At 58.2% G+C, this 267,783-nt stretch overlaps 74 protein-coding genes and 1 non-coding gene across 75 annotated transcripts; 34 read left to right on the top strand and 41 right to left on the bottom strand.

Moving 5' to 3' along the window:
- Nucleotides 1–1,602: 1,602 nt before the first annotated feature.
- Nucleotides 1,603–2,070, top strand: DCS_05360 (uncharacterized protein; the record flags this gene model as incomplete). Its single annotated transcript, XM_040802666.1, has 1 exon — nucleotides 1,603–2,070. One exon carries the CDS (start codon nucleotides 1,603–1,605, stop codon nucleotides 2,068–2,070), a length of 468 nt encoding a protein of 155 aa, XP_040657699.1.
- A 347-nt stretch (nucleotides 2,071–2,417) lies between these two features.
- DCS_05359 (SET domain protein) lies at nucleotides 2,418–4,199 on the bottom strand (the record flags this gene model as incomplete). The annotated part of the gene is made up of 2 exons (XM_040802665.1): nucleotides 2,418–3,743; nucleotides 3,894–4,199. 2 exons carry the CDS (start codon nucleotides 4,197–4,199, stop codon nucleotides 2,418–2,420), a joined length of 1,632 nt encoding a protein of 543 aa, XP_040657698.1.
- Nucleotides 4,200–5,444: 1,245 nt separating this feature from the next.
- DCS_t54 lies at nucleotides 5,445–5,518 on the bottom strand. The gene has a single exon. It is a non-coding gene; the product is annotated as a tRNA-Val (tRNA).
- A 1,335-nt stretch (nucleotides 5,519–6,853) lies between these two features.
- DCS_05358 (uncharacterized protein) lies at nucleotides 6,854–7,405 on the top strand (the record flags this gene model as incomplete). Its single annotated transcript, XM_040802664.1, has 1 exon — nucleotides 6,854–7,405. One exon carries the CDS (start codon nucleotides 6,854–6,856, stop codon nucleotides 7,403–7,405), a length of 552 nt encoding a protein of 183 aa, XP_040657697.1.
- A 3,325-nt stretch (nucleotides 7,406–10,730) lies between these two features.
- DCS_05357 (uncharacterized protein) lies at nucleotides 10,731–11,915 on the bottom strand (the record flags this gene model as incomplete). Its single annotated transcript, XM_040802663.1, has 1 exon — nucleotides 10,731–11,915. The coding sequence occupies one exon, from the start codon at nucleotides 11,913–11,915 to the stop codon at nucleotides 10,731–10,733; it is 1,185 nt and encodes a 394-aa protein (XP_040657696.1).
- A 2,329-nt stretch (nucleotides 11,916–14,244) lies between these two features.
- DCS_05356 (uncharacterized protein) lies at nucleotides 14,245–14,799 on the top strand (the record flags this gene model as incomplete). The annotated part of the gene is made up of 1 exon (XM_040802662.1): nucleotides 14,245–14,799. The coding sequence occupies one exon, from the start codon at nucleotides 14,245–14,247 to the stop codon at nucleotides 14,797–14,799; it is 555 nt and encodes a 184-aa protein (XP_040657695.1).
- Nucleotides 14,800–16,861: 2,062 nt separating this feature from the next.
- On the top strand, nucleotides 16,862–19,182 carry DCS_05355 (uncharacterized protein; the record flags this gene model as incomplete). The annotated part of the gene is made up of 6 exons (XM_040802661.1): nucleotides 16,862–16,939; nucleotides 16,999–17,271; nucleotides 17,334–17,456; nucleotides 17,514–17,629; nucleotides 17,686–18,235; nucleotides 18,313–19,182. The coding sequence occupies 6 exons, from the start codon at nucleotides 16,862–16,864 to the stop codon at nucleotides 19,180–19,182; spliced, it is 2,010 nt and encodes a 669-aa protein (XP_040657694.1).
- A 489-nt stretch (nucleotides 19,183–19,671) lies between these two features.
- Nucleotides 19,672–21,111, bottom strand: DCS_05354 (GTP-binding protein; the record flags this gene model as incomplete). Its single annotated transcript, XM_040802660.1, has 4 exons — nucleotides 19,672–19,701; nucleotides 19,754–20,873; nucleotides 20,949–20,958; nucleotides 21,018–21,111. The coding sequence occupies 4 exons, from the start codon at nucleotides 21,109–21,111 to the stop codon at nucleotides 19,672–19,674; spliced, it is 1,254 nt and encodes a 417-aa protein (XP_040657693.1).
- A 1,196-nt stretch (nucleotides 21,112–22,307) lies between these two features.
- On the bottom strand, nucleotides 22,308–24,312 carry DCS_05353 (ABC1 family protein C15C4.02; the record flags this gene model as incomplete). Its single annotated transcript, XM_040802659.1, has 3 exons — nucleotides 22,308–23,639; nucleotides 23,731–23,881; nucleotides 23,951–24,312. 3 exons carry the CDS (start codon nucleotides 24,310–24,312, stop codon nucleotides 22,308–22,310), a joined length of 1,845 nt encoding a protein of 614 aa, XP_040657692.1.
- A 1,382-nt stretch (nucleotides 24,313–25,694) lies between these two features.
- DCS_05352 (uncharacterized protein) lies at nucleotides 25,695–26,454 on the top strand (the record flags this gene model as incomplete). Its single annotated transcript, XM_040802658.1, has 2 exons — nucleotides 25,695–26,048; nucleotides 26,098–26,454. The coding sequence occupies 2 exons, from the start codon at nucleotides 25,695–25,697 to the stop codon at nucleotides 26,452–26,454; spliced, it is 711 nt and encodes a 236-aa protein (XP_040657691.1).
- Nucleotides 26,455–26,679: 225 nt separating this feature from the next.
- On the bottom strand, nucleotides 26,680–27,897 carry DCS_05351 (peroxin; the record flags this gene model as incomplete). Its single annotated transcript, XM_040802657.1, has 4 exons — nucleotides 26,680–26,775; nucleotides 26,832–27,374; nucleotides 27,455–27,640; nucleotides 27,700–27,897. 4 exons carry the CDS (start codon nucleotides 27,895–27,897, stop codon nucleotides 26,680–26,682), a joined length of 1,023 nt encoding a protein of 340 aa, XP_040657690.1.
- Nucleotides 27,898–28,891: 994 nt separating this feature from the next.
- Nucleotides 28,892–29,583, top strand: DCS_05350 (ubiquitin-conjugating enzyme E2-18 kDa; the record flags this gene model as incomplete). Its single annotated transcript, XM_040802656.1, has 3 exons — nucleotides 28,892–28,926; nucleotides 28,997–29,157; nucleotides 29,222–29,583. The coding sequence occupies 3 exons, from the start codon at nucleotides 28,892–28,894 to the stop codon at nucleotides 29,581–29,583; spliced, it is 558 nt and encodes a 185-aa protein (XP_040657689.1).
- A 2,568-nt stretch (nucleotides 29,584–32,151) lies between these two features.
- On the top strand, nucleotides 32,152–37,387 carry DCS_05349 (asparagine synthetase; the record flags this gene model as incomplete). The annotated part of the gene is made up of 12 exons (XM_040802655.1): nucleotides 32,152–32,177; nucleotides 32,300–32,350; nucleotides 32,409–32,434; nucleotides 32,508–32,630; nucleotides 32,697–32,845; nucleotides 32,922–34,895; nucleotides 34,960–35,295; nucleotides 35,508–36,056; nucleotides 36,096–36,218; nucleotides 36,368–37,093; nucleotides 37,181–37,300; nucleotides 37,358–37,387. 12 exons carry the CDS (start codon nucleotides 32,152–32,154, stop codon nucleotides 37,385–37,387), a joined length of 4,233 nt encoding a protein of 1,410 aa, XP_040657688.1.
- Nucleotides 37,388–37,775: 388 nt separating this feature from the next.
- On the bottom strand, nucleotides 37,776–38,828 carry DCS_05348 (uncharacterized protein; the record flags this gene model as incomplete). Its single annotated transcript, XM_040802654.1, has 2 exons — nucleotides 37,776–38,457; nucleotides 38,599–38,828. 2 exons carry the CDS (start codon nucleotides 38,826–38,828, stop codon nucleotides 37,776–37,778), a joined length of 912 nt encoding a protein of 303 aa, XP_040657687.1.
- A 631-nt stretch (nucleotides 38,829–39,459) lies between these two features.
- On the bottom strand, nucleotides 39,460–41,266 carry DCS_05347 (glycoside hydrolase family 47; the record flags this gene model as incomplete). Its single annotated transcript, XM_040802653.1, has 2 exons — nucleotides 39,460–39,579; nucleotides 39,683–41,266. 2 exons carry the CDS (start codon nucleotides 41,264–41,266, stop codon nucleotides 39,460–39,462), a joined length of 1,704 nt encoding a protein of 567 aa, XP_040657686.1.
- A 1,464-nt stretch (nucleotides 41,267–42,730) lies between these two features.
- DCS_05346 (uncharacterized protein) lies at nucleotides 42,731–43,493 on the top strand (the record flags this gene model as incomplete). The annotated part of the gene is made up of 2 exons (XM_040802652.1): nucleotides 42,731–42,861; nucleotides 42,914–43,493. 2 exons carry the CDS (start codon nucleotides 42,731–42,733, stop codon nucleotides 43,491–43,493), a joined length of 711 nt encoding a protein of 236 aa, XP_040657685.1.
- Nucleotides 43,494–43,550: 57 nt separating this feature from the next.
- On the bottom strand, nucleotides 43,551–46,893 carry DCS_05345 (Regulator of nonsense transcripts 1; the record flags this gene model as incomplete). Its single annotated transcript, XM_040802651.1, has 2 exons — nucleotides 43,551–46,527; nucleotides 46,607–46,893. 2 exons carry the CDS (start codon nucleotides 46,891–46,893, stop codon nucleotides 43,551–43,553), a joined length of 3,264 nt encoding a protein of 1,087 aa, XP_040657684.1.
- A 735-nt stretch (nucleotides 46,894–47,628) lies between these two features.
- DCS_05344 (U3 small nucleolar ribonucleoprotein IMP4) lies at nucleotides 47,629–48,659 on the top strand (the record flags this gene model as incomplete). Its single annotated transcript, XM_040802650.1, has 3 exons — nucleotides 47,629–47,634; nucleotides 47,687–47,945; nucleotides 48,028–48,659. 3 exons carry the CDS (start codon nucleotides 47,629–47,631, stop codon nucleotides 48,657–48,659), a joined length of 897 nt encoding a protein of 298 aa, XP_040657683.1.
- A 1,848-nt stretch (nucleotides 48,660–50,507) lies between these two features.
- Nucleotides 50,508–51,698, top strand: DCS_05343 (ssoi; the record flags this gene model as incomplete). Its single annotated transcript, XM_040802649.1, has 3 exons — nucleotides 50,508–50,588; nucleotides 50,720–51,256; nucleotides 51,339–51,698. 3 exons carry the CDS (start codon nucleotides 50,508–50,510, stop codon nucleotides 51,696–51,698), a joined length of 978 nt encoding a protein of 325 aa, XP_040657682.1.
- An 862-nt stretch (nucleotides 51,699–52,560) lies between these two features.
- On the bottom strand, nucleotides 52,561–54,617 carry DCS_05342 (mitochondrial outer membrane 72K protein; the record flags this gene model as incomplete). The annotated part of the gene is made up of 3 exons (XM_040802648.1): nucleotides 52,561–52,808; nucleotides 52,928–54,353; nucleotides 54,429–54,617. 3 exons carry the CDS (start codon nucleotides 54,615–54,617, stop codon nucleotides 52,561–52,563), a joined length of 1,863 nt encoding a protein of 620 aa, XP_040657681.1.
- Nucleotides 54,618–58,989: 4,372 nt separating this feature from the next.
- DCS_05341 (Aminotransferase, class IV) lies at nucleotides 58,990–59,703 on the top strand (the record flags this gene model as incomplete). Its single annotated transcript, XM_040802647.1, has 1 exon — nucleotides 58,990–59,703. One exon carries the CDS (start codon nucleotides 58,990–58,992, stop codon nucleotides 59,701–59,703), a length of 714 nt encoding a protein of 237 aa, XP_040657680.1.
- Nucleotides 59,704–60,708: 1,005 nt separating this feature from the next.
- On the bottom strand, nucleotides 60,709–63,320 carry DCS_05340 (uncharacterized protein; the record flags this gene model as incomplete). The annotated part of the gene is made up of 4 exons (XM_040802646.1): nucleotides 60,709–61,440; nucleotides 61,503–62,016; nucleotides 62,084–62,713; nucleotides 62,785–63,320. 4 exons carry the CDS (start codon nucleotides 63,318–63,320, stop codon nucleotides 60,709–60,711), a joined length of 2,412 nt encoding a protein of 803 aa, XP_040657679.1.
- Nucleotides 63,321–64,025: 705 nt separating this feature from the next.
- Nucleotides 64,026–66,065, bottom strand: DCS_05339 (acetyl-CoA acetyltransferase; the record flags this gene model as incomplete). The annotated part of the gene is made up of 5 exons (XM_040802645.1): nucleotides 64,026–64,451; nucleotides 64,547–64,968; nucleotides 65,083–65,659; nucleotides 65,754–65,934; nucleotides 66,001–66,065. 5 exons carry the CDS (start codon nucleotides 66,063–66,065, stop codon nucleotides 64,026–64,028), a joined length of 1,671 nt encoding a protein of 556 aa, XP_040657678.1.
- A 1,817-nt stretch (nucleotides 66,066–67,882) lies between these two features.
- DCS_05338 (F5/8 type C domain protein) lies at nucleotides 67,883–68,842 on the top strand (the record flags this gene model as incomplete). Its single annotated transcript, XM_040802644.1, has 1 exon — nucleotides 67,883–68,842. One exon carries the CDS (start codon nucleotides 67,883–67,885, stop codon nucleotides 68,840–68,842), a length of 960 nt encoding a protein of 319 aa, XP_040657677.1.
- A 3,751-nt stretch (nucleotides 68,843–72,593) lies between these two features.
- On the top strand, nucleotides 72,594–76,222 carry DCS_05337 (P-type Na+-ATPase; the record flags this gene model as incomplete). The annotated part of the gene is made up of 4 exons (XM_040802643.1): nucleotides 72,594–72,794; nucleotides 72,868–73,067; nucleotides 73,157–73,765; nucleotides 73,843–76,222. 4 exons carry the CDS (start codon nucleotides 72,594–72,596, stop codon nucleotides 76,220–76,222), a joined length of 3,390 nt encoding a protein of 1,129 aa, XP_040657676.1.
- Nucleotides 76,223–76,755: 533 nt separating this feature from the next.
- Nucleotides 76,756–77,772, bottom strand: DCS_05336 (carbonic anhydrase; the record flags this gene model as incomplete). Its single annotated transcript, XM_040802642.1, has 1 exon — nucleotides 76,756–77,772. One exon carries the CDS (start codon nucleotides 77,770–77,772, stop codon nucleotides 76,756–76,758), a length of 1,017 nt encoding a protein of 338 aa, XP_040657675.1.
- Nucleotides 77,773–78,746: 974 nt separating this feature from the next.
- Nucleotides 78,747–79,213, bottom strand: DCS_05335 (uncharacterized protein; the record flags this gene model as incomplete). The annotated part of the gene is made up of 2 exons (XM_040802641.1): nucleotides 78,747–78,843; nucleotides 78,885–79,213. 2 exons carry the CDS (start codon nucleotides 79,211–79,213, stop codon nucleotides 78,747–78,749), a joined length of 426 nt encoding a protein of 141 aa, XP_040657674.1.
- Nucleotides 79,214–82,374: 3,161 nt separating this feature from the next.
- On the top strand, nucleotides 82,375–83,768 carry DCS_05334 (uncharacterized protein; the record flags this gene model as incomplete). The annotated part of the gene is made up of 5 exons (XM_040802640.1): nucleotides 82,375–82,778; nucleotides 82,834–83,012; nucleotides 83,064–83,130; nucleotides 83,244–83,343; nucleotides 83,403–83,768. 5 exons carry the CDS (start codon nucleotides 82,375–82,377, stop codon nucleotides 83,766–83,768), a joined length of 1,116 nt encoding a protein of 371 aa, XP_040657673.1.
- Nucleotides 83,769–86,120: 2,352 nt separating this feature from the next.
- Nucleotides 86,121–88,223, bottom strand: DCS_05333 (MedA; the record flags this gene model as incomplete). Its single annotated transcript, XM_040802639.1, has 1 exon — nucleotides 86,121–88,223. The coding sequence occupies one exon, from the start codon at nucleotides 88,221–88,223 to the stop codon at nucleotides 86,121–86,123; it is 2,103 nt and encodes a 700-aa protein (XP_040657672.1).
- Nucleotides 88,224–95,126: 6,903 nt separating this feature from the next.
- On the bottom strand, nucleotides 95,127–97,960 carry DCS_05332 (long chain fatty alcohol oxidase; the record flags this gene model as incomplete). Its single annotated transcript, XM_040802638.1, has 5 exons — nucleotides 95,127–95,759; nucleotides 95,831–96,001; nucleotides 96,105–97,179; nucleotides 97,283–97,663; nucleotides 97,719–97,960. The coding sequence occupies 5 exons, from the start codon at nucleotides 97,958–97,960 to the stop codon at nucleotides 95,127–95,129; spliced, it is 2,502 nt and encodes an 833-aa protein (XP_040657671.1).
- A 1,782-nt stretch (nucleotides 97,961–99,742) lies between these two features.
- DCS_05331 (uncharacterized protein) lies at nucleotides 99,743–103,700 on the bottom strand (the record flags this gene model as incomplete). The annotated part of the gene is made up of 6 exons (XM_040802637.1): nucleotides 99,743–100,399; nucleotides 101,058–101,254; nucleotides 101,341–102,180; nucleotides 102,250–102,424; nucleotides 102,518–103,285; nucleotides 103,437–103,700. The coding sequence occupies 6 exons, from the start codon at nucleotides 103,698–103,700 to the stop codon at nucleotides 99,743–99,745; spliced, it is 2,901 nt and encodes a 966-aa protein (XP_040657670.1).
- A 1,231-nt stretch (nucleotides 103,701–104,931) lies between these two features.
- On the top strand, nucleotides 104,932–105,897 carry DCS_05330 (uncharacterized protein; the record flags this gene model as incomplete). The annotated part of the gene is made up of 3 exons (XM_040802636.1): nucleotides 104,932–104,955; nucleotides 105,023–105,114; nucleotides 105,183–105,897. 3 exons carry the CDS (start codon nucleotides 104,932–104,934, stop codon nucleotides 105,895–105,897), a joined length of 831 nt encoding a protein of 276 aa, XP_040657669.1.
- Nucleotides 105,898–108,238: 2,341 nt separating this feature from the next.
- Nucleotides 108,239–112,622, bottom strand: DCS_05329 (ubiquitin carboxyl-terminal hydrolase; the record flags this gene model as incomplete). Its single annotated transcript, XM_040802635.1, has 2 exons — nucleotides 108,239–108,721; nucleotides 108,816–112,622. 2 exons carry the CDS (start codon nucleotides 112,620–112,622, stop codon nucleotides 108,239–108,241), a joined length of 4,290 nt encoding a protein of 1,429 aa, XP_040657668.1.
- Nucleotides 112,623–114,958: 2,336 nt separating this feature from the next.
- DCS_05328 (a-pheromone processing metallopeptidase Ste23) lies at nucleotides 114,959–118,361 on the bottom strand (the record flags this gene model as incomplete). Its single annotated transcript, XM_040802634.1, has 4 exons — nucleotides 114,959–115,431; nucleotides 115,489–117,124; nucleotides 117,199–118,053; nucleotides 118,116–118,361. The coding sequence occupies 4 exons, from the start codon at nucleotides 118,359–118,361 to the stop codon at nucleotides 114,959–114,961; spliced, it is 3,210 nt and encodes a 1,069-aa protein (XP_040657667.1).
- A 2,914-nt stretch (nucleotides 118,362–121,275) lies between these two features.
- Nucleotides 121,276–122,142, bottom strand: DCS_05327 (uncharacterized protein; the record flags this gene model as incomplete). The annotated part of the gene is made up of 1 exon (XM_040802633.1): nucleotides 121,276–122,142. The coding sequence occupies one exon, from the start codon at nucleotides 122,140–122,142 to the stop codon at nucleotides 121,276–121,278; it is 867 nt and encodes a 288-aa protein (XP_040657666.1).
- Nucleotides 122,143–122,525: 383 nt separating this feature from the next.
- DCS_05326 (Lactobacillus shifted protein) lies at nucleotides 122,526–123,118 on the top strand (the record flags this gene model as incomplete). Its single annotated transcript, XM_040802632.1, has 3 exons — nucleotides 122,526–122,783; nucleotides 122,835–123,002; nucleotides 123,059–123,118. 3 exons carry the CDS (start codon nucleotides 122,526–122,528, stop codon nucleotides 123,116–123,118), a joined length of 486 nt encoding a protein of 161 aa, XP_040657665.1.
- A 409-nt stretch (nucleotides 123,119–123,527) lies between these two features.
- DCS_05325 (UPF0047 domain protein) lies at nucleotides 123,528–124,419 on the top strand (the record flags this gene model as incomplete). Its single annotated transcript, XM_040802631.1, has 5 exons — nucleotides 123,528–123,888; nucleotides 123,958–124,048; nucleotides 124,106–124,130; nucleotides 124,186–124,248; nucleotides 124,312–124,419. 5 exons carry the CDS (start codon nucleotides 123,528–123,530, stop codon nucleotides 124,417–124,419), a joined length of 648 nt encoding a protein of 215 aa, XP_040657664.1.
- Nucleotides 124,420–124,557: 138 nt separating this feature from the next.
- Nucleotides 124,558–125,430, bottom strand: DCS_05324 (cleavage and polyadenylation specific factor 5; the record flags this gene model as incomplete). The annotated part of the gene is made up of 2 exons (XM_040802630.1): nucleotides 124,558–124,820; nucleotides 124,893–125,430. 2 exons carry the CDS (start codon nucleotides 125,428–125,430, stop codon nucleotides 124,558–124,560), a joined length of 801 nt encoding a protein of 266 aa, XP_040657663.1.
- Nucleotides 125,431–128,432: 3,002 nt separating this feature from the next.
- On the top strand, nucleotides 128,433–130,235 carry DCS_05323 (uncharacterized protein; the record flags this gene model as incomplete). Its single annotated transcript, XM_040802629.1, has 1 exon — nucleotides 128,433–130,235. One exon carries the CDS (start codon nucleotides 128,433–128,435, stop codon nucleotides 130,233–130,235), a length of 1,803 nt encoding a protein of 600 aa, XP_040657662.1.
- An 853-nt stretch (nucleotides 130,236–131,088) lies between these two features.
- On the top strand, nucleotides 131,089–131,429 carry DCS_05322 (protein PET100 precursor; the record flags this gene model as incomplete). Its single annotated transcript, XM_040802628.1, has 2 exons — nucleotides 131,089–131,118; nucleotides 131,178–131,429. The coding sequence occupies 2 exons, from the start codon at nucleotides 131,089–131,091 to the stop codon at nucleotides 131,427–131,429; spliced, it is 282 nt and encodes a 93-aa protein (XP_040657661.1).
- A 162-nt stretch (nucleotides 131,430–131,591) lies between these two features.
- DCS_05321 (UPF0082 protein C8D2.12c) lies at nucleotides 131,592–132,629 on the bottom strand (the record flags this gene model as incomplete). The annotated part of the gene is made up of 3 exons (XM_040802627.1): nucleotides 131,592–132,205; nucleotides 132,271–132,333; nucleotides 132,392–132,629. 3 exons carry the CDS (start codon nucleotides 132,627–132,629, stop codon nucleotides 131,592–131,594), a joined length of 915 nt encoding a protein of 304 aa, XP_040657660.1.
- Nucleotides 132,630–133,136: 507 nt separating this feature from the next.
- On the top strand, nucleotides 133,137–139,376 carry DCS_05320 (HEAT repeat protein; the record flags this gene model as incomplete). Its single annotated transcript, XM_040802626.1, has 2 exons — nucleotides 133,137–138,833; nucleotides 138,897–139,376. The coding sequence occupies 2 exons, from the start codon at nucleotides 133,137–133,139 to the stop codon at nucleotides 139,374–139,376; spliced, it is 6,177 nt and encodes a 2,058-aa protein (XP_040657659.1).
- Nucleotides 139,377–140,211: 835 nt separating this feature from the next.
- Nucleotides 140,212–142,145, bottom strand: DCS_05319 (WD40 domain-containing protein; the record flags this gene model as incomplete). The annotated part of the gene is made up of 3 exons (XM_040802625.1): nucleotides 140,212–140,889; nucleotides 140,961–141,817; nucleotides 141,866–142,145. 3 exons carry the CDS (start codon nucleotides 142,143–142,145, stop codon nucleotides 140,212–140,214), a joined length of 1,815 nt encoding a protein of 604 aa, XP_040657658.1.
- Nucleotides 142,146–142,983: 838 nt separating this feature from the next.
- DCS_05318 (molybdenum cofactor biosynthesis protein 1 B) lies at nucleotides 142,984–145,133 on the top strand (the record flags this gene model as incomplete). Its single annotated transcript, XM_040802624.1, has 2 exons — nucleotides 142,984–144,274; nucleotides 144,442–145,133. The coding sequence occupies 2 exons, from the start codon at nucleotides 142,984–142,986 to the stop codon at nucleotides 145,131–145,133; spliced, it is 1,983 nt and encodes a 660-aa protein (XP_040657657.1).
- Nucleotides 145,134–149,504: 4,371 nt separating this feature from the next.
- Nucleotides 149,505–150,438, top strand: DCS_05317 (FYVE domain protein; the record flags this gene model as incomplete). The annotated part of the gene is made up of 2 exons (XM_040802623.1): nucleotides 149,505–149,999; nucleotides 150,064–150,438. 2 exons carry the CDS (start codon nucleotides 149,505–149,507, stop codon nucleotides 150,436–150,438), a joined length of 870 nt encoding a protein of 289 aa, XP_040657656.1.
- An 885-nt stretch (nucleotides 150,439–151,323) lies between these two features.
- Nucleotides 151,324–152,849, bottom strand: DCS_05316 (GNS1/SUR4 family protein; the record flags this gene model as incomplete). The annotated part of the gene is made up of 2 exons (XM_040802622.1): nucleotides 151,324–152,001; nucleotides 152,076–152,849. 2 exons carry the CDS (start codon nucleotides 152,847–152,849, stop codon nucleotides 151,324–151,326), a joined length of 1,452 nt encoding a protein of 483 aa, XP_040657655.1.
- A 3,214-nt stretch (nucleotides 152,850–156,063) lies between these two features.
- DCS_05315 (carboxypeptidase Y precursor) lies at nucleotides 156,064–157,802 on the bottom strand (the record flags this gene model as incomplete). Its single annotated transcript, XM_040802621.1, has 2 exons — nucleotides 156,064–157,229; nucleotides 157,289–157,802. 2 exons carry the CDS (start codon nucleotides 157,800–157,802, stop codon nucleotides 156,064–156,066), a joined length of 1,680 nt encoding a protein of 559 aa, XP_040657654.1.
- Nucleotides 157,803–159,472: 1,670 nt separating this feature from the next.
- Nucleotides 159,473–161,269, bottom strand: DCS_05314 (tryptophanyl-tRNA synthetase; the record flags this gene model as incomplete). The annotated part of the gene is made up of 6 exons (XM_040802620.1): nucleotides 159,473–159,808; nucleotides 159,874–160,039; nucleotides 160,091–160,628; nucleotides 160,701–160,750; nucleotides 160,809–160,894; nucleotides 160,961–161,269. 6 exons carry the CDS (start codon nucleotides 161,267–161,269, stop codon nucleotides 159,473–159,475), a joined length of 1,485 nt encoding a protein of 494 aa, XP_040657653.1.
- Nucleotides 161,270–161,733: 464 nt separating this feature from the next.
- DCS_05313 (UPF0023 family protein) lies at nucleotides 161,734–162,669 on the top strand (the record flags this gene model as incomplete). The annotated part of the gene is made up of 1 exon (XM_040802619.1): nucleotides 161,734–162,669. One exon carries the CDS (start codon nucleotides 161,734–161,736, stop codon nucleotides 162,667–162,669), a length of 936 nt encoding a protein of 311 aa, XP_040657652.1.
- A 254-nt stretch (nucleotides 162,670–162,923) lies between these two features.
- On the bottom strand, nucleotides 162,924–163,599 carry DCS_05312 (putative RPS18A-ribosomal protein S18.e.c4; the record flags this gene model as incomplete). Its single annotated transcript, XM_040802618.1, has 3 exons — nucleotides 162,924–163,224; nucleotides 163,292–163,422; nucleotides 163,561–163,599. 3 exons carry the CDS (start codon nucleotides 163,597–163,599, stop codon nucleotides 162,924–162,926), a joined length of 471 nt encoding a protein of 156 aa, XP_040657651.1.
- A 1,039-nt stretch (nucleotides 163,600–164,638) lies between these two features.
- DCS_05311 (uncharacterized protein) lies at nucleotides 164,639–165,667 on the bottom strand (the record flags this gene model as incomplete). Its single annotated transcript, XM_040802617.1, has 2 exons — nucleotides 164,639–165,309; nucleotides 165,388–165,667. 2 exons carry the CDS (start codon nucleotides 165,665–165,667, stop codon nucleotides 164,639–164,641), a joined length of 951 nt encoding a protein of 316 aa, XP_040657650.1.
- Nucleotides 165,668–167,303: 1,636 nt separating this feature from the next.
- Nucleotides 167,304–167,801, bottom strand: DCS_05310 (uncharacterized protein; the record flags this gene model as incomplete). Its single annotated transcript, XM_040802616.1, has 1 exon — nucleotides 167,304–167,801. One exon carries the CDS (start codon nucleotides 167,799–167,801, stop codon nucleotides 167,304–167,306), a length of 498 nt encoding a protein of 165 aa, XP_040657649.1.
- A 3,672-nt stretch (nucleotides 167,802–171,473) lies between these two features.
- DCS_05309 (general alpha-glucoside permease) lies at nucleotides 171,474–173,300 on the top strand (the record flags this gene model as incomplete). Its single annotated transcript, XM_040802615.1, has 1 exon — nucleotides 171,474–173,300. One exon carries the CDS (start codon nucleotides 171,474–171,476, stop codon nucleotides 173,298–173,300), a length of 1,827 nt encoding a protein of 608 aa, XP_040657648.1.
- A 473-nt stretch (nucleotides 173,301–173,773) lies between these two features.
- On the bottom strand, nucleotides 173,774–174,562 carry DCS_05308 (uncharacterized protein; the record flags this gene model as incomplete). Its single annotated transcript, XM_040802614.1, has 1 exon — nucleotides 173,774–174,562. One exon carries the CDS (start codon nucleotides 174,560–174,562, stop codon nucleotides 173,774–173,776), a length of 789 nt encoding a protein of 262 aa, XP_040657647.1.
- A 2,261-nt stretch (nucleotides 174,563–176,823) lies between these two features.
- On the bottom strand, nucleotides 176,824–178,227 carry DCS_05307 (uncharacterized protein; the record flags this gene model as incomplete). The annotated part of the gene is made up of 1 exon (XM_040802613.1): nucleotides 176,824–178,227. One exon carries the CDS (start codon nucleotides 178,225–178,227, stop codon nucleotides 176,824–176,826), a length of 1,404 nt encoding a protein of 467 aa, XP_040657646.1.
- A 3,603-nt stretch (nucleotides 178,228–181,830) lies between these two features.
- Nucleotides 181,831–184,552, bottom strand: DCS_05306 (golgi mannosyltransferase complex subunit; the record flags this gene model as incomplete). The annotated part of the gene is made up of 6 exons (XM_040802612.1): nucleotides 181,831–182,500; nucleotides 182,569–182,857; nucleotides 182,935–183,381; nucleotides 183,567–183,781; nucleotides 183,853–184,459; nucleotides 184,507–184,552. The coding sequence occupies 6 exons, from the start codon at nucleotides 184,550–184,552 to the stop codon at nucleotides 181,831–181,833; spliced, it is 2,274 nt and encodes a 757-aa protein (XP_040657645.1).
- A 4,327-nt stretch (nucleotides 184,553–188,879) lies between these two features.
- DCS_05305 (Glycoprotease family protein) lies at nucleotides 188,880–191,906 on the top strand (the record flags this gene model as incomplete). Its single annotated transcript, XM_040802611.1, has 1 exon — nucleotides 188,880–191,906. One exon carries the CDS (start codon nucleotides 188,880–188,882, stop codon nucleotides 191,904–191,906), a length of 3,027 nt encoding a protein of 1,008 aa, XP_040657644.1.
- Nucleotides 191,907–192,693: 787 nt separating this feature from the next.
- Nucleotides 192,694–194,172, top strand: DCS_05304 (uncharacterized protein; the record flags this gene model as incomplete). Its single annotated transcript, XM_040802610.1, has 1 exon — nucleotides 192,694–194,172. One exon carries the CDS (start codon nucleotides 192,694–192,696, stop codon nucleotides 194,170–194,172), a length of 1,479 nt encoding a protein of 492 aa, XP_040657643.1.
- Nucleotides 194,173–194,494: 322 nt separating this feature from the next.
- Nucleotides 194,495–195,474, bottom strand: DCS_05303 (proteasome component PRE2 precursor; the record flags this gene model as incomplete). Its single annotated transcript, XM_040802609.1, has 2 exons — nucleotides 194,495–195,301; nucleotides 195,343–195,474. The coding sequence occupies 2 exons, from the start codon at nucleotides 195,472–195,474 to the stop codon at nucleotides 194,495–194,497; spliced, it is 939 nt and encodes a 312-aa protein (XP_040657642.1).
- Nucleotides 195,475–196,792: 1,318 nt separating this feature from the next.
- DCS_05302 (transmembrane protein) lies at nucleotides 196,793–202,334 on the bottom strand (the record flags this gene model as incomplete). The annotated part of the gene is made up of 6 exons (XM_040802608.1): nucleotides 196,793–198,079; nucleotides 198,134–200,745; nucleotides 200,807–201,116; nucleotides 201,217–201,410; nucleotides 201,719–201,953; nucleotides 202,128–202,334. 6 exons carry the CDS (start codon nucleotides 202,332–202,334, stop codon nucleotides 196,793–196,795), a joined length of 4,845 nt encoding a protein of 1,614 aa, XP_040657641.1.
- A 2,638-nt stretch (nucleotides 202,335–204,972) lies between these two features.
- DCS_05301 (uncharacterized protein) lies at nucleotides 204,973–207,123 on the bottom strand (the record flags this gene model as incomplete). Its single annotated transcript, XM_040802607.1, has 3 exons — nucleotides 204,973–205,554; nucleotides 205,611–206,019; nucleotides 206,090–207,123. The coding sequence occupies 3 exons, from the start codon at nucleotides 207,121–207,123 to the stop codon at nucleotides 204,973–204,975; spliced, it is 2,025 nt and encodes a 674-aa protein (XP_040657640.1).
- A 659-nt stretch (nucleotides 207,124–207,782) lies between these two features.
- Nucleotides 207,783–209,596, bottom strand: DCS_05300 (MFS transporter; the record flags this gene model as incomplete). The annotated part of the gene is made up of 4 exons (XM_040802606.1): nucleotides 207,783–207,997; nucleotides 208,068–208,172; nucleotides 208,227–209,377; nucleotides 209,427–209,596. The coding sequence occupies 4 exons, from the start codon at nucleotides 209,594–209,596 to the stop codon at nucleotides 207,783–207,785; spliced, it is 1,641 nt and encodes a 546-aa protein (XP_040657639.1).
- Nucleotides 209,597–213,095: 3,499 nt separating this feature from the next.
- On the top strand, nucleotides 213,096–216,390 carry DCS_05299 (C6 and C2H2 transcription factor RegA-like protein; the record flags this gene model as incomplete). The annotated part of the gene is made up of 6 exons (XM_040802605.1): nucleotides 213,096–213,993; nucleotides 214,040–214,813; nucleotides 214,882–214,901; nucleotides 214,958–215,092; nucleotides 215,156–215,280; nucleotides 215,352–216,390. 6 exons carry the CDS (start codon nucleotides 213,096–213,098, stop codon nucleotides 216,388–216,390), a joined length of 2,991 nt encoding a protein of 996 aa, XP_040657638.1.
- A 1,760-nt stretch (nucleotides 216,391–218,150) lies between these two features.
- On the top strand, nucleotides 218,151–219,404 carry DCS_05298 (alpha/beta hydrolase family protein; the record flags this gene model as incomplete). The annotated part of the gene is made up of 2 exons (XM_040802604.1): nucleotides 218,151–218,528; nucleotides 218,610–219,404. 2 exons carry the CDS (start codon nucleotides 218,151–218,153, stop codon nucleotides 219,402–219,404), a joined length of 1,173 nt encoding a protein of 390 aa, XP_040657637.1.
- Nucleotides 219,405–219,598: 194 nt separating this feature from the next.
- Nucleotides 219,599–224,418, bottom strand: DCS_05297 (multidrug resistance-type transporter protein; the record flags this gene model as incomplete). Its single annotated transcript, XM_040802603.1, has 12 exons — nucleotides 219,599–219,787; nucleotides 219,865–220,301; nucleotides 220,359–220,477; nucleotides 220,531–222,182; nucleotides 222,232–222,952; nucleotides 223,004–223,098; nucleotides 223,149–223,319; nucleotides 223,400–223,735; nucleotides 223,808–223,862; nucleotides 223,912–224,002; nucleotides 224,086–224,191; nucleotides 224,248–224,418. 12 exons carry the CDS (start codon nucleotides 224,416–224,418, stop codon nucleotides 219,599–219,601), a joined length of 4,143 nt encoding a protein of 1,380 aa, XP_040657636.1.
- A 5,324-nt stretch (nucleotides 224,419–229,742) lies between these two features.
- DCS_05296 (uncharacterized protein) lies at nucleotides 229,743–230,936 on the top strand (the record flags this gene model as incomplete). The annotated part of the gene is made up of 2 exons (XM_040802602.1): nucleotides 229,743–230,042; nucleotides 230,115–230,936. The coding sequence occupies 2 exons, from the start codon at nucleotides 229,743–229,745 to the stop codon at nucleotides 230,934–230,936; spliced, it is 1,122 nt and encodes a 373-aa protein (XP_040657635.1).
- Nucleotides 230,937–231,556: 620 nt separating this feature from the next.
- Nucleotides 231,557–233,151, bottom strand: DCS_05295 (Calcium/calmodulin-dependent protein kinase CMK; the record flags this gene model as incomplete). The annotated part of the gene is made up of 6 exons (XM_040802601.1): nucleotides 231,557–231,958; nucleotides 232,022–232,407; nucleotides 232,463–232,619; nucleotides 232,673–232,880; nucleotides 232,947–232,998; nucleotides 233,145–233,151. The coding sequence occupies 6 exons, from the start codon at nucleotides 233,149–233,151 to the stop codon at nucleotides 231,557–231,559; spliced, it is 1,212 nt and encodes a 403-aa protein (XP_040657634.1).
- A 2,616-nt stretch (nucleotides 233,152–235,767) lies between these two features.
- DCS_05294 (ubiquitin conjugating enzyme) lies at nucleotides 235,768–236,368 on the top strand (the record flags this gene model as incomplete). Its single annotated transcript, XM_040802600.1, has 3 exons — nucleotides 235,768–235,815; nucleotides 235,877–236,030; nucleotides 236,100–236,368. 3 exons carry the CDS (start codon nucleotides 235,768–235,770, stop codon nucleotides 236,366–236,368), a joined length of 471 nt encoding a protein of 156 aa, XP_040657633.1.
- Nucleotides 236,369–238,091: 1,723 nt separating this feature from the next.
- Nucleotides 238,092–240,254, top strand: DCS_05293 (uncharacterized protein; the record flags this gene model as incomplete). The annotated part of the gene is made up of 4 exons (XM_040802599.1): nucleotides 238,092–238,169; nucleotides 238,232–238,427; nucleotides 238,495–240,075; nucleotides 240,139–240,254. The coding sequence occupies 4 exons, from the start codon at nucleotides 238,092–238,094 to the stop codon at nucleotides 240,252–240,254; spliced, it is 1,971 nt and encodes a 656-aa protein (XP_040657632.1).
- A 735-nt stretch (nucleotides 240,255–240,989) lies between these two features.
- On the top strand, nucleotides 240,990–244,353 carry DCS_05292 (lysine-specific histone demethylase 1; the record flags this gene model as incomplete). Its single annotated transcript, XM_040802598.1, has 2 exons — nucleotides 240,990–241,339; nucleotides 241,386–244,353. 2 exons carry the CDS (start codon nucleotides 240,990–240,992, stop codon nucleotides 244,351–244,353), a joined length of 3,318 nt encoding a protein of 1,105 aa, XP_040657631.1.
- A 413-nt stretch (nucleotides 244,354–244,766) lies between these two features.
- Nucleotides 244,767–245,958, bottom strand: DCS_05291 (ATP synthase gamma chain; the record flags this gene model as incomplete). Its single annotated transcript, XM_040802597.1, has 4 exons — nucleotides 244,767–244,895; nucleotides 244,959–245,092; nucleotides 245,155–245,744; nucleotides 245,903–245,958. 4 exons carry the CDS (start codon nucleotides 245,956–245,958, stop codon nucleotides 244,767–244,769), a joined length of 909 nt encoding a protein of 302 aa, XP_040657630.1.
- A 467-nt stretch (nucleotides 245,959–246,425) lies between these two features.
- DCS_05290 (topoisomerase I) lies at nucleotides 246,426–249,543 on the top strand (the record flags this gene model as incomplete). Its single annotated transcript, XM_040802596.1, has 6 exons — nucleotides 246,426–246,480; nucleotides 246,644–246,864; nucleotides 246,924–248,498; nucleotides 248,562–248,813; nucleotides 248,875–249,324; nucleotides 249,403–249,543. 6 exons carry the CDS (start codon nucleotides 246,426–246,428, stop codon nucleotides 249,541–249,543), a joined length of 2,694 nt encoding a protein of 897 aa, XP_040657629.1.
- Nucleotides 249,544–250,619: 1,076 nt separating this feature from the next.
- Nucleotides 250,620–251,820, bottom strand: DCS_05289 (extracellular cell wall glucanase Crf1; the record flags this gene model as incomplete). Its single annotated transcript, XM_040802595.1, has 2 exons — nucleotides 250,620–251,656; nucleotides 251,715–251,820. 2 exons carry the CDS (start codon nucleotides 251,818–251,820, stop codon nucleotides 250,620–250,622), a joined length of 1,143 nt encoding a protein of 380 aa, XP_040657628.1.
- A 3,268-nt stretch (nucleotides 251,821–255,088) lies between these two features.
- DCS_05288 (uncharacterized protein) lies at nucleotides 255,089–255,673 on the bottom strand (the record flags this gene model as incomplete). The annotated part of the gene is made up of 1 exon (XM_040802594.1): nucleotides 255,089–255,673. The coding sequence occupies one exon, from the start codon at nucleotides 255,671–255,673 to the stop codon at nucleotides 255,089–255,091; it is 585 nt and encodes a 194-aa protein (XP_040657627.1).
- A 7,285-nt stretch (nucleotides 255,674–262,958) lies between these two features.
- Nucleotides 262,959–266,879, top strand: DCS_05287 (cutinase G-box binding protein; the record flags this gene model as incomplete). The annotated part of the gene is made up of 8 exons (XM_040802593.1): nucleotides 262,959–263,069; nucleotides 263,248–263,491; nucleotides 263,569–263,646; nucleotides 263,699–263,715; nucleotides 263,764–263,816; nucleotides 264,242–264,649; nucleotides 264,760–265,244; nucleotides 265,639–266,879. The coding sequence occupies 8 exons, from the start codon at nucleotides 262,959–262,961 to the stop codon at nucleotides 266,877–266,879; spliced, it is 2,637 nt and encodes an 878-aa protein (XP_040657626.1).
- Nucleotides 266,880–267,783: the final 904 nt, after the last annotated feature.

Here is a 267,783-nt window from a genome sequence, read left to right as displayed (position 1 = left end):
CCCGGCGACGCGGACGGAGTGCATGTGCGCCTCTATCTTTGCTGTCGTTTCCATCCATTGACGATGATGCCGGCAGCAGGGACTCGACAGAGACGGGCAGATCTACCCATGCCCGCGCCTTTCCACAGCATCGGTAGCCCGTAAACAGATGCCCATGGCCATGGCTGTACCTGCACGTACAAGTACTGTCCATGTACTGTTCATGTACTGTACAGTGCACGTACTGTTCATGTACTTGCACGTACACGCAAGCACGCCGATGGCACTTGTCGCCTGCCGCACGAGAGACGCACGGGGGCCGTCGCGTGCCAACATGTCAGGCCACCCACTGCGCCCGCCGAATTGGTAATTGGTCAGCGTACGGGGCGATCCGAGACCAGAGACTTGCGTCCGGGGTGTGCGTGTAGCTGTGCTGCAAGTACTGTACATGTATGTACATGCAAGTCCACGCCTGCACCTGCGCTTGCGTGTACTGTAGGTGCCTTGGACGCTGCGCGAGTGCAGTACTTGCAAGTACATGTACTTGCTGGCTACCAACGCTCTTCTGGACTCCGCTCCGTAAGTACAGTACTTGAGTATGCACGCCGTCATGACAAACCATGCCGCGCTCCAGCCACCTGAGCCACAGCTACCCCGGATTTGACATCGGCGAGCGACGACGTCGGCCGCCGGGTCCATCGTACGGTGGCATCCGAGCCAACCCGACAACGGGCAAAGGTAAATGCCACCTTTGACGTCGACAAATGGTAGCGGGGGCGCCTGGAAATCCCGTCGACTGTTTGCACGCCTTTTTCGGACCCCTACCCTCTCCCTTTTCTGTCCAGGCCGGCAACATTTTCTTCCCCTCGTGCATGGTACGCCCACCATTTTCTTACCCTCGTCAATGGTACGCCCACCCGTTGGACCCAGGTTCCCGTCCTCCCCCATCCCCCCCGTGCAACGTGGGCCTTTTCGTCTGAGCCGCGACCCCATCGTCCGCCGCATCCCATCCCACGCCCGACGACGACAAGGACCACTCGTGGCCGGCGGGCGGCATCTGCGAACCTCCGGCGCCCCGTGCCATTCGTCTGTTTCAACCATCCCCCCCTCCCCCCCCCCCCACGGCCGAAGATATGCATACTTGGCCACCGTCGACTCGCCGTCCCACACCCACTCGTCTGGATGTCATCTCCTCTCCCACTCGTGGCAGCCATCTCCTCTCCCACTCGTGGATGCCATCTCCTCTCCCGGTCGTCTGGATGCCGTCTCTCCATCCCATCCATCCACCACGAGACCCGAAAACTTCCGTCCGAGGGCGTGCTGTCGGCGTCACCATCCGTCGCCGCGACCTCTTCTTCCTCCGTCCACCCACGTTGCGTACGTGTCCACCGACCATCGATGGCGAGTGCTGTCGTTGTTTGTTTTGTTCGAGCATCGTCCCCATGCCGTCCGTGAGGCCTCGCCGCTACCCACTTCCCGCAGCCGCGGCTGTTGGTCTCGTGCAGGGGCATCGCCGCCCCGGCACCGCCACAGGTCGCAGAAGAAACCGGGCTGCCCTGCCCGACCCCGCTCTCTCCGCACTCTCTCCGCACTCTCTCCCTCCGCACGCGACCTCCCGTCGTCATGACATCGTCTCTCCTCCTCGTCACCCAATTCCCGAGTCATCGCGAGCGACGCCAGCTGCGTCCCCTGCACCCTTCGTCATTCGCCAGCGTCCGCCACCATGTTGCCATTGCTTTTCCGGCCCACCGAAGCCTGCGTGGACTAGGCCTCGCTGTCCATCAGACAACCTCATCTCGGTACTCCTCCGTACAGCTCCACGCGCGGACGCCGTCATCGCACGTAGCCGTTGCCTCTGTCGTGATGGCACGGCAGTCGTACGAGCGCGCCGTGCCGTCCACCTTGCGTCGCCGCTTGGTCCAGGAGCGTGCGGCCCTGTCTCACCTTGGCTCGCCGCACCGCCGAGGCGGCCGTCGAGCTGTCATTCCCATGCTAAAGCCGAGAATCGAATGCCGCGCAACTTCGGACGCTAGACGCGCCACCGTGGCGGCCAACTCCCCGTCGGCAGCGACTACTGCTAGGCGGTGCTAGAATGGCATGGCATTCTCGCCCTCTCCGTCATCCGACGTGCGTCTCCTGCGCTCTTGGCACTGGCCGGCCTGCCTACCGTCGTAACCTCGTCGCCTCCCTCGGCCGAGATGGCCGGTGGGTTCCCGAGTCAAGCGTGCGGCATCGAGGCCCAGCGCCCTGTCATGTCCTGTCCTGTCCCGTCCTGATTGGACCCCCCCCCCGTCCCCCCTTCGTCGGCGCCGTCCTTTAGTCGAGATGACCGTGGACTCTGGGGCTAGCCTGCCGTCCCGGCGACTTGCTCCGTCCTCCTTTGCGCGCTCGTCGCTCGGTGTGGAGGAGTGTGCCGTCAGCTAAAGTCTTCCTCGTCTTCATTGGACCTTGGCGACGTCGCCCCTTGCTCGATCGGGCAATCTTCCATCGATCCGAGGTATGCCACCACGTCGTCGCGGGCGAGTAGGCTGGACATCTGCACGCACACGTCGTGTTAGCATCGTGGTACCTCCGACGGAGCGTCCGCGTCCGGCCCATCGCGCTTCGTATTCGCGAGGGTCCATGCGAGTGCGCGCGGCGGGACGCACCTCGTTTTCCAGCGCCTCGGCCGCCGCCTCGAGCACCTGCAGCTCCGCCTCGAGCAACGCCCGTGCCGCCTGCGCTCGCTCCTCTCGCGGCGAGCCCATGCCACCCAAGGCCTGCCGCTCCGTCTCGGACTGTGCTGCCTTGTTCTTGCTCGTCTGACCCTCGACCCGCTGGTGGAGCACGGTGACGGCGCGAAGCCTGAACACGTCACGGAGCTCGTGGCCTCGCACGAGGCTCTCAAACTCGGTTGCCCTGTCCGTGACATCCTCGCCCTGCCACAGGAGCCGTAGCTGCCGCCCTCCGCTCGTGTCCTGCAGGAGCCGAAATTCGAGGCCGTCCTCTTCGTTGAGACACATGAGAAAGACAAACTGGCTCTCGAATTCGACCGCGTCCGTCTCCGGCGACCGGGAGAAGCGCACGGTGGGCGGACGGCCGAAGACGTGGAGCTTCGCCTTGGCGAGCGGGTCGTCGGGCAACGGGTCGAGGTGCAGCGTCAGCTCCCGCGCGACGGCATCTCCGTCGATGAAGCCGTAGCTGAACAGCATCTCGGCCGCCGACTTGTCCACGCCGTACGATATCGTCACCTCGCGGCCACGCGCCATCGCACGGCCCGGTCGGGCGAGGAGCACGACGTCGCCGTCGCCGTCGACTTCGTAGTATGCCGTCGGCCGGCTCGCGTGGTTGATCATGTCGAGGCCGGGAACCATGGCATCGCCCATGACGGGCAGCTCCAGGCAGCGCGAGCGATACCAAGCGTCGGCGAGCATCCAGTCCTCGAGCGAGGCGCCGCCTCGCCCCCACAGCATGGCGCTCCAAAACGGCATGTCCTGGCTCGTCTCGCGGAGCTCGTCAAACTCGCGCGCGAGGGTGGAGAGCTTCGCTTCGAGCGCCACCTGAGGCGTGTTAGCGGCGACGAGATTCCTCCACGTCGTTGCCTGCCGTCGCCAAGCCCGCCGTCGTGGTTCCGGGCCGGAGTGCTCACCTCCAACGAAGTGCCGTTCAGCAGCATGTGTTCTTGCTCGGACCACAAGGTCGGCACGGGCACCTCTCGGGGTAGGAAGCCGACGTACGTCGTCCACGGCGTCGAGGTGATGCCCCTCGGCCCAGCCTGGGCGTTCCTGGCATGAATCTCATGGCAGAGCAGGTACAGCATGACATCTCTTCGCGTCGACTGTCACCCGTTAGCCTGGCGCCTCCGCCGCGGAGAGTCCGCTGCACGCTGTCACAGAGCCGCGCCGGGCCTGCCGGCGGCGAGGGCGTCTGCCTACCTTGCGTCCGGCCGCGTCTCGAAGCAGCGAAAAATTTTGATCAATTTTGGCATACTCTTCCACCGCTTCGGCCGACAGGACCAGATCGTGGGGAATCTTCATGAGCTCCGTAGCAGGAGGATCGGCGGTAGTCGTCGCCGCCGTCACCGCAGGGGCCGCGTCGGCCGAGGAGCTGGCCATCTCTTCGTCCGCCACGAGGCCGCAGCCTTTGCCGTTCACATGCTGAAGCGTGACCTTTGTCAAAGCCACTTCGTTGAGCCGTGCCCATGCCGGAAAGGCGCTGAGCGGCAACTGCTGTGCAGGCATGACGGGGGGGTGATGCGGTGACAACCGATGACTGCAGAGTGCCGGTTGTGCAAACGATGGGCAGCCCAGTGCAATGTCAATCTTGTTCGTCTACCCCACTCGTCGTCTCCGACCGGAGTTCTCGCGGCTCGCTGCTCGTCCCTCACTGCTGTTGCCACCAGACAATATGAGGTGCAGCAAAATCCTGCCGTACCCAAGGTCGGTGCTTCTTCGCGCAAGTACTTGTACTCGTGCGCAGTCTTGAATCGGCCGTCGTCCTGTGGATGGTCACGCCGGTGCTGCCGTCCTCGTGTCCCTGGAGAGAGGCCTTGAGGGTCGACAGAGGCAACACTTGATGCTCGGTTGGTCATGTCGGATCATGAAGGCGTGCTGGCAGACAATCGCGTGATGCGACACGTGATTGGCAAATGCGGGGTGCCTCGCATGGCGGAGTTCAAGATAAAGCGGCATGTGCCATGAAGGATGAGCCAGAGGGGCAAGGGAGCAAGTTGATGAGGCTCATGAAGAAAGCCAGAAGCGATTGCATCGGAAGCATGCTTTGTGTCTCTGATTGACCGCTTCTACTGTCCTCGTCGACGACGGATAGTCCCTAGCCTTGATGCGCCTCAACGAGCGCGCACTGGGAAAGGAGGCATGTGTGGATGGTTGCACGGATTGCCAACGAGGTGGATGGCATTTCCCGAGTCACTTATGCCCTGTAACCCGGCTCTCTGTACCCTCCCCGTTTCGAGTTCGAGTGTGCTCGCTGACAATATCATCGCTGGGTATACAGGAATCGGATGGGGGTGGTGGTGTCAGCCAGGCCGTCACACGAGGTTGTCTCACGGCCCATGGCTTGCTTCTGCTTGTATTCGAACGGCTCTGCATCCATGTCATCGCAAATAGCTCCAATCTGACTGTGAATGCCGTGGCAGCCAAATCCTAGGCGGAACCCACTGCGAGGGAATGACCCTCTGCTTCCCTCGCGAGGAGTAATATGAGCACAAGTATGTCCGAGACTGGTCCTGCTCTTGGACTCTGGATTTCCAACCTTGTGGATGAAGTCGCCTGACGTGATTCCCCCATGGTCCCCTTTTGCATGGTCTCGTGTTAGGTACCGATTTTTTAGCATCGACATGGAATGGAGATTTTGCACGAATTCAACGAGACACGTTAGAACCAGCAAAAGCAAAAAAGTGCCGACAATGAACTGCAACCTTGCACAGATCATGGAAATTGAGGTGTGAGTCTGCAAAAATAAACGCGTGGTTTCGCCCGGGCTCGAACCGGGGACCTTCTCGGTGTTAGCGAGAAATCATGACCAACTAGACCACGAAACCAACTCGTTGGAGTCTTGTTTTGACTGATTTCGACTCGCTTATTATTATATATACATGTATATATGTATGTATTGCATTGGATTGCGGCCGAATGGCAACTATCCGCGTTGACGTCTTCCTTCCCCCTTGATCTCTGCCTAGATGGGAGGAGCTTGAATACACCATGCTGCTGTTAATGTAGACTACTGTTCATTAACCAGGGTAGAAATTCTACAGGCAGTCTGCTTGTCACATTCATTCCGAGGAGCAAGGGTCGGCAAGCTGGCTGCTACATCGGGATTGGTAGCAGCATTGGTGCAGATCGTGATACTTTAGAGTCAAAAGAATCACGACCGCCCTACCCTTTACCTGGGCCGTCGCTTACTCGCGTGACTCGTAATGGCTACCAGAGCATGGAGTACATGTTAGAATCTACTCATGGCACTGGTATATCCGACATTATTGTGCATGCTCTCGCAGGTTGAGCTCTGGTGGAATAAGTATGGTGGACGGAGACGCACGACAGACGGAACCCCAAAAGAGTAACCCTGATACGCCGGAGCATTACACGCCAATGAAACGCACAATGGAAACCATTCCCTCTTTCCTCCTTGCAAATACCCCTAGTTTCAGATGGTCAAATCCAGCGATCCCTACGGAGTACCTTCCATCCGGACTGTTGCCAGACACTTACTTGCATATTAAAAACACGGAATATTGTTGTTCTATTTCATGCGCATAGCAACGACATACTTGTTACATACGAGTGCTCCGGTCCAGTAAGATCGTTCTGTAGTAATATTACTATGGAGTCGGATCATCACCTACTTGCTCTGTAGCGTTCGAGGCCGTTGGCACCACCTAACTTGATCGGGGAGACCAAGGAATTCACCCTGGTCGTGAGTGGGTCAATATCATCCATGGCTCGACTTGGCAACATCCACACTGTGAATGCCTTCAAAATACTGCGCTCTCAAGTATTATACGCCCTGATTGGATATAGACGACCTCATTAACTGTGATACTACGGAGTAACTCGGTGTCTTTTGTACTGCAGAAGGGTCTTGGTATTGACTCAAGCGCGTAAATAAGTATTAACAGAGCAGACTGATGGCATATAGCAGCACGAGTCGGAACAGACTGTATGCTCTGTCGTGACCTTCAATGACGGCAACGTACCTGAATCGTGGGCCACGCAGCTTCAATTTATGGCAGGCTATGTACGAACAATAAAAGTATATAAACCCTTGAATTCATCTCTTATTTTGCAAGAGTTCGCATCCAACACAAATTCTTCACACATTCATTATCCTACTCATTTATACAGCTCGACCTCCGAACCATTCATCTTCCACCATGAAATTCACAAACACTCTTGTATTCGCGGTGACCGCTACTGCTAGCGTTTTTCCACAGTTCCAGACTCTTGGCAACTCCCTGGTGGAACTTGGCCAAGCCTTGGATGACTTCAAACTCAATCGCGAGATTGACAGCAAACCTACCGTTGAAAATCTCGACAGAGATTTCCATAAAGTAGAGGAACATCTTGACGAATGTATCCGGCTACTTGATGATTCGATTATCACAGGAGGCTACGTCCTCACGAAGGACCGGTCCATTATTCTGAAGCACATTACATCCGAGACGGATGCTAACAAACTCCGCGCCCCCATAATGGCCCAAAAGTCGCATATTAACAACACTCATGCTTGTGCTCATACTTATGGATTGCTCAAGGCTACCGGCTCCAAATTCACCAAACTCTACCAATATATCCCCACGTTGTTGAGCCCCAAGGACTTGCCTGCGGGTGAGCGCAAAGCGCAAGAGTTTCTCAAAATCCTCAACGATACTATTTCAGAGTTCTCCGATGATAAATGCGGGCTCAACGGTGATATTACGAACTAAGAGGAAAGGGAAGGGCCTATGGAGGTGGCTTGCAACGGCGGATGGGGTGTACGGCAATGGAAGGTTTCCAATCAAGTATCAATACACTCCTAGCTAGTGAGAGCTGTTTTGTTCCTTTTCCTCATCGGATGGCTCTCATCCAATCAATATACAATCAGAGTCAGCTTGTGCAGCCTTTGGCTTGTCCTCTATCTTTGCATACATGATGTGGACCGCTCGGTTCGTCACAGCTAGTGTCTACCCAAAGGGCACAAAATGTGATCCCCCAACCTGCAGAGTACACCTGCCTCCATTCATGTTCTTTCTGCGGGTTACATGTAGTGGTAGGTGTGTGCAGGTGTACCGCCACTTACACGTGCCTGTAGGTGTCTGAACGACGCAAGACTACGGAGCATTACCACGTACGGCAATACTACGCTATAAGTGAGTAAACTACGCTATAATTGAGTAAAGTACTCCACAGTACAGAGAAACACGGGCTAATTACTCCAAGTAAGTGTATTCCATGCAAGAAAGTTAGTCCTGGGTCGAGTCGGATCTTGATATTTTACCGGACCACCATCTTACTCGACCTAACGGAATCGGGCTCAAAGGTGCCCATAAACAGCGAAATTCATACTCTGCACTACAAAGGAGCCGTGGCGCGCCCAGCTACCCAAAGTCATTCCCACAAACTGCCGACGGCAAGGTGAGGTCGACCGCTGGCTGGACGGTTGGCTGGAAACGATGGCCGCCAGAGGTCCGGGGCAAGGCCTGCCAGAGGTTGACCGGAACTGGTAGCCGTACCATTGACTGCCAACTACTAGTTTGTATGCCGATGTAAACGCGGGCAGAAGCGGGTAGTCAACACCATTATGCGGTTAAGTGGTTCACGCGGTTCGCCACATGCGTCCTACTAATATGTACAAAACTTTCATATACGTGTTGCCGAGAAGGGTTGGCATAACATCTAGCGGCCCGTAGTGCATACTCATACACGTACGGAGCACACCAGAAGTATTACTAGCTGTCGGAAGATGAACTAGGATGACTCGACACGATTCAGCGCAAGTAGCCTACGAATACGGAGTATTGGCACTGCACTGATACGCAATGAATCGTGCTTGCGTACTATACTGTACGGAGCAAGTACAAGTGCAACGAATGCCTACACCTGCTTATATAGTACTTGCATTCTGTACTCCGTACTTGCTCTGTAACAGCTATCAAAAGTCTCCGTCACTAGCACTGGCTTGTGCTCGTACAGGTATTACATTAGGACAACTCCGTAACTAGGTCTAGGTAACTCATCATTCTTACAGGCATGATGACCCAAGTTCAAGTTCCCAGCATACACGGCCCATTTAGGCGAGCAAGGCATAGTCCAGTCATCTGCTCCGTACAACTACTGTACTGTACTTGACAATCCAGTACTTGGGTATTCTCGCAAGTATTTTAGCATTATGTGGACAGCACTGAATGCAGCATTCAAGAACGCGTAGTACGACGGCGCGACTCGGAAGACACGAGCATAGTGGAGGCCTTGACCATCTGTGAGTCGTGGACCATTTCGTCATACAACGATATGCGAGGAATATAGTAATTATTGGTTGTATTGGGATTAACGGTATCCGGAGCTGGAACGCAGCGAATGCGTTATGGACAGACGCTCTACAACACCTCAATAGCGCTGCAGTCTGGTGCAATAGCGCCACTGGGTCATTCAGCAGGGGGTAAGTTCTTGCATGGGCATTTCAGCTACTTGCCCTATATCGAACGGGACAATTCCTACCCTTGACCTTAGCAGCCTTACCGGACCTTCGCTTATAGGATGTTATTCTACGAGTAGGGTTCGAGCATTACCCAGCTTCCAAACGAGGCTCGGTTACGGACCGGACCAACTTGCGTGTTGCGGCATGGGAGAGATTACGACGAGGCGAAAATTCTGCCCATATTTGCCCTAAAGAGAGGGTGTTGGAAAGCTCCCATTTCTTGATCTGAGTTTAATCGAGGTAGAGTGGCACATGACATGTGACTCCTCCCGTTCGGATTTCCAAGTCTGTAAATATATTTACATATAATGGCGTATCCCCCGCCCATTTGTTACAAGGAAACGAGGTTATCGAATTCAAGCGCGTGGACCTATGTGAGAGCTTCCGATGGTTTGGTAGTTTTACGATTTGATGAAATGCATTCGAGAAGTCTGATTTCGTTAAGTGAGGAGTGTAAAGTGGTGATTGGGTCGTGCACATTCCTAGCACCCGACTACCACAACACGACTCCTCCTATATGACGAAGAGTACCCAGTATGCCTGGCTCTCTTCTGTCACTGCTCCCGACCTGGATCATATACACCTTGAGAATTGGCACCATTATTCAATCCGCAACCATCAATCAGGCAATGGGTATGGAGATTTTGTCATGGATAGTAACAATTCTCGATATAAACCTTAATGGCTACGACTGATCTAGGATGCATCGGAAACGAGAAGATACGACATGCTGCCGACAATGTTTAGGTATTCAAACGCCGTATCTGTCACACGCCAAATGCAGTTTGTACCACTGCCGTTTCTCATCCTACATTACGGGTTAGTTTCAACTGGTCATACTTGTGTCGCTAAAGATGACTTTATTCATATCATCCCTGAGTTAGAATGGTGATTGGATTGGGTATAGTACGGAAATGGCTTTGAACAGATGGGAAAGATTGTAGGGTTGCAGGAGTCCTATAAAGTGTTGAAGCAAGACAAACAAAGCTGCGACTCGATCCTAGATTGTTGACTTTAATAGCAAGCTACGCAAAGGCGGTTGCGCTATTCCAATACTCTTCAAGGTCCTGACGGCTTACAGAAAATAACAAGTATTCATATCTATCGTTGTCGAAGTAATACCAGCAGAGGCATCACATCGAATTTCTTGGCCGTTTTTCAGCACGAACGCTAGAGTCCTATCCTGATAAAAATGGTTCTTATAGGCGAAATCCTGGTCCTGCACTACTTGCGGAATTCTAGCAGCTAGGGACTCCTTATCCTGCATTATCGAGGTCGAGGGATTATTGGATGTTATGCCATGCGATTTAGTCCACTCCAATACCTTGGGAGGAAGTTTTGATTCAATTTTCTTCTTGGGTCGCAACCAGAAGGGACCATCTCTAATATTTTTAGGCGATTGATATAGTGCCGATTTGGATGCCCCCTTTTCGCTCTGTCCAGTTGTCCCCTTTTCGCCGATTTTCTCAATACCGGCGAGAAAAGCCTCAGCTGCAAGGTCGGCTACATCATCAGCAATGCAATAGTTGTTTTTGCTTGTTTTACCACGATATCCTTCCTGAGATTTTGTTCTTCTACCTCCAAAAAAAGCTTCTTAGGCGACCTCCGACTCCCTTTCGGCGGAATAATCGACACTGGGTTTTTGATGTTCGCAGGCTACAATCATTATCGCCAGCGCAATCAATTGGTCCTTGAGGGTCGACATTTAAGACATGCTGCCGATTCTCGGTAGGTTTTTCAGGGTCAGGATTGGAATCTTGCCGACTAGAACCATCTCCGATATTAGTAGTCCTATGGCCATCTTTATTTTGATCGACAAGATCTCCAGCTCCCCCCAGCTTCCCTTGCCCACTACCCTTATTCTGAAGGGAACCATCTTGCCGAGGAGTATGTAAGGTGAACTTCTTAACTACTTCAGAGAGCGGCATTGGAGTCTCCAAGTTCTCGGTGGGGATTGGAGATTTATAAAGTGCCTTTAGTCGTTCGTCGTCACGATTGGCTCCGTTGATAATCTGTTCGGCAATCGCTTTATCGTTTATAAAAGCAAGCCCTGGATATCCTTTACTAGCCCGCTGGCTATCAAACCGGTGGTCATAGTTTAGATTGAACTGTACCATCAACTGCCCATCGCTTACCCTAAAGGCACCAATAATTCGATTCGAACTAACATGTCCTATGGAGCCATAATCTTGCTCGGAAATAAACTCCTTTTCGGAGAAGCCAGCCGGTCCAAGGGTTCCAAAAAAACTTATAAATTTTGAATTTGGTCGTACGATATATCCCCATTTCTCAGTTTTATATGCTGGCTCGGGTAATTCTGCTGCAGGTGGTGGGGGGCCGTTCCTTTCGTGATACGTTGCGTCGTCATGATGTTGGCGTCCGTGTTCTTGGATCTTCAGCCAGTCTTCAACGCCGAAAAACTTGGCTTTTCCGGTATGTGCAATATTTTGGGCGCCCGATAGTACGGCCTGGAGTGATCTACTAAATGATATATATGCCGTATCGTCCCATGCGAAATCAGTATGACGACTAACGACGAATGAGGCAGACATAATGTCTCCGCCACCCGACTCCAACTTGGTCTTAAAGCCATGGTTGAAGATATCTTCAGGTTTTCGATCATCGTAGCGAAAGAGAAGACTAGGCTGCACCTTGCGGCTCTTGCTATGGATATATGGGGAATTCTTCCATCGTTCATGAGCTTCGGGTGGGCCGTGATCGGGTTCAAGTCCCAATGCAAAAAAGTCATCATCATCCATTGGAATTTCCTTAAATTTGGGTTTGGTGTCTGGCTTTGGATTGGGAGCATCTGTTGAGACTACAGGGTATGATGCCCCGAGCCGATGAAGAAAGAACCAAAAAAAAATGTGTCTCAGCCATATATTATGGCGGACCATGATATTGGCAATGGAACGGATGATGATGCAACGGGAAAGGGATAGTTTGCGAAAGCTAGGGTTGTTCGCTGAGGAAAAGAAGAATAAGTCATCGCCGTTGGGAGACGACTTAAACGGATCGACGCAATTGTAAGGTTTAAATCGATGCCTGGATATGTGCGATACATGCACTAAATGTAACGTCCATTGTTACAAATAATGGCGCCCAATGATTGCTCCCCATATGCCACGATCCAAGCGCAAGTTGGAAATTTCATGGGAAGCTTGTTTCGCACTAAGTATGAGGCGGAAGGTATCTAGATACGCTTAAGGCGTCATATGCAGTAACCAAAAAATGAGAGCCACCGTAGCGAAGACTATTTACCCCAATAATCAAACCTGCCAGTTCTACACAATACAGATTTATACATGGGATAATTCATTGGCTTATAATGCATTATAATTGACGACTAACTGAATGGGGAGAAATCCAGCCCTAGTAATTCCGTACTTGGCTGCTACAGTACCGGTAGGGGGCCGGCCAATCTTGTATTGTCCTTTGCATGTTATGCACCCCTTTTTCACTGACCGTAACCGACCTGGAGCGTATTCTAGCCCCTGCGACCTCGTGGGACTCGGAAATATAACTCAGTAACCGGGACTGAGATTGAGATGTGGGGTTTCGATCGTTCTGGACCGTACAGCGGAATCACATTTGATGTCTACGAAGTGTCCAAGAAGTTCATCCAGGGTATATGCGGATATTTAGTTATGGACAACCAAGAGCTTGGTTAGACGCCCTCACGAAAGAAAAGGACAGCAGGTTGTCGTGATGGATGGCTCAGCCTCCAAAATAGAAGCAAAGTGACTGTCCGCGACCTTTTGCCCCTTTGTTGCCCGCCACGCGTTGCGACGTAGGATTTTAAGCAATGCTCGACACAAAATTCACCAACACCAAGTCGCAGTCATCGGTAGATAGGGCGCTTCGAACACGCGCACGGCAGAAAGTCGTCACGGTAAAATATGAAACAGCCTAGGGTACAAGAAACCGGAGGAGTTTAAGCAGTGTGCCGCGCGTCAGGGAACAAACCTCCATTGCAATAATGCAGGAATTGCCCAGGAAAGTCACCCGTCTAAGGGAGGCGATTGAGAGGATGAACAGGGGATGAAAAAACAGAGGATACCCAAAGATGAAACTTTACTAACTCAGTCATCTCATAGCGGGAATGCAATGAAGGATCTGACTTCCAATAAGGAGGACAGATCTCTCGGTCACCAGGCTCCATTTCTCGCTGAAGTTGCCAACATGTACTACACTTCAGCAGAGTTACCGTGTAGTCAACGCGCCACATCAGCGGAACACGTGCCCATACCAAGCAATTCGCTGGTTCGGTCTACGTCTGGATGCCGCCAGAATCATTCGGCCTCGAGAATTGTCTAGGCTGACTATTTTTATCAATAACGGCTGACTATGCAATATCTTTTGCATACCCAGGATTGCTACGGAATGATAGATATAGATATTTATAGGTATATATAGATTTAGATATAGATATAGATATAGATATAGATATAGATATAGATATAGATATAGATATAGATATAGATATAGATATAGATATAGATATAGATATAGATATAGATATAGATATAGATATAGCTAGATTAGTGGAATGGACGGAGCAGTTGCATCAACAAAGCGCTAGAATATCAATCATACACATCGCATCTGACAAGGTAGGAGGGCAACCTTCACCTCAGCTCCCATATATTGATGTTTTAGCCATTAATACCCCATTCACAAGACCGTTAATACCGAGAATAATTGTATTGAACGAAAGATCGGCGGGTGAGTTCTCTGATTCGCCCCCGTCATGGTCACGTGACGCCTCGGAAAAGGCGTGCTTCCCCACTACGACGGGCCAACTTTGGTCAAGAGTTGCTCCTCTCCACTAAACCTTGGCTTCGTGACATGCTCTCAATAGCGAAATCATTATAGCATGCTGCTGCGGGCTGTCAACACTCATCGTGTTCAACGTCTCTCTCCTGACACCTGAAGTGCAAGGACGAAGGGAGCGAGGACACGGTCAACGGCAACCCTTACCGTCCGTGTCTTCGCGTTCGTCATAGCGGTATTCTGTTCATTCACCTCACCTGCATTCCATGTGCCTCATTAGCTAAATGTTCCCAGCTCTATCACGAGCCTATCAAGATGCCTGCTAAAGAGTTGGAACATCAGACCTCGACCGGAATCGCTGAGAAGCAACGATATCCCGGTCTACCTCGTTGCGGTCAGCTCTGTCTCATGGAAGCCGGCGAGCGGGTGGCAAAACGGGTAGTTGTTTTGGTGTCGCAGAGAAGCTCTCACTGGGACGCGGCATGGACATGCCCCGGAGAAGTGGTTGCGGTCGCATTATCGCTCACACAGCAGAGAGGACTGCTTCCACAAAGCATTCGAGAGGACCCATCAGCGACCCGGCTCTTAGCAACGGAAAAATGGGATCGTCGGATCTTCATTGTCTTTGACGTCTATCACGACACGTATGACCCTAGCCGAGCTCACCTGGATGGCCAAGGTAACCTGCCTGTGATTGAGGTTTACTTGAGCCGGAAGGAAATTGCAAGAGTGGCGGGCACGCCGACTGCGAATAGAGTTAATCGCGACATCAGAGCCATCCACAAATCGACCGGCCTGGGTAGTCGACCGCCCTTCAATGTTGACCACAGTGACGGAAAGGTGCCATTCTACAACAACCCCCGATCTTAGCCGCCGGCGCAGCATGTATTTCTCTTGATGAGGGAACAAGGAAAGTAGTGATAAAAGGGCAGATGATAGGGAAGTATGTACTATTTGGCGTACTATTTAAGAATGTCATTGCATAGTGGTGGCCAGTTTCCACAGTACATATTCCCCCCGTGACTCCAGCCTTACGATGATGTTGACGACATGGACTCCGGTGTAGGTAGGCTGCATGTGGCACAGGTATCGTTCAAATCCGTAACGTTGGAACCATCTCCGGCAGGTCCAACATGCTCCGCCGACTGTGGACAAGAGATGGTGCGCTCAACCTTAATCAAAGCACCGCACGTCGTACACGTCGTTCGTGTGAAGTGGCACATTGTCCAAGACGCAGCAAGTCTCTAGATTTAGTCTCTAAATATAAGCACAAAGGTAATAGATGACGCACGGGATGGGGCAGGTATGTGGCCCATTTGCATCAACCTCACTCTCTCAAGGACCTTGCAATGAAAGAAAATCAACTTACTTATGTCAAATTTCGTATCAAGCATTGGACGCTAGATTTGTTGAAGTTGCTATTGTAGAGATTAGAGAATGGGGTCTGGAGTTGGAGGAAACAGTGCATTTATATATATACTTGCATTGACTTAATGCTCATATAAATTCCACTGGCTGGTCCATGAGCTTCACCCAAATGATCCATGGCCAGCCAACCTGACCTGCATCCTCGGCAGGGTTTTGATACGTCGATTTCGTTGGTATATCCCAAGACAAGTCTGGGCCTTGTACTTGTAAATGTGTTCCATTATTGAACGCCAGTTACCCACGAAATCCCGCAATTCTGTATTTCACGCATTCGGGCCAACTGAAATGGCCGTCGGACTGACCTGCCAGTGTTTATTAGCCGACCAACGCACCAGACGTGTCACTTCGGCACGCCGCGGCCAATGGTCGGGCAGCCGTGATGCACCTAAATCTGACTGGCGACTTCATTGGTTGTTGACTACATTCGTCACCCCCCTGAGTAGTGTTTGCTCTGACGCCCGTGGCATAAATAAGCGCCGAAAACCATAAGCACATGTGCAGGGGCCATGATAGTTGCGAATATATCAGACGCAAGAGCAATTCACCCAGCCCATTCCTTCCTACGATACAAGACTTTTGAGACCATCTATCCCATAGTTGCGTTGCGTCAAGCATGAGACCTTGCAATGACACCAATCCCAAGCTAATCGATTTGGATCGGAAAGGTATTAAGCGAAGCAATTACGGTTATCAGCTTACCCGTCCGGACACCTGCCAACTCTGCCGGGTTGACCGTCTCGTGACTTTAAAGCTGCCTGGTATATACTTAGTCTGCAAATCTCGCACCTTCCATCGTCCCTTATTAATATTGTTCCTGTCAATTGTCTCGACCATTGAAATACAGTGGAGGGCAGAAAGTATTTGCCCACCTGTATGTGCTTTCTAGCCAACCTCACATATTCAAGTGGGTAAGTTCAGAACGGGGAGACCTAAGGGTGGGCAAATACATTTACAGTAGTTCATCCCCGCCCACTGCTACCAGCCCTATCCAGTCACGTGATCAAGTTCCAATCAATAACTGCAATATGTCTTTATCGATTATAAAGCGACTTCCTCACATTAGCAGAGGGAAGTGACTTCTGCCAAAAGGATAAGGGCTTTCCCCGCTGGCCCTCCGTATGGCACTTCATCACTGTACAAGTACTTACTTACGTATATAAGTACTTGCACTGTACGGAGTACTCCGTGCCTGGTACTCCCTACAAATAATTAATACTGTATTACTTCCCGTTGGAGCGCGTACGTAATTGACGCTAACCTAGTTGGGTTTTAATTGGGTTCTGACCCCCCAAATCTAGGCTAGCCAGAATACTTTTGTGTGTATTACTCCGTATTATACTCCATATTCATCTACTCAGTACATGTACGTACTGGATATTACCGAGTCGAGCAGCACTTGTGCCGTGCAATCCACGTCCCGGAACCATCTGCTCCCTCCATCTCGTGGCAAACAACGACCATCGAGATCGAGCCGAGCACCGCCCGAAAGGGCTCGTCGACGGCCATGGAGGCTCGCATTCGCGAGGGAAGAGACCACTACGCGACCGAAAAGTACGACGCGGCGTTGAGGCAGTTTACCAGAGTACGAAGCTGCTCCGGAGGCTCGACCCATCTCCCGCTCCGTGCTGACGATCGTGGCAGGCCATGAACATGTGTGCCTGCACTCGGGGAATGAGGCGTCCTCGTTGCACCTGCAAGGATTTCGAGGCCGTCGCGGCGGAGAATGGCTCCATCTTCGACGAGGCCATGCACACGTGCCGTTGCCACGTGGGGAGGACCTTCAACAAGTGCGACAACCTCCTCCACATCCAGGCACTCGACTACCGCGCTGGCACCTTCGAGGCGATGAAGGAGCTTGGACGGGCCAGAAAGGATGCCGAATGGATGCTCGAGCTCGCTCCTCGACGGCCCGATGTACTGCACTCCACTCCGACCCGACCTCCACACCACGCTTCGGCAGATGCTGACTCCCTCAGGGCTACCTACGCTTCGGCAAGGTGGCTCGCCTTCAAAAGAAGGCCGAGCTGGCCTGGAAGATGTACGGCGCCGGCATCGAGGCCAGCAAGGACGCACCGGTCGACGCGTCCACGAAGCGTCAGGTGGGAGCTGGAAACACCACCGACGACGCGTGTGAGGCGTGCTGACACCCAGGCTAGCAACTGTACGCCGCCTTTCGACCGCTGCAGGCCCGATTCAAGCGGCAGGACCCCATGTCTCTCCCGTACGAGCTCGTTCACATCATCTTCTCGCATCTCGACGTCGTCGAGCTGACGTGAGTCATGCGTCTCCCGACACCCTCGACCCGCTCGCTCACCGACGAGCCTGCAGAAAGTGCCTCCTCGTGTCCAAGGCTTGGGGCGGCACGCTTCAGTGCCGGGGCTACAAGACCCTCTGGAGGTCATTTGACTTTCCGACGAGGCCGTTTCAACCACCATCGACCTTGGCCCTCCAAAAACTGCTGGCCCGCGCGCGCGGTGACGTGCGCGAGATCGTCATCAGAGATCCCACCCGCTTCCAGCTGAGCCAGCAGAGGCTGATGATGCTCCTGCGAGCGGCCGCATCCCTCGAGCGTCTCGAACTGGGGCCCCTGACGGAGTACTACTTTCTCTTCCCCAAGGGGCCGGCGCTCTACAGGAACCTGCGGCACGTCGTCCTGGACATGTACAACAACGGCGAGCACCGCAGCTGGCACGCGCAGCACCAGAGCACGTCAAACGTACCGGTCGACTTTATTAAGAGCATCGCCGCGACCTTGGAGTCCCTCAGCCTCGTCGGCGTGCCCGCCAGCTGGTGCCAGCTCCAGGACGTGCCCGAGTTTCCCGCCCTGCGGTGCCTGAGGCTGGAGCACAAGCGTGGTTCGCAGGCGCCCTTTCCCATCGTGAGTCGTTTTCCTTTGCTGAGGGAGCTGGAGGGCACGGAGGGCCGAGGGCGAAGGAGCTGACAGCCCTCACTCAGCTCTACATCGCGTCGAGGACACCGCGCCTCGAACAGCTGTGCCTGACCAACGTGCACTTGACATGCGACGGGCTGCATCGGTGGAAGGACATCTGGCACATGCTATGGCGCAGCTTGCAAGTCGTCGTCTTTACCATGCCGGACATGGGACAAGCCGTCCAATCGCGCGAAACGCTCACGGCTGTCACGTCCCTGATGTGTCTGCATAGCTCGGGCCACTTCCGTTACGTCGATCTTCAGATTCCGTACTCGAGCGAAGACGACCAAACGACGGCCGAGGTGTTCCCGCCATGCTCGGAATCGGGCGTTTCGAACACGGTGGATGCGCACGGGCGCCCGATACGTCGTCCACTTCAACTTCACAGCCTGCGGCAGCTTCGCTTGAAGGACTTGGCACACGGTCCGTCCACCATGCGGCATCTCCTCGGTGGCGCTGCGGAGAGGGGCAACCTGCACACGCTCGACATTGTGTTCCCCATTCCCACCTTCCACAGTCCCGTGGGTCGACAGCACATGGAACATCTCGGCGCCTACGGCTGGCTCCGCGGCGTCGAATCCATCCGCAGCCTCGGCATCTCGCGGTTTCGCTTCCGAGAGTACCCCACAAACGACGACGACTTGCCGCTTCCGAGCTTCTTGGCCACCTTCCCGAACCTCGAGACGCTGTCCCTGACGTCCGACCACTACGCGCCTGAAGAGTTTTGCTCCGTCGTCGAGGCCATCCTGAACGTGACCCATCTCAAGGTGCTCTACCAGAACAAGGTGAACGGGGCGTTGATGGACAAGCTCGTGAGGCTTGGCGAAACCTTTGGCGTCCAAGTCATCTGGGGTGAGCGACCCCGGGTGTGGCCTGTGCCGCCCGAGGAGTGAATGGCGGAGACGGCCGTGACGAAAAGTAACGAATATACGACATGGACGATGCACGATAGACGACGAGGAGCGGCGACGCAAAAATCATCTAGGCGGGCCACGACGGATGAATGTTGGATGTTCCTTCTTTGGCGCCCATGACGGCGACTGTTGTATTTTGCGTCTCGAGTCTCTGCAGCATGTGCCGTGTGGTGTACTCTGCTCGTATCATTGTCCGGTAGGGGGGTGGATACCCTTCCTTTCACCTCGCTGCATGCTGCATGCTGCATGCTGCATGAGGCCTGCGATGGAATGGACGATTGGCCATGGTTTCTGCTCGCTTCGGAACCTCGTGTGTAAATCTTGCTCTCTCCGCAACCTTGGCCAGCATTCGTGACGCTGGTCAGGTGGGTGGCAGGCTCGGACCTGCAGCGTCGGCAGGCGGCGCAGTGTGATGGTGACGTCCAGCATGGTGGTGCGTAGTTGGTCGTGGCGCGACGCGGCCGTCCATCAGGCCCGGCCGACCTTGAACGACAGCACCTGAAGGCGGGTCAGCGAGTGGAAGAAATAGGGGCAAGGACAGCCGACTCACGTCGTTCTTCCCGACGGCGACGAGGTCGTCTTCGGCGACGCGCAGGTTCCCGATGCCCTCGACGTAGGCGATCGGGGCATCGCCCATGACCTTCTTGGCGACGTCGGCCACGGTCGACCCCTTCTTCACCAGGACGCAGTCCCGAAAGACGACCTTGGACTCGGAGGCGCCCGAGGTGAAGGTGGACGTGTTCCTGACGGGAAAGACGGGCGTCAGGCCCAGAATCTCGGCCGCCCTCGTCAGGACCTGGACGACGCCGGTGGACCCGAAGCGGTAGAGCACCATGTCCTTGAGGTTCTCTATCCGGTTTCGGTTCTTCTCGTCCAGCTCCTTCAGGCCGCCGCCGGTCGGGTCGCCCTGCTCGATGAGGTCTTCCCGCGTGTCGATGAACTCGCCACCCTCGACGTATCGGATGTAGCCCTGCTTCGTCATCTTGCGCAGGAAGATTTCCGAAATGGCCGAGCAGAGGACGATGGTGTTGGGGTCCTGCATCTTGGCGATTTTGGAAATGTTCTTGTCGGCGTCGGGGTGGTCGATCTTGTTGAGCGCTATGACGGTCGGGAACTTTTCGTCGACAAAGGAGTTGACGACGTGGTGCACCGTCTCGTCGGACCAGTCCTCGAGCGGTTCCTTGACGTTGGCCCGATCCAGCGTCCGGCTGATGACCGAGGACGTGGCGCCGTAGCCCGAAAACTGCCCCTGCAGCGTCTCGACGGCCGTCGCCTTGACGGCCATGTGCCTCCGGCGGATGGACCCCCACTTCTGCATCAGGTTGCCCAGTATCCAGGCGACGACCTCGCTCCGGAGCCAGGCAATGTCGACGGAGGGGTCGTAGCCCCGCGTCTCCTTGCCCTCGGCGTCGACGGTGCCCGAGGCGTCGACGACGTGGATGAGGGCATCGGCGTGACGCAGGTCGTCGAGGAACTTGTTGCCCAAGCCGCGGCCCTGGTGGGCGCCGGGAACGAGGCCGGCGACGTCGAGGAGCTCGATGGGGACGGAGCGGCGGCCGTCGACGCAGGCGCCGTAGTTGGGCTTGCACCGGTCCGAGACCTTGTACCGCGCACAGGCACAGTCGATCTGGAGGTAGCCGACGGCTCGTTGGGGGTCGATGGTGGTGAATCTGGAGGCCGGAGGAGGGCGTCAGTCAAGTCAGCCTCGACACGAGGGGCGGCGCCGACGCGAGGCTGTCACGCACGGAAAGTTGCCTGCGGGAGAGGGCCATCAGCAGGGATCCAAGGAACGGCCATGCGGACATTTCACCGACCGACTTTGGAGGAGGCGTCCGTCAGGCTGTTGAGCGTCGTGCTCTTCCCCGCCGATGGCTTCCCCACGAGGCCGATGAGGGGATCTCGAGGCATGTCGACGGGGGATCGGGTGGGCACCGGGACGTGGGAGGGACGCCGATGAATGGCATGGGCGAGCAGAAGCGTCAAACAATGGCTCTCGGCACCGAGGACGGCGGTGGCCCAATTTGCAAAGGCCGTCGTTTTGTTGGATGAGCGAGTCGAGAGCGGCGGCAATTTTTGAGGTTCACGTCTGCACTCGACCTACTAATAATTTGCGTCGTCCATGTAATTCCTTGTACGGAGTACGGAGCATTACCGCCCGTCCCAAGTACTGTACTTACTTACTGTAGTTATCGGGTACTAACACTTCGTACTGCAGACGCACATGTACATATACCTAACAGTTAAGTATGCAATTGGCTGCCTACTTAGTACCTAGTACGGTGTAACTAGGAGTTGGGTCAGGGAACCAGTAATAATACCGACAAGCGCTGTAAGTCGGTACAAGTACATGCTACAAGCAGAGTGGGATTTTCGGAGCGGGCTACGATGACTGCTGTAAATGCTCACCATAGTTACCCCCCCACAGCACTGCTGGCTGGTAATTGGCACTCTACGCGACCGTTCCGGCGGCTCGTCATGGGCCATTACAGGGACCGAATCGCTACAGTACAGCGCACTCGGGACGAGTACGCCGCTACTGCCAACGTACAACTACAGGGCGTTGGGAACGACTCGGCAACGTACCTGTATTGCAACCGGCTGGACATGAGATGCAAGTACAAATAAGTGAAAAGTCGTCGTCATTCATTTCAAAATGTCCATGGACCGAGCAAGCACGAGGGTACCGATTACAAGTGCTGTGTTGCCATTTCCGTATGTGAGAGAGGTAATGCAAGTGCTGAAGTCATTTCTCGGCTACTGTGCAAGTTGGTGAAGCTTGCTTCGCCCAATGGATTGTTGCTGTACTTGCACCGTCCAAATCAATGTCCAAACCAATGGGCAATGGCAAACAAAGAACAAGACTCAATCGCGTATCCATGCTATTTTCATCATCGGCCAAATCATAGACTCAATGTCGTTGGGCCCCTAGTTTCATCAAGGAAAGGTCGTGGTGTAGGGTAGGTAGCCCTTTGCCGGCATGGTCCAGAAATGCGCTCCCCGTCTACCGTCTACTGTATGTACTTGCCTGCCAACCACCAAGTATGATGGCATCTATCCGATCGCATGCAAACATCAAGTCCATGTACACGTTCATACTCACCCCTTCAACCTTGGAGAGGCATTGCGTCGCCAAAGGTGGTGCTCCGCCGTCCCAAGATGCGCTTCAGCCGCAGGGACACCTCGAACGCCTCGAGCTTCACCTCGATGCGCAGACAGCTCAGCCAGGCAGCAAAGACGCGCAGGGCGTTGCGAGGCCATAGCAGCGAACCCCCGGCGCGGATCTGCTCGAGCTGCTCGCGGAAGACGGTCCGGGCGCAGTACCGGGCGAGGATCATGAAGCTGCGGATGGGGCCCTGGCGCGTCTGCAGGTTCTCGTCGAGGCTGCGCGTGAGGTCGTTGGTCTTCAGGATGAGGAGGATGATGCGCGGCACGCGGCTCAGCATGCGGACGAGGTCGACGATGAGGCCCTCCTGCAGCGCGCCGCTCATGGTCTGCTCCTCGTCGGCGCTGCGCGTCTCGAGGATGGACCCCGAGCGGCTGACGACGCTAAAGTCGCGGCCGGTGATGGCCGAGACGAAGAGCGGGAAGTCTCGGTCGCCGATGTTGGCCACCTCCTTGGCGTACCTTTTCATGCGGCCCATGTCGCCGTCGATGACGGCCAACCACATCTTGGCGTACGACCGTCGCAGCGGGAGGGGGATGTCGCGGTAGAGGCCGTGGTCGTAGAGGATGACGTCAAAGTTGGGCCCGCGCCCGAGGCCTCGGCGGCCGTCGTTTCTGCGGATCGCGATGTTGCCGCCGTGGGGGTCGCAGTGCAGCGGGGCGCCGTCGCCAAAGATCATCTCGTTGAAAATGCGGGCGAGCGTGGCCGAGACCTCGTCGCGGTCGATGGCGTTGCCGTCGAGGTAGGCCAGGTCGTCGAGCCGGCTGCCGGACTCGCAGGCCATGACGAGGATCCTCTTCTCGGCCCAGAGGACCTCGGGGATGACGAGGGGCAGCTCGGGAATCTTGGCAAAGTGCGCCTTCATGCGACGCGCGTTGACCGCCTCCTCCTGGAAGTCGAGCTCGAGCGGCAGCGACAGCTCCATCTCGGACGACAACCACTCGAGGTCGTACTCGGGGAAGAAGCGTTTGAGCGTCGAGAAGGTGTACTTGGTCAGCGCGAGGTCGAGCGGCGCCCAGGCGGCGAGGTCCGGATGCTGCACCTTGACCGCCACCCTGCGGCCGCTCTCCTTGACGGTCGCGAGGTGCACCTGGGCGAGGGAGGCGGCGCCGATGGGTTCGGGCGAGAAGTCGGAAAAGTAGGCCCAGAGGTCCTGGCCGGTGTCCTTGCGAAACATGTCCTCGATGGACGAGAACGACGAGACGGGGCACTTGTCCTGGAGGGGTATGAACGTCGTCGTCCACTCGGGCGGTAAGAGGTAGTTCATGGCGCTCTGTGCGGCCGCGAGAGGGCATCACGTCAGCAGGTACGGAACGGCAACGGAGGTGACGGGCGGAGGGAGTTGTCAAGGCAGCAGTCCGTACCAGATGCTGTCCCAGCTTGATGAAGATGCCGCCGTTCTTCTCCAGCACGCGGAGCGTCCGCTCGGCGCAGCGCTTGTGGCAGGCCTTGAGGACGGCCTCCTGCTCCTCCTCATCCCGCAGGGCAGCCTTGGCGTTCAGGGTGGTCCGATAGCTGACGAGTCGATCCGTTAGCGGAGGTCTCGGCCGTCGGATTTGCCGCGAGCAAGGTTGTGTCGCCTACTCATTGATGCAGATGCCGAGCGCCGCCACGACGCGACCGGTACGGCCCGCGGCTTCGTAGCTGCTCCTGATGTCGTCGGAGAAGGCGAGGGCGGTGCTGGCGACGGCGGCGGCCCCCGTCGAGGCGTACAGAAGCACTCTCCCAGGCCTGGCCCCGTCGCCACCACGGGAAGACTGCGACGACCGAGACGACCGCTGGCCGGAGCCAGAACCGGAGCCGGCACCGGGGCCCGAGGAGAATCGGCGCCAAGGGCCGAGGCATGGTCGGGAACTGGCCAATTGGCCTCGGCAAGTCGAGCACGTCCAGGGCCGCGGGCCGGTGCCGAGGCGGACGGCGACGCGTGAGAGTGTCGTCGAGTTCATCTTCAACCGCTCCGATCCTTCTCTCTCGTCGAAGATGGCCTGTCCGACCGCCTCTCTCAGAGTCTCTCTCGGCAATGACCGAGAACTGACTGCCTGTATTAGCAAGTGCTCAACATACTTTGTGCTTGGGGAAGAATCCGATGGCGGGCGTGTGTGGTGAGAGAGGACAACGCGGGAGATGGAAGGCAGGAAATCGATCAGGTGATTCGCATCAACAAATTCCGGGGTCCGCGAGAAATATAATACGTGCAAAGTTGCACTACACGAGAGCCAGGTACCGTCAATGCAGTCAGTCTATTACGACATCACCATCTTTGGCGTCCGAGTCGCTGATTCGCCCAACGATGCCGCGGCTGGTCCTGCACTGTGGCTTGGCCATTTTGCATGACATTGCCGCTCCCCGCCGCCTCCGCCACAGGCACCTACAGGCTATTACGGTGCTGTAGTGCCCTGTAACAAATACGTTGTACGGAGCACGGAGTGCGGAGAACGGAGTACTAAATCAGTAGTACGTTAGTGTGGAGTACCAAGTAAGTACACTAAAGTATAGAACGCACCCAAGTACATGTATGTATAGTGGGGTGGCAAAGAGTCGATTCACCTTGTAGTGGCAGCGCTACCAAAATTGAATCGTCACTACAGCAGACAATAGCGACTGCACAGAGTATTACGGAGTCCGGAGCACTGCATCCAAGTACTTGTACTGGACAGTACATAGTTCTTGTGGCTCCTACATGTACAAGTAAGGAGTGCTCCGTACTGTACGGAGTACAGGTATTGTACTTGAACCAACTTGCTCCGTACTGTAATTAATACTTGTACTTGTACGGAGTACTTGCATGTAATGTAGTTGTACTCCGTACTCTGCTCTGTAATTAATACTCGTACTTGTACGGAGTACTTGCATGTAATGTAGTTGTACTCCGTACTCTGTTCTGTAATTAATACTCGTACTTGTACGGAGTACTTGCATGTAATGTAGTTGTACTCACGTACTCGTACAGTAATTGCAAGTGCCAACATTCTGTAGTACAAGCACTTGTACAGTAGGTTGCGTGACGACTGCAAATACATACTGTGGTTGTACTTGCATACAGTACTAAGGGAGTGCAGTACGGGGTACAGTATACTTACTTACTGTACCTACAGTACGGAGCACAGTACAGTATACTTACTTACTGTGCAGTACTCCGTACAGGATACTTAAGTACTTACTCCCGACAAGTCCTTTACACGTGACCGCGCGCTCTACGCGGATCGCGTACGGCTTTAATCAAAGGCCAGGTCGGCCGAGACATCGCCATCATCCCATCTCGGCCCTGACCCGTCCGCCGTCGTCCTGCGTCCCATCTCATCTCGCACGTCCGCCCCCCCCGCCGCTGATGCAAAGACCCGAGCGGAAAAGCTCTCCGGTGGGCGGCATGCTGTCCTTTGCTCCGACGCCCACCCTCGCTTCCTGGGACCACCGTCCCTCTGTCTCGTCGCCGCTCTCCTCGTCACCCATCCGCGCCTCGTCGCCCGTCTCGCCCGTCGGCAAGAACCTGTTTCCGCAGCGACTCGTCCAGTCGTCTCCCATAGGCCTGCCCCCGTCCAAGTTTGCGTCGCGACCGGCGCGGCCGAACCCGGTGATGCGGAAAAGGGAAGAGGCAAACGAGGCGAGACGCCGCAGCTTCCTCCAGCGCGTCCGTCAAAAGTCGGACGACAAGGCGTGGCAGAGAAGAGACATCGAGGGACAGGTACGACCGAATCGATCTCGTCTACTCGACAGTCACTGACGCCCTCTAGTTTCTCAAGTCGAGCTGGCTCGCGAACCTCGGAAAGTTGACGCACGACGCACCACCTGACTCGACCGAGGCCGACATCGAAGAGGCCATGGCCTTCTGGGAGCAGCATCGGCACGGCCCGTCGCTCGATCGAGACGAGGCCACGACGCCGACGAACCTGGAGCTCGATGAGCTCGAAGCCATGGTGACCTCCTACGAGCAACAGCAGCTCGCGTCCCGACGACCGCCGTCCCCGGACATGTCCGATGCCGAGTACGACGACATTTTTGCCGAGTTGATATCCCAGGAGCAGTTTGGGCTCCATGAGCCGCCGCACTCGTCGGACGGCATGGACATGACCGAAGACGCCGGCCGCTAGCGGGCCGCCTTTTCCTCTCACCGTCGACCGGACCGGACCGGACCGGACACGTCTTTTTCATCTTCCCGTCGCGACAAGGGTTTTTTTCTCGGGCGTTTGGGGCGCAGTGACAACCATGGTTGGCGTTTGCGGCGGACCAACCACACGGGCGTGTTGGTAGGGTCAATGCTGCACTCCACATTGCGGAGGCGGGTATATACAAGTACGAGATATCCAAGCCGCCCTTTACTGCGGATTGCACTGGTCGTCCCCGTTGAAGGCATCCTGCGCCGATGCCATGTCTCCGACCAAGTCGGCCGGTGGCGATCCGGCCGCTTGCATCTGCGTCTCGTGAGCTCCCGCGTGCTTCGTCGGCGGCGTGACGTGGCCGGACCCACCTTTTGCATCCTCTCCACGATGTACTCGCGATCGGCCGAGTTGCCGTCCGAGTAGGCGCCGTCCTCGAACTTGACGACGATTTCTCGGACGAGGACCCTCTGCTCCTCGTACCGTTTCATGTCCTCGGCCGACGTCGTCTCCTTGTTCCTCTCGAACCAGCCGGGAAACTTGTCGTCGAGCTCCTTCATCGGCTCGTACAGAATATCCTTGTTGGTGAGCTGTTCCATCATGCCCATGAGCATCTTGGAAAAGTCCTCCTCGCCGCCTTCGCCGCCAAAGTCGCCCGACGAGAGATGCTTCAGCATGTCGGCCATGAAGTCGTCCTCGGCCCCCGACGTGGCCGCGGCCGTGGCCTGCTCGCCCGAGTTCTGCATGCGCTCCATGGTGCGCCGGATCGTCTCCTGGAACGAGGGCTCCGACGCGGCCTCTGCCGGTGGTGCCTTGGCGGTGCCGCTGCCGTCGGCGCCGTCGCCGGCATCCGTCACGTTGGTGGCGGCGGCCATCTGCTTGAACATTTCCTCAAACTGCCCCTGCATCTCGGGCTGGGACGGGCGTCAGCAGGGTATCCGAGCGAGCCTCTCGCCGCAGCCTCGCCGGCGGGGGGGGGGGGGGGGCAACGAACCGATTTCTCCAACTCGCCGAGCAGATCAGCCATGCCGGCCTGGAGCTGCTTCGCAAACTCCTCCTCCGAAAGCTCATCCTCGACCGTCGCTTTGGCCTCGGGGCCGGTCGTTGGGGGCTTGGCATCGGAGCCTGCTGCTTTCGTTTCGGCCGACTCGGTGGCCTTGGATGCCTTTTCCGCGTCTAGCTTGGCGGCCGAAAAATCGTCCAGCAAGTCTGCAGGCATCGTCAGCGAGGAAACCAAACGGTTGGGACCTTGTTGGGCCCCGGGCCGGGCGTCTTGCCATCCAGATCGTCGAGGTCGTCCTCGTCCGGGTCGGGGACAGGCTCGCAAGGCTGCGCGGTGACGACGGTGGCTGAAGCGACCGTGACGTTGACCTCGACTTCCTTGACCTCGACATCCTTCTTCCGACCCTCGGCTGGCTTGCCGGGCTTCGCGTCCATGCTGCCTCCCGGCCGCGCGTTGCAGGCTGCTGGAGGAGGCCGCGCGTTGCAGGCTGCTGGAGGAGGCCGCACGTTGCAGGCTGCTGGATGAGGCCCCGCGTGCACGTGTTTCCCGCCGAGCAGAGATCAAGGACGAGGCAAAGGTGAGATGGTCTAGGCACAAGACACGTACGAGATGTGCTCCGAGGCGACGAGGGATGGCGCAAGGGAGCCGAGGGAGGTGAAGAAGCAGCTGGTGACTCGAGCAAGGCGATCGTTGGGGCCGCGAGCCACGAGAAGGAGCTTCGTGAAGACTCTGGGTTGTACCTTTTCTTGGTGCCGGGCCGAGGGATCGCGCGTGGGAGCATCAGGCCCCTTTGGGTAACACAGGTCCGGTCCCAGGTCCCACGCCTTTATGCTAGTGCTTTGCGTGGGAGGGGAGGGGAGGGGGATGGGAGGGGGGATGGGAGGAGGGATTGGCGGGGGATTGGTGGAGGGACTGGTGGAGGGATTGGTGGAGAGATTGGTGGAGAGATTGGTGGAGGGATTGGTGGAGGAATTGGAGGGGGATTGTAGTAGGGATTGGCGGGGGCATTGGAGGGGGCGTTGGAGCATTGGAGGGGGCATTGGAGGGGGATTGGAGGGGAGTTGGAGAGGTTGGGCGCTGGCGGCAGTGGCATCTCACCGCAAACGCTCGCTGGCGGCAGTGGTACATCACCGCAGATGCTCGCTGGCGTCCTTGCCCTGGCCTGTTCCGTCGGCGTGGATGCCGCTGGAAGTACTGTAATACTTAGGGTCCCGCTGCGCTGCGCGTCCCCATCCCAAGGTGCGACCCCCACCACCACGGGCGACTCCCCCCGCTAACCATGACCGCCTGAGGAGTCGACGCAAGCGCGGCCTGTTCGATTTCTCAGCAGGCCGTCATTCTTCCCCCGTCAACGACGAGCACGTATCCGTCACAACCTCCGCGTGCCACCGGTGAGCCCAGGCCTCTCCATCAGACACACTCCTCGCCATGGCGCTGTGCCAAAATCGACTGCAGGAGGAACGGTGAGTGGCGTCCGGGTGTCGCCTTCGCACCCGCACCGGCGACGAGACGGCACGGTTGACCATTCTCCAGCAAGCAGTGGCGGCGCGACCACCCGTTTGGCTTCTACGCGAAGCCCGCGCGGACCAAGGAGGGCGTCCTGGATCTGAAGAACTGGGAGTGCGGCATCCCCGGCAAGGACAAGACTATCTGGGAGGGTGGCCTCTTCAAGCTCAACATTATTTTCCCCGATGGTACGTCGAGCCTCCCGCACGCTGCTGACGGACGCGAGGCCTCGCCACTGACCCCGTCACGCAGAGTACCCGACGAAACCACCGAAATGTGAGCCCGGCGTGCCCTGCAACCGCCCTCGGCCCGCGTGGCACCCGGCGACGCGGCGACGCACGACGACTGACGAGTCTCCAGGCAAATTCTTCCCGCCCCTGTTCCACCCCAACGTCTACCCGTCCGGCACCGTGTGCCTGTCCATCCTCAACGAGGAGGAGGCGTGGAAGCCGGCCATCACGGTGAAGCAAATCCTCCTCGGCATCCAGGACCTGCTCAACGACCCGAACCCCGAGTCGCCGGCCCAGGCCGAAGCCTACAACCTCTTCAAGCGAGACCGAGCCGAGTACGAGAAGAGGGTGAAACGAGTGGTTCGCGACAACCCCGCCCCGTGATCGGTTTCCGACCCTTTACCCGTTGATGGACGGCATCGAGGCGTGGCTAGAGCAGGCCTTGGGGAGGAATACCAGGCTCGTGCAGCATGACGGGTCATACTCGACGCCTCGTGGACTGTGCGGACGTGGGAAGACGGCACGACGACACGGCATTGATACGACCGATGGCGCAAAAGAAGAGTAAAAGGGTCGGACCGAGGGCAGAAGGGTTCCTGACGCGACCGAGCTTGGTTGCTTTTTTTTTTTTTTTTTTAGCCATTGTTCCCTTCAAGCTCAGCATGGCGGCAGGCCCCGAACCGGATCGACTTGCTCGTGTGAAGACTTTGCGACGAACCCACGGACGAGAGACGCGGCTGCTCGGCAGGGGATGGGAGGATGAGGGCGATGGATGGCACCACAAGGTCGAGCTGCCAGCACCCGACAATTCCCACGGGGACCGAGCAGCCTACGTTGAGCTGAGCTACATGGTCTAGTTGCGCGGCGGACAGGAGAAATGCATCCCCCCACGACGTTGGCGGTTGATGCCCATCTTGGTGCTGCGCGAAATCTACGTATTGCATGAACGACGTCCCGGAACGCACACTTGTCATATCTGCCGTCCACCGCCACCGTGCCGAGGTGCATTGATGAGATCCATTGTGCTTTTCCGTAGCAACGGAAGCTTGGCGGTAGTTGAAGGTGTAACTTACAGTACTGAGAATGCATGCTGCCATAGGCTGCAGCGGGCCCGCCTGACGAGCAACGCACAAGCAACCTACTAATTTATTCTGTACAGTACTCTGTACAGTACTCAGTACAGTACTCCGTACAGTACTCCGTACTTGGGTAGTATTATTACCGTAAGTAAGTAAAATACAGTGGTGTCGATGGATTGGTCAGCGAACGGCTACTTTGTGCTCGTACTGGTGCCACTGATACAGACGGCTAGGGCATAAGTATACTTGCAGTGTAAATGTACGGAGTAGTGGAGGCCTAGTACTGTACAGTAGGGTCACCAGCTTCTCTGCTGCTTTGGTCGTTTGCTATTCACAGTTGTTCTCCTCGGCAACCTGGACAGTATGTACGACAAGTCCGTCGAGGAAATATGTAACATCCATACAGAGATGAATCACAAATGAAGCAACCGCCGAGCTTTTCGTACAAACTATGCTATGTACATGTGGATTGCAAGTACTTGCATGTCCAAGAACACGGATAGATGGCACCCAGTTAGAATGAGCTTGTTTGGGTGCTAGCACCAAGAGCGCTGACCGGCCAAGGGACTGTAGGTGATGGCTCGCCGTATGTAGCGTGCATCTGATGCCCCTCTTGCGAGGAAAAAGAACCCGAGCCTTGCACTCCGAGGCCTAGGCACGTGGAACGTGTCGCTGGACATGGCATCTCTCGTGTAATATTGTTCATTTCAAGGAGGAGATGGGCAGAAACGCAGGTGTTGTTCATCCAGGGGGTGACTTGCCTCCAGGTGCGCATGTATTCCGGATGCTAAACACTTGATGCATAAACGAAGTACTCCGTACTCTGTACTTTCTTACTTGCTCTATACTTTCAGTGAGTTCATAATACTTTACGGAGCACAAAGTCGTACAGCACTGTGCTGGGTACACGCTTGCGTCAATAGTAATTACATGTCTACTACCTTTACCTAGTAGGCACTGTACTAGGTAAGTATGTACAATAAGTACTGTACTTACATAGCCGTGGAAGTCGGCATAACCACCCGCACTGTAACCCCGTTATCAGCACCGTACCTTTTCAAGTACTTGCACACCTACTTGTACAGCAAGTAGTGCGACAGAAGAGGTACGTGCAAGTACTTAGCATGAATGACCAGGCCCTTCATTGTTTCGGCACTCTCCGGCATGTGTCAAGGGACTCTGCAGTAAGTACTACGTCGTCTCCATCGTCGCACTGAATGCCCGGCATCAAACTTTCCCATCCCTCACTTGAACGACGTGTGGAAATAACCATTCGGTTCATGAATTCGACTGGGAAGCCTTTGCAGATTGTTGCATGTACAAATATACTGGATCGCATCGCATGAACACTGATGCCTCCTACGCCAGGAACCTGTACGTACTGTAGTACTGTGGCACGTACGCTTGACTCTGCGCACCTAAGTACATGTACATGTACATGCACGGAGCGTTACCGGCAGCCGTTCAGCCAAGTACTCCGTACCGATTGTACCAAAGGAGCTTCCCAGCCGGGCCGTCGGTACTGGCTGTACAGCACTTTAATAGTTGCACTCCGTATACTGCAAGTACATGCATGTACACCTACAAGCCTTCGACTGCCGCCACCAATGACTCCGCGTCGCCGCCGAGGTCGGCCGCTTTTAGAAGCCTGGCTTTTTGGCTTCCTACAGTGGTGCGAACGCTGCCACGCTTATCAGGAGCTAGGAGGTTTTTGCTATCGCACCCGCGCCGATTTCCTTGACTCGTGGCCCTTTTCGATGCATTTTTGTCCCAGCTGTCGGCTCCGACAACCTCTCCTCCTCCATTCCGGCCCTGCATCGACCTCTCTACCGTTCACGCTTCACCGAATTGGCCTTTGAGCACCACCGCCGCCATGTGTGGAATCTTTGCCTGCTATCGGTGAGTGGTGCTGACCGAACCCTCGACGACGGGGGAAAATTTTGGAGGGGTCGTCCGATCGGCCGACACCCCGCCACGGCGAGCCTTGGTGACGAGGGTCGAACTGACTGACCGTGGCCCAGTCATCCGGACGTCCAGAAATTCAAGCCCACGGCGCTTAAGCTGTCGAAACAGTAGGTGCTCCCTGCTTCATCGATCACGAGGGTGCACGGATTGACCCAGAGTTTGCAGAATTCGACACCGTGGCCCTGACTGGAGTGAGTGTTGCCTCCGTGTCGGTCGAGGTCGAATACCGCCGTCGATGCTAACGAACCGTTCCCTCGCCTCCAGGCGGAAGCATCATCAGCAACAACACGAGTAGGTCCATCGGCCGCCGAAAGACGTCGAGCCGCCTTCCGTCGCTAACCTCGGCGGCAGTTCTTTGCCATGAGCGGCTCAGCATCGTTGGTGTCGGTCCGTACTGACCTCCTCCTCCTCCTCCTGCCTGCCGCCGGCACGACCGCTGACGAGCCTCGCCAGACTCGGGCGCCCAGCCCCTGACCAACGCCGACGAGTCGCTCGTGCTCGCCGTCAACGGTGAAATCTACAACCACCGTCACATCCGAAAGCACCTCAAGGAAAAGTACCACTTCAAGACGCACTCGGATTGCGAGGTCATCATCCCGCTGGTTCGTCTCCCCCGCATGCACGCCCTGCCACGCCACGGCCACCCCTGCCCCTTCGCCTACCCTGCCCGCCGGGGAGGCTGAGGAGGAGGGCCGAGGCGGACGAGGTGGAGAGTCGCTCGCTCACGTTGCCGACGAATCGCAGTACACGGAATTCGACGTCGACGCGCCGAGCCACCTCGACGGCATGTTCTCCTTTGTCCTGTACGACAAGACGCAGGACCGCGTCATCGCCGCCCGCGACCCCATTGGCGTCACCACCTTTTACCAGGGCTGGTCGTGGAAGGAGCCGGGCACCATCTACTTTGCCTCGGAGCTCAAGTGCCTGCACTCGGTCTGCGACAAGATCGTGGCCTTTCCCCCGGGCCACGTCTACGACTCCAAGACGGGACAGACGACGCGCTACTTCAAGCCGAGCTGGTGGGACCCGACGCAGGTGCCCTCGACGCCGCTCAACCTCCAGTCGATCCGTCAGGCGCTCGAGAAGTCGGTGCGGAAGCGGCTCATGGCCGAGGTGCCCTACGGCGTCCTGCTGTCGGGCGGTCTCGACTCGAGCCTCGTCGCCGCCATCGCCCAGCGCGAGACGCTTCGCCTGAAGCAGCAGGCGCTCGAGGCCAACCGGAGCGCCGCCCGGGCCGCCGACGAGGATCGCGGCGAGGGCCTCGTCGGCATCGACGACGACAACAACCTCGAGACGGTGACGTACCTGCCCCAGCTCAACTCCTTCTCCATCGGCCTGCCCGGGTCGCCCGACAACGTGGCGGCCCTGGAGGTGGCCAAGTTCCTCGGCACCAAGCACCACGTCATGACCTTTACCATCGAGGACGGCCTCAACGCGCTGTCGGACGTCATCTACCACCTCGAGACGTACGACGTGACGACGATCCGCGCCTCGACGCCCATGTACCTCCTCTCGCGCAAGATCAAGGCCATGGGCGTCAAGATGGTGCTGAGCGGCGAGGGCAGCGACGAGATCTTTGGCGGCTACCTCTACTTCCACGCCGCGCCCGACAAGAATTCGTTTCACGAGGAGACGGTGCGACGGGTGAAGAACCTGCATCTCGCCGACTGCCTGCGCGCCAACAAGTCGACGTCGGCCTGGGGTCTCGAGGCCCGCGTTCCCTTTCTCGACAAGGAGGTGAGTGGTCTCTTTCCTTTCCCCCGACTCCTTGTCCCCCGACTCCTTGTCCCCCGACTCCTTGTCCCCCGACTCCTCCTTATCCCTCGACTCCTTGTCCCCCGACTCCTTGTCCCCCGACTCCTCCTTATCCCTCGACTCCTTGTCCCCCGACTCCTCCTCCCCGACTCCTCCCCCCCGACTCCTCGCCTTTGTCTCGTCACCGTCACGTCGCTGACCGCGTCGACGCACCAGTTCCTCGAGACGTGCATGGCCATCGACCCGCAGGAGAAAATGATTACAAAGGAGAGGATGGAAAAGTACATCCTTCGCAAGGCCTTTGACACCACCGACGAGCCGGACAACAAGCCGTACCTGCCCGAGTCGATCCTGTGGAGGCAAAAGGAGCAGTTCTCCGACGGCGTCGGCTACGGATGGATCGACGCCCTCAAGGACCACGCCGACCTGCACGTGACGGACGAGATGATGGCCAACCCGAAGCCGGAGTGGGGGACCGACGTGCCCGACACCAAGGAGGCCTACTGGTACCGCCTGATGTTTGACGAGCACTTCCCTCCGTCGTGCGCCTCCACCGTCATGCGTTGGGCGCCGACGTGGTCCCGACAGACGGACCCGAGCGGCCGGTTTGTCCCCCCCGCAGCGGATGCCTTTGACGGCACCGAGGCTGACGCGTTGATCGATGCAGGGCCATTTCCACCCACGTCGCCAAGTACGACGCCGCCGCCTGAGCCGAGGCGAACGAGGACGAGCGTAGGCGTGCCTGCCTCCGTTCCAGCCCCTGATCTTTTTGCGTTGCACGATCAAACCATCCACACTGCCGATCTTGTTTCTTTCGTTGACGGCGTCCTTTGCGTACCACGATGTTGGCGGCGGATATATAGAATGGACATGTTCGAAACGTGCCGTGTCCACAGCGTGCGTCGGACCCTTTGACACGCATCTTCTTCCACCGTGACGAGCAAACGCGCACGCACTCGAGCACGCACCCGAGCACGATGCATTCGACGAGAGACTCTGGAACGGCAGCGTGCGCCTTTGCCAGTCCCGTCCTGACGCGGCCGTGCCGATCGGCTCGTTGCTTCTTCCCGCATGGGAGACACGGCGGCAGCGTGAACCGTCCCGACGACCAACGCACATGGCAGGGAGAAAATCGGTGGCCGGCTCGCTGCGTGGGACATGGTTTGATGGCCCACGGAAGGGGGTCATGAGAGCACAGGCACCGTCACCAGGGCTCCTTCGCACGCCACCACCTCGCGAGGACGATGATGGCTTCGTCCGTGTGCCGACGAGCCAACATCCGCGGCTTCGAGCCTCGGTTTGCGTCCCCACCGACTTGAGGGGACGGAAAGGGGGCACCACCGTACAGTGTTCGTGACGGCACTACGCGAAGCCGGCGGCTGACCACGTGAGCGCTTTCGATTTGATCCATCCAGTGAGGCTGCTCTTTTGGTGGAGCGGCTGGGGACGAGGAGTCGTGAGCGAGGCACGCCGGACGGGTGATTGGTACCTGAGACTGCTATAATTTAGTGCTATGGATTCGCGTATCAGCCGACACGTAGCAGCGACGGAGGTACCGGTACCTTCTACGCGGTGCCGCCACGCGACGGCACAGCACCGCCGCGCGGTACCGGTACCACGGCTGGTGGATGCCCCCCCAACACAACGAGAGGCCGTCAGCCAATCGATGACCCGTGCCAAAACATTTCCCTCCTCGCTTCCCTCGAACCCCCAAAGCTTCGTGGGCTAAAACTCTCACTCCTGCACATCACCGATCGATCCCTCGCCGCAGAAGCTCGCACGTTCGTCTCCAAGTCATCCAAGATGTCTATCCCCGCCTTCGCCGACATTGCCAAGCCGGCCAACGATGTAGGTCCTGTCCTTCCCTCACCACCGTCGGACCGGAGAGGACAGACTTTGGTCAAGCAAAGGGGCACGGCTGGTGTGCCGTCAAGCTCGACCGCCTGCTCTGCCGTGATGCCTACTCCCTCCTCTCCTCTCCCCTCCTCTCCTCTCCCTCCTCACTTTCTCCTCCCTTCTCCTGACCGCCTCTCGCTCCCTCACGCCCCGTGTGATGGCGTGTGTGCCTTTGCTGACGGTGTTTGCTCGTCACGATAGCTCCTCAACAAGGACTTCTACCACCTCTCGGCCACGACCTTTGAGTTCAAGGACACGGCTCCCAATGGCGTTGCCTTCAAGGTGACGGGCAAGTCGAGCCACGAAAAGGCCACCTCCGCCGCCGTGAGTGCATCCCGGACCCCGTGCCGCTCGGCACCCTCGACCGACACCGACACGGTGGTGCACGCGAATTCGCCCTGCGTGCGGCCGCCGCTGCGTGGCCTCCTGCTGCCGACGAAAGTTGCCCGTGCTGACGTCGAGTGCTCGCCCAGATTGAGGGAAAATACACCGACAAGCCCACCGGTACAGCCCCCACTCGACCCCCCCGGCCTCGTCGCCCGCCCAGCGGTGGTCGACGGCCGGCGGCCAGCAAGCCGTCCGAGCTCTCCCTTTGCGTGTCGCGGATCCACGGTCGACGTGCCGGTTGGCCGCTCGACTTTGCCGCCTTGATTGACCCCGGCCACGCGCACTTGCTAATGTGGTACCGTCGCACAGGTCTGACCCTCACCCAAACGTGGAACACGGCCAACGCCCTGGACACGAAGCTCGAGGTCAACGACTCGCTCGCCAAGGGCCTCAAGCTCGAGGGTCTCTTCAACTTCCTGCCGGCCACGGCGGCCAAGGGCGCCAAGTTCAACATGATGTTCAAGCAGCCCGGCTTCCACGGCCGTGCCTTCTTCGACCTGCTCAAGGGCCCCACGGCCCACGTCGACGCCGTCGTCGGCCACGAGGGTTTCCTCGCCGGCGCTAGCGCCGGTTACGACGTCAACAAGGCCGCCGTCACGGCCTACAGCGCCGCCGTCGGCTACACGGCCCCGCAGTACAGCGCCGCCGTCACGGCGACGGACAACCTGAGCGTCTTCGCCGCCTCGTACTACCACAAGGTCAACAGCCAGGTCGAGGCCGGCGCCAAGGCGACGTGGAACTCCAAGACGGGCAACACGGTCGGCCTCGAGGTCGCCAGCAAGTACCGCATCGACCCCGTCTCCTTTGCCAAGGTTTGTCATCGTCGTCGTCCTCCTCGCCTTGCACTCCTCCTCGCGGGAAGGGTTCCCGACGGTCGCTGACTCGGCGCTCCCCTACAGGTCAAGATCAACGACCGCGGCATCGCCGCCCTTGCCTACAACGTTCTCCTCCGCGAGGGCGTCACCCTCGGCCTCGGCGGCTCCTTTGATACCCAGAAGCTCGACCAGGCCACCCACAAGGTACGTTGCCGATGCGCCGACGCGCGCCGTGCATGGATGCTGACGCGGACCTTGCAGCTCGGCGCCAGCTTCACCTTTGAGGGTTAAGTGGCTTCACGCCGCTCGACGCAAGCCAGGAACTCGTCACCCGGCTGGCTGGAATGCCGTCTCCCCAGCGTTTCTGCTCGCGGGCCGTTGCCTGTAACACGTACAAGACTTTTTAGCATTGGGGTAGACTATCCTGTATCTAGTAGGTGTATGAAAATGCATGAGACGTTCATCTTTCCCTCTACGATGCTGCCCCAGTGTCTCCTGTTCCGGTACCGTGACTTGTGATAATATACACACACGTATGCTACATGCCACGCGCAACCAGCGGCGAGGAAGAGATGGTCCAGCCGGTGTAGGATGTGCATGCCTCGCGTAGCATCACGAGCCAGCGACGACGCAAATTTCTCCATCGCGCCTGATATGGTACGGGCCCCTGTCGGCCGAGCTATGGCCGCTCCGTTTTTCGCCTTCCCCAACGGACAAACTGCAGGTACACCAAGGGGGCGAGAAAGGTGGCGCCGAGGATGCCGGCGACGATGAGGAAGTGGCCAGCCAGGCTCGTCTGGGGTTCGAACTCGACGTCGTCGTCGCCGACGGCTCGACGCTGTCGCTGCCAGCGGCGGCGATCCTCGCGCTGATGGGTGCGCGCGTGGGATTGCTCATCGAAATGAGGCGGCGGTGGAGGCGCATCGTGAGGGCGAAAGGGGCTTTGGGCGTGCGACCAGGGGTTGGCGTGGGCGGACGAGGACGAGGAGGCAGAGCTGGTGGATTCCTCATGGGCGCGACGCCGCGTTTCCTCGTGGGCACCCCATCCGCCGTTGCGGTAGAAGCTGGGCGGTGGACCACGGAAGGAGGTGCGTCGACGGCTGAGACCAGACGGGGGACGTCCGCCTGCGTGGTGGGTCGAGCTGGTGCTCGCGTACGAGCCCCGATGGGAGGAGGCGTGATGGTGATGAAGGTGGTGCTGGTGTTGATGCAGACGCAGCACGTCGCGGTCGTAGGCGGCGCGGCGCGGGGGATCCGACAGCACCGTGTACGACTCGGACAGAAGGGCGAAGACATCACCAGCTCGGGGGCCGGTAGGGTTGGCATCGGGATGGTGGGTTTTCGAGAGGGCGTAAAAGGACCTACGACGAGACGAAGCAAGAGAGGTCAGTGGTCAGGCGCTTTCATCACACGTGAACGGCGATCATTAGAGATTCTCGAGGGATCGACAATATCTGTCACCCACCGAGCTGACAGGGATGAGCGGAGAGATGGGAGCTCACCGTTTGATCTCGGCCGGCGAGGCATCGTGTCGCACATTCAGTCTTTCATAGTGGTTCTGTGTTGCCTCGACACCGTTGAATCGTGACGCGTGGAATCGACGACGGCGTGGGTGCAGCGGAAAGGACGACACATATAACAATGACCGTCTCAACATCGAAGTCGTCGACGGTCCCTGAGGCAGGACGCTGACAAGGGCCGACGCGGCGGGGAGGGGAGGATGGAGCGGCATGCCTCGTGAGACCTCATCGCGAGCCCTCCGCTTGACGAGCGCCGAGCTTGTGGTCGCCGTTGGTTGGGGATGGCAAAAGAGCGAGCGGTAGTTGGTGGAGGAGAGTCAACGTGAGAGCGTTGTCGGAGTTGATGAGCTTTAGGTGTGGTGGGGCTGCCTGAGGACGCAGCCGATCAAGGAGGGGTTCCAGGTGGGATGGTACTTGCAAGTACTGGTACACTTACTTACAGTGTATATGGACTTATATGTGCAAATGCACATAGTGAGTGTCATGCACCTATACTGTACATGTAAGTAATAGGTGCACGGAGTAATAGTAAGTGCGATCCCATCATCAGACAGACGTCTACATATTTCGACCTCGACAAGACAACTCACTATCATCCAGGAACCAAAGGGAACAAACGTGTGCCGGTGTCACGATTCATCTGCATCATATGCGTAACTCGATAGTCTGCAGCGCGGCGCATTCGCCCCTCCGCCCACAGACGCCATCTAGCAAGTATGTCATGCATTGCTCGAGCGGATACGCAGCATCCGCATGCGTGCCACCTCCCCCCCCGGGCGCCGTGCTCGCGAAAAAAAGGAAGAAAAATATGGATGCGTGCGGCTGCAAGGACTCCTCTTGTTATCACTTCGGCCTCTTGAGCGGATGCGCCTCCGTGTTGAGCACCCACTCGTCGAGGTTGATGGTGCTCTCGTCGTCGAAAATGAGGTAGAAATACTTGGTCGTCTCGGCCAGCCAAAACGTCTGTCGACATGTCAGTCACGCACCAAGGCTCGGCGGGCGGGCCAAGGAACATTAAAAAGGCATCAACGGGGGTTCGCGGGGTCTCGGAGATCGGCCGGCTCACCTCCATCGTGTCGGCTTTGGGCCCTGACGGCGTCATGACGTCGTCGATGGACGCAAACGCCAGCTCCGTCTCCGTCTCCCGCACGATGGCCTGCCACATCCTCCAGGCGGCGTCGCGCCACCGCTGTTCGCCGGTGATGCGCCACATGTAGAAGACGCTCTCGATGGCCTCGGGCCGCAGCTGGTACCGCGGATCCCGCACGCGCAGGAAGCCCTCGGGCAGCCCCGCCGCGCGGGCGCCGGCAAAGGCGTGCTCGCCGTACGGGCACGGACCGTCCATCTTGTCGCAGGCGGCGAGCTCGCCGATCTCGGGCATGATGTGGGTCGGGAACGAGTCGTAGGCCCAGACGCAGCCGGCGGCGAGGCGGGAGGCGACGTCGACGTAGTCCTCGCGGTCTAGCAGGCGGCCGGCGAGGCCGTAGGTGCCGCCGAGGAAGCAGGTGAGATGCTGCATCTCCGTGGCGAGCCTCGTCTTGTCGGCCGACCACTCGGCGTTGCCGGCCATGAGGATGTTCTCGTCCTTGGGCGTCATGGGCCGGAAGAGGAGGCTGCGCCGGACCGCGTCGAGCGCCTTGACCGTCATGTCCTCGTACTGACCGTCGAGCCCGCCGAGGAGGGCGTGCATCTTGGGCAGGTACTCGTACATCGAGTCGGAGCCGGCGCCGATGCTGAAGACGTCGCCCGTCACCACCTCGCGGCGGTAGTCCATCATCATGGGCCAGAGGCCGGGGATGCGCGTCGTGTTCTGGGAGCGGTGGAGGAAGCGCTTGATGCGCTCCGTCGCGTCGTAGTACTTGGCGTCGCCCGTCAGCTGGCTGAGCCGCGTGAACTCGAGGGCGAGGGTGCCGCCGGCGGCGCCCGACATGCTCCAGTCGGCCACCTGCTCGCCCGACCTCGCCTTGGCGTAGTCGAGGTAGTGGGGGGGTAGCCTGTTGGGGGTGTCGAAGGCGGCGTAGAGGGCGTCGGCGAGCTCGACGGCCTTGGCCAGCAGCACCGGCTCCCGCGACAGGTCGTGGGCGGCGAGCAGGCCGCCGAGGTAGCGGATCGTCACCTCGAACAGGTTGATGGTCTTGCCGTCCTTGAGCTTGGCCCAGTCGATGACGGCCACCTCCTTGACGGCGAGGGCAAAGTCCTCGCGGAGGTCCATGATCCAGAGCGTGTCGAGCGCGTCGACGAGCTGGGCCGACCAGCCGGAGAAGGTCTGCCTGCCCTTGCCCGAGAGGGGCATCAGCTCGTCCTTGGTCCACGCGTGCTTCTTGTAGGCCTTCCAGCTCTTCTCGAAGGCCTTCTTGACCGCCAGCTTCCTCGCCTTGGCCACCTCGTCGACGCCGTCGCTCCCGGCCCGAGCCTGCACCGTCGGGAACCTTTTCGCCTTGCCGGCGGGCATCGGTATCATCGCCTCGACCGGGTGGAAGACCTGTGCCTGGCTCCAGTCGAAGCTGCTAGGCACGAGCCGGAAATTGCCCACGCGGATGGCAGGGGAACTGGGGGGGCCGAACCTGGTCCACAGGACGACGATGACGCCGAGGAGGGTGACGAGGGTCAGCATGCGGCGCCCGGCCCGGCTCTGAAGTTGATTCAGCATGGCGACGACGAGCGGCCCGGCATCATCTCGCCGCGGCGTTGTCGCGGGGGGAGGGGGGGTAGCAGGAGATGGACGGAGAGAGGAACAGGCCCGGATGGTGGAGGAAGGTAATTAGCGGTTGAGACAGACGGGAACGGATGTAGCGCAAGGGAAGAAAGGACAAGGACTGGGCGGCTGTGGAATTCGTTGATGCGGGTAACGGTGCACTACTCGGAAGCTTGTTATTCATCGAACGAACCTACCAGGTTAGGTTAGTGTAAGTAATAATTCAAGGCATGGAGTACTTGCTCCGATTCCGTAGATGCGCCTGCAGTAAGTAAGTACAGAACTTGAAAGTACTGTACTCCGTAGCTCCAAACACCTTCATCATCAGTACCAAACAGTACTTGTACCTACAGTGAGTTCCAGGTACTCATGTGCGACAGCGTCGGTGTACCCCATACTCTGTCCTGTACAGTACTCCGTACTACTTAAGCAAGTATTAAGTACTTAGTAGCAGATAGGTACTAAGTGGTTACAACTACTTGTAGGAACGTCCAGTAACAGGTACAACCAAGTACACTTGAGCTTTCACTAAGTACGCGGAGTGCTCGGTACAGGCTCAGCAGCATAGGGTTACCCCTACCAAGAGTACATAGACTTACTTGTGCTGGGTACTAAATAGTATTATTATTGCTCCATCTATACCTACTTGGTACGTATGCGTACGGAGTGCCGTGACAGTAATTGCAATAACCACAAGTACTCCGTCGCATAATATTACACCTACTAAGTCCACATTGACTGAGGCGCCCATTTTTTGTGGCTGGTTTGGTGCAACATAAGTACTCCGAATAGGTACTCCGTACTTGTGGTTACTTGTACAGTTACATAAGTACTTACTCCATACAGTACGGAGTACAGTAAGTACAGTACATGTTATCTGTGAGTACTCCGTACTGGTACGAATTAAATATTACATGTACGGAGCACAGAGTACACTGACGAAATAGTACAACTTGTTACACAAAATATACTGTACAAATAGATGCATAAATGCTCGGATTAGGATTAGTCCAAGCAGACCCATAAGGGGCGCAAGGCTTCTTGTCAGAGGCCACTGTGTCCCAGTAGGAAGAACACTGTGCCCAAGCAGGCCTATAGTGAGGAAAACGCTTATTAGAAAAAGGCCACTATAGCCGGAATCTCTTTTGTAGAAATCAAGGCTAATATTTCATTTGTTGAGACGCATGCTCCTATTGACGAACAATGCATAGTGTGACACAACTATACTCCGTATTTATTATTATATTGATGCCCCGTTAACAGGCATATCCTCCTTTGACAGCAACGGAGCAAGTTAGTATTCACAATGATATGCCGACAATTCGTCCACCGTCCACCATTGATGGTGAACCATGTTGAAATGAACTCCATGTACTCCGTGTTGCTCCGTACTCCCCCCATCGCTCGTACGCTACCGACATGGTGCCCAAGTTGCGCTTCTACGTCCACCCACGACAAACTGCACCGAGACACTATGCATCTACGCAAGTTACCGTGCCTGCACACGTGACCGTACGGGACCTTTCGCGCTCGCGCAAGCTGCTTCCCTCGTCCGTCGCCGTTCAGGATGCACCTGCAATCAAACGAGTGTATTAAGCCTAGGCCCGAAATCAAATGTTCGCAGAGGGGCTCGCCCGTGGGAGATCAAGCCTGTTGGCTGTTCTGCTGCGGTCACCATCGTCTTCCCCTTGCCGCGTGGCACGTCTGGCCTGGCAGAAAACGACGGCTGTTCCAGCGAGCGGCTGCTCCCCCTCGGCGGCCGCAAATCATCGCACCTTCGCACCCCGACAACGTCTGCCCTTCCTCGACAGACCGGCCAGCAATCATCTTCGTCCGTCACCGTCCCTCCGTGCCCCGGCCTCGCGCGAGGCATCGTGCGCCGCCTCGCGACCGTCCAGTTGCCTCCGATACGAGGACGCCATGTCCCGGCCGGCCTGCGCCGGTGCCGCCCGATCGCCGCCTCGGACGGCCTCGAGCGAGCCGAGACGGCCCCCCCGCCCATGCCACCGACGAAGCGCACGCATCTCGCCGAATCTCCGCCTCGAGGCGTGCCGCCGTCGACGAGAGCGTGGGCGCCTCGCGGCACCGTGCTCTGCTTCCGGGCGTTCGGCGCGGGGCCGTCGGCATCGCGTCGACATCGTTTTCGCCGTCGCCGTCGCTTCGGCCGAGCGTCAAGATCTAGTCAAGTGGCGTTCGTCGCCTTCGCCGTGTCGTCTCTCATCTCCTCTCGTCGGTGCCGTCAGTCGTAGCCTCCGCCGACCTGGCTGTGAAAGGCCGTGCTGACGCTCTTCTCGTCGTCGTCGTACCGGCGACCGTAGCCGCCGGCCTGCGTCATGCGCCCGTTGCTCTCGACGTACTTCTTGAGCCGATCGCTCTGCGTGTACGTCACCGGCCGCATGCCCGTCACGACGTCGTGGAGGCCGGCGCCGAGGCTCACGCCGCCTTGGCCGACGCCCTTGCCGCCGAGGACGCTCGAGGTGGCGTCGGTGAGCTCCGAGTTGGCGACGCTCTCGCCCGCGACGCTCTCGGCGGCGCGACCGCGCGCCTTGCCGCCGCGGCCGGGCGCCGGCACGCCGGGGAGGCCCGGCCACTGCTCGGCCTGGAAGCTCGAGAACATGGGGGGAAAGGCCGAGTGGAGGGCGGCGCCGCCGCCAAAGGCGGATCCCTGGACGGAGGAGACGTCGTCGGGGATGTAGGACATCATCGAGCCGGCGTCAAAGTCGCGGCCGGGGGCTCCTCCGTTGTGGCGCCCGTTCGGGAAGCCGGTCGACGGCTGCTGCGACTGCTGCTGGTAGCTGTTGTTCTTCTGCCGGTAGCTGACCCTGGGCCGGCCGAACTGCAGCAGGCACGTCTGCAGGTTCGTCAGGGGCCCCTCGACGAAGCACTTGCGGTCCTTGAAGTGGACGAGCAGGCTGTGCCAGAGCTCGTGCTTGGACAGCACCTTGGGGTTGCCGAGGATGACGAGGCCGTACTTGGCGCGCGTGAGCGCCACGTTGAGCCGGCGCGGGTCCGACAGGAAGCCGATGCCCTGGTTCTCGTTGGACCGGACGCACGAGAGGACGATGAAATCCTTCTCGCGGCCCTGGAAGGCGTCGACCGAGGCCACCTCGACCTCCTTGTAGAGCTCCTTCTTGTAGTGGCCCGAGTTCTGCATGGTCGAGACGATGTAGCTCCGCTGCCCCTCGTACGGCGTGATGACGCCAATCTCGCCGGGCTTGACGCCGGCCTTGAAGAAGCGCGTCACCGTCTTCTCGACGTTCGAGGCCTCGGTCCGGTTGAGGTACGACGTCCCGGACGTCGAGATCTCCTCGTGGCCGAGGTTCGACCAGAACATCATGGGCATCTCGGCCACGGGCCAGGGGAAGTCGACGTCCTTGCGGATGCGCTGCTCGTGCGTGATGCCGTTCTGCAGCGCGCCGTCGTAGAACATGTTGGAGGGGAACTCGGACAGGCAGGGGTGCATGCGGTACTGCGTGTTGAGGCGGATGGGCGACAGCTCGAGGTTGATGAGGCGCTCGAAGAGCGACTGGTTGAGGCCGGCCTTGGCCGCCTTCTTGTTCATGATGACGGGGCCGAGCTGCTTGTGGTCGCCGACGAGGACGACCTGCTTGCACCCGAGCACGAGGGGGATGAGGCACTCGGGCTCGGCCGACTGGGTGGATTCGTCGATGAGGACGTTGCGAAACTTCATCTTGGAGAGGCGAGGATCGCCGGCGCCGACGCAGGTGCAGCAGACGACGTCGGCGTTCTGGAGGATCTCGCGCTCGGCGAGCTTGGTGAGTTGCTTGAACTTCTTCTCGTCCTGGCTCGAGAGCTCGCCGACGTCGTTCTTGAGCTGCGACAGCTTGACGAGCTCCGTGTTGTGCTCGGCCATGCGCACCTGTTCGTGCAGGGCGAGGAAGCTGACCGACGACTCGACGTCCTCGCGCGACTTGGCCGTCAGGCGGACGACCTTGAGGCCGGTGCGGTGGATGCGCTCGCAGAGCTGGTCGACGGCGACGTTGGAGGGCGCGCAGACGAGCACCTGGTTGCCCGTGGTGCGGGCGAGGTGGTAGATGATGGTGGCCGACGTCACCGTCTTGCCCGTGCCGGGCGGACCCTGGATGAGGCTGATGGGATTCTGCAGCACCGACTTGATGGCGTCCACCTGGCTCTGGTTGAGGTCCGGGAGGCCCGGGGCGGACCACTTCTTAGGCTGGCTCGCCTTCATGGGCTGCAGCTGCACCTCGTGGCCGAGCAGGACGTGGAAGATGTAGCCCGAGACGCTCATGTCGTCGATGGCAAAGTTCTTCATGGCGAGCTGCATGCGGTCGTACGAGGTGGCCTTCCAGACGTAGTCGGCGGAGAAGTTGTGCGAGAGATCCGTCGGCACGAGCTTTTCGTTGCCCGTCTTGCGCAGCTCGAGGCAGACCTCGTCCGACTGGCTGTTGGGGATCTTGATGACGTAGCCGACGCCTTCCCAGGGGTCGCGGAGCTCGCCGTTGTATCGGAGGCGCATCTCGTCGCCCACGGCGAGCTTGACGTCGCCCGACTCGATCTTTTGCAGGTTGAAGCTCACGAGGTGCTTGTTGTTCAGGCCGTAGTCCCAGCGGACGACGAGCGCATCCTCCGACTGGGCCTCCTTGAGCTTCTTGTCGTAGTCGGATTCCATCTTGACAAGCGGTCCGAAGATGTTCTGGTAGTGGTAAGGGTCCTCGTAGTGGAGGAGGACGGGATCGGGGTCGTCGTCGATGTTGGCCGCCTTCTCGAGGTCGACGAGGGTCGCGTTGACGTTGACCTTCCACATCTCCTCGATCTTGGCCATGGTGTTGGGGGACAGGTGGCGGGCGCGAAGCTGCTCGGCGTCGGACGGCGGGCTCACGAGCCAGGGCAGGAAGGCTCGCTCCTCGATGAGCGGCTCCCACCGCGAAATGTCCCAGTTCATGTCCTTGTTGGACGTGTTGGCGGCACACGGCTGACGGCAGAGCAGGACGACGACGGTGTCGGACTTGGCGGGGATGAAGCCGAGAAGGAAGGCATTCTTGGTGCCGCAGTTGTAGCACTCAAGGACGGTGTCGCCGAGGGCCGACTCGGGGTGAAGCTGCACCTCCTTGTGCCTCGCGCGGACGAGGTGGTTGACGATGTGGGTCGAGGTGCCGTTGCCGCGGGCGCTGCAGAACCACTTGTTGCACGTGAGGCACTTGACGACGCAGGCCGGCGAGTGGATGCCGCAGTAACTGCGAGGCACGCTTAGCTCTCGTCCGAGAGACGACGCGTCGTGCAAAGGGCGGGCGGGCCGTCTCGTCATCAACTTACGCGCAAGCGTGGGCGGGCAGGTGTTTCTTCTCGTCGGCCTCGCGCAGCCGCATGCCCATCATGCCGTCGACGGGGACGCTGCTGAGACTATCATTGTCGTCGTCGTCGAAGGCGTCGGTCTGGTTGTCATCGTCGTTTGCGCGGCGTCGGCGGCCGGCGGCGTCCGAGTTGCCGTACAGCAAGCTCTCGTCGGGGTCGAGGGCCGACAGGTCATCGGCTCCGGCGTTGATGGCGGCGGCCGAGTCGGAGATGAGATGGTTGCCTACATGGGTGAAGGCCCCTTCCATGGTGCTCGGCGTCGAGGGATTTCCTTGCTTGGCCGGCAACGTTTCCTGCCGTGCACGCCTCGTCAGCGATGAGGTCGAGAGGGGAGAAGGGGGCGAGGCGAGGCGAGAGGGACAGGGATGGGCAGCAGGCCGGCCGCAGGCAGGCAACGGCCAGGCAGCAGGAGGAAGAGGTCCGCACACGTCGGGGGATGCTCGGGACGACGGGCACGGACGGGACAACTTGCCTCCAGCAGAGCAGCGAAACCTTGTTGATGTATTGCGTGGTGATTCGACGTGGCCGAGGCGGGATGGGAGAGAATCGGAGTTGCTGGTGGCAAGGGCGGTTCACATCATCGCGGCAAAACGTGCGCCTTCGGACAGCTGTGTGCAGGCGGTGATGGCACCTTGTCGGCCGACAGCGGTGGAGGATGAATGATGCCGTGAAGAGGGAGTTGACTCTTAGCGTCAGATTTTGCGTCGAGCGGATTTGGCTTTATCGCCTCCCATGAACACGGCCTACGGCGAGTTGTGGTGGGACGTTTTGCACCCACGTGATGAGGCTAGCTCTCCTCTCTGCTGCCAGGCCTGCGGGCTGCAAAAAAGCAAGCGGGCCAGGCTTATCGATAGCGAAGCAAGGCTGCCAATCGATAGGTAAGCATGCCTCTGTCGGCGTCTTTTTTTTTTCTCGAACGTACAATCGACGATTGCCCGACGCTCGTGGGAAAAAAGTCGGACAGAAACACAGGCTCCGCGACGATGATTGTAGGTTTCTCACGGTCGTGCACCCCGTGATTGGTACTGACATCATGGCCAGCGCAAACAAGCACGTCAACGGCGCGATTATCTCTATCGCCGGGCTCTCCTGCTACGGGATGCCGAGATTAGCGAGAAGAGAGCGAAGCTGCGCGAATCCCTCGCATCGGGGAAACCTCTCGACTCGTCCATCGCCAACGACAAAGCGCTGAGGAAGGACTACCAATACGACGAATCCTCCCGCGACCTCGGCGTCAACGAAGCGCTCGATCTGGACGATGAGTACTCTCAGCTGTCGGGCATCATCGACCCCCGCGTCGGTGGGTTTCCCCTCCTCTCGATGTGACGGGCACGGGCGACCGGACCAAGGTGACTGACATGCTCTTCTTCCGTTCCACGCAGTGTTGACGACGTCCCGCGATCCGTCGGCCCGACTGTCGGCGTTTGCCAAGGAGATCAGATTGTTGATTCCCACGTCGATACGGATGAACCGCGGCAATCTCATCCTGCCCGACCTGGTCAAGTCGTCGCAGTCGGCTGGATTGACCGACATCCTGCTGCTTCACGAGCACCGCGGAACGCCGACGGCCCTGACCTTGACCCATTTCCCCCACGGCCCCACCATCTCCTTTTCGCTGCACAACGTCGTCCTGCGGCACGACATTCCCGGAAGCTTGCGGGGCACGGTCAGCGAGTCGTACCCGCACCTCATCTTTGACGGATTCACGACGCCGCTGGGCCTGCGCATCGTCAAGATACTGAAGCACATCTTCCCGCCGCGAGACGCCATCACGGGCAAGAACAAGGTCGGAAGCCGCGTGGTGACGTTTAAGAATTTCGAGGACAGCATCGAAGTACGGCATCACGTCTTCGTCCGGACCGGCTACGACAGCGTCGAGCTCGCCGAGGTCGGGCCCAGAATGACGATGCGACCCTTTCAGATCCGGGGCGGCACGCTCGAGAACAAGGACGGCGACGTCGAATGGCAACTGACGCAGTACACGCGGACGGCGAAGAAGAAGAATTACCTCTGAGGAGACGGGACGACGACGGTGGAGGTGCGCGCACGGGAAGCGAAGGGTGTCCCCGGAGCCGCTTTTATCAGCAGCAAGGGCCGGCCGGCACCTGGGATCGGGCCTCGCGGCAGCATCAAGAATTCTCGAGGCGAGCCACGATGCTCGCACGGCATGGCACGTCGTCCGATGCCATGTGGAGAAAGCCGCTCCGTCGCGATGAAAACGACGCCTTCGTGACACTGACGGTCATGTTGATCATGCCACGCAGGGGATCGTGCTTGGACAGGAGTAGGCCAGGATTGCTTGTAGTGGCCGTTGGAACATGATGGCTACCAAGCGGCCTTGCTGAAAAATCCTGGAGCCTCGACGAGTGGACCAGGTTGAAGGCTGGCCGCCGCCGCTAGCGGTGCTCAGCCAGGGCATTCGTCTCGCTGGACACCAACCACCTCCGGGTATTACCAGGTACAACCAACCACAATATACACCTCAAGTACGAAGTACTAGGATACTTTAGTCGAAGCAAAGAAGCATGTACCAATTCAGAAGGCAAACATCTGAGCTCCGAATTTTGCCTCTACAGTACCAATTGTCAAACACACCTATTTAAATACAAGGAATAATAGATGGTGAAAACAGCTTGGGGCACCATAAAATATCAAGCCACACTAGGCGGGGACGATGGCGTCGATCAATGAGGCTGTGCGATCGGAGCCCGGAGTGGCACTGCAAGTAATACTCCGTACAGCTGCAAGTACAATTACAAGGGCCTATTTTTGGACAGCGGTGGCAGGGCCGACGCCGCAGCCACAGAAGGGTGGCAGGCGGAGTTTTGGTGGAGCCTGACCTACTGTAAGTACAGTACTCCGAAAGTAAGTACAGGTACATGTACGGCGTACCCTACGTAACCAGGTACTGTACAAGTGCCTGTACAGTACTGTGAGCGCAACGGTATCTTATTGGACTGCGACACAACTGGTTCCCTGCAGATGCGGAGGAAATGCATGCCAAGTAATTCTCCGTAATAGAGAGTATGGAGTAGGATGCATCGCCCATGTAGGGATACGTACTCGTACGCAAGCAGGTGGTTGCCCAGGAGCACATGCAAGTACCAAAGGGTATCTTTTGTCGCCAACCTAATAGGTAAGTAAGTATGGTACCTACTACCATCAGACGAGCTTGTACTTGTACATATACTTTCATAGTACGGAGGAATGCACAGCCGAATTGTTCGTTCTCCACTTGCCGCCGCAAGGCCCAGCCTCATCACTGGTTGGCTTGTTGCCTGACGTAAGTGCTCCCTACTGTAGCCCGTGATACTAAGTAGGTATAAGTACATGTAGGTACAAGTAGAAGTACATGTAAGTACAAGTACAAGTACAAGACCGTACTGTAATTTCTGCAAGTGCTTATTACTAAGTAAGTAGGTAGTTCAAGGTGCCTACTACCATTATTACAGCTACATCCAATGTGGATCGATCGAGCTTTAACCGCTATACTTACTTATACGGTACGGCGTATTAGTAGATACCTGAACCAACCTCCCTTCCCCCCCCCCCTCCTCTACTCCTCCACGACTCTTCTGTTCCGGAGGTCCCGCCACCATGTAATGGATGCCTAACGCAGTTGACAGCGGCAGTTGCCTGGAAAGAACTGAGAGCTTCCTCGCGAATAAAACCAAACAGACTCTTTCGTCTGCCCATTCTTCTCCTAACACCACCACCAGTACGAGGCACCCAGTCGTCCATCATCTGCCTGCGGCACTTTCTCCTCATCCCTCATAGCTCTTCAAGAAGAACGCCCCGCACCGCGTGTTGATAGTCCTCTTCGTCCCTCCGTCTAGATCAACGGCAAAATCTCCTGCCCGCCATGTCGCACGGGCAGCAGGACCAGAACCCGTATCAGCATGGCCCCACGCAGGAGGCGGCGTACGGCCAAGGCTACGGCCAGGTAAGCAAGCAAGCCCCGGTGATGCTCAGGCGTTTTCGTTCGAGGTCCCCTCTCGATGACGTGCTAGAAGCCACTGAACATGCATGTGTCCATCGACCGACGACACGAGCTGACTTGACCCTCCCGCGCAGGCATATGCTCACGGGCAGAACCAGCAGTATGAAATGCAGGACTACGGCAACCCGTATCAGCAGCAGCAACCTCAGCAGCGGCCTACCCTTTCACAGCAAGACTTCCTCGCCCGCGTGGGAGAGCTGCGCAACGACATAAAGAGCCTGACGAACCAGATAGAGCACATCGGGCAGCTGCACCAACGCGCGCTGAGCGGCACCGATGGCAGAGCGAAGCAGGAGCTCGACGGCGTCGTGGCCGACACCCAGATGCGTAACGAGGGCATCAAGAACGGCATCAAGAGCCTCGACCGTGACCTCGCGAACACGAGCACTTCCGACGGCAGCCGCAACACGAAGAAGACGCAGCTGCAGTCCCTCCGCACCTTTTTCAAGTCCGAGCTGGACAAGTATCAGAGCATCGAGCGCGACTACCAGCACAAGTACCGCGAGCAGATTGCGAGGCAGTACCGCATCGTCAACCCGGAGGCGACGGAGGAGGAGGTGCACCAGGCCACCGAGGCGGATTGGGGCAACGAGGGTGTCTTTCAAACTGCCGTACGTCTGCTCCATCCCCCCCCCCCCCTCCCCCGCGTTTTCCCTTGCCCGCCGTGCATGGCTAACGACGTCCGCCGCGCAGCTTCGCTCGAACCGTACTGGCCACGCAAGCTCCCTGCTCGGCAACGTCCGCGCACGCCACGGCGAGCTGAAGGGCATCGAGGACACCCTGTACCAGCTCAGCCAGCTCTACGAACAGCTGGCCGTCCTCGTCGATCGCGACGAGCCAGTCGTCCAGGCGGCCGAAAGCAATGCGCAAACAACGGTGGAGAATATCGAGAAAGGCAACGAACAAGTCAAGCTGGCCAACGAGCACGCCCGCAGAGCCCGCAGGCTCAAGTGGTGGTGTGCCATCATCACCTGCGTCATCCTCCTAGCCATTGCCCTCGGCATTGGCCTCGGCATCTGCCTCACCGGAGACAGATGCAGCCGCAAGAACTAAAATGATCTCGACAGCACCGCGCAGTCTCTCGCTTCATATATACCCGGTCTTGGCCCGTGATGCGCATGCCGCCAAGGGCAAGGACTGTGACAGCACTCCAAGGGGACGGATGGCCCACCAGATGCCACTCGCGTATTTTTTTTTCATATGGCGAGTAAGTATGCAAGCCCAACTACCACGGCTTTCCTCGCAACCAAAATGGACGACGGCTATGTACCTGTCCTTCAACCCTGTATTGGCATCAAGGAACCGAGGGGACGGACATGACGCCGTCTTTTGTGCGACGGAAAAGGATGATGGAGGAAGGGCAGGACTCTAGGGGTGCGTGGACTGCCGAATGTGCAACCTGCACGCGCGCCGACCTGCCCAGAGGCCCGTCGGATGGGCGCCTGACACGGATCCGGCAGGACGGCAGAATTTCTTGATGAAATGGCAAGACGCTGTTATTTCGACGCAGATTCCCACGGCGCAGATGCGACGAGACGAGAAGATCGAAACGAAATGTAAAAAGTCTCGAGAACGTGACAGCGTCTCCCTCGTGCAAGTTCCCGTGCGGTGCGGAGGCATGAATGCGTCGTTTCGGAGGGAGGTGATAATATGGATATTGTACAACTATGTTTTCATCAATCTGTATGCAGCACGCGGCCCTCCCCGGTCACCTTTCGGCGAAATCAAAACGACTCCGAACCCCAGGGGCTAAGAAAGACCATGTTCACTTCTCAGGACACTGGATAGCCGAACGGTGGGCGAACGGGACGCTCCTCCCAAACTCATACAGTTACCGGCAACCAGTGCGACGGGCTCACCCTCTCCCAATTTTTCGTCTTCGTACCGAGCGAATGCCCATGATCCGTACGGCGCTCTACGCACCCATGCGGAAGCCGGGGGGGCCACCGCCGCCGGCGAGCTTGGCCGCCAGCTTAGGGTACTTTTCCGTCACCTTGACCTGCGTCCTCGTCGCCTCGGCGTACGAAAGGGCGTTGACAATCTCGCCCTCGGTGCGGGCAAGCTCGGCGGCGCGCTCAAAGTAGACGAGCGCCTCGGTCACGTTGTTCTGCTGCAGGAGGAGCTGGGCCATGGTGGCGACGGCAATGTCGCACTCGGGATCAACTGGACGAGGGAGTCAGCGCCGGCGTCCGCATCGGTTCCGCTCAAGGAGAGAAACGTGGGAGGAAATAAAATGAGGGGGGGACGGAGGGAAAGGGGGACGGAATGAAAGGGGGACGCACTGATCAGGGCCTTTTGGCAAAGCTTCTCGGCCTCGCCAAAGTCCTGCTTCCATTGGAACAGGGCGAGGGCCTTGTTGATGAGGGGAAGCACGTTCATCGACATGGGCTTGGACTGCTTCTCCATCTCCATGGCCGTGTCAAACTTCTCGACGGCCTCGGAAAACTTGCCCTGGTCGAGCAGGAGCTCGCCGTAGTAGTTGTAGACGTCCGGCAGGGTCGGAAAGTTCTTGATGCACCGTCGAAAGGTGGCCATGGAGGAGGCGATGGAGCCCATCTTGTACTGGGTGACGCCGAGCTGGATGTGGGAGAAGATAAAGTCCTTGTCGAGGTCGATGGACTTTTGGTAGTCCTTCTGGGCCTCGGACAGGTCGCCCTTGATGAAGTTGGCCTGGGCGCGGTGGTAGTAGACGTCGGGGTCGTCGGGGTTCTGGCGGAGGGCGTCGGCGAACTCGGCCTCGGCCTTGTCGGCCTCGCCGAGCTCGAGGTTGATGCTCGCGCGCTTGATGTAGCTCTGGGCGAGCGTCGGGTCGAGCTCGATGCTCCGGTCAAAGTCCATGGTGGCCTCGGCGTGCTTGCCGAGCAGGGTGCGCATGGTGCCCCTGAGGTTGTAGGCGAGCGCCTCGTGGGCGCCGAGGTCGCCGAGCTCGAGGGCCTCCTCGAAGGCGAGCCTCGCCTGCTCGTACCCGTCGGCCGTCTTCTTCTCGAGGCCCTGGAGCCCGAGGCGGAGCTGCCCCTTGCCCGAGGCGAGGTCGAGCTCGGCGGCGTCGTCGAGCTCGGCCGGGCGGGGGCGCTGGCGGAAGCTCTGGAGGTAGTTGCCGACGAAGATGGGGCTCGGCAGCTTCGGCGGGCGCGAGGCCATCATCTCCTTGGCGCGGTGCTCGGCAAAGACCTTGAGGAGGCGCTCGACGGCCTGGGCGGTCGAGTCGCTCTTGAAGTTGTCGATGATGCAGGAGGCGGTGAAGTCGAGGAGGGCCTCGGAGTACATCTTCTGGTGCTCGTAGGCCGTGGCGCGGCGGTTGATGGCCTTGACGTACTCGGCGTCCATGTTGATGGCGGCCGTCGTGTCCTCGATGACCTTGTCCCACTCGCTCATGGCGCTGTGGCAGGCGGCGCGGTTCGAGTAGAAGACGGGGTCGGGCTTGCAGAGGATGGCCTGGGAGTAGAGGCCGATGGCCTTGTTGTAGGCCTTGTCGCCGTAGGCCTTGTTGCCGGCCTGCTTGAGCCTCGCGGCATACTCGTCCCGCTGCTCCGGGGTCAAGGCGAGGACCGAGTGTTCATCGACGTCCGGAAGGTCGGCCTCGCTCTCGGCCGAGGCGGCTTGGTGCTGGGCGGCGACGGCCTCCTTGCTCTCGGAAGCCTTGCGCTCGGCCTCTTTCCGCTTCCGCCTCTCCTTTTTGCTGAGCTTCGGCGAGGGCGTCGGCTTGGTCTGGCGGATGGTGAGCTTCCGTTCCACAAGGGCCGGGGTTGGGGGGGAGGGGGGGGGGGGGGCAACTTGACGTACCAAGTCCGAGTTGAGGTAGTAGACGACGCCGGCACCGGTGACGGCAACGGCGACGCCGGCGATGGTGTAGACGACGGCCTTGTTCTTCGAGACCCACGAGGTGATGCGATCCCAGGTGGAGGAGGGGGCATCGATGGGAATGACCGTCGGAGCGGCGGCTCGAGGAACCGAGGGGAGGGGATTGGACATTATTATCCGGAGCGCGTAGGAGCTGCAAGCAAGCAAAGAATGAAGGAGAGGGAAAGGAGGGAGCGAGGGAAGAAGAGGATGGAAAGAGTCAAAGGGGCCGCAGGAGAGGTCGAGGTCCAGACGACGGCGGGCCGACGATTGAATGGGCTGGTGGCTGGACGAGGCGTGGGAGGTGAGGAGAGGGTTGGATGGATAGGATGGTGGACGATTCGGATACGCGCAAAAAAGCTGCGCGATGATGACCGAGGATTCGATGGCGGTTGGCTCGAAGAGGGTATTACCCAAAGCAGCATAGCTCCAGTTAATTAAGGAGGACAAGTGCCTGTATTCTTGATGACATGTACAAGTAATGTGAGCGTCACAGCGCGACCGTCGCGGCCTGCCAGTCCCAGAAGAGCTAGCGCGAGAACAAAAGACGGCCGTTGTAGAAATTTAACAGCTCAATACGGAGTAAGGGGAAGCACTATTTCCCGCACGCCCATGACTGACTCCTAGACGCTAGACTGCGTTTGTATTCTTGCTTTTTTTTTTTTACTGTACGGAGTACTGTCGAGTAATACATGACACTGACGAGTACGGAGGATTAGAGAGCATTACGGAGAAAGTACGTAGTATTTGTACTTGTGATACGGAGTACTCCATACGTGCTACTTGCAAATAGTAATAGTAATTGTAGTCAACTAAGTACTGTACTTAAGTACTGGTAGTATTCATACCTGCACACTCGGTTACCTACGTGGTACTGTGAACGATTCCCTCAGTACCTTGGTACCTAGTACCCAAGCATACAAGTACAGTAAGTACGTACAGTGCACTCCGTACCTGCCTATCACAGGTACTTGTGCGCCTGCTGTAGTGGCACATGTTCCTCCTCTGCAGGTACAAGCACGTACCTGTTCGGAGTAGACCTCGTAGTACGGAGTACTTGGATGCATGCGCGGAGCACCAGCCCGCCGCATGTACACCAAGTTACGCATTCTCCTCCTCTGCAAGTACATCCACGTACCTGTTCGGAGTACATGCCGACCTCGTGTACACTTTGTTACTCATGTTCCTCCTCCACGAGGACAAATAGGTACATCACGTAATACAGTATATGTTCGTAGCACCTGTCCACCACATGTATTATACCTGCTAGGCAGTTTTTCTTGTACACCACACCTGCTGCTCCTCCTCAAGTACAAACGCGTGCATGCTCAGAGTATCTGTCTACGCCATATGCCTGTTCTTCGATACACATACACCTCCTTTGCCGGTAGAAACGTGTACATGCTCCGAATACCTGGCTACCACATATACTTGCTTATACCTTGGTACTGTAGCCAAGCACATGAATATGCTCCTCCTCCGCAAGTACAACCCCGTAATTACACGCTCAGAGCACCGTCTACCACATGCACTTGCACCCAATTACTCACTACTAGGTTCACATGCTCCTCCTCCGCAAGCTCAACCCGTAATTACATGCTCAGAGCACCCGTTTGCCACATGCACTTGTACCTACCTAGTAGTTACTTGCCACGTACACATGCTCCTCCTCCGCCAGTACAAACGCGTACATGCTGCGAGTGCCTGTCTACCCCATGTACTTGCACCTAGTAGGTACTAGGTACACGTGCTCCTCCTCCTCAAGTACAAACACGTGCGGGTTCGGAGTACGGAATGGACCTACCGAGTCCTTCCATGCATGTGCAGAGTATGGCCTACCCCTCCAGACTACTAGTAATTACCTGTAGTACCTAGTACCGTACCTATTGTGGGTAGTAGTAGGTACTAGGCACGTAGTATCGCCGACTGTGCACATCAACTCAAGCACAGCACGTCAACGGTCCCCAGGGAGCCGATGTACTTGTAGCATAGCATAGTACTTACTGCATGCCCTCCGTACACGGTGCACACGCAGAGTTCAACGGCAGGCAGATGCTACTAGGTAGACTGATGGTACGGACTTCTATACCGTGTTCCCCGCGCCATCCATCGCCAGGAGAACAGCGAATGGAGGCCTGTGTCCCCGGGGAGGCGCTGATCCGCATGTGGTTGTACAGTACTAATCAAGTAGCACGACGTGACGGCGCCAAATGTACATGTCCGTATCTTGCACCTACCGGTGCGGTACCTGCACCTACGACGAAGGCTGCGCAACTACCTCCCAGTACATGCACGAGTACCTTTGTATACTTTGGGCGCGACCGAGAAGCTTCTCGCTGGATTCTCGCCCTAGTGATGCTGTCGCTGGTCGGCGGTCGGCCTGCAGTCGCATCGTTCATGTCCTCGTGGCCTTGATGGCTAGAAAGGATGCTTGATTTGTTCATGCAAACCAAGAGGTGCAAAGGTGCCATCTTCGCCTTGCGTCTGCACATGTGCGAGTACGTTGATTGCGTGCATGCCGACGTGCTGTACTTGGATCCGCCCTGCGCACGATGGCGTACCTCTTACAGGCCCCCGCCGCAGTGGAAGCCAAGGCCAATACATGGTGTACCGGAAAGGAAGGCCGCCAAGGTGGCGATTAAGCGCTGCGGCAAGACAGAGAGTGGCGAGCTGGAGGAGGGCGAAAGGCTGGGACGTCCATGGACATCAACCCTCAATCAGGGCCAAGCATTGCGGAAGATTGCTCAAGAATCTCTCGTTCATCCGGCGAGAACCTGGCGAGAGAGCGACCCGCAGGTGGGGGGCCAAGGCACGTTCAGCAATGGTCACGGAGCGGGATGCTTGTTGCCAGAACCGAGTACATGTACATGTCACATAACAGCAATCTCCTCGTATTGTACTTTGTATACTGTACAAGCAGACCGACACCTGTCCCTACTACTAGTAGGTATACTTGCTGTACTTCAGTGCTTGACACCAAGTACAGTACAGTGCTTGACAATACAGTACATGCAGAGTACGGAGCACCGAGTGCTTGCAAGCAAGTACGGAGTAATTCATTGTACATGTAGGCATCTCAATGCATATACTCGTAGCACGGAGTAATTACAACATACTTACCATCACAACCTACCGACCCGAGTACCTGGACGCGACTGTCCATTTTTTCACCGTCACTTACTCGTACAGCCATGGTGCATGAATATCCCCGGCGGCTGCGCGGCCTGCTGTAGCCGCGAGAAGTGGGTCGAAGCGCAGATCCGATCGACAGTACTTACGGAGTACGGAGCACCAGTAATTAGTAAGTGCACAGCACCTAGGGCAGCCAAGCCAAAGTGTCAACGCTTCCCCTTTCCCCTTTCCTTGTCATTTTATTTTGTATTCTCGCGAGCGCTTGCATGTACTCTGCGTCTGCCATCGTGCCGTACGACGGCGTCTACTTCAGAACAGGACCAAGACGGCAAAGGCCATCGTCGCCAACACAGGGTCTGGCTGCCGGTGCGTGGCGAATCCGCTCTAGTGTATGTGCAGTTGAGGTATAGCCCGCCAGCAATGGCGGGCCCGGCATGCGCAGCCAAGGTACCTAGTAAGTACTCAGTAATTACAAGTGCATGTAAGTACTACTGTATATCGCATGCAAGTACTTGTACAAGTCATCACTAGCAAGTGCACCATACAAGCAGGCAAAACGGCAAGTACTGTACTCCGTACATGCAAGTGTACTTACAGGAGCTGCACTCATGGCATGTGCAGTCAAGGTACAGTATTCGGTGCGGAGTACTCCGTAGTGGGTAATAATTGCCATGAGGCATGGCGTATGTGCGAGTAGCCATGGATGCACTGTGCATTACGTGGGCGGCCTCATTCATCATCCAGCATGCTGCCGACGGTTGCTCCGTACCATTACATGTATGTACTGCAATGCAAGTACTTAAGTGCCGACATACTTAGGTAGGTACTTGTGTGTGCATGTACAGTACTTCACATGCAGTGTGAAGGAGGCACGGCAAGTGTACGGAAAACCAATAATAGTTGTACATATACTTGCTTGTACTCCGTACTTACGTACCCGGCAGAGTGCTCCGTACAGTGCAGCTAATTTGCCGGCACTTACTCGTACTCCCCGCAACCCAAGTACCCGTCATTGCCTGAGGCATGGGGCCCGCGCTTGGCTGAGCGAAACCGGCACTTGCCGTGACCGCCGTGGAAAATGATGGCCTTGGGCAGTCCGTCCTTCCATCGACAGCTTCTTCCCTCTTGCCTGCCTTTTTTTTTCTTTCTCTTCCCAGCCTCATCGCCTCCCTACTTGGCCAGCAAGCCGAGAATCAAAGGGGCTTCGAAAAAAAGGCAAAGTGCGTCGTCTTGTGTCGTGCATGTGCCCGTGCCGCTCATCTTCTCGTCGATTCATCATCGGTAGACCCTCTCCTTCATTCCATTAGCTCCTAGACCTACCCGCCCGCACTCGGTGCCTGTTCCTCCACGGCGCCCTCGCCGCGAAGCGACCATGGCCGACGCCGACTTTTCCCTCTTCACCTCCATTCGGTACGATGTTCGCCTCAAGGGGGTCCCCTCTGGTGACCTCCGTCACGCGGGGTGGAATTTCGAGCAGGAATCTCCCTTTTACATGCTGGACTATCACCGAGACCGCATCCTGCGAGCCGCCACTCACTGGAAGTGGAACGAGGCCATCGAGTTCTTCTCCGGCAAGGAGGGCCTCTCGACCCTCGCCAAGATGGCCCTCGAGTCCGTCGGCGAGTACGAGACGAAGCCGCTGCGGGTGAGGATCGTTGTCAACGCCGACGGCAGCATCAGTTTTCACAAGTTTCACACGCCCGACGTGCCCTTGGAAAACCTGCTTCCCAAACGTCTCCCGCCCCCCGGGGCGCCCGCCGCCGGCAACGATCCCGATCCCTTGCCGACCGTCACCCTCGTCGTCGACGACGGTCGCGTCGCTCGCTCCGAATTCACCCACTACAAGACGACGCGGAGAGCCATGTACGACGCGGCCCGCGAGAGGGCCGGCATCGGTCCCAAGGACCTCAAGGAAGTCTTGATGATCAACGAGGACGGCCTCGCCGTCATGGAAGGCAGCACGACGGCACCCTACTTCTGGCGCCGCGGACGTTGGGTCACGCCCCCCGTCGCCCCCGAGTTTGACTGGAACGAGGGCAGCGGCGGCCAGGACGGCACGTCGAGGCGCTGGGCCCTTCAAAGGTGACTATGCCCCGCCGCACCCCCTTCCTTGCGACGAGCCGGCTGACACGAATTGCGAGCAGGGGCCTGGCCGTCGAGGAGGTTGTACTCGTCGATTCCTTGGTCGATGGGGAACACTGTTGGATCAGCAACGGCGTCGGAGGATTTCGCCATGCCGTCATCGATCTGAGAAAGGGTGATGCAAACTAATTTCGGCGCCGTGAGGATTTTGCGCCACGCCAGCAAGCTGCTTTCTGCCTTGAATGGGTAGTGCCGAGACCGCCATGACTATGCGGCAGGGCATCGATAACGGGGGGGAAAGGAGGCCCCGCGTGAAGCGCTAGCCAGTAGCCTCCGAGGGTCGCTCTCGTCGCGAGAACGGGACACAAAGGCTGCCACGCGATACCCCGATAGGAATCTCCACACCGCTCCCGGTGCGATTGCACATGACGATGCCGGACACGAGAATAGGAAGTTTTCATCATGTCGAATCGTTGATGAGGCGAACCATGTCCTTCGCCTTGATCGGTGGCCGAGAGGTTGGCCATGGTCAACGACGACACGTGCATCGGCATGCAGCCTTGCATTATGCGTGGGAGTCGAATAACTTCTGCCACGCAGTGCTTAGTCAGCGTCCACAATCCATGTTCGTCTCCGTCCCATTCGGTCAAACCGGTCATCGTGATGCCCGTTGTGCCGTGGACAACAGGGAGATTGGCAAGCATTGACGGCGGGAATGGGACCCAGGCAACTGCGAGCCCAGGATTCCCTACTTGTAGGTGCATGGTGCAATCAGATACGCTGGTCCCATCATGATGAGATGGGGTATGTTGTGTCTAGCGTTTGGCTCTACCCATGAAGCACGATGCGATCGATGGTTCCATCCCCTTCCTCGGCCCGACCCAGCGCCTCCCGTCAAAAATACCACCGCCAGACCGCTCGAGCGACTCTCGAATCGGCATGGCTCGTAGAAAAGGAACGCTTCCAGGCGCCGAACCCGTCCAGGCGCCGAACCCGCCTCGTCGACGCATCATGAGTCCTCGCGTAGACTGCTCACGCTTCCCATGCCGATGCTTTCTTCGTATTCCGTCCAGCGCAGCGCCTCCTCGACGTCCATGACAAAGTGCGACTCGCCCCCGCAGAGGGCGACGATGCCGCTTCGTTCCATGAGCTTCCACACGGAATGGTCCCGCCGGCTCGGTGGCCGCGAGAAGAAGACGCGGACGCCTCGCTGCCTGTAGTCGCGCACGATCTCCTCGAGCACCTGGGTTCCCGACCCGTCCATGGAGGTGACGCCGTGGATGTCGAAGATGATGTTCCGATTCGACTCGTGGCTGCGGATCCGGGGCAGCGCCGGGTGGGCCTGCGAAGTGCCGTAGAGCTCGAGCCTCCGCAGTCGCGATTTGAGCTCGCCCGTGTTGGCAAACGTCAGCGGCTCGGGAATCTTGACAATCAGGCACCCCTCGATGAACTCGAGACTCGGGTGGTCCGACTCGGCGTTTTCGAACCGGTTCGTGCCCGGGATGCGACCGAGAATCTGGATCCTCGGTCTCGTGCTGTGCTTGATGACGAGCAGGATGGAGATGCCGACGCCGAGGGCCATGCCCAAGGTGAGGGAGTAAAAGATGGTGGAGAGAAAGATGATGGCCATGAGGAGAAGCTCCCTCCAGCCGCGGATGTGCACGAAAAAGGCAATGTCGTGCGGCGCCTCCTCTATCAGCGACCAGGCGACGACCGAGATCATCGACGACAGCACCGGCTTCTGCGAGCGTCATTAGGAAATCCGCGCCCGTTCGTCGGCGGGTGCGCGTGCGGGCAACGTACCGGGAGGAAGTAGAAGTGGGGCAGCAGGAAGATGACGGACAGCAGGGAGATGAGGCTGAGGAAGATGGAGCTCATGGGCGTCTTGCCGCCCGTGCTCTTGTTCACCTTGCTCCTCCCGTAGCCGCCAAAGGCCGGCAAACTCATGAAGCTCGCGCCGACGAGGTTGGCGACGCCGAGGGCGATCATCTCGCGGTTGGCGCTCAGCTCGACGCCCTGAATGGCACCGGTGCCGCCGAGGCTCTTGGCGGCGACGGAGGACTCGAAGAAGCCGAGGAGGGCGATGAGAAAGGACGTGGACATGGCGGCGCGGATGTGACGCATGTGCGCGAGCTGCAGGGGCCAGCGAAAGGCAAAGAGGTTGCCCGTGGCGGACTGAACGGTGCCGAGGATGGCCACTCCGTGCTTATCCCATCGGAAGTGGGCGCAAAGAATGGCCGAGGCGACGACGACGATGAAGCGATCGGGGATGAAGGCGACCGAGGGAAACCTGCCCTCGAGCCGCCTCTTGAGCTCGCTGGACACGGCGTCAGCTCGCGCTACGACGGCCGAGGGATTCGCAAGACGCGACGCGGGATTCTCACCGGCAGATCATGATGACGACAAAGCTGATGGCGGCGATGGCAAAGGTCAATCGGTGCATCTTGCCGGCATTCGCCACCATGAACATGATCTTGTCGACGCTGCTGCCGTGGCTCACGCCCTGCTCCTCGGCGAGCTCGACAAGCCCGAGCTCGGGGATGAGCTGGTCGACGGCGATGACGAAACCGATGGCGCTGATGAAGCCGCGCAGGAAGGGCTTGCTCAGCACGCTGTCGAGAAAGCCCAGTCTTACGAGCCCGGCGATGAGGACCATGGCACCCGCCATGCCGGCGACGACACCGCATATCTGGCCGTGGAGCAGACCGTCGTCCTCGCCGTCGGCACCGGAGTCGACGCTCTGCTGGACGACGGTGCCGACGAGAAGGGAGCCGGCGGCCTCGGGTCCGACGACCATCTGCGGGCACGAGCCTAGGATGGCGTAGATGAAGGGGTTGAAGACGAAGGAGTAGAGGCCGTGGATGGGCGGCACGTGGGCGAGGTTGGCGGCGAGCGAGAGGGCCATGGGGAGGTAGAAGGAGGCCATGGTGAGGGCGGCGATGACGTCGCCCTTGACAAAGGAGACGCGGTACTGGGTGATCCAGTTGAAGAAGGGGATGTAGTAGGCGAGGTACCTAGATCACGTCACGTCGCCCGTCAGCCATGCGTCACCCGCGCGGGAAGGGGACCGAGGGTTCGCGCGCACATCATGGGCGTGAAGCGGAAGCCGGCTCGCTGGGCCAGCTCGATGCTGTGGTCGACCTTTTTCGACTTGATCCTCCTCTTGAGCCACCTTTTCCAGTCGTCGGTGCCGACGAAGCTAGAGATGGCGCTGTCGAGGCCGCCCGAGGGGGCCTCGGACCAGGCCGTGTCGCTGCCGTCGAGGTAGTCTTCCTGCGGCCCCGAGCCGGCGGCGGGACTGTCCGGTCTCGGGCTGAAGGTTCCATGCTGGCATATGCCCGGGTGGGCCGACGAGACGTGCGTGCGGAGGGGTCGGGGCAGCTCGTCGCGTTGAAGCAGCGGCGTCGACTCGACGGCGGCGGCGGGACTGAGACGCGTGCCGTTGCCGGAGCGCGGCGACGAAGGGGGTCGGGACGAGGGCTCGCTGTCGTGGCCGCCGGGGCCGAGACCGACGTTTCGGCTCGAGACCGTCTGGCTCCGCCGCAGGTTGCTCGGTTGCAGAGGCCGATGATCGGTGAGACCCGAGTTCTCACGACTGTGCGAGGCTTGTCCCGACGACATGTTGAAGCGGCCGTCTTCGTCTTGCAGGCATCGGGTGCGAGGAGGGAGAGGCTCGAGGCTCGAGGCGAGGAGGGCGGGCGTAAGGAAGGGAGAGGCAGGGAATGGGATCGCAGGGTGGTTGCGGTTGCGGTGGTTGAAACGCAAAAGGACAGGTAATGAATGATGAGTTAGTCCAAGTATCGCGAGGTACAAGTATCGTGTATTTCGAGGTGGATTTCGAGGGGTAGTTATTATGAAGTGGATTTTTGTAGCGGATTTTTGTAGTGGATTTTGCAGTGGATTTCGTAGTTGATTTCGTAGCGCTCATGTAGGTGTACTTGCCGTGTATTCTTTGCATGGAATTCGTGATTGTACTGTACAAGTGCTGCAGGTGCAAGTGTCGGTGTGCTTGTAGGTACACCTGATCCGAACTGTACTCCGTACCATGTACTAATATTGTACCTGTACAAGCCGGAGCAGGTGGCACGAGAGAGGGCAGGTACGGAGAAATCGGGTCTCTGATCCCGGGCCGCGGCACGGAGACGGAGGCGCTAGTGGCGGCTAGTGTGTTCTAGGCAATACTTGGCGGGTCATGCGTTCAGTTGGGGGGGTTTGGTTCTTGGGGAACGTGCGACATGTCAACACGTCTTTTTTTCCTTCCCGCCGCCGCTGATGGTGATGATGATTGTCGAACCAGCTTCGTCGACATCGACATGCAGGACGGCGTCACAAGCAGTTGCGAAGCCTCCGGGCTGTCCTCCCGCACGGGGGCAAGGGTGTTTGCGGGCCAGGGAATCCGGCCATGTCGAGGTCACACTCCATGATGCCGCGACCTCGATTCGGGTCGAGATGTGGTCGCACAGCATATCGGCCAGCACCGGCCACGCACGCGGTCATGCACACATGGCCATCCATGGTCGGTAGCAGGAACAATGACGGTAATAGGTGTTGGAAATCAAAGCGTGCCGAAACCTGGTTGGTGGCCATCCCATGATCCGTCGTCCCGAGAAGCCGAGGTGCCGTCATGGCGGGTGAATGGCCAACCGACCTGCTCTCTCCCGTCTCGCTTGGGCCGAGCACGCCCGCGACGGCAGCGGGCTCCGTCGAAAATGGTGGCTGACCGTTGCCATCGGAACGCTTCCACCAGGGCCGCTGTCCGTTCCCGTCGTCGGCTCATTCCTCGGCCGCCCGCTCTCGTCGTTTCGTGCAGGGCGGGTGGAGGAGACGAGAGGCAAGACGCATCACACCATCTCATTCACAAACAAGCCCGCCATGCCCTGGCCCGTGCCGATGCACATGCTGACCAGCAGCATCTTCTTCTTCGTCCTCCGCAGCTCGCTCAGGCCCGTGACGACCTGGCGGGCGCCCGTGGCTCCGAGCGGGTGGCCCAGGGCGATGGCACCACCCCGCGGGTTCATCTTGGCCCAGTCGAGCCCGAGCTTGTCGCGGCAGTAGACGGCCATGGAAGCGAAGGCTTCGTTGATTTCCACCACGTCAACGTCGGCGAGTGATATGTTCCACGCCGAGAGCAGCTTCGGGATGGCGATGCTCGGCCCGATGCCCATGATGCGGGGTGCGAGGCCGGCGACGGTCGAGCCGACGTATTTGGCGAGCACGGGCTGTCCGAGCTTGACGGCCATGGATCGCTTCATGAGAAGGAGGGCCGCCGCTAGGTACGAACCGTCAGCGGGCTTCGATGCCTACCCATGCCACCTCGTATCGTCGGCCTCCCGAACAAAGGCGACCGACGCGAGGAAGCGTGCGGCGTGGATGCGGGACTCACCTCCGTCCGTCACCTGACTGGCGTTGCCGCCCGTCGTCGTTTGACCCCACTGGGGAAAGGCGGCGCGGATCTTGGCCAGTTTCTCGGCCGTCGTGCCGGGTCGGATGCCCTCATCCTTTGTGAGCGTCGCCGTCGTCCATTCGCCATCGGGCCCCTTGATCTTGGTCGTGATGGGCACAATCTCGTCGTCAAAGTAGCCCGCCTTTTGTGCATTTTCCGCCCTCAGGAAGCTCTCGGCCGCGTACCTGTCCATTTCCTCCCTCGTGATGTCAAAGTCGCGGCTGACGTTTTCGCTCGTCCACCCCATCGGCTCCATGCAGTCGGCGGCCTCCTGGCTGGCGCCGAGGACGGCCTCGTCCAACGGCTTGTCGGGCCGGTCGCCGCCGGCCGTCATGCTCTCGGCTCCAATGGCGATGCCGACCTGGATCGAGTTGTTGGCGATGGCGTGGGCGATGTCGGCCGTCGCCTTGAGGCCCGAGGAGCAGAATCGGTCGACCGAGTAGGCGCCGGCTGTGTTGGGAAACCCGGCGGCGAGGGCGGCCGCTCGGAGCTTGTAGGCCGCTTTGCCATCCGAGACCTGTCGTGACCGGATGGTTAGGCTTTAACGCTCCAACGACGCGTGGCGGGCGCATGGACGAGTGTCTGGGGGGGGGGGGGGGGGGGGGGCTTACGTTTCCGAGAGCAATGTCCTCGACGAGGGCCGGGTCGAGGTTGCTGCGGTGATTGACCTCCTTGAGCAGGGCGTAGACGAGGTACTCGAGACTCGTGTCCTTGAAGCCGCCCTTTTTGGCCTTGGTCAGGGGTGTCCGGATGGCGAGGGTGATGACGACATCGCCGGCATTCTTGGACTGACTGGCCAGATGTTAGCTGGACTGCAGGACATGCACACCGACGTCGAGGGGACCGGCCGCTTCGTACATGCTGCTCAGCGACGAGCCCGGCGCCAAGTGCCTCAGGATGGAACCGATGCGTTCGACGGCCATGGTGGTTGTTGCTATTGATGCCCTGTCGATGCAATGATGCGTAGGCGGCAGACGGATTGGCGGCGTCGACAGCGTTGGCAGGATAGGAAGTGTGCGTGTAGGGGAAGGATTGATGTCATGGCGTTGGCCGAAGGCGGCATCCACGTTGCTTGGTCACTCCAGCGTGCCGAGGTGCCCTTGCTCGACCACGTCCTGGGTTTAGCGCTTCTTATGGGCTCCAGCCGAGGCAAATGTGCTGTAGCAACCGGCACAACAATTTTTTTACTTGGTGTGTACTTACTTGTTTGAAGTACTCTGATGTATCTTGGCGTGCCGGACCAAGTACTCTTACGTACCTACCGTGCGCAATGGAGGTGTATTTGGTCTACCTACAATACTGCAAGTAATTGCCAGATACAGTACGGAGTATGTACTAGGCATGTATTTGTCGTAAGGTACTCGTACTACTCGTAGACTGCAGTGCTTCAGTTGTACTTGGGTGTACATTGTTGTCGGTTCATGTCGAGTACAACTAATACGTCTTAGCTACCTATGTACTAGCTTATTTGCACTTGCACTTATCAAATGTACTTCAAATGTACTTCAAATGCACCTGTCTACGGAGTGCTGTGACCTCTCTCTACATTGACTCCTGTAATTACTAGACATTCATATTACCTAGTAGCAATACCTACTCACCTACTAGTACAGTGGTTACCTGGTGGTTGTCCATCAACTCGACGACCAAGCTGTATCCGGGCCGGCTTGATCCGACAATACGTGTTCTAGAATGATCGAATGAACCACGTCGACCCCTCATACGTGTGCCGAATCACCCTCCCGCATATATATCGTCGCACTTCCAATACCGAATAAGCGAGTCCCCAGGTCAGACATCGGCGTCGGAGAGACGGACCGCCCACTACCCATGAACCATCGATTCTCGCCCCCCCGGTCCCGTCTTGGGGACGTCCTCGGCCCCGGAATGCCATCTGTCGGGACCATGCATCCATCCGTCCACCTGTGTCCCTGTCCCTGTCAATGCTCATGTTATGCAGGCATATGCTCGTCGACGCACACGCCTACTCGATCATACGCCTTTGTCATCCATGAATCGGCGGAGTACGTAGCAGATGGATGATCGATTCGGTCGCCGGAGCCGCTGTGGCCTTGCCGAGCTGGTGCGACGGACAAGACTGTCCGACGAGATGCCGTCTGGTCACGCCCTGTCTCTCTTTTATTGTTCCCCCTTTCCTTTCTTTTCCTCGCAACGCCCCTAAAACTCGTATACCAACTTCGGCGCGGCCCGAATGCTATCCAGGTCGCTCATTCTCCAGAAGAGTACAAATCTCGACCGCGATGCGCTCATGGGACCCGATTCTCGCCGTGCCCTCAAACCATGCTCTCGAGAAGGTGATCAGTTCAACATATCTCGTCTCGTGTCGTTTTCCCATCGCTGTCGACTCGCATCCTGCACCATACGCAGGATCGGTTCTGCATTCTGCAGTCTCCTGTTGTCCTCCAAGTCTCTCCTCTTGCTGACGGGCTGTCTGCCTTGATGGGCCCACCTTGAGGAGATCCGTCGGCTGCATAGGCAATTCAATACTCCTTGCAAATGCCAATACGACGTTGGGCCAATTCGACGTTGCATTCAACTCGGGAGCCACAACGCTTACTTACTTGTACACCTAAACGTACTTGCAGAACTCGCATAGACACACGTTCGCCTTTGTGCCTCATCCTCACGGCAAGGAAAAGCAATCTTCCACTTCATCACCGCCGTTTGCCGCTCGTCCCTCGGCCCTCCTCGCTCGGCATCCTCCCGGCCGCAATTCGCCATGGTCAGCGCTGCGTCTCTCGTGGGCCTCTTGTTGGTGCCGGCGGTGCTGGGCTCCCACTCGTCATCCAAGCGTGGTCTCTGCTTCACTCCCAACATCCACCACCCCGAGGACAACAAGCTGTGGTCGCAGTCGGGGAGTGCTCTGAAGTGGTACTACAACTACCAGAGCCTCCCGTCGCCAGCCTACTCTAGCCTCTCCCAGGATGAGTTTGAGTTCATCCCGATGATGTGGGGCATCGGCCAAAACAGCAACGATACCGCCTTCTACGATGCGGTAAGGAAGCTCGTCGACGACGGCACCAGCATCAAGCACGTTTTCGGATTCAACGAGCCCGATGGTCCCCGAGCCCAGGGTGGCAGCGACGTGACGCCGAGGGACGCCGCGCAAGCGTGGGTCGCCAACTTTGAGCCCCTCGGCAAGATGGGCATCAAGCTGGGGCTCCCGGCCTGCACCGGTGGTTGGGGAGGCTTGCCTTGGCTGACGCAGTTTCTCGCCAACTGCTCCGAGCTCGTCAGCGCCGGCGGCGAAAGGAAGAACTGCACCTGGCACTTTCTCCCCGTCCACTGGTACGACAACTTTGAAGGGCTGGCCTCGCACATTGGCGAGCGGAGGGCCGCGTTCCCCGGCGCCGAGATCTGGGTGACGGAGTACGCGTACGCGCACCGGGACCTCGCGGCGACGCAAGAGTTTTACAACCAAAGCATCGACTACTTTGACAAGCTCGACTACATCGGACGCTACTCCTACTTTGGCGCCTTTCGCGCGAACAAGGCCAACGTCGGACCGAACGCGGCCTTTCTCAACAAAGGCGGCCAGCTGACGGACATTGGGTCGTGGTACCTCGGCTTTCGTGCGACGGGCGTGAAGCCCGAGAGCGGGCCGGCGTCCATGGCGGTGCCGAATCTGGCCTTTGCGGGAGTCGGCCTGGTCACCGGTCTCATCGCCAGTTGGCTGTAGAGACACTTGCTCGGCCCAGGCGGGTGCTTGCTGGTCCGTCACCCTTTCTTGGCTCCATCGGCCGGCACCAAAGATTCGCCGGACGCCTTGCAACTCGCCGAGGAAGGAAAAATCCAGAACGTCGCATGCCGAATCGACGCACCTCCCATCCTGAACGCTGCATCTCGGGCAAACTATTTTTACCTTTAAATCTTGCGCATGGCCAAGGTCTGCATGAGCGTCGGCATGGTCGACGTATTCTTAGCTGGAGGTATTACAACAACGCAGTAGCTGTGCGGTACACGCCGACTTGACCATGGAATCACCTGGAGACTACTTTGAAAATCGTCTGCTTGTCTCCATACAACGGTCAATACAATGATACGATGACGATCAAAGTATCTGGCAACGGAGGCAACGACGACGCGTGGTGCGGTTCAGAATACGGCCAATGCACGAGAGGGTGCTTGAACCGAAGGAATTTCGTTCCCCTTTCCGTTTGGCATGTCGCCTACGAGCATACTTGCACCGGTCGCGATCGGTGCCTTTGGTCCTGCGCGCTGCGAGGGAGGGAGGGGAGGTCTCGTCACACCAACAAATTACCGAGACGTCCCAGCGGTCTTGGAGGCAATCTCTCCGACAAGCAAGCATTCTCCAGCAGGGCAGGTCCAAGTGATCACGCCACTGGGGAAAATACACGTACACAGCCTCAGATCCAGACCTGTTTCCATTTGCATATGAAAAACGACGAAAAGGACGATGCTCGCTCCGATAGGGATCCAAGTTCCATCGACTGCTTCCTTCGACGAGACCGGAACCGGGCCAAGATTTTTAAGCAAGTGACGAGCCAAGCGGTCAAGGTGAAACACAAATGCACGAATCTTGTGCTTCCTCGTCGCACGATAGCACAGCCTCCGCGAGAAGGTCTTGGTGGAGAGAGCAATATGATATTCCATCGTCTTTGGGGGATCTGGTTGCGTCGCCAACGATCCACATGTCGAGCCCGAGGCTGAGTTGGAGAGTGGTGAAATGGAGAGGCCTACTTTCTTTTCTACTTCGATGCCTGCCTATACCTGCCTATATCTGCTCATGCTGATATAGGCCGACCTGCACGTGCTACTTTCTATGAGTAAGTACAGAAGCAAGTACAGTATGGCTACATGTATCGATGCTTACGTACATGTACTTGCAGTAGTAGTACGCTGGCATACAGCATGCCTACGTATACTTATTTATGAGCATATCGAGCACGTTCCGTTTCCGCGCGAGGAGATTTCCATGCCACCGAGCCTGGACAGGTACTACTTGATCCCGGAGTCTTTGACGACTGGCACAACGACGGGCCGCAACGCACACCTCGGACGTTCAACGCTCAGACATTGTCTTGCCCCATAGAGCCGAAACCGAATCGGTGGGAAGAGGGCATGCACGTGCGCGGGTGCAGGCACATGAAGCATGCATCGTCAATGGTACGGCTGGGATGATGAAACCTGCATTTCAGCGGCACGTGACGGGTGATTGAATCATGAGCCATCCTCCGCGCCGGAGGTCTTGGCAAGGAGCAGGGCCGTTCCCTGTAAGGGAAGGCGCAGATCCATTGTCCCTCGACGCCAAGGCGCAGCCTGTGCGGACGTACTGAAGTAAGTACAGGAAACCTACATTGCGCAGGTATGAGTCGACATGCTGGCCAAAGTCGCGGTCATCGATGCATGGAAAAGTCATTGGCGTTGTTGCGGTCCATGGCCGGCGATGAGGTTGTCGTCGTCCGTTTCGCTGACGCTTCGAGAAAGCATTTGCCTCGGGAGGCAAGCCAGTACAAGTACCGGCCATGTACTCATACTAGATGCTGACGCAGGAACCGACAGGATGGCATGCTGTACGCTTGCTTATACATGTACCGGTACAAGAGAGTACAAGTGAGACGGCCAACCATGCGGACGGAAACATCGGCACAGGTGGGCCAAGAAATGTGGGCCAATGACATCGTCACGATAGCCAATGATGCCATGCAAGGGGTCACTGTACCGGAGTGTACATGAGCGCTACTGCGGTTGCTCACCATTCCCGCCGACGCATGATAGGAAATGAGTGGACGCAGGTCCTGCTACAGAGTGGAGAACGGGGGGGTCGCCAAGGACCAGGGGGTGTGGACTAGCGAGCGACTCATTGGCCAGGGACGGGATAAGCTTAGGCAACATAACCTTAACTGGTGGGGGCCAAGGCTTCTGGTGCACTTTTGCCTCCGCCGACTGGGCCGACGGTGACGGTGACAGGCCGTCGTGCTGCGGTTGCGGATCGGATGGCAGATGCGATTTTTCAGCGTGCGCGGCGCCAAGAAGACGCTGCGTCTTGGCGCACGACGAGTACGATGGCAAGGTATCGAGCGCTATTACGAGGACACCTGCTGGTTCTTGGACATGCGCAGAGCACAAGGACGTACTTATCAGATACCGAGCGGAGGAGAGCAGCGGGCACGAGGATGCCTTGTCGAGCCGATCCTGGGGTAAGGACACACACCTACGGGTACGATGAGCAGCTGTACATGTTGATACTCGCAGGTAAGCAGCCGCTCGAACATGATGCGGCTGGGAGGACCTTGCCGTGGAGCCAACGACGTGGGTTCATCAGCTCACGGCAAAAGGTTGAGAACTCTCGGGGAACAAGCTAGTGCATCACAGTAGCGTCCAATGTCGACGGGACCTTGGTGTCGGTATCAACATTCATGTCTACTGATAGCTTTGCATCGCAACGCCTGCGGGTTGCACGCGTGCACTTTGCCGTGGCATGATACGGCATGATACGGCATGATACGTGCACTGGCGCGTCAGACCATGTACCTGCACGGCAAAGTAAACATGTACATGTACAGCACGAGTGCATGTATCTGCCGTCGTCTGAGCTGTACCTGGGCTCTGATACCATCGTCTGGCCGTCCGCTAGCGGTGCCTTGTTCGCGAGCATTTCCTCGCCAGCCCGCTCGTTGGGGCGCAGTGGCGCGCCAAGAAAAGCCCAAGACCTCAAGGTCCCGCCCACCAATGGCCTAAGGGACCCACGCCGTCGACGAGGAACCCATGGTTGGGGCATTCTTCACTTGGCAATGACGCTTTCTCGGAGTTCGGGGGGTGCTTGTGCTGATCGGTTGCGGGGGAATCGCGTCGGATAGAACTGCGTGCTCGCTTGTCGTCCTTGCACCTGTGGCTACTTATATCAAGCCTCCCCCCCCCTCCCCCCTATCCGATAGACTTTGGCGTAGCCGTGTTGTCCTATCGCGAACTGGGAGGGTAAAACATTTTCCATCTTGGTCTGTTGATAGTTTCCAACGTCAAAGACGGATGAGAAACAGCTGTCCAACCTGTGCCCAACCCGTTTCCAACCCGTATCCGAGCCCTTCCACTTCCACTTCCACTTCCACGTCCACTTCCACTTGCACCCGGTATCATCCCGGCTTCCATCTCCACAGCCGCTCAGACGGTCAGTCTGTCTGCATCTCTGAACGGACAAGAGGGCAGACGACCCAAGGTCCCGTCTTCTTCCTCTTGCCCGGTCTTGTCCCGTCCGCAGCTTCGACCCCCGTGTCCTCGCGGACAGAAGGCGAACCGGCCCCTTTCTTCGCAACACGGCCCCTGAGCAGTCGCATCAGACACCATCTCCCCCATACCCAAACCCCCGTCCCCGTTGTCGTCGATGAATCGACTTGAAGCCATCGCAACTCTGTGCCCTTCCTTCAAGACGCGCAGCGCCCGAAACGCCCACCAACAGCCGCCCTGCGACAATGGCTGAGTTCGAACGGCACCCGTTCTTGCTGTCCGTCGAGGAAACCGCCAGGGCGCTCTCGACAGATGTCGACAGGGGTCTCAGCTCGGCCCAGGTGGTCGAGCTGCAGCAAAAATATCCCAAGAATGAGCTTCAAGTCGGCGAAGGCATTCCCTGGTACAGCATCCTCACCAAGCAAATCCTCAACGCCATGATTATTGTACGTCCTCGTCCTCTCCCTCTCCCTCCCCTCGGCTCTCGAGACTAACGTGTGCTTGCTCGTTTCTCTGAAGGTCTTGGCCTTCGCCATGGCCCTCAGCTTTGGCATCAGAGACTACATCGAAGGCGGCGTCCTTGCCTTCGTCATCGTCCTCAACGTCACCATCGGCTTCTGGCAAGAGTACAGGGCCGAGAAGCGCATGGACGCCCTGCGCCTTCTGTCCTCGCCCAGCGCCATGGTCCTGCGTGACGGCAAGACCATTGTCATCTCGAAGTAAGTGGAACCCCTTCTGCCTCGCGAAGACGCGATCGGGAGGTGAGCGGCGGCGTAATCGACGACGGCGGCTGACAGTCCTCCACCAGCCCCGAAGTCGTCCCCGGAGACATTGTCCTGCTCAAGATGGGCGACACTGTTCCCGCCGACTTGCGCATCTTCGAAGCCATGAACCTCGCCTGCGAGGAGGGTCAGCTCACGGGCGAGTCGATCCCCGTCGAGAAGATGACGGAAAACACCATCACGGTGCCCGGAAGCGAAAAGCACGCCGTCTCCGAGGGCGAGGTCGGCATCGGCGACCGCGTCAACATGTGCTACGCGACGACCGTCGTCCGAAAGGGTCGCGGTCGCGGCATCGTCACCGCCACCGGCATGACCACCGAGGTCGGCAAGATCGCCGCCTCGACGAGCAAGAAGGAGCGCAAGCCCGGTCGGTCCATGAACTGGCACAAGTACGGGAAGCGGCAGCCCGTCGTCGGTCTCGCGAAGCGTACCTATGACCTCGTCGGCAAGTTTCTCGGCCTCACCGTGGGGACGCCGCTGCAGCGGAAGCTGTCCGCCCTGGCCTATATCCTCTTCGGCTGCGCCATCATCCTCGCCATGGTCGTCTTCGGCGCGAATCACTTTGATCTGCGAAACGAGGTCATCATCTATGCCACGTCGCTCGGCATCGCCATCATCCCGGAGTCTCTTGTTGCGTGAGTCCCCCTTTCATCCAAGGGAGCTTGGAGGGCAGAGGAGAAAAAGGAGACGTGCTCACCGTTTCTTCATCCAGCGTCCTCACCATCACCATGGTCGTCGCCGTGACCGTCATGCGCAAGGCCAACGTCGTCGTCCGCGATCTCTCGGCCCTCGAAGCCCTCGGCGGCGTCACCAACATCTGCTCCGACAAGACGGGCACCCTCACCGAGGGCGCCATGATTGTGCGCCAGGCTTGGATCCCCTCCTCTCATCTCTACACGGTCCACGATTCTCAGAACCCGAGCGATCCGACAAAGGGTCGCGTCGCCTACTCGCAGGTGGCCGACGAGTCGTCCCCTGCCGTCGAGCAGGTCGACGACGCGGACGACGAAAAGCCGGCGCGCGACTTTGATCACGAACGCAGCGCCGCCGGCATCACATTTGACGTGCCGGACGAGAAGCTCAACCCCAAGCCCCGGCGGCCCGAGCCCGAGCCCGAGATGGAGGTCGAGATGACGGACGCGCTGGATGCCCTTCTCCTCTCCTCGGCCCTCTGCAACCTCGCGACGGTCCGGTACGACGACGACGAGGAGCGGTGGCAGACGACGGGCGAGCCGACCGAGATCGCCCTCCAGGTCTTTGCCCATCGCTTCAAGATGGGCAAAAAGTCTCTCGAGGCGAAAGGGTGGAAGCAGCGGGCCGAGTTCCCCTTTGACAGCTCCATCAAGCGCATGTCCGTCATCTACGACGCACCGGCCTCGGCCGAGACGAGCGCCATCGTCGAGGCGGCCAACAGCATCGTCTTCACCAAGGGCGCCGTCGAGCGCATTCTTGATCTGTGCTCCCACAGCGGCGCGGGCGCGGAACGGCAGCCGATGACGGACGAGGGTCGGGAGCGAGTTCTCGACCAGATGAGCCGCCTCGCCTCCCAGGGCCAGCGCGTCCTCGCCGTCGCCTACCGCCCCTGGGACGGCCGATTCACGTCCAAGATGTCGTCGTCGTCGTCGCCGGCCGAGGACGAGGCGCTGCGGACCGAGACGGAGAGCGGCCTCTCCCTCCTCGGCCTCGTCGGCATCTACGACCCGCCTCGGCGCGAGACGAAGCCGTCCATCGGCGAGTGCTCCCAGGCCGGCATCCGCGTCCACATGCTCACGGGAGACCACCCGGAGACGGCCAAGGCCATCGCCAAGGAGGTCGGCATCATCCCCAAGAACCTCGGCGTGCTTCCCGAGCACGTGGCGGCGTCCGTCGTCCAGAAGGCGACCGACTTCGACAAGATGACCGACGCCGAGATTGACGAGCTCGAGGAGCTGCCGCTCGTCATCGCCCGCTGCGCGCCCGACACCAAGACGCGCATGATCGAGGCCCTCCGTCGGCGCGGCGCCTTCATGGCCATGACGGGCGACGGCGTCAACGACGCGCCCTCCCTCTCGCGCGCCGACGTCGGCATCGCCATGGGCTCCGGATCCGACGTGGCCAAGTCGGCCTCCAAGATCGTCCTCACCGACGACAAGTTCAACTCCATCGTCTCGGCCATCCGCGAGGGCCGTCGCATGTTCGACAACATCCAAAAGTTCGTCCTCCACCTGCTCACCTCCAACGTCGGCGAGGTCATCCTCCTCGTCGCCGGCCTCGGCTTCATCGACGACTCGGGCTTCTCCGTCTTCCCCGTCTCGCCGCTCCAGATCATCTGGATCAACATGGTGACGTCGTCATTTCCCGCCTTCGGCCTCGGCCGCGAGCAGGCGGCCCAGGACGTCATGCGCAAGCCGCCGCACGACAAGAAGCGCGGCGTCTTCACCAACCAGATCATCGTCGACATGGTCGTGTACGGCATCCTCATGGGCACCTGCACCATGTGCACCTTTGTCATCATCATATACGGCGCCAACGGCGGCGACCTCGGCGTCGACTGCAACACGACCTACTCGGACGCCTGCATCCCCGTCTTCCGCGCGCGCGCCGCCACCTTTGCCGAGCTCACCTGGCTCATCCTCATATCCGCCTGGGAGTTCAAGAGCCTCCGGCGGTCCCTGTTCCGGCTCAACCCCGACGACGACAGCCGCTTCCCCCTCTTCAAGGACCTCTACGCCAACCGCTTCCTCTTCTGGTCCGTCATCCTCGGCGCCCTCTCCGTCTTCCCCGTCGTCTACATCCCCTACCTCAACACCAACTTCTTCAAGCACCGCGGCATCACCTGGGAGTGGGCGCTCTCCGTCGCCTTCACTGTCGTCTTCGTCGCCGGCATCGAGCTGTGGAAGCTGTGCAAGAGGCACTTTCACCTGCTCGAGGACCGCCCCGTGCAGCGCGGCGTCTGGGGCCAAGGCGGTCCCGAAGACCTGGGCGTCAAGTTCCGCAAGACGCTGTCCATGTCGAGCTTCAAGACCTGGGCCTCGTTTTCGCGAAAGGACACGGGCGATTCGACGTCGAAACGGGCGTTTCCCCGCGGCAACGTGATACAAAACATGGTCTAGATCGGATGGAGGAAGCCGACGTGGCGCGCGACGGCAGTCGAGGGAGGGCGGGCGAGGGACCTTGTGCCCGGATTTCAAGTATTCGGAGGTATGGACGAACCCTTTTTTTATATTGTATTTTGGCGCGCTCGTCATGTTGCAGACATGCGGGTGCATTCAACTGTAGTGGACAACCATATTATGACATGAATGGAAACTCTGTAATTTATTTTCAACCCGTGACTTGCGCCCCTTGTCGCCATGATTACTGCGAGACATTATTCATGCTTCATCTCGGCTGCGCCAATGTGATTGCTGCAGGCTGGCCAGCAGTCGTGCTTGCGCGACGCCGCATCCCGTCGGGTGAGACGAGACACGCCTGTGCTCCGTTGCGAGCGCGGGGAATGGATCCTCTTTCACCGCTGCAGCCATGGAGAGCGGACAAGGAAATGAAGGGCCATGGTTCGTCGACGGCGACGAATCGGAAGAGGCGTGGAGCGAGGGCGGCCATGATTCGACGAGGCCCCCGTTCCCGGCTCGGGGCGGGCTCGCTCTCAATCCTCGAGGTTGTACAGCTTCTGCACCTTCTTCAGCGTCGCCTGGAAGTCAATCTTGAGGTCCTTGAGCAGGCCGTTGTGAAAGTCAAAGACCCAGCCGTGGACGATGGGATACTTGTTCTTCGCGTACGACTGCTGGATGGCGGCCGTCTTGATGATGTTGCGGCACTGCTCGACGACGTTGAGCTCGACGAGGCGCTCGTACCGCTTCTCCTCGCCCTCGATGACGTCCAGCTCGTCCTCGTGCAGGCGGTAGACGTCGCGGATGTTCCGCAGCCAGGGGTTCAGCAGGCCGAGATCCTTGGGCGTCATGGCCGCCTTGACACCGCCGCAGCCGTAGTGGCCGCAGACGATGATGTGCTTGACACCGAGGTGGCGGACGGCGTAGTTGATGACGCTCATAACGTTCAGGTCCGTGTTGCACACCAGGTTGGCAATGTTGCGGTGGATGAAGGCCTCGCCCGGCTCGAGACCGGTGATTTGCTCGGCAGGGATGCGTGAGTCGGAGCAGCCGATCCAAAGATACTCGGGGGACTGGCCGGCGGCGAGGCGAGCAAAGTAGCCGGGGTCCTTTTCCGCCTTGTCAGCGGCCCAGGCGCGGTTGTTCTGGAAGAGCCGTTCGTGCGTTTCCCGGAGGTATTCCGAAACCTCCTCGGGAGACGAGGGGCGTTTGTGTGCGTCCGAGGCCATGGCGTTGAAGTCGAAGAAGGAAGATGGCTTCGTCAAGGAAGGGATAGGCTTGGCAGGAGGGTTTGTAGGAGGGTTTGTAGGATGGTTTGTAGGATGGTCTGTAGGATGGTTTGTAGGATGGTCTGTAGGATGGTCTGTAGGATGGTCTGTAGGATGGTCTGTCGGATGGTTTGTAGGAGGGTTTGCAGGAGACTTTGGAGGTTGGCAACAGCCGCTGCCGAGGCGACGAAGGCGGCTCTCCGTCACAGCTGTTCGTCTTACCGAGGTGGGTCGAGGAGCGACGGTTCGCAGGAGAGAGCGAGAGGCGAGGCGAGCGGGGAGCATGAGGGGAAGCGTCGAGATGAGAAGGCTCGGTGCAGTCAGCAGCGGCAGAGGTTGGGATGGAAAGGAAGAGGCAACGCAGCCTGTTGGGCGGAGCGACGTGAATCATGGTGCTAGTCCCTTCCGAGTAAGTGCTAATTAACGGTTGCACCAGTGTACTTGCATGTACGTTGACGACGCGGAAAATCCTTTTTCATTCCTCGATAGGCAGCAGGTGGGGCGGCGTTTGCCCTCTCATCGTCCTGTGATGTACAGCAAGTTCTCCAATGTACATGTACGGAGGAAGTAAGTACTGCACATGTACGGAGTCATAGCCTCTGAGGCTGCATATAGACTAATAAATCTGAATACACACACGGAGTACAGTAAGTACTTACGCAGAAATACGGAACAAATGCTCCGTAATTATTGCTTGTATTACTTACTTGGTATTAACCTACTTACACACCACTAATCCCAATGCAATGCCGTTTAATACTCGCTCCCAACGGTAACGAACTTGGACATGAGAGGAGTCACGAACCTTGCTGAGACAGGATTGTGATTTTTGTTGGCAAATTTAATTTCTCGTTTGGCAAATACCAGCATTTTTATGCTACTCCGTACCCAAGTACGGCTGAGCAATGTTGGTAGTCATTTGGTTGAAAAGACCTTGCCCCCCCTTGGCTTATTGGACAGGACATCTTCTGGGCCGTCTGGGCCGTCCAAGGTGGCGAAGCGCTTGTCGGCGACCACGTCCCTGTCACAGCTCGTCGTTGTCCTGCTCCAGCGTTCCATGTTTCCACCTTGCCGCGGCATCAAGTAAGAAGATGGCGTGGTAGTGGACATTGTAGCCGAGGGGATGCGATCGAATCGTTGAGGAGGCGCGCCTGGGTACGATTAGATGCAGCGGAAAGGGCCCCCCCAAGGACACGACAGCGAGACGAGCAAGGTACTTGGATTCAGGGCAGGGCCTTGGAGTCTCCGGGCTTGATGGACTATCCTTGCTGGGACGGAGAAGACACGTTTTCCTGCAGCAGATGTTTGCGGGGCGTCGTGCCTTTCGCCGGTGCGTCGACTGCCATGTACCCATCCCTAGGCAAACGTCAGAGCAACAAGCGACGCTGAACACGTACAGGAGATGTGACGATCGGCTGGGGCAAGGAGCTTGCCTAGTGGCATGCACGTCGAGGTGCACGTCGAGGCGTCGTACTGCCACTTCTTCCGCCGGTAACCTAGCAGGTTGGGCATCCGACGGTAAGGGTACGCTGGCTCCGATTTGCCTGTCAATCTCTGGACAAATCGCTCGATGCTCGGCGGCACCGGCATCGGATGGTCGTAAGCCGAACTGCACAACCTCGGGGGCGATGATGCCGATCAGCTGGGAATACTCATCGTGCAAATGCAGTGCTTCGTTGGTGCCAAGATGGCGAAAAGATTCGTCAGAACTTCCTGACCTGGCCATGATCATGGGGACTTTTCGTTGCTGCGCCGCGTTCCGCCACAATGCGGCCCACGCCACGATGAGAGCATTTACATACTTATGTAATGAGTGATGGCAGGACAATCATGCTGGCCTACTGTGCAGTACAGTACAGGTGCATGCAAGTAGGTAAATTAATCCCACCGTATCGGGATTTCTGTGATTGATGCTGTACATGCACCCTACTTGAACGTGTACTTGCTGTATTATTTGTACATGTGGAGGAAGTAAGTAGGTGTACGTGTTTCGGGATTATACTCGGTTTGATTACCTAGTCAGGTGTCAGGCTATTAGCCAGCCCGACAGTCACCTTAGTTAAGGCAGCGTGCACTTGAGCGCGCACATCTTCCTTCTTTCCTCCTTATAGTACAACTCCACCTTCAGCCTGGCCGTCAACTGTGCATACATTGACTTGCCCGTAACATTACGGAGTAAATTACAAGCAAGTATTATTACTCCGTACATTCTGTACAGCAAGTATGGAGTGCGGAGTATTCAAGTACAGTACATATAAGTACAAGTGCAACCAGGTTCAAGTGCGGAGTACACATGTACAGTACTGTGATACTACCCATCCATGTAGTACTTACAACTACAGTAGGTGTACTTAAGTACAGTAAATACTTGTGTAGGACAAGGATCCATAATACTAGTACTGACGCCATAATACGAGCGCCCAAGTAAGTACGTAACAACACCTCCTTACAGGTACAGTGTATGTCGGCTCAGGTTGCCTTGGCTTGATCTACTATTACAAGTATGCTTGTACTTATATCGCATGTGCAGCATGCCTTTGGATGGGCCGCTCATGCTGGTTGGCGTATTCTTGGTCAACGACGCACCCCACCCTACGCCGACCTGGGATAATACTGTCGGATCTGGGCGAGCAGGACGGAGTACGGAGCAGCGCGGGCATTCAATCGCGTACATGCATGATGGCTTGCCGACTGACCTACGAATTATGCCGCAAATGATACGAGGCTGCAGGTACCATGGCGGGGACACGGGTATGTGTCAAGCCGACGGTTGACTATTCAGATCCCCGTCGAATCCCGCTCAGTCGTCCGTCAAGTCGTCAATGAATTCTGCTTGTAGTTGAAACTATACCTTTGCCACGCCGATCGTCACATCTACTGTTCGTGTCCAGCTAAGTCGTTGATGAATTATACTCGTTTTGATAATATACCGTGCTCCGCGCGGGCATACGTGGGAAGTAGGTGTGCAACTACTGTATACTATAAGCACTGTGCAGAGTACTTGGGCACAAATGCGCCGGTACCTGCAGTATTTCGTTTGCCTCACCACAGTACAACTGCTAGTGGATCTGCTGGTACACATGCTAGAATGTACGAACTGGTGCGGCAGAGTACTTACCTGGAGGTCCTCCCTATTATCAGGAACAACGATGTATAAGTATTCTTGTAAGTCGGTGCACAGTTGGTACCTTTAAGCACAGGCCTGCGGTACCTTGGATTGAACCTACATGTACGGAGTATTACAAGTACTTAAGTACTTAATACATGTAGTTGTAAGTAAGTACTGCACGGAGTACGTTGTGCATGTATTAGTTGTACACTCCGTAATACTCCGTAAATTTTGCCTAAGCCGCCGAAAAGATATTGAATCTGCTCATGATGTTGTAGGGCAATCGACTCTGCTCATGATGTTGTGGGGCAATCGACACTGACGAGTACGTTCTGTACAAGTGGTCCCTGGTGGTGTTGCCCCAAGAGGATTAGCGCAGTTTACCGGCCCGTCGATGTGCCGGTCCACTCTTTTCCCAAAGATCAGTGGACAAACCGATTTGCCGGCATCCTTCCGGTACTTTGCGGTGAATATGGGGTAATTAACTACAATCCCGCCGTCGAACCCGTTACCCCCGTTGTTCGTATAAGATCTTATGTCCCAGTACGGACTAACCCTAGGCGTATTTTGCAAATACGACACATGTGTTGTGCATATACGGGCTACGTGCACCTGCGTACAGTACAGTACGTCCCTACAGTACATTTATGGAGTCCTCTGTACGGAGTACTTGCATGAATGAACCTATACGATCATGTAGTACTTAAGTACATGCAAGTCGAAATCTGCCATGGACACTTGCCAACTCCAGTGCCCGTCGATCGAACAGGCCAGGTTCATCCAGCCATGAAATGGCAACCCATCCAACATCCCTCCGACCCCTGCAGCCGCAAGTACTTACTTGCGTGCTTGTGGACAACGTGCTCATCGGCACCTTCGACAACGTGATCCGTCCACCGCCGGCCTGGGACCCTCCCGGGAGGACTCGCGAGCTGGTGGCGAAATGGCAGATTCTTCACCAACGACATCTTGATCGCCGACAGAGCATCAAACGGACACCCGCTGCCGCCCGTGCTCGAATGCTCTTACGGCACAGCACGTCTACGACGGTACCGTCCTTTTGTCGGCACCAAACGGCGCAGGTTCGTGTGCATGTGGTCCTCGTTGCACTCGCACCAGCCAGGGGCACCGGTAAGCCGACGACGTTCCGGTAGCTCGGATCTGCTAACCCGGCGAGCATGAACCGACATTACCAGCACGCTTGCGGATGCTTCATCAAGACCGTTTCATCCTAGCCTCCATCCACTCTTGGTTTGATGGAGCAGGGCATGAACGAATGGCCAGCTCCCAGGTTGGTGGGAAAGCTGCCCAAGCTTCGCCGAACTGCGAACCCCTGCCTGGGCTTGGTACGGTGACAGTACGAGAAACGCACCCACCATGTCCATCTGCTAATTAGCACCTACATATTCCTGCACGGTACGACGAGTTCATTTCCCCACCAACCAGCCGAGCCTCGGTTGGCTTGCGTGGCTCGAATTCGGGTCGAGCCCACCGTTTGTGAGATGGCCATCGTTATCAAACGAAATTCGTTCTTGGGACGAATGGTATGATGAATTTGCCAACGCTCGCGCGCGAGCCCGTCCTGATACGAGGCGTTGGATCCTACGTAGCTGCACGCGTCGTACGGACAGTGGCAATGCACCCATCGTCTGCGCTGCTCCGAGTGGCCGCGTGGCTCCGACATAAAAGCCCTCATTCCCTCGAGCTTCCGATTCGGACATCGTCCTGGTACAACGGTCAGCGGTGTTGACGATTCGAGAGAAAGCACCCGAGTCACAATGCACCCTTCGACTCTCCTTCTAGCCTTGGTCCTGGGCCCACACGGCGCCCACTCGACCAGCACGGTACCCGATATTTTCGTGGAGCCTCATGCGGGAGAAATAGTACAGAGTCGGCAAGATCCAACGGGTCTCTCCGGGTTCGGCCGCTCCGCGGAGCAACTCGGTGCTGCTGCCGTCGACGAGCCGCTTCCCGCAGCGGCAGCGAAGCAGCTTCGTCGCCGGCAGGACGTCACGTTCGCCGGAAATGTCGAGCCTGAAATGGTCCAAGATTGGGCTTCTCAGCATTGTCTCCGATGTCGCGCCGCACCGTCCATGCTGGGCTGCATCTTGAATCATCACGAGGCATGCATGGATCGCCATCGCTTCACGAACCTAACGTTGCGCCTTGAGCTGGGCAACGAGTACTGGGCAGGAACATTCGAGTAACGTTTTCGCCTACTTTGGAGACAAGGATAGCCTCGATGAGTTGGACATGGATCTGCTTGTCCCGCTCCTCAAACAGCCCGAGAGGGGCGATGTTGTGGAAGTCAACGTGAACCTTGACAGAATCTTTGGCCGGAATGACGTCCCCGTGAGCCAGATCTCAAGCATCAGAATAGTGCAGCATCCTGTGCACGATAAATTCTTGATCAAGAGTACGTCGAGCACTCCATCGTGTCGCGCAAGCTTCTCGTTTCTAACCACAGCTTCACTGCTAGGCATTTCCATGGAGATGCGCCATCAGGAGACCGGCCTGACATTCCGCCATCAGACGTACGAAAACATAAACAAATGGTCCGGCGGCGACATGAGAAAAGAGTTTCGTATCGTGGCTGGTGGCCAAGTGGCAGCAGCGGAGTGGCGTGCCATGCTTCCTAAACCGACAGGCAAGCATATTCCAACCTCCCTCCCATCACCCTTGACGGCGGCCGAAGAAATTCAGGGCATTTAACGCTGACACGGCGACCAGAGAAAGCAAAAGATACAGTATGTTTGCGCAGACGCTTGTAGCCTCGGCGCACGTATGATGACCGGGCCGCCCACAGGATGAGCAGTACCACAAGATCGAGTACGACATGGTGAATCAGTTTGCTTCGAAGCATGGCCTCCAGTGCGAAGCTTCGACCTTGGCCGAATTCAGCTTCGGAATTAGCACGGAGCCAAGGTGGCAGAAGCAGCACCGTATTGATGCCCTGCAGTTGCATATCCAGATATATGACGGCATGGACGCCGGGACGTGGAGCAACATCTTCATCTACTTTGGACCCAAGAAAGTCGCCGATCAAAATGACCCCATGGAACTTCTCTTCAAGGCGCCATCAAGGGGCGATGTTGTCGATATCGCCGTAAACATAACAAAGTTGTTTGGCAGCAGCGAAATTTCCCTTGATCAGCTTCCAATCCAAGGATAGTACAAGCCCCCATCGAGGATTGGTTTGCCATCGGCAGTAAGTCAAGGCCATCCATCCGTTCGACGCTGTTTCGTTTATTTTATGATCACCATCATTATGATTATTTGCCTATTCCGACATTTTTCTTCCGACGTCACCCCACTAACCATTCATCCTGTTACTGCAGGTGTCATCATGGACATACACCTCAAGGACTCCCCTTTTGTGTTGCGAAATGCCAAGTTTGCCAATACCGAAAAATGGCTACAGGGTGCAAAAGATTTCGCCACTGCCTTTAGGGTACCGTTAATGCTAGCGGATTTCCAGGTAACATTGAAGAAACAGCCCGGTATGCTTGAGCTTGAAAAAATCCTCCCATGATGACTACTCCCTCTGTCCGAACCCCTTCCTACACGCAAGGGGCGAGTTGAGAAGGACATGACGTCCTTGCAGCGCTGACCTCGCGAGATAGACACAGATAACCCACAAGGGCGGTTGGTAAGCTCTCATGTCCCAAATGTTTGAAATCCAAACGCCTGTCGGTGTGCTAACAATTGCGGCTGCCTAATTAGCCGAGTGCGGTAAGCGGAAGAAAGACTCGCAGGCAACGATATATGATAACTAACATACTTTGTAGCCAAAATGGAATCGTCTTGGTTGGACCTGGGTTTAAATGTACATTGGGCAGTACCGCGAAATTTCCAACATGTTGCCACGATGAGGCAGCTACTGCGACCAAGATAGTCGCAGCATCCAGGCAACCATCAATAATTTGCGGTACAGGACCCAGACTCAGTAATGACTCCGGCTTGAACACGTACCTCCTACCTGTACGTGTACTGTCATCGTGGATGTGCATGTGCTAGACTGAAAACCAATCGCAAGTGAAGCTAACTTGACGGGTTCGTTGAGGCGGGATGCGTATTTGTACACGAAAACCGTCCGCAATCAATACCTTTTCTCCAAGTACGCACATGTATGGAGAGAGTGCCAGGACGATATGTGCCACGCACTATCCGTACCTTGCACATACATTTCATAAAAGTAACCTCTATAGCTTTGCTCACATAGTACCCCAGATCAGGCCCAGTGTCGGGAATTACCCTATGAGAATCAATCAACTCCCCGTCATCAAGTGTACGCACGGAGCAACAATGCCCGATAGCCAGGCTCGCTTTGGAGATTGCCAAGATCTCAGGTACTATCGAAACTCGGATGAGACGACTGACCATCATCGTGCCGTGAAATTAAACTGACTTTATTTCCTCTGCACGAGGACGGCCGAGGCCATGGTCCGTCCGAAGGCGCATACTAATCTCAGGGAGAAGCCGGCTTTAGGAATCACTGCGGCACATTCTAGCAAGTGTACGACTTCATGTGATCTTCGCGTGCATCAGTGTACAGGTTCAACCAGCCCCCCTTCGAACGAGCCCACGCCGGCATGTTGGCTGATTTGCCTCGAGGAAAAGAACAACGGCCCCCGTGCCATGCATGCAATTGCTCCGCTACATTTGTCCATCATGTGCATCGAACAGTCTCCGTTCCGAGGACGAATTATGATTAAGGTACTATGTCCAGATAAGTATTGTCCGGCTGTCCTTGTCAACCACCTGCCTTGCCGTCGCCGCCGGTATTCATGATCCGCGGCAGCCTCGTTTTGCTTTTCTCTCGCCATAGTGCGATACAAATGGATGCAAACGCCGACTCCAAACGAGGCCCGACTCTGATAGGAAATTCTCCACCAAAAAACGCACGCAATAAGGGTATAATTCGCTTCTTTGAGCATCCACCAGCCAGTACCAGCCAACTCTTCAGCAAAACTGCCAGCGCAGCGTGGTCCGCCGTTTGCGATCCCCTCCACCGTCTAGGAATGCCCCGGAAAAGAGGGCCGCTTCGTCTAGGCAAAGAAGGGCAAGATGAATGTGGGAACGATGCCAGGAGAAAGAGGGTATATCAAGAGTGTTTGTACTATGCGCCGCGGCGTCCGCGTTCGTGCGCACGAAGGTGTCCGCATCCTTCGGTGTGCGGATGCACCAAAAAGAGTTTGGGCGCCGTCATTGGGAGCGTGCTCGCAGACCGTCACGGCCGTCAGAGTCGTCGTGGTGCCGGCCGGCTTTTGTGTGTCAGCAGCCTGCCATCGCCATTGGCCCAGGGGCCACCACCTGACGCCTCGGCGGCCACACCCCCCCCTCTTCCCGATCGAGCTCACGAGGCTGTCCAATGCCATGCCGCCTCGGCGTGGTCTCGGGACACCGACGGCGGCCACGCAATACGAGGCATCTCTTGGCGCCAGCGTCGCGGCCGGTCGAGGCCAGCATCGGCGTCACCATCACGGCGGGCCGTGTTCGTGCTGCCACGGGAGCGACGAGTCGATCAAGCGCGCGGCGCACCGTCCCCGTAGGCGTTAGCGCCATAGACCGGCGCGCCCGCTTGCGCATGGTGGGCTGAGAGGCCAGGGTAGCCGTCGGGATAACTCGCCGAGGTGGCGTCCCATCGGGGCGGCGTCGCGGCCGACGACGGGTGATGGCTGATGGGCGTGTGCAGACCGCCGGTGCCGTAGGTGCCGCCGGACACGGCCCTCGCGTCGTAGGTACTCACGGCCGGCAACGCATTCGTGTTGATGCGCATCGGCGGCGGCGGGTGCTGCTGGGGGCTGGCGTTGCGCATGTTCGGGCTCATGGTGCGCGCGGCCGACGTCGAGTAGCCCGCCGTCGTCGTGTACGGGGTCCAGGACGCCTGCGAGCCGGAAAGCGACCTCGGCGAAGGGATGGAATCGTGGTGGCCGCCGTGGACGGCGTACTGGCCCTGGGCGTCGCCGTGATGGGGCGGGAGGCTCTGCTGCGACGCCATGCCCTGGCCGGGCGGCGTCGGCAGCGGTGCGTACGGCGCGGCGCTCACGGGCGTCATCATGCTCGTCGGCGGCAGGGTGCTGCTCGGGCTGGCGCTGTACTTGCCGATGATCTTCTTGAGCGCCGGCTCGAGGATCTTCCAGGGGAAGACCTTGACGTCCTTCTCGATGTTGCGCGGCTTGGGGTTCGGGAAGCCCATGATGATCTTGAAGAATTCCTCGCTGTCCGGCTTCGCCTTGGACACCGTCATGGGCCGGAAGCCCTCGAGGTTTCGGCGGATCCGGTTCTTCTCCTCGACGCTGAAGCGGTTCGGCGCCGCCACGAGCTGCTCGAGGAGGTGGATCGTGTCGACCGACGTCACGTAGCACTCTGACTTCTCGGCCCACCAGATGCACGAGACGCAGATGCTGTTGGGCGGCCGCTCGTTGACCGAGACGGCGCCGAACGTCGTCGAGAGCGTCGAGCCTGTCTGCGTCTTGCGGAAGACGACGATGCGCCGGCGGTTGTCCCACTCCTCCTGCGTCCAGTTCTCAGCCATCGAGTCGAGCTTGCCGTGGATCTTGAGGACGGCCTTGCTCGAGTAGAGCGACATGGAGTGGTAGGGGCCGCTGGAGGCGGTCCCGTTGGCGATTGTGCTCGTGCGGATAAGCTGCGGGGCGCCGCCGCTCGCCGGCGCCGGCGCCGTCGCCATGGGTAGTGGCGTTAAGCTCGGCCGCCCGTGGTCGAGCGGCGTCGACCTTCCCGTGCTGCCGAGGGGACCGCCGTAGCCGCTCCAGGCCGGCGTCGACCGTCGGTGGTGGTAGTGAGGGTCGGTGGTGAAGTTTGCGCTCCGATAGCTCGACATCATGTCGCCGCCGCCCTGCGGGAAGTCGTTGGCGTACTGGCCCTGCGGCGGCGAGTAGTCGTAGCCGCCGCTCGCGGCCGGCTCGGGCGCCATCGGGGCGTCGGCCGTCTTGGGCGAGACGCTCGGCTCATGGTCCTGCGGTCCGGCGGCCGTGGCGGCGGCAGCGTCGTGCTTAGCCATCATCTTGCCCGTCCGCGCAAGGGCGTCCCCGGGTCCTTCGAGGTATTGAAACGAGCCGGCGTCGGTGCGGGAAATTTCCTCGCCCGAGGGTCCCTCGATGACGAGCGACAGGGGCACGCCGTGGCCGCCGCATCCCGCGACCAGCGGCTGCGGCGCGTCGGCGCTGCACGAGTAGACGAAGCCCGTGCCGTCGTGCGTCTCGCGGGCCACGTCCTCGACGGGACACTTCTCCGATCCAAAGGAGAGGGAGAAGTACGGCATCGGCGACGACATGGAGAATAAGTCGTACTGCGAGGCGAGCCGGAGGAAGACCTTGGTGCCGAAGACGCCCGACGTCGGTTGGCACGAGAGCAACGTCGGCCCCGCCGGCACGTATTGGGCGACGGCATTGTTGGAGGCGAACGACTGCTGGTTCAGCTGGGCGAATTTGTCCGTCTGCTGCGAGGGATATGACGGTGCCGGGTACTGCTCGTAGGACGGGTCCTGATATCGAGTCGAATCGTAGCCTGCGACGGCCGAGACGTCGGACGAGTTAGCCAATGCTTCATCGGCCGGCGCGACGAGCCTGACGGGCGGCCGCAGCCCGCCGGCCCCATCCTTCATCGTCGAGCGGGGGCGGTGGGACGCCGGCGTCCCACCGTCGGCCTCGGGGTCGTGGCGACTCACCGTGCATCGAAGGCAACTGAGCCTTGCCGTAGGCCGCCATCTCGAGGATCGTCGGCGAGTGGCCGCGCGCTCCTCCGCCGTTGGCTTCTCTCGTGGCCTCCTCGTACCGCAACGTGAGTGTGTCGGGTGACTCGAGCCGATTGTCTATGCCGACGATGATCGGCTTCTGGGGGTGAAATGCGGGCTGCGGTACGATCGTGTCAGCCCAGTGGCCCCGGGAGGCGAAAGCAGGTGCGACAAGAAACGGGTATCGAGACCGACGACGCACGGGCAAGCGTGGCATCGGAGGCCAGCTCCGTCGTCGACTTGGCCGAGCCCTCGTCATCCCAAGGGGCGGGGGGGACACGCGGTCCGGAGCGTGGCAACTCACCTCGAAAAGCTTGTACGATGGAGGAGACGGAAACTTGACAGCCGACATGAAGGAAGCTGTCGAGACGAGACGAGGTGGCAGAAGTAGGGGCAGGAAGGCTCAAGGAGGCTCAGAATGCCCACCGCTGTCTTGGTCGACGAAGCGGTCGAGAGCTAAAACCAGGTTTCGAAGCGGTCTTATTTGTTCGAGTCGCTCCCGCACGAGGTGAGAGAGACTTGGTCGCTTCCCTTGGGTCGGACACGCTAGGCCACTCGGAGATTTGATGGCCGGAGAGTTGCACTCGCACCACCGTGGCTGGTACCGACGGTTGCTGTCGGCCGCCAGCTGGCCAGGCCTGGCACATGGGCCCTGCGCCCACTGGACGAGGCCATCCGCAGCACGACCAGGGCATCCAGCCGCATCGATGGCGAGGTACTAGGTAGGCAGGCTATAATACTTACTAGCAGGTAGGTACTGGGTACTTTGGTAGGTACGGTGCTTGGTACGGTGCTTGGTACCCAGCAAGCACACCAAGCATCAGCAGGTATTAGGTGCCTACTAGGAGGCGGCACTACTGTCGAGGTGCAGCGAGGTGCAGCAACCGTGAGCACTCGTCCGGGCACTCCGCACGGAGTGCCGTGCGGAAGTACAAGCACAGTGCACTTTCGGTAATTACTTACAGCATGTGGACTGACGACATTTTGGTGGGCTACGGCAAACTGAACTCCACCAGAGAGGTCTCGTCCACCCCCCCTTCCCCCCGCCGCGGCCATCATCTTCCTGCCGCGCACCAAGGCACGAAACAGCTGCGCTGGGGGTAAAAAATGGCCGAGCTGGCACGTGTCTGCAGGTGCAGGTGCTCGATGCATCACGCACAGCGGCATTCATGTGCGGCCAAGTAGAATAGCAGAGGCACAGATGTAAATTGCCGTGAAAGCAGCCATGGCTAGCGGGACGGGGGGCTGTGCCCGTGCGTTGTGCATCGATGCGTACCAAGCGCCCCCCTACAGATGGATGCTGCAACGCACGGCAACATATTAGTACCTAGTACTTTAGTTGTGCTTGCACATGCAAGTACTAGTACGGAGTACAGTGCATGTAGTGTAATGTACTCCGTACGTACTTGGTATCATAGCACCTAATTACCTAGTGGTAATACTCCGTACCTACTTAAGTACAGTGCAGTAAGTACAGTGCTTGAGTACCTAGGTACTAATTGCCTACTAGGTACCTAGTAGTTGTAGTAGGCACTAGGTAGCTGGAAATAGGGCGAGGGTGCGCGACCGTCCCAAAACGGGAGCGGAAAGGTAATATTATTATTATTATTACCTTAGTACCTACATAGTACCTACAGTAGGTACTCCGTACTGTACTCCGTACTCAGTACTCTTCCAGGTAACACCTATTGTTATTGTACCATAAGAGGTACGAGAACGAAGCGCCGGGCCGCGCCACGGGCCGGCGAACAGGCCTGCCTAATGGTACGGGTGCGTGTCGGTTTCAACCGAGGCTGGCATGACCGCATGTCCACCTGGCCAGCGACGGAATGCAGTCTACCCATGGCTCCGTACTAGGTATTGATACTCCGTCGACCGACAGAGAAGGCGACGGTGCATGGAAGATGCGGCGGACGCTCCCGGGCCGGTTGGTTCGACGGTGGGTGGCATGGGCGACCAGCCACACAGACTCCCGAGGATGCCAGCCAAGGTCGAATGCTACGTCCCAACCCTCTCGTCCGCGCAGGCGTCTCAACCTCCGGCAAGGGGCGACCAGGTCGGGTCGGCGACGACGGTGGGATGGCATCAGGCGCCGACGGTAGGGGCCGCCGCCGCCGTCGATCCCCTCCTGGCATCCCAGGAAGTGCCTTGGCGGCGAGCAGGGTTGGCACCAGACAGCCTTCGGCGCTTCCCCCATCCTTTCCCGTGTCAAGGATGCGACATGGTCGGGCCCGGAGGTCGGCGGAGCACGAGGAGAGGTACGGAGCGCAGGCACTGGAGATGCATCGACGCACATTTTCCCCTGGCCGGCCCCGCCATCTCCTCGCACGCACGCGTGCACGGTGCGGCGTGGGCCTGCAGGCGATGGAGGGCCCCGACGCTGGCTTGCGTGGCACCGTGGTCCGCCACGGCGTGGAGGTGCATGGGGAGCATCTGCTTGGCCTTGGTGTGCACGGTGCAGGGTGGGCAGTCCCGACTTGGCAACGTGCCCAGCGGGGTCGCAGGCGAGAAGGGGAGGTGAGGCTGCGGATTCGGGCCACGGTAGGTGGCACACTACAGTCACTACGGAGTACTAAGTAGGTACTAAAATTGAATCGACCCTTTTGTCTGTCTACCTAGACAAAAGGGTCGATTCAATTTTGGCAGCGCCGCCACTGCAAGGTGAATCGACACGTTAGCCACCCCACTATACCAGCAGCCGCGTGTCAAAGTACTAGGTACTGTATGGGTGCAGCAAGTACCTGCAGGCATTCGTTGGTACTTGAATACCGTGGTATCGTGCATGTACAGTACATGTACATGTAAGTACTACAGCACATGAAATTCACGTAGTTGTACGGAGTAATTACATGTTGGTGTATTAATACTCGTAGTTGGTGAACATGTACTCCGTACATACTCCGTACTCTGTACTCCCTTCACCTGCATGTACTGTACTTACTGTACATATTCTCACCTACTTACTGTACTGTCCAAGTACAACAACGGAAATGGGGAGCGGAAATGGAAAGCGACTCGGCACCACCGCTAGCGCCGGCTGCTGAGCTCGTGTGTCTTCTAGAAATGGCGCCTGCGACCGCTCATTGGCGGAGGCGGTACGACAGAAGAAAGGCACGAGTGGTGTCGAGGTCGAGCCTGTTGGCGTGATTGGCCAGGACGCAGGCGCTCGAGGCCATCGAAGCAGCATGAACGGGACGATGGTGCGGGAGCTCTCTTTCCCAGCACGCACGTACTTACACTTGCTTACGCAGTGGGACCTAATACAAGAACAGCAGCATGTTCCTTGCCTTCCGTGCTCCGTACTTGAACCTACCCGTAAGCAAGTACGATTACAGTACTCTGTACGGCGTGCCGAGTATTACTGGCTAAGTACCTACGACTACACTTGTGCCGCGTACTAGCCTAGCAGGAAATGTACATGGATGGAACAGGCGGCCCGTTTCTTGCGGCACATGAACCGTGCGCTGTTTCTTGACGCGCCTCCGATGCTGTGCCGCGAAATCGCAGCCACCCACCTATGCATGTACTTGCACACGAGGTATTCGTCGTCGACAGGCACTTGTACATGTAGCTGCCTTGGTGGGTGCTAATTGGTGGTTCCTGGTTGTTTCCTAGTAGGTAATTACCCGGGACCAGTCGCCGTCGTCCTGGAACGCTCGTTCCACACGCCGGTTCGTATGCACGTCGTAGCACATTGGCATGTGCACATGGGCCGACGGTGGGACGTGACGTGTCGAGGCAGAGCGTGCGTCTGCATGTCCGTGTCCGATCTGCATCGCTCCGTCGTGCGGAGAAGAACGGGGCCGTCATCTCTCCTTTCGGATGGGTTCTCTCCTGGCTTTGCATCGCGAGAGCCTGTCGGACTGCCAAACCAACGGAGTGCCCGTAGTCGGCGATGGAGATGCACCATGCGCATGTAGGCACATGTAGGGAGCAAGTCCGGTCGCATGTACGAAGTAATTACTGGTACTGCGTCGTACTGCAAGTGCTAGGTACCTGGTATGCAAGTGAGTGCTGTCCATGTAAGGGTGGTAGGGTCGTCAGGTTCGTACAGATGTACAACTACTCCGTATTACCTGCAATACCCGCTGGGATCAAACTCCAGGCACTAACCTAGGGGCACGGATCAGCTGTTGTACTTGCAAGTACAGCTACCTAGTACTTTTGTCTACTGTACCTACTTAGTACCTTAGTAGGTACTTAGTGTTAGCGACGATTCAATTTTGGTGGCACCGCTCCGTACCACTGCGAAGTGAATCGACACTTTCGCCAAGCCACTATAGTTGTACCTAGAGGTAGGTTCCTACGCGGCCATAGCACGTCTAGGTGTGCTGTGTAATAGTGCCTCGCACCGACGCGGGCCAGCCCTCGAGCGCGACCAAGGCCAAGGTGGCCGGCCCTCATTCTCCGGCGCGGATACGCACATGTACTACTCCGTACGTACAGTATTGATGTATCATTTGTACGCAATGTACAACTACGGAGTAAGCAAATACACCCGCTGCTGGCAGGGGGCAAGAGTCATGGCCAACTCCCACAGTGGCCTTGCTTCCGCCCCCTACACTCAGCACGCTGGCGTATAGTCTACACTCCACAGTCTACAGCACGCCCTACCGAGTACTCCGTAATACCTGTACAGTACCGGGCGCACTCCAAGTCCAAGTACAGCAACGTCCCAGTACAGTAGCGCACGCCTGACTACTACCCTGTACTCGCGCACCCTGCCCGGGCTGAAAAGCCGCTGCAAAAGGCCTACATTCCACGGGTCACCTGATGGCGACGATGGCGACGGCCATCATGGTTGCGACGAAATCACGGCCAAATCTCACCGTCTCCTACACCGCTCGTCGGCCCCTACCGTGCTCGCTCGTTGCCGGTCGAGGGGCGAATGACCATGCACTTGCCTGCCGCGAGCCTGTCACGCGCCATCGCCGTCGCCGTCTCGTCCGTGTCGGAGCTTCCAGTTCCGCGAGCCTCGCCATCCCAGCCGGCGGGAACGCATCTCATCGTGCCGCTTCGCCCGATGCTCCTCGTGCGAGGACACATGTCGCATGTCGCAGCAGCCCTTGTCGCAGACGTTGGCGGGCCGTCTTATCGTCGACGCCGGCCACCAGCCACGATCCGTCCGATCTACATGTACTCCCCGATCCCTGCAGGTTTGACCGAGGCCTGCCGGGCTGTGGCTGGGCTGCTGCAGGACCGGACAACGCACCTTGCGTCTGTCCGCCTTTGCCACAGTACAGTAAGCACGGAGTCGGAGTAGGTGGAAGTACATGGTTGCGGTTGCAAGTACCTACTCACCTGCATGTACCGGGTTCATGTGCTGTAAGTACTTACGCCTGTACACCTGCTCTTCGTCGTGGCCGCGTCCCTGTACTGTTACCGTGTGCTCCGTACCAGCGAGTACTCACCCGCATAGTAGGTACTAAGGCACTGCAAGTACTTTAATAGGAGTACGCGCAGGCATATATCCCCTGCAAGTACCTACCTGTGGACCTGGTCCACGTGCAGTCGTCAGGTACTCCGCACTGCGAAACGTGTCGATATATCGAGATGCGCTGCTCCGTACCCTGTGCCGTCACGACCTACACCGCATCCATGCCCTGACTGAGCACTACTTGCTCCCCTGCAGCGGCCGGCATTGAGGCCTGCTCGGTAGTCACAAGCCCGGAACGAGACGGAACCATGAGCAGCTGATGGGGGGCCCTGCTCGAGCGGGAGGAAATTTCCCAACCGGACTGGCGCGCCGTGCCATTTTCCTCGTCCGCTCGCCTTCGGCCTGCCCGCTGCTCTCCATCCGTCCGCATCTGCATCCGCGACCGCGCTTCCGCCTGCACCTACGCCTGCGCCTGCACCGCTCCAGCTGTGCTGTGCTCGCCTTGGCCCGCAGCCGAGCTGCCAGAACAAGGCCGAGGCTGTGCTGGCCCACCCGAGATCGGTCAGAGTGCTTGTTTCGGTAATGCCTCGCTGCAAACACAGCACGGGGGTACAGCAGATGCGGAGTGCTCTCCCCACCCAATCATGGGCCTACCTGCCTACTACTAAGGTACCTACCAGGCACCGAAATAGTACCCGTACAGCACATCTACCCTAACGTACAGTACTTGCTCACTGCAGTAGGTACACGGGAGTGCAGTACAGGTACGCTCTTGCATGCAACCAGGTGCACGCAGGGGTGAAGCCCGACGGGGACACGATGAGGCCTCCAAGTGGAGAGTCGCCACCGACTCCTGCCCTTCAGCATCGTCACCATCGTCATCATGCCTCGCAGCATGGACTGCACCGCAGCTGTAGGTGTGGCCTTGCCTTGCTTGGCCATTTGCCGGCAAGACGACGTCGGCAGCCTTCGCCGTCCTCTTCCCTACGAGCCCGCCGCTCGCCACCCACGGCCTGCTCGCCACCATCGGCAAGGTGCGATTCGTGGCACCCAGGAGAGGCCGACGCCGTGGCGGGTGGTCACATGAACATCATGGGCGCCAGACCGTCCGACCTTGGCCGTCTCGCAACTGGCATTCGTCATTCGTCATTCGCCATCGCCTTTCGACATCGCCATTCGCCATGCACCTTCCACCTTCCAGCAACAGCTTCGGCCCCGTCAACGAGCGGATGGGTTCTACTCGTGGCAAGAAAAGCGGTACCGTACACCGAGCGAACCCCAGGAGCATCGGAACGAGCAAAACTCCATGGATCCCGAAGCGTCGAAGCCTCCGAGATGCCGCCACCCCCCTCCCCCCCGCCCCCCGGAGCCTGCCCGCGGCGCGCGACGTGCCGGCTTCATCGTTTCTTCGACAGGCTCAGCTCCCTCGCCACGCCCCGCGAGATCCAGTCGGCGACGGACATGACCGTCACCATCGGGTTGACGCCGCTGGCGCTCGGGAACACGCTCGCGTCGGCGACGAAGAGGCCGCTGGTGTTCCACACCTTGCCGCTCTGGTCCACGACGCCGGCGTCGGCCGTCGCGCCCATGCGGCACGAGCCCATCTGGTGCGCCGACGCCCAGATGGCCACGGGCGGCTTGTTGCCGACCCTGCGCAGCTGCCGAAGCCAGCCGGCAAAGGCGGCGTCGGTGAACTCGGGGTCCGTGCCGGCGACGTGCCTCCTCTGCCGCTCGCCGCCGTCGTCGGCCACGTACGCTTCGAGCCCGGGCAGGTGAGGTCGAATCTCCGTCGCGCCGTTGACGTAGCAGAGCTTGGCCAGCGCCTGCACGCCCTCAAGCGTGTGGTCGCGGTCAAAGTCGGACACGGCGTACGAGATGCGCGGTCGCCCCGTCTTGCCGTCGGCGTAGACGCGTCCCGCGTCCCGGTCCCGCGTCAGCGCGATGAAGGTGTTGAGCTGCCGCAGCTTGAGCGCCAGCAGCTTCGCGTCGAGCCCCCCGTGCCACGGCTGCATAGCCAGCGTCGCGTAGGGCTGGCTGTCGGTTAGCCTCGGCCGTGCCGCTCGTCGTGATGCCGTGGCCTGCGCGGCGAGGGACAACGTACCACCATGCATGTGGGCTCGAGCTTGACGCCGTGGCCCTTGCCGTCGAGGTTCTCGAATTCGCTGCTGTAGCTCGTGATGATGCCGCCCTCCCATGGCCTCACGTCATCGCCGAACGCCGCCGTGACGAGGTTGCAGGGGTGAAGGTGCAGGTGCCTTCCGACGTTGGCATTCTGGAGAGCAAGGACCGTTAGCTACCGCGACGACACGTCCCCTCCCCCTCCCCCGCGGCCGTGCCCGAGATGATGGCTGTTGCATCGCCGCCCCTTGACTCACCTTGACGCCACTCCGCTCGAGGATGACGGGGGTCCAAAGGGAGCCCGCCGAGAGGATGACCTTGTCGGCCTTGATTCGCACGGTGCGTTGCGTCCTCGTGCTCGACGGGCGGTGCACCTGACCCTCGGCATCCCTCGAAGTCCACACTCCCTCGACGCCCGTCGCCGTGACGCCGTCGTCGGCAAATGTGACGTTGCGCACCTCGAATCCCTCCATGAACTCGGCACCCGCTTCGGCGGCGGCGGGCAGCCACGCGACGGTCGGGCCTCGCTTCACGCCTGAGCCGCAGCCCAGGTGACATTGGCCGCAGTAGTGCTCCTTGCCGGCCGTGTTCTGCTCGACGGCACTCGCCTTCCACCCGAGCTTGCCGGCTCCGTCCAGGAGCGCCTGGTTCCGGTGGTTGTGACGGATGCCGTCCTTGCTCGCGCCGATGAAGCTCCACACTCGATCCTCGCACTCGTCGTAGTCGGACGAGGTGAAGAGCGGCAGGCCGGTGGCGGCCCACTCCTCGCGGACGAAGCGTTGCAGCCGGAGGCAGACGCTCCAGTTGACGGTGCCGCCGCCACCCCAGGTGCCGCCGCAGAGGACGCTCGTGCTGCTGTCGTCCGAGATGTAGACGCCGGCGTTGTCGAAGAGGTGGCTGCAGGCCGCCTTCTGCGCCATGGGAAACTGCGAGGGCGGGTAGTAGTAGCCCTTGTCGACGACGAGAACCTTGTGGCCGGCCTCGGCCATGTTCTTGGCCGAGACGGCACCGCCGCAGCCGGATCCGACGATGACGACGTCGGTGGTGATTTCGTGCACGCCCGATCCCGCGTCGACTTGCACGAACTTGAAGTCGTAGCCCGCGCCGGCCTTCCAGTCGCGGGGGACGTCGGTGTACCCGGACAGCGAGCCGAGGTATGGGTTGGTGATGCCGTACGCCTTGCTCGCCGCCGCCGTGAGCGACTTGGCGAGCGTTCGCAGGCTCAGGAGCTTGGAGTGGGCCCACGATTTGACAATGGCCTCGCGCGTCTTGGCCGGCTGTTCCTTGACGGGGTGCCAGTAGCCCGTCATGAGAAGACTGCCGGAGTGGGTTCTAGCGAGTTGAAATCAGCCTCCCGTTTCCGTCGCTCGTTGTGCCTCCCCGTCATCATCACCATCACCCACGGCCGCGGCCATGGCCATGACCGACCACCTACCCGAGCAGGTGCAAGATGTGGGCCAACTGAGCCCTCTGCGGCGCGATGGCCAGGGAGCGCAGGCAGTCGAGGCGAAATTCTTCGTCGTCGACGGGTCGGTACTGCAGATGATCCCGAACGTCGTCTCGGCCGACCGATCCGGGCAGCGAGCTCGTCATTCGGTCCAGCAGCCCCTCGAATTCATCCTTGGCCAGCACGAGCCTCGTCTTTTCCTTTGTCGTCGCCGCCGTGTCGGAGATGGAGGGCAGGATGCCGTCGAGAAGGGCAAAGAAGGTCTCCCACTGTTCCGCCGACATGAAGTCGTCCGAGGGAGGGTCGGGCAGCGGCGTGGCCACGTACGCTTGCGAGGGAGAGCCCATGTTCGCAGAGGTTGGCCGTCGGCTCGTCGTAGATGGAAGCCTTTTTCAATCATACACTCTCGAGGGTGCAGACGTACAGGACCGAGGTGGGAGAGCGCAGAGCTGTCACGGGCGGTGAGGCGGCCTTGCACGATGCTTGCTCAGCCTCCAGCTGTTTCCGTGCCTTTGAATGTCCAAACGTGGTCCTGTCGTGGTACCTCTCTGATCGAACGGCACGGACAATGCAAGCCGTCCCTTGCACGACCTGGGGAGGGAAATCACGTCGGGTCAGGCGATGTCGACGTCCTGGGCTGGGGAGCGGACCAGAAGTGGAGTTCATGTTGGAGGGCGACGACGGGAGATCGAGGGGGGCGAGACATGCCGACGGCGCGGGACGGAATGCATCCGATCCGTGGCCTGGGCGGGCGCGGGGGAACGAACCTAGCCGAATCTCCCGGGACCTTCAGCGGGGGGGACTGTACCAGGAAATACAGTGCTCGTAGGCCTCCGCCAGTACCGGGATACAGGTACTAGGTAGGGACTAGGCGAGGGAGCACCCTGTTTAGCTGCCTCGGCACGATGCTTGTGCAGTGGACCCAACTGCTGTGCTTGGACGGAGCACTCCGTACCTAGTTCTGTAATTAGTGCCTGCACTCCCTCCGTAAGTACCTACAACGTCCCGGAGTAACATGGCAAGTACTAAATACATAGTACCAGCACCAAGGTATTTTGGGGACGTTCCAGCACATGATTCTTTGGTGGTGCTCAAGACTTGCCCTGCCAAATAAAATCCCGAGATAGCGACACCACCTTGTAGTCTCGCGTGGTGGCAGTGCATGCGTACGGTGCCAAGTTCGTGGTACATTGTAATTACTTGGGACGCATGAAATGTTCGTTACGGTGCGGGTGGATTGAGATCTTGGTGAGTGCTGTATGCTACGGTCTACCTGTCTGCTGTGGGGTGACAAAATTGTTGATTCAATTTGTAGGAGTAGTGCTACCAAAACTGAATCGTCACTTTTGTCAAGTGACTGTGCCTCCTAAGTACTAGGTACTAGTAAGTACTAGCTTAGGTAGGTACTGTAATTACCGCTACGCGAGCCCCCAAACATGCCACTACTAGAAGCGGCAAGGCATCAGGAATAGGCCTGGCAAAGACCAAGGTACACTTACTGCTGCACCAGATGGGCGATACTTGCCAGATACCGCCACCTACCGTTCATGGAGTACCGAGTGCTCCGTACCTACCTGGTAGCCATGTACATGTACCTGAAAAGTGCATGTACACCTGGTAGGCAAGCAAGTACTCGGTACTCGAGCATATCGATACTGATCTTGCCCATCGGATCGGAGTCAACTTTGCCGCCGACACGATTCTCGTCGTCTCCAGTCGCAGCTCAGCCGGCTGGCTTCAAACCTACACCCAGCTCACGTACTTGATGGCGTGGCGTGGCATCCTCTTCGTCATCAGTCACGGTCACGACGTAGCCGGCTGGCTTCACAACGCATTCGCAGCTCACGGCCTGATGGCACAGCATCGTCGTTTGGACGTCTATTTGCCCTTCCTCGGCTCGCTTTCCATGGCTCCCCATGCAACCGACGAACAATCACATCCATCCGGCCACCCGTCGGCCTCCCATCTCCGCCGCAGCTCCGCCGTCGCAAGTCCGTCAACTCGTAATCCAGTCCGTGGCCCATAGATCGTTCTTCCCCCAATGCTAGCCCCCAAGCCCCAGCACGCAAACGCCTCGATAGGTAAACAGCCTTGCCCGGCCCAAAAGGTACGCCAACCTCGAGATGCCAACCCCCCTCCGAGAAAGAAAATACATGTACAGGAAGTTCGAGCAGGGCGCGGGCTCGGATCCCGGGCCCGTAGAAGCCGCGCCGTCGGGACGGACCGTCTTCGGACCCCTCCCCAAGCCGTGTCCACAAGCCGGCGACCTGTCTCCGGATCGAAAGGGTCCAAATATCGTTATGTACAGACGGTGAAGGGAATCCGCTCGCTCGGAGCCGTCATCGAACGTCGCACGCGCCCGAGGGAATCGTGCTCTGGCAGACGGGGACGCCGGTCGTGCCCTCGCTCTCGCTTGGCTCTCGCTTCGCCCGGCAGCCGTCGGTCGGCTCACAGGATGGGGCCCTTGTTTCGGCGGAAGAAGGGAAAGTCTTTCATCTTGAACCGGCTGGGCTTCTTCTTCAGAGACTTGCCCTCCAACTCTCGCGCGCGGGCCGCCTCGGTCGACTCCTCGCCGTTCGCCTGCTCCTCGGGCCTGCCGACCGTCGCCGTGGAACCGTTGTTGTCCGTGACGGTGGTGGGGGACGCGCCGACCGTCGGCTCCGTCGACTCGTTGCTGACGATGCTCGTGCCTTGGGTGCTCGGCGACGGAGCCGCCTTTCCCGTCGTCGCGCTCGTCGCCTGCGATTGCCAGTCTCCCGCCAAGGCGCCCGACGCGCCGCCCTCGGTCGCCTCGCCGCACCGATGGCGTGACCGGGCCGCATCGGGCGCCGGCGCGATGCCGTTCGTCTTGTGGCCGTCGGCGGGTGATGGGTTCGACGCCGCCGTCACCTCGGCCAGGACCCGCGGGACGCCGCCGGCGCTGTCCGTCACCGTCACGCACAGGCCCGTCGGCGGCATCGGCGGCATCGGCGGCATCTGATCCGCCTCGGCCTTGGGCTGCTTGCTCTTGGATTTCTCCAGCTCCACCATGGCCTTGAAGAAGGTCTTGTTCTTTTGGAGCTCGTCGACGATGTATCGCATCGCGGGCATGACGTCGGCGACGCCCTGGAACAGCGGTATCGCGAACAGGTCCATGAAGCCGAGCTGAGCCTTGCCCAACGACACGCTGTCCTTTTTCGGCCGCGCCATGAGCGACGACTTGATCTCGAGCTCGTCCTCCATCGACGCCTGGCGCGAAAACTCCTCGGCCAGGATGTGCATCCACTGCTGGGCCGTCTCGTGATTTCTCGCCTGCCGTCGCCGTCCTGCGTCAGCCATCGACTCGCGCGCCGCCATGCCTCGCCGCTCGTTCACGACTTACCACGTTGCTAATGTCGGCGCATTTTATCAGCAAGGAGCACGCCAGCGCCTTGTACTCCTCCAGCTGACGTCCGGCCCAACCTTCGGCGCCGCGCGGCTGCTTAAGCTTTTCCTGCACGTCGGCGAGCTTCCTCATGTAGTCGAAGTGAAGGCCCATGTCGGTGGCGAGGATGGAGCTGATGACCAGGTGGCGCAGCGTCCTGTGCTCAAAGGCCGTCGGCCAATGGCGGCGAAGTATCTGCGAATAGGCGGCGCAGTGAAACGACTCCAGCACGGACCGGTCGTTGTAGAGCTGGGCCAGAGGGGCGTTGAGGGTGGTGAGGAAGCCGTTGTTGACGCCGGGGTGACCGACGTCGTGGCCGATGGCCGTGATGAGAAGCGCCAGCGCCTCGAAGGGACTGACCAAGGCTGCCATGGGGGACTTGTCGGACATGGCGCCGCGAAGCTGCTGACGGCTCGAGGCGTGCGGCGGCAGGGCTCCGATGTGGACGAGGAAGCTGAAGGTGGCCTGCAGCACGTCGACGACGTGGCGAAAGTTGTGGTAGGGAACGAAGCTGTTGTACGCCGCGCGGCACGCGACGAGAAACCTCATCAGTTGTTCTGCAGGCGCCGAGGCGGTCAGCGGCTGGCCAAGGGGGGGGAGCGGCGGGGGAGAGCGGAAGGGGGCAGAGCGGCGGGGGGCTGACCTTTGTCAATTTTCCACTGCTCAAGCCCCTCGGCCGTGAGGGCATGGTCAAACATGGTGACAGAGGCGACCAATAGCTCGTCGTCGGAGAAGGCATGGGCGCAAAAGTGCCAGTCGTCGATGGCGGCGTCGATGAAGGACTGCCGGTCCGGCGAGACGACGATGTGGGCCGTGGCGATTTGGGTGTCGTCCGAGTCCAAACGGCAGATGCCATTCATGAGGCCGGACACCATGGCCTCGCGCAGGTACGCAAAGGGCTTCTGCTCGTTGACGCCGACCCAGGACCGCTTGCGACTCTTGGACATTTCCATGAGCGCCTGGTGATCCTTGGCGGCATCCCTGTGGGCCCTGTAGGCGCAGATCTCGAGCGTCGTGACGGACCTCGAATTCAGGGGGCTGATGAGAACATCGGTGGCGCCGAGGTCCAGGCAACTCTTGATCAGCTGCCGAAGGCCGGCGTCGGCGTCGGCGTCGGCAGCCTGCGCGTCGACGGCGCCGTCGGTCATCCGTTCGAGGGGCATGTCGACGGCAGGATCCGAGTAGCCGACGATGGGCACGGGGACGATCAGCTTGGACATGTTCCGCATGCGGGCTTCCGCGATGACCGCCTGCAGCAGGGCGAGGCCGTACAGCTCGACGCCGACTCTCGGAAGGGCCACCGTGTCGGGTAGGCAGAGCGAATCGGGCCGGTCGTAGGAGCGCGTGTGCGACGCCAGCTCCTGCTCCGGCTCGTCGGGCGGCGTGTCCAGAAGGATGAGGGTCGGGATGATGTCAATCATGGAGCCGTCCTGGAGCTGGGCCAGCTTCGACATGCAGGCTTCGCCGGTGGCGCAGACGTGGACTGGAGGCGGCGGCATGGATCAGCACGCGGGTTTCCCGACGTCGGGGACGAGAGGGGGGGGCGACAAACCGTCACCAAAGGTGTCGAGGAGCGGCTTCACGGCTTCTCTGAGGCGCGCGTGCTTCGCGCCGGACAGGTAGCCGCCGGCGGCGGCAGGCGCGGGTTGAAGGAGGCCATCGTCACCGGCGGCGCGATTGACGTAGATGACGTGGCACGCCGGTCGGTCCATGGTGGCAACGGCAGGCTACCAGTCTCGCGACCGGAGCACGTTGACCACACGGGCGGGGGATGAGTGGAAGGGGAGGAGGCGGCGTCTCCCGTCGTGCGCGCGACCAACTCTTCCGGGATTCGACGGGCGGTCGCACGCCGCGGACGAAGGCGAGGAGGTGCGACGCGGGGCCGGGGCGAGAAGCGAGCGGGCGGATGCGGGATCAAGACGGCCTCCTCTCGCGCACGGGGGCGAGCGGATGCGGCGCGACGCTGGCGTGACGGCCTCGCGGGTGCCGTCGTCGAATCGTCGACGCACGACGGCGCAGGAGGAGAGGAGGAGGAGGGGGAGGGCGGTTGCCGACGAAGGCGTGCCGCTCTCGAGGATCGGGCGGGGCACTCGACGTCCCAGGACGGAGCGATTGGTGCCGGTCGAAGCCGCGGCCGATGCCGGGGTAGCCGTCGCACGATGCTGCCCTCCCGGGCTGCCTCGACGAGCAGCGAGGGTGAGGGAGGAGGCGGCCGGAGGGTGGGGCACGAGGCGAGAAGCCGTCGTCGCGAGCCGTCGGTCAGGGCTTGAGGCCGATGGCAATGTCGGCACGGCGCTGGGATGGGCGATGGCGATGGCGATGGCGGCGACGGTGGTGGTAGTGGTGGTGAATTGGCGAACGGCGACCGACGAACGGCCAAGGGTGAACGGCAAACGGCGAGTGGTCGAACGGCGCACTGGCAAAGGCTGGGGCCGGGTGCCAGGTGCGGCGAGTTCAACGGTTCGCTGGTCTGCCTGGCCTGGCCTGGGACGGGGTAGCACGACCACGGGGACGGGCCTAGCGATGGGGCGGCGGGCAGCAGGACGAGGAGGATTTCGTCCGCCGACCAGACTCTTCCGCGCCGCGACCTGGGAGCCAACGAAGCCGGCCAAAAGAGGCAAGGGCGGCTGGCGGATCGGCGAAAGGCGTGTCGCAGAGCTCGACGGACCTGCGGGTGGACTAGACGCTGTTCTCCCCTTCGCCTCGGGCAGGCATTGGACGGTCCAGGCTGCCTGAGACAATCAGTCGAGTCGGGGGGATGGCAGGGGCTCGCCGGGCGAGGGTGTCGAGGGCGGAGGCGAGTAGCGTCGAGGGTGACGAGCGGTCGATGGGACGGGCCCCGATCCAAGGTTTTGACTTTGTTTCGACGTTTCGTCGAGGCCTGGGAGAGGCAGACTCGAACTGGTTGGTTGCATGCAGAAGCAGAGTTGGATGCAGACCAACGGCCCTAGGGAATGAGAAAGCGCGCGACCAGGCCAGTTTGGGCCGAAGAAACCGGGGCATGTGGCTCAGGAAGGAAAAGTCGGTTGGAGGCAGAAGAGTACAAGCATGTACAAGCGAGGACGAGCAGCCCGGTAGTACAAGCAAGTACAGGCAGTACTTGCGCAAGCCCAGGACCGGCACGTACTTGGCTGTGGCCGTGAGTACGGAGTAAGTATTACTACCTGAGAGCAAGTACTTAAGTACGTACGCCGTACCGTAACTTGGTACGTGGTACTCCGTACTCCGTACTGTCAAGTACTTGCAAGTACTTTTCAGTGTACAGTACTTGCAGGTACAAGCAGCAGCAGAAGCAGCAGTATAGAGCACAGGCAATATTAGCACAGGCAGTAGCACAAGCAGTAGCACAAGCAGTAGCACAAGCAGTAGCACAAGCAGTAGCACAAGCAGTAGCACAAGCAGTAGCACAAGCAGTAGCACGAGCAGTAGCACGAGCAGTAGCACGAGCAGTGGCACAACCCGTAGCACAAGCAGTGGCACAAGTAGTATATATATAGCACAGGCAGTATCACAAGCAGTCGCACAAGCAGTAGCACAAGCAGTAGCACAACCCGTAGCACAACCCGTAGCACAACCCGTAGCACAACCCGTAGCACAACCCGTAGCACAAGCATTGGCACAAGCAGCAGCACGAGCAGCAGCACAAGCAGTGGGACAAGCCGTGGCACAAGCAGTAATAGCACGAGCAGCAGCACAAGCAGCAGCATTGGCAGTTTTCAGCACAAGGGGTAGCACAAGCAGTAGTCCAAGCAGCAACGGCAGAGTCGAGGACGTGACAAGCCTGCGAAGCGAGCGAGCAGCGTCCCAGGGCTAGAGCCAAAAACGACTTAGCCGGGTGGCCAGCATCGTCCTCTTCCTCTACCTTTTTGGAAATACTAGTACGTATACAGACGACGACGACAAACCTTGAACGTGTGCCAGACGCACAGCGGACGAGAACGCCACGACGTCCAGCAGCAGCTACCATCTAAGTACATGCGCTTGTACCAGCGGCACTCGTACGTGTGTAGCGGGAGTACCCTGTCACTCGATGCCTGTGCGCCGATACATGTACATGTACGGCGAGCAAGGTCCTTCCTGCACTTGAGCGCCCGCCTTGAGTGCTAACCACTCCGTAATGGCACCTGCGGCCATTATTCCTGCCTGTGCAGTACAAGTATTACTCTGTACATGTACTCCGTACAAGCACGCACTCCGAATCTTCTCCGTACTGCCACATAAGCAAGTACTTACGATGCAAGTACTTACAGCAAGTACAGTAAGTACTCTACCCTAGTAGGCACCTGGCAAGTGCAAATCCAGCAGGGTACAACTAATAATACAAGTACAACTACAGGGACCTGGTGCACGCCCACGACCACCCATGTGCTCCTGGTGAGCACCGACAAACGATGCCTACGCAAAGCCAGCACTGCAGGTACTTGGACGCCGGCAGGCAGCCGATCCTCGTCTTGCCCACATGTACATGTACCTACATGTAGGTAGTACTTGCGTGCCTCTATGCGGGCCGTTCTTGTACATGTACGTGCCGCCAAGCATGCGCGCAGGGCAGGCGCTCCAAGACGATGGCGCTCCGTACCGGCAAGCCGTGGAAGCCGCGCCTCGCCGGCAGAGGCAGACACCAAGATGCCAGGGCAGGGCAGATACCGACCGGAATGGCGGCACGTCCACGCAAAAGGACGCCCGCAGCGTGGGTCTTTCTTCCATGCATACGCGTGCAGGCCGGCCCCGTTCCTCGCGGTTCCCCCCTTCACCGCCGAATACGACGCTCCTGACGATGGCGCGACCGCCAGAGCGTTCGGCCAAGCCGACCGCCCGTCCTCGCTTGCGATCAGTGCCGCCGAGGTGGATGCCGGCCAACTCGAACCCGTCGTCCCTCGTACTCGCAGCAGAGTACGAGGCGCGCGGCCGAGGGGGACGGGCGGGGGCGTCGCGTCTCGAACCGGCGCATGAGCGACGGTCCCTTGCCCTGCCTCCCGATGATCGCCACGCCCCTCGTCGCGAAGGAGCCGGAAGCACCTGGGCCGCACGCCTCGATGGCTGCGCTTTCCAGTCGTGGCATGGAGGAGGGGATGACGAGAGAGGGCAGAGGGGAAAAGGGGGGGGATCGGTCCGTTCGAAACCTGTCCCGGCTGACCGTCCCGAGCGGGGCGGTCAGGGTGGTGATGGGGAGTGCGAGGTCGCCTTGCGCCCCCTGTAGCCGGCCAAGGCTTCTGGAACCGCAGCCGCGTCTTCTGGACGAAGCGACCACTCACGCTCGACGCCTGCGCTACGTACTTGAGTAGTAGCACGCGGCCGCAAGTCTCACCTCGCCGCGAGACGGCACTGACAGGGATTCTTGAGCCGCGCCAAGTCCAGCTCGCAGCAGCCCTTGCGGCGAAGGCGAGTGCCAACCGCTCGGTGCTCCGTGCTTGTGCTACCAATCATTCCCTGGTTGTCGTCGTGCGACTGCGACTAAGTAAGTGCAGAGTGTCGTGGAGGTGGGCGCGCAAGTACCGAGTACACGTTGCTCTGAAGTCATGTACTTACGAACGAACAAGTGCTTGCATGAAAGGCACGGAGAAAGAATGGCACCGAGTAATAGTTGTGCAAGTTCCTACGGACCAAGAACGGAGGAGTCGGGGCATTGTTTTCTCAAGCACGTACATGTACTGTAAGCAAGTACAGTACTTGCATGTACGGAGTACGGAGTGCTGTAAATGCTTGTATTGTACGGAGTATAATAGTACACGTACCTACCGACCAAGTACCTAGTACGGAGGAGTCAGGGCATCGTTTTCTCACGCACATACATGTACAGTACATGTACGGCGTGCTGTAAGTAAGTGTTTGTAAGTAACTGGCCGTCATGTAAGTACATCCAAGTACATGAATGGCACAGGGAATAACTACGTCCGACCAATCGGCGCATCTACTTGTACAGGCACATGTACTTGCAGTACAGGCACATGCACAGTATTAACGCACTGTAGCGCTCGTGTCCGTGAATGCTTGGCAAGTGGTTCGGCGCCGCGTCATTGCTCTCAGCCCCGGCGTGCAAGAAAGGCTCGTACTGTACGCGGCCAAGAGGAGCGACCGACGAGATCGAATGGCGTCTGACAGGTGTATCAGATCACCAAACCGAACGTACCAGCACCCGCCATTAGCAGGCGCTCGGCACCGGCAACGGGTTCATCCGCGCCCTGTGAAGGCAAGTACATGTAACTACTAGGTACCTAGGTACTGTACCAGGTCGCAGCCCTCGAAAGGGCGACGCCCGAGTACAGAGTACTTACGTTCAGCAGGCCCCTACGTGCCCTGTGCACTGCTCACCGCACCGAGTACGAGTAATACCTGTACTTGGTACTCCGATAGTGGGGTAGCAAAAGTGTCGATTCACTTTGTACTTGATTAATACGGAGTATTAGTGGCAGCGCAACCAAAATTGAATCCTCACTTTTGTCCAGTCACTGCACGGAGTACTTGCATGTGTCTTGTCTTCATGTACCCTATCATTCAAGTACTGTGCTGTGCTGCACCTACAGTAGGTGTAGTTGTAAGTACTAGGTAAGTACTACTCCGTACTGTACATGCTGTGACAGTGCAAGCACTTACTCGTGCAACCAAGTATTACTTAAATGTACTTACAGTACTTGCACGAGCCATGCTGGTGCCTCCGCTCGCTTGTGGCCCCCCGCATGCGGTTGGCGCGGAACCTACCCAGTAGCTACGGAGTACCTGGCGTCGCATCAATTCTCCTCCGTCCTCCGTCGCGCCGCCGCCGCTTCTGGCTGTCTTCTAGAACATGCCATCGAAGCTCGCGCCGTCTGCTGGCCAGCCACAATCGACCTCCCAACCTGCATCTCGTCTTCCGCGTTACAACCCAGCCTGGATTCCTTGTTCCTGCAGCCAACTGGCTGACAACCGACCACGCCTGTGCTCCGTACGCCCACATGCGCATGTGTAGTGCACGTCGTACTCGTACGGAGGTGGTGTGCTCCCTCGGACCCCCAACTCTTCGCTGGGTTCCGCAAACGAGCACTGCTTCATCCTTCCCGTCGTCGCTGACGCGTCGTGCGGCCGTCCATCCATGCTCGGCCGTAATTGAGCACAGCACCTGGCCCATCACGCACGCATCTCCTACGTGCAGCTACTCGGACTCGTATAATGAACAATGAATCGATGAATCAACCAACCACTCAACCGACCAACAAACAAACAAACCAACCAACCAACCAACCAACCAATCAATTAATCAATAATCAATCGTCATCGTATCTGCCTGCCTGTGGCTACGCCGCCGCCGCCATGCCCTCTCCTGACTTCGACCCCCATCCTTCACCCTTTCTCCTCGCTCCGCATCCAAACCTTGCCGTCACCGACGGCAGGGCAGATAAAAATACTCGACGTCCACGTCCAACGTCTACTCGTGCGGTCATGCGTCGACCCACCTGCCGTCGTGGCATCCGTCATCTCCATCGACAGTCCTCAACCCGTCTCCCGTTCCACCTTTCTCGCTCGCATCCGATCCGATGAGCCCGTCGAGAGGAACCCCACCCATGTCAGCCGCTGCGAGCCGCCTTGTCACTTTCGAGATGAATCTCCGTCACTTCCTCGACGTCGCTGCCGCCTGCGCCATCGGCCGGCACCGAGAGGACGCGCCGGTCTTCCCACTGAGCGCTGCCCTCGCGAGAGCCGGCGGCGGCCCTCTCGTTGCCCTGATGGGCGACGTCCCCGTGTCCGTCGTCGCCCGAGTCGAACTGGGCATCGTCGCTCGCGCAGTCGCCGTCTTGACCCTCGAGCCCGTCAAAGTTCCAGCCTTGCGTCATCTCGAGCGACTGTGACCCCACTCGCCGGTGGCTGCCTTCCATGTCGTCGCCGATGCCGTCGTTTTCGATGCTTCGTCGAACCAATCCGTCATGGTGGAGCCGGCCGCCGTCGTCGGGAGCGTCTGTGACCTGCTCGCCGCGAGGCTTGCTTCCCGCCTCGCCGTCGTCGTCCGACTCCGACTTCTCATCCTCCGACCGAGGGCTTTCCTTCTCGTACTTGTCGTAAATCTCGTCGAACCGGGGCCCGCCGAGATGCTGGCTCGAGCGCCGACGGTAGAAGAGAAGGTAGGCGGCGCTCGTCACGACCGACGAGGGGTCCGAGACGACGTGCACCGACGAGTCTATCCTTTTGAGTCAGCGCCTTCATCGTCACATCACACGTCGCTTCCCTGCACGACTTACCGTTGAAGCTGTACCATCGTCCGTCGACAAAATTCTTGGCGTAGGCCGTGTAGTGGCCGCCGCCGAGGCCGCCGTAGTGGTCGTCGACGCCGATGAGGTCGTAGATCTCGTCCTTGCCCTCCTCCTTCTGGATCACTCTCGAGGTGAGATCCAGATTCTCGATGGGAAACTCGACGAGGATGTCGAGCTTGTCGCGACGCCAACCGGAGCTGCTGAAACGTTTGAGGTGCGCCACCAGAATGTCCGGCGTCTTCCACAGGTCAAACTTCTTGCTCGCTCGCCTGTGCTCCTTGCAGCGGGGGCAGTACCACATGTCCTGCTCGGACAAGACTTCGGCCCGTTCGAACTCGTCGAGACACTCGTCCAACGTGATGCCGTTGTTCTTGCGGCTGATTCGTCGTCTCTTGTGCTGCTTGAGCACGGAATCGTGCAGCAGCTCGAGGTCCGTGTACGTCTTGGCTCCCTGCGCGCCGTCCTTCCGTCCGGGCGCGCCGCCGAAGAGCATCTCCCACGCGTCCTCGTTCCAGTCGACGACGACCCCCTCGTAGAGCCGAACGAGGGGCCCGCCGTCGGCGACGGCCGGGGGCATGGGCTGCGGCTCCACGGCGGGGACGCGATGCGCGTGCTTGCCGGCCCGCATCTGCTTGTCGCGCCGCTTGCCGCCCTTTTTGCCGTACGTCTTCTGCCCCTTGAAGCCCTTCCGACCGCCGGGTCCGAACCTTTGGTTCTGGCGGCCGTGGCGGCCCGCGAACTGAGGCGCTGTTAGCTCGCCGACACCAAGGTGGGGATCGAAGCGCCGACGTACCCGCGAGACCGGCGATGCGTCCTCGTCGCTGGACTCGTGCATCATTCGTGTTTGGGACTCCTCGACGTCCGCCTCGTCGTCGTTGCTGCTGTCGTCGTTGCCAAAGCCGGGGCTGCCCATGCTCTCGGGGCTCTCGCCACCGTCATCCTGGAGCTCTGGGATCCGGTCCGCCAGTTTGGGCAGCACTCTGGTGCCGTCGACGCTGGACCAACCCGTCGGGACGGTGCCGTCCGAGTCGCTCTTAAAGTAGCATAGCTCGAAGACGTTTTGAAGTTTCGCGTCGACCAAGTTTTCCGCGCGCAGGAAGCGGGGGCGCGTCGTGTTGAAACGCTTCAGGATGCTGGACTGCGCGCTGCTCTTGTCGTCGGTTCCCTTCATGGTGATGTCGACAATGTCATCCTCACCCTCGACCGAGCGGGTTGCCACCTTGGCGTCGCCCGACGAGTCGGCGTCCGAGGCCGTCGTGACGACGACGTCGCCGTCCATGAAGTCGGCCGCTTCCCCCTCGCGAGCGCCGTCGGCGAAGCCGGCCCAGGTGGAAAAGGTGGCAACCTTTTCCAGAATCTTGCGCTGAATCGCGTCCATGCTCGATGCCTCGGCCTTTGTCAGCGTGATGAAGTGCGGAGGCGGCAAGGCATCCGATCCGCGGCCCTGCAGCTGCGGCCGGCGATGGAGAACGGGAACGACCATGGTCTCGCACTGGTCGTCGTCCGAATCCGTCGACTCGGGGGGCGAGTCAATGTCCAGCATGGAGCGATACTTTTTCTGCCGTGATCTTGCCGGCCAGTTCGTCGGCACCGCGTCCAGCTCATGCATGGTCGGCACGTCGGACGATTGAATCTCCTCGGAGACGTCCTGGGCGTTGTCGTATATCTTGAAGAAGCGATCCTTGAACTCCTCGGCGCCCATCAGCCGCTCCACGGGCACGCCGGTCCGCTGCGAGACAAACTTCTTCAGGGATTCGACGGTGCTGTGCTTGGGCAGCTCGGCCTCGAGCTTGACGGGGGCGTCGTTGAGCGGAAGGAACTTGATCGTCTTGGCCCACATGTCCTCCATCGGCAGCGGAAGGGTCAAGTTGTTGAAGGGGTCGAAGGTGATGCTGATCTTGCCGCACTCGGGACACTTCAACGTCGACTTGTACATGCCGGTGAAGAGGTCGGCGATGACGGAATCGTCTCGCTTGCGAGTGATGTCCCATACCTTGTCGGCCATCTCCCGGATCGCCTTGGGGTTGTTGATCATGTCGTCGGTCGAGTCCGGCTTCTCGATGTACGGCTTCTTCTTGATGCGGCTCAGGTCCTCCTGCAGGGCATCGAGCAGGAAGCCGAGGAACTCCTGAGAGTCCTGCTGGCCCCATCCGGAAAAGGTCGGCCGACAGCGGCCGACGGTCGTCTTGAACTCCCGAGGGCTGACGGCGCTCCTGCCGTCTTCGTATATCTCTCGCAGGAGGTTGCCGTAGGCGATGGCCACCCTCCCTTCGTAGCCGAGCACGTTGGTCTGGTTGATCTCCGGGAGGTGAGATTCGGTCAGGAAGTACTTGGTCAGCTCCTCGACGCTGCGGACGCACTGCAGCGCCGAGTTCATGTAGCAGGTGTTGCCGAGATTATGCAGACCGACGGCGCCTGCGTTCCGGCCCAGGCGCTTCTTCTGCGCTCGACCACGCGTGAGGGGGCCTTCGCGCGCCGGGCTACCCCTGTTGCTGCCGGGTCTCGACGGACGGGCGGCGACGCCGGTCCTCGACGGGATGGCCTTGGGGGAAGCCTTCTCCCGACCGGTGTAGGTGCTGACCCAGCGGTCGCCGATGGCCTCGTCCAGAACCAGCGTCTGGTCGGTGGCCAGGTCGTAGTGCTGCAGCGTGGACTGGCCGTTGAACTTGTCGTTCATCGTTTGGTCCGCCAGCCGGACCTGGACTCGGACCGGTAGGGTTTGGGCGAAGGATGCGACGTCAAGCAAGAGCTTCGGCCACCGGCCCCCTCGTCCTCGCGCGCGTCCGGGCGAGTCCGGCGGGGTCAGGGCGGACCTCGACTCGGACGGGCCGGCCGAAGGTTGGGCATCGTCGGGAACGGAAGAGAGGCGGACCCTGTGGGCGATGGGTATGTCGGCGAGAGTCTTGACCTCCTTCAGGAAGGTCTGCGCATGCGTCGTCGCGCTCCTCACGAGGACGAGAGGAGGCGGATTCTTGGCCTTGAGCGTCTGCTCGATCGGCAGGGGGCTGACTTCGGACCAGAGACGGTGAAGACGAAACACGGGCGGATGAAACTCGTACATGAGGTTGGGGGGCGCCTGCCTGCTGTCCGCCGTGTTGACGGCGGTTCGGGTGATGGCCACCTGGCCCGGCTTGATGCCGTACCAGTCGACGACGAGATTCCAAGCCGTCTCGCTGAAGAGCTCGAAGTCGTTCAAGTCGGATCCTCGGTTCAGGCGAACGAAGTCGCCGCCGGCGGCGTCCTTGACGACCTCGTCGATGATGTCCGAGTTGTCGACGGGCCCGAGCGAGGTCTCGTCGGCATCCATCTGGACGTCGGCCGATTTGGGGTCGGCACGCAGAGCAAGGGCCTTGGCCAACCACGAACGCGAAACCAAGTACGCGACGTCACCCTCCTTGACGGGCGCGTCGGCAAACTCCTTCAACAGCGTTTCGATGATCTTGACCTGCTCCGAAAGCGGGGGAGGGGCTGATCGAGCGTCAGAGGCACGATGCGGACCCGGCAAGACGGACGTCGATGACGAGAATGGGGGCTGGACGGTTCTCGACTCACCCTGGTTGGTAATTTTGTCGGGAGCTTCCGAGATGGTCATCTCCGGTGCGTCGACGCTCATGGCACGAGGGAGCCGCTGCGACGACGGCTCCGTTCCGTCGTCGGTGACGACCGACGATAGCCCGTCGTTCTTGTCCGCGTCGGGATCCATGCTCGAAGCTCGTCGTTTCAGGGGTGATGAGGATCGATGTGGCAGCTCGGCATCACCGTTCAGGATCGTTCTCCTCAACGGAAAGGGGGATTGGCTCTTCCGCAGCGAAGCCGTCTCTTCGCCTCCTCGGTCGCTGTCGAGTGAGAGCTCCGCGTAGGCCGAGACGCAAGGCGACGACGAGGCGACGGAGAGGGCGTAGTCGGCCGAGACGAGGGTTCCAGTCTGCACTTGCAGCCGCGGGTGCAGACCGGGGGCCGGGTGCGAGTCTGCGCGGAGGTAGGACGGCGATTCGAGCCCCTCGGTGGGAGCGTGGGCCGAGAAGGAGAAGGTGGCGCCGTCGTCGGCTTCACGCGATGGCAGGGCCGTGTCGGGAGAGGGCGAGCTGGGGTATTCGAGGTCCTCCTTGGTCGAGGGCGTCGGTCGGCCGAGCTTTCTCTTCTTTGAGGAAGACGTCTTGACAGCGAGCTGCCCGGGCAGCTCGGGGGGGGAGGCGAGGGGAGGCGAGGGGGGGGGTGACTGGCGGATGGATTGGCCGTTGTTGACCGAGGGGAAGCTCGCATCAAACGGACGTCGCGACGGTGAAAGGATCAGCCAGCAGCGGGATAGGAGATCCGAGCGTCACACATCGAAGTGGACGACTTTTTTGGAGATTGGCGGGAAGAAAAGTAGGCAATCGAGGCCGGGCAAAACCAGTTACCGAGCGAGGTGTTGTGTGGAGGCCGCGGGTTTGGTCGCTGGTGGGTCTCGCAGCTGCTGGCAGGTTGCGCCGAAGGGCCAGTGGCGTCACAGGAGGTGGGTGGTCGGTGGCCTGTACTCTGTACGGTACAGGAGGACAGTGCTATGTAGAGGCAACTGTCCAGGAGGCAGTATGGCGGACTAGGTAGTACTAATAGTGGTCGGACACCTACAACTGGTACCTAGGTAGGTACCTAGTAGTGCTAGGTTCGGTCGTTAGTAGGCACCGTACTGTACACGTACCAACTTACCAGCATTAAGCACTTTGAGAAGTAGCTTCGCAACGCACAGTATTCCCTTTGTCGTTTGCAGGTCAATGGCCTCCTTGGCCGTGCGTTTACGCTATGCGGAATCTCGAATGCAGTGCCTAAGGGAGATGGGGGGTTCACTCGGAATGACAGAAAGGCGAGGTCGGCGGGGGACGTCGGTACGGTGGTAGACATGTATGTGTACGGTCGTAGGCATGAGTCTGGTCGTATGTGTACGTCGTAGGCGTGCTGTACTTGATACCTTGCAGGGGCGAACCACCTAATAACGTACACCGTACGGAGTACATGTATTACTTACTAGTATGTTTGTACCTGCTTCTACCTGCTGCGACTTACTTACTGTACAGGTGAACTCGCTCGTAACGAACTCAGAGCCCATCAAACCATAATACTACTAGGTACGCAAGTACTCCGTACTTACCTGCTGCACTCCGTAAGTAAAGCTACTGTACTCCGTAGTTGTACCGCACAAGTAGGGACTAGGTATTACTCCGTAGTCATTTTGAGTTGCGTGATTCGCAGCTCGCCTGCAAACGCCTCCACTGCAGAGCATATGCCCCACAAGTCAGCCCCCCCCCCCAAGCACGCTGGAAGTTTCGTCCTGCCATATGGCTTTCAGTGCTTGGTTATAGGCACGATTGTAATTGTAAGTACTTGTAATACTTACACGAAAGTCAGAGTATTACCAAGTAAGGAGTAACAAATGGAAAGAATTTCACTCTGCCGAACCAGATTGTTTGCTCATAAAGACAAAGAGCATCGTTGACGAGGGCAACAGAACATGGCGTAGCATGCCAACCGAAGCAGTCGACTCCACGTTCCATCGCTTGGCCTCGCGAGTGATGCTTGGATATTGATTGGGCTCTCGCCAGCCAGGAACCCGCATCATCCGCCGCAATGCAGTCTCCCGTTCATCTTTTCTACCAGACCTGTCGTTTGGCGAGCCCGAGAGTCGGCAAGAAGGTTCATGCGCATGGACAGCACGGCTACGGATCGTGCGGTGGGCAGGCTGAAGAGCCGCGTCCCATGGCGACAACAGCAAGCAGCACGAGCAGCACGCATGCAGCATGGTCTTGGAACTGAGCCTTGGCCACTTCCACGACTGGCCTTTGCTTCTCTTCACCGCCTCCCCGTCGTCACCACGTTCCGTCGGCTCAACGGTTTCATCGTCCTTCCCTCTATCGCCGACGCCTCACGCCGGCTCGATGTATCGCACGTCTAAGCAACCTCCATCGTCACCAAACACCTCCCCGCCGGGGAATGAATGCCCAACTGCCATGCAAGCTTTATCCGGCCGCACATGCTCAACAAACGCCTGCCCGGTCGCCGATTCTATAGCCTGGCATCCGTTTCCTCAAACTCGCGCAAGTCTCTGGCCGGTCTTGCCCCTTGGCTGGCCAGGAGACCGGCTTTGAACTGGCGAACATCCGTGATTTCTTGCGCCGAGTCGACGGCCGACGTGCCGACCATCGGCGGTTCGTCCACCTCGTTGCTTCGCGACGTCTGGCTCAACCCGAGGTCCTTTGCTTGCGCGACGGCCGACTCCCTCTTGCCGTCGGGAAGCCCCGCCTCCTTGAGGTGGCAGTCGAGCAGGTCGAGGCTCTGCCGCTTCTCCTGCGGGACGTCATGCAGTTCCAAAGCATTCAACATGCTCGTGATCTTGACGTCCAGCTCCCCGGCGCCGCGCGCATGCAGATGCACCGAGATGCGCGCTCTCGTGTGGGATGAGGGACTAAAGTACTTGCCAAAAAACTCCACCATCTCTGCCTTGGTGAGGGACTTGACGTTCGCGGCATCCATCTTTGCTGTGGCACGGGTTAGAAAAAAAAAACCTTGTCCCGGTCATGCGAGGCTCGGCATACCTTGCTCGAAGCTATAGTACTCGTTGGAGATGTGAGTCCAATGCCTCGACCATTCTTGGTCGAGATTCCTGAGCTTCTCCAGCCGCTTGACGATGAGGCTGCGCTTATGACCCTCGAAGTCGGCCTCGGTCATCTTGTCCAGCGTCTGGCTGTAACGAGCGAGGAAAGCCTCGATGCGCTTGTCCACGTACTCGGGCGTCCTCTCGCTCTGGATGAGGAAGCGAAAGCCGCTGACCGTGTAGAGGGTGCGGGTGCTCGAAAAGACAATGTACCCGAGCTGCTCCTTGGTCCGGAGCTGGTCAAAGGTGGGCTCGTGGATCATCTGGTCCAGCAGGAGCGTCTTCGCCCTCGCCGCCTGATCGCTTCTGTCGGCGACGAAAAAGTACGTCTCGACGCAGTGGTTGACCGTGGCCGGGTCCTTGAGCGTCTTCCTGTAGACAAAGTTGGACCCGGCCGGCAGCATGAGCGACCGGATGATGGGCCACTGCGATTCGGGAAGCTTCCGGGCCTTGAGGATCGACTCGACCATGTCCGTCACCTTCAGCGCCTCGCCCTTGTGGATGTTGCCGTGCGCGTAGACCTCAAGGTACAGCTGCGAGAGCATCTGCTTGTGGAACAGCCTCACAGCGTCGGCCGTGATGGTCGACAGCTCGGCGGCCATCTCCTCGACGACGTAGTCGCGCTCGGCGTTCAGCCAAGCCATGTACTCGCCCACCTGCTGATACGACGACTGGAGCTGCCAGTTGTCGTAGCCGCGGGTGAGGCGCTCCTTGATGATGTCGAAGCGCTCCTCCTTGACCTCGAGGTCGCGCAGCGTCAGCGTCACCCGCTCCAGCAGCACCGGCAGCTTCTCGTTGTACCCCGACAGGTCGAGGACGAGGCCGCGCGAGTCGAGGGAGACGGAGTACTGCAGGCCGGCCAGCTCGGCGTCGTACGAGTACTCCTCCAAGGCATCCCGCACGAGCTCGGTGAAGAGCCTGGCCTTGACGCTGCTCTCGGCCGTGGCGAAGATGATGGGGCTCTTCAGGCTGACCATGACGTTGGCCTTGGGGACCCAGAAGGTGTCGTCCTTCTTCCACCAGGTCCGGGCGGCCGAGTCGTTTCGAACGAGGCGCGGGGCCGGCGCCGGCTCCGAAACCTCCTTCTTCTCGACCTCGAGCTTGCTGGGGATGAAGTTGTTCCGGTGGGGCAGATGAAGCTCGGCGAGCCGCTCGCCGGCCGGCAAGGACGCGGCGAGATTCAGCTCCGCCATGAGCTCGGCGGGTATCGGCTCGTACCGGTACTCGGTCCCGTACCACTTCTCCTGCTTGTCCCAGTCGCCGGGAAAGTTCCGCGAGACGATGGACATGCGCATGTTGTCCGGCCGCAGCAAGGACAAGGCTTCCTCGATCTGCTCCGGGCGGAAGGCGCGAAGGCGACTCTGGCCGCTCAGCAGCCACTCGCGCGGCAGAGGCTTCTGCATCACCGAGCTCGTCCTGCTCGTGAAGCGGCTGGCCGGCGCCTTCTGCCTGAACTTGAAGTCGACGTCGGCCATGCCCTGCTGCTCGGCGAATATCCACTCCTGAGGGGGGGACTCCCTGAGCATCGCGACGTACTGGAAGAAGAGGTTGACGAGCTTCGTGTAGTTTTTGAGGCCCTGCAGTGCTTCGATAAGCTTCGCGTCACGCAAGGTGGGGGAGGGGGAGGGGGGGCGGTGGCGGGGGAGCGGACCTCCTCCGTCATTCGCATCTGCACTTCGAAAATGTCCGGGCTTCCCGGGCAGACCGTGTAGGCGCCGGCGGAAAGGCTGTTGGCCCAGCCTTTGGATTTGAGGCAGGCCATGATGCTGCCGGGGCCTTCGTGGCCGATGAGATGGCTGATGTACCGGCTGGGCTGCGACTCGAACAGCGTCTCCTCGTCGATGAAGGGAAAGATGAGGCTGAGATCCCTCGAGTCCATGACGGGCTTCGCGAAGCACTGCATGCCAAGGTCGGCCGGTCGGAAGGGCGTCTCGTCCGTCCACCTGTTGGGGGGCAGGTGCTTGTTGACGATGGGGGAGAAGAGCTCGACGACCCATTTCTGGAGCACGTCGAGGGGCTCGCGTCCGAGGACGACGAGCTTCATGCGGTTGGCCGAGTAATGCTTGGCGTGAAACTCGATGAACTTGTCGCGGACGTTGACGCCCTGCGACTCGGGCAGCGTCTTGAGCACCTCGAAGTTGCCGGTGGAGAAGTGGCAGTAGGGATGGTGGGGGTTCGACAGCGACTTCTCCAGCTGATGCAGCCGCCAGGTGTCGTTTTGAAGATTCTTCTTGTTCTCCGAGTCGACGGCCTGCAGCTCCCTCTCCAGCGTGCTCGAGAGGAAGAGCGGCTCGATGAAGAACTGGGCAAATCGGTCCAGCGCCTCGCGCAGGGGCGAGGGGTGGGCGTCCGAGGGGTCCTCGTCGTTGGCCGGCTTGGCGGCCACGTCAAAGTAGTAGTTGGTCGACGTGGCCGCCGTGTAGGCGTTGGAGCTGCCGGAGTTGGCGGACAGGTACTGGCCATACTCGTTCTCGACGGGGAACTTTTTGGTGCCCATGAACAGCAGCTGCATCGCATCGGCGGTTAACGACGGGGAAGCGGGCGGTCGAGGGGTCGGGGCGGATTCACATGCTCCACGGCGTGAGCCATGCCGGGCATCCCGTCCTCGTCGCTGAAGTTGCCCACGTTGACGTCGAGGGCGGCGCTGGCCTTGTCCGTGTCCGGGTCGTGGACCAGCAACGCCTCGAGCTCGTTCTCGAGGCGGATGACGCGGTAGTCACGATCATCCAGCGATGGCTTCTCCAGGCTCTCCGTCAAGAGGACGACGGGAGCATGACGACCCGGCATCGGCCCAGGAGCCTGAGAGGAGGGCATTGTGCAGAGATGGCGGTGACCGGAGGGAGGGAGGTGGTTTGCAGCGTCGCGGGGGGTGGTGGTGGGAAACGACCAGCCAGGCGAAGCAGCGAGCGGCGTTGGCAGGTGTGCATGGGTATAAATACTGGTACTTACGACCGACGGAGCGAGTACTTTGTGCTCACCACACACGTACTTGTACGGTTGGAGTACTTACATGTATGGGCGTGGGCATGGGGCACACAATGTGAGAGGTAGGCCAGGTACCTAGAGGGCAGGTAGTAGGCTGGTACGAAGACGGTGCACCACCTTGGTGCCGAGTATTAACTAATAATGCTCCGTGCAAGTACTTTGTTCGTATTAGTGCTACCTATCAAATCGGTGCTGGGGAGGGTGAGCTCCGCCATCTGCTTGCTGCACCTTGGCCGGCGAACCTGGTAGGTAGCTGGTGTGGAGTTGCCTGCAAGCCACTCGAAGGTTCGGTCTGTGCGAGCGATGGCCAGTGAAGAATCCAGAGGCTTGGGTGAGTCGTTCGTCACCACACACCTGGCAGCAAACAACGGGCAACTGATGTGCAGCAAAGTAGGTGCCAGGCGGGTTAAAGGAATGAGAATGGAAGCAAAGGCGATTTCAGGGGCCCCAAGGTACCAAGAACAAGCACTAGTATTGCTGCTAGTCGGCACAATGTACTTACTCCGTACTCCGAGCTCCCTCCCCGATTACGCACCCATACAACTATTACTAGGTACTCCGTACAGTACATGTAGGTCACCCAGTACCTTAGTACCTAGTACTATTATTATACTATTGCTACTTGTCCACTCTTACGGTACTCCGTACTCCGTACGGAGTACAACGCATGTACTTACGTACAGTACCGGTGTACTGGATGTACTGTACTTGCGGAGTACTGTACCAGAACATGTGAGTGCAAGACCACTACTGCGTATTAGTGCACTTGGTACCTAGTAGGTATTACTAAACACCCTAGACACCTATAGGCTGCCGATAGCTGCCCTCCAGCAGCCACGCGGAGGGAGGTGAACGAGATAGTGCCTGTGGCGGCTAGCACTTCACAAGATACAAGACACCATCACTACTACCAGGTACCAACTAATTACTACTAAGCCTTAGTACGTGCCTCGTACTTGAACCTAGCATGTACTTAATAGTCGACCAGCACCTATGCCTTTCCTTGCACATGTTCCACGTCCCGCGTCCTCTCTCCTCCTCGCCCGAAATTAAAACAAAGCATCCGGCTCCTATGTCGTGATTCTGTGCCGGCCTGAAAGCCCGCTTGCCCATTCGGGTCGCGTCAGATTTTGCGTACTAGGCCTTGATATTACCTGGTAGTACGGAGTATGCGTTTGGAAAATGGCACCCTGCCGTGTTCCTGCCACCACCCCTGATCCCAAGGTGCTGGCTCAAGCATGGTGCACCTGCGTAGTACTAGGTACTAAGCACTTAGTACTGATACGAAGTGGTGTACGGAGTACTCTGTATCTGTACTGTACTTATTTACAGTACTCTGTACTTACATTCTACGAGTACATAGTAGGTAATACTTTAGTACTGTAGAGACACTACCATCACAACTGTATTACGTGGTACTGCGCCGTATACTCGCTAGATCTGCAGCACATGCGTCTGAGTGTTTGGGGGGCAGGCGGTGGGAGATGGGTCCTACGAGCTGCACTCGGTAATCATGACGAGCTGCATGCATGCAGGGCGAATATCCAAAGCCATGGTGCACCTCCTGTACCTGCGTAACATGCCGCCCCGTGATTGGCAAAGCGTATGTTCATGTTGCATGGATCGACCCATCACCGTCCCGACCGAGGCTACACCGCAGCTGCCATTCCATCAAACGTCAAAACGCCCCATGACGAAGCAGGCAAACTACCGCTCGTACTACCTACTGTGCAATACACGCACTCGTCCATACCCGCACAGATACAACGTGCTCGAAGGTAGGTGGCCTTCCAATCGGCCGGCCGCTGCGCTAGGCGAAGACGAGAATGTGGTCTCCTCCGGAACTGGCAGGGCGACGAAGCTTCTACACGCGGCACAAGTGCATGGGCTTCCATAATCTCGACAGTTGGCATTGAGTGCGGAGCTCCTGAAACGGCTCAATCGAAGCCCTTGCCTGCCGGCGGGCAGTGCTCTGCCCCCTTCTGTTGACCTTGGACCTTGGCGGTTCCCTCCCACCGTGGCGGGCCCTGCTACCATGACGCAATGCAAAGCAAACTGTTTCATACCCGGGACTGCCATCGCCTTCGTGTTCTGCCTGGGACGAAGAAGCAACATTTGCCCCGTGTCCCCTGTTTGCATGACTGCCGCTGCGATCATGACTGGCGCCCGCATCGTTCAAGACAATTCGATGGTCAGAAAGCAAATCATCATCTAGCGGGGGGGGGAGGGGGTCCGTCCGAACCACAACCCGCACTCCAAAGGCAGCACGGTATTGGATCCCGACCGAACCATTGGCCGTTGGAGAACTGATTTCCTCGAGGCAGTGGATTCACGGTAGCAATGACTGCTAGCAAGAATGCACATGTGTGGCAATATTGATAGACAGCAAATCCTTGGCGGGATGCCATTGTTGGAACACCTCTCCCCTCGCGTCAGCCAAGTCAGCCGGGGAACGAGACGGTCCCACGCATCAATCGGCTTTCCTTTCGACTAGTTCAATGGGCCGACCTTGTCGGAACTCCGGCACGATGAAAGGAACCCCGGCGGATGAAAAGGCATGCCCGCAACCGGTTGCAAGGTAACCTGCCCAGGATCGACGCAGGGGGCGGAGGGTGCAAACTCTACGTTTGCAGTAGAGCATCACGACTTCAGAGTGGCGCAACGGATCATCAAGTGGGCGGGCCGTCCGTTCCCGCTTGGGACCGTAACGCTTCTCGTGCCAACGTGCTCAAATCCTTGCCACTCAGAAATTGCGACGAGGTCGTCCGTCCTGCCTTTGCGGGCAGTCTGATGCCTTGTGGCCAGTTTGCTGACAAGTGTAGCATTTCATCAATCTATCACCACCTGAACGCCCTTGGCCGAAGGCGCCGTCACCACCTGCAGAGATAGAGGTCAGCTGGTTCAGGCGGATATCCTTTTGGCGGCGCTTATGGCGGAGCTCGTTGGCGGTCGCACGCTCCGCAGGCTGTCTCGGCCGTGATTGTGAACGTGATCGGTCGCTGCGTAGCGACGAGTTGGAGTTGTCCATGGAGTGTCTGCTTCGTCGCTTTCGCTTGGGTTCGTCACTCTCTTCCGACGACTGATCGCTCGAGTCGTCGTCTCCGGTCGTCGGCGCCGTTTTCGATTCCTGTGAGCCGTTAGCCCGATGTGACAAACGAGTCCCCTGTGGGCATGCCTCTATCTCCGTCTTCTTATCAGGTTTTGTCGATGTGCGCCCCTTTGTCGGCGCATCGTTCACGTCTCCGGACTCGGTCGACGAATCAATGTCACCGTAGCCGACGTAGACGACGTTCAAGGACCCGTTTGTTTGGCTTCCCGGGTTGCTCTTGTCCCAGGAACCATCCAACACCCAGTGCGTGTCGTGGGCGGCGTGCCTTTGCAGCGCTGCTTGCCGTGCCGCTTCTTCTTCATCCAGGGCGGCTTGAATGAGTGCTCTGTCGATGTTGGCGCTGAATTTGCCTTCAGCAGGAGAGTGATGCAGCTTCCGCTTTTTGGACGAGTTCCCGTCCGAGTCCGGAGACGCCGTGGACGATGCTGATGCAGCTGCTCTCTGCATAAATTTCATCGTCAGAAGCCTCGACGAGACCCCTTTTGGAGTTTCGGGAGCCATGGCGGCCAAGTTCGAAAGGCAGGGCTCGCAAACGATGAAGCTGCGGCGCGGATAAGAGCCTCCTTTGGACAGCCGTTCGATCTCGCCGTCTTGCTACAACACTGATTGGTGCGAGACCTGGTCGATGATGTCGCGCTTGTTTCCAGCTTTGCAATCCCATATGTACAAGGAAATTCCTGCGAGAAGTTGTTCGTCCGAGTAATACTCCGTATCCATGCTTGATTTGGCGTCCTGCATGCGGTGCATTCCAGCCGGATATACCATAAATCCGGCGGTGGGCCCATGGTCTGGCGTCGGCCCTCCAAGCGCCAGGTTCCAACTTCGACCGACGAGCTGCTTCTACCGACATCAATTACGCAGCTCGACCAGCAACGATTCGCATCATGGCCACCTCCCAATCGCGGGCAATCGGAACGCTGGCGCGGAAATTGCGTCTCTCGCATCGCGCGTTCAGTGCATCGAGCCGATGCTTCGAAGCCGCGGCGCCCATCAGCGCCAAACCCGAGCTGGAGATTACACAAGCCCAGCCAAAGGAAGTTGGCCAGGCGCCGAACCGAGCAGACGTCTGGTCTCGGAACCAAAGGCCCAGGTCTCAGGCCATGACGGGCCCGCGCTTCGAGCAGACGACGTTTGATCTGCAGGTACTATATTGGATGTCGAACCGCGGGCATGCCGACGCTGACTGATGGTAGCCTCAACCTCTTTCCGCCATGGAGATGGTGCACAAGGTACCCGTCAGCTGGACGCACGACCGGATGGTCACCTGCGACGGTGGCGGCGGAGCTGGCGGCCACCCGAGGATCTTCATCAACACGGACAAACCCGAAATTGCCGTCTGCAACTACTGCGGCTCACCCTTTGTATGTCGAAATTTGTCGAGTGAGCCCATCTTCCAGACTGACTGACGGTCCTCTAGGCCAATGAACACCACAGAAAGCACCTCGAGTCCCTCCCGCAGACGTCCTATCCTTTGTAGCGACAAATTGATGGCGGGGATGGTTGGCAGGTGCCGATGAGTGAGCGGCGATGGAATGCCATTATTGCATTCATGAATTAGCCATGGCAAGAGATGTCTGAATAAGCATTGTACATATCCCATCAAGAGACCGCGGCGTCAGCCTGATGCTTGGTTGACATTCCCTCTGGTAGCTGCGTGTCGCCACGATGAAACCTGCAGGGCATCCCTGTTTGAAATTGCTCGAAATGACGGCATCCAAAGCACGCCTTTATTGGGCGTTTCCTCCGTAAGCGCAGTTGTATGGCTTGTTTCTAGAATATCTGGTTGTGTTGTTCATTCATTTATCAGTGTTGGGCGGCCGTTATCCACCCACCCCCAGCGACGCGTACCCCACCCATCTGTCTAGCGACTTCACCACGGAGTCTTGATGGATGTCAATCTTGCCTCTGCCATCCAACGACGTTTCTCGAGCCAAATCTCCGGGCTGAACTCTTGTCGTCCTTTTTTCAATCATCTCTTGGCGGCCGCCGCCTCTTCCGTATCTGCAGGTCAATCCGCTCCGTTTCCCGTACTATTCTACCCGAAGCAGCCATCATCAGCCCAACGTCGGCCTGCCAGGATCATGTCCTGGTTTCAAAAGCAGTTTTCCCTACCGGCCAAGTCGCGCGGCTCCTATCTCATCACCGATGAGATCATATCTGCCTTGCCTGAGATTCGAGACTACAAAGTCGGGCTTCTGAATCTCTTCGTGCAACATACGAGCTGTGCGTTGAGCTTGAACGAGAACTGTATGCGATGAGCCCTACCTATGAATGCGACATTGTGGAAGGGAACCTGACACCCAAGGCCAAATGCAGGGGATGCCGATGTCAGGACGGACATGTCGGACGCTCTGGACCGCATTGCACCAGAAGCAGGCCCCAAGGGCGAGGCTCTCTACCGCCACGAGTACGTGGCTGCAGGTTGACCTCGTCGAACAAAGCTGACTAGGCATTCCTGCGATAGTGCCGAGGGTCCTGATGACATGCCAGTAAGTCTTTGTGGAAGCTCGTGTGGAGTACGCTCGTTGACCGGCCATGTGCCAGGCTCACGTAAAGTCGGCCCTGATCGGCGCCAGCGTCACGATTCCCATCAAGGACGGGAAATTGGTAGGTGCACATCCACGCATGCATAATGCTTGGATGGCACACTAACCATCTCCCCCGCACTAGGCTACCGGGACCTGGCAGGGCATCTGGTATCTCGAGTTCCGCACCAGCAAGCACCAACGGCGAATCATGGCCACCATGCAGGGAGAGAAGAAGGGTGAACGGAAATGAGAGGCAAAAGTGACGGGTATATGATTTTCCGAGGCAAAAACGGACTGCCCGAGTATCCATCCGCCTCCGGTACATGTCCCTTATCCCCGGCGGTAATGCCAAACGCCGTTGCCGTGTAACCCAGCGCATCAAGGCGTCCTACTGCGTTGCGCTTTCCGTGTTCTCGTTCATTTCTGCATCTTCGCCGCACAGGACCTTGGTCTTGGGCACGTATCCATCTGGGCTGCCCTCCCCGGGCGTGACGGCCACGACGTTGCCGTTTTCGTCGACGAATTGAAAGTTGTATCGGCTCAAAATATGGGGGATGGCGGAGAGTTGCGGGCCGTAGCGGGCCGTGTTGTCGTAGAGTTCGAAGAGGGGCACGGCAAGAAGCTTCATGTTCTTGGGTACGCTCAAGACCTCTGTTCAGAAGGCGAAAACGCGGTCAGCGACGTCGAGGGGGGGGGGGGTTGAGTCAGAGCCGGTGCACCTACTGGTCCTTGGCAGATGGATAAAGTACAGTTTTTTGCACTCTTTTGGTCTCGTAACGTGCGCGGGGACAAAGGGGTACATGAAGGTCTCAAAGTTTGGCCGCCACCACTGGGCAAGGCACTCGCCGACCTCCCAGTCACCGGCCTCTTCGCCTTCTCCGATTCTGCCGACGGGAGCCAGTCTCTCGTCGAGGCGGGCCTTGAAGCCTTCGACCTCGTCGTCCTCGGGAAGCAGGTAGTCGCCAGGAAGCTTGAAGAATGCGTTGGCTATCTGGAGCATGAGAATGTGCGGGTGGTTGTGCTCGTGGCAGACGAGGATGCCCTCGCAGGTTCGACGCATGCCGTGCTCGGCATAGTGCTCCTCGAGGCGCTTCAGCCGGGCAATGACGGACGGGTCCTCCTCCGGCTGCGTTTCCTTGACGCCAAAGGTGTAGTTTGACAGCGGGTAGAGTGTGACGCTGGCGGGTTGCTTCGAGCTGAAAGGCAGGGGGATGGTTGGTGGATGGCCCGACTGCAAGACGGACGGAGGTATGGTTGACATGATGGACGCAGCAGGAGGGTCGAGATGATGTCGGGAAGAACTAGCTTGATGTCAAACTATTCGGAGATGGATTGCGCCCAGGGCGGTGCGGTGCGGAGGCGCAAGGAAAATGGCCCGAAAATGGCACGCGCGATAGAATTGGCTTGTGTTTGTGCGTTGTGTCGTGTTGACTTGGAAGGTGAAGCTCAGCGTCTCCCCGATGAGGCAGGCAGCTCGTGGGACGTTTAGCCGGTGATCGATGGTAGTGTGGATGACTGAAGGGGCAGGCGGTGTGGCATCGACGAAATCTAGCAGTTCAGTACTGTAAGTAAGCACTGTAAGTAAGTAAGTACTGCAAGTTATACGCCACTGGCGAAAGTTTACAAGTATAAGTAGATTCGACCACCCCCACCCCTCCCCCGTTTCCCCTTGTGTACTGTACATAATTACTGTACAGTAAGTAATACAGCGAAGTATCCCAAGTACTATAAGTACAAGTACGGAGTAAAGGAAGCAAGTATTTACTTGTACTCCGTAGGCGTACTGTAATTACTCAAGTATACTTATACTTACTTAGGAGTACTCCGTGCATTGATTAGCCTTTGGGATACCAGAGATTGTCCACACTTGGGGTAATTCGTACTGTATGCTATCTGTCGATGGTGAGCACTACCTGCATGAGGAAGCGACTTGATATGCGTGTTCAGTAATACTCCGTATTTTCATGGAAATTCTCCCAATCGCATCGAGGATTTTATCGGACCGATCAGCAGCACAATGCTACAGACCAGGGATTTCTTCGCAGGCAAGACGCATGCATGTATGTGCGAGAGAGTTTCGAGCAAGCCGGCCCATGGGGGACCAAATTCGTTACGAGGCCATACGCGGCAACAACGGCCACCAGCTGGCGATGCTCCGTACATGGTCAAGCGTAGGTGCGCCGCAGGAGAGTCCAAGCGATGTGCCGGGAGTCGAGCGACCTGGCGACAGATGCAGTGCCTTTGCAGGAGGGTGCCACAGGCCACTTTGTGCCATGAAGCGCCAATGGAAAGGAATGGCACGCAGTGCTCTGCAAGGCATCCCTGGTGGCCCGAGGTATTTCTTGAGATGTGAGGCCTGGTTAAAGGGTGGGGTTGGAGTGTACAGTACTGTACTTACACCTTACTGTTACTGTATTAAAAGTACGATACCTGTACTCGAATAGTACCGACTGTCACAGATGAGTAGCATTATCCGGTAACACCTGCCTGACTCATCCGTTGCCCCCAGTCGCGATAAGGATCGAAGGAGTCGTTCAAGGACAATTGCAGCCATCCCGCGACGAGGCGACGAGAGGGTGCAATCAAAAGACAACGAGCGCGCGGAATGCACAGTCCGTGCTTGGGGGTCGTATGTGCTACCCCTTGGCGGGTGGTCGCCAATGCCGGTTGGATGATATGTCTCTCATTCACGTCATCCCCGCACGTCCTCATGACCTCGTGGTACGACGGTAATACGTGAGCGCGCAAGTACGTCCTGGGCACATACGAGTATAAGAAGTGCACAAGCACAGCGAGTACTTGTTGGTGTGCAAGGTACTAGGTACTAGGTAATTACCAGGCAGGTAAGTAGGTGTGCCGTAAGTATACTTGAGTGCTAGGCAGGTGATGTACCTGTAATTACAGAGTAAGCACACAGCACGCAAGGAAGCCCGGAGTACCTTTCCGGGTAGTCCGTTCTTCCGAGTACTAAGTACTTATGAACCAGGTACCAGGCAGGGCGAGGCCAGGTCGAGCCATACAGTACGTTGTATATTGGTACCTACTAGGTAGTACTTACGGAGTAGATACTTTGGTGATGGCAACTGGGTACTTGTACCAATACTGAGAACTTGAACTAACTTGTAGTTCGTGTAGGTACATGTAATCGATTGGTGCTCTCTGTGCTCGTACGCCGGACTTACTTACGGAGTACTGGGCAATGATTCATTTGTACTAGTACCTAGCATAGGCCGCTACCTCAATGGATGCCCTCAATGGATGCTAAGAGTACGAGTAGGGTACGGGGAGAATAGCACAACTACTAGCTTGTAGGCCATTGTCCATGTCGAATCTTGTGTGCTGGTACGGGGACCAGTGACTGCCTGCATCTGTGCACACCCACCCACACCCATCCGACAAAACCTGGTCGATGGCGGGGATCGGCCAAGGGACCCGCACCGGTACGTGGTACCAACGTGCCAGCAACCGCGAAGCGAGTAAGTGCAAGTACTTTCACCTACCGCCGGCGTATGGAGTACAGTGTAACAAGTATGAAGTGTATTTAGTTGCATTGCATGGAAGTATTTTGCAGTGTTGCATGCACAGTACTGCACACCGGCTCGGTGCTAAAGTTGCCACTATAAAGCGAGAACGTACAGGTACATGTGCGCAAGTATGTGTACTCCGTCCTGACACCCAAATACTTGCAACGTACCTACGCAGTACTGTACGTACACATGCTGTACTGTACTTGTATGCGTGAGCCTGGTTGCAAGTACATGCCCAAGTCCAAGTGCGGAGTACCTGGAATGAGGTACAAATTACAGTACTTGCAAGTGCTCCGTACTAGTAAAGCGGTATAACGTACGGAGTAGGGAGTGCTGCTAATACAGGTACATAAGTAAAGGTATCTTAGTAGCAACTATACATAATAAGTGTACTTGCTTTCATTCCATGTGTACTCCGTAATTGCTACTTACTGTACTTACTTACTTGTGCTGCGTGTACGGAGTACTTACCTCGAGCAAAAAGTACTCCGGAATCCGGACTCCGTATTAATACTCCCACAATGCCATCAAACTCCATCGTGTCCCCTTGTTCGTCTCTCTGGCCCGGACGCCACCCCAACCTTTTATTTTAGCCTTTTTCTCGGAGGGTCCAACTTGTCAAACCGCGTGCTCCCCTCCCTCTCCCCCCAAGCCCAGCCTGCATAACCTGCGCCATGCGCATACCGAGGTCTCCTGGGCCCCCCCATTTCACACGTCCACGAGCTTGTTTGGCGCAATGGAGGCCAGGCTGCTCGACAGCCTGCATCAGCGCCTAGGGGAACTCGAGCACAAGATCGTCTCGCTCCGCGGTGACCTGGCCGTCGATTTCCAGCACTACTACGACGACCTCCTGCGCGGCGTGCCGTCCGCCGTGGCCTCCAACGTCCACCGCAACATCACCGCCTCCTTCGCTCGCTATCCGACGCTTCGTCCCGAGCTCGACCCCCAGCCGCAGGCGTGCGCCGAGATCGCGACGTCGCCCGCGCCTCAACCGTCGCCGCCCGAGTCGTCCGAGGCGGACCGGAGCCTCGACGAACGAGATCTCGACTTCCACGGTCTCTTCACCCCAAACTACCTGCCGCTGCTCGACAGCTCGTCGACCTTGGCCAACCCTCCACCTGCCGGCGCGTCCAGCTCCGCGGCCGGCATGGCGCCCTCGGCGCTGCATCCCACGACAACGGCGGCGCAAGACATGGCCGTCGACGGGCCGATAGGGCCGGGCGGGGGTCGGCCTGACGCGCCGGATCAGACGCTGCCGCTCGCGCAGGCGCCCGCCGGGTCAGCGTGGCAAGGCGGTGCCTCGCGCGGAAGAGACGACGCAGGCTCGTCCTTCTCCTCGGACAAGAGCGACTCCAAGCCTCCGCGAAGTGCGCTGCGGCGGTCGTCCAGCACGGCGAAGCCCCCCCAGAGCCCGCGACGGGTCCGGTTCGAGTTCATGGGCGCCGAGGTGCTGCCGACAGCCTCGCCTCTTCCGCCCAAATTCATATCTCCTCGCCTGCCGTCACCCGGTGCCGACGACGACGGCGGAGCCTTCACGTCGAACCTTGGTGCTGAGATCGGCGAGGACGAGGAGCGGTCAGCCCCCCCTCGCAAGGTCTCCTCCTCCGACGCCCTGAGGGCACTGTCGCGAGCGCCGCTGGAGGAAGGGTCCGTCTGGACCGTCGTGAACGCGGATTCGGACGACGCTGCTCCGAGCCGGTCGGGCGGCGGCACGCCCACGATGCCAAGCCCGGCACCTCACCGTGCCGGTACGCCTCCGTTTGCCCATGGCGATCCGAGTGCGACGTTGAGCCGACCCGAGGAGAGTCGAGGCGCGCCCCGTACCAAATCATCCGATGACGAAGACGTCGACGGGAGCCTCGACGACGATTCTTCCGACGACGGCTTCCTGGCCATGAGAACGGCGCGACCGTCCAAACTGCCGATTCAGTCGCCGACACCGCAGACGAAACCGGCCCCCGCGGGTGTGCTGGACGAGACTTCTGATTTCAGCATGCCTCAAGACGATGACGACGACGACGACCAGGACGAGCACGGTCTATTTTTCTTCGAGACCGGAGGTCGGAGTGCACCTTCCAGACCGAGACGGGGACCCTCCCCGCGAAGAGTGGACGAGCTGGACGACTCCGACATGGATGAGAAGAAAGCCGGTGGCGCGGGGGCGAATACGTCAGACATCAAGCTGAGTGTGTACGCATCGTCGCCGGCCGTCTCCATCCGCCCTTTGCCGGCGTCACAGTCCTTGGCCACGCCCGCCGTCAAGTTCCAGCCGGGCTCTCTCGGCTCGTACAGGGGACGACCGTTGATGATGCCCATCGTGCGCGACCCCGAGCTCTTGAAGACGGCCAATTCGGTCGATCAGCAGGAGGTGAGCGTCGACGCCGTCGACGCCACATCCGTCTTGGAGGATGGTTCGCCCCCGCGCTTTCCCAGTACGCCCATGAGCTTCAAGGAGCGATTTATGATGGAGGAGATGATGGAGAGACGGACATCAACGAGAGAGAGCAAAACGGACGCGCCGGTAACAGGCGGTCCCTAGCGCGCCTACGGGCGCCATCGAGGACCAGTCTTCGTTCCGCTTTCCGCTAAAAATCAACGGCCGTACATAGCCGGAGCAGGGAGTCCAGGGCAAGGAGGCATACCAAGGCGTTGAAGCAATCATAATGATGGAAATTACATAGGTACATGCGAAAGGTGCATCTCTGACATCCTTTGGTTAGGACTTTGTTTCGGAGGAAGGGCGCAATGCGAGAGCTGTCAGCGTGAGGGAGTAAATCAACTTCCTGCTCCATCACGGTGTACTTAAGTAAGCAGTATATTCATCTGCACGTGTATGCAAGTACGTACGAGTATGCAAGTAGGTGCGCGTATGCGAGTACGCACGAGTATGCAAGTACGTAAGTGGCATCACTGTAATACTTATTCTGCAGTACTCCGTTCTCCGTAGTATCAATACTTACCTGCACGACATGCTGTAAATGCGCCATTGAAGGTAGTGCCACAATGGTGTTCCTACCCCCGGGGGTACCAGCCAAGATCGAAAGCTCTCCCTCGGCAAAGCCTTGTCACGAAACTCGTCCTCTCGCTTCCTGCATGCTTGAAGTGTACTTTTACGTACCCTAGAGTATACACCTTCAAGTACATGTACTTACCGCTATGCATGCTGTTGTGTCTGCAATGTGCGTACAGCAACACTATTAATTACTGGTAGCCCCATTTGGGACATACCACTCTATCGGGGTTATTTGTGGGGGCTCTGGCGCTAGGGAGCCTTGTGCACTCTGGTGGGCCATGCCAACCCCGTCCCTGCTGGTGGAATGGCCGTTAGAATATGCCATCAACCTTTCAAAACAATCACCTCATCGCGGCAAAACAGCCTCGCATCCTGCATCATGGGTGGTCTCAATCTAGAAGTCTTCAAGGTGAGGCTATCCCTCCTACCATGTCCATCTCGGGCGATGCTGACATCGTCTGCGCCCAGTTCGGCGTGTACGTCATGTTCCCGATTGGCATCATGTACTACTTCGGCACCAACCTCGACAATCGCTTCTCCGTGCACAACTTTTGGCCGAGGCCGGAAGAGTGCAACAAGGTACCTCGGGATAGAGACGAAGTCAAGGCAGAATACGACCGCATCGTTGCGAGACAAAAGTTGCACCAGATGCGCCTACGCGAGGAGGAGCGGCAGCGACCCCAGATGCAGGAATCGCCAGCCAACAAGACCGAGTCCTAACCATGTCACCTTGTACGACAAGAAGAAACGGCGGCGAGATTGTACGATTTGAGATGAGATACCCGGCCATCGAGCTCGACAAAAGCATCACCACGTCACTTGGCAGAGCCAAACTTTCACGGTGCAGGACGGAACGTTGCTCGTTGTACGTTTCATACTAAGCTACACATCTATTTGTCTTTCAACCTTGTCCCATTCGTCGTTCGTAATCTTTCCCTGCCGAACATTGGCGAATATCGCCTTGACTTCAGTATGCTCCCGGAGCCCGGAGAGGAGATCATCGAGCGTTTGAGCCAAGCTGCTAGTGTCCACGGCGACTTTCGTGTCCTCGTTGGCCGCCCAGATGATGTCCGATTCTCCTACTTCCAGCCCAAACTTGCTGCATAGCGCCTCCGTCATGGCCATGAGCGAGGCCGGTTGGGTCCATAGCAGGAACGCACCGTCCGGCAGCTGCTCGACATCCTCGGCTCCTTCGTGCTCGATCGCCTCCTCCAGCACGCCCGACAGCGTTGGACCACCTTCCGAGGGCTTGAAGATGGTGCGGCCGCGTCTGGAAAAGTAAAACGACGTCGACCCGGTGACTCCCCCAGCCTTCTTTACGACCAGCCGGAGATCGTGCAGAGTGCGTGTCTTGTTGTCCGTCTCGGCGTCGGCAATCAAGGCAATGTTGGGAGGGATCAGAGCCTCGAATGTTAGGACCTCGAGCTTGGCTCCCGTCGTCGATCGACCCTGACCTCGAGCGATGGCGGCCTCCACCAGGGCCTTGGGAACACTAGCTGATGGACGAGTCAGAATGACGGCTCCAAAAAAGAAATCCTGCGTGACAGGTTTGATTGCGTACCTTTCGTCGCCGCCGCGATGGCATTGGCCAGTTGCGGATTAAACCTGACATCTTCGCCATGCACTGCGCCAGATTAGCATGGGACAGGCACCTCATGGTCGTGGTGGCAGGCAGTCGTAACTCCGTGAGTGCATGGCAATGAGTTTGGTAAACGCCGTCCGCTCAGACATCTTCTTCTTGTCCGTCACAGCCTTGATGTGTTTCGTCTTGGACCACTTGTTGTGGCCGGCAAGCGACACTGACGTTGAGGTGAATGCTCGCCTGCATTGGTGGCAGAGGGTCGTCGGTGTTAATGATGACGCTGCGGCTCGCGAGTTCATTCGTTGCAAGACAAAGCCTGCCCATGGTAGAGAAGCCATCAGGGCGAGTTGGGGGAAAAAAGGACAGGTCAACGAGCTTGTCGAAGCTCGAGGCTCGGGCTTCCCACGCCTACAGTGGCAAGCGGGTGATGTGCATGTATTGAGATGCAGCATCTACAGTACATTACATGGTGGTATGCGTTGGTATGGGTACTGTTCCGTGCTGGAAGCATCTTCGGCAAAGCCGTCGCTGATTGGCTGCCAGGGTGTGTCGTGGCCCAGCTTGTTTTAGCAGACCACCCACCCAAGCCTTGCCAAGCGCCTCATACTTAGTGCCATCCATACCTTACTATTTGTACATGTACTGTACTGTAAGTATGTAGTATGATGAGTAACAACTCCTCGTAGGTAATTATTGCCAACTTTACGGAAGCTCCATGAAGGCAGCCTTCTCCAAAACACCGGAGACAGCATTCGAGCAACCACCTCCACCAACCTCCTCCAATCACCCAACCTTCGCTCTCCATCTTCTGCCTGCAGCATTGATGGCTGCGTAAACGACACGCCATGCCACCAAGCCAAGAGTTCGAGACCCCTGCTCGGCTGAGCGGCTCGCAGGCTCCCGTGGAAGCCAATGCCTCCGACAATCCCATCAACACACCTGAGCTCGACGTGCCCAAGCTGCAGGCGTTACCGACCGAACAGCAAGAACTCGTTCTGCTCAAGTTCGTTTCCGGCTTAACCAAGCATGTCCTGGCCCTCGCTGCCGACGACTGCTCGGCCCAGCAGTTCTACCTGAAGCGGGAGATCTTCCAAATCATCAACCTCTCCTCGCCGCAACCGTCACGCGTCATTCGCAATGGCCTGGGCAAGTGCCTGGCACACATCTTTCAGCATGGCGACAGGAAGCTGCTGTTCGAGGCCATCAACGAGCTGGTCACCCTCATTTCGGGAAGCAAATCAAAGTCGGACGGCGAGACGCGGGCGAGACACGCCGCCGTGAGCTGCCTCGGAGACGTGTTTGCCGCCGCCGGAGACAGCGCCATCGGTCTGCATCAAATTTCGTGCGCGGCACTGCTCAAGATGCTCAAGTCATCCTCTAGCAACGCCGGCTTGCGCGCCGCCACCTTCACCGCCTTGGCCAAGGTCGTCGACATGGTGGGGAAATCGATGGACGAAATCATATCGCGCGACCTCTGGAAGCAAGGGCGAAACTATGCCGCGACCGACAAGGGCGCCCTCGTTTCCGCCGCCGCCTGCCGATGCCTCAAGTCTCTGACAAAGCACACATCCTACTTCCGCAACTCCTCCGACCTCGACAAGCTCGAGACGGCCGTCTTCAAGGCAATCGACTCAGCCTCGGGCCACGTCCGACATGCCGCCGCCGACTGTTTTGCCGAAGCTCTCGTGCAAGGCTATCTTGCCTTTGGCGTTCTCGACCCGGCCGCCGTTGCGGGATCGAAGAGCAAGCGGCCCAAGATGAAGTCGAAGCGCTCGCAGCTGCAAGCGGGACTCCCGGACGATGATGACGAGATCCCCGTGTCGCGCTCGGCGAGCCCGGCACCTGGGGCCAAGCGCACCCAAGACCTAACACTGTCGCTTCCTGACATCTTGAAGATTCTCGCCAGCCAATTCGTCAAGGGAGCCGCGTCCAACAGGGCGCGCGCCGGCATCGCCGTTTGCTATTCGAAGCTGTTCCGCCGCCTGGGCGAGAATGTGATCCAGGCCAACTATCTGAACATTGTCGAGAGTCTTTCCGTCGATTTGCTTGCCCATTCGACCGTGAGCAACAATCGTTACCGCCTGCTGATATCGAGACGCATGATCGACACCATCCTGCAGGACGTCGTCGGACGCAAGGTTCTTGGGGAATCGGGCCAGGTCAAAGCTGCCCAGCAGCTGATAAACAGCATTCTGAAAAACTACCCTCAGACGCTCGCGGATCGGCCGGAACCCTTGAAGCAGACCTTGATCGTCACGCTGAACGCTGTGGCATCCCTCATCAAGTCCCTTGGCTCGGCTGCGAATAGCTTTTCCGAACCCTGCCGCGACGCGCTGCTGCAGATCCTTCAGCATCCGAGCTACTCTGTCCAGGTGCATGCGTCGTACTGCATGAAGATTTTTGTTTTCTCTTGCCCTCAGCAGCTCCTGCCCTGCCTCTCCGTCTGCATGAACTCCCTGACGCGGGAGCTCTCCTTGCTCAATGGTGGCCGCAGCTCTCCCAGGCGTTGCCTCGGGTTTGCCCATGGCTTGGCGGCCACGCTCAGTGCCAGCCCCTTGCGACCTTTGCACGGCTCTCTCGACGTCAACAGCCGCGTTCTAACCATGGCCACCGATCTGCTCAAGCTGAGCAGCCAGTCCGAACTCCGCGTTTCATCCACCCAAGTTCAAGTTGCTTGGATACTTATCGGAGGCCTGATGTCTCTTGGCCCGAACTTTGTCAAGATCCACCTCTCTCAGCTGCTTCTGCTGTGGAAGAATGCGCTGCCCAAGCCGCTGGCAAGGGACAACACGTCGGCGAGGAGCCTGCTCGAGGCCTCTTTCCTCACCCACGTCCGAGAGTGTGCGCTGGGCTCCATCATGGCCTTCCTGCAGTTCAACAACAGGTTGCTGACGGTTGACGTTTCGAAACGTGTCGCCACGATGCTGCAGAACACGGCGGCTTTTTTGAAAACTCTTCCGGCAAAGAGGACGACGGAAGACATCTCTCAGAAATTGACGCCAGCACTTCAACTGCAGGATCTAGATCGGATGGTGCAGCGTCGTGTGCTGCAGTGCTACATCAAGCTCGTCAATCTGAGCCCCGCGGGTGGAAGTGAAGCCCTCCTTCAATCCAACCTATTGACCATCGCCATTTCCATGTTTGCGGACCCCGAAAGCTTCACGCCAAGCTCCCTGAGTGCTTCGATTGCTCATGCGGCTGCCAATTTTGAATCGATCTGGGATGTGGGGGACAACAGTGGGTTCGGCATCACCGGGCTCGTCTCCGGCTTCACCGTCAAGAAGTTGCCCGGGCAGTACGACACTTCGATGGACAGCGAGAGGGAGGTCTCCAGTCCCGAGGAGGTCATCGACAATCTCTTAAAGTCCCCTGTATGTGGCAGTCTGGAGTACGACGCCTCGGTGCTCTATGTTGAAAGCGTGGAAGAATCCTCATTGAATCCTGATCCGCCGGCCACTGAAGTCGTCAACAATGCCATCCAACTCTTCGCATTTGCCTTTCCCCTCGCCCCGGCAAAGGTTCAGGAGAGCGTGCTGGAACAGATACGGACTTTTGCATCGGCGGGCTCTCTCCAAAGAGACGATGGCCGCAAGGCCGCCATCAACGTCAACGTCGCGGCCGCAATACTAGCCAGCATGAGAGTTGCCGTCAAGGAGACCAACTCGTCGCCGGGAAGCATTTCCAACCTTGCAGTGGAAAGGCTCCTGCAGGATATTGTTCGAGATTTTGTCCTGGACCCTGACCAGTACGTCAGGAATCTCGGCTACGCTGCGGAAGCAAGGCTTTGCAACATTTACGGAAATGCCTTCACAAACCACGAAATCAAGTTCCTCGTCGATACCATTGTCGGGAATCGCGAGCCGAGCGCTAGAGCAGGCTGTGCAATGGCACTTGGCGCCATCCAGACCAAGGTTGGCGGCATGGCCGCTGGCTATCACTTGAAGACGATTACTGGCATCCTCATGTCGTTGTGCAATGACCCCCATCCGGTTGTGCATTACTGGGCGCTCGAAGCCTTGTCCTTGGCGTCCGATGCGGCTGGGCTCAGCTTCGCTGGCTACGTCCCGAGCACCCTTGGGATGCTCGCTCAGCTGTACGTGTCCGAGACGCATCATCCGGAGATACAGTCGGCCATAACCATGAACCTCGAAATCGAGCTTTCTACCGTATCGGCCATCGCAAAATGTGTTGATTCCCTCATCAACGTGCTTGGGCCCGATCTCCAGGATTCCAACAAGTCTCGGCAGCTCATATTCACGCTCGTCGAGCAGTTCCAGAGGGAAAACGATTCTCGAGTCGAGCTGGTCGCTTTGGGATGCCTCGAGCACCTGTCCCTCTACGCACCTGGTCAAATGCATTTCGGGGACTACGTGAAGCTCTTACAAAAGTACCTCGACTCTGAAACCACAACGCTGCGGGACGTGGCCGTGGATGGTCTGTACAACATCATGAAGAGGGAGCCCCGAGATGTGCTCAGGGAGGCGGAGCCAGGGTTTGAGGAGCGCCTCTGGCTTGTCCTTGACACCATGCCATCCCATGACGGCATTCGAAACCTTATCCGGAATTGGCTGCTTCAAACTTGCCTCAACGAGACAAGTCAATGGTTGCAGAGGTTTCAAGGGGTGCTCAAGTTGACAAGGTCGAAGTCGCAAGAAGACGAAAGCATGCATAAAGCCACCGGCGATGCTCACGACTTGCAGGACGAAGAAGTGGCCGGATTTGCCGCCATTGGTGGTGCTTCAAAGGAAAAAGACAACTCTACGGTATCCGAGGCGGAGCCCCTGCGATGGCAGGTTACAACATTTGCCTTGAGTTGCATCGGTGACATATTCACTCTCGTCAGCAAGGACTTTGCGGCGAATGGAGACTCGCAGGCCCAAGCTGCCTTGCAAAACAAGGTCGCGGATGTTGTCCGCATGGCCTTTTCCGCCTCGACCTCGACGGTGTTGGAACTTCGCATCTGGGGCTTGAAGATTATCGGCGCCGTTCTCAAGGCCTTCGGCAAGACTCCTGATCCAGACTTTGATGAAGCAATGCTTTTGGAACAGTACCAAGCGCAAATAAGCTCCGCCTTGACTCCAGCCTTTGCGGCAGACTCATCCCCTGAACTGGCCTCCGAAGCTGTCAGCGTCTGCGCCAGCTTCATATCCATAGGAATCGTCACCGATGTTGACCGAATGGGCCGGATCCTCAAGACGCTTGTCAACGCCCTGGAGAATTTTTCCAGGGATAATGAGAACGCGGGCATCGGGGACTTGACGGGTCTGAGCTCGAACGCCCAAGTCATGGTCAAGATATCGGTCTTCTCCGCCTGGGCGGAGCTTCAGGTTGCCAGCACAGAGCAGAAGTATCTTCTAGAAGTGCTCAAGCCGCATATTGGAACGCTGACCCCTTTATGGCTCGAGGCGCTGCGAGAGTTTGCCAGGCTCCGCTTCGAGCCGGACATCTCCATGACCTTGGGGCCTCCCTCCCTTTCTGGTAGTCTCGATACCATCTACGCCGCTCTAAATCGCGAGACCCTGCTTCGTTTTTACCAAGACTCATGGCTCAAATTGGTGGACGCCATCGCCAGTCTCATCGAACAAGACAGCGAGTTCGTCTTCGACGCGCTGGACGGGAAAGAGTCCCATGAAGCCGCCCCCAATGGACACTCCAAGAGTTCGGCCATCAACTATCGCGACGAACCCGTCGCCTTCTTCTTCGTTCTTTTTGGCCTTGCCTTTGAAGCGCTTGCCACGAAACCGAGCCAAAGTGAGTCTCTGGCGACCGAGGAGCAGACGTTGGATATTCTCGAGGCCTTGAAGAGAATATTGCATCCCAGTGTGTCCGGCCATGCCATCTACCGACCCGATGTCTTCTCCGAGACGATGGACCTACTCGATCGACTTGTTCTCACGGACGGGATTAACGTCCAAGCGGTGATAGTTAGCATCGCCAGGGCGCTCTGCGTAAGCCATCCTTCCGCTCGAAGACAAGCGTCAGACGAGGGGGACCTCTCCGAGGATATCGACCAATTGTTTGAACTTACGAGAATCATCGTCCTCGTGCTCTCCGGGCTGTTGCCGAACCTGTCGGAAGGCAATCAGCCGGTGCGGCACCAGATGAACGAAGAGGCCTTCGCACTTGTTTGCACATCTCTGAACGCCCTCGTCGATGCTGCCGAGGTCTTCCCGTCCGTCATCAGGACTGATCTGCACGCTTGCGTCATTCACATATTTGCCACCATACTCGCAAGCCCCGGCCTTCAAGAGCTGGTCGTTCCACAATCTTTGGCAATTCTCAAGCGTTTTGTCGGAGGAATGTCAAAATCAAGCGACGATAAAAACTCCAGTCAAGTACAGCTGCAAGGCTGCCTGCGTCGCTTTCTGTCCATATACCTGCATGGCCAGAAGCGCGAGGAGCCAAGTTCTCTGGCCTGCGTCAGGAACTGCCTTCTAGCCATGACGATTCTCTTTACGAGCGGGAAAAATACGCTACCTGCCACGGAGCCTCTCGTGGCCCGTTATCTCGATGAGGTCTTGGACTGCCTCACGGATCGAATGGTAACAAGACCCTTCCATTATGAACTCAGAAAATGTTGACTGACATGTGTTTCCTTCTACAAGACGGCCAAGATTGCGGCCAACTGCATCCGCTCGCTGCTGTTGCAACCGAAGCCAACACCCGCTGACCTGTCGATGGCACGCTACATGTTGCCTCGTCTCGTCACTTTCGTGGTCGACGTAGAGCCCGAGGACCCCGAGCAAGCTCGGTCACTGCTGGCTCATACGCTCTGCCTTTATGTCGGTACGCTGCAGGCGGACCGGAGATTGCCGGCGCTGGCACTGGTCATTCCTATGCTCATGGCTCGGGCGACCAGCGAAGGGGAGGAGGTGTACAAGCAGACGAGCGACAGCTTACTTGGGCTGGCCGCGGCGGATCAAGGGGGTTTCAAAGCAATTGTTGGCGGCATGAGCAGCAACCAGAGGGCGCTACTTGAAGAAATTATCCGATCAGGACAAATGGCGGCGGGAAACTCACGCAAGGTCTCTGCCGACAATTCTGGGCAACCGAGCATCACTTTGAAGATGGACTTTGGGGGCTGACGGAGGAGAAGCTACAAGGGGCTCGGCAAGCGTCGGACTGCCCTCATGAAAGTCGGTTGATTGAGCGCCGTGTCAGTATCGCCAATATTCTCAACAGCGGTGTTTGGTTGTCCGAACCAATAGCCGGATCAAATTATGCAGGATGGTTCGGGGCAAGAACGAGGCCTCATGTGCCATATTCTGGTCCGATCATGCCAAACGGAAGATGAAATTATGGTTTTACGGTTCTCCGAGTGTATGATAGTTCGACTTTGGCCATTTGTCTTGTTAGACGGGAATTGCAGCAGCCATCAATGGACAGAGTCTTCCTCTTTGAGGATATCAAGCGGTGGCCAGAAGGAGTGGCTTGGATCGATGTATGTTAATGTTATTATATAATGGACACGATGTACTGGAGCCAAGGTTTGCCCGGCATGCCAGACTGACGTTCGGCGTAGCTGTGGGCATAGAATGAGGAGGCCTTCATAACCTGTCCATCAAAGCACGATGGGTATTCGTTTGCTGCAGAGCGTAACAGCATTCCACGATACATCTGACTTGCTGTACCCAAGGCCATCAGCGTGATTCGATCAAGTGATTGAGTGCTTGGCGAATCCGATGGTAGCCGCCAGTTATACAAATTCTGGCTCATTGCCGTGTGCTGGGCGGTGTCATGCACCCAGTCTCGTCCGGAGGAAGTTCCTGGCTATGGTTATTTTCCTCGACATTCTGCTCTAGGCAATGTCCCATCACAACCAGTTCATGGGCAGGAACAGCACTCTCTGACGAGCCTCGGCGGGACTGTCTCCAGTGGCCAATTGCTCTAGGTTCCTTGCTCCAACTCAGACGGCAGGCATCAAGGATTCCTGAAGGAGAATGTGTCGTCAAGGACAGATACGTCCCCTTCGTTGACGAGAGTAAGGTTTATCGTGTCATCGCCGTGGTTTGGCTGAGCCGACGACGAACTGGAAACATCCCAGTCACCCCCGTTCTCATGACTCCAGGGGTTGTCTGCTTCGGAGAGCGACAGAAGCATATAGGTCTGTGCGTTAGTCATAAGGAGTTCTGGGTATTCGGTGTCGCGGTTGATCCAGGCCACCTGAGGGAGCCTGCCGTGCAGCCTTGCATCCGGCTTTGCATTCGCTTTCGCCTTGGGCAGGTAATGTGCGGCGCTCACCGAAGCAGGACCATTCATCAGCGGATCCCAGACAAAGGAGCCCTCCTCATGCTGGCAGGTGACCAAGAGCAGCTCGCGGGAGGCCGGGTGCCAACTGAAGGCAACGCTAGAGTGGAATATGAGGACGGCCCGGAGCTCGGCGGCGGCCGTGTCCCAGACCCAGATGGTACATGGCGAGTCGTCGAGCCTCGTAGCCAGCAGCGTGGAGGAAGCATCAAACGCCACCAGTGAGCAGCCTTGTACCTGTGTCGTACTCGCACAGCTGCTGTCGGTCGATGGTACGGGAGGGGAGATCATTTGTGTCGTCCGCAGAAAGGAGTGTCTTTCGCCAGTGACACTGCGCTGTTCTTGCCATACCTGCAGCGGCAGAGTGAGTAATCGGAAGCGTCTCAAGGGCTAGCATCACGCTATCAGATGGGGTGGTCTACCTGCAGCGTGTCTTTGGGAACAATGGTGGATGGGTGCATTAGCCTCATGGATTCCCTCCATGTCAGCGCGCTCAGCACCGTGACGCCACGACTATGGTTGCCGACAGCACACAGCTGGCCGTCGGGGCTGAGCCTGCATATCTTTATCCCGGATTCTAGCTGCAACTCTCGCCCCAAAGGATTGGCAAGCTCCGGTGCGCCAATGGTCCGAAGGTGCTGGCCGTCGGGGGTGTAGATAAGTAGGCCGTGCCCCTGCGCGGGTGACTCCCAGATGAGCAGCCACTGTCCGTCCGGGGTCCAGGCGAGGCCTTGGCAATCAACGGCGTCCGGACACCAAGACCTTTCCACTCGACGGGTGACTGGGTGGTGGATGCTGACCATGTCCTTGCCGCTCGCCCGGGTCAGGAGAGCCAGGTGGCCGCTGGAGGAGCGAATGGAAAGTGCCTGAGCAGCCGACAATGGATGATGGAACTTTGGGTTGCAGATATCGACCATGGTCGACGTGGAAAAGTCGAGGATGGTGAGCTTCAATCCAAAGGCGGAAAAGGCGAGCACCTCGGTATCTCTGGCGCCAAAGAAGACAGCAGCAGGTCTGCCTGCTGTGGAGAGGGGGCCTTTGGCGGAGGCATGAAAGGACAAGTCTTGGGCCGAAACGAGGTGAATCTGATCAGCCGTAGAAGCGAGTATCTTGGCGGATGATGGAGCCCAGCAAAGGGTGTCAAGGGTACCGCCAAGGCCTTGAGGCAGCCTCGCGACATTCACAATGCGGAGCGTGGCCGTCGAGCGAACGGTGATGACCGACGCGGCCAGTGTGGCGACGAACTTGCCATCGGGACTAGCCTTGCAATTTGGGGATGCTTTGGCAGAGAAGAAATGTTGTCAGTTCGAGCCGTCATGTGCTTTACCATGGCAGGAAGCGCGGTGAGGGAAGCGGATAGGAGGGAGAGAGAAGGCGAGCGAGAGAAAGCGAGGGAGAGTGAGCAGTACACTTGAAGGCTGGCGAGGCGTGCATCGAATACTGTCGAAAACCGGATGAGCGGGCTCCGTCGCTCTCGCTATGGATAGTTTGTCTAGCTGTTTGCGGCTTTCCAGGGCGATGGAAGTTGTATACGCTTGTACGGGCATGAACGAAATCCGAAGCTCGTGGATGATGATGATTGTTGGATGGACATTGTTTACTTTCATGCCTCGTTCGGACTAGCGCCGAGGTTTTTCGCTTTTTCAAGCAACCCCGCATATGCCAAAGGTCGAAGAGCGCCTCAGGTGTCCCTGCGGATGTGCCCCACTTGCAGATGTCCTCAACGGCTCCTGCCCCCGCCCGGCTCTGACCGTTTGGTATTTCTCCGCTAGGCAGGCCGCACCTGCCTAAGTACTGCACTTACTGTATGTACACTAGGAGGATTTTGTACCAGCAGGTACGGAGGAATGTCCAAACACAAGTACGGAGTACGGCTATTGGCGTGGGAGTATTTAAGCATTTGAAAGTACAGAGTACATGCTGTGTACTTACGTACTCCGTACAGGCACGATTATACATGTACTTGGGCATGTGCTCCGTACAGTACGTACTGCACACATACTCACATGTACTTACTTACTTAAGTACATGTAAGTACTTAGGTGCCCCATGATTGGCCGAGGCAAAGAGTTGCCTGTGATCCTCCAACGGAGAGAAAGAGCGGCACTGCGCAGGTCCGAGTATGCTTGTCGAATCCATCTAAGTGGCAAAACACCTTTCCTTTTTTCTCTCTTCATTCTTGCATCCCAGCTTCATCGGCGCTGTTGCTCCTGCGTCTGAATCTGCCTCTGAATTTTTCTCGGCAAGGACGCATGGATGTCGATGCCGCGTGACTCGACAGCGGCCGCCATCGCAGTGACGCAAGAGCAGACGCCACTTTCCCTCCCAACGGCCCGCGTTTCCACATCTAGGAGTTGCTGCTGCCGCGCGCTGCCGCGCCGCTGCGTTGCTCTTTCCGCCTGTCGTTGTACTCGGGACGCCTAGCCAGCCGGCCTCGTCGCCGACATGCATCCGGCACCCTGCTCTCTGTTGGTCGCGGCGCCTCGCTCTGCTCGAGGCTTCCAGCAGCTGGCTGGTCACCTGTCGCTGCGGCTGCGGCCTCGGCGGCGGCTCCTCGGATCGGCGGCGGCGGTCCAGGCTCACGATCACGGCGACTTGGCAGAGGCCGCGGCGCCCATCAAGACCGGACGTGGCGTCCGGATACGCGATGCGAAACCCTTCTCCGAATTCCTGACCGACACGTTTCACCGATCCCACGACTACCTGCGCATCTCGGTGACGGAGCGGTGCAACCTGCGGTGCGTGTACTGCATGCCGGAGGAGGGAGTGCCCCTGTCTCCGAGCAAGGAGCTGCTGACGACGGCCGAGATCGTGCTCCTGTCCTCCCTCTTCGTCTCCCAAGGTGTGTCGAAAATCCGGCTGACGGGAGGCGAACCGACGGTGCGGGCCGACATCGTGCCCCTGATGCACCGGCTCGGCGCCTTGCGGTCACAAGGCTTGAGGGAGCTGTGCATCACGACGAACGGCATCTCGCTCCATCGGAAGCTGGACAGCATGGTCGACGCCGGCCTGACGGGCGTCAATCTCAGCCTCGACACGCTGGACCCCTGGCAGTTCCAGATCATGACGCGCCGAAAGGGTCTCGACGCCGTCCGGAAGAGCATCGACAAGATCCTGGAGCTCAACAGGCTAGGCGCAGGCATCAAGCTGAAGATCAACTGCGTCGTCATGCGAGGCGTCAACGACGGCGAGATCATGTCCTTTGTCGACATGACTCGAGAGAAGGACATGGAAATCCGATTCATCGAGTACATGCCCTTTGACGGGAACAAATGGAGCAGGGCGAAGATGGTCAGCTACGCGGAAATATTGGATGTTATTCGGGAGAAGTATCCGACCCTCGGCAAGGTGCGCGACGACAAGAACGACACGAGCAAGACGTGGCACATTCCCGGCTTCGCCGGCCGCATCGGCTTCATCACGAGCATGACGCATAACTTTTGCGGCACCTGCAATCGGCTGCGCATCACGAGCGACGGGAACCTCAAGGTCTGCCTCTTCGGGAACACGGAGGTATCGCTCCGCGACATACTGCGAAAGTCCAACCATGGCGAGCCGGTCGACGAGGAGGCCTTCGAGACGTTGCGGCGCATCAGCTCGAGTCGACAGCACGGTTCGGCACCAAACGAGGTCGAGCTTCTCGACGCCATCGGCACGGCGGTGAAGGGGAAAAAGGCCAAGCACGCAGGCCTCGGCGAGCTGGAGCACATGAAGAATCGGCCCATGATCTTGATAGGTGGGTGAAAGGATCTCCTTTTGTTTTCCTCGACGAAGAACGAACGGCATGGGGGCGGCGCACGAAGGAGAGGGCCATGATGGCGATTGGTCGTCGTCGACACTGTACTCGCATCTACCGCTGTTTTGGATACCAAATGCGACGATGGTGCTAAGCGTCCCATGTAGACGATGGCCCCAGGTTTCTGCCGCCCATCGTGCCAGCACGAGTGCGACAAATACTTGGCAGCACGGCCCTGCTTCCGTCGATGCCCCGGTCACGCGTCCACTCATGCAAAGGCCGGCAGATGTTCTCCACGTCGCGGCGCCGAGGGCAGACCAAATCTCGAGACTCGGCATCTCGAGAGGCGGCTCGGGAAGGTCTTGGTCTCACTCACGTGTCGGCGTCGGGCTCGGCACGGATGGTTTCGATTTCCGAAAAGAGCATCACGTCGCGCGTGGCGACGGCGGCATGCACCGTCCGATTCTCCAGCGACGTGGCCCCGAAGCTCATCGAGGATGACCAGATGAAGAAGGGCGACGTGCTGGGCGTCGCCCGCGTGGCAGGCATCATGGCCGCCAAGCGGACGGCCGATCTCATCCCGCTATGTCACCCGATCGCCATTTCTCACGTCAAGCTCGGGCTGCACGTCAGGCCGGCGGCGGCGGAAGGTGGCGAAGGGTGGCCGACTGTCGAAATCCGGGCCACGGTAACGTGCGACGGGAAAACCGGCGTCGAGATGGAGGCACTCACGGCGGCGGCCACGGCAGCCCTGACGGTCTACGACATGTGCAAGGCTGTCGACAAGGAAATGCGAATCGAAGGGTTGCGCGTAGTCTTGAAGGATGGTGGAAAGAGTGGGCGGTGGGAGACGGAGTGACGAAGCGGAGCGTTGGACGCCGCGTCACGAGACGCCGTCATCCATGCGGTGGGAGGACTTGTTGCTTGGAAACAGCAGAAGGTCGCTGCAGATGGTGGCCAGATCTACAAGTAATTACAAGTAATAGTTGTACTCCGTACATGTACAGCAAATGCTAGTACTATGACGATTTCCACGTCTACAGCACGGAGTACTGTAGTTGTGCTGCACTGTACAGTAATTACTTGATGTACTTACTTAGTTGTACATGAAGGTGCAAGTGTAAGTACTTACTTGTACAGCTTGCACAGTACATTATTATACAGCACGCTCAAGTACGGGGTAACAATACTAGGCGTACTCCGTACTTGTACAGTTCATGTAAGTACAACTACAAATACTCTGTACAGTAGACACATTCAAGTACGTACTTGTATTACCGAGTACAGGTGCTCGTGCATGGCGTACGTGCATGGCGTACTTTCATGGCATGTACAGTAATAAGTGCATGTACTCCGTAATACACGTGCTTGTGCAAACTCGGGTTGCCCGAAAATGGGGACCCTGATAGAGTAGGATGAGGAGGATGAAGCCAAGAAGCCAACGTTTGCCGGGTTCGCTTGGCACGTTGCGCTTGTCGGTCGGGGTAATCTTCGAGAAGGCGAGGAGCAAGGAATGGCTTCGTGGAAGAAACAAAGCGAGGGGCTTTTGTGGTAACATGGTAGGTGTACAGTAAGTAATTGCATGTAAGTGTACAACAACTCGTATAGGCGATCGGCCCTCTGCGTGATTTGCCCACATGGAGCACCGATCTGGCCTGCAACTGTGCCTACAAAGTTCATGTGCTGCAAGCAACTGCTCTCGAGTACTCCGTGGTGTGCCGAGTACATGCAAGGTACTTGCTACGTTGTGCAAGACTGTAGTTGTAGATGGAGTACGGAACACTTACTCTGTGCAATACAACCACAGTACTTACTTACATGTACAAGTAAGTACGCCTGCAGTACGGAGTAAAGTACGGAGTACTCCGTAGTTGTACAGTAATAGTGGAATAAGTACGGAGACAGTCCTCTGTACTCCGTACATAATAAGTACATGTACAACTACATGTACGCCTAGTAAGCAAGTACGTACGTTACGTGCTGGCTGCAGGTACTCCGTACAAGTACTTAGGTGTATTGTACAGGTGCTGCAGGTGAGGGAAACTATTATTAATGCCGGTAATTACTTGTACTTACGGAGTACCCTTACGGTGTGCATTTTATCAGCGGGGTTGTGGTTGGCCGACGGTTGCCATTGTTGGATAAAAGCTGGTGTCGTCCCTGGTTCTGATGAGATCCTCCCGCCGTGGTCGGGCGAAACATCCTGGGCTGGTACAGGTACGGGTTCTGCACGACTTTGCAGTACTTGCGGCCATGTACCGGTACGTCGGCGGCAAGTATCCTCACTCTCGTACCTGCTCACCTCGTGTACGAATCGAGATGGAACTAATGTCAACCTGCGGGTTAGCCTTCCAGCCTCCGCCTAGTGCCAACCAAGCAAAGGGGATGACATTTGCCGACGGCCAATCAACGACTCACGATAACCTGTCTGCCAAGCACGCACCCAGGCCGGCACATTCTCACAGTACGGTGAGGACCCGTACGTGGTGTGTAAGTACTTACTTAAGTACATGTAATTACAGTGCAGTACAACGTGCAAGTGCATATGGCATTGTCACAAAAGCACGTGCAGAGCACAAGCATAGGTACTGGCACAAGTCCGCCTACAGCGCATCGTAGTGCATGCAGGCTCACTGTAAGCGTGGTGTACTTACAAGGGCACCCAAGACATTGGATACCTATGCATGGTGCCTTTGATGTATTCCTCGCAGATGTGCTCCGTGCTCCGTGCTCCGTAAGTACACACTCCGTATTACTTGCATGTGCAATACTCGTACGGAGTACTCCGTACCAGTTCTCAAATCCATGCCGTTGTCCAAGGTAGCAGCAGTCGCCAGCTGCCGGGTCTCAGAACGGAGATGGAAGGATGCGTCCATCTGTCTAGCCTGATACGTGTCTGGCAGCTACGAGCCGGAGGGGTCTGGGGTCGGGACCCCTGTTTTGCTTTCATTAAGTAGGTAAATGGGAACGGAGGGAAGTGAGAGACGGGTTAGACAGGTTCCCCACAGTGCATCCCACAGAAGGGCTACTGTGACCCGTTTGGCGGGTGGCTAGTAGCAACGTGCAAAGGACGAGTGCATGCAAGTGTACTGTAATTAATACGGCGTCGAAGCACTGTATGGACAACTAGATGTACTGTAAGTATCCATCTTCCCCATCATTATCCTGCTGCACTAGGCAGTAATTAATACGGCAACATGAGCATCGTTCATGCAAATGGACGCCAAGCCTCTCATGCCAGGAAACCCGCAGCGCCCGCGCCCGAACCGTCTGGGTCCAAGTATCATTGGCGAATGCCCATATCCTCGCCTGCCTCTCCGGCCTCGCCATGCGGACCAGCACGCGCCGTGCTCTGCAACTGACTACAGTACAACGATGCATTGCTCGTGCTGCACGTGTACTTACGGGGGACCTGTTCATGGACGGACTTGAATGTACTTACTTGCTTAGGTACTCTCTCCGTACAGTGCAAGTGCTTGTACCTGGCACATGTGCCGAGTGCTTCCTGCAAGTACTGGTACGGTGTTGTCTGTTGGTGCCCTCCGCCGCCATCCTACCCTACGTCGGTACGAGGAGAGGATACGAGTGCGCACACGAGCGCGTTTAGGTCCTGGGGAGGGACTCGGCCTGATCCTGTGCACCGCGCTCCATGACGACAACTGTACGCACCGGCAAACACGGGGAACTGGTCATGACGGAACAGCAAGTAATACGAGTGCGGCAACATGTGAAGGCGAATGCGACAGTCCGTGGACCTGGCGCCACCAAGGGCCTGTCATCCTCGTACAGTGCGCCTGCGGCGCCATACTTGTAGCTGCCTTGGGCGGCGGCGCCACCTCCGCAGGGCGGCGACCAGCGGTGAGCGTCTCCCTTGGAATCCAAGGTATGGAGTCTTCCACAGCACGGCGGCACAGTGCGGTCAACCGGTGGTTCTGTAGGTAATTACGGTCCCTGGTTCGCTTACGTCCACCAACCCACCTACCTACCTGGGATGGTCCAGGACACCGCACGGCGAGCCTGGCCTGGCGACAGGTGGCTGCGGGCACCAGCAACAAACTTGTGGCTGCCGCACTCCCCTCGCCCGCCATACCGTCACCCACCATTCATCATGACCATGATCGCCAGCACGCTGAACTAAGTAGGTAGGTAATACCAACTCCGTACTCAAACTGGTGCTGCACCGTACGCGGCACACCTACTTGCACTGTACGCCGGAGATACTGTACTGCTCCTCCCCCCCCCCCGCGGTAGATACACCTGGACTCGCGTACGACACACCTCCAACACCATTCCATTCCTCGCCACCATTCCAGCGCGCCGCTCACCGCAATTTCCTGTCCGCCTTTTCGCGCAGCCACACTTTACGCGCGGTTGCCCATGCGCACAACCCAAGTTCCGCTCACGATAGCATCAATATCGCTCATACTCGTCAACCTCCTCGCACGCCGACTCCTTCACGAACGAGTAAGAGAGCGCCGGACGTACCAAGCCGCCCAAACCACCCCCCCCCCCCCCCTTGCGGTTCCACCCTCGTCCCCCCCCCCCCCCCCCCCACACACACGCTACTTGTACCGAGTACACGAAGTGCTCATGTCCTAATCTGGATCCCTGAACGAGTAAGATCTCGTAGATTCCTCCTCTCGCTGGCGGCAGCACCATGTCCGGCCACCCGTCGTCGTCCGCCAGGAGTAGTCGAACCCGCCGACGTGACTCGCACCTCTCCACCTACCAAGTCCAGCCATGTCGCCCGACTCCCGCCAATCGTCGCCGTCCGATAGTTAGATAAGTCAGCTTGACACCCACCCCGAATCGCCGCCACCCACTCGCTGGACACCACCTCGGCTCGGAGCTATCAGGAACGAGGACGGACGGCACGTACCCGAGTCCGAAGACTGTCTTGTCCGTCTCGCCATCCGTCGAAGCACTCGCATCTGCATCTCTCCAACCCCGACGACCGCCCTCTCCTCTCCGTTCTTTTGCCGCCTTTCCTTTGCCATTGCGCGCCGCGGCCCCTCCGTCGTCTTCATCGTCGCCGTCTTCATCGCCGTCGCCTTGTCTTGCCTTGTCTTCGAAGCGTCCTTGCCACCTCTCAGCGAGTGAGTCCCGTCGTCCAGTTGGACACCGTCGAAGCGAGGGCGTCACTCATCCCTCCCTCTGTCCTCGCCACGTCGCCCCACGTCACGCCACGCCTCGCACTCCGGGCCTCGTCGGCGAAACGAAACTCGTCGTCATGGCCGCCGATCTCATAATGCCCGCCTTGCCGGGCCACGACCAGCAGTCGCGACACTTTTTGCCGCCCCAACGCCCGATGCTGCACAGCAGAACCCAATCCTACCACACCCTGTCCGGGCCCCTCGTCTCTCCCATCAGCGGCACCCACCTCAGCCCGAACCAGGCGTGCTCCTTTTCCACTCCGCCGTCGCCCAAAGGTCACAGCACCCGCCGCCGTCGCCCCGCCTACATGCCCGCCGTCTTGCGGCCCTGCGACGAGTTCCCCCCCAGGATCATGACCCCCACCCGGCTGTCCGGCTCGACCTCCGACTCCGACTCCGACACCACCCTTCGCCGCACCAACTCGAACCTGATGAGCCTCCCGGGACTCGGTGCCTTGGGTCACAAGCTCACCCGCCGCACCACGGGCGAGAGTGTCAAGACCCTGGATGGCGACTGGAATCTCGACTCTTTCCCCGAGCCCGAGGCTCCCCCGACCCGATCCCACTGGAAGGTGAGTTTCGCTCCGGACCGCCAACGTCAACCACGCTTGCATTGGCTGACCATGCGCCCGACAGGCCGATCCCGATTCCACCATTTGCGACGACCCAACCTGCAAGCGTGCCTTCAACTACTTTGTTCGCCGCCACCACTGCCGCAGATGCGGCAACATCTTTTGCGACGGCCACTCGAGCTACGTTCTTCCCCTCGACCAGCACGCCAACTTCAACCCGCGAGCTGTGCACTCCCGCGCCTGCAACCACTGTTTCCAAGAGGTCAAGGCGCAGCATAGCAGGCATAATAGCCAGTCCTCGGCCGCTCCATCCTCGGCCGAGCCGTCATCGATTCCCTCGACACCCATCGTTTCTCCCGGTGGACTTGCTCCAACTGCGCCGAGCGGTCCCGAAATCGCAGCCAGCGTGCCGCGCGACTGGAACTGGAGCACCTTTTGACCACCGTCCTGCCTGCAACCTCTTTGTTTCAGCTTTCCTCTACCCCTCTACCGAGCAGAACAGTTCAGGTGCGGTAACGGTAACGCACGCACGGAGTCAACTCTGCATCCGCTGGTGGCTCGAGCCACTAGGGCAACACCCTCTCCCTGTCAGGGCTGGCCTCTTTCGCCCTCAATTTCATGCCGGGAATGTTGCGTTGCCAATTTCACGCCCGATCCATGCACCAACCGGTCAATTTTCCCTGTTCGATTCGTCATTGCTTTGCTCTTTTTTTCGGGATCACTTTACTTGCGGTTTTAGCGAACACCCGTCTCGTTTCTCTACCGAGTTCATCTTGGTTTTTTCGTTGCCTTTCCTCATCTCTCTTCTTCACTTCTGTTTCTTTGCAGCGAGGCGTTCAATCATGGAAGATATTTTCTCATTGTTTTGCGGCTTGGATGGATTTTGCTTCTTTGCAGAGGTTCGACACCGGGAATGGTGATGGAGATACCCTTGGATGACATGGAAGATCATCGCAGCATCCTGCGATGGTCTGTTTGATTTGATTTTAATTCAAAGACGGTTTCTACTCGTCGGATTCTTTTGGACACCCCTTGTCGTATCATCCTTGGCATCCAGGAAGCATTCTGCTTCGGCAACATCCGTGTCCTTCTTGACGTGCCTTTCGCCCGCCCCATTCGTATCACTAAACGGCTGCTAGCCAAATCCCAACCGGTTCCATCAAGCAGGGCACCGCTCGTCAAGAGTCTTGCTTGCTTGACGCGTAGGTCCTCGCGCATCACATCCAAACCTCGTCCCTCTCGGCTATTCCCATTGGTAACCTGCCAAGCCCTGCCCCTCGTCCATATGCCGTTGCCGGGTACACGGGGTTGTAAATACCGAGCGTCAGTGGGAGCCCTTAGCTCCGTGGGAGGAGCCCTTGGCCTTGCCTGTGGCCTTCTTGGACACGCCGTTGGCGACGGTGCTGTGCTTGCCGTTTTCGTCACTCATGCTCTCGCCACCGTAGACTTCCCTCTCCATGCTGCGAGCGGCGTCCCAGCCGGCCTTCTCGGCCATGGCCACGTTGCTCTCGCTATGCCTGGGCTTGCCGACGGCTTTCTGAGCCGCATTGCTGCGCTTCACATAGCTAGCGATGAAGAAGCTTACGAAGAGGTACGTCAACGGGGCGAGGTACAGTACGTTGAGCCAGATGGCAAATGTTTCGCCGGCGGTGCCGATGCACGGCTGCTCCATGTACGCCGTCTCGGTGATGATGACGGGCTCCGCCATGACCGTGGCAGCGGGGGCCGCCATGCTCGGGCTCGGAGCGCCGAAGATGAGCCTTTTCAGGGCGTCGAATGTGCCGCCCGTGTGGGGGATGACCGGGTCCGCGAGGACGGCCGGCTCGGGGACGGATGCGGGCACGACGCGTGTTACGGTGACGGGTACGATGTACGTGACGAAGGAGTGGGCCATGGCGTACGAGGCGCCGACGAGGAACTGGGTGATCTGCATCGTCGTGAGGGTGCGCTTGATGGCCATGGGGACCTTGATGGAGAAGGCGGTCAAGGTGTAGTAGGTGTACTGACGAAGACGATTAGCGGTCGCTCCTTGCCCCGGCAGACGACATGCGGCCGTGGTCGCGTCGAGAGACTCACCATCAAGGCATGGATGAAGGAGTTTACGAGGACAAACATCCAGATGGGCGCCGACATGTAGCGCATGCCGGCCCACATGCACATCATGGCGCCGGCGTGGTGGTACGTCTGAAGCGTCGAGCTGTACTTGCCCTTGGCGAGAATGATGAAGGTGTCGAGAACCTCGTAGAACTTGCTGAGGTAGAAGATCCATCCGTAGTAAGCCAGCCCCTCGGTCCACATGCGGCCCATCTGCGAGCTCCTCGGGCCGGCGGCATCCAAGGCGTCGGCAAGGACCGTCGTGTCGGCGCTGTCCCATCGGCCCGACGTCTCATTGTAGTGGACGGAGCGGCCGAGCCCGGGCGGACCGTGAATGCGGCAGAAGCTATCGACCGTGGCGGCCAGGCCGCCGGGGCCGCCGGGGCTCACGATGCTGCGACGCATGCCGCCCAGCATGCCCCAGAAGGTCCAAGCCGAGTAGAGGGCTAGGAAGACGTTGTGCAGCACGACAAAGATGGAAAAGGCGCGCGTCTTGCTGACGGCCCACGGCGTCTTGTTCCGGGAGCGGTTGTACTTGTTGAAGGCCTTGGCGCTGATGGCGTAGAGGGCGGCGATGGTCAAGGGGACCTTGGGGTCGAGGGCGGCGGAGAAGAGCACGTGGGGGATGTTGAAGGGGCGCATCAGGGAGAGTGGTGTCGCGGCCGGAGGCAGAGGCGCGGGCACTTGGGTGGGGGGGAAGGTGAAGAGGCTGGCTTCGGGCAGGGTGCCCATGATGCCAAGGTCGCCGGCAGACATGGTTCTACGTGCCCGTCGTGGTTGAGCACCTCGTGTCCGGCGTCGGCGTAGGGGAGAGGAGCACTGGCTCGCTTCGCTCGGCTTTCCGTTTCCCGCACGGGGGTCCGTCCAGGCCCGTCAAGCTGACCTTTTCGCCCTTGATGCCCCGGGGAAGCAGAGAGGCGGTCGGTCGAGGGCCTCGGGCAGGGCAACGAGGTGCAAGGAACCGAGATGGATGCCGGAAAGGATGGATGAGCTCGAGTCCGACTGCTTGTATGCCCTTGATCGTGAGCCTTTTTACTCCCTTTTGCCCATGGAAAAGTGTGAGGGTGGGGAGACGATTTTCGCGTGCTTGGGCAGGCTCAACAAAGGTGTTTGAGTAGAGCACGTAGGAAGAGTATACATACTTGAGCCGGTGGAGGTAGGTAGGTGGGTATGATTCGGCGTACCTGTGAGGGAGCGTGGGAGCGAGCAGTTGAGGACCAAAGACGGAACGACGACGTGATCGGCGGCAGCGAGTGCTCGTTCGGTAGTATAAGTAGTCACCGTGCCCGTAGGTGCGCTCGTAGGGTAAAAAGTCGGTCGGGGAACGGAGGCAGCAAGGAAGGAAGGGTTGGGACTGGTTTTTCCCAAAGATCGGGAAGGACCCGTCGTCACGTCAAGCGTCGCCCCAGTGCCGCGATAGAGCCACCCCCCCTCGGCGCATCATCATCCATCTCGGCGGCATCTCGCCTCCCACGCCGCTCCAGGTTTGGACAAGGTGATGGTATCAATACGACAAAGTACGGTGCAAAGAGCGATGGCCGGTGGCTGCGATGGCTGGCAAGGTATTTGCGAGAGTACCGGTCGTGTTCGTGTGAATGGCAGCATCCATCATTGACCAATGAAGGGCGTCACACCGTACCATGACGGCGGGGATTTCCTCTTTCCCGCACTTCTCTGCCTCTGCGGTGCCTTGGATTCCGGATCCATTTCTCCTACTCGTGCTCGCACGTGCATGCGTACAATGAATCTCCATGACGTCTTCTGTGCGAACGAGAGTGCAGAACGGATGACGGTCGTCACGTACAAGCATGAGCACAGATGAGGTACAGTCTATTACAGCACAGCATAATTACAAGCAAGTACATACATGTACGGAGTACAAAGTACATGTACCCAGCCCAGTACAAGAACTCCGTACAGTACGGTGCATTCATTGAGGTGCTAATTACTAAGGTACATGGTGGGGGAGAGGGGGTGTGCAGGCTTGAAAACGCTCTGGCGGTCCCTTCGATCTCCAATCCTGCCCGCCATCCCGAAGCCACCGATGGTGCTTGATGTACAGTACTTACAAGCATGTACTGTACATGCGCACCTACTTAAGTATGTACTTCGGTACGGAGTACAGAGGACAAGGACGGTACAAGTGCTGTATTCATCATGTCGCAGTACCTTAGTACCTAGGTAGTACTTGTAAGTATGTGCCTCCTCGGCACTCGTTCATCCTGCGTTCCATGTCCATTCTATTTGCCGCATGTACTGTACTTGTACTCCGTACCTGGGTATGCTCGTACTTGCGGTACGCCTCCGCTGCAAAGCCGTTGCGCCATCGACCGTTGTTGTGTATCGACGAACCTACCGTTCGGGGAAATAGACGCCCTCGAAATAATCGTGCACAGGAGGACGGTCAAGTCACCTTCTCTCCTGTCGGCGTCGTTGTCGAATCACCCTTTCTTCTGCGCTCTTTGACCTGCGCCCCTAAGCCCGTAAGGCGCCGGCATTGGCGCAGCCACTGCGTAGGTGTAGAATGTTGGCCCGCAGGGGGGGATTGCCAAGAAGGTACCTGGCACATGATAGACATGCCGCCCTAGATTTCACAGCTTCGCTATCACACGACGAGTAGCTCCCTCGCGGGCCTGCTTTGCCCCGAGGTGGGGCCAAGGCGCTATCTTACCCCGTAGCGCAGCGCAACACCAGCACTTGTACGCTTACAGTACTAGTACTTACAGTATGTGTTGCACGCCGCCTGCGACCTCGGCTCGGTGCATTTTTGTTGGGACGAGTTTGCCTCCAAACCGGCCAAGCAAGAAATATGGAAGTACGGTGCCGCACTGCACTGTGTGAGCACGAGCATGGTGAATACCGCCTTTGCCGTGTGAGTATTTTGTCGAATCGATGTGCTTTTCTCGTCTTTTCTGCGCACAGTCGTCAGAACAAGCCGTCTCCGGGTGTCCTCTCCAGTTGATGCCGGCTGATGCCGGCCATGACGCTCCATGACGCAGCCGCCTTCTCTCCCTTTCCGCAGTTCCGTTGTTCTGTATTCTACCTCAATTGGCACCAGAAGGACGTGCAGACGGACCAGCACACCCTCATACATGCACGTGTACTGTGTATGCTGTATGACAAGATGCCGCACACATGCACACAGGTGGTTGTAGGGAGGTGTGCAGTAAGTAGCAATACCTCCCGACTGCGCAAAGGTACTGTACAAGTACCGTACGTTCGAGTCCTTGCAGGCAACCTACACACCCCATGTCTGCCACCTCAACAAAACCCACGTTCCAAGCAAGCCTTCCCCCGATCTCGAGGCCAACTATGCTCATGATGGCAGGCAAGCGAAGAAGGAAAACCGGCGCTGGCGGGATACTTTGCCTTGGCACGAACATGTACGCTACCTACCTACCCCGTGTCTACCCCGCCAAAGGCTCCGCCACAACGTAACGGGCGCGTCATCAGCTTCGTACCCGTACGTGTATTGTACTCTTGCCATCTTGTCATCTTGCCGTGGCCGTACTTGTACTTTTGATGGAGTGCATGCGTAACGTCTTGTTGTTCAGATCATCTCGCCACCCCCCTTGTCATCGGATCACGGCGCCTCGGTGCTGTCCACTCCCTCTCCCCCACACTCCTCGTCGTGTACGTGAGAAGGATTGATGGTGAGAGCCTGTCGAAAAATGGAGGCATGAAGCATGAGGTATGGCCGTCAAAGCGACTCGCATCGATCTTCGTCTCGTGCACGTTCAAGTTCGAGCTTGGGTCATCGCTAGGTCTGATATTGAGCATGTACAATGGAGGCGGCAAACGGCCCGGTCAAATATCTCGGACGCATCTAGATTCGTACAAAACCATTCACTCAACTGCGCTGATTTGCGGGGCCTTCCGCTCGTGCCGCATGCGACCCCATCCTCCCTCTCTGGCGGCAGAGAAAAAGTGTCCAGGCGGAACGAGCCGAGGGGCAACGTCCACGGTCAGCTCATACCGTCCACTCTCCACCGAGCCAGCGGTTGAAAAAGTCGAGCGAGGCCTCGGGTTGGTCCATGGGCGTCATGTGACCGGCCTGGAAAATCTGCATAAAGGTGAGGTTGTTGGCCGTCTTGACCTTGCCGTAGGCCTTGCTGCCCTTGCCCGAGCTCATCTGGAGCTTGTGCGTCGTCGCCTCGGAAAAGGCCTTCTGGCCGGGCCACTCGAGTGCGTTGGTCCAGGCGCGGTTGCCGAGCCAGTTGCAGATGAAGTCGGCGTCGCCGGCGTAGATGAGGACGGGCAGCTGCTCGAGAAGCTTGGGCACGACGCGGAAGTAGGGCTTCATCCAGTCGCCCTGCATCAGGAAGTTGCGGTTGATGTCAAAGTTGCAGCTGTCGTAGCTGCTGACCTCGACGCCGAGCGCCTCCATGACCTCGGGCCGGTTCAGCCACTCCGAGATCCAGCCGAGGGCCGAGTAGCAGAGGTTGCCGTCGTCCTCGCAGTCGGCCCGCACGTCGTACACGTTGCGGCCTGTGCGCTGGTAGGGGCCCATGATGGCGCTGTTGCAGTAGATGCTGGCGGGCACGCACGTCCACACGCTCTCCGACTCGTAGCACGACTTGATCATCGACTGGCAGCGGGGCAGCGCCTTGTCCATGGCCAGGCACTCGCTCTCGCTCACGACGGCGGGGTAGCCGCCCTCGCCGCAGGCCATGGGGCGGTAGTACTCGTACTGGGTGAAGCCGTCGGTCAGGCCGTTGCCGACGAGGATGCTCTTGAGGTTGATGTTGCGGTCCTTGTGCGACAGGATCTCGGCCGAGAAGACGGGCACGTAGTGGCCGCCGTACGACTCGCCGGCCATGTGGAAGTCCTGCTTCGCGTACTCAGGGAACTGGTGGAAGAAGAGAGTCAGGAGGGCGTAGACGTCCTTGCCGGCCGCCACCGTGTTGCTGACGGATCCGCCGCCGTACGAGAAGCCGACGTTGACGGGCTGGTCGAGGAAGATGACGGACGCGTTGGCGTTCCACGAGTGCGGGTTGTGCACCACCTCGATCTTCTTGTTGATTGTCGCCGGGCCGAGCTCGAGGAAGAGGCCGGTGAGGGAGGAGCAGCCGGGACCGCCGTTGAGCCAGAGGACGACGGGGTCGTTGGCCGGGTCGTTGCGAGACTCGAAGAACCCTACCGACGGCGTCAGCGGCGAGGGGCGAGCGTCGAAGCCGTCGCGGGCGCCCACTTACAGTAGAACAGGTGCTTGTCCTGCTCGTCGTCGTCGAGGTAGCCGCTGTACTGCTTCACCTTGTCGACGCCGAGCTTGGAGGGGTCAACCTTTTTGGCGCGCAGGCTGTAGTTGTCGAGCTTGCCGCCGATCTTGCGCCGGCTCTCGCCGTCGGCGCCCATCACCCGCAGGGCCTCGACGTCGGCGCCCTTGACGACGTGATCCCACTTGTCGTCGGCGATGCGCGAGTGCTTCTTGGCCTTGGGGCCCATCGACTGCTTCTTGAAGGCCTCGACGGCCTCGGGCGCGACCATGGCCACCTCCTCCCAGAGAGCCTTGGCCTCCTTGGTGACGTCGCCGAAGACATGCTTCAACGGCTTGGCCCACGAGTCAAAGTCGAGATGGGCGTGGGAGCCCTTCCAGTTCTTGACGTTGCCGGCCGCCCTGGACGAGTCGCCACCGAGCACCTTTTGATTCTGGAAGCATGAGACCGACGAAGCGGCGCCCAGGACGAGGGCGGGAGTGGACAGCCGCATGGTACGTTGTGTGGTGAAGACTGGTTAACGGGATGGCTTTGGTGATGAGAGTGGACGACGGGGGGGAGAAGATGACGGACGAGGGTGAGGGTGAGGGTGAGGATGAGGGTGAGGGTTAAGGTGAGAGCGGGCCGGCGGATGGGACGATGACGAGGCACCGGATCCGACGTAACCGCAGAGCGGCCCAGCAACAATACCCCACCTGAAAGGCTAGGTGGAGGAGGCGCTTGAGCCCCCGCTCACGGGCGTACGTTTTAGTACATGGAAGTTCACGACAGCCTAGCTAGGCTACTAGCAGGCACCTAGCAGGTATCACCAAAGGCAGTCCGTACTTATTACTTAGAGTACCTAGTAGCTTGTGCGTGTAAGTACTGTACTGTACTTGTACCTGAGCACCCATGTACTTACTTCCAGGTGCCCCCTAGTACCTTTCTTAGGCCGCCAGGTACCACCGTGCGACGAACAGCTGGAGAACGGCAACACAACGAGGCAGCTTGATGCCTCGACAGCGTCAAGGTGGTGAGCATGAAAATCAATCTTCGGTCCTTTTGGTTCTTCTACATGCATTTTGGCAGCAATTGGCGGTTTGTACCAAGTCGCTCGTACGATGCTGCTCGTGCCGTACATGTACACGCACAGTAAGGTGCCTAGGCGCCTGGACCAGGGTGCCGCTTGCGATGGCCGCTTGCAGCCGTAGTCAGGTACCTACAAGTACACTAGCAGTGCTCCGTACCTCGCACCAACCGCACCTAGCAAGTCGCAAAAGCAAGCCGATGCACCTGCTGACTTTCTCCGGGCAAGGGCACGAATGAAGCTTGCAAGAGGAATGGAAAAGGCACCTGAGCTGAGGCGCAACTTCTACTGTACACGTTCGGAGCTACGATCAAGGCTATGCGAGCGAACGGGGGCCTAGGGAGAGGCATCATTGACCCCGCCGTCACAAGCAGCCGGCACGACTGGCCATCGGCGTGCCCTACTGTGCTTGTGCTTGTCTGTCTCGGGGACGATGATGAAGTGCAGTAAGCGAAATGACCATGTTTTCCAAACCCTGCTCGACCCATCCTTGGCTTGTGTATCTGGTAGAACAGGCGTCCTCACTCATGCCCTCAAGTCGCCAGCGTTGAACGATGAGGCGAACGAAGGGATACCAGGTAGTACCATGAGTACAAGTACACCTACAGTACACACTGGCAGTCACACAGCACAGTACAGTACTTGCCTGCAATAGGGAGAAACTGCAGCATAGTACTGCACAGCTACAACTACAACTACATAGGCTTGTACTCGCACGGTGCGTTACAACTCGGTAATTACTGTGTACAGTAGGCATTATTCCGCCCAGCACCTAATTAGTTGATGAGCATGTCAAGTACTTGTACCTGCCATGTGACCAAGGACTGGCTCCGTCTCCGAGGAATGCACGGAGTATACTTGATTGTCACTGTGAGTCAGACAGCCATCTGGCTGGGGATATTAATAGCAGCACTTGACAGATCGGCCACGTGCCTGCGCCGCGTAGCTAAAGGAGCTCTGCCGCAACGACATTCAGTCATCATTTGCTCAGCAGCATTTCCAGCCCACGTCTAGTCGACAGCTGCGACTTCGAGGGGGTAATGGCTTCCGTTCCAATGCCGTCATAGGCGCTCCCGGCATGCGGCTGGCATTCACCATCATGCGCCCCCGCTCGAGGCAGCCTTCGTCGCCGCTTTCGCCTTGTCCTTCTCCGCCTTCTTGGCAGCAATCTGCTGCTCCTTGAGCAGCTTCTTCATCTGGCTTTTCGACATCTTGCCATCCGCTCCCGCCGCCGTCGCCGCGCCATCCGCGTCGGCGTCCCCAGCGGCGACGACCGGGACAACAAGGTCCGCCCGCGGAACTTTGGGGTTTCCGTTCCACTTCAACGGACGAGCCGTCATGAACTCGTCGACAACGGCATCCGTCACCTTGGACCGCCTCTCTTGGAATCCGGAGACGTATTTCTGCAGATGCTCGATGCACATCGCCTTGAGCTGTCCGGCTGTCAGTGCCATGCTCGATGGAACGACCAGCTCCGTTGGACATCGGCGCCGCTTACCTCGCCCGTCAACAGCTTGCCGCTGTTGTAGTCTTCCTTGATTCGCTTCAGCTCCTCGTCGTCCTCGAGGAAGAACTGCAAGTATTGGTACGACACGTCGACGTCGGCGTTGCCACCCAGCTCGCGGTGCTCCTCGACCGTCTCTCGCCCGCCCGAGAAAGCATGCCTGCTCTCGTGTCAGCCATCTCGCGCCAGCTTCCGGCCAAGGCATGCTCACTTGTTGATCTTGTTCTTGATCTGCTTCGCCGTGTCGTTGAGGAAAATGGCCGACGTGTCGTCGCTGGCCGACATCTTGGAACCGGGGCCTTGAAGTGCGTCCAGGAATCGCATGTGGATCAGGGACGGCTTCGCCAAATGCAAGCCGGCAGCGCAGTCTCTCGTCAAACGAAAGTAGGGATCCTGGTCGATGGCGCACGGGATCAAGCACGGTATCGAGGCCGTCTTGGACTCGTCGGGCCCGAAAATGTGAGGAAACGACGAGGCAAATGCCGTCGCGCCCTGGATGCTGGCAAAGTGAACCTTGCCAATGTTTGCGCTGCCGTCGAAGCCGAAAATGGCCCTGACCGTGTTGTACGTGACTCTCTTGGCGAATCGCACAATATTCTTGTAAAAGGCGCCGCCGACAAAGTCGAAGTCGGAGAAGATGAAGGTTTTCTCGGCGTCGAAGCCAACGGCGATGATGTCCATCACGTTGGTTCGCGTGTATCCCATGACCTCCTCGACCGTTCTCTTTTCCGAGAACAGATATTTCTCATCTACCCGTCGTCATGTTAGTGACGGCAGCGGGCACGGCAGCGGGCACCTGCACTGTTCCGGGACAAACGAACCATCCGTCAGCATAATGATCAGGGGAGCATCCAAGACATCTTGCAACCATCTGCGCATCGGGTCAGTTGCCCTTCACGACCCTTTTCTTCCGTCGGGTTCGCCCTCACTTGACAAAGTCAAACACTTGCGTGTGTCCAATATGCATGCTGTCGCTGCTGGGTCCGCGTCCGGTGTACAGGTAGAAAGGCTCGTTCTGCGGAATCATGTCAGGTGGATTCTTGGACCTCCATTCTCTGCCGTGCCTCGTGGAAGAACCTACCTTCTCGTACCGATCCAGGATGACGGACAGGTCCCTGTGGCTGAAGACGATCTGCCGTCGCATGAATCTGTGTGGTTTGTGGCCCGTCACCCGCTCGAACCGCTCCAGCAGCGCATCGTCGATGAGATTGGTACCAAATTCCTGCACCAGTTTTCGATAGTCGATTGCCTTGACCTTGCCGTCCTCGCCCACCTCGCCCGAGACGGACCAAGGGTTGATATCCTGCTTGGTGGAAGACGCCGGCGGAGCGGTGCCATCTTGCCCCACCGTCGAAGGAGGTTCGGCGCTTTGGGAGGGAGCGGAAGCCATGGCAGCTGTGTCGGAGATTGATGTTGACCAAAAGGGGAATCCCAAAGGTCCAGAGTCAGGATCGTGGCGACACAAGACGGCACCCCGAACGAGCAAGGTGAGAGTGACTGTTTCGGTGACTCAAGCTGGGTGGCCTAGCAGGCGGGGTTGGATGGGAAGATTTCCTAGGTAGCGTAGCAACCATGGCGGGGTCAACAGAGAAGGCTACCACCGCCTCCACCAGCCTTCATCCAGTGCGGTACGCCCGCTGACAATTTAACAGCCAACGTCTGCCGAACCAGTTCAACTCGAGGCACCTTCACCACGCCCCCCTCGGACTCTGCGACCCGAAAAATGCTCCATCGTCTTTCTGCCATCCTAGGAAACTTGGCTTTTCATCGATAAAGAAAGCAACTGCCTCTCGTAGGCCCCATTTCACGAACCGGACGAGCCAAGAGCATTGCCATCATTTTTTCCCGCCCATCATGTCTCGTCAAATCAACCAGCCGTCCAACCAGATCAAGCTCACAAACGTTTCGCTCGTGCGTCTGAAGAAGGGCAAGAAGCGGTTCGAAATCGCCTGCTACAAGAACAAAGTCCTCGAGTGGCGCTCCGGCATCGATACCGACCTCGACAACGTTCTACAGATCCCCAACATATTCATCAATGTCTCCAAGGGCCAAACGGCGGACAAGGAAAGCATCGAGAAGGCTTTTGGCAAGGACAAATCGACCAACGACGTGATCCTCGAAATTCTGAAAAAGGGCGAGCTCCAGGTGGGCGAAAAGGAGCGCGCGGCGCAGCTCGATCGCGTGCACAACGAGGTCATAGGCATTGTCGCGAGCAAGCTTGTCGATCCGCGGACCAAGAGAATCTACACCTTCGGCATGATCGAAAAAGCGCTCGACATGCTGAGCTCGCAGGCCCACAGCAACGCGGACAAGAGCCATCCGGCGAGCGGCGCCGGAACGCCGATCACGGGCGACGACGCGGGCGCGAAACCGCGAGCCAAGGAGAGCACCTGGACCGGTGTGGTGACAACCAAGAGCGCCAAGAGCCAGGCCCTCGAGGCGATGAAGGCCCTCATCGCCGTCCAGCCAATTCCCGTCGCTCGCGCAAGAATGCGGCTACGAATTTCGTGCGCCACCAGCGTCCTCAAGCAGGCCGTGAAGCCTTCAGCCGCCGGCCAACGAGGCGCTCAAGAAGAGGACGGAGAGCAAAAGGCGCCGGGTACCGTCAAGGACATGATATTGAGCTACGTAGAGCAGGTCGAGAGCCAAGATGTGGTGGGCTCAGAGTGGGAAGTGATTGGCTTTGTCGAACCCGGCGCCTTCAAGGCCTTGTCCGGCTTCATTGCCAACGAAACAAAAGGTCAGGGACGTGTAGAGGTGCTAGACATGGCCGTCACGCATGAAGACTAAAATCAACCGTGTCGTCATCATTCGAGTCGTTCGCTTTTTTCCTGCTTCGGCCGTCCTGAAAGGTGCACGAGGGCACTGGACGCACGTGAAGGGTGCTCGACCACGTGGTAGAATGCTTTTTTAATTCATGACTCTGATTTGGAGTACAACCCTAGCTGCGAAATGCAGGAAAAAGCAATCCTCTCAAAAATCTCAGAAAGATGGAGATGCCAGCCGTCACGCCTGTCCACCCGATACCGTAACTGCATGCTCGTTTAACCACCCTTCTTCTTGGACACACCGACAGTCCGGCCACGGCGGCCGGTGGTCTTGGTGTGCTGGCCACGGACACGCAGGCCCCAGTAGTGACGGAGACCACGGTGGGCGCGGATCTTCTTCAAGCGCTCGAGATCATCACGCAGCTTGGAGTCGACACCGTTGGCGAGAACCTGGGAGTCCTTGCCGTCGACGATATCGCGCTGCCTGTTGAGGAACCAGCTGGGGATCTTGTACTGGGTCGGGTTCTGGATGATGGTGACGATTCGCTCGAGCTCTTCGGTGGTGAGCTCACCGGCGCTGTTCAAAGGACCTTGTTTAGCCTGACGTCCCATCAACGTGCCAATTTCTCCGTCGTGGGCCATACCGCTTGTTCAGGTCGACATCAGCCTTCTTGCAGACCAAGTTGGAGTATCGGCGACCGACACCCTTGATCTTGGTCAAGGCGTACATGACCTTCTGCTTGCCGTCCACATTGGTGTTCAGAAGACGCAAGATCTATCGGTAACCCGTTAGCGAACTGGGGGTTCGTGTGAACGAATATCGATGACGGCGGCGACGATGCGAAGTCATGCCGTGGCGATTCCGCGGCCGGGTGCAATGGCACAGGCACGGCAGGGCAAAGGTAAGACTTACGAATTGGAAATTCGTCTTCTCTCCCGACACGAGCGACATGCTGGGCAACTGTAACGGTCGTTGCCGTGTGTGCTCGATGATGGTCGATTGATTGGAGTCGGGTTGAAAAGAGGCGGAAACTGTTCCCACGCACTCGCTAAACGTGGTGGAATTTTCGACCCTGTGGGGTCGCGAGTAGGGCAAGGAGCGGTGGGCGCTAAATGATCCAGTCACGTGCCATGGGCCATGGCAACGGCCAGTGCAGACTCTCGGTTGCTCGCTAAATTCGGCGACGCGTAAATATTTATCCGCCGATTTACTACCTATGCACCAAACAACATCTTCCATCCATGTGTGGGCAAGGCGTGGTGCACACAATTCCGCCCAACTCGTCAACAGAGATGCTCCTCCACGGCAGGCACTTCAGGTCTGCCACTCTCGCTCCATCTGGTCGTGGGCAAAGGGAATGGGCCACCAATGTCCAGAGTCAGCAGATGTAACGAGATGGCGAAGGAAGTGTCAAACCTCCTGAGTGATCTGATCAGGGCAAAGGGGCATCCCGTGCGCAAGTTGCCAAGCAGGATGCGAACAGTTGACGCCATGGGCGGGTGGTGAATACGATGCGGGCTCGCCAAGTGGAAGGCCCAAGCAATGCCAGTGTCCCATTCATTCGTAGTTTTTCACTCTCTGCAGAGGTCGTCGACCTGCCGTCTCTTGCCATTGCTCGGTCAGTCGACACCAAGGACTGATCTTGAGCCGGCTGCCTGTGCCTCGGCGCAGGTACAAGACGAGAAGAAGCTCGACAACGATTTTGAGTACGGGACCTTCAGCAACATGACCTTACGAAGGTACCCGTAATTTATCTGTTGTCACATTTCTTTCTGCATCTTTGGATGCCTGCGTTACAACGTCTTGGTGCCCATCTCATGCTGCCATCGAGCACGAGCGTCCAACAGCGCCCCTTGACATGCATGCACCGTACCCCATCTGGTTGGCATCGCATCTTCCCATGGAAGGTTGCCGGCGTTCTTGGGCACTCTGCCGGCTACTCAAAACAGTCCTCCGCTGGTCCGTCGTCGGCGTCGGACCGAGAAAGCCATCATGCACTTCGGGGCTTTGTCAGGTGGTTGGAGAGGAGTCTCGAGAGGCCAGCGCGTTCCGATTCGACGCGCATGGACCAGCTGCCTTTCGTCCGGCCGTGCCAGACCTTGACATCCTTGAGACCTCGAATGGTCAGGAGCTCATCCAAGCCAAGGGTGTCGGTGAAGCGGGGATGTCGAAAGGAAGCAGGAAAGTAGGCGCGCATGATCTGAGTGTTTTCGCTCATGCAGTCTGGCGTAAATTTGGAGATGGTGATCTTGAGAGTCTCCAGCCTCGGGCACTTTGCGAGCATCGTAAAGGCCTTGGCAGCATCGAGTCCGCACCAGTGAACGCTCAGGTGGTGAATGTTCTGGAACAGGGCCTCGTTCTGCTCAAGGTGGGCGAGCAACTCGCAAGGACAGGTGAATCGGAAGGAATATCGTCGAAAGAAGAATCGACAAAACTCTTGGTTCAGCGCGGCTCCGAATAGGGTAGGCAGCGCCTTCATATGCGCCGACTGGAAGGTGCAGGCGGGGGGGTCGATCGAGGGGCAGCTACAGCGACTCTTCTTGCTCGCGGGGACAATGACGGTCGTCGTAAATACGTTGGCCACGATGAGATGGAGAATATTGGTGCGGATCTCCATCGGCAGCTTCATGAAGGGGAACCCGGCGAGGGGGGGCCGTTTGTCTGGGACAAAAGGTCAGCAGCCCGGATTCCCCCGTGGTCACAGGCAGTTCCGCACGATCCGCTTCGGGGGTGACGAACCGGCAATCTCGAGAATTTCGGTGCACATCTCGATGACATCGACGCAAGTCCTGAGTTCAGAAGGATCCTTCTTGATGATGTTGGCACATTTGGCAATGGTGTTGGCGATGGCCGTTCGTCGATGCGGGCTCAAGCGGACGAGACGGCCCAGCTCGTCGGCTTCGAGGCCTCCCGAGTAGTACAAGTCCAGGTGCTGCAGCAAGGTTTGGATGTTCTTGGACAGGCCATACCGTGCCGGAACGGCCTTGGACCACAAAATGTACCACGACTTGGACGACATGCTCCGCGGGGAGTGGCGAATTCGTTGCTTGCACTGACGGGAGTTGACTCGAATATGTATCCTTTTGAGGATTTCAAGCTGACGTTTCGAACAGAGATTGCCTGTGCGCGTGCGTGCGTGACAAGGCTGTCGTCGTCAAGGTGGTGCTGGGTCGGACCGCTCGTTCGAGAGGCGAACAGCCTGAGGCCAGAGGGCAAAGGGAGGGAGGATGACGGGATGGAAGCACGGTGCGGCATGAATACACATGATTAGGGCTTGGGCATGGTTGCCTGTGAACTGATGGGCGGTGGCGGCTCGTGAGGCAAGAGCCAGGCACAGCACGTCGGAGAATCCGGCAGCCATTGTTTGTTCCGTTTGTTGACTTTGCCGCCGCCGCCAGAATCTTCCGAGAAATGGTCGGGTAACTGCACCTATCCATCTGCCTGCGCCAGTACAAGAGATGTACTCCTAGCATCACTTGTTTCCCACCCAACGCAAACACCCTCTGTCCCAGCAAGGTGCTTCCTTGTCAGAGTTGCTTGCCCGTCCGAGGCTGAGGACGGCGGTGAACGAACGAGTGCATTCGCCGCGTCACACGTGAGGTAGGTGAGGTAGGTGAGGTAGGCTAGGTAAGTGAGGTAGGCGAGGTAGGTGAGGTAGGTGTGAGGTAGGTGAGGGAGTAGGTGAGGGAGAACTTAGGTGTGGGAGTACTTAGGTGAGGGAAGGCATGTTCCTGCTCCGCAGGTGGCACCTCAGGCATCACGAGAATGAAAGGAAGGAAGCAGGCTTGCTTGATTAAAGTCGTCAATTTCACGCCGTCAATCTCCATCAACGGGACTGTTTTTGAACGCCTGTTCCAGATCGAGGCCGTCTATACTGTCCATTTTATTACCATATTAATCCTCCTAATAGCTACTATTTTTTACTCCCATTCATGTCGCGCACCACACGCGCGTGCCAAGGCGCATGCCCATGACCCAAAGCAGCAAGCATGGCCTATTGTTGCGCTGCCCTGCATATGTATGTACGGCAAGGTACAGGCAAGCACTTCCTTGGATACCAATGCACCTTGCAAGGCACTGCCAAACATGGCACGAGGCGACGCAGGAAGCTAGTGACTGAAGGTTCCATGGTGATGGCACGCAAAACGAATCAATGGCTGCATGCAGTGTCAGTACGGTTTCGATTGGTTGCGTTGATCGAAGGGTGCGCCTACCTTTCTCGATGAAGCTTCATGGTGATGAGGATGCAAAGATGACGCAAGGCGCAGGTCGCAAACCGAAGGTGTGTGACTTGGATTGGTCGTTGTGTGTAACCTCGGCGTCGAAATCCAGGGGCTTGACTGCCTCGGCGGTTTAGCTTAAAGTGGAGCCGAGCAGAGGCAGCCATGGCCAGTGTGGCCGGATTTGTGCCGGATTTTCGCACCGTACGATGATGGTTCGGTGCGTTGATTCAATTAGCCGCCACGCTGGGGGCGTTCTGCTTTGCGCTGATTTTGCATCGGTTTGCAGCGGTGCCCTAGGTCGGCACGTTTGGTTTGACTGGACGGTTCGCTTCCGATGCGCCGACGACGATTCGAAAGTCGCCACCGGCCAGTCGATGATTGGCCGCGTCGCTCGTCGCTCGTTCCTCGACTTTCCCCGCCGTCACCTTGCCATCATTGACGGACCGAATCGCCACTCGGCGCCTCGACGAGGGAAAGGGCCGACGTGCGGCTGCTGAGGTTGAACTCGTCTCGGTCGAGATCGATGCTCGACGGGCGCGTGCAGCACGGGCTCACGCCGCAGAAGCTGAGTCGCTCAATCTGGCTCGGGTCGCTCGCGCCAAAGGTCATGGTGAACTGGCTGAGCATCTCCTGGTGCTGGAGGTTCTGGAGCGTGAGCGGCCGCTGGCTCGGGTGGATGGGCTTCTTGCGATCCTTGCCCCGCGCCCGGCCGGATTCCTTCTCCGCGCTCTTCTGCCGGCTGCCGGAGCGGGAGCGTGAGCGAAAGGGAAAGACCTTGGAAAAGGTCGAGCCGGCCGTGGCCGTCGTGTGGAGAGATGAGGTTTCGCTGGCGTTGGTCGTCGAGGTGGCGGCGCTGCTGTGGGCCTGCGAGGCATCGTCGGAGGAATCCGACTTGCGGACGGCGCGACGAAATCGATCACCGAGAGACATGGTGGAGGTATAGGTGTAGGCGTTGGTAGAGTGGAAAAGGGGTCGACGTGATGTCTGACTTGTGCGATGGAATGTACTGGTAGAGTAATGAGGTGATCGATCGATCGATCGGATGCGGAAATGGAGGGCGCGGCAATTCAATATATACTTGGACGCACCTCTGCATCAGTCCGTCCAGGCGAAGGCGAAACTGCCTCCTTCGGACGGCGGGGGGGGGAGGGAGCCTGGCAGGCATTGCTCCGTTACACCGGGCGGATCAGGAACATGACACGGCCAGGGGGGGGGGTCGTCGGGTGGTCGCGGGCGCCCGCAGCACACTGTAGGCCGTACCTGGGCACAATGCTAGGCGGGGTAGTGTACATGGACGCGCACCGTACGCTCCTCGTCAGGTACGGTACAGCACGCTACTCGCAACGTACCGGGTGCGCAGCGTCGGCGTACCTGCTACCTCGTAGGCGACGACGGAGTTGCTGGACGAACATGTACAAGTACGGCGGCGCTCACTCGTGCTAGTCGTGCTAGTCGCCACCACCCTCGGTCCATTTTCATGCCTGTGGTGTGCATGGGTGCGCCTAGTCCGCTCCGCAGACGTACCGCGAGCGCGAGCGACAGCGTGGCTGGATTGCATTCGGGCACGAGTCGGGGGACAGCGCACGCACGGCGCGACTAGGAGAGAAGCATGATGGAAGCCGAGATGGAAGCATGGCGAGCACCGTTTGCATGTGGGGGGAAAGGCCCGCAAATTTCGCCGGGGCTCCAGAGATTCCTCCCGAAATATCGCTAGCGCCTCGACTACTGGCCACACTTACGTCGGCGTGCACTCGTTTGCACGTAGGCGACGCCGACCTACGGGATGCAGATGCTCGCGCCGTGCAGCGACTAAGACCTTGGCATAAACCTACGAAATGCCTACCAATTATCGCCTTCAGGGCAGGCTTACACCATACTGGCAGCGTGCATCCGTGCATCCCTAGCACGGCAAGTCGTACGGCGACGTGGTACGGTGCAGCTACAGTACCCAGCGGTAAGTGCAAGTACAGTACGGATACAGTGCCCATGAGATGAGAGGCATCGACTTGCTTGGTACTTGCTTGTACCTTGCACGGAGGTCAAGTAAGTATTATTATTGCTGTTCTCCGTACTAGGACTCCGTACATGTACAGTACCACTCAAGTGCACACTCAAGTGCGGAGTACAGTACTGTAAGTACTTGCACCCACTTACGCCTACTGCACTCGTACTCTGTACTGTAAGTACTTAAGTACATGTGCACCATAAGTGCGGAGTGCTTACTTACTTACGGGGTACTGTATTACGGAGTTCATGTGTGCTCCGTACAGTACTTAAGTAATACACCCTGTACTTGTATCAAGTAAGTACTGCCTGTTCTGGAACCCCACCCCTCCCCGCAGGGTCCCCTGTGCACTCCTCTCCACAGCGCTTTTAGCTGGGCCGAGCCAACGCGAACAGCACTGCGCGGGGCAGCACCAAGGCACGTCAGCCACGGAAGGACCAGCCATTTTCCGGTCCGCACCTCTTGGGTGAGCCTCGTCTGCCCGACCCAAGATGTCGCCCGACGGCGACGCACACGCTTCCGTGCTCGCGCGCTTCGCTTCACGACCGCCATTTCCGGCCACGGAACATCGTCCAGCTTCACCCCCTCCGCACGCGGCGTCGGAGACGTCACAGCTACAGCCATGAAACGGCCATCTCATCACCAGGCGGTGCTTGGCCTCGTGTGACGAGAAAAAAGGACAAAAGAACAAAAAGAAAACTAAAAAAAAAAAAAAGGCCGACGGCGAAGGCGACGTCGACGTGCGTGGCGCTTCGTCGGTTCATCAGAGGCGTCACAACAATACAGCATGCACGGTTTGGCCACCAGCCTCCAAAGTCAAGAGATGTAACGAGACCGTGCGGCGGAGGGGCCTCGGCGGTCGGTGGGGGGCGGGGGCGAACAGCTCACCTCGTTCACTCGCCGACGCAACAGCCGCATCCAGCCACGCGGGTCAGCACGGAACCGTCCACTCGGCGGGCCCTGCCGACAACGACATCCAAGTTGGTGTACGAAAACGAGCTCGCACGCTCGCCTGCCTCGGCACAACGTAGCGATGGGCACTTGCCGGCTGCTAGTATTCGTTGATGGTCGTTCCCCGGAAGGCCGAGGCAACCACACACCCGCACTCCGCACCGAGCACGGAAGCACATCGCCGGCCACCGCCCCGGTGGCGGTCCGGGAGTTGACACCGTCTACGTAGTGCCACATCGTCCGGGGCCGTCACTCCATCGATGACGCGCGGGGTGTCCGGAGTGCCATGCCACTGCCATCCGGCTGGACAGGCTACCGAGCGGTGATGCCCATTCGTCTTGCTGGCCATCGCCGGCAGCAGCAGTCCAGGGATCATCACCCAGTGGAACGGGCGTTGCCATTCGTCCTTGCCATGATCGTGGGCGCAGGATGTAGACGCTGTGGAGCGTGCGATGCGGAGGTGTCGGTTCAAAGCATGTCCCTAGCATCTTCCTCGTTGCTCGTCCGACCCGTGCTAAACTCGAACGGAACTCACCAGGGGCAAGGGTAACGGACGATTGCATCCGAGCAGAGTGACATCATGGCATGCCGATCACTAACAACCCATGCGCCTCCAGCCCTCAACAGGTTGCTTATGCATGACGTCAGACGCAAGACACCTTGACAGAGGCATATTCGCATTCGTGCTTTTCATACTTGCTCGCATCTGCACTCGGACGAAATGGAGGCTCTCCAGGGTAGCTGCGTTGACAATTAGTGGGTACGACAAGTACATGTATAGTGGAGTGGCAAAAATGTCGATTTACTTTGTACAGTAATAAGTGATAATAATAATAGTACGGAGTACTCCGTAGCGCTACCAAAATGGAATCGTCACGTTTGTCTAGCGACTGTAGCACTCCGTAGAGGGCACCGTATCTAGCAGAACTGTACAGAGTACGGAGTACTTACTTACTTTCCGGTACCGCATGCAAGCATTACTTATAAACATGTAATTACTCCGTGGTTACAAGTACAAGCACTGTACGGAGTACGGAGTACGGATACGGTAATACTACCTAAGCAGTACTGTATTATAGCTGCACTCCGTGCTGCACTTGCCCTTAACTTGCATGTAAGTATTCTATTATTACTTGTACAGTAAGTACTTGTACTGTGCGCCGTACTTATGTAATACCTAGTAGGTACCTAAAACTCCGTTCCTGCCTACCTACCTCTCCGTACCTAGGTACTCTACTTACTGGTAGTAGTACGTTCCCACTAGGGAGGCATGTACCTGTACCAGCTCGAATCGCCTTACTTGCGGCTGCTGCAACGCCAGCACACCTTGGCAGTGATGCACCTTGCTGCGTGACCTCAACCTTCTCAACCACCAGTTCCCCTACGTCCTGCACCCGCCGTGGCCACGACGGGACAATTTCCATTGCCTCGCAGGCAGCCTTTCCGGCACCAACGGCGGCTGTCACGCAGTGAAACCGGTCCGTTCCCGACGAGCCGCGTCTGACCATCAACCCCCTTCTCCGTCCGGCCCCAACGCCGTCCGGTGTCATGTGCTCGGCTTGCTGCCGCAGCGCCTGCGTCAGCTTGCGCCGCGGCCAGGACCACTCGCGGCATCCATCTCCACGTCCCCGACGGCTCATCTAGAAATGGCCTCCTCATTGCCGTCCGACGATGCGGATGACGCCGGTAGGCTGCCGCCGCCTCGTCCCTGGCCAGGTCATGGTGACCTCGGCCGAGACCTTGACCGGATGGACGACCAACACTCGCCCCTCCTCGGCCGCCATCGGTCCCGCGCAGGCGGCCCTCCAGGTGTCGTCGACGAGACGCAGGCCACCGGGAGCCTCTGGTACATGACGATGCTGACCATCGGCGTCGCCGGGCTGCAGATTGCCTGGTCCGTCGAGCTGTCCAACGGCTCGCCCTACCTGCTGTCTCTCGGCCTCAGCAAGTCGCTCATGGCTCTCGTCTGGCTCGCCGGCCCTCTGACAGGCACCATAGTGGTGCCCTACGTCGGCATCCTGAGCGACAACTGCCGGTTGCCCTGGGGCAGGCGCAGGCCCTTTATGGTGGCCGGGTCCGTCGCCACCGTCGCCGGCCTTTTGTTCCTTGCCTGGGTCAAGGAAATCGTCGGAGGCGTCCTGGCCCTCTTGGGCGCCGATCCTGCTTCTCGCGGAGTCGAGGTCGCCGTCATCGTCGCCGCCGTGGCCGGAATCTACCTCCTGGACGTCGCCATCAACACGGTCCAGGCCGCCATCCGAGCCTTCATCGTCGACTGCGCGCCGGCCCACCAGCAGGAGCTCGCCAACGCCATGGCCAGCCGACTCACCGGCGTGGGGAACATCGTGGGCTTCGTTGCCGGATACGCCAACCTCCCTGCCCACCTGTGGTTCTTCGGCGATACCCAGTTCAAGGTTCTCTGTGCCATTGCCTGCATCGCCCTGACCCTGACGATAGCCCTGAGCGCCTCCGCCGTGCACGAAAGCGATCCCCGAGCCGGTGAAAGTCCCGCGACGAGGACGCCTGGCGTTGTCGTCTTTTTCTTCCGAATCTTCCAGTCCATCAAGCGCCTTCCACCCCGAACCAAGCGAGTGTGTGAGGTTCAGTTCTGCGCCTGGATAGGCTTCTTCCCGCTCCTCTTCTACACCTCGTCGTACATTGGCGAGATTTATGTCCAACCCTTTCTGAGGAGAGACCCCCACATGGCGCCGGCCGAGCTCGACGCGCTGTACGAGGAAGCGACGCGGATGGGAACCTTTGCCCTGCTCATCAACGCCATCGTCAGCCTTTCGACCAACCTTTTTCTCCCGATCTTCATCGCACCAACCTCGGCTCATCCGCAGGTCGCAGCCGGCCCCCGAAGCGGGAGGTTGGATGCCCTGAAGGCCAACGACGGCAACGACGTCTCGTACTTGGACCGTTTGAAGATTCCTGGCTTCACCTTGAAGCGAGCTTGGCTTGCCTCTCTTTTCCTCTACGCCGCCGCAATGTTTTGTGCCCCCTTCGTTGGCTCGGTCGAGGCGGCCACCGCTCTCATCGGCGTGACGGGCGTTACCTGGGCCATGGCACTCTGGGCGCCGTGGGCCATCATCGGTACCGAGATTCGTCGACGTGACGCCGCCGAGCGAGCGAGAAGGCTCCGAGTTCGGGGACCGCACCCAGACTCGAGCCTCGACCCCGCCTCCTCCCGCCGTGTTGTCGGACCAGCCGATGACGGCACCGGAGCATCGAGCGAGGTGGACCAAGCCGGTGTCATCTTGGGCATTCACAACATGGCGATTGCCGTGCCGCAGATTCTCGCCACGGTGGGGTCGAGCGCCGTCTTCAAGATTTGGCAGAAGCCTCGCGGAACTCCCGGCGACCGCAGCTTCGCCACCGTCATGGCCCTCGGCGGCGCTTGCGTGCTTGGAGCCTCTTACTTTGCGTCTAAAATCAACGATGACGGGCCGGAGGAGAGTGTAGAGGAAGCAGCATGAGGCGCGCCGATTGTGAGCGGTCCAGCCACGGCTGAGCCATGGCAGCTCCAGATGGGCGCAAGCGTCGTCGCATCATGGAACTGGTTGGTCTACTACTCGATTGGATAGAAGATCGGCCCGTTGTGACGAGATTGAGAAGAACTATGCTCGATCGACCGAATCAATACTACCTAAAAGGGGGCCCGTATCCAACCCTGCCTTGATTCGCCAGTGTCGAAGGGCCATGCCATCGGATGTCGTGAGGAACGTATTGGCTCCGACGACCCTCGCGGCGACCCCTTTCCTGCCCAAGAGCCCCCAGATATGCGACCCCGTCCCTTTCACAAGTGGCACTCGGTAGGCCTGCCGTTCCCACCAAGCCCGCATGCGCTCCTGGACATAACAGTCTCCGCTAGAAGCACTACCTATGGTGCCAGGCAATGCCACTCTCCGTCGGCCGTGTTGCCACGGGACCAGTGGAACTCATGAGCTGCTCACGAGTGGCCGGTACGCGCTGGCGGAGGCGGTGGGGGGACGGTGCACGGACCGAGCTCGACTCTCGTCTCGCCAGGGACAGGTCCTCGGAAAGGGTCGTACGAGGTGACTCCGGCCCAGTAGAAGCACCACGACGTGGAGCCGTCGCAGTAGCTGTAATCGCAGGCGATGGGGAGGGTCACCGTCGGCGTGACGGCGGCGGGAAGGGGACCGTGATGAGTTCGCCATGCCGTCTGGCGGGGCGCCGTCTCGGGCACCTGGACTTTGGCGTGGCTGCTGCTGCTGCCCTCGCCGGGGGGGTAGATGACGGCCGCGAGGGCCGAGGCGGCGAAGAGGATGAGGGCCTTGGTGGTGGTGGAGGGCATGATTGCGTGTGCTGGTCTGCTTCTCTTGTCTCGTCCACTGCCCCTCTGTATGCTATCCCTCGTGTCCCTGTACTCTGTATGGAAACTGAACGGGTAGAAATGCTGCGTTCCGGCAACAGCGCGTGATTTCTGAGGAGGAGAGAGGAGGAGAGGAGAAGGCTCGACGAGGGAGCCGTGGCTGTCTTGTTCACCGCGCCCACGACCGGGTGCCTTGTCGCCTGCCGCCTGTCGCCTGTCGCCTGCTGCCTGTCGCCTGCTGCCGGTTGCCTGTCGCCGCCCCCGACGCGAGGCAGAACACATGTACAGTGCAGCGAAGTACGCAGATTGGGCGGTGCTCGGGTCCGAATCACCGTATGACGTGACGTGAGCAGAAAGCTCGACATGGCCATGAACAGTGCTTGGTGCATGGATGAGCGGCCTCATCTCACTCTCATGCGACGTGACATGCATGCGCCTCGGCACGGCACGCCGTGGTCATCTGCGAGGGCAGGCACGACAGGATGCGAGTGCCAGTGCGGACCCGAGCACAGCCCATCTGCGTCGTGCGCTGCACTGTACATATGTTCTGCCTCAAGTCGGGGGCGGCGACAGGCAACCGGCAGCAGGCAACAGGCAGCAGGCGACAGGCAGCAGGCGATAGGCGAAAAGCCACCCGGTGGAGGGTACGGATGGTGACATGAATGATGGATGGCGCCGTGATGGTGTGGTGATGCAAGTCGTGAGTTGAGAAAAGGAGAGGGGGTTGGCAGCCTGCTGCCTGCGGCGTCGGCGATGCGGTGTCAGATGTACCTCGTACCTCGTACCTCGTGCCTTCTCTCTCTACGACTTCGCTTCATCCATGTAGAGGCGGAAAGAACGGTCGTGGGTAAGGTCTTTCGGAAGGAACCTGCTTCGGGAGGGAGGAGGGAGGGGGGCCGCCGAAGGATGGATGGCGAGTCTCCATAGACGAGTTTGTGTTCGCCGAGAACGACCGCAACCCCTCCCCCCCCCCCCTTCCTCTGCCGACGGTTCGCTCTCCAGCTGCCCTGGTACCGTGCCATTGCCGTTTGTCATTCATCGCTTGGGTACGCTTCGATGGACATGATGCACCAGTGTCGGACTGCGGCCGAGGGAGCACAGCAGAGCAGGGGTTTGCGTTCCAGCACACCATCACTGTTGTGTTTGTCATGCAGATGATTCGACTTTCTGCATATGTACTTGACAGTACACGCGTGCATACAGACAGCAGTATAAGTAGAGCCTTATCAACCGATATTCGAAGCGATATTTCAAGGCGATATTCCAAGCGACATTCCAAGGCGATATTTCAAGGTGATTTTCTAGGCCGATATCCCAGGCCGATATTCCAAGGCGATATTCCAAGCTGATATTCCAAAGCGATATTCCAAGCTGATATTCCAAAGCGATATTCCAGGTCGATATTCCAAGGCGATATTTCAGGCCGATATTCCAAGGCGGTAGCACTCCGTACGTGCTCAATGGCAACAGCCTGCAGGGCATCCGCTTGATAGGTCATAGGAATGAATAAACTATTGTTCGATGGGTCAAAACTGGTCTATTGGTATTCTTCTTCGTCCTATTATTCCTTAACGCTGGTGAGTCGGGCCATCTGGGTGGCTCAGTGAACGACAATCTACATTGCCGGTATAATGAGGGACTGCCTCGCTCAATTTCTCGACGGTCAACCCTACTTGATTGAAGTAGGCGTCAACCGTGGGCTGGTACCGTGTGCCGTAGAAGTATTGGTACCGTGTAATGGTAAACCGAACGGTAAACCTACTACCTGGTACGCAGTGGGTTGAGCGTGTGATATTGGAAAATCCACCACTTGACTTGGGCATGATGGCAAGGAACAAGTTGCTCCTAGCAAGTTAGACTCATATAGACACAGTGTATACTGGCGCGCAGTGCGTTCAGTGCGTAGTACTCGGTACAGCTACATCATGAATGAGGCAACGTAGATAGGAATCACTTTCTCCTAGCAACATGGACTCCTACAGGTACAGTGTTTGCTGTAAAGCAGCACCGTAGCACATAGCCTTACTAGCAGAAATATCAGCGTATTTTTCTACCTCTCCAAGTGTTACGGCCGTCTTGGGTGAGTATCAACCGTTTCTTTCACACAACCACATCAGTACGGCACCAGACACAAGCATGAAAATACCATCAATAGCATACTTGGTGCATGACGGAACTTGTCGTAGCGTGAGATGAACAGCTCCTCTACGATTTGTGTCTCCAGTTCCAATCCTCGGCCTCTTAGGTGCCGAGGAGAGGGCGGCAATGCGATGCACGTGTATGCGGCATCTCATCCGTGCAAGGGCAAAGGCTGTATAGTGAAAAAGACATGTTTCGTGGTCGACGATGGCAATTCTTTGTTCAATGTCTATCTATCCATATGTACAACAGGCAACCTCCCCAGAGGGCCCCCCCTTCTCGAGAGAGCCAGATCCTGTACACATGGTAAGACTCCCCGGGCGAAAAAGGAAAGAAAACATTACGCAAGATTCAAGAGGCTGATGCACGCTCCAAGTCTTTCAAAAGTGTGCCGAGGGCGCGCCAAGTGGCGATAACCCTCAGGCCGGTCCGCCGTCCAATGTCCACGTCGCTATGTCATCATGCATTAAAACGGCCTCGTTCTTGCCGCGCTGCCCGCAGCATGGATTAAACGAAATCAAACCAAGTTACTCTTGGTTGTGGCGGAAAAGCTTTCGGAGCCTCCGGGGCCGCGACCGGCGAACTTTGGCAACCAAGTTACCATCGGCATCCAGCGTGCCCACGACGGCCCGTTGGCCGTTGTTGTCGAGCAAGTTGCCATCGGCGTCCAAACTGCCCAGCTTGGTGAAGCGGTTGCCCTTGCTGTCAACGATGGTGTCCGGAGCACCGCTGGCATCATTGCCACCGGTGTAGTGGTTATCGTTATTGTTGTTGTTGTCCACAGGGGGTGCCGACGTGGGCTCGGGAGCAGGCGCAGGAGCAGGTGCAGGAACAGGCGCAGGCGCAGGTGCAGGCGCAGGCGCAGGAGCAGGAGCAGGCGCAGGAGCAGGAGCAGGCGCAGGAGCAGGAGCAGGAGCAGGCGCAGGCGCAGGCGCAGGAGCAGGAGCAGGAGCAGGAGCAGGAGCGTCGGTCAGCTGGTAGACCTTGACCGAGTTGACCTTCCAGTAGGCGTCCTCGAAATCGGCCGGGTTCTTGGAAACGTACTCGGTGCACGTCGTCGCCTTGGCCTTGCACTCGGGGGTCGTGTCCCAAACGGCGCCGGCCCAGTCGCCGCAAAAGGTGGTGTCGAAGACGAGATTGTTGTCGCGAAAGTGCGAGTCAATGTCGCAGCCCTGGCCGCTGCTGGCGAAGCGGGCCAGAGGAAGCCCCCACGAGGAAGGGTTGGGATGTCCGGCCGAGATGTCGGCGGGGATGCCGCTCCGAGGGAAGAACCAGACGGCGATGTGGTCCGAGGTCCACTCGGTGGCATAGACGCCACCGTTGACGCCGTTGAAGCCGTTGCCGTAGTTTTGTGTGTCCGTCGACTTCTGGCTGCAGCCGACGCCCTGCTCGGCACAGTTGAACTTGCTCATCGACGTCGTCTGGAGCGAACCGGCGTTGTTCACCTCGCAGCCGGGTCCGGTGTGGAGGGAGACGATGGCCGAGGTTTGCGTGTGGACACCCTCGATGATGTCGATCTCGCCCGACGTCGGCCAGTTGGGGCCAAACATCCAAAAGGCGGGCCAGACGCCGCAGATGGCGCCGGGCATGTGGCTGATGTCGGCGAGGAAGAGGCCCTTGGTGAAGGCCTGCTTGGACGTGATGCGGACCGACTGACGACCGGCCGAGGGGTTGACCGTCTTGTAGTCGACTCCCATGTACGTGGCGCCGTCGCCGTCCGTGCGGATGAGGCCGGCCTGCTGAGCGGCGGCGCGGTCGACGTACTGGACGAAGCCGTGCGTCGGGTCGGGTTGCGTGAAGAAGTCGAAGCCGTCAAAGAAGTTGGCGCCGTCGTACGAGATCTGGAGGCCGTACGTCGTAGTCGCCCGCCGCGTCGGGACACCGGCGGCGGCGAGGCCGAGGCCTGCCACCAAAGCAGTGAGAGGGTGCATGGCGGAGAAAGGTCCGTTAAAGTGTCGCCTCTGACGAGAGCGTGTCGAGTTTGGAATGGGAGTTGTACTTAGGTCTATGCCTAAGAAGGAGCTTTTCGTGAACGTGTTCGTTTGTCGTTGTTTGGTATCTATTCGGTTCCTGATGGAAGAAGAATGGAAGTGAAGAGAATGGAGGGGAGGAGGGTGGCTGTCGAAGCACAATTTAATAGCCCTCGGGTTTCCTCTCGTCGATATAGCGTGCACGCGCAGCTATAGGCCGTCGACCGGGAGGCAAAGCGAGGACGGGCACCAACGACGGCGAGAGAAGGCTGGGGAAACCAGCGGTGGCACGAATGTAGAGGCGGTCAGGTCAACTGGGACGCAGGCTGTGCAGAAGGATGACGACGCGGATGTTCAAGCGACGATGGAGAGTGTAATGGACGGTGAGGACGAGGATGGAGGAGCGGAGAAAATAAATGAATGAATGAATGAATGAATGAAGGAATGAACGATGAGTGAATGAACGAAAGGAAGGAAGCGAGCACGGAAGGAAGGAAGGAGAGCACGCGGGACAAGTGCGAGAGACATTCGACCTCGCGAGGGCATGTATGGATATGTTCGACTACATATCTGTTTGGAAGCGCCGTTGCCTTCCTTTTTTCATCTCTCAACCGCGTACCTCTATCTGGTCCGTTCGCCCACGCTACGTTTGCAACTATCACCGCGACGGTCTGAGCATTTTCTTTTTTTTCTTTTGTTCCTGGCAGCTTTCGATGCCGGTAGACGTCTTGGGGTATGCCGACGCTGCGTGGACCAGTTGCTGCATCCAACCTGCCCTCCACTACCGAGGGGTGACGTACCGGTGTCGTTGACGGCAAGCCAATCACGGGTCCCGGCAGGGGGGTTGGGGCGCCGCGCCGTCCATGCCTGGCGCTGGTGGCGACGCCTGGCCCGTCCCCCCCCCGCCCCGCCTTCCCCTTCCTTGACTTGGCGGTTCCTGGTCCCTGGATGCCACTTCCTCCTCAGATTTCCGATCGCCCCCCCCCGGCCCCCCCCCCACCTGTCACCTGTCACCCGTCACCCAGTTGTCCAGTCGCTGAGTTGTCCAGTCACCCACCCAGTCATGCACTGTAATTATTTACCTAGTACTCCGTACTCCGTAGTTGTAGTTGCAATTATCCAGTCACCCACCTCCAGTTACCCAGTTATCCCGTCACCCGATCATGAACTCCCCGGGCCGCCGCTGCCTCGACTCTCCAAGCCCCAGTGGTTACGAGTGCATGCTCTACCTGGAAGCATGTCATGTGCAAGTGATTCATCTCTTGATGCCCAAGTCGGCATATTTCGTTGCTATTATGGGGAATCCTTATCGCTATTGGGCGACCTGCTAATCCCTCTCGGGCACGCACGTTGTAGGTACCCCGCCATCCCTTGGTGCCTAAAACAGGTACCTTTTGTATTACCCGCTACAGCGAATTACCAATTGTACCGAGCATTCGCCGCGCATACCACAGCCACGCCACCTAGCACACGTCGCCTCCCTCCCCCCCAACTCTGTATCTGATCTCCCAACTCTCTCGTATCAAATCTTCAACTCTCGTATCTCATCTCCGTCTCATTCCCATGGCTGATTCCAACTACCGAGACCACCGAGGATGAAATTGAGAGGCTGGCGAGCTCGCTGGTTGGGCATCTTCGGAATAACCACGAATGACCTTTGCAGTGCGGCCATTGGTCAGCAGGCATCACCAAGGACAATCCATTTTGCGTCACGTTTCCTTGTCGTCCGGCTCGCAGAGGCATCCATCCTTGCCACGCAGGTCACGCACCGCACCCGCTAGTTAACCTCCTCCTTGCAGCAAGCCACGCGACGATCCGGTTCACCGTTTCTGCAGCTCGACGCATCAAAACGTTCAACGTCCAACGTCGAGCATCCACCGTGACGACACCCAACGTCCGAGGGGGAAAAATGCCTCGTTTGTTCGTCGAAGCAGCCCGCGGGCGTTCATGGCAACTCGTTAGCCGCCCACCAACAACCAAACACGCCGCTTCCTTCCCACCCCCTCAAGCGCCCACGTCCCATCTGCCATTCTTTTTCTTTTTTCCTTGCCTCGCCTATGGCTTGCTGGCCAACGACCTGATCGCCTTTTGGTCCCTCCGAAGGTTTGAAACCGCCCGCCCCTCCTTTCCGTCGGCCTCCCGCGAAACACGTCCGTCCATCGACAATGCAACCATTCTGCACTGACGGTTCATGCCAATGAATTGTCGGGCCAGAAGCACCCACCGTCCATATTTCCATCTGCTGTGATTGCAGAAACCTCACCACCATCAAACCGCAAGCGTCGCCCTTTCCGTTGCTACCGGCACGTACTTGGGGTGCACCGCCATGCCGTGCATGCATATATACCACGCGCTTGTACGGAGTGCAGCACGAATATGTGCATTCAGCAATAACCATCTTGGCGATGCCGGCCAGGGTCAAGTCAACCCTTTCGGAACAAAGCACGACCCCGCTTCAACCCGCCTCGGATATCGGCCCGGATGACACGCTCTCGCCATTCGATGATCTCCCGCGACATCAACCAACTACGCAATCCAGGTGCCTCATCCTCCGCCTTACGCATGCTTCAGTAATAAGTACCAAGTACTGTATGGAACCGGCCTTGGCTGGGGCTGCCCCCCCCTCCCCCCCTCCCCCGGGGGGATCACCTCTCGACCGTCGCATGCCCCGGGTTTCTACTCCACCTGCCCCCTGTAATTTGGCTTCCTGCACTGCGCCATATACATCGCATACAGTGTATACTGGCAACGTGCTTGTAAATGTCCCAACAGCCTCCGTGCGTTTGCTTTTTATCTTTCTCATGCTCGTGATGGGACAAGCGATGATGCCTCCAGGCAACGCACTTGCGTCGAGGTGCTGGTAAGGTACCGTGCGGCGCTGTGTTGTGTGGCGCTGTGATATTTGTAAATGTATTTGTATTGGAATTGTATTGGATTTGTATTGAACATAGCCAATCGTACACCCCCGGCTATTATCGTGAAGCGTATAAAAGGGGACAGAAAATGAGCAGCAGACAAATCGCTCCATGCCTCTAGACACGAAAAAACGCCACTGGCAGGCCCCGTTGGAGGCCTCAAAATGCATCATGGAAACACTGTCCTGCCGAGTATGGGCAAACATGCACCTCCCCACGCCGGAGCCCCAACGGCTTCCCCTTTGCGCCTCCAGCTCCCCACGGCGTGCATGCTCTCCCCAACACCTGTCGTCTCGTAGCATCCGTATCGATCATGTACAGAGCGTCATCATCCTCGGACCCTCGACCCGGACGATTTCCGGCATGCCTTCGTGCCGTCGGCGAGCATGCCTCCCCTCGCGTCCCACCTCGGCCTCGTGAAAGTAGTCGTGGGGGTGGGTCCACGCTCCAACGAGCCGCTTCGTGCTCGCCGCCGCCGGTCCGTCGTCGGACCGCAAGGTGCGGTAGGGGGATCCTCCCCGTTCCAAATCGCGTCGTCGCCGGCCCGTCAAGCCTTCGGGGGACGGCCATCGTGTGTCGTAAAGCAGGTCTCGTCGTCGAGGTCGCCGCCGGCCCCCTCGTCGTCAGACTTTTGCGCGAAAGCGGCCGCTCACAGCTTGACAACCTGGCCCGTGAGCTTGAACCAGATGACGGCGATGAGATCCTCCTTGAAACGTTCCCATGGGTTCCGGTTCAGCCAATAGCTGAACTGTCGGTATTGGTACATCTCGCCCCAGCAGTCGCGACCCCATTCGCAGCCCGCCATGTTGACGACAAAGTCGCGGTCTTCCTGGCTGTAGTGGTACCGCGTGTGGTTCTTGCCCGAGCCGTCGCCGCAGGCGGCCGTCGGGAAGCTGTTGATGCTGCGCTGCGGCAGGAAGCCCGTGTGCTGCCTGACCCACGGGTAGCTCTCGTACATCTGCTCGAGGGCATCCTGTTCCTTGTGCTCCCACGCCATGTGCTTCTGCTCGTACGCAACCGGGTCCCACCACATATCCAAGAGGCGCTCCGACCAGGCGCTCCGGCGCATGAAGAAGGAGCCCAGGTTGAATCCCGAGCAGTCCTGCGAGAGCAGCAAGTTGACCGAGTTGATGTCCCCGTCGCCCACGGGACTTCGGGCATCGGCGTCGAGGTAGTGGTCCCGGAAGGGATGCGTCAAGTTGAGCGGGTTGTACTCGTTGATGTCCCGGTACACCTTGTCGTCGAGATGGTCGAAGAGGTGGCTCTGCAGCGAGTAGAACGGCTCCATGACGATCGTGTTCAGGTCGAGCCACCAGAACCTGCACCCTGTCAGCGTCGCTTCCTCCGTCGCGCCATGCGCCCCGGACCGGTGACGAGCGAGACGTACCATTCTGCCTTGGGGTACTTCCTCATGGCGAGCCTCATGTAGTCGACCTTTTCCCAGCTCTCACGCCATTCGTGCGCGTACTTCTTTCTCGTCTTCATGTCGACAATCTCCAGATCGTACCCCCATCTCTTGACGTAATTTCTCTTGTTTCGCACGCTGTCCCGCTCGATGGCCCACTCGCGAGCGCCCTTCCACTCCATGACGCCTCCGCCGACGTTGGCGGCCAAGATGATGACGAACTTTTCGCCGCCGCCGCCCCACGACGCTCGTCGGTAGTGATAAACCAACGCTGCGTTGGACGCCTGTCAGCCGGGAGCTCCGACGCGGCGAACCGACGACGAATGGGGGGGGGGGGGGGTTACGCACGGGAATGATAAAATATGTATATGCACATGAAGATGACGAAGCCGATGAGCAGCCGTATCTTGAGCTTGCGTCCCATGCGACCGATGACGGATCGTATCCTACCGACCAAGGGGAGATTCTGGCCCGGCCATCGTCTGCCGTGGCCGACCTTGTCCTTCTCGTCGTCGTGGGAATCGTCGTAGCTCGAGTAGAAGAGCGGTAGGCTGCTGGACAGGCGACGCATGTTGCGGGAGAAGAAGCCCTGGTTGTGGGTGGAAAAGGACGGGTAGCCGTTGGCGCCCCCCTGACGGCGCATCTTGGTCGATGACGCCCACTGGATGGGACCGCCGCTGACGATGGTCGGGCTGTTCCTGCCGCTGTTGCTGAGGTTGAGGCCGGGGCTGGCCCAGCCGCCGCCGGGAACCGGCGATGGGCTGCGAGACAGGGACATGGGACCGGCCGGCGTACCTGCGACGGGTGGGTGTTAGCCGACCGACCTGCGCGGTACGATGCTCCTCGAGCTGTTGCGTGACGCGATGCTGCGCGATGCTGCGCGATGCCGCACGAGTGCGGCGACCGGCGGGGACGGGGGACCGTGGCAGGGCCAGGGCCGGGGCCAGGGACGCAGGAAAACGACGAGCGGTGCAACGTACCGATGACGGGCGAGAGCGACACCTGGTTGGCCGGCTTCGGCTTCGACTCGAGGAAGCTGGCGGCTTGCAGGTCGCTCAGGGAGGGCGAGCCGACCGAGGATCGCCTCCTGTGGTGTTGGGGGGAAGGCCGGTCGCTGAAGGAGCTCGAAGAGCCTTCGCTCTGCTTTGGGGACGCCAGATTGAACGGTGGTCGCGCTCGGCGACGCTGAGGAAATCTGGAGGCTTCAGGTGACGAGGGGGACGGGGTGGCCTAGGCGAGCGGGAGCAGCAGGCCAGGCCGTTTCACGTCCGGTCGTTGGACAGGCGCTTGGTTTGCTCGAGGTCGGTGTCGAACCGAGAGGGAGGGAGCGCGACGGAGCACAGGGTGGACGACTCGGGCTCGGACGAGGAATCGAACTCGCGGCGACCGTCGGAGGCGTCGGGCCGAGCTGGCAGCAGGATGATGTAGTATCTGCGGAGGGGTAGGAGTCGGAAATGTACAAGTAGTGACCGTCGTCGCATGCATGCGCGTAGCAATGTTATTTTTTTTCCCTCTCCGGACACTCCTTGTCGGTAAAGGGAGACGGACGAGTTCTCTCCAAGGCTCGCACGGGACGGGAGAGAGGACGTGGGCGGAAGCTGGCCTCTCGGGAAAAGCTGGAGACGTGCGCGCCGTCTGGTGGGACGGACGGGGAGCGGAGTCGTTCGACTGGCTCGCTGGCTGGGTCGGTGCGGCACCTCAGGAATTGTCGTTGCGAGTCGAGTAATTAGGTAGAAAGGCAGCTCGCCGTCGTCCTCGTACAGATGGGCAATGGTGGCGGTGGCGAAAGCGATGGTGATGACAGGTGCGACTCGGTCGTTTGGGGGGGGGGGGGGAGCAATTTGGTGTTTGGAGAGGAAACGGAGAGCTGGCACTAACTCGCACTCGCATTAACTGACGCCTTCACTTTTTCTCCCCTACCATCGGCCGCGTTCTTACTAGGCGGGTTGGCGAGCTCGGTGGCCATGCCACGCACTGGCAAAAACGGTTCGGGTTCGGTCACAAAAACGAATGCGGAAGTACACTGTCAAAAAACCACAGGAGGAGAGGATTCGGAAGAAGGGGAAGGGGGGGGGGGGTGGAATGGAAGAAAGCGACGAAACACGGGTGCGAGCCGAGCTGACGGCGATACGAGTGTGGAATTGAGATGGTAATAATCGTCGTCAACGTGCACCAAGACAATGATGCCGTCGCCCGCACAGGGTACCAAGAGTAAGATGTCGACTTTCAGCCCTCGACTCCTCCTGCTGTCACTCTGTCGGAAGTACGGGATGCACGGGTAAAGGTACTCGGCTTGGTTCGTTCCAACGGGAACGGTACTGTACTCCGTACACGTAGAAGTATTAATGTACACGTACTTGTAATTAACCGACCCGCTCAGGGGCTCGATCAACCAACCACAGCGCTTGATCAATCCTAGCACCGACAGGGGTGGGGGGATAGGTAAGCCTGCAAAACTCTCTTTGCAGCATCGATTTGTAGGTAAGTACAGGGTACATTGCAAACGCACACTTTCCAAAACGTGTTGCACGAGCTTCATGTACCATCTACCTTTGCCTCCATAGCATCCACAATATTTGGCTCGGTACGGAGTACTGAGTACCACCTCTGACCTTTGTGGTCTTTATCGCTTTTGTCAGGAGTACTCCGTACAGCATGACCACATGAGTACTGTACTTGGGTTCGTAGGCGTCCGTGGGCTACCCGCAAAGCCGGCGTTGGCGGCACAAATACTTACTAGGTACTTAAACCTACTCAAGTACAGCAGATGTACTTGCACGTAGGTGTAAGTAAGTACTTGTAGTATTGGGTACTAGGTAGCTGGTACCGAACATTACTTAGTACCTACTAGCACCCAAGAACCCCAAGTAATATTAGCTCAATCCTAACCTGATCCTTTATAATCCGTACTAACATCACAGGTGGTTGCGTACACGTAGTAGTGCGACTACTGTACGTGCGCGCACCGCCCATGTACCGTGGGGAGACGTGAAGGCACGGATTGCAATAATTACATGTACATTGGAGTGCAGCACGTGCAATTACTACTACAATATGTACCTACTTATGTAGTAGGAACAATGTAAAAGTTACAGTATTCTACTTCCAGCATACTAGGTAATTAGGCACAGAACTATTAGCAGCACTGGTACTACCGTACTGTACCTCCTATACTTACTCACATGCGTACTAGCCAAGTACTTGTAGGTGCACTTACTTAAGTACATGTATTATTACTTCTCTGTACTGCGTGCTCTGCATCAGAGGTAATAGTTGTAAACACTTTTCCCTGTTGGATGACAGAGCTCCCAGCACACCTGCTTAGTGCTGTAGGTAATTACCGGTTATAGAACGCATCTAGTGGTGCGATGTGCTGTACTCGGCACTCCGCATGGAGTAATTAAGTACAGGTACATGCTTGCTGGTTGCGGGTGCTAAACTGTCCGATGCTACAGGTTACTGCCGCCTGAGGCACTTTCTTCAGCACCAGGAACAAGACACCTAGACCATTTTCGGACGACAAGTACGATTAACACCAAGGACCGCACAAGGTACTGTTGTTACCGCTGTCACTTGTAATCTAACCGAGAAGCCGCCCAGTATACTTCCATGAACTGTAAGTACGGAGTACAGGTAGCGATACCATGTGTACGGAGTACTCTGAAACTACTGATGCACGATGCTCGTGCAAGCACTCCGTACTCCATAGTAGTAATTACTTGCAATTATGGTACACCTGCAAACTATGGTTCGGCATCCTCCTTCTCCCTCTGGTCTCCACACGGCAAGGGCAGCGGCATCTTACGAATATGAGCACCATCCACGTAATGCACACGTAAGTACTCGTAGGTGTGCTTGTACTGTAATTACAAGTACACCCAAGTACACTTGAATGCAAGTACATTTACTTGTACTTACTGTACTGTAAGTACTTACTTAGGTGTAGGTGTACTGGCGTGTACTCCGTACAGTACAGTCCGTTCAAACTTGCACTCCCGCCCTCCCTTGTCGACTTTTACATTAGACTCCACCCTAATCCTTCCAACAGCCCAACTGTACCGGTACTTGCGGTTTCGGAAGGATGCAACGAAGCTTTCATGGTAAAAGCCGACCCGTTGGCCCGTTCTGTTCCCTTCTCACCTGCATTTTTGTCCCTTGCTCTCTAATTAATTACTCATGTACAATGTGGATATGCACCAACGGCCTCTCTGGTAATAATAATGCGGCCAACTAATACATTGCGGGGGTTGACTTGGGTCACTGTTTATTTATTACATTTACAGTAAGTACTCCGTACGGAGTACAGGTAAGTACTGAATATCGGGAGCGAGCGTGGAATCTTCCGTCTCATCGTCGTCCACCTCATGACTCCATATCAATCACTCATCTGCCGCAGATTGCCGTCCGTGTGCGCTGCCTGACTCCTGTCGTATGCGTGACTGACGCTGTCGCCACCTCTCAGCCACCACGAGCTGATTGCATCACGTTGTCCGTCCGCCGGAAAGCAAGGGTGAAGACGTTCTGGGACAAGCAGCTCTAGCAAGCTAATTCTGCAGTCCGAGGATTGGGCCGATGGTACATGCCATGAACGTACTGCTTAGTCCTGCAGTGGCGACGAATTTAGCTAATAATACTATTTGCCAGTCCACAGCAGTCGCTGCAGACACAGGTTTGGAAGGAATCCAGCAATGAATGGCTGGTTCATCCCGCACCCCTTTCTACAGTAAATACCTAAGTAAGTAAGTAATAAGTACTCCATTCATGTACAAGAAATACTGGGATCTGGCTTGGGTTCGGGCCTGAGGAAGCAGGTACCAGTACGAGTCGGTGCCAACACCAATAGTGCGGACCAGCTACGACGGTGTCTGATTTGCTGGATGCGACTGTTCCCATCAGCCATTGACCGTTCGAGACCGGTATGGCTGGATTCCAGAGTTGTGATTCGCGAAGTGAATACGGTGTGCTGCTACCAAACGTGGCCAACGAGACATCAAAGTTCTCGCTACCTGGTTTCCAACTGCAGGAATGGGTCCTTTGATAGTTCCTGTACAACTGGTATCCTGGATTGTGGGTTGGTCCAGCACACCACGAAGGTGTAAGTAACTACTCCGTACAGTACTTGCGGAGTACAAGCTCATCGCTAATACTTAGGTATACTTGTATTACTGCGTACCACAGAAGGAGAATGGTAATTCAACTAAACCTCCCTGAACCCGTAGTACATCTGGAGTACTCCGTACTTGTACTCCCCCCCCCCCCCCCCAAGGAGTGCTAACAAATAGATATTTATATTTATGGTGCCCTTCCTAGCCGACCAAACACGTACAGTACAGTACATGTGCACCTACTGGTAATATGTCGGAGTATCACTCCGTTCGTACATAAACCAGAGGTGCACTCTAAACCGACTAGACCAAAAGTAGATAGAGGAACGGAGTATTACGGAGTGCCTGGGTTGGGTGTTGAATCACCACCATGGTGCATCTCAGTTCAGCGTCGAAAGCAGCTCGGCTCCAGCTTCAATTCCACAACCTTGGCTGATCGCTTCGCTTGATTCCCTCCATCCCATGGCAGACTTGCAACTGCCGAGACCCAAACGTCACCCCCTTCGGCTCAATATGACCCTTCGTGTATGCTTACATCGAACATGACGTGCGCTTGCGTGACTGTGATGGAGACCGACCCCTTGTCACGGTCCCAATCCGCCTCGGCGCGTACCCTCGGCCAATGACGGCGTCTGCACACACATTTCCAAGCGCCGGCATCAGCCTGGTCCCGTTGAGCTGCATCACCGTCGACCATTCATCCGGCTCGAATGCATCCAACCTCTGCCGTGCTGTCGTCGTCGGCCATGAGGACGGCGCCACCTCCAAACGCGCTTTGACAGGACGCTGAAATCATGGGCCATGCTACGCTGGGGAGATTCTTGTTGTGCGCCCTCAATGGCCCCGATGGCCTATTGTCTTCTCTCCCCATCAGCACTCCCATCTCCTGCTTCTGGCAACAGCGACGCGGCCTTGCGGCCATCTTTTCTTTCCTCTCCGACCCAGCTCGTCAACGTTGGGAGGAGCCGAGTTCGCCACGTTGGCTCCTCATTTCTCTGGCCATCGCAGGCAGCTCCTTGGTGCCATGTATCGCTACGGTGCTGCATTTCCGACCGTATATCCTCTCTGAATCTGATCCACACCCCTCGAATGCCTGAGTGCTTCACGCGGCCGCCCCTTCACCAGGATCAAGACGGCACTGACCAGATTCATTGTGGGACAAAGAGGGAGCGATATTGCACCGGCACAATGAATGCCGCCACGCACTACCACAGTGACATTGTTGGAACTTCCCACCACCATGTCACTGATGACTGGGGGACATGGCAGGAGGATGAAAAAGGTTCCCTCGCTGCGACAGAGAATCTGACTCTTCTCTCGCCACCTCCGCAGGCGACGGACCGTTGCCCACGAGCTTCCACCAGGACGTCACACCGGAAGACTTCACGATATCCCAGTGCCAAGATGAAGAGGCTCAAGTCAAGGCACCGACAAAAGGCACAGAACGCAAGAGCAGGCATCAAACTCATCACCGACATGTCGGTTCTGAACCGCAACGGCGGCGCTGCAGCAGGCATGCCGACCAAGTTTGTCGATGCCGTCGCCCTGAAAGCACTCGAAGGGGATTCCGGCTCCACCATCGTTGGCAAGTTGAACTGGTCCAAGAGGGACAAGTGTCAGCATCAGAATTCCGCCTCGGCCGCGCCGCAACATTCTGGCCCCAAGGTGGAACAGGAGCTCTCGCCCGAGGACCGGCCCATCGTTATCGGCATCACCCTTCCCTGTGCTGAGTCGACTCGGCACAGGGACAATTCGCAAACCGTCGATCAGAGTGCGCCTCAGATGTCACGAAATCCAACCGCGGCAAACCAGACACCTCGTGTGGTGTCCTCCGCTGCCGGAGTCGCTGCGGCAGAGGACCCCGTCCACAGGTCGGTGTGGTCGCCGGATACACCAGACACAGTGCTGTCCTTTCACCAGGTCCGAGAGACATCCAGTTCGTCTTCCCAGTCCAACATTGCCGCACCTACGAAATGGAAACAGCTGCCGCCAGTGCCGGGCATTCCCACCGATCATGTAAAAGCGCAAGTGCAGGATAAGATGAGCCTAGAGCTTGGAGGACAAGATGACGAAGAAGATAGCGGCACACCATGCACCCTCTTTGAAGAGGATGGACCGTCAACTCCCGGGAGGCCTTCTCCGGGTGTTGATCTCGGCCAGTATCGCGACAGCGCAAATTCTGGCTCTGCCGGTTGGTGGGACCATCATGTCATAACGCCGTTTGTGGACCAACGGAACTCCTTCTCCAGTCGCAAGCTGAAGATGGATTCGCCCAAAAAGGGTGAAAGAACAGCATGGGCAAAACACGACTCGAAGGACAAGCACTCTGAGATCGGACCACTGGAGGCGCCCCGAGATCGTTCGCTGGCACCCATCGCTCGTGCTCCAATACCACGCAAGGGCCCGACTCCACGTGCTGGTGCGCTCACGACACGTGGACCAGAATCTACATCATCACCATGGCCAAGTCCGGCATGGAGTGACGAAGCGATGAAGGAAGGTGGGCACATGGTTACCAAGGAGGGAGTGGACAAGGACCTGCCGCCTCCTTATTCATCACCAAAGAATCCACAAGGGGGCCTAGTTCGGCATCGAGCAATCTTTCCGCCCGAATACGCACCGCAAGGGCGATGTTCTCCATCGGCTGGCACGACAACTGCTGGACATGTCTCCACGATAGCTTCCCGGGAAGCGGCGCAGCCCACGGGCAACACTCGAACCGTGACCTCGAACCCATCCCCGCCGCCTTTGGAAGCGCCTCTGCCTCCTCGACCACTCGGCACCTACCTGCAGTCAGAAGACGTAATATCCTCCCATGACCGAGCGCGCAAGGTTGAACGGCAGCGTCGCCGTCACGAGAAGGAGGAGGTTGTCGCCAGACGCCTGGGGGGTTTCTGGAGAGGGCGATGGTGCATACCACCCACCGGTTGCTACGGTCGTCCTGGTCGCGAGGGACGAAAGCGGAGACGAATCTGCATCGCGATCTGGGCTGGCATGATTGCCGCGATGACTCTCATCATCGTGCTGGCAGTTGTCTTGAGTCGACGCGGCAGCCCGCGGGAGGCACCCTCGATATGGGTCAACCTGACCGATTTCCCGCCCATGCCTACAGGAGTGCTCACCATTGTTGGCCCAGACAACTCGGTCTCCAAGAGCGTTTGCACGAAGCCGTCGACGTTGTGGAGTTGTTCTTTGCCAAAGGACCAGCACAGCTCCGTGGCGCCGTACATGGCGAACCAGCCCACGGTCGTGATGCAGATCCAATGGGACAATGGCACCGGCTACGCGTCAAAGGGTGCGGAGGATGGAAGGTCTCGCAGAGGGGCACGCGTCGTGCGCCGTGCACACATTCGGCAGAGGGACGAAATCGGTGGCTTCCGACCGCAACCCGATGGACCCGACCTGAAGGAGCTGTGGTTTCTGGGAAACACGACGGACGACATCAAGGCGGAAAACAAGGCTGGGGAACAAACGCCATTCTACATCAGCCTCCTGAAGTCGACAGACGAGCCGGTCGGGCTCCCCAAGTTGGGCCGTCGAGATGGCGGCGCGCAGATTGGCAACCAGAGCCTCGCCGGCCTTCTTCCAGCACCCGCGTTGGAGGCAGACGGCACTCCGACGGCCGCCACGATGCTGCCTTACCCCGTCCAGCAACCTGTCCGGCTGTTCGACCGCGGGCTGCCGTCGGAGCACTACGGATTCTTCACCCACTTCCGGCGATCCCTCTTCGTTAGGTCGGTAACGATCCTCAACCGGACCAAGGACGGTGACGTCCCACTGGACGAGAACGGGGGGTGCGGCAAAAATGAGGCTGCGTACATGGTGAACTGGGACGAGACGCGAGTGCTCGTGCAGATCTGGACGCGAGCCTTGACCGTCAACGCCTCGTCACTTCTGCCACCCGGCCCCGGCCCTCGCATCGGTGGGAACGGAGAGCTGGTGCGTCCCGGCACGATGCCGTATCCCGTGACGGTGACACTCGACACGCACGGCGGAAACCCGAAGCGGAAGCTCGTGTGGGACTGGCCTATCGACGCGCGGCAGAGGCTCGCGCTCGACAAGGCGGAACTTCTCGCCAACGACATGGGCGCCGGAGGAACGTGGATCAATCCTCGTGGAGCAGGAAATGCCGAGCAAGGAGGCTTCGATGGCGGCTCGGGTGGATGCAGATGCGAGTGGGTGAACTGGGTGAGCCGCGGCGGGCGCGGAATCTAACGGTCCCTCTCGCTGCGACGGCGGCGGCATCCACATCACCACCATCACCACCATCACCACTGGTGACCCATGACATGACCAAAGCTGAGGGATCTCGACGGTGACCAATATGGCAGCTCTTCATGAGAGATGATGGGGCCGAGGTGCACGACGTCGTGATTCAACATGCAAACCGCTACACGCCGCTCACTGAGCCGTCCTTCTCCGCCTGCTCACCTGGGACATCTCCCTCGTCATGATATGAATCACGGCGTGCATCGTTCACGTGCTAAAGGAGGAACAAACATATGGAGCCTCAATACGAGGGCAGGATCTGGATACGTATCCTGGACCAACTTGTAGGCGGGTTTCCCGTGGTGATTGGAAATGGGAACCCCATATTAGACTTGTGTTCACCTCCTCACGCACTGAGATCAAGCACACAGCGAATGGAATAATTACAGCCCATTTTTGTACGTACATCAATGGCCAGTTCAGGGATACAGGCCTTGCTCATGTATGTAAAGTCATGTATTGTATTGCATTGTGTTGTGTTGTATTTTATTGCAATGTTCATTCAGTATTCACGAATGCAGCAGTGGGTGAGCGAGGTCGGAGCACTGAGGGGCAGCTTGTCGAAGCCGGACGACGGGACGGACGCCTAAGGCATCGTCAGTACACCCCTCAACTACTGCCACCGTAACCACAATTTTCACTTCACTTCACTTCACGGGTCGAACATCTCTCTCTCGGCCCGCGACGACATCTTTCCTGTTCTACGACTTCGTCCCGCACTCCTGGAGTCTTGATGCTGCGCCCAGCATGTCACCACATACGTCGTCGTCTTATTCATGGCCCCCGCCTGCGGACTCATAGAAGCACGACGGCGGCAACAGGTCCATCTCTTGTTACGCTCGCAATTGAAACTTCATGCGACGACACAGCCGTCGCCGTACTCTCTCGCTGCCGACGCACCGGTCGGGCCTCGCTGCTCTTCAATGAGCGCATCTCCTCGGACAACCGGCCGTTCAAGGGCGTCAACCCGGCCATCGCCGTCCAGGGTCACAATGCCTCGCTCGCACCACTGGTTCGCAGAGCCCTCGCCTTCCTCCCCGACGCCCGTGCTTGCGACGGCGGCAATGAAGGCGGCAGAGTGCTTGCCGTGGGCGACGGCGAGTGCAGGACGAACAGGAAGATGCCTGACTTCGTTTCCGTCACCCGAGGCCCCGGCATCATGGCGAACCTCGCCGTCGGACTCAACATGGCCAAGGGTCTGGCCGTCGCCTGGGACGTGCCCCTCCTTGCCGTCCATCACATGCAGGCCCACGCCCTGACGCCGCGCCTCGTCCATGCCCTGGGAGAGGAGACGGCGCGAGTGCGAACGGAAGGCGAAGCTGCTGCCGAATCCGACGTTGAAGTCGACACGGGAGCCGGAGCCGAAACCTTGACCAGCTGTCCCGAATTCCCCTTCCTCTCCCTCCTCGTTTCGGGTGGCCATACGCAGCTCGTGCACTCGACCTCGCTCGTCCACCACCGCATCCTCGCCAACACGGCCGACATCGCCATTGGCAACCTGCTCGACCAGACTGCCCGTGTCATCCTTCCTGCCGACGTCCTCGAAGCCAGCCCCGACGTCATGTACGGCCGCGTCCTCGAGGAATTTGCCTTCCCGCCCGACCTCGGCGACGTGGGCGCCCAGCATGCCGACTTCTTCCGCCCCGCCACCTCGCGCCACGACGAGATGGTTGACGTGCCCTCTGGGTATTCCTGGACGGTGCCGTTGCCCTTTCGCAACTCGCGAAAGCTGGTCTTCTCTTTTAGCAGCATCTACACCAACGTCCACCGCATCGCCGCTGCCAACCCGTCTATGGATCTCGCCGAGCGCCGCGCCCTCGCCCGCCACACTCTCCGCGCTGCCTTTCAGCACCTCGTCTCGCGCCTCGTGCTTGCCTTGACCGACGTCGCCCAGCCCGGCTCCTCCGTGCCTGCGGCAGCGCACGCACTCGTCGTCGCGGGAGGCGTCGCCTCAAACCGCTTTCTTATGCACGTCCTGCGCAGCACCCTGGTCGCACGCGGCTTCCCTGACTTGCCCATCCTCGCGCCGCCCGTCACACTGTGCACCGACAACGCCGCCATGGTTGCCTGGACCGCCGTCGAGATGTACGATGCCGGCTGGGCGAGCGACCTGTCGGTGCGGCCCATCGGCAAGTGGTCCATGGATCCGGCAGTGGGCGAGGGGATACTGGGCGTGGATGGGTGGCTGAAGCAAAAAGCTTCATTTCCCTGACTACCGTGATATGATACCCGGTTGACACGCGGCCGTGTGCATGACAAGTAATGCACGTGCGCATTACCGGATGAGAGCGCCAGGCAGGCGTACGGAGCAGTGCTTTCTACGTGCAGGTAATCCCAACCGAATCATGAACAACGTCTACTTGTATCAGACAAGCAGCACGAGGTGCTACAACCTGAGCGCAGGAGGGCCAGTGTCTTGTTTGCATTGTTGTACAAGTGTGCCTGTGTCTGGGATGCATCTCTGGTTGTATTTGACCAGCGTACAATCCTCCATCCGCCAGGTCGAGCGAGCATGCTAGCCAGGTCGGCTGCATCTATTCCAATTCGCTCGACACGTTGGAAAACTCGCCCTTCTCAAGCTTCGTCTTCCAGAAGATGGGGTTCGTATCGTTGAACCCGTGCTTCACCCAACCGTCCTCCTTGATGTGGTAGAGGTTGATGTAACCACCAGAGAAGGCATCGCGGTGCGTGGCCGCCAGGATGCTTCTTCTTCCGAGCTCCAGCGCCTCGTCGACCTTGAGGTCATACTTGTACTCGGCATCCAGCACACCGTACGCAAACGTTTGGCCGCTGCCGACGCAGAAGAGGTTACCGGCGAGCCGGGTGCCATCGCTGTCGACGTAATAGAGAGCCGGGCCCTCCTCCTTGGTGACGCCGGCGCACATGGTACCCATGCTCAGGCCCATGCCCTTGTAGGAATAAACGAGGTTGGCGAGAATCTTGCTCGCGGCGGCGACGCTGATGCGGCGCTTGTGACGCAGCTCATGGAGTCGGCACTGCATGCCCAGCCAGGCGAGCCAGTACTGGCAATCGGCCGCGCCACCGGCCATGGTGCCCAGCAGCACGCTGTTGATCTCAATCACCTTCTTGACCGTCTGGGACGAGATCCAGTTGCCGGCCGAGGCTCGCGAGTCCGTCGCCACGATAATACCGCCCTGGAAGCGAAAAGCAAGCGTCGTAGTACCGTGTGCAATCTTGATGGGGCAATCGGCATTTGATCGATCGTCCGTCGCGGCGCGGAGCCAGGACGAGGGCTGTTTCGGAAGGAAACCCAGGTCAGCCTCCGAATTTGCATTGATCCATCCAAACATGCCAGTTTTACCGACAAAATCCATGCTTTCCTGCACTAGAAATGCACATCGCAGCATGGCAGAGTACTCACCTGGGCAACAGGGGGCATGGCAAACTTGCCCAAGAGGCTCGACATTGGGTTCATCAGCTCCTGCGTTTCGTCCTCAAAGGGCTCGTTTTGCTCGTAGGCGGGACGGCCATATCTTGCCACAAGAGTATCCATCGTGGGCGGATAAATGACAGAAAAAGACGGCAGGTAGTCAGTGTCTTGACGTGTGTTGAGGTGAGCGAGAGCGTGGAGAGCTCTGCACCTGGAGCTTTCGGGAGCTTGCCGAAGCTGGCTGGGCTCGTTAGTAGTTCCCGGTGATCGTTGGACTGCAGAATACGGTCAAGAAAACGAAGACGTGAAGTCAGGAGATGTTGTTTAGCGAGCGATTGATGAAGGCGTACAACCGATGGTGAAGGATGGCCCGATGCCGCCTTGTTGGGAGGTTTGACGTTGCCAAGTAAGACGGATGGGCAGGCAGCTTCAGGATCGCGCGTCACCACCGACGGCAGAAACAAGTGTTAAGGGTGATGTACCCATACATAATCTTCCTTGGGTTCCATGTCTACGCATGGTGCGCCTCAGTTGTCGAGGTACTTTTCATCTAACGCGCCACCAAATACGTTACTTGCCCATGTACCAAGGTACTTGCTGTACTGTACGTGCTCGCTCACGTGCCACGCGCTAGTCCAAACCTGCATTGGTTTGGTGCCTCGTCGCCTGACGGCTCATGCAGGAACAAACGAATGGTGGACTGGACGGAGTATTATCATTACAAGGACTGTCATGTAAATCAAGTAAATTATTGCTTACTTCCAGTACATGCACACCTTCGTACGGAGTACAATATGATTGAAAGCAAGTATTCACCGCAACAGGAAGAAACACATCGTCCTCGGCAAATACCAAGTATATCGCTACTGGTACTCTCGCCCATCCGCTATTCGGCCCGTAATAATGAATAGGCAGGCACTCTGGGTCCTATGTCGTCGATTGTCACCATTTGCAACGGGGCTCAGGAATGCGCACCCGGTCAGCAACCAAGAGTCTGGCCGACTTTTCCAAGTTTGCTGCATTGCGAGACGAGACCTTCAATACTTGTGCAACATTAATACCTATTTAGGTACCTAACCAGCTGGATATCGAATACTTCACAAAAGGTATAACCTTTCAGCACAGCCCGAGCAAGGTCCCCTGTTCCCCGCAGCTTGTGTCTGCTTCTTCGCCAGAGGAGACATGGCGGCCAAGAGAATGAATGCAGCGAAGCGAAAGCAAGGGAAGAACGATACAGAAGAAGTGCAGGGAATGAAAGTTAAAACAAAACGCGACATAGGGGCGCCGTTTAGGACAGTGGCGGTGAATCGTGGAGCACGGCTGGCGGCAGTACAGGGGAACTGGCCCTGGAAACGTATCCCATCCTTCGGAGTCCCTCACGCCTCGTCCCACGACGGAGCAAATTGTGCGAGCCTTCACCTACAAAGACTGCCGTGGCGGCCTAGGGATTTGGCGTCGGCTCCCTACTTCCGCGCCCTTCACGATTGCCCAAGAAACTCCGTCGCACATGGGACTTTGGTGTGTCGGGAGTGCTCTGCTCGGCTGGCTGAAAGTGGCTCTTCAGCGTCACGGTGCCGGCGCCGATGGTGAGTTCCTTCGCCGCGCCGGATCCCGATTCGTCTACAAAGTAGACATGCTCGCCGAGGTCGTCACTCTTGCCTATGAAGTGATCACCCTTCACCTCAATCTTGAACTGAGCGTCCGAGGAACACTTTGCCGTGAAGGTGTCGTCAAAGGTCCATTCTCCCGTGGAGGACTTGTGGTGCTTGGTCTTGCCGATGGCCTTCTCCTTCGGGGACATCTGGGAGACGACGACGTAGAGATCGGCCGTTGGCGGATATCCCGCGGCGGAAACGACGGTGAACGAGGCGGTCCCGGTCGGGCCGGAGCCGGGTGCGGCGCTGTGTATCGACGAGGCACCGATGCTCCTATGTCGGCTGTGACCGGGAGAGTTGAGCTCGATGCTGGGAGTGGGCGCGGCCTCTGGTGCGCCGCCAGGTCCAACTTCGCTGCCCGCCGGGTCCATCTCGGCAACCTCGGGCAGCGCGCCGTTCGTTTCGTCCCCATCCTTCTTCTTGCCAAAGACGCCACGCTTCAGGAAGGATGCTCCGCGGCCGACTCCGTGCCCGACGGCACCGGCGACGACGGCGCCGCCCTTGATAGGCGCCCCGGCAACACCGGTGACGATCCGAGAGGGCGCCGAGAACGTGCCCGTGAAGTTGGAGGTACCCTGCCTGGTTCTGGTGACGTAGTCTGGTCGGAAAAGCAGTCGAATCCGCACGCTGCCTGACTTGCCGTCCAGGACGTATCGGGATTCCGAAGGCTTGAACGGGTCGAGGTTCGCCAGGTTGATCAAGGCGCCCCCCAAGAAGTCGGGCTTGTCGGCAAAGTCGTAGTCGTAGATGTTGACGACAAAGTTCGCGCCCGTGCGGGACGGGACGCTGACCTCGAAGAATTCGTTCCAGGCCGGCGACAGCGTCTTCTTCTGCACCTTGGTCTTGTACACTTCCTGACCGTTCAGCTCGAACTTGCAGTACGGATCACTCTTGCCATTTCGGTCGGCCGAGGGCAGTTCCATGGCGTCCAAGACGTCGACGCGAAGCTTGCCCATGTTGTTGATGCTCTCGCTGGGGTCGAGCTGCATCTTGATGGGCACGTATTTGAGGCTAACCTTGACCCAGCCGTTCTTGCCATCGTCGCTTTTCAACTTGAGAGTTGTCGGGTTATTCTGCGGCCGTCGTTAGTTCCCCGGTGCCACATGCTCCAGACAGGGCGGACGTACCAGGCATTGCTTGAGCGTCTCCAGAGTGTTCCCCGTCAGCTGCGCGAGTATCTGGTCCTTTTCGTCACCCTTCTTCCGAGCCTTGATGGTCAGGCGCGACACGTCGATTTCCCGAATGACACAGTCGCCAATCTCGTCGAACTTGTGCGTCTTTCCTTGCGTTGTCGACGAAACGTACGACGCGTAGGCCATGTCGTCCACAAACACCTCGAGACGGCTGTTGCTCTCGGGGAGCTCGCCCTCGAGAAGGCGGAAAATGAGCAAGCCGCTCTCATGCTTGAGGAGCTCCTCGGGGCTGAGGCGAATCTTTGGCGGTCCCTTCTTTTCGACCGATTGCCTTTCGGGCGTCGACGTGGATGATTGCGACTGCTTCTCGCCATCCTTGTCCGCCTTCGCGCTAGGTTTGGCGTCGCTCGGCAGATCTCCGCCCTTGCTGGTGCCGTTGGTGATCTTGTCCCCGGCAGCAGCCTTCTCGGCTCCCTCTTCCTCCTCATCCTCCTCGGGGTCGGCGACGTTGAGGCATGGGTAGAAGGAAACTGTGTAGGTCAACGCTCCCTTGGGGATACCCTTTCCGTGCAGACGGAGACCTTCGTTTCGAACTTGCTTCTTGTCGTGGACGAGATACTCGCCGTTGTCGTCCTGGTGGACAAAGTCGCCGGCGAAAACCTCGACCAGGCCCAGACTTCGATCCTTGCCCAGCTTCTCGGCATCCATGACCTCGAGAGACAGCCTGTCCCGCGGCGTGTGGATGGGAAGGTAGAGAACCTCATCCCATTCCGGGTTGAGATCGTTCCGGAAGGTGACGGTGCGGGCCTTGTCGACGCCAGACATGAGCACACGCACGTACGGGTCCGACTTGCCAAAGGACTCAAAGTTGCGCAGGTCGGTGGCCTTCTGGAAATGGAATCGCATGACGCCGATGGGCGTGACGTAGCCTCCGGTGCCGACGACGCCGGAGATGGCGACGGGCCTCCACTGCGCCATCATCTTGACGCGACCGCTGTGGGCGCCGGACAGCTGGTACCACTCCTTGCCCTGCTCCATGCACTCGAGCATCTCGTCGAGCTTGATCTGGTACTTGCCGAGGACCTGGTCTCCCGTCAGATCCCTGTCATCCTTGATGGTGACGCCCAACTTGGCCTTTGCGCGGTCCGTGATGAGAATTTCCTTGGATCCGTTGTCCCAAATGGGGTTGTTGGTGCGTTTGAGCTTCTTGGTCTGGTGCACCGCCTTGCCGTTGAGGAACATGTCGGCGTACGGGTTGAGCATGCCGACGAGACTCTTGGTGCCGTCGAGGTCCTTGGCCTGCTCGACGGTGAATCGCAGGATGCCCTGGTTGGATGGCGGCAGCGGTTCCGGCTTTCCGTCCTCGCCCGTCGTGGGCTCCATGACGGGGAAAAAGCGGAGGTCGCAGGAGACGACGCCGCGGGCCTTGCCGTCGGCGATGACCTCGATCCGCTCGTTCTCGCGCACGTTGAGCTCCTCGAGGTCCTCGAGACGGAAGGAAGCGACGCCGAGCTCCTTGGACTTGCGAAACTCGTTTTTGTCGAAGACCTGGATGTCGAGCGAGTCGTTGAAGGAGGTGACGATGAGGTAGTGCGTCTCGTTCCACCTCGGGTTGGAGTTGTCCTCGATCGTCTTGGTTCGGGCGAGCTCCTGGCGGCGGCTGAAGCTGATGCAGGCGTAGGGGTCGACGGTGCCGGCAAAGTTGTCCGTGTTCTTGAGGCCCTGCGCGCCGTGGATGGTCAGGGCGAGCACGCCGACGGCCTGGTCGACGGGGGTTCCGGCGAGCATCTTGGCCACCTCGATGGGGAAGACGTTCGGCGCGTACATCATGGGCGCCAGGTTGCCGTGGATCTGCTCGAGGATGAAGCTTTCGAGGCCCGGGACGAAGTTGATGTCGAAGCCGAAGCTGTCGCCGCCGAGGGGCTTGCAGACGTAGTCGATGGTCGGGCGCTCGAGGAAACACATCTCGATCCTGTCGACGTGGGGGAAGGGAATCTGCAGCTTGATCTTGAGGCGCATGATGCCGGAGAAGGCCATGTCCTCGACGATGACGTCGAGACCCTTGCTGATCATGGCCTTGCCGATGCGAATCTCCAAGACGACCTTGGGGTTGATCTTGTTCTTCAGCTGGCGGGCGGTCATGTCGGCCGTGTCGTTGGGCGTGAAGCTGAACTTCCAGTCCATCATGACGATGTCGTCCTCGGTCTTGGGATACGTCTTGACGTGCTCCATGCGTGGAGGCTTCGAGCCGAGGGTGAAGGTCTTGAGCTTCAGGCTGTCGAGGAAGGCGGGCGTCGCCGAGCTGAGAACCTGGTCGACCGAGTTGATGATGGTCTGGGCCAGCACGGGCTGGTAGATGGGCCAAAACTTGACGAGAAAGGAGTTGATCCACTCGAGAGACTCGCTGTCGGTGTCGATCTTCTTGAGGGCCAACTCTCGCGTGATGTCGTCGCGAAAGTTGCGCCGCACGCGCCGCAGCGAGGTTCGGTAGTAGGTTGCGCAGACGGCCATGATGATGAAGACCCAACCCAAGCCGCCACCGAAGACGGCGACGAGCCAGGACGAGATGCAGGCGAAGATGACGAGGGCAACGTTGTGGTACCAATCTGCCGACACACGAATTAGCCTCGGGCGGGCCAGCCTCGGGCGGTCACGGTCCGAGCTCACCTCCGTAGAGCTTGTCCGGGAGCTTGCCCTCGGCCCAGGTAGCGTGGTCCAGCAAGCTCTCGGCCTCCCTCATACTCTCGACCGGCCAGCCCATCTTGGGCGCCCAGCCGGTGCGGGCGAAGGGAGCTTCCTTGGCGCCGGGGTCGGTGCCGTCGGCGAGACGCTTGCCATCGGCGTCGGTGGCGACGTCGAGGACGCCGGCCTTGCTGGCCTCTGGGAGATCCTCGTCCGGGCCGGTGCCGTCGTCCTGGTCGGTGATGATGGCGGCACCCTTCGGGCGCCTGCTGTGCTGAAGCTCGCGGGGTACGGCCTGGGCGGCAGGGACGTCATGCCCAGTCAGCAAAAAGGGTCCACGACGACGGCAAAGGGTGCAGGCCGACGACAGAGGAGGGGGGCGCGACGGGACTCACGGCCTGTGCCTGAGCTCGTTTCTGCTCCGTCGTGGCGTTGGCATCGAAGTCGAAGGCCGGGATGCCGGCTTTCTTGGACCGCGCGACGATCTCCCTCTCGGCCGCTTCGGCCGTCACCTGGCTCTGAGGGTCCCGGGCCGCCTCGATGACCCCCTGCGCCTTGAGCTCCTGCGCCTCCCTAGCAGTCATGGCGCCTGCAATGGCGATGGGCCGGGGCGAGCGTGCGGCCAGCCGGTGGGCAATCTGGCTTCGGTCGGCCGAGCGGAGAGGATCGCTTCGCGGGTGCAGAGCACGGCGGACGGGGCAAGGTAAGCAAGCGTCGTGCAGGTGTCGAATTGATGACGTGACGGGCGAGCGAATGCTTCAATGCGCGGCGGGCCGACGTCTGGCGGGTTCGGGCTTTGGGATCTGGCCGCGTTGGCGAACCTGGCAGCTTCAACGGCCGATGGCGATGCAGCGAAGCGAAACGGTGTCGAGAGGGCGAGGGAGGGGCTACGTATACTGGTACTGCGATCGGCAAGGAAAGTAACTGAAATTTGTGGTTGGAGAGGGAACTTGGGGAGGTGATCCAAGACAGCCGGGGCTGGGTCAGCCACAGACGAGAGCTTGGCTCGACCGAGACAAGCTGGTGGTGGCGGCAGAGATGATGGGACGGCTGGCGATGCAAGTGGCAGTAGCGGGAGGGAGGATGGACGGCTGGCGACGCCAAGGACTTGACGAGGTGCTCGATGTGGATGCTAATACGACAGGCCCCCCCCCAACCTGCACTCTTTACATGTATAAGTACTTACTTGCCTCCTGGCAGCTGTGCACACATGCGTGCACGCTCGTACTTGCCAGCATGTGCCGTATTACCTACCTCGAACTGTACGGTAATTACTGCAAGTACTTGTTATGCGCCGCAGGCATACAGGACTTGCGTGCGCTTCTGCTCGTACAAGTATTGCCCAGCTCCACTGTACTCCGTTACCCGTACAAGTACTGTAATTACAACATGCAAGTACTCCGTACACAGGTACTGACTGTACTTGCTTGTGCGTAGCGAACTCGACAGATCGGTACTGAAGCTGCCAATAATGTGCCAAAGTACGGAGTACTTGCGGAGTAATACTAAGCATTAGGTATTATTGCTTGGTACGGAGTAATACTGTACATGGATGACACTTGTACCCTCGCCAGTCTAAGTAGTACCGATCTACAGTACTGTACATGTACTCCGTACGGAGTACTTGGTAGGGAGTACTCCGTAGCACTTAAATGTACCTAGTATCTACGGAGTACGTTGTTCAGCAAGTACAGCACTTAAGCACTGTACTGTAATTGTACAGCAATTGTACACCTCTAAACCGAAGTATATGTACATGTACGGAGCACTCCGTCCATCGGCCAGGTACTGATACTTACAGTACGGAGTACAATGTGCACTTGTATCGTCACGCACTTACTGTACTGTACATGTACACGTACGTTGAGCGTGCACTTGCCAGTACTTACCTGCACATGTACCTTTCCAGGGTTCATGGTATCAGTCACCTGAAAGGTATTCGGCACATAGCGCCTACTTATACTGTATAGTCGTTCAAGGACCGTTGGAGTGAGTGACGACTGGCCGGGCCTGCTTCCTCTAATAAAACCACCCTCTCCGCATGGGCAGGTGTCATGAATCATGAGGGGAGCATGTTGGCATGATGTGATGCAAGTACGGAGTACAAGTACGGAGTACCCGTTGCAGCTGAGAGGACGGAGGCGCTACGATGAGCATGAGGATCCTGTCTGGGGCACCCCAGGGGTTCCTCCGACCAACCAGGACCTTTATGACGTCGGCATTCAGCAGCGCAGGGGAGGGAGGTCAGCTACCGTACACAAGACCACCACGCAGCTTGTGCGCGAGGTGTGCAGGTGCTTCCTCCTGGCGCGTTCCCTGCACCTGTCTCTATTTGCTTGAGCATTCAATGAGTACTTTCGTCGTCCATGGTCTTGGTGTGGTACTGTGGTCGGGGTTCAGCGCTCCATACCTTGGGACTGAGGAGGCAGTATGGTTGCACTGAGCACTTGGTCGTACCAAAAAACACTGCTGCAGTACATGTACTTTTACAACTTGCAAGTAGTTGTAAGTACAGTACTTGCGCAGTACTCCGTAGAGGTAGGGACCCGTGTACCTGTATCAACCACCTTCCTGGTTTGTGTGCCTTGGTGGGCTGCTAGCAGGTCGCCCAACCGCCAGTTGCCTCAGCAGTGGCCACTGCAGGACGTCCTGCAGCTTTACGGGTAGTAGTTTACGGGTATTGTCCCGGAGCTCCTGCAGCTGGCTAGTGCGCCATCCCCTCAACGTCAGCACGACGTTATGGGTACTAGGTAGAGGTAGGTAGAGGTACATGAACTTACAGTACTTGGTAATGGCCGTGGTCATGGATTGATGGTACGTATCTATCCTGCGAGGCATTCAGTATCTACCTAGTGCAGTACGTAGTAGTACTTGGTAGCTAACGTGTGTGGCTGGTGGGCGGGGGTCTACAGCCTCCACTCATCGTCACAGCGTCCGCTTGCAACTCGCTGGAAAACCAAAAAAACTGCTCACGGAACGGCATGGGATGGTTCGCCCATTGCATTACCATTACTTACTTGCATGTGTCGGAACCGTAGCCGGCATTCAACGCCCCCGTGCGGTCCAACGTTCATCCGTCCGGAACCCGAGACTCCCTGTGTCGGAGGCCGGGCCACTACGGACAACACAACTCATGCTCTTGGACGTGGAAGCGGCATGGATCCCATCCTGTACTCCGTATGGGTGCCGGTCGATGACGGTGTTGCCGTGACGCACTACAGCGGTTCGTGGCGACGATTCTGGTGCGGTTTGGGACCGAGGCCGACGACTCGACCGAAACGCAGCCACTAGCTGAACTCTGTTGATGCCCGAGAACGCCGCCGACAAGCGCATGTAGAAAAGCGGTGCTTCGGCGACGAAGCGCCATCGCAGGTAACTTTGTCCGTTCCTAACCAAACAAACGGCTTTGCGACCAGCAGATCCGCCTACCACAGAGCGCCGAGGGTGCCAAGATTCTTGCTCAGGGGAGTCGCCACTGTGCTCGGCATGAGGCATTACGTAGCGGTCGAGAGGTCGTGTCACGCTGTCCTTGTTTTAATTACTCCGCACACCCAAGGTACCTAGTATATTACAAGCAGCCCACGAACAGGTGCACTACGACTACTCGTTCTGTACAGTACATGTACTGTAAGTACGGAGTTCTTGGGTGTGGACTACTAACCTACCTAGTACGTAGTAACGGAGCACTCCGTACGGATACCCAGTACGCATTACTTCATCCATGTGAATGCCATCACCTCATCACACTCATCATCCATCATGCAATGTCGGAAACCCGACCACCCGCCGTCTCTCCCCCGGACTGTTTATGACTTCACCGACGGAGATGCTGCTGCTGCCTTCTACCAGCGTACTCTGTGCCATGACTTGAACTCCCTAATCAGGCATGATGCCCTAAACAAGTGGCTAAACGCAATGTGCCTGAAAGAAAAGGCAACAATCGGCATGAGATGGAAGGGGGCCGCTGAACGAATTCCCCCATTCTTGCTCGCCGCCCAAGGTGCCGAGGCGGCGCGGAATCCTGCTCTCTCACATCCCCTTCTTGCCCCTGCCAAGAATCAATCGGCTCCAAACGCCCAGGCAAACGTGCAGCGAGTGGCCGGAGGCCGGAGGGAGCGAGACGCACGGCAAATGCTGCAAATGCTACCCCACTAGAATCCAAAACCGTCGTGCTGATGCACGGGACATCGTCCCGGGTGGCTGATGAACCACGCGGAGATGCAGGCTCGGTGGAAGCGACAGAGGCACTCGAGCCTCGCCATCGGCACGCCGGCTGCGAATTCTTCGAGGCAAATCGTGCATTCGGCGTCGTCTATGCAGTCCTTCTCCGTCGCCGCGTAGGTGTACATGCCGCTCCGTCTCTGAACGGGGAGTCGCGCGGCGTCCCCGGCGGCCCTTTGCGGGCTGCCGTAGGCGCTGTGGGCCAGGATGCACTCGGTGACGTGCGATTCACGAAGCTGTTCGAAATCCGGCAGTGACCTCGAAGGCAGCTCCCGGTGGCAGATGGGACACTCGTCATCCTCGGCGATCGGCGGCGGCAGCGGAGGAAGAGCCCTGTGCCGTGGTGACGAACGAGAGCCGTCTCCGACCGAGTTGCTTTGTCTGTGCCGTCGGGAACCGGATGGCGTGCTCGACGACGCGACGGACGGGAATCGATCGAATGGCGACTCGTATGTCGCACTGACCCGTTGATGGGGCCCTGCGCTCGCGACGACGCCATGCGGTGCGGTTCCCTGCGCGCGTGTCAGCATCTCCGTTGTTCTGCGACGTTGCCGACTCGTCCACTCACCATTGTGATGCTTCTCGACCGCGGGGGATAGTACTGAAAACCACCTCCACCATGGCCGCCGGCGAAAGCGGAGCCGTACCGGATTGCCGACGAGAGAGTTCCGTACACATGACCGTTGTTGTTACCCAGTCCATGTTGCGTAGGCGGTGGCGATACGCCAGCCGACAATGCCGGGCTCAGAGGAGGTGCCGTGTTGGGATCCGGCACGCATGGGTTGCAAAGCCGTACTCTTTCGCCGCCGGATGGTCCGCCGCCGTCCACGTATCCCACGTCGAGGCTTCCGAGCGGCAATCTCGGAGGCAACGGGACAATGGACGGGACCATGGACCCCGACGGTCGCACAATGTATTGATGAGGAATGATGATCCGATGGGGTGAGCATGAGTTGCACACCACTCGTCCGCATTTTCTACATCGTCACAACTTAGCAAAAACCCTTCAACCAGGCACAGCAGGCAAGACTTGGAGACGTGACCAACCTGCAGTGGTGCTTTCGCACAAAGATGCTAAATTGGGCTTGGCAGATGGGGCACAGGGTTGCCTCAGAATCGGGTTGCCATCGAGGCAGAACAAAGCCTGGGGATGCATGAAGATGAAGCGATTCTTGGGACGCTGCTAGGTCTCTCGGGTCACCTGATCCGCCAGAGAGGCTCCGTGGTTGGCGTTCGAGAGGGCTGGTGACAGAGGCGAGTCGCGTCAACTGTTCATAGGTCGCCCTCTCATCCTCGTCCCCCTGTTGCGTGGGGGCGGATGGGATGGAGGCAACATGTTCCGTCACGTGGCCCGGGTCACTTGGTGAAACGTCACCGAGTCCTCTGGCCAGTGAAGATGTTCGGATAGGCAGCGTGATTGTCTGGTCGACGATGGTCTCCGCCGTGACGGCAGCCTGCGAGGAATCAGGGGCAAGGGTGGACGGTTCGGACGTTTCGTGATCGTCTGGGCTGCGGGATGGCAGAGCCTCCGTCTCTTGTTTGCCACGAAGGGTATGATGAATGGAGACCTCGGATCCGGAGGAGCGGCCGGATGCCTCACGAACATCCAAGTCACGGGGCGGCAGAGCCTCCATCGCTTGTTCGGTACGGAGGGTATCATGTGTGGAGAGCTCGGATCGGGAGAAAAGGTCGGACGCTTCGTGTGCTTCCGAGATGCGGGACGGCAGAGTGTCCATCGCCTGCCCGAAAGGGACGATGCCATATATTGCACCCTCGTCCGAGGCAAGTTCCGCGGCGAAGCGATCATGCCGCGTCGTCCTCGCATCGCGTTCCGGTGCCCGTGATCCTCTTGTATCCGTATCCGCCGGAGGCCCTCGCGAATGGGCGTGGGTTGGGCAGTCGACGTAGCGGGAACATTCTTGGTCGTGGAAATCGGCTGTACGCCATCGACACGGTCCCTGGTCTGCAACCTCCGTGACGGGATCAAAATATGACGCCGTGGAGGTGCCGCTCACGACATCATTCGCTCTGCTCGGTTCCTCGGCAGGGATGGGCCTCGACTGGCCAGGAGGACTGGCCATGTTGGGACATGAGACCCGTCGAGTTGCTTTCCGCGATCTGTGCCGGGTGAGGTGGATGATGAGCGTCGCCGTCGTATCGAGTGATTATCTGTGCCGGAGGGGGGGAGTCGCAGCCCCGTGCTCGACTTCGTATCACCGTACCAGAGGTAGGGGGTAACCCGGAAACTTGACACGAGGGTACATCAGCACCGACCGAGCAAGGAGGCGGCCCGGTCACGGCACGGGTCGGTCACTCACTGGCTTCTTAGGCATAAGCCGTACGTTCCCTAGGGAACAGGAACCGCATCGAAGCCGACAACCTTGCTCGCCGTCGAGGGAGGGTCAAAGTCAAATACGCGAGCGCCTTGGTCAAGCTCGACCACGGCAGCGGCTTATCACGCGGGATGCAAGCTTATCAGTCGAGTCCCTTGAGGGTGGCGTCGGTGTCAAATGAGCACGGCTTAGTCACTACGGCTGCTCACTAATCTCCACTGCGGGCAAGGAGCACACCATCACTACCCCTGCCTACCCCTGCTGTGCTGCACCACTGGCACGCGCTAAGGTGCACATGCCGCTCCCACCTTTGACCAACCACGTCGGCGGGATTGGCATTATCACTCGCTCAGAAGTCGTCGAGAAGATATTGGTCACCCATCCGCCATTGTCCATTTAAAATCGATTCACTCTCCGACTTCTCGGTCATCGTCCCAGTGAACGAATGAGACGATTCGCCACCGCAAACTGCGGTGCCTGATTTTCTTGCCCCAATAATACAGGGGTAGCCACGCGATGAGGACGGCGGCCGAGATGCCCGCCATGGCTCCGTATGCATTTTGATAACCGCTCTCGTTGACCCAAGAGTTGGTCTCGAACGAAAGAAGGAATCCAAACAGTGCTGTGCTCCCGTGTCATTGGGCTTGATCGAAACGGAGGCTGGGGGGGGGGGGGGGGGGGGAGCAGCTCACATTTGAAACCCATGACCGCCAGGGTCACCTCGCCAGCAACGGGACGGTATGCATCAATGACGTACACCAGGCAGATGTTGGTTGCCTGCGTGATGGAAAAGTTCACTAACGGCCTGCCGTCAGCGAAAAAGTGCAGGATAATCAAAGAGGGGAACGTACGGAGCCCGAGTGCAAAGGTTGGACAGATCCAATGAAGCCGGTGCTCGATGCCGACGCCGAAGAGAAGCAACGCCAAAGGGGATGTGATGCAGGACAGGATGATGGCCGGCAGTCGCATCTCCGGTTCGCGAATGCCCCCGTTGCGCTTGGTCAGGTATTCGGCGACCTTGTCCCCGAGCTGACCGCCGGCCGGAAGACCGAAGAGGGAGCCGACGACGGCGGAAAAGAAACACAAGCCGACCTGGTAGGGTTCGAAGCGGTAGGCCAGTTCGAAGGCGGGGTCCACGTTGGACGTGACGGCGACCAGGAAGCCAATGGTCACGGCCTGGACGAGGGCAGCCCAGAGGACGGGTGGCAAGAGAATCAAGCCAAAGGGGCGAACCATCATCTTCAACAGTTTTTCGTGCGTCAAGATGCGGCGGAAGACCTTGAGGGACTGGGCGTACGTCTCCCTCCTGTTCCCCTCGGAGCTCGCCGTCCTCTCGACGTCCGACTTGGACGAGTCGCCATTGTCGGCCGATGCGGGTGCTTCCTCGCTCGACGTCTTCGCGCGCGGGTACGCCGTCTCGGGGAAGGTGAAGATGATCAACAGGAGGACGAAGCCGACGAGAGCGGCGCCCACCTGGTATATGGTTCGCCACTGGAAATTGATGGTAATCAGCCCCGAGATGATGACGCCGGCGGCGACGCCGATGGCGAGAAAGCACGTGTAGGCGGACATGAAGGTCCCCCTCTCGTGCAGGAAGAAGATGTCGGCGATGGAGATGGGCGCCACCGTCTCGGCCGCACCAGCCCCGAAGCCCATGAGGATGCGGCCGGCGAGGAAGCCGGCGTACGAATGCTCAAAGATGAGCCACACCGAGGTGGCAAAGTATATGGCGTAGCTGAGGATGTAGACCGGTCTGCGACCCCACTTGTTGGCCATGGGGATCCAGAAGAGGTTCCCCGTCCCCTGCAGCAAGGCCGTGGTGGTGAAGAAGTAGGCCGTCTGGGGAATGGCGACGGTCAGGAGGGAGCCGTCGGCGATGGCGCCGGGGAAAAAGTCCAGGGCCGTATTCACCATGGCTATGGTTGGCCCCGCGGCGAGAAAGTTGCACATGAACATGGCCATGCAGACGACGGTGGCGACGTAGAGCTTCTGCCATCTCGGCCTGGGCCGACATTAGCATGGACCCCCGCGGAGGCAGGCGCTTGGCGTACCAATTGAGCGGATCGTTGGCATCGGACGTGGGAGTCGGAACCAAGATGATGACCTGCGTATCATGGTGCATCAGGCGGACGTTGCCGAGCGTCCGCCTTGGTCGCTTCTCGTCGACAACATCCTCGACGTCAGGTCTCGGCGCCTGCGCGACGATGTCGTCTTCGGCCATGGAGGCGAATGTGCTGCTATGCTGCTCGCCCACGGATAGTCGATGAGGCGTCGACCGACGATGGGTTCGACGGCAAGGCGTGTGAGAGCCCGTTTCGTACGGGACCCGGCGACCTGGAGTCGTCACTCTCGGCTACCACCTGCTTCGGATACGCAGCATGCTGCAGCCATGGAGAAGGAGGGGAGGAATGAGCGGTTGGGTCTATCGTCTTGTGCAGATCGGATAGAACATGGTGGTCTTTGGTTGCTCATGTGGAGCGGTCCGTCCGGCTGTCAGATATGTCTCGCACAAGCAGTACCTGCCGCGGGTGTACGTGTTTACGAACAGGCGTATTTTGCACTCGTGCTCGCTGTCGTCGGCCGCATCCTTAATTTGAGCGAGAGGCCACACTGAAGCGGCTATCGGTGACGGCAAGGCCGAATGGATCTGACAGCACCATGCACCCTAGGCGATATAGGCGGTCCAATATCGGCGACCCCCACAGATGGCTGCTCCCTCGGCACCCATGCCACAAGGTAGCAGGTACGGAGTACGGAGTGCATGCATGGAGCAAGTACGGGGTACAAGTACATAAGTAGGTACACCTCTGGTAAGTATTTAAGTACTTGCGGTACCTACGGTAGTAGTAATACGCCTAGTTGAACACCTGTAAGACGCACGTTCTGCAGTAAGTGCCTAAGTATTAATGTACTTGTAACTACGTACTGGCAAGGTTCGAGTCCTGTGCCTGAACACTGGACGACGTGCCAATTTTCTCCCTATTCCGTACAATACGGAGTATTACTTGTATTACATTTATATCATTGTACGGAGTAGTTACCAGGGTACTACTAGGTAGTAGGCGTACACCTACACCTCACGGACACAGAGCCCCGTACATACATACACCTTCAATACAGTATACGCCTACAAGTACGGAAGCACACTCCCGCCGCAAGTGCGCGCTTGTTCGTACGCTTAAATCTAAGTGCACTGGTAATACAAGCAAGTAAGTACATTCGCGCAGAGCATACTTCGTTCCAAGCACCCACATCTATCTGCTCCACTTGTACGGAGTACACGTAAGTGTGAATTCACATCTCCTCCAGTTTGAAGCCGAATAATCCATCACGGCAAACTAGGTCTCTGAGGTCTCGCATGTAAGACACATCTCAAACGACTGTGAATCACTCTTGGTCACTGGGTGGCACCATAGGCACAACGCGGTACGGATTATGCTACAGTACTGAAAGCCAACTCCGGCCCAAGTCGAGGAGCCCGTGGCGTAAGACACCACTTGCACAATGGCGAATCTCATTGTAGCGCAGACAACGGAAGTTGCCAGTTCTCGATTCCACCAAGGAGGCGGGATGCCAACGACACCAGTGCCACCCAAACCTGGGGCCGTATGCTGCCTGCCGGCCTTGGATTTCGACGTAAGCGTACTAGGTGAAGCTGGCACCCCATTCCATGCCGATGTCAACCGCTCAGCGAGATTATACGACCTGCCGCGGCGACGCCTCGTCACATGCTGGGCGAGCATGCGCAAAGGTAGAGCTTTGCTGGTCGTGCGAGCATCGGAAAATACATCCAGGTACTCTAGTAATGCGGTGGAAGTGGCAACGAGGCATGCTGACGTTGCAGTCTCAGACACGCAAGTCTGGGACTGTTAATTAGCGGGAAACTCAACTGCCGATGATGTTGTTGGGGTGCGCTGGACCCATGGCGACCCCGATCCCTCGTGTACAGCAGGTGGGCTGCATGGTACGTGCACGGGGCCGAATGGAGATGGGCGCGATGAGATGCCTTCTACTCCGTACATGTGCTCCGTATACGAGCGAGCACTCCTCGTGGCTGATGGCGATACTGGTGCACGACCTGTGTGTACGCGCGTATTACGTGGACACTTGCCTGCGCGATCACAGAAGAAATTTGGAGTCCTCGAATCGGCGTTGCTTTTGTCCGTAAAATCGTGGGCTACTACCTACCTGGCCACGCTACATGACATGTGGTGCAGTGCTCTGCGTAGGGTGCATGACTGGTCTGGGCGAGAATTCGTCAGAACCGAGCTGTCAGTTCGACCTGGTCATGCTGAGACGAGGTATTGACTACTGTAGGGGGGGGGGTAAAGGGGACCATTCAGCATGTTCAGACGATCACTAGAAGTACTAGTAGTATTACTATACGGAGTAGAGCAAGGCATATGCCGTATACATGAGGAAGGTACCACGACAATGACGGGAAGCAAAAGTGTACACGCACCAAAGGGTTCCGTTTGAGCGAATTCGAGTACAAGTACTTGTACCGCATAGGTGTATTTGTCGTACGGAATATTATTCCGTATTGTACTCCGTACAGGGGCTACAGGATAGTATCGCCTTTGCATGGCGCCTCGAACCCTTGACTAGCAGCTCTTCAAGTACCCGTACATACCTACCTAGGTATGCAGTACAGAGTAGGTACTGTATACTACCTAGTACTAGTAGGTATGCAGTGCAGAGTAGGTACTGTACACTACCTGGGAGGTAAGCAGAGTACTTAGTCATACCTACTTGTATGTGAGAAGGCTGGCTTATAGCCTGGACCTCTTGTGACTGGGCCGATTACGATCGATTGAGGGCACCGGCTCACGTACAGTAGTTGCACTGTAAGTACTCCGTAGTTGCATTTACTTATCAAATACACTAAAGTGTACACAGGTGTACGGAGGACATCGACCTGCACTGCAAGTAGGTGCACGGGCAGAACTCCGTACCTGGTATTTACAAGTACCTCCAGGTACTCCGTGCTAGGTATGTAAGTAGTTGTCATGTACGGAGTACATGCACAGCAGGCGGCTTAACGGAACACTCCGGATTTCCACACTAGGACAATGCAAGCTAATATTACTAGTAATAATCCCTAGCACTAGACTAAGGTACTACTCCGTAAGTACCAGGCAGATGGTGCATCCCAGCACCGCAACGGCTGCTTGTACAGTAGGCCCAGCTTGTCCGTACTGCACTTGTACTTGTACTTGTACTCCGTACATCATCTGGTTGTACTTTTACCACGCTTCCTGGTGCCCCGTTCTTGCCGTTGCGTTTCACCCGCGTGGAGCTTCTGCCGCCGCGCTGGTCGTGCAATATTGCCTACCCATACTAACCTATACTGTAGATGTCGCTTTAACCTCCCTTTCAACATCACGCAGCTGGAACAGCTTGTGGCGTTTCCCTCGCTCACAGCTGCAACCTCCCTCCGTTCTCGACTCTCCGCCTCCACCATCAGCACCGCCAGCGTTGCCAGCACCTACGTCGACTCGCCCACGAGCACGAGTCCGCCGTGCATGGTCATGAATCCCTACCCGTTCACGCCAGGATCCACCACGACGGCCGCGTGTTTATCCATGTAATTCCCACGAAACCCCAGGAATCACCCCCCCCCCCTAGCCGGGGCATCGCTCTCCTTCTCCCCGTCCCTTTCGACCGAGCCGGTCCGTCACGACCAGTCGCCGACATTGCCTCCCTTCATAGGCCCGTCAATGGCTGGTCCGTCCCTCTCTCACATGCTCGATCCTCCGCAGTCCATCCTCGCCCACGCCGCCGAACAACCGTTGCCCAAGTTTCCTCTCGATTCCGGAAGCTTGGCCGCCACTTCGGCTGCCAACCCTAGCTCCAGAGTGCCAGCCTCGGAGAGGTCGCGTCGGGAATATGCCACGGCCACTAGCACGTCGACAATGCCCGACCTGGCTTCCGCCTCGCCTGCTCCCCCTCAGGGGCCCCCGCCTGCTCCCCCGGAGCCCGGCTCGACCTCGTCGGGCCAGAGTCACCGGGTGAATAACCTCTACGCCTGCCGCGACTGCGGCCGTTCCTATTCTCGTCCGGAGCATCTCGTGAGGCACGTTCAAACCCACACGCTCGGTCGCCGCTTCATCTGCGAGATATGCCAAAAGTCGTTTGCGAGAAAGGATCTTCTTCGAAGGCACGTTGCCAATCATGAAAACGACACACCTCAGAAGCGCCGGAAGACGGCCTCGTCGCCCGCCGCCGGCCGAGTCACGCAGGCCTGCCGCCCGTGTGCTGTTGCCCGCGTCAAGTGCGACGAAAGCAAACCGTGCCGACGCTGCATCAACCGAAAGCTCAGCTGCGTCGCGCCCGAGTCCAGCTCGGCCGCCGCCATGCACTTGGCTCACCTCTCCCCGGACGGCCACGAGCCGGGCCGTCGGGCACCCCTATCGACCGATTCGCTCGACTCCTCCCCGTCGGCCTCTCACGCCCCGGTTCGGCTGACGCCCAGCCTCTCCCATTCGGGACCGGATGCCGCCACGGCGAAGAGCACGCCTCTGTCGCAGTCCGCGTCGTACAGGCCAGACAACAGCCAGGCACCGACGCCGGACATGGCCATGGATCGAGGCAAGCGCTTGTTTACCCGTGCCATGCGTGACATGCGTCGTCGCCGTCGTTGTTGTTGCTGACACACCGCCAGCCAATACCGAGACGTACACGAGCAAATCATCCTGCGACCCCCCGGATGCCACGTCCAGCGCCGGCGCGGACCCGAACCGGTCGCCATTCTTCGACTTCCTGCGAGACGTGCTGTACGAGCAGCAGGCCGACTCGCTGAGAATGCCCGACTCGCAAGGCCTCGCCGTCCTCGACTTTTGCGATACGGCCAACCTCGAGCTCACCGATGTCGACTTTGGGCTGTTGGATCACTGGAACTTGGATGGCATGGTGAACGGCACCTTGCCGGCCCAGCAGCCGGCCCCCGGATCGGCAAGCTCGACCGAGATATCGCAGATGCGCCGAAGCCTCGTGCAAGGCTGGGCCGAGTCCCCGTGGCGATGGGACCCCAAGCACAACGACACGGGATACAAGGAGCAGAACCTTCTCGCCGTGTCCGCCAAGGACACGTCCGGTGCCCAGTTTCAGGAGAGTCGGCGGCTCGATCGCGTCGTGGCCGACAAGCTCGAGCAGTCGATCCGTGATCAGATTCTCGCCATCATGCTCTCCACATGTCGCCAGAACGGCACGGTGGATCGCGTCGCCTCGTCCTTTCCGACGACCGAGGTGATGGACACGCTGGTTCACATCTTTCTCGCCTCCCAGGCTTGCCAGGTGGACGAGTGGATTCATTTTCCCACCTTCAAGATGAACGAGCAGTGGCCCGAATGGGTGGCCATGGCGGCCGCCATGGGGGGCGCGTCGACGCCGATACCCACGCTCCGCAAGTTCGGCTTTGCCGTGCAAGAGGCAGTCCGTACGTTCACCACCGTCTCCCGGTCCCCGGTTCGCTTCTGGTCGCGCGCTTACCGTCGGTCGCCACAGGCATCACCATACCTGCACGGGTACGAGAGACGAGGGCGAGTACGGGCTGGGAGCTGCGTGGCTGACGGTGTGGTAGTTTGAAGCAAACAACACGGCGATCCAGACGCTCGGGCTCGTCCAGTCGCTGATCCTTGTCCAAGACCTGGGCCTGTGGAGCGGCAATCGTCGAAAGATGGAGATTGCCGAGTGTCACCTGGTCATTCCCGTCACGGTGAGCACGCCGAAGCGAGGCGACGCGCGACGGCCCTCAAGGCGACTGACGATGGCTCGGCAGATGATGCGCTACCGCGGCCGGTTTCAGCGAGGCAAGTACCCCATCGTCGCCGTCGATGCCTCGGACGAGGGGGACGTCCTCGAGGGGAAGTGGAAGCAGTGGGTGGCGCAGGAACAATGGAAACGGTGCGTGCCTCCATCCCATCCTCCTCGGACCGACGGCGAGGGCGAGGGCGGCGCTGACGGCGAGGGTGCAGGCTCGTCTTCCACTGCTACATCCGGGAGGCCCAGACCTCGATGACGACGCTGACCAACCCGTGCATGTCCTACGCCGAGCTGACGCTCCCGCTGCCGGAGGCGAGGGAGCTGTGGTTCGCCGAAAACGCGCGCGAGTGGAAGGCGCGCTACCTCGAGCGGAGCGGAGGGCAGGACAAGAGGCCGCCGTCGGTGGGCGATCTGTTTCACGACATCCACCTGCTCACGCAGAACCACATGCGGCTCGACGTGCAGTTCTCCATCTCCATCTTCCTCCACGGCTTCTGGTCTCTCGTCCTGGAGTACCGACAGCTGAGCTCGGTGCACCGGGCTCGCTCGTACGCGAACAGCCTCGGCGGCAACCCGAACCTCCTGCTCAACTCGCGGCAGCAGGAGCTCGTCAAGGACCTGCAGAGCTTCCAGCTCATCGCCTCCGGCTGGCAGGACATGTCGGTCCGGGAGCACCTGCTGCTCAACCTGCTCATGATGAACCTCCACGTCTCGCTCGACGACATGCAGCTGTTCTCGGGCAAGGAGGGCGAGGACCAGGCGCGGCGAATCTACCCCGTCCTGCAGCAGTGGGCGACGAGCTCCGAGTCCCGGTCGGCCGTCTGGTGCGCCGCCCAGGTGCTGCGCTACGGCCGCTACTTCCCGCCCGACCAGCTCAAGGACTTTTACGCCGTCGCCGTCCACCACGCGGCGCTGGCGCTGTGGACGTACGGCGTCGTCGTGAGGGCCAACCGACGTCCGCTCGCGTCGGCGCCCTACCACGGCGAGCCGATATACCTCGACGGGTCCGACTCCATCGCCATCCAGAGGTTCATCGGCTTCGATCACGGACGCCCGCTGATCAAGGGGCCGACGCTTCGGGGCGTCGCCACGGAGACGTCGCTGCACGACCCGCGCGCGTGCATGGACGCGGCCCAGGACGTGCTGCGATGCAACTTTCGCCGCGAGCAGGAGCTGCCGCCGCTCGTCGAGAATCTCTGCCACGTCATGCAGCAGCTGGGCAAGGCGGCCTGGGCCGTCGGCCTGGGCTGATGGAACGATCTAGGTGGCATGTGCATGTGGGTGCAGCCGTCATGACGAGGTTGCGGGAAGCCAGGGTGCCGTTCGGTGGCCACGATCCGGAGAAGTGTACTTACGAAGTACGGATGGTTGCACGGCCGAGCCTGTTGTTGCTGCTCTACCAACTGTACACCCACAAGGCCTATGGGTGTGCTGCGCGTGCTGCACTCCGTACGCGGCAATGCATGTCCTTGCACGGAGCATTACGTATGCACGTACATGCACGCAGTACTTGTCGGGGCGTGCTGTGCATCAAAAGCACTCTCTGTGAGTGATGGCTGAGAATACGAGTGCATGCATGCCATGCATGGCCTTGTGTCGATGCCCAGGGGGGGTTAGGCATGCCAAATGGGTTGGCATGTTTTGCGACTGCAGGTTGACCCGTATTTTGTCAATGTCTGTCTCAGCCACGCATTACAACTGTGTCGAGATGATGGGCACGAGCACACGAGTAGTAAAGTACACTGTAACTAAGTATACAAGTGGTGCGCTCTACGGAGTACTCCGTACTTGATTACATGCAACACGTATGCAGGTTGAGTACGGAGTGCAGACGGCATGCATGGAGCATGTATATCCATCCGGACCAAGTGCAGGTACTGCATGAAAACGACCGGGTACGGAGCATCGTTTATTACAGCAGGTCTACTGTAGGCGTACGGAGTAGTTGTAGTGCACATTGGTGCTATACTCCATACTACTGGGTACTAGGTTAGTAAGTAGACATACTGATGATAGATGTGCCTGTCGCATCACATAACACCTATTACGAAGTCCACACTGACTGTGGCGCCCATCTTTGTGGTCCAGTTTGGTGCAACATAGCCTGTATTTGTACTTGGAACTCTGGAGTACAAGTACAGTACGGAGCATCTGTACAGAGTATTACTTGGGTTCCGTTGTCCCGTGTGCTCCATCGTACGGAGAATTACCGTTGCGCAGCAAATGGCACCCCGCTAAAGCCGTTCCACACAAGCTGCACTTACTCCGTACAGCAGGTAATATTACACCACGTTCCGTACTTGAATGTACTGTATTACTCGTGTACTTGTACTGTACTGCAAGTACCTAGTAGTCAAGTAGGTACTTTGTTGTATCGTTCAACAATACACAAGTATAATGTAATTACACTGTACTATCTTAATACAGCGCATGTTCATACACTTCCATGTAAAGTACCAAGCTCCGCATGTACCTGTACCTGCATGCCAGGAGCTATTACTGGCACGGTGCATGTCGCCGCTGGTGGGCCTCGGCATATTGATATACCTGCACTTGTAATATGACGGCAGTGACGCATTAAATCACCGAGGCCAGCAACCGCGGGTCATCGGCATTTCATCCACGACTGGAGGGTCACAAACGCAACCGATGCCGAAAGGAACTCGCCTGCCACTGCGTCCTAGAACCATGGGCAGCAGGAAACTCTCAGGCGCGCGAGCGCACCGGCAATCGATTGGTGCTGGTTCCGAGTGGCAGCCGAGCGGCGTTGGACCTCCAAAATAATGTACCCTCTCGGCGTGTGCCTGGCTGTGCCTGCGCCTCAGTGGCTTCCGGCCGCTGAGCCTCCCTCGCTCTGATCTTTTGTCGTTCAAAGTTGACAGCCCCAACCGACCAAGGATGGACGCACACGCTCGCTTTCAAATAAAAAAACACTGCAGGAAAACAGCAGATCACCCACCCGATCTCCCTGCCTTGCGCTTTGCTGCTGCCTTGGCGCCCGCCATCTCGTCATGATGGATCCAGCAGGCATCCTCTGGTGGCCGCCCTCCGCCGTCGTCCTCATCACCGCTACCGCCGTCGCCACGGTATCCCTTCTCGCCCTCGTCCGGGCCACCCTCTGGCCGCGCCGGGGCAAGGTGCTGCCCAGTCCCCTGCGAACAGTCATCCCGGCGGCGTCGAGGGCCGACCTGGACAAGCTCGTCTACCAGCCGGACATCTTCCCCGGCGCGCGGGACGTCGATACTCCCTACGGTTCCGTCCGCGTCTACGAGTTCGGCCCCGAGGACGGCCAAAAGGTGCTGTTCGTCCATGGCATCAGCACCTCATGCATCACCCTGTCGAGGATTGCCCATGCCTTGGTCGAGCGTGGCTGTCGCGTCATGCTCTATGTACGTTCCGTCCCCCACGTTTCTGGCTTCTCGACGGACCATCGCCCTACCGCCACCGTGCCGGCGTGCTGATCGTTGCAGGACCTCTTCGGCCGCGGCTTCTCCGACGGCGTCGGCGACCTCCCCCACGACGCTCGCCTCTACTCGTCCCAGATCCTCTGCGTCCTCGCCTCCAGCTCGCTCGCTTGGACCGGCGCCGACGCCGTTCGCCTCGTCGGCTACTCGCTGGGCGGCGCCATCGCCGTCCACTTTGCCAACGCGTTCCCCCACCTTGTCTCGAGCCTCGTCCTGCTTGCTCCTGCCGGCCTCATCCGCCCCGAGTCCTTCGGCACCGTCGCCCGCTTCGTCTTCTCTTCCGGCGTCGTACCCGAGCCCATCCTCGCCCGAGTCACGAGAAGGAGACTGCAGAAGCCTATTGCCGCCTCGCGCCTGTCGAAGAACGCGGCCGTTGCCGTCTCCGAGGCGTCAAACCTCGGCGAGAAAGGCGAGACGACGCCGTTGGAGGACCGCGTCCTCGAATACGTCCGCTGGATGGTTCTCCACCACCAAGGCTTCGTCCCGGCCTTCATGTCCTGCGTTCGTTTTGCCCCCCTGACCGAGCAGCACGGTGCCTGGCGCCAGCTGGCAAACCGCAGGCCCGGCACCACCGCCGTCCTCCTTGCCGAGACGGACGAGATCATCGACCTCGACGACTACACACGGGAGGGTCTCCCCCTTGCTGGTGGCAAAGATAGCGTCGTTTGGAGAGTCATGCCCGGCAGTCACGACTTTGTCATGACCCACGTCGAGCCCATCATGAACGAGCTGGACGAGCTCTGGGGTATGGAAAAGCGTCCGTGTAGCGATCCGTGCTCTTCTGGCGGACCAAAGGTTTGATGCAACTGATGCATGCGTAGAGTGCATTCATCCACCTCCACCGCTCCATCGATCACCTGGGCGTTTATGCGTTTACCCAGTTGTCTCTCCATGTTCTGTGTGGTTGCCTAGGTGACGGTATAGCATCATGTACGAGCGAAATTGGTCACTTCAATGTAGGCTAAATCACACGGGGAAATGAGTAGAATTGGAGTCTACGCCTGGGTGCCTCTCGGCCGCAGGGACTCGCTGCCAAAACTAGAATGCCCCCCTCCAGATGTCTGGATGACAACATTGCCTTGGCTGGCAGAGTGGTGATGGATCCTAACCGAGTCGTCGTGAGATTTAGTTGCCGTTCCGTCATCATCGTACCCAGCATCCAACCCTGCTTCATCGATCCAGAGCTTGGCTTTGGCACTAAAATTGCTGTCAGCGAGATGGAGGGAGAGAATCCGCATTGACCCCGATGTCGACGACTCACCATATGCCAGTAAACCCCTTTCCTTTGCAAGAGCTCCCCATGAGTTCCCTTCTCCAACAACTTGCCTTCTCCGAGCACGAAAATCACATCAGCGTTCTGGATCGTAGCGAGCCGATGAGCCACGACGAGCATTGTTCGCCCCTGGCCGGCTCGCTCCAGAGCTACCTGCACGAGCTTTTCGCTCTCCGAATCGAGCGAGCTAGTGGCCTCGTCGAGAAGCAGCATGTCCGGGTCGCGGATGAGCGCACGCGCAATGGCAACCCGCTGCTTCTGTCCGCCAGAGAGGCTCACGCCCTTGGAACCAATGTTCGTGTTGTAGCCTTCGGGCAACGAGACGATGAAATCGTGAATCGAGGCGTCACGGCACGCTTGGTGGAGCTTCTCGTCGGTGACAGCAGCTTCGTCGACGCCGAGGAGAATGTTTTCCCTAATGCTGCCTATTCCAGACACCATTAGACTACCGCACAACCATGGCCCGGCATGGGGACGTTCACCTTGGAAGAGGGTGGCCTCTTGGGCAACTAGAGAGAGATGCTTCCGGTAAGCGTAGACGTTCATCTCCGCAATGTCCTTGCCGTTGCACAGGATGCGCCCCTTTTCGAGGTCGTAGAATCTATTCATCCTGTTAGGGTCACTGGTCAAAACACATGACATGCGTGAGTTTACCTCTCCATGAGTGCGATGATGCTCGTCTTTCCACAGCCCGAAGCACCGACAAGCGCCGCAAACTGGCCACGCTCGACGGTGAAGCTCAGGCCCTGAAAGACGGGCACATCGCGCGTGGGGTATCGAAAGTGCAGGTTGTCAAACTCAACTTTGATGCCGCCTTTCGCATCGGGAACCATTTGCTGTTCGGAAACTTCGTTGCTGAGACGCGACTCGCGCATGTCCAAGATGCGGTTCGACGCAGCGGTGACTTGGGCCGCGTTGGGGCCAAAGCTAAGACCCTGCCCTGCTGCTTCTCCGCACTGAATCGCTGCCATGAAGCAGACGAAGAATTGGAGCGGTCCGTACTCCCCGCTGGCCAGAAGCCGGCCACCGTAGTAGAAGACAAGGGCTTGACAGGCCATGGTCACGCTATCGGACAAGCCAAAGAGGAGACTTACCCAGCGAGCCTTCTTGAAGGCCGTAATAACGTGGTTCTTGCAGAGGCTCTCGAACCGTTGGCAAATGGCCTCCTCCATCGTCAGGGAAGCGACGGTGCGAAAGGCGCCGATGGACTCGGAAGCAAACTTGGAGCTTTCGGCGAATACCTCGTTGTTCATGTCGTCAAACTGAATTTCGTACTTGAAACGCCAGTACGTCATGGCCATGATAACAGGCATGACGATGCAGCATGCCACGAGAGCGAGCTTCCATCCGAACGCAAATGCAATGGCGACGGATCCGATGAGGTTGAAGATGGCAATGTAGACGCTCGCCATGTTGGGCCCCATGAGCTCCTCCAGCTTCTGCGGATCCCCCGAGGAGCGCGCCGTCATCGTACCCTGCGAGTGATCCTCCTCGTCAAAGTACGACGTTTTCTGATGGAGGATCGCCTCAAAGTACTGCTTCTGATACTTGGCACGAACAGTGGCTGCCACTTGCGTCGAAGCGAGGAAGCACCCAAAGTAGCCAAGACCAGTGCCGACGGCGAGCACCACCCACATGAGAGACCAAAACTCGCTTTCTTCCTTCATCTTGGTAGGTTGTCCTTCGAAAGAGAAGACGACGACGATCTCGGCAAAGAGCCACGCCTGGAGGGGTATCGCCGCTCCAGCACAGGCAGCGAAGAAGACGGTCAAGGCCATTAGCCACCAATACGTCCGCGTTTCGTAGAAGAAAAGACCGAAACTGGCAAAGAAGTTTCGCGTTTTTGCCTTGGTCTCCTCGGCCGATTCTCCTTTCTCGGATGCTGCGCGGCTCCGCTTGCGTTCCAGGGAAGCATCGTCGTTGCCGCCATGGTCATCGCTCGCCTCCGTCGAACTTCCCAACGTAAGCGCTTGGGCATTGACAAGCCTCGCGTAGACGCCTTGATCAATGTCCATGAGCGTTTGATGCGTGCCCGATTCCACGACCTTTCCCCTCTTCAAGACGACGATTCGATCGGCTTTCTTTATGGTGGAGAGACGGTGGGCGATGGTGATGGTGGTTCGATTTTGAGCGACCCTGTCCAAGGCAGCTTGGACGATTCGTTCGCCCCTGACATCAATTGCGCTCGTAGCTTCGTCAAGAATCAAAATCTTTGGCTTCCGGACAATGGACCGGGCAATAGCAATTCGCTGGCGCTGGCCTCCAGACAGCTTGGCTCCGCCATCCCCAACGGCAGTATCGTAGCCCTGGGCGATGTGTCAGCTTCAATCCGAGGGCGGCTCGTGCTGAACGTACGTCCGGGAGTTTGTCGATAAACTCGTCTGCAAAAGCTTCCTTGCATGCCTCCCTGACAAGGTCCCTCTTTTTCTCCTCGGCTTCGAATTCCCACTCTGAGCCGACCAGACCGTTGGCGACATTTTTAAAGATGGTATCGTTGAAGAGGAAAGGCTCTTGTTGGACCAGTCCAATTTGAGATCGCCACCACTTGAGATCGATGTCATCCAGGGAATGATCAGAAGTTGAAACGGATCCGGCGAGAGAGATCAGAGGTCCCGTATCTTCGGTTTCGACCTCGCCGGTCTCGTCTTCTTCGGGTTCCTCCTCGCCGTTGTCGTTCTTCTTGCTCTTCTTCTTCTTCTTTTTCTTTTTCTCAATCGCTTTCTCAATAGCGTACTGTTCTTGAAGATTGTACCACCGTTGAATCAAAGCGACAATTGTACTCTTTCCCGAGCCGGAGGGGCCAACGATGGCTGTGATCTTACCTGCCTCAATTCGCAGGTCCAGATCGTCGAGAATCTTGACGTGTGGTCGGCTTGGATAGGCAAAGGTGACCTTTTCTAGAACGATGTCTTCCGTTGCCGATACTTCAGGGCTTTTCAGTGTCCCCTTCTCAGGCAGCGGTGCATCGATGATGGTGAAGAACTGGCAAGCGGCGACGGTGGCTTTACCGACAGCCAGCATCGGGTTGGAGGTGCGTTCGAGGGAGAAAACGACCATCATGACATTGAGCAGGACGCTGTCGCCGTCAGTTGACGGGGGGCCATGGCGCAAGGGAGGTTGCACTCACACGACAATAGTGCCTACGTCATCCAGCCGGCCTTCAAGATACGACTTGGTGCCATACCAGAAGGCAAGTCCAAAGGCGGAAAATACAGCAAAGAACTGACCATTGTCAACAAGGGATGCAGGGTATCGGAGTCGGAGTGTCTCACGATTAACCCAAACTGAAGGGCTAGAAAGGGGCTGATGAAGCGTGCATGTTTCTTGGCTTCGTCCACAAAGTCGGCATACTTGCGGGCGATACGAGCCTCGGCACTGTAGGCCATGACCATTCGAATGCTGGACATGGTCTCGCTCGCGACGGCAGATGATTTAGCTTCCGACTGTCGAGCCCGTCACTTAGCACTTTGGAGTTGGAGTTATAGAGGGTGCGTGGATGGAGGGTGCAAGGGAGATCTCGAACCTTTGACATGCGGCCATGGCCCTTGACAATCACCGGTAGCAGGATGGCAACAGAAATCATTATGAAGAGGATGACAGAGGAAGTGACGAGGGACAATGACCAGTTGTAGATGAACGCGATGATGATGGAGGCAATGATGGTGGACATGTACTCGATGAAGACGCCCAGCTTTTCCGAAATGCCTAGCTGGAGTGTGTTACTGACCGTCGTGATGGTCGTCGTCGCGTAGCCGGGGGGCATCGAGTCCAGGACATGGACGCTCTGAGCAAAGAGGCGCCGAAGGTAATGCAGGCGGATGGCAGAAGAAATGCGGATGCCTATCATGCGGAAGCAGAGCTGCGCAACGGGCCCCGATTAGCATCTCACGAGAATGGACAGGCTGCTACTCTACTCTACGTATGCATGTACCTTGTTTATGTAGTTGAGCCCAAGACGGGCTAGGAAAAGAGCAAACATATACAAGCTGTCGTCGGTTAGCACGGATGACGGTGGGTGTATAGATGCATCCTCACGATTGACGATTTAGATCCTCTCGAAACGCTTCCCTAGCTTGCGCATCGGCGGTGCTGGAGTTGAAGCTTGTAAAATTTCCAACGAACTTGCCTGGGAGGTGGGTATCAGCCGCCATTGCCAGGGAGCTCGGGAGAACAGAGGACAGAAGGGGAGGGGCGAGGATATGCTTGTACCGAAGACGACGTTCATCAACGGCAGCGTCACTCCGGCGCCGATGGAAGCGATGACTCCGGCCACGTAGGCGAGGTAATCCCACTTCGTCGCATAGCCAAATACCCGCTGGTAGAAGTCAGCAGAGGCAAGAAGATCCGGGCCATCGAGCGGTGATGACAAACAGCGTAGTCACGGAAGGTTGCCGTGCGCTCCGGACGAGCCTTCGTCTCCAAAGGGGCATCACCGTCCTCTTGGTGATGGGCTGCGTTTGGCGATGAAGGCCGCTGCTTGCTGTCCGTTAGAGGCGACGTCTCAGCGGCCGATTTGACCTTTTCGACCTCGGCGGCGCTCATATCGACACGATCAAGGACCAATCCATGAGTGAAGGCAAGGAAGGGAGCGAGGGAAAATAAGGGGGGGGCTGGATGTGGGATAGGGGAAGGGGACGATGGAAATGCGAGGTGCTGCGTGAATACGCGACAGACGGGCGGAATGGTTCGAGGAATATTTAACAGAGCATCACTAGCGTCACCTCTCGTCGCATATATAACAGGACGACGCAGGTAGACCGTCGAGGGCCGGCAAGTCGATCAAGAACGGTCGGCCGCTGAGCTGCTGAGGCGAAAGAATGACCAGGATGGCGCGTTTCAACAGCGCTAGGCAGCTGACAGGTTGCCGCCTACATTAGGCCCCCAAGGGCGTAGGAATAGGAAGGGAAGATAGGAAAGCACTAGTAACGAGGAGGAACAATGGGGCGAGGGGAGAGAAACAGGCATCGGAGAAAGGGAGAGGCGCCGCCTCGACCGCTATAGATTGCACCTTCCGCATTGAATGTAAGGTATGAAGTACACGTACAAGTACAAGTCGGTCGTATTCGTCGTATAGCTACGGCGGGCAGTAGCGATGGACATCAAACTTAACGGGACTAGAATGCTTCGGAGAATTGAGTTCCTCGCCACTCCTCATCCTCTCATCCTGTGCTCCTTCCCAGGGGCTTCAGTATACCGAGTACTATGAGGACACGGACTACTAGGTAACGGCAATGCCGACGGGAGAAGAACAAAGGAATTGTTTGGACATGTCGAACCTCCCCCCTCTAGTTGTTTGAATTCATACAGATGCGCTCGGGCACCCAAGTTGGAAATGGAGTCAGGATGGAACCAAGGTGCAAACGCTCCTCCCTACCCCTAGCGCTGTCCCTTCGCGCTGATGCCTATTATTTAGTCCCTGGTGTGGAGGGTGATGCTTTGCCAAGAAAAGGCGTTGCAAGCTTACTGGCAAGAAGCAAAGGCCAAACCCAGAGCGGCCAGCAGCCAATGAGGACGGGCACGAATGAATAGTTGACCCGGCCGCTTCAGCAACCTGAGATGCCGACCCTTGGTCACCCGGTCACAATCACGATTCGACAACGACTCCAAGCCATGTATAAGTAAGAGTACAAGGACGAGCCCCAAGACAGCGTTCAAGGTTGTCCATGGCGATGTCGGGGACGGTCGCCGTCCCCGTTGCGCATATCAAGATTGCGGAATGAAATGGTTTCCATCATGACCATGACGGCATTGGCGACGCGGCAGTTAAGAGTACTTACATGTACTTGGTTAAGTTCGATGGAGACCATCGGTGAGTCATGCGAACTGTTGGCCAAACAGCATAACCTAGCATTTCGCCCATTCCGATCAAGCAGCCAGCCTGGGCGACATGTATCCTTTCGTCGTGCCTCGGTTGACCAGCTTCCTTCCCTCGTCCACACATTTCTCCTTGGTACTTGCAGTAATATTAATACCAACAGGGACATGTAGGTAAGTACTGTAGGTGCACTGGTAAGTAGGTGCTATTATTACAGTACGGAGTACTCCGTACAGTTTACCAACATGTCATCTTGGTTTGATTAGATGAAATTGCGTTGAAGCAATCCCCCACACTCCTCGCATTGGAACCTCCATATTATTACCAGTCCTACCAATTCGACGGCAACTGATGATAGGTAAAATTACATGTACTTACTCTGCCTGCACTACTTCGTACTGCTGCATAGGATACACAGTACTTGTACCTAAGTAATTGTACTTGTGCAGTACTCCGTACACCTACTTCCATGCCCGGAGTCCTCCTTCTCTATTTATACCACAATCAATCCGTTTCTCGCAATGGCATCAGCCAAGTGGAGTGGCCTGGTGGCATCCGGACGATATGCTGGCGAAAACCAGAGAGACAACAGAGGCAGGATAAGGATCCAGGAGCTGGCAGTTCTGCTCACATGCGATTTATCGTGACCTCGAGCTTTGTTGCACCCCGTTGATGGTGATTGATGCTGAAAACGGTCGGATGCTACGATGGGAGGGCACACCCACAAGTACTGTACCTGTGAATGTACGGACAAGTACGGAAGTACGGAATAATACAGGGCAGAACGCCTGCAAGGACGGAGTACTCCGTACATGCATTTGACCCGTAGTTGCACAATGAAGTACTTAAGTGCAATGCTTCAGTACTCCCCGTACTTGTTCTACAGACCTACGATACTTGTACCACGGTGCTTGTACTCCGTACCAAGGTGCTTGTACGGAGTACTACGGTACTTGTACTACGGTACTTGTACTACGGTGCTTGTAAGTACTCGTGACTCTTCGTCGCTCTGTCTGGTGGAGAGCCAACCCCAGCCCAAATGGGTCTCACCTAACCTTGCGCTGGTCCCTGGTAATGAAGATCAATACCATGTTCTCCGCTTCAGTAATCAAACAAAGCTTCCAGAAAGGAGGGCAAGGTCGAAAATCACGACTGACACCAAGCCCGGCGCTCACGTGGCCTGTGGCCCCGCGGTTCGACGAGGAATGTGCATGCACTGCGTGCTCGGAACTTGCACAAGCACAAATACTCCGAGGGCCCATCCGTTACAAGGATGATCACTGCCACAGCTACGGGAGTACTTCGTACAGGATTCCGTACTAATTCCGTGCGTGCACTTAAGTACTTGTACTTAAGTATGTACGGAGTACGGAGTACATGTACTTACTGTAATGTAATTACAGTACTGTACGTAGTACGGAGTACGGTACGAGTAATATGCTGCATGTCCACCCACCCATTAGGACTTGTGCCTGGCGGCCCGCCGTGCCCGCTACTGACCGTGGGTCTGACTCTGCGAGCCAGCTCGCCACGATTGTGGTCTGCCGCATGCCTGTTCGGACACCTTGCGATATTATTCAAACAAAGGCGACATGCAGTTGAGGTACGGTGTACTCCATACTGCACAAATACTTTGCACGCCTGAAGCATGGTGGCGTGTTTGGGAGAACGCATACGAGCACCTATTTCGGACCTCTTGGCTGTGTGGGCATTGACTCTCTAGGTTAATGTAGCCAGCAATACTTGCACGTGGACGTCGTGGACCGTACACGAGCTGATGGCTCGTACATGGTGCAACTGAGGTTCTATTGCCAAGGCTTTGCCACAATAAAATTCTGGGAAAAATATGGGCAAGTGATGGAAGCTCTGCACTCTCCCCACCGCCACGGTAAGGATATCGCGGTTATTTCGGCGCAGCTCACGGCTTACTGATGTCGATGGTACGAACCGTCGCTTTCTGGACTGACGAGTGCATGTAGACATGCGTATGCGTGCGAGCATTGGCATGCAGATACGTGAACCGAGATTGCCCTTCATCGCCCGCCACGGCGACTGGTCAAACAGGAAGGCCAGCGGGGGGGGGCTGAAGATGAAGTCAATTTGTGCGCTGCTGCTTGATCGATGCGCGTGTTGCCCGAGGCCCCTTGCGATATTAGACGGCGGGAGGGCATTGGGGGGCATTGTGTGCAGGTGGGGAATCGGCAGCCGTCGACGAACACACAGACAGGTCTCAGAACGATTCACCTTCGTTTCGGGCACGGCTCCTCAGGAGGTGACGAGGTGGTGTGTGCGAGCTTCGTGCCCGTGCGTAGCGCTTTTCTGTCCATCGTTTCGCCACGGTTAGTTAGCTCGAGGGTTGTGCGCTGTCCATCGCTTTGCTCGCTTCGCAGCCTTGACGGAGCCCAGCAGCTTGCCGTGCTGCGGCACCACGGCAGCATTGTGGTCGGCACCAAAACAACATGCACCTGCACACGCGTACACGCTCACGCACACGCACACGCACTCGACCTCTCTCAAGGGAGACGTGCCAAGGGAAGGTCGTGTAGGGAGGAGGCACACCGGCATGATTCGCTCTCGCGAGCCGAATGGTCTCGCTAGCCTGGCGAACAGGCGACCGACGGAAAGGGTGAACCCGGCACCGGCAGCTGGGATCTGGCAGCCCTGAAGACCAGCCACAACCCTCGCGCCGCCTAAAAAATGCCACCTGCAGATGCCGAGCGCTAGCGAGCAGGGGTCGGCCTGGACACAGGGCTATTACCGGGCTGCCTCTCGCACATGCGCAGCGCTGTAATAGCCGTCACTGGACGAGTCCTTCCGTGTGCTGCGCTGTGCCTGTGCACAAGTGCCTTGTGCGTGCCTCGCAGGAGCCGCAAGCCACGGAGCAGAGAGGGAAACGGGCTCGTGCATCTACCGTACCGTTCTCCGTTCATGCGCATTCGCCGTACGCAGTGCTGATGAGGCACACTCTTTGGCTCTTTTGGGTTGCTTCGGTGGCTAGCTGCCTTTGCTTTTTTGCTTGTTGCTGTGTCGCTGGTGTGGTGCCGCGTGCGTGTGCGTGCGAAGAAGAAAAACGGAGCCCGGGATGCGAGGTCACGGACGCGGTCAAAGGTACAGACGGGGGCGGGTGCGTCGAATACCGTTCGCGAGATCAGAGGTCGCTCCTGCCCGCCTCACTTCGCACGACGGTGGAAGTACTCCGTGCTCCGTACAGTGCAGGTATACGTGGAATTGTGCTTGTCCTTGCTGCTGCGTCGACTGAGACAGAATCCGCTGGAAGATCTATTCTCTAGCACAGTCTCATCTCCTCTCCCTGCCCTGGTCCGCGAACGAGAATAGAAGATTGAAACATCCATCACAGCCTCCTCCCCTGTCATAATTTGTCTCCTCCCCGCCCCATGAGATCCCTCACCCACGTTTTCCCCGTCGTCTTCTCTGCTCCTGCAACGTCCGAGAACCGATTGACCTCCCTCACTCGCCCTCGGTCCCGACGACAGGAACCAGAACGCTCATCCCGTTGCATCGCCAAATCACCGACCACAGCTGTCGTCTCCTTCTCCCCACGGCAAATCCTCACGGCATACCCTCGCTGCATACCCTCGCTGCATACCCTCGCTGCATACCCTCGCTGCACCCTCGCCGCATATCCCCGCTGCGCACCTTCGCCGCACACCCTCGCCGCTGGACTTGGCTGGCTCGACACGAGCTTCCTTGCTCAGAATAGGCCAAACAATACAAGGCCGCCGGCTTCGAATGCCCAACCGATACACCCGTCGTCATCACGAGCTCATCCAGCCTGGCGAACAAATCAACTACAGCCTGCCGTGAAGTTTCACGGGCGCCACTTGCCGTGTAACCTCGTGTGTTATTATTATCCGAGGCCTGTTGGAGAATACGTACGTCAGGCATTGTCGATTATAATAACACCACATTCCACATTCGGCAGTCGTGGGGACACAGCAAGGGAGTTTGACCGATTGTACCGGCACTACTAGTATAAGCTTGGCTCCTCCCATTTTCACCATCCAGGTACCACTCGCCGAGCAATTAAACCATGGCGGGCCTCATCCCACTCGCCCTCAGCACGAACGGTCATTCCCCGAGGTACAGCACATTTATGCTGGACAACGATCGAAGGCCGCCGCATCGTCTCGCATCACCTCCCATTTCGCCCAAGTCGAAGCCCTCCAGCCGCCTGATGCAACAGTCAACCCTTCCGACGTCCGATGCGCTGCCGCACTCTGCGATGGAGTGGAAAGTGGCCCTGGGAGAGGTCAAGCGGGCTTATCTCGCCAAAAAGTACAGATGGAGCTCGGATCGGTGTCGAGACATCCTGAACAACGCAAAGGCAATGGTGCGTCGCATCCTTAGCACCCTTCCGCGTCTCATCAAATCCGCATGCTGTATCCCGCTAACGCTCGCTTAGGAGACGGTCGAGCCTACCTACCTCATCTATCTGCGATTTTACGCTGCTACGGCCCTCGAGATGCAGGCTCGCGCCGCTCGCCCCTCGTCATCCCGTCTAGGCCTCCTGCGGCAAGCCCAGGCTCACTACCGCATTGCCGCCGACCTCGCGCGACAAGCGGATGAGGCCATGAGCCGGCCATCCTCCAGATGCAGCCTGTCCCCCGTGCCCAGCTACCGCTTTTCCACCGATTCCGACATCTCTCGCTCGTCCACCTCGACGAGAATGTCCTCTCCCGTACCCTCCATCACCTCCGTCGAGGACAGCGTGAAGCGGTCCAGCTCCGCCACCAAGCCAAAGAAGCGAGTCACCTTTTGCGACGCCCCCATCACGGAACCCATCGTTCGGCCTGATTCTCCCACCTTGGGATTCGACGACTGGATAGGTCAGTCATCGCCGGAACCCGTCTACCCGGAACCAATCCTCAAGCACGTCGAAAGGGCTCCCGCGCCGATGGAGATGATGTTGCCTTCAACGCCGGACCTGGTGCAGGACGATGACGAGTCTTCTGACCCCTTCTTCTACGTTCGTGCCGTCCACCGGTATTGCACCATCATCTCGAGCATCCGCCGCCAAGTAGACTCGCACTTGGCCATGCTCGACCAGGAGATGGCTGCCCGCCAACTTCCGACGCCGGAAAGACCGGCAAGTGACGAGACGCGCACCGTGGATTTGGCTGCCCGCATCCAACGGTTGCGCGCCAACGGTTGGCGCCGCACACGATTCGATGCCCAGCGTTACGAGGCTCTTTGCGAGAATGCACTGGCCGACTTGAACGAATAGCACAAGCCTACTTTCTGCACAGCGTCCGACCCGTCATATTCATTCATGTATATATTTCCCCTGTTCTCTTCAGACGCCCATGTTGCGTTGCCAGCCCGCGAGTTATACATGATCCCCCGTACGTCATAGACAGTAGCCTGTACATGAGAATAAGAGCACATTTATTTTTCATGCTTGCATTTGGCGCTTCCAAAACCAAGTGGCGACCGAGGAGTGATTGTTCCCTGGACGTCCAGCTGTGATGAACAGCCATGGACGGAGGAAGGAAGAGATGTCCAAACAACAAAAGTTGTACTTGAACTTTCTCCTGATTGTTCGTGCAGGTCGGTAGCCGGTCATTCGTGGCTTGGAATATTGCCGGCATCTTCATCCAGAGATGTAATATCTCGCTTTCCGTGTGATCAAATGCAGAGCCGGTGGAAGCAAATGCTCAAAATGTACTACAGAAACGGAACAATACATCTGCCAAAGGTCGGTCGTTCGGCACTAACCACGACGACGCATCGAATCGCGACGACAAAGTGCTCGTACAGTGAGACAGAAAAATGGGCAACAAAATTGTTAACGAACGTCCTTCGCTCACCCGGGCTGAGAGCACAAGCAAATAGACTAAACGGCCATCAGGATCCGCCATTGAAGCTGCGACGCCTGGCCTCCTTCTCCAGCTCCATATCTGCCTCGAGAGACTCTTTCTTCTGCTTCTCATCCTTCACCTTGGCAAGGACAACTTCGCGGAACAGGGCTCCATCCTTCAACTTATCCTTGAGGGAGACTTGCTTCGAAGATTCGCCGCTCTTGGGCTGGAGGTCGGCGGCGCCTTCGGGAATGGCATCCTCGGCATCTTTCATGTCGTTGTCGGAGTCGGACTCGGCATCCTTGAGGTCGGCGATCCTCTTCTTCAGGCTGGCGGCTAGAATGGCGTGCTTAAATTTCCTCCTGAGCTCGCGAGCCTTGAGCAGCTCAGGCACCAAGTCGTGCTCGGTAGCATTCTTGCCGGTCAGCCAAATGTGACCCATGGCTTGCTGCAATTCGGACGAGTCAGCTCACGGCCCATGCTGCGCTTCCGACAAGACGCGCGTGCGTACCTTGCTGGTCCATCTCTTGTCGGGATTGGGTACGATCAGCTTGAGAATGAAGTCCTTGGCGTCCTGGCTGACGTCTTTCCAATACCGCTCGTGAAAGGTCACCTGGTTCGTCGTGCACTCGTTGAGGAGGTCCTTCAGGTTCTCACTCCGGAAGGGAGAGTAGCCACAGAGCAGCGTGTATGTGATGACGCCCATGGACCACATGTCCACGGGCTTGCCATGTCCCTTCTGCTCCATGACTTCGGGGGCCGCGTAGCCAAAGGAACCGGCCATGGTCTTGAGCGTCTCCTCCTTGCTATCCAGCGTCTTGGCGATGCCGAAATCGGCGAGGATAAGGTTCGACTCTAGCTCTCGGGTCACGTAGAGGAGATTCTCGGGCTTTAGATCTGCAGCATGCGGAGTCAGTCCCTGAGGGTTCAGCAGGGCCGTAGTTTCGTTTACCTCGGTGGACGACGTCGTTGTCGTGGAGGTAGTCGACGGCGCTGAGGACCTGCTTGATGGTCTGAGAGGCATCCTTTTCCGTAAATCTGCCCTGGTCGCAGATTCGGTCAAAAAGCTCACCACCGGTCGCGAGCTGGGTCACAATGTAGAACTTGTCCTGCGCAGGGTCAGCCCCGATGCCGTTCAATCGACGCCGAAAACGGTGGGTACCCTGGATTCGAACCAGTCGACAAACTGAACAATGTGTGGGTGCTTCAGCCTCTGAAGCATGTCGAGCTCGTCGTAGACCATCGTCTCATTGCCTTTGACATTCCTCTTGAGGATGATCTTGACGGCCACCTTGCCCGTCGGGCCGTCGGCCTCGCGGACGATGCCATAGGTGCCAGCACCAAGCGTGCGACCGAACTTGTACTTTGATCTTCGCCCGGTCGTCAGTCGGGCTCACAGGTCTGGCCAGAATGTATCGGTGCCTTTGGCGACATACTTTTTGTCATAGCTCTCCGGTTGGCCATGAAGGCGATTGAGCATACCAGCGACTAGATGAGAGGGAGCATGTCCGTCAGCCGGCTGCGAGCTGTCATCCAAGTAGATGTCTCGCTAAAAGGCGGCACGGAGAGGACGAGGCCGCACCGGCGAGGGGGGTAGCGGGAGGGTTTGGGTGTCAAGAGTACCGGCGACGTACAGCTCATGGCGAGGATGGCGGGGTATCTACAAAGTAGATGGAACAAGTGATGTGTCGCTGTCGCAATGGAGAAATGGCTGGAGGGCGAGGGAATATGGAACGCGGTGAGAAGAGGGCTCGACGGGGGTTGGTATCTTGGCGTGGCAATAGCGCAAGTGGTCTTCTGGATGGATCAACGACGAGCCGACTTCGAAGGGGTGATGAAGGAGGAGGAACAGATGACGGAAAGCTACTAGTAGTTGATACAGCCAGGACGAGTGCGGCGAGGCGAGGTCTCACGGCTGAGGAGGGGTTGGCTAGTACTAGTTGCTGGCAGGACTTAACCCCCCTGCTCGTATGGAGTACGGGGTACCTGTGACCAACTACCTGGTATTACTACAGTACAGTAGTACCGAGGCATCGTGTACCATTATTGCACGTAAGTACTTAAGTATGTACGGAGTACTCCGCACTGTAATTGTACAATACAGGTACGGAGTACGGATACTTGCCAGGTAATAGGCCTACAAGTACGGAGTACAAGGTACAAGATACTGTTGGTATACTGTACTCCGTAATACAAAGCACGGAGTGCTTGCACAGAGTAGGGAGTACTTGGTACTTGTTTATTGCTATTTATCACCCATCATCCCACTTAGAGTCCCCTTAGTACTTATAGTACGTACCGAGCCGAGAACCGCCAATGCGGTAGTAAAGTAGAGGTATCATGATCCGTACTTGCAGTATATAGTTATACTTGAGCGTGGGAAGGCTTGCTATTAAATACGAAAGCTGGCCATACAAGATACAGATACCTACCTACCAGTCACTGCAGACTCATTCTACTGCCTCCTACTATCCGATGCTAGGATCTCTGAAAACGAACGCTGCCATGTAATGCCATGATATTAATGGCTGCCCCCTTTCGTCAGCCGCTTTTGTTGCCAGCAACATGCAGGGAAGTGGGGCTTGACGGGATAAGTACTTCCATATACGGAGTACATGTACTCCGTACAGTGTAAGTACTCCGTACTCCGTACTTACTTACATTAGTACCTGTACATGTAGATCACTCTGTCTTTGTCGCCTCAAGGGACCTGAGCGCCTGCGCCTATACACTCTTAAGCGTACTAGGTAGCGTCTTGAAAGGAGTAATGCCCGAACAGATAGGCACTGCACCTACTTGTAGGTAGTACACATGTGTAAGTAGGTACCTAGTACCTACTAAGGTACCAAGTTTACAGTACGTGGAGCAGGGCACGGCCATACTGGGAAACCAAACTCCACTAGGTACCTCGACACGGTGGGATGCATGTTGGTACGTTTGCAGTATGGTACTTCGTTGCTGCTGGAAGTACGGAGTACCTGATGAAGATTGCTCTCCGTATGAGTGAACCCAATGCCAGGCTCATCACACATCAAAATTCAAAATCGCTCAAATTCTACCAGTGCGGCTGAAATGTGACAACAAGGACCAACTCAGTAGAGGCGAAGCTTCAAATGGGCATCCATCCTGCGAGCAACAATGGCTCTCCGCTTGCATTCCTGCTGGTACATCTGTCCCCCTACGCAAAGCCCTGATGCATCCTCAGCACTCTCTGATTGCTGAGCACGTAGTATCGAGGATTACTCACATGTGCTTCGTAATAATTACCACTGACAATACCTACTAGTAGTAGAAGAGAGCCGGCTGCCTTTGTCAGCAGGACCTCATCCCCAGCAGGTACCGAGGCCTCGAAGTGGTCTGAAGGACGGAATCTGGTCGCGTGAGGCCTCGGTGACATGGTTGTATTACTTCTCATCTGGATACCAGCATTCGTACAGAGTCTGCCGATGGCGAGCAAAATAGGCAGGAATGAGGTAAATGCTACGTGTAAATGTAGCGCCGTTGACGATTCGACGATTTTACAAATCATATCAAATCAAGATCATCGGAAGCAATCGATACGAGGCATTAAGTCACCTACGGAGTACTCTAGCATATGGGCACCAGTTGCCAGTACCGAAGAATGCCATACAGTAGTATGTAGGTACTACTGAGACTACTAGGTACCTACTAGGTACGTTGTGAGTAAGTGGTTCCTAGTAAGTAATAATGCCTAGTAGGCCAACAGGCGGCGGTATGACGTCTGCCACCGAACCCACTAACCTGTACTATGGGACGTAAAGGGCTGATTGTTCCGAGGATAACAGTTCCTGCCGGGGAGGCTAGTAGGCCACTTCGTACTGCAACTGGTATTCGCGAGTAGTCGTAAACCTCCGGAACAAATCTGTTGCAAATTGGTGGTGCAACCCCTGCCGTTCGTTGAGGGAAGGGTCGGCGTTGAGGCCCAGCGCGATCGGCGCCATCGATGTCGCTGGAGGTGGGTTGGTGGAGGTCGCCCCGCTTCTCAGTGCCTCTGGAGCGCCAACCTCTCCGTTTCCTGCCCGCTGCACCCGCCAGTCACTTGGACTCCGCGACAGGACCCCGCCAGAGTTTAGTACCGGTACGGAGCACAGTGTCTGCACGCCGTGCTAAAACTTAATGCCCCGTACGACTCTACCACCTGTGCCGATCCCAACTCTTTTCCTTCCGTAACAATCACACAGCGAGCTTGTTCATCTTGGCCCGACGCAGCGTCGTGCGGGACGGCCAGGCCCCAACATGGCGACACAAATGCGTGAGAAGCGTGTGGCCAAAGAACGGCAAAAGGTTCACGGGCCCCTCCTCTCGCTCCTCGCGCGAATGGCTCGCTGACGGATGCCGGCTGCAGATCGATAAATTCGGCCTCCCGCCTGGCATCGAGCTCATCGAAGGCGACAACCTGAAGCAATGGCTGCTCGACATCCGCGTCCTCGATAACAACCCGCTCTACAAAGGCCAAACCTACCGCCTCAAATTCCAGTTCCCCCAGTCGTATCCGATCGGTATGACCAGACCCAGATGCGTATCATGGCCGATGCAGATGCCGTGCGGATGACCTGACGCCGTCGCAGAGCCGCCGGAGGTTACTTTCGACGAAAATCCGAACCGTCCAGTCCCGATGCATCCCCACATATATTCCAACGGCATCATATGCCTCGACCTGCTCGGCAGCCAGGGCTGGAGTCCCGTCCAGAGTGCCGAGAGCGTGTGCATGAGCATTCAGAGCATGCTCACGAGCAACTCCAAGAACGAGCGCCCCCCCGGCGACGAGGAGTTTGTGCGCGGCAACAAGCTGCGGCCGCGGGACATTGAGTTTCTCTACCACGACAGCTCGGTCTGAGGCCTGGAATAATCGAGCACGGCAGGGAGGGTTTGCATATGGCAAGCGATCTAATCGAATTATTGCATGAGAGCATGGACCTGGGCACGGCGCTATTCATGCAGCATCACCTCCGTTCAGAGCGAACCAAAGGGCGTACAGGTTTTTCTCCATCATGAACGTTTCTGGGCGTGCAACGACACGGGCTCCGACGGGGAGGGGAGCTGGTCAATGGACGGCGAATCGTGGAAGAACGGTGCCGAATGCGAAACGCTTCGACCCGTCGGTGTAGCATGGATGATGACGGGCCTGTTTGACAAGTCATGCTGTTGCACCTGCCAAGAGGCATCCCTCAATGAATCCCGCTGCGTCGGTGCTCCGGTGGCATGGACTTGCATGTTTGTTGTAGTGCCATGCGAGGCGATCGACAACACCGGAAAAGGCATAGGCTCAATTGTTGGCTTGAACCTTTCCGTCGCTGGCTCGGCGGTCATTCATTGTGTTACTCTGAACTTGGTACCAATAAGAAAGTACACTTCGTACATGTAATTAATCATTGCTTGCTGGATACCGTCCAGTGTCGAATGATCCACAGCACAGTCGATTGTTGGTGCGACTGTGATTCGTGTCGGCGTCGTCCATTTCGTAACCTCGTCAAGCGCCACTGGCGATGATACTAACCATGGTTTTTGGAGAGAGTCGCAGTTTCACACAAGATACGATACTGTGAACGAAGCACCTGCCAACCTATTGGATTGTCGCACACTCAATTACGTCCCTACTATGGAGTACAGCGTCCAAGCAGTAGGTTCCTGCTTGCCGTATCGTGTGTTGGTTATTGCCAGGTATTGTCGGATGTTGCGAGCCATGGCTCGGAAGATTCAGGCAAACGACGAAATAATGATTCTTAGCGCCCGAAGAGCTTCAACCCAGTTGAGGTAGATGGGGCTGTCAGGTGTCGTGTCTGTCAATTGCTCCTGTTTGCAGTGGTCAGCAACAGAAGAGGAGCATTGTTCGAAGATGGCTGAAAGGCGTGCAAACTACTATGTATCCTTCGTTGTTAGGACGTCCAGCGAGCACATCAAACTTGACCATAATATTGGAGAGTCCAGAAAGAGTATCCCGGCAAGTAACGGCATTCACGATAGCTCTGTCCTCACTTCGCAGAGCATGAAGAGAAGACGTAGCTGGTTCTCCAAGCCCTTCAGAATGGCTCCAAGTTTTTTGGCCTCACACGTACCAAGATCCAATGGCCTACAGCAAGCGTCTGCTATACATGGTGGCACGTAAAGAAAGAACATGTACAGTACGGAGTACCCATGCCATGCATGTACGTTAAAACTGAAGTACCTACTAGGTACTTACCTGTACGCCGTGCGCTGTGCTGCCTGCGGGGTACTTTAGGAGGTACCTAGAACTTGTCGGACCCTCCAAACCCCGCTTGTGTACAGCAGTTGTAGGTACTACCTGGTAATATACTCTACAGTAGTAAGCACAACAACATCAAGCTCGTGCCCTACTCCGAACCCCCCCCAAGTACTCCGTACACTACGGTCACTATTACCAGTTCCTGGTGCGTCCTAAACCAGTCGCACCGTCGTCTCTTCCTCACCGCCCCAGCTAGTAGGAGGGGCATTCCGGCAGAAACTTGGCAGCTTGTCACGCCCATCAACACCATTCACGTCTCAAGCTGCAGCTCGTCAGAGCTCCTATCGAGCTCTCCACTTTCCCCATGTGATCTGCCATGGCGCCCCGTACCGAGTTCAGCGTCGAGGAGGTTCGGAGCAAAGCTCGCAAGGACCTGCTGTATTTGCTAGAGGGCGTGAGTACCGCTGGAGCTCCCGTCGCCTCACCGACTGCTGAACACACGGTGCGTATTCCTAGGTACGTGGCAAGAAGAACATCGTCTTCGATTCCAGCCTGGTCGGCCCCGTCGGCACCGTGGTCAAGGTCCAAACACTGCAAGAGTATGGTGTCGATAAATTCTTCATCCTCGAGAACAACAACGTCGACACGAGCCAGCACAATGTCGTCTTTGTCGCGAGGGGAGAGTGCGGTCGTCATGCCGAGGCCATAGCGAGTATGCCTGCACCCCTCCGGCCTCATCGTGAGGGAAAGCACGCAGTCTTAACCGGATTCCCGCACAGATCAGATCAGACGGGTCCAGCGCGAAAGTCAGACGACGCATGAGTTTCACGTCTTCTGGGTTCCGCGTCGGACCTTGGTATCCGACCAGCTGCTCGAGGAAGCGGGTGTGTTGGGCGAAGTGAGCATCGCCGAGCTACCCTTGTCCTTTTTCCCACTGGAAAAAGACGTTCTTTCTCTCGAGCTGGACGAGTCCTTCCGAGACCTATATCTGTTCAAGGACACGACGCCGAATTACCTCCTCGCCAGAGCACTCATGGAGATACAGCTGAACCATGGTCTGTTCCCCCGCATATTCGGATACGGGGAGAACGCGAAGCAGATATTCGACCTTCTCAGCCGCATGCGACAGGAGCAGCTTGCGGGAGAAGTCGCTCCCGACGCAAACAAGCCCGGTCTGGCGCCCAGCACGACCAACGAATCCATCATCATCATCGACCGTGAGGTCGACTTCATCACCCCTCTCCTCACCCAGCTTACCTACGAAGGTCTCATCGATGAAGTGTTCGAGATACACAACAATCAAGCCAAGGTTGACACGACAATTGTCGGCGCGCCCACGCAGTCCTCTACGGCGACGTCGCAGAGCAGGAAGAGGACGGTGCAGCTAGATTCGAGCGACAAGCTGTACGAGCAACTGCGCGACTGCAACTTCGCCATCGTCGGAGGCATGCTCAACAAGGTCGCTCGCCGACTGCAGCAGGTTCAGGCCGACTACGAGAGCAAGCACAAAACGAAGACGCTGTCCGAGCTCAAGGAGTTTGTAGGCCAGCTCCCCGGCTACCAGCAAGAGCACCAGAGCGCGAGGACGCACACCGGACTGGCCGAGGAGATAATAAAGCGCACGCGAACCGACGAATTCAAGGGCCTCTTGGAGGTGCAGCAAAACCTCGCGGCCGGTGCGGACCCCTCATCTCAACTCGGCGGCATAGAGGAGCTCATCGCCTGCGGCGCGCCGCTACGCGAGACCCTGAGGTTGCTCTGCATCTACTCGTGCATATCGGGGGGCATGAAACCGAAAGAGTTTGACCAGTTCCGGCGGCTCATCCTCCAGGGATACGGCTATCAGCACATTCTGACGCTGAACAACCTGCAGAGGCTTCAGCTGTTCCTGTCACGCTCGTCGCCGCTCGCCGGCATGATTCCCATGTCGGCCAGCTCTGGAGAGAGCGGCACGAAGACTAACTACACCTATCTACGGAAACAGCTGCGGCTGATATTCGACGAGGTCAAGGAGGACAACCCCAACGACATCGCATACGTCTACAGCGGCTACGCACCGCTCTCTATTCGCCTCGTTCAGTGCGTCATACAGAAAGCATACCTGCAGTCCTTGACCAAGAGTGAGTCGTCCGGGGTGGCGCAGGGCTCTGGGGGTCAAGGGTGGCATGGCTTCCACCCTGCCGTGAAGCACGTTCGCGGGCCGTCCTTCTACGAGGTGCAGAAGGGCGAGGACAAGGCCGTCAAGGCACGAGCGTTGCTCTCTGGGAGCAATCAGAAGCAGACCGTCTTCGTCGTCTTCGTCGGCGGTGTCACTTTTACCGAAGTCGCCGCGCTTCGCTTCATCGCCAAGCAGGAAGAAGGTAAGAGATGGCTCGTTTCCCGACGGCGAACGGATCGGAGGATGTAACACGCAAACGCTCTAGGTCGCATCAACATCGTCATCTGCACCACTTCGATCATCAGCGGCAATAGAATCATGGACGCAGCCATCGAGAAAGACTCGTACGCAAGACCGTCGGAGCCGGCCGTCTCGACGTGACCGGAAGCTGGGTGGGTTGTGCGCGGTCTATGCGTGGTAACGCCTTGGCGGGCATGGCGAATGTTGGCAACGGCCGCCTGCCACAGAGATGCCTTTCATCTCAATCCTGGCGTCGACTTGGTCGGCTTCGCCTCGGTAGATTTCATCGTGTCGTCACAATCGTGATGCGATTGTGGGTGCTTTCAGGTGCCCCTTCGCTCGGGAAGGTGCCGCCCCACAACCGCTTGTGACGTGATTGGCACGACCAGCTACACGTGATCTCGAACCTGACGATACGAAGCCAGTCATCGGTACGGAATAGACTGACGACTTCAATTTCCGTTCCGTCACTGGACAGTTCGGTGTCTTAATAACAGCCGTTCGCACCTCTCGGTTCGGTCGATCCTCAATTCCGATCGAATTGAGTCACAATCGGTGTCAAGCTCGTCCGCACCGGCCGATGTGTTCCCGTACACCTGGCCTATGTCTCTGAGGACTTGGTCAGTTATTCCGTAGCATCCACGAGCTTACACGAGGCCAAGCGGCATGTTTTGTACTATTACAAAACGGCGTTTGCGGGCTAACATGACGAAACGAGATAGCAATTCAATGCATGAATAAGGCTATCATGTATTCTCTTCATTTTGCCCGTCGGTGAAGACCATTCCTCTCGGGAACGCGACCTACCTTCGCCGTCGCAGATCTTGCCTGCTCTTGAATGTCATCACGACACCACCGATCCCTCCTCTTGTCGACATGGAAACGAGTATAGATCCTCATACTTCTGAAAGAAGTGAGCTCATTGAGCTTGTCTTGAGCGATTCAGGCGACGTCAATTCGCTCGAGTCCTCCTCCAGCGCTGCTCTACGTGTTTCTCACTCACCTCGCGGGGCATCACCCCTGCCTCCTTCCTACCATGATTCCTCGTCCGCTCAGGAATCCCTGGCCGATCGGATGCCGGAAGCGGCTCCAGAAGTCGTAACCTGGACTGAAGATACGAATGTCAATAAACCAGAGGATCCGTCCCTCATGGACACAAGTCTCGCCGAGTACGTCTTCAACTCATCAACACGTCTCTCCCTTATTGAGCACGAGCCCTGCCCCTTGTCATTTGCTCGTCGATTATTTGCCCCCCTTTTTAACGCTGCGCAGTGAGGAGACTCGCCAGGAAGACGATGCTCCCCCCCTGCAAGCTACCGATGAATACAGCGCCGTCGACTCCTTCAACTCGTCCCGGTCGACGATGACGGAGCTCTCGGACGTTTCATCACTCCCTCCATCGACTTCGAGCAAATCTACTACACCGGCCGAAACGGACGTGGCCCGGCGCCATCAAGGCGACGACCAGACTCTGCCTTTCACGCCGCCGTCGTATAGCTGCAGTGCTGACAGACTCACCTTCACCGTTCTTCCCAAATCATCAGTCCCTGCCGACATTCCCTCCTATCAATACGCGGCCGAGTGCATCATCGCAGCAGAAACGTCACGGCTCAACCCCTACGCGCTTCACGCCGAAGAATACCATCTCCTCCGACAGCACATATCTCACAACCAAGTCACGACGTATTTGAACATCAGAAACGGTATCTTGCGTCTTTGGACGAGGCGCCCTTGGATCGCCGTCACCCGACGGGAAGCCGTCGGTTGCGCAAACGCTCGCTGGTTCGACGCTGCTAGTGTCTGTTACGACTGGCTCGTTCGTCGAGCCTTCATAAACTTCGGCTGCACCCAGCTACCCGAAAGAGCGGCGAACGGTCACAGTGATGCACCAGAGGCGAAGAGGCGAAAGGTAGTCGCCGTCGTCGGCGCTGGCATCTCTGGCTTGGCGTGTGCGAGGCAGCTCGAGGGCCTGTTCAACGTGTACTCTGACCATTTTTACGACATTGGCGAAGACATCCCAAAGGTCGTCGTCCTCGAGGGGCGCGGCCGTGTGGGCGGCAGAGTGTACTCGCGCGAATTCAAAAGCAAGCCTGGGGGTGAGCAATTAGACTTTGACGGCAAACGGCATACAGCCGAGATGGGTGGCATGATCATTACCGGCTTCGATCGCGGGAACCCCATGAATGTCTTGGTGCGTGGCCAACTGGGACTGCCTTATCACACTCTCTCGGCGGAAACCACAATATACGACAGCAATGGGAAGCCGGTAGATGCGGTCCGCGACGAGCTCGTCGAGAAGCTATACAACGACTGTCTCGACAGAGTAAGCGAGTTCAAGTACAAGACGCAGCCACCTAGAGTCGTCGAGGGCAATCGCGGCCTCCTCGACGCCGGCCGCGACAGCGTTGGCGACGGGAGTAAGTCCATCGCGCAGGCGGAGAAGGCGTCCATAGCACTTCCTCATGTTTCGTCGGCATCTGTGCACAACGCTGCCGGAAATGTTGGGCTGTTTCCCATGTCCGCCGATAAGCTGACCGGCCGCGTGCACAATGAACTTGGCGTATCCGGAGCCCTCAAATCGACGGAAAAGGCGAAGCGAATGGGCTGGCAGCTGAAGCCTGGGGCGCAGCATGAGTCCGAGGTTGACCTCGGCGATGGAGCGGCGCTGAAAGATGCAACCTTGGGATCCGTTCTCGACTTGGCCATTGAGCAATACAAAAAGCTCGTCGACTTGAACTCGCAGGATCATCGGCTCATCAACTGGCACATAGCCAACCTAGAGTATAGCAACGCGACGAATGTGAATCATCTGAGCCTCGGCCTGTGGGATATCGACGCTGGCAATGAGTGGGAGGGCCACCACACGATGGTCGGCGGCGGTTACCAGAGTGTCGCTCGTGGTCTCTTGCACTGCCCATCCTTGCTGGATTTGACAACCAAATTCCCCGTCAAGAAGATCCAGTACCACAGCGACGACTTCTTGGGCCCGGCAAAGATCGAGTCGGAGGACGGCGTGGTTGTGGAGGCAGACTGCGTCGTCTGCACAGTTCCATTAGGTGTGCTGAAGCATGGCAGCATCGATTTCGAACCTCCACTGCCGGCTTGGAAAACGAGTGCCATCGACCGTCTGGGCTTTGGCATCCTCAACAAGGTCGTCTTGGTCTACGACAAGGTCTTTTGGGAGGAGGATAGGCATATTTTTGGCGTGCTCCGGGATGCCCCCGATCGACACAGCACGTCTCAACGGGAGTACCGTTCGAATCGGGGACGTTTTTTCCAGTGGTTTAACGTGTCAAGCACGACCGGCCTGCCCTGTCTCATCGCCCTCATGGCTGGAGACGCCGGCTTCGAGACGGAGCATGCCAGCAACGAGTGTCTGATCGCAGAGGCTACGAGCATCCTCCGGGGCTTGTTTGGTCAAGACGTGCCGTATCCGGTAGAGTCGGTCGTTACGCGCTGGGGCGCTGACCGATTCGCACGGGGCAGCTACTCTTCCGCTGCTCCCGGTATGTTGCCGGAAGACTATGATACCACGGCTCGGTCCATTGGCAACCTCTTCTTTGCGGGTGAGCATACGATTGTGACGCACCCCGCAACGGTCCATGGCGCCTATCTTTCTGGTCTCCGAGCCGCGTCTGAGGTTCTAGAGGCCATGGTTGGTCCAATAGAGGTTCCTACGCCCCTCGTTCTGCCACGGGATTCATTGCTGCTGCACAGGCGCAAGGAGGCAGCCAAGGACCCTGAACAGGCACGGCTAGATGCCTACGAAGTTCAAGTCTGGGGCTACATCCACTCGCAGATCGGGGAACGGCCGGTTCGACCCTGCAAGGTCACTGGGAACCCATATCTCCTCTACAGCAAGGCACACTTTGAAGATGCGAGAAGTCGATGCGAAGAGAACCGCAAGTCGACCAAGTCGCGGGGAACACCTAAAGAGGTGCGGATGATGACAGCCAAGATGTGGAAGCATGCGACGGCAGAAGAACGTAGACCATTTGAGGAGCAAGCTGCCGAGCACAAGCGGATGTACGCCGAGGCCATCCAGCAATTCACCGAATCTTCTCAGGCCTGGGACAGCAAGGCCGCCTCCCTGCTGACAATCTATGAAAAGGACCACCCGATCGTGCCGGGTCCAGATGAGATGAGACGAGGAAACGATATTCCCTCCATGTTCCAAAAGTATCGTCGTGCGAAGCACGTCAGTTATGCGGAGGAGCAAGACAATAACATGGAACTTTAGTGTTATATTAGTATAGTATTTTTTGCCCGGCAACTGTGTGCATATTTCAATATCGAAGCAGCGGCATTTTTATGGAATGGGACGTGGAACGCTTTCTTTAGGATTACCATAATCTGACTACGAGGGTTGATGGCCTTTGTCCGGCCATTCACATTAAGAAATCATAAAAAGCATACGTTGGAGGGGGAGGGTGTGTGTACACCTGATAGACGATAGTTTGTTGCAATCAGTTGCGTCCCAAACCGCCCCGAATATGACGATGTGCCGTCAGCTTCACTGCGCTTGTGAAAAAGATGCAGGGTTGACAAAGGAATTAATTGACGAGGCTTTGATACACTGCGGAAGCAAGGTGGGTAGCCTCCAGCCCCGATGTAAGGAAACTGTACCACCTCATCTTGTCTATTCCACACTATTTACATGTCCTCAGAGGCGGTAGCACCAGTGATAATCTCGACCAGCTCGCCAGTAATGACAGCCTGTCGAGTACGGTTGTAGAGAATCTGGTACTTGCCAATCATCTCGCCGGCGTTCTTCGAAGCGTTCTGAGGCATTTCCGTCAGCATCTCGCACGGTGGCGTGCAGTGTTTTGATCGGTGGGTACTTACGTCCATGGCATTTCGTCGGGCAGACTGCTCGCAGGCGTGGCCCTCAGCCAGAGCCCAGTAGAGGGAGTTGGCAAGGCTGTACTCGCGGAGGTTTTCCAGAACCTCGTCATCGAGCTCGAAAGAGGAGATGTTGGCTATTGAACAGATGATCAGTTCCTGACACCGGTCTCGGACTGGGATTCTCCAAACGACGTACGGGACTGCGCGATGGCCTCCTCGGAAAATGCCTCAATGAAGGTCGGTTCGTAGCTCTGGGCATTGACGAACTTGTTGTACAGGATCTTGACGTCGGTGTATTCCGTGGGGAGCATGACGATCTGGTCGGCGATGGCCTGGGCGTCGGCAAAGGTAGGGACGTCCTTGCCAATGCCAGCAAAGGTGAGCTGGATGGCGTTGGCGTTGGTTCGCTGGAGCTGCGACTTGCACTTCTCGCCAACGATAGCAAGGTCAAAGGCGGACTCGTCACCGGCCAGGGAACGGATCTTTCGGCTCAAACCGGAGTGGATACCACCGCAAAGGCCCTTGTCGGAGGAGCAGACGATGATGAGCGACTTCTTCTCCTCACCCTCGGCGGCGACGGTCTCGGCCGACTCGAAGACCTCGTTGGAGGTTTGGCCGTACTTTCGGGACTCGATCATGCTGCGCTGTGCGCGAGTGAGCTTGGTCGAAGCAACAATCTTCATCGTGTTGGTGATCTTCTCGATGTTGCGAATCGACTTGAGGCGGCCTTCGATCTCGCGGAGGGTCGCGTACCCGGCGGCGCCGGCATTGCCAGCGGTGGCAGCTCTGCAGCGAACACACGCACATCAGCCCAACGATATCCTCAAGGAATACATGCACCTAAGCGCCCGGGTTCTTCGCTTTCTCCGTCGCTCGTCCCGGCTTCGTGCCTCGTCCCCGTCTGCTGATGACGGATGGACGGCTTCGTGGAGGTCTCGACTCACCGAGTGGGAGCTGTGGCCACAGCTCGGAGAGCTGGTCTAGCCGCCCGTGACAGCATCGTGGCAGTTGCAGAAAAGACGAATCAAGTCCGTGACCGACAAATTGATCGCAGGATTCGTATCAATTGAAGACCGTGTCGATTTTACAGTCGAGGTGATTAGGCTTCGGATCAATTGCCTTCGCTCCATCTACGTTTTCCCGGTAAATTGGCGGCTAGTGTTGTCACGTGACCAGGCGTGCCTGTTGAGTTCCGCTGCCTTCTTCCCTTCTTGAGAAAGAAAACACGATTCTTTCGATTCCAGCCTTCGACGTCCCATTTCCGATAATTTGTGTGGAATTGTTGCTTTCTCTCCCTCATCACCTTCGGCAGGCGTTGAGGGGTGGATTTTTCACCTTTTCCTTTCATTTCTCTGCCTGTCTCTAACCATTTTGCTCTCTTATACCAATTTGGGCCGTGTGCGACCTCTACTGCTATTCACCGTGCGGGAGCTGCATCTCCGGCAGAGCCGCACTCGAACGCGAATCATGCCTTTCGACAGCGCCGACGACAACATGTCTCTTTCGAAGCCGAACGGTCTTTGTAGGTCCTCTTTCAGCTACTCTGTCCCATATCATGCATCTCGTTTCCACATGAAGTTGGCGAGTCGTCGAATTGTCCGTGGCTCGCACACGCTTGCCTCTCACCAGCTTCGCCCGACCGCCCTCCTGGCGCTGCCTGCTAACTTGAATCTTCAACTTTGCAGCATCCGCGTCGACAATTTCCCGCGCCCACGACAAGGCTTTGGGTGGCGCTACGTCCAAGGGAGGCGGTGCCGTATCAGGCGTGGCGATGCGCAGCGGCCCTGCCCAGCACTCGATGGACATCGACACGCCCATGACCAATGGAACGAGCAAGCGCAAGTCTCGATCATCAATCTCAAAGGTGTCATACGCCGACGCATCCGATAGCGATGGCGAACCTCTGGTACGCAGCCGTCTGTCGGCGACATCTGCACCCTACCGTGGCTAATTCCGAACTCCCAGGCCAAGCGCTCGAAGCCTGTCAAGAAGGCTATTGAATCCGACTCCGATGACGAACCCATAAGCAAGCAACGCAACAGGCTTTCTTCTTCGCGTAGGGAAAAGGCGCTGCCCGATTCTTCGGACGACGATGAGCCATTGGGCATCAAGCTCGCTCAGAAGAAGGCGCAGATGGAGAAAAAGGCCGGCATCGATGCCAAGCCGAAGGCGCAAAAAATAACGCCCAAGAAACATGTGAAGGAGGAATCCGACGATGAGTCACTCGCCAAGTCCTCGGCACAAAAACGGCAGTCCAACGGAGCGGCCGCTGCCAGGAGGAAGTCGAACGGCGTCAAGAAGGAAGAATCGACTTCAAACACACCCAAATCGAAAATTACCAAGTCCAAGGCAGCATCGGCGGCCAAAGACGTCAAGAAGGCCAAGGCCAAGGAGGAAAGCGAAGACGAAGAGTTCCAGTGGTGGAATGCGCCCAAGCCGGAGGATGACAGCATCAAATGGCAGACTCTCGAGCACAACGGAGTCATGTTCGCGCCGGAATATGAGCCCCTGCCGAAACACATCCGACTGCTGTATGACGGAAAGCCCATCAATCTCAGCAAGGAGGCGGAAGAGGTGGCCACGTTTTGGGTTGCCATGATGACGCCGGCTTCCATCCATCATCTCGACAACCCCGTCTTCCGCAGCAACTTCTTCTCGGATTTTTCCGACTTCATCAAGAAGCATGGGGCCACGGACATGAAGGGCAACAAGGTTGCGGTAAAGAGCCTTGACAAGTGTGACTTTTCCAAGATTCAAGAATTCTGGATGGCAAGGATCGAGGCCAACAAGACGAAGAATCTGTCGAAGCAGGAGAAGGAGGCGGCGAAAGCCAAGAAAGACGAACTTGAGGCTCCCTACATTACCTGCATGTGGGATGGTAGGAAGCAAAAGGTCGGCAACTTCCGCGTCGAACCTCCCAGCCTCTTCCGTGGCCGTGGCGAGCATCCCAAAACCGGCCGCGTCAAGACCCGCGTTCATCCGGAGCAGATCACGATCAACATTGGCAAGAACGCCAAGGTGCCGACGCCTCCACCCGGTCACAAGTGGAAGGCGGTTCAACACGACCAGAAAGCAACCTGGCTGGCGATGTGGCAGGAGAACATCAACGGAGCCTACAAGTACGTCATGCTCGGCGCCGCCAGCGATGTCAAGGGCCAGAGTGATTTCAAGAAGTTCGAGAAGGCTCGAGAGCTCAAGAAGCACATTGGCAAGATCCGCAAGGATTACACAAGGGAGCTCAAGAGTGAGGTGATGGCCGATCGCCAACGAGCGACGGCCATGTACCTTATCGACAAGCTCGCCCTCCGAGCCGGCAACGAGAAGGATACGGAAAACGAGGCAGACACGGTCGGTTGCTGCTCGCTCAAGTACGAACACATCACTCTGGAGCCTCCAAACAAAGTCACGTTCGACTTCCTGGGCAAGGATAGCATCCGGTACAACGAGACGGCCCAAGTGGATGCTCAAGTTTTCAAGAACCTGAAGCTGTTCAAGAAGGCGCCGAAGAGGGATGGAGACGATCTTTTCGATCGCTTGAACGTGAGTCGAACGGGATTGCGGCGTCGGGCGCGCCAGCGTTGTTGCTAACCAGCTCGTCCGCAGACGTCGCAACTGAACAAGCATCTGAACAGCTGCATGCCCGGGCTGACGGCCAAGGTGTTCCGTACCTACAACGCGTCGTTCACCATGTCGGAGCTGCTGAAGGATCTGCACAACGACCCGCGCTCCAAGGGAGGGGTGGCCGAGAAGGTGAAGCTCTACAACGACTGCAACCGCAAGGTTGCCATTCTCTGCAACCACAAGAGGACCGTCGGCGCAGGCCACGAGCAGCAGATGCAAAAGCTCGGTGACAGGGTCCGTACATCCCCCGCAGCCGGCCGCACTTGGGAGCATTGCTGACGAAGGATGGGATTAGATCAAGGGTTTGCGCTATCAGAAATGGAGACACAAGAAGATGATACTAGACATCGAGCCGACGTTTAAGAAGAAGAAGGGCGCTGCCTGGTTCGAGCTGGACGACGACTTGGACGAGTCTTGGATACAAGAGCATCAGCAGTTTTTGATTGAGGAGCAGCACAGCAAGATTAGCAAGAAGTTCGAGAAGGACAACGAGAAGCTCAAGGCCAACAAGGAGAAGCCACTGCCGGAGAAGGAGCTCAAGGAACGGCTTCATGCGATCAAGGAGCTGGAGCAGAAGTTCAAGAAGGAGAACAAGTCGGGCAAGGTCGAAGCGGAAGGCCGCGGCGCGACGGTGGATAAATTCCTCAAGGCCGTCGAGAAGTTTGACGAGCGAATCAAGACGCTCGAGACCCAGGCGGAGGACCGCGACGGCAACAAGGAAGTCGCCCTCGGCACGTCCAAGATTGTGAGTTCGACCCCGCGGTACCCGAGGTGGTGAAGGATGCCGTGACGGGCGCGTACGATGGCTAACCGCGGGACGCAGAATTACATCGATCCCCGGTTGACGGTTGTCTTCTCCAAGAAGTTTGACGTTCCCATTGAGAAGTTCTTCTCCAAGACGCTGCGGGACAAGTTCCGCTGGGCCATCAAGTCCGTGGAGGATTCCGATGATTGGGAATTTTGAAGGCGATCGGCCGAAGACGGTGAAGCTGGCGAATCCTGAAGGGGTTTCGTTTTTGGTTGTTGACCTCGGTTGCTACCTTGCGGTTTTGATATTGTTGTTTTCTATTTTCTCGGAGAAACACAGCTGCTTATTATTCGAGAATGGGAGAGGGATGAAGTACGAGAGAGAGGAGAGTTGGCAAGATATATTTCCCGTACGAATGGGGCAACAACACGGGCGGCTGTGCTTTGGCGATGCATAGGTACCACCAACTCGACGAGCACAAGGCGACAAAGATCGAGGGGCATGGGGTGGAGGGTATCGGTATCATGTGGAAAAGGTTGTGGCGGCAACTTTGCCATCGATGAGCTAGCGGATTCAGACCCCTTCCGGGTCATGACGAGGCCTAAGAGGGCACGACGCTCACGACGAGGCGTGGTTCTAGGATAGTAGACGGGTGATGCAGGCGAGAGTCTACAAAGCCAAGTGGATATGACGATACCGCTGACGCAGATGAGATGACCAATTTTATAGCACACTACGTTGACGATTCGTCTACCTCACGCTGCTTGTACGTCCTTGCTGCGAGTACGGCATGTTCATGTTTGTACATGCATGATGCTGGATATTTCATGATGCTGGATATGTACATGTGTGTGCATGCGTGCCTCTGCCACCCACCCACTATACTTATTAATCAATACGCATGCTCCTCTCTCCATCTCGGTGGGTATTCATTCCTCCATTCCTCCTGCCGTCTCATCTCGCCTCCTAAATTCATATACCCATAAAGAAATAATCGTGCAGAAGGTGCGTCCCCCATGCTATGGTCCGTGCGCCTGCTTTCCGTTGCGATGCAACAATCATGCTGTAATTACATCGCTCTTGCCGCAAAGAAAAGGATGGCCCGACCGCTCAGCCAAGTCCGAAGTGTGCAGGAAGGAAGGAGGGGGGGAGGTAGGCAGGCGATCCTCCAACCCCTCCCTCGTCGAGAACAAAAAATGAAGGAAAAATAATACAACAGGCTCGACGAATCGATAGGCGGCTTTGCTTGTCCGCATCTTTGTCGAAAACGCTCCGAAAAACACAACATGCCGCTAGGATCTGTGAAGGAAGGTCAAGACGCCGGCTGCCAGGGGAAGAAGCGTCGCGGTGAGTACGGACAACGACTGAAGCATCGAGGGCCCGGCGCTGCTGCGCGAAATCTTGCCGTCGGACCTCATGTACCATCCGCTGGGAATGGTGCCCCCCGTGGGATTGGCACCGCCCACCCAGGGCCAACCCGTCTGCGTCCTGGTTGCGGCGCTTTCGTCTCTCCCGATGCCGCCGACGGGCACAGGCAAGAAGCCCGCCGTGGCAGCGGGACGGGCGGATGCGACGGCGGTGATGGTCAGGGCGTTTTTGCCGTCGACATTGCTGTTGACGCTTCCGCCGACGGCCTCGATGGCTTCCCACTTGCCCGTCTGGTCCTTGTACCGGTACTCCTTTCCGGTCGAGTAGTCGGTGACGACGACGCTCTGGACGAGCATGTGGAACGGTCCCCTGGAGTAGTCGGTCGGCCCGCGGGCCCAGTCGACGGTGCCCTGGGGGTTGCGGTTGACATCACCGCCGGCCCAGGAGCCGAACTTGACCTTCATGGGGGTCTGCGGGTACTGATCGGCTTCGGCGTCCTCCTTGGCGAGGGTCCGCACGGCCTGACCGTCGGCTATCCAGACGATGCGGTCCTTGGTCCAGTCGACGGTGTACTTGATCAGCCGATCCTGGGTCCCCTTGACGGAGTGGAACTGGCCGCGATTGTACGTCGTCGTCCGGCCCTTGCCAAAGTAGTTGGATTGGATCTCGTCCGGGTTGGCGCCCAACCACTCGATGTCGATCTCGTCCAGGGTATCGGACTCGAGCACGAGCGACGAAACGATGCCCGCCCCGTGGGCCGCCGTCATGGTGATGTCGACGCGGCCGAACATGATGTAGAAGAGCGAGTTGAGCTGGGGCGCATCTCCGCTGCTCGTGACGGTGAAGTTGACGCCGCCGGCATGGTACGAAGGTGTCCCGGTGGCGAAGAAGGAGTTGACGCCGCCGTTGCGGAAGTCGACGTTGACGGTCATTCCGAGAGCCGTGTCGGCAGGGCACTGCGCTGTTGCTTGTCCGTCAGCGGCAGGCCTGGCGGTGCGGGAAGCACGTCGATCTCTTACCGTTGATGGGATTGCATTTGCTCCACGTTTGGGCCGACGCTGCGTCGAAGATCAAGGCTGCCGCCGTCGCTGTCGCCGCAATGGCGGATCCTAGTGCGCTCCTCATGCCGTCGAGGGGAGCTGTGAATAACGGCAGTATGTTTGTTGGAATGCGGCTGTCGGTGATCGAGAGAGGTGCGAGATGCTGATGCGAGGAGAGACAGGAATGCGGCGACTACTTGTACCAGCACCGCTGCGCAGTAGCACAGCCTCGGCATCCACCCAACCGCCACGGCAGCGTCATCGCTCAGCTGCCGACGACAAACTCCAGCCGCCAATCGCGCGTCTCTCTCGCTTCTATATCGTTTCCCTTGCGAGGGTGCCCTTTGCTTGAATCATTATTCCGGTGGTTGGGGAGGCGATGAGATCGGATAGCACCCGTCGCCGGTGGGGCCGGTGGCTGGTCCACTTATTCTTTTCCGCGTGGCTGGGAACGATGCCGGCGGGTCGGCACGGCCTCTTCAGCGGCACTTGTCGGCGCCTACCCTAGACCTGCCGAAGACGATGCTCGGAGGAAACTCGAGGACGATGGGAGAGTTGACGGGCGCTGATGAACACTCGAGATATGCCTCGGCTTGCAGCGCACGGTTTGCTTTCTGCACCAGACGAGAAACCCGGGTACTCGACTGTTCTGCAGGATTTTACACGGAAGACCGAGGCCGTTGTGGACACAGCGTATGGACCGTATTCTGCACGACATCTCCTACGAGGCGAACCAGCATGAAGCCATCATGACCAACCCAGCCATACGAGAACATTTGCGATACAGCCTACATGGCGCCTGTTTGGCCGCATCGGCTCGCAGTCTGTCTTGGCCGAGACGCCTCACATGTTCACATGCAGTCATCGTTTACTACTCGACTTCACGTCCTCTGGCTTGCTCCACCATGGCATCAAGAAGAGGGAAGTGGTGTACCATTCATCAACCCAATCGATGGTGCCGTCAAGGAAAGGCACAGTGCATGATGACGCAACAACGAAGACATGGAGACATTGGCACTGGAGTGCGGCGCACTGCCCATGTATCAGGAGCGCAATATCCCGTCCTCCTTGATTTCTTTTGGTCAAGCCCTCCGACGACAGAAACATCATGAAGCAGTCTCGAACAAGGTCGATCCCACGAGGTCTCGGAGAGTTTTCTTGCCATGACCCCTACCGACAGTCGCGACCATCCCATCAGAGAGTAACAGTGTCGTGATCGCTCGCCGACCCGTCCCGCCGGAACAGACGCCAGGGTTCTTCCTTTGATGGAGAGACGAGGCGAAAAAGAAAAGCAGGCCCCGGGGCAGGGTGCCAGAAGCAAAAACTGGCGGACCTCGAAGTCTGAGCGCCCGCGTCCGAGCTTTCGACTTTGGACGGTAATAGAGAGGCGACCATTCGGGTTCTCGGGCGCGTTCTTGTGCAGTGCCGCAGATTGGCGCACACGCACCTGCACGGTAGGTAGCAGTCAGAGCTAGAGCCGAGGCCACTCGGAAGAGTCCCGCGCTCGAATGCCGCCGCCGCTGGCTTCGTCCGAGCCGAGTCGGTGTCGGTAAATGCCCACACTGCACGAAGAACTCTGGAACAGGTGCCGGCTTGCGACGCACGGCCAGCAGTCATGTTTGCTTTACGAACCAACGCGCTATCGACTCCTTGGCCTGATGGCGTCCGGAAGATGGATTGTCGTCCGACCCGTGACATACTTTGACGCGCTCCGCCGTGGAACTGGCCACGACGGCCACGACATGCGCGAAGTCGTCGAAGCCCGACGGGCATCGAGTGACATCAGCCCATCGTGACACGACACAATGTCGACCCGTTTTAGGCAGGGAGCCCTTGTGTTTCACGCTCGCACTCATGAGCATTTGTGCGTTATCCAGCGTCGTGGTGGCATGAGAGCAGGACGTGACGGACACTTTGCGTGAAGGCACCTCGTGCTCGACGCCATGCACGCTGCCATTCGACGCCCTTGCACAGTGCTGTAGGTGTAGGTGTAGGTGTAGGTGTAGGTGTAGGTGTAGGTGTAGGTGTACTGTGTACTGTAGTTGTACTCGCCGGTCGACGTTTGCCAAGCATTGACGGAACAGATTGAGACGAAATGTGAACAGGACAAGGTCGGAATCACAAAAGCGCATTCATTCTATTGAGCTGGCGGCTGGCGCGAAGACGATTGACCAGCGTCCTGGCCACCCCCCCTGTCCCAACCGGGGAAGATGATCCTGGTTACGCCCAGCGGGTGCTTGCCAGGGTGGAGCACAAGCCACATGTATCCGTACTCCGTACCGAGGCTGAGTCTCGTATGGACATCGAGTACGAGCACGGAGTAGACGGACTTGGCATCCGCATACGAGTACGTTGGTGTGCACAGCGTCGAGTTGGCAGAGTACTGTATTTTACGGATATTAGTGCTTGATGTATTACTTTCTCGAGTACAGATTTGGCCATGCAGTGTGCGTAGTACAGTGCAGCACTCTGCATGGGTACAGTACAGCACTCTGTATAGATACAGTGCAGCACTCTGTATACTAGGTGCCTAGGTACAGTGCAGCACTCTGTATAGGTCCAGTGCAGCACTCCGCATAGGACAGTATAGCACTCTGTAACCTGTACGGAGTACGGAATACAAGTATTAGGTACAGTACAGTACGGAGTACGTGTGCGGTACATACCACATGTACTCAGGACTTGTACTTAAGTACTCCGTACAGCACGCCGTTATATCCGTCGCATGGCCGACCCGCATCCGTCTCTGCCGTCAGAGACCTTGCCGTTTGAGACCTTGCCGTTCACCCAAGGACTGGGACGTAAGATGTGCAATTTGGGGAAACGGGGGTCAGAATACTCGTAGGCGTACGGAGCAGACACCGACAAACATGTGCATGCCAAGGCAGTTGAAGAATACCTTGGACAAGGGTTCAAGCCCAACATTGACCGTGAGCGTGGGAACAGACGGCGGACCGGACGACGGCGGACGGAGGCTGGCCTTTCTCTGCGGCCAGCGCGCTGCTTCTGGCATTCTCTGGCATTTCCTCAGGAATATGACCCCCTGCTCTGTTGAAGGCTGCCAGCCCGCAGCTACTCCGAATAGGGAACATCGAGGCGCGCTTCCGGACCCGGACGACGGCCTGCACCGCCGGGACCGTGGTCGTCGGCACTCCGCGCTCCACGCCACGTCCAGCATGACACGAGGCCAGCTCTCCGGCGGTTCATGGTCAAACGAGGCGCTCGACGGCGCATTGCCGGCAGGTTCCGTCGGCAGGGTCGTGTTTAGGGCGCATCTGCAAACGGGATGGACAGCACGGAGCACGGCGCGGGCAAGCATCTGTGCGAGTGGCCAGCACCGGGTAGGCAATGAACTATTTCCAGGTAATTAGCTTCAGGAACAGGACGGAGCGAGGCTCGTCCCGTCGCCGGCTGCCGTGGCTTGCTGCGGATCCAACCTGGTGCCGCGACGACGCCGACGGGACGGCGGGGCGAGCGGCCTCTGTCCAGACTCGAGACGACTCGAGACTCGAGACCAAGGTCGTCTCGAGAGTACCCAAACGACCGTGCGACGACCGACAGCAAGGTTCCAGCCGCACCACGGTGTGCCGCACCGTGGGGTGCCGTACCGTGGGGTGCCGTACCGCGTGGGGTGCCGTGCTTGCTGGGTCGAGTGCTCGTTCCGGAACGGTTCCACGTCTCGGCACGGCGAGCTCGCACTCGGACGGGCGGAGCTTCCACGAGGCAGCGGATCTGACACGTCTGCGTCGGTCATGGTGACCTTTGGCGGGCAAGGCTCGCAGGACGGTGGCTCGAGAGCTTTCAGCACTTGGTTGCCGTTGCTGGCGGGAAACCCGACGGACGCGGCCTCGCCCAGGTGGACGCGCCCGAGTGGGTGGTCGTCGGCAGTGCTTTCCCCACTCGTCGCCCACCGAGACCGCAGAGGCGGGAATGGACATGATGAACAACGTGGCAGCGGACACTTGGACGCGTGAGGTTGGGCGTGGCGGCTCGGATGGAGGAAAAGGAAAAACGGTGGGATGTGACGGGCGTCGTTGGGGTGCCGAGCGTGCATGCTGTCGAGTTGTTGTGCACGGCGGGTGGCGACCGACAAGTACACGGTACGGAGTACGGTGCGCTGAACGTACTCGCACTCGCTCCGTGCAAGTACAGGTACAAGCGCAACAGTCGTGACGCGCATGCGGTACGAGTACGTGTACGGACGTGTACGGACCTGCGTGTGTTGGCATCCACGACGGCGACGGGATGCTCCTCTGCCATGCCGCAGCATCTTGGCCGCCATCCAAGCCACGCCAGGCCCTGCCGCGCCAGGCCCTGCCACGCCACGCCGCAGCCTGCAAGGTACGAGGTCCACGGCACCTGCACGAGCACCTGGGCACACCATTTGCGCCGGAGCAAGAACAGTACAGCTGTTTACGTGTACCCCCAAGGCGTAGATGCACAACTACATGAACGCAATACAAGCACACGAATCCTTGCAGGTACTTGGACGTAGACGCCGTACAGCAAGTACATGTGCAGCACTCGGACACTGGCAGCGAGTGTTTGTACTCGGCACCCGGACGTGCACGAGCATCCGAGCACGTGCGGTGTATTGCACGCCTCCAGCACACAGCGCTCCGTAGCACACTCGGCATTACTGCGTACAGGCACTTGATGTCCATGCACAGGCACTCGATGTCCATGTACAGGCACTCGATGTCCATATACAGGCACTCGATGTCCATGTACAGGCACTTCATGTCCATGTACAGGACTTCATGTCCATGTACACGTACACATTCGCGTCCATGTACAGGTACGCATTCGTGTCCATGACGCGACGACCGAGCACGCCTGTCTTGCACCTGGCCAACGTCTGCGAGGGTCGTGGTGAGGCCGCAAAGACTGGTTGCGTCCGCGACGCCGTCGTCGTCCGCTGGTGGGCATCCAAGCATGCCACCCGTGGGCACCTCCATGCACGCACAAGTACTTAATACAGCACACGCACACCCATCGGCCCTCCGTGCTCTGCAGAACGATACGCGGCCCCATCAGGGCATCGGCGGCAAGGTTGGTACCTGCATTGGGGCCATGCGCGAGCCCGGGTGCATTTCGGGGAGCAGGGTGGGGGGGGTGGTCGGGGCGAAGGCGGTCGTGGACGAATCCATGCCGGCGGTTCATTTGGCCCTGAAGATCTCATCTCCTCTCCGCGGGGCCTGTCCGCCGCCCCGACGGACGCACCTTTGCGAGGCGTCGCGAGATGTCATCCCACGCAGGCGAGGCACAGAGTTTTCCGCCCACCGCCACGGGTGAACGCCACTAACGACGAACAATGGCGAGAGCTGCTGCGTCTCGACGTGCACAGCATGTGTGTGCTGCGCAGCACGTACAACTGCACTCGAACTTGCACAAGGACTCCCTCCGTGTGAGCTTGCGGTTTCTGAACGATAAGCAGGGAGGAATACCGGCAAGTGCATGTGCATGACGCGGCACGGCACGCAGACGTTCCGTCGTCCGTGTGTGTGCATGTAAGCACTGCACAGCTTAAGAATTGCGCATCGGATGGCACAAAAGGTCGGTGCCTTGATGTCTCGTTTGCTCGTCGGCTTCAAGCTGCCACTTTGGGGCTAGCCGTCGTGCCATGGTGGTGACGCCTGACGGACCTTGGCAGCGGCATGGACGGCGTTGCTCGCAAAGGGCCTGAGGCATACACGACGTGGTGTACAGTACGGAGTAGATGGGTAGTCATGGTACATGCATGCCATGCATATCTAGATGTACATGTACAAGCACACCTAAGTACTTGTGCTGCAATGCAGTAATAATACTCACTAGGTACTAAAGTATGCAAGTACGGAGCACTACGGAGGAATTACAACCAAGTGCTTACAAGCAAGTATTAATACATGCGCTGTACTACTGTACGGTACTGTACTGCAAGTACTAGGTACCTGTCATGATCGATTTCCGTACTCTGCAAGCACGCGTACTTGTTTGCTGTTTCACCAGCATCGTGCGTGCGTGCCGTCTCGATGCCCTCACCGCATCCGCCTACAGTATCCGTAGCACCTCGACGGGGCAGATTTTTCGTGCCGTTTGACCTTTACGGAAACCTTCCTTGCATGAAAAGTACTTGCAGCCCGATCCCCGCAGGTGGTGGCCCTGCTTGCTGGCCTGTTCCGTGCCCACTGCCGAGGCAAAGGCGACGGCATCCAGGGCACTTGCTTGCTCTCGCATTGCTGGCACGGACGCTAAGGTTTCAGGTTCCAGGCCCCCCCACCAGCAGCCCACCAACGGCGACGGCGAGGTTTTGGCCATGCAAGTTCCGTAGGCGTCGGGGTGCTCGAATGGTGGCTCGACGACTTGGGTACGGCGCAGCTGGACGATGGAGCGTCGACGCGTACGGACCAGGCTGTCGGTGATGAGCATGAGCGACTGGCCACTTTCGGCGACTCGGTGGAGTCGATGGCACTTGTTGGTGCCCGCATGCCGCACTCTGCGGTGCAAGCAGGCCTGCTGTGCTCCGTACAGCACAGACCGTAATACAGGTACAGCACGAGCTTGGTATTACCTGCACATCATCTAATAGTCTTGCAGCGCGTGTTGTGTTAGGCTGGCGGTGCAAATAATATACCAACTTACCAGGTACCTACTAGGTACCTACCTTTACGTACTCTGTACATCGTACCGGAAGGACTCTGTAAGTAGGTAAGTAATCTGCCATCTGTCATTCAAGTGCATGGACCGGCAGCGCACCTGGGCAAGCCTCTACAATCACTACTAGGTACTACTAGGTAGTAAGTACTACAGTGGTCAGAAGTGACGATTCAATTTTGGTAATGGTGCTAATACCGCAATAAGTGAATCGGCACTTTTGCGCCCCACCATAACCCAGTACTGACTGGCGCTGGTGACCAACTACTAGGTACTAGTACTTACTACTAGGTACTACAGGTAATACAGGTAGGCCAGTACTTTAGGTAATTACCTACCAACTAGTACAGTGGCATGCTCCGTACCGGCCAGTCCGTGGGAACCAGAAACACTCTTGCACATTTGCCGTCGGCCGTTGGCCGTTGTCCATGCCCATACGTGCTCGCGTGCGAGGTTGCCGCCGCCGCCCGCGTCGTGTGATTTGGCAGCAACTCCATGATCCGCCGTGCGATGCGCCGTTGCATCGATGCCATGGAAGCTCCCAAGACGACGCGCCGCGTGGAGTGACGAAATCCTCTCGAGGTCGGAAGGATGGCATACGAGTCCCCGAGTACCACGGCGCAGCACAGGGACGGACAGTACAGCAAGTACGTGGAGCGCGCTGACAAGTGGGCACCCAGGTTGGTGCGTGTGCACATTTCAGCACGTACTTGCAACCATTTGCCTGTGACGCAGGGGGTGCTTCGCCTACAGAGGGTACTTGCAAGCACTGTACATGCACTTACTGCATCGCTGCTGGCAGCCTGGGACGAGTTCCTGCCCGTGGGCCGGAAGTTGCAAGTGCTTGCACTTTGTACGCTCGCATTCGCGTCGATTCAAACCAACGACGACGAGTCTCACGGCTCTCCTTTCCCTCGCCAGGACCCATGAGGAGCGGAGGGTGCATCTCCAAGCTCCTGCCTTTCGTCCTCTGTGCATGCACCGCTACCATGACGGCGTTTTATACGCGTGGGGTGAGGATCAAGCGTGCCGAGCATTACTTGGCAATGGTGCTGTGCATGCACCGGTAAGTACGTGGGCCTGCAGCGCAGTGCTGGTGCGCAGCTCGACGTGCACCCAAGTACTGCAAGTATGTTCTTGCTGTAAGCAGTTGTGGTTGTGCAGTAATACATGTACTTACATACTGCACTTGCACTTGCAGCACTTGTGCGACCACACCCACCTGTGCCGGCTTGCTCGGGTACGGAGCTGTCGCGAGTCAATGCTGCCCGGACAAAACGAAGCAACGCCTCGGTGGGTGGGGCGAGAGGGGCCGCCAGCCGTCCGTCCAGCTGGCAGCGGCCGTTCCGGTGGACCGTCTTAGCGGCGCCCACCCGTCGGCCGTTTCTGCCCAGCGGGGAAGGCTGCTGGTCCACCGCAGCGCCGCGCAACGTGCCAGCGGCGAGCTGATCCGTCGTCTCACCTCGTCTCCGCACGCGTCTCGTATCGTCAAGGGAAAGCGCAGGACGAGCAGGCCGCGAGCGGTACCTTTCGGCCGGGAGCTTGACCCTACCGCCGCGCGGTCTCGGGTGAAACGGGATGACGACGCTCGAGGCGTACGGTACGGAGCATGGCCTAGTGGTTGCAGTGTCTTCTTCACCACCGTCGGCCGCGACGGCACCCCGCCCAGGTGCGCTGAACCGCTCGTCTGCCATTTTTTCGGCACGGGCAGGGTACCGAGTACTCGGCACAGAGGTACGTGAATGGCAGAGCAAGCACCCGGCAGCAATACCACCTACAAGTACGTCCATCTCGGGACAAGCGCGGAATGCAAGCACATTACGGCAGTACAAGCACATTACGGCAATGCTCCGTACTCGGTACCAGTGACTGCGTCGGATTCGAGGTGTTGCACGGATAGACACCCGGTATACTGTAATACCTTCAAAAGCATGACCAGGTAACAGGTAAAAAGTACAGCCTGCTCCTGCTAGGTAGTAGGTACATACCTACTGTACCGTACGTAAGTAAGTAAGTACTTAGTACCACGGTACTCCGAACTGGACCATCATTACGCCGCACCAGTAGGCACTCGCACACTCACTCGTGGTGTACATGTACTTGTATGTACGGTAATCCTCCGTGCATGTGCGTGTGCTTTGTTCGGAGCAGGTACTTGCACATACAGTACTGTACCGCACATACAGCAATAATAATACTGGACGGTGTCCACCCACCGTCACCCGCCTCGTACGTCGCGGCATGTGATGCAGCGTGACGGGCCTGAGCCGAGATGGGTTGATCATGTCTCGACGTGACGGGCGGCCATCCCTCGCCGTCACGCGTCTTGCGCACACGGCACCGAGCTCGTCGGCCACGGACCGTCGTGGTTCGACCGTCGTCGGAAACGACCGTCAGAATTGGCCAGCACCCTCCCACGCCGAAAGTGACGGCGCTTCGGGCGACCTTGCGTCGGGCCCCCATCGTCACCGCCGTGTCTCGCAGGCAAAGCGCCGACGATGCAGGCACTTTCGAGCGCACACGCAGCATCGTGTCTACTTACGTGCACATGCGTACGGAGACGCTCGCCCTCGTATTCGTTCCTACCTCCTTCGCGCCGACGGCACGACGCATGGTGCGATCGAGTCGAATCCTGAGCGAGGGTGTCGACAGCGGCAACGGCCTGGCTGGAGGAGCGCGCCGCAGCGCCTGGGGAGCACGGCATGGCGCGACGCCATCGTCTGCATGTGCCTTGCATTGGTCGAGCGCAGGCTGGTGTGACGAGGCCAAAGACCCCCACGGCTGTGCGCAGGCGGCCTGGCCTGTCCGGGGGCCGTACGGAAGCTGGTGGGTGGATGAGCGGAGGAAGCTGAGGGTGCTGGGGTGGTCCGAGCCGTCGTCCAATCACGAGACGCACTCGCGCATGCGGTTGCAGGCGCATGGAAGTGCAGGCTGCAGGAATTGTGTGCGGTAGGTGTACAAGTAGCATTGCCGTACGGAGTGCATGCGTCCGGATGCCAGTGTGCAATTATTTTTGCACTCGTGATGCACGGAGTACGGAGTACTGTACAGTATATTATTACTACTGTAGGTGCCTAACGGTACTCACAGGAGCACCAAGTAAGCAAGTGCTTGTATGTAAGTACTGTACTTACTGTACGTACAAGTCGGGTTGGCTGGCAGTCGACAGGTGCAAGCATTGATTACTATTACCTAGTACCTACAGTACTTGGTACTCCGTACCTACAGTACTTGATACTCCGTAAATACAGCCCATGTACACGTGCTTGGAACTACTAGGTACTCGGTACCTACTTACGCTGTAATTACTTGCACAGTACTGTACTTGCTGTAGCGCGACGACCAAGGTTCGCCGTGCTGGGTACTGCTGGTGATGCACTCGCCGCGACGCTCTGTCGTCGGTGTGGGTGGGTGCGTGCCATGCCCAGAGGCCCCCGAGGCAAAGAAAAACGGTGCGTCAGTGCTGGGAGGCCGCCTGACCGTGCGCGCCGCCGAAAGCCACTAGTCGCTTGCACCTACACCAACCAAGCACGCCTATGCCCGTGCAAGCAAGCGATTGCGGCCAAGATTTGTGCTGCACACCAACCGAGTGCATGGACTTGGCCGTGGTGGCCGTCCGGTACATGCACCCACATGGACGCAAAAGTACGGTGTGGTCGTACGTACCGACCACGCCGTACGGTGCACGCGAATGCGCAGCCTCGAGCCCGTGCATGCTTGTGCATGCATGCCCTGGCGCCGTCATTCGGCCAGTGGCGAGCGAGCACCGTGGGAGGGGAGGGATGAGCGGCCGCTTCGAGAAGGCAGCGTCGTCGCCGTGGGCACCCGAGCCGTCGCCGCGGCGCCTCCGCTCGCGCCAATGCGCTGGTGGGAAGCGGCGCGGCCGGCACCAAGCCACCGACTGCCCCGGGACCTTGGTGGGCGGTGATGGCGATGGGTGCTGGCGACCTGGTGCCCGTCGTCGTCGGAGCCGAACCAACCAACGGCCGCTGGGTTGGGCAGCGTCCCGATGGGCATGCGCGTCACTGGCTCCGGCGGTCACGTACTGCAGGCGCACGCCGGAGCGAGCGGCTGCGATCCAGAATTAGAAAATTGAGGTCGCGTCGTTGCCGATGACTGTCTGCTGCGCCCTGCCCGTGGCCCGCTGAACAGCTGCTGCCCAGACCACAAAGGGCGCTGGCTGTGGTGCCGTGGCACAGAACCGTGTCGGGCCAGCTGCCTAAATATAGGTAGGTGCTGCAAGTACTTAGGTACTAGGTACGTTGGCTGTTAGTACCACTCCGAACTTGTAGTTGCACTGTACGGAGTACGGAGTACTGTACTTAAGTAATACTACCTCTAGGTTAGTACCTAATACGTACTGACCTGGTAGATACCTACTAGGTAGCAAGTACCAACACGGAGGGCCTCTGCATTCCTTGGTACCTGCGCTCCGTGCTCCGTACGATTCCCACGAGTCCCGAGGCACCCGACCACGACGGCCAAGGCATTATTATTACGTTAGACGCAAGTCGTAGGCACTCGGTCGTGGCACTCGGTCGTAGGCAGGCAACCCCATCGTCCGGTCCACCCGCTCCTGTGCTGCACATGCACATGCGCTCGCTGTATTACAAGCAATACACCCACGGTACAACGGCACCCGAGTACGGAGTACCTCTCCTACCACTCCTGCTCGTGGCGTCCATCGGCGTCGTCCTCGTACCTGTGCGGACTGCGCAGTAATTGCACCCACAAGTACGGAGCGCAGCACCCACAAGTACGGAGTACAGCACCCACAAGCAAGTAATAGTGTACTAGGTAAGGTACCTACTCAGCACCCACATGTGCAGCACCCACAAGGGCAGCACAGCACTCCGTGCACCTCTGACATGTACAGTACGAGCGTCGCCCTGACCGGACCAGCCAAGGCCGGCCGGCCAGAACGTTTGCTTCTCCATCATCCCCTCCCCACCGACGCCAACCAACCGACTCCACCCCTGCGACGTTCAAATCATCGGCCGAGGCAGGGATTCGGGGAGGTGTGGACACGATAGACGCACAGAGGCGGCGGCAGGCGACTCCGTACGAGTACCGCACAGTAGGCGCAGCGCTGTACGGAGTACGGAGTACATTCGTCCACGGTAAGTACTTGCATGTACCTGTGCGTGAGCTCGTGCATGGACATGCGGCTGTACGGAGTACATGTACTTACTTACAGGTGCGTGGTGGCTGTACTTGCTTGGGCTGCCCACGTTCGAGTGCTGTGCAAGCAGTGTCAAGCACCGAGTGCATGTACGTACGTGCGTGCAGTGCATGTACACGTACACAGGTGTACAGCTACAGTGCAGTGTATGTGCAGTACTCCGTACGTACACTGCAGGCACAGTACTCCGTACGTACACTACACGCACAGTACTCCGTACCTACAGTACACCACATGCACGTACTCCGTACCTACACCTCCATGTAAGTACGTCGTATCTCGACTCTGCCGCCTTGCGAGCTCGTCGTGCCAGACCCTGGCTCAGACCCGCTCTGGCCACCCTGGTCAGCTCGAGTGAGACAAGCGTGAGAGGCGACCTGCGAGGGTTTCCACTTGGCCGTGCCCATCGATGGTCCTCTTCCGTCTGATGGACGCTGCACGCCGCGCGCCGCATGCTGGGCCGACGGCCTGTTCTGGCTGGGTACCGACCGACCTTGATCGCCGGCTTCGTGGCTACTTATGCCACCACGGACCCCGTCGACGGCCGCCCGTCTGCCTGATTCGCAATCCGGTCCGATCTGCTGTCTCTTGATCGTTTTGTCTTTTTCATGCCCTCTTGCTTTTGCTTCTCCTTCTCTTGTCCGTCCGTCTTCTTTATACTTTGGAACTCGTCTCGTCTTTGTCCGAGCGTCCTCGCCCTCCTTTGCCCTCGAGGTCGTCGTCCACCGCTCGATCTTGGCCCGCCTCCGCAGCAACAGCAGCAGCAGCAGCAGCAGCAGCAGCAGCAGCAGATCAAGAGACTCCGCTCGCCCCCCTCCCCCCAGCCCCATCCTCCTCCGCGCTGCCTGCTCGAGGGACGGCCGCTCGTCCGTTCGTTCCTTACCCGACATCTCGACCGTCTCGCCATTGACCTACCGAGTCCCCCTTCCGAGACGTCGTCGACGCCGAAGCTACCGGCTGCACGTCACCGCCGCCCACGACGCCGCGAGCCGACGACGGCACTTGCCACGCCCGTCGAGATTGAACGAGTCAAAGAGGCGGAACCGGAGCGACAGACGACGACGCACGACGACGGATCCCACCGTCCGACGCCGAGGTGAGACGCGGCCTTTTCATCTCTGCTCGCCGCCGCGGGAACCCGTGACTAACGCCGACGACGTGGCCAGACGTGAGCGGCCAGCATCAGCCGACAGCATCCGCCGACAGCATCCGCCGACAGCCCACGGCCATGGACAGCGTCGTGCTTCCCGTCATGGCCCCGGTGCCCGGCTTCTACTTCCAGCAGCAAGGCAAGCTCGAGGCGACGTACCCGATGGTGCCCGTCTTGCCCTCGACGCCCATGTACTCGCGGCCGGACCCCTCCTGCTCGCAGCCGCCGACGCTTCTGAGCAACGGACCGTCGCTCGTGACGGCCAGGGGCTCGCCGCCGCCGCCGCCTCCTCCTCGCAAGCCCTTTGTCGTGCTCGAGACGGACCTGGCCGACAGCCTGTGCTACCCGTCGACGCCGCCCCTGTCCACCTCGGGCAGCGCCGTGGGCAGCCCCAAGAGCGCCCTGGACATGCTGCAGACGCCCATGAACCCCATGTTCTCGGGCCTCGACGACCTGCCCGAGGTCAAGATGGGATTCGACGCGGCCGAGGCCACGTCGGTCCTGGACTGGTCGAGCTGCGGATCGCCACCCATGACGCCCGGTACGTGCCCGATTGTTTCCGCCATTCCCCCCTTCCTCTTCTTCTCGGCTCGTGCGCCGCGGGTGCACCTGGCCATCGGGGAAGCGCACCTGTCGAATCCTTTGTTCCCTGCGTCGACAGGGGAGACCGAGGATGACGAGCAGAGGTGTTGGTGTTGTTGGCACTTGGCCGTCGTCGAGCCATCTTGTGTGCGTTGGCTCCCGAAAGGGAAAGGCACCGACGCCTCATTTCCATGATTTTTATTGCTCCGCTCCGCTGCCACCGTTGCGGCGCCACCCTCCTCCCCCCTACCCTGTCCGCTGGCCGTGCCGCATTACAGCGCTCCTTGTCGCCTGGCCTTCCCTGCTGCCTCGTCGTCGAGCGGGGTCCCGCTAATTTGCTTGGCTTCCCTCAGTCTTCATTCAATCTCAGCCCGCCCGTTTTCCCTCGCTCGAGTGCGCGGCCAGCGACCTTTCCACCGAAGCAGCATCGTGTCCGTCCCTGTCTCCATCGCCCACGCCGTACGCACGATCCGTCGTCTCGGAGCACGACGTCGACTTTTGCGATCCCCGCCACCTGACGGTGTCCCGCCACGGTTCCCACCAGGCGCCCTTGGCGGCCGAGCTCGCCTTCAGCTACGCCCACCCGTCCTGCCCGGCCGCCCACACCGCGAGGTTTGAGCCCTCGGCCGTCGGCGGCTTCGGCGAGGACGAGCCCAAGGCGCAGCTGCCGTCGACCGCCGGCGTCCCGTCGTCGCGGTCCGCCTTGGACTTTCACGCCGCCACGGCCCACGGCCTCGCCGGCTTCGACGACATTTCCGACCTCGAGTCGGAGCCCGACTTTGGCGGCTTCGTCGACCTCGAAGGCGACGGCTGCTGCCTCGCCGACGTCTCTCGCCCGCGGGCCTGCTCCGGCTCGTCGGTCGTCTCCCTCGGCCACGGCAGCTTCATCGGCGGCGACGCCGAGCTGGACCTCGACGAGACGGCCCCCTGGCCCTTTCCCGACTTCCAGCACCTTCCCTCGACGCTCGACGCGGCCGAGGACGTGCACGAGGACAAGCGACGGAAGCAGGCGGCCGGCGACATGGGCACCTTCTCGGCGGCGTCGACGGTGACGGCGGTGGCGAGCGACGGCCCGTCCTCGGCGCCGAGCCCGCGGGCCTCGGACAAGGCCGAGTCGGTGGCGTCGGACCCCAACGACTCGTCGGGCTCCGAGGCGGCCACGCCCCTGCCGGCGCCGACGAACCGTCGCGGCCGGAAGCAGTCCCTCACCGAGGACCCGTCCAAGACGTTCGTCTGCGAGCTGTGCAACCGACGCTTCCGCCGCCAGGAGCACCTCAAGCGCCACTACCGCTCCCTGCACACGCAGGAGAAGCCGTTTGAGTGCCACGACTGCGGCAAGAAGTTTTCGCGCAGCGATAACCTCGCCCAGCACGCGCGCACCCACGCCGGCGGCGCCATGGTCGTCGACCTCGCCGACAACGACGACGAGACGGCCTACGACGACGACGCCGCCGCCGACGCCGCCAACCCCGACGTCGCGCGGTACGGCAAGGTCCTCTTCCAGATGGCCTCGGACCTTCCGGGCAGCGCGAGCGAGCTGTCGTCGGAGGAGGGCGCCGCGTCGGGCAAGAAGAAGCGAAAGCGAGGCAACTAGGCCTCGCGACGCCACCATGATGCCTCTTTTTTTTATCCTTCCTGTATCCAACTTGAAGCACCATTTCCTCCCTCGGCTGCTCGGCATGGGAAAAGTTGGCTCGTCGAGGCCGGCGAGGCCGTCGACGGGCCGTTTTCGAACACGGAGCGGCACCCGGGGACACCGAAAAAGGGCCGTATTGATTTGCCGCGTGGCGTGTGGATGGGCCGGCCGACGACGGGCAGAGACGCGCGCACCGTCGTCGTCGTCGTCGACGGGCCATGTAATTAACTTGTCTTGCCCTTGGGGGCTCTGCGCGGCGCTTGTGCGTCGACTGCACGCGTTTGATTTGCCGCTTGCTTACTTTCAGCACCATTACCCCTACATAGCCTCGTGTCGTTTGCTAGAGACGGGTGGCGGACATTGGCGTGCTGGCCACGTTCAAGATGCGCAATATCAGTACGATTGTACACCTATCACCGGCACGGTACGAGTGCGGCGCGACCTTTACCCGTTGACCACGTTGACCACGTTGACCACGTTGACCATGATTTCCACTGTGAAGATGCAACCAGCAAGTACTCGCTGCAAGTACATGTGCTCGGTACAAGTCTTGCGTACTTGCACAGTATCAATACGATACAGTACAGTAAATGTGCTGTACAGTATCGATACAGTACACGTGCTTGTAGTACGGAGTACATGTAGTTGTACAGTAATAATACATTGATCTCACCTTGCTGGGATGCGGAGCGGCTGGTTGCCAACGCGATTGGGGGCCTGATGGCACCCGACGGTTGGCCGCTTCCAGAACACGGCGGGTACTGTTCGTACGAGTGCAACCACCGTTCGGGATTCCAACTTCCCAAGCGAGCGGATGCCGAGAAAGACAGGCTGCCGTCGCCCCGTTTCGGCCGTTTAGTTG

This window comes from Drechmeria coniospora, chromosome 02 (assembly GCF_001625195.1).
Source record: "Drechmeria coniospora strain ARSEF 6962 chromosome 02, whole genome shotgun sequence".
Lineage (NCBI taxonomy): Eukaryota > Fungi > Ascomycota > Sordariomycetes > Hypocreales > Ophiocordycipitaceae > Drechmeria > Drechmeria coniospora.
This window is presented reverse-complemented; position numbering and strand designations above follow the sequence as displayed.